Genomic DNA, 240,485 nt, shown 5'->3' on the forward strand with positions numbered 1-240,485 from the left:
ACTTTGCCTGCATTTTGTAAGTTAGCACATTTTCATTCGATTTAGCCAAAAAAAGTGCCGCTGTAATGCACTGTTTGCGCTAACTGGAGGTCACAGACAGAACATGAGGGTTTTAGTATTATGCAGTATATTTTAAGTGCGAGGCACACACCTCAACCGAGTATGAGGTCTCCAATGGAATTCGGTTTGCAGACATTGTAGCAAAACAGGTGGGCGTTCAGCAACAACCTGTGCTACAGACCCCTCGGATTGAATCGGGAGGGAAGAAGCTCCCTGTGTGTATTGATGTTCAGCAGCTGCAGGAAGCCCAAAATCTTGCCTCACAGCAAGACAAATGTGCGTGGAGAAAATCTGCATGTTACCAGAATACAGGCTATGGCGTCACCGAGACGGCCGAGAAGTGTGCCTGCATAGTTTATTTTTGCCCCTGGCTCACCTGGCACATGGCCAGGCTCACATGGGCAAAGGAGGGATGCAGCACGCCATCACTCAACAATGGTACGCCCCAGGAATAACAGTAACCATCGAGAAGGTAGGACGAAGTTGTTTAGTTTGCCAGCAAAACAATAGAGGAAAGTCGCCCGCTAGATTTGATCACCTGCCACAACCGGAAATGCCTTTTGAAAACCTGCAAATTGACTTTGTATCTATGCCTGACTGTGTGAGAGGGAGAGGGAGAGGGAGAGGGAGAGAAGTTTGTTTACAATTTTGCAAGGGCACTAGCAGCTACCAAGTTCTTACAGAGAGAGAAGGGAGGAGCTGCTTGATGGACAGTTGGTGGTCAACATACTCAACCAAAACGTTTCCATAAAGGGCTTCCAGACCGTTTGGGCCGACCGGAAGTGCACCGGAGAGCGGTAAGCTTAAAGGAGGGGGGCTTGCTGTGCTGGTTAATAACAGATGGTGCAATCCTCATCATATTACGATCAAGGAACGTGTTTGTAGCCCGGATATTGAACTTTTTGCTGTTGCACTGCGGCCATATTATTTGCCAAGGGAAATCTCACATGCAATTGTGGTTGTTGTGTACATCCCTCCCTCTGCTAACCCAACGTCGGCGTGTAACATCATTTATACCATTGGGCACAGGAGTACATTCAGCCAGAGACTCATTCCATCAGGATGCAGCACTGAGCAACATGGGAAGTCATTCCTGCCTGTGGCCATCAAACGTTGCAGCTCCTCTCACCCTGGGCCACTGAGCTGGTCCTGGACATATTTCTGTCTGAGGAAAGCGCCCTTTTATGTGTTAACAATTGGCTATTTGATTTAGCTTTTTAGTTGATGTTACCAGCCATCTCAGTGATCTAAATTTGAAACTCCAGGGCAAGAACAAATTGTTTCCTAGCTTAGTAAATGATATCAATGCATTCAAGATAAACTTAAAACTGTTCACTGTTCGGTAAGAAAATGAGGATTTGAGCTAGTTTCCGCACTTAAAAGAGCAGAGTGAATGTGCTGAAGATAATGGCGATTTTACAAAATATATTGAAAAAAATAAGTTTATTGCAAGTCATTTTCGTTATTTTGCTAAAGAAGACTGCATACTTGCATTTATAAACCTATTTTCACTTAGTGAACAAAAAATCATGAAGATGCCTAGTAACATACAAATGGAACTTATTTTCTTGAAAACAAATTCATTATTGAACATGAAATTTGATGAGCTTCCCTTAGTCCCAAATGCTTCTGACATGATTAATTTCAGGCGATCATTACCCTGTGAACATTTTCCAGAACAAAGTTTGCCCAGAGTTATATCTGCTGTTTCAGAATGATGTAGATGTGAACAAGCATTTTCAGCCATGAAATTGATTAAAAACAAAACGAGATTGCGATTGACTGATTCAAACTTGAAGAATTCTCTGCTGCTCTCAGTAACTAATTTAACTCCAAACATTAAAATCTTGGCAAAATCAAAACAAACTCAAAAATCTCATTAAGATAAGTAATGTTTATCTTGTCTTTATATTCAATCAATATGTCATATAAAAATGCTAAATATGTCTATATTAACATTTTTACAAGAATTGAATAGGGGTACAAGAGTTGTATGGCGCATCTGTACTCGTGTGGAAAAATTGATGCATCGAATGTAAACAGTTGGCCACCCCTGTTCTAGTCCTGTTATATTTAGTCCTACCATCTGATTAAAGACTCATGTAGAATCCAAAAGGGGTAACCATTCACAGTTCATCAAAAAAGAAATATTAGTATTTACAATAAGTTCTCTCAATGACAGATTTAACAATTAGTCATAGATCTGTAAAGCTCAGATTCAGCCACTCAGATTCTGGAGTACTTTCAATTAGCACCATTCTTCCTCTCAGTACTTACATGGGTTGTGTTACACACAAAGGGAAGGCTCTGGTTTTACAGCCGCTGTAGAAGACAAGACAGATTTTTGATTTTGTTCTGTACTCTCTTCTAAATACTGCCAAGAGAGCTAATGCACTGCATCAGAGAAATACTGCAACCAATAGGTTGTGGGCTGGACATCACCCCATATGATTGCTTGATGTGAACTAAGTTAAAACATCAAAAACATACAAATATGTAGCAAAGATTTCAAATAATACAAACATCATGCAATACTTAATTTTAAGTTAAATAATCAAAAGTATATAGCTTTACATGTTGCTGCCCTGAGGATACAACATCCAACCCCATCTACCCTCAGTTCTTCATGTAATTCACCAGAAATTTTTCAAAATATTTGTCATCCTTCAGCACCAAATGCATCTGTCTTAGCCCAAAACGGACTGTTTGTTCGTTTCCCTGGATGCTGTCTGACCTTCTGAGTTCTTCTAGCATTTTCTGTCAGTTGCTTTAGCTCTTAATCATAGTGCATGCATTCTATGTCTAGCAGGACACTAGCCTGGCTTATATTGGTATTATTATGAATGATGAGCACTGCTCCTAAAAGAGTCAAACTTGATTTCTGGCTGCAAACAAATGAAAATCTAGATTTCCCAAGTGAATTTTAGTAGTTTTAAGGCTTGAACATTACAGTTTTCGGAGATTTCAGGTTCGTGGTTTTTCCCCAGCCTTCCTCTTTGGGTTCATAACAGGAACCCCAACAATGTAACTATGCTGTTTTAGGTCAGGCCCAGGATTTCAAAAGAGTGAAGGATGCAAGGTGTTTCTTCTTATATATTTTCAGGAACCATGTCATTGTTACAGTAGCTGTCCACAATATCCACCAGATTCACTTCCTTTCCTTTCTTGAATATTGGATCAGGCCCAAATGCATGATTCCTTCACTGCCTCACCTCCAATCCTGGTTCCCTCTGCCTTTTACCTCTCCCCTCATGGTTCCCATGATCATCCTCCTTTCTTATCAGATTCCAGCACTGGTAGCCTTTGTGTTCCTACTTATCATTCTCCAGCAACTGTATCCACCTTCACTCTCCCCACCTCCCTCTTAGCTGTCTGCCTCCATCAATCATGTCTGTCCACTCCACCTTCCCCTTCCTCTAGCTGGCTCAATCTGCCTGTCATCTTGATTTTTTTTTTGTAATTTATTTTTTAATTAAATTCCATCATCAAACATTTCCATAAGATGTATTTCAGATACTGTACATATATATCATATAATCATATTTGTCACAAATCTCCACATAATATTTATCTGAGGTATACACTTATAAGAAAGGAGAGGAAAGAAAGAACAATCAAAAGATGAAAACTATGTACAGAGTAGGGAGTGATTTTTTTAACAACATATTCATTGACTTGTGAGAATAAAATCAGTCCTATGAGGTGTTATGTAGTTAAACCATATTTTTCAGTATGAATAAAATTGTTCCAAGTTATGATTAACAGATGCTGTTTCTTCTCCATTTTGTAAATTTCCATTGTAATTTCCATCCATACATTTAAAGTTGGGCTCTCCTGTGACAACCATTTCCTGGTAAGGGTCTTTTTACCAGCCACCAGCAGTACATTCATTAAATATTTATCTCTTTTCAACCATTCTTGAGGTATATACCCAAAGTATATGGTCTTACTCTCTAAGGGTATTTCACATTTAAAGACGTCTTGTAGGGCATTATGTATCCCAGTCCAATAGTCTTTGATAATGGGGCTTTCCCAGAAAATATGATAATAGTTTTCATTTTGATTTCCACAATTTCTCCAGCAAGCAGGGTGGTTACTACCATAATGGGATTTCTGAGAGGGTGTAATAAACTGCCTGTCACCTTTCAACTCCCTTCTCCCCAGTCAACCAATCACTTGCCGTTTTCTTACATTGGCATTTCCTCTCTCAGTCCTGATGGAGCGTTCAATAATAAATATCAACAATACAGTTCCCTCATCAGATGCTGCTCAACTGACTAGACTCATCCAGCAGTTTGTTTGTATTTTTTTGCCTCAGTCTTTATTCTTTTGAGTTCCATTTCCATCCTTTTGCAGTGCTTCTGAAGGACCAGTGTATGCAGCCAACACATTAGTTGTAAGATGATTAGCTGTACTGATCTAGAACATTTACAGGTCAGTATCAGAAGTGGATTGAACCTACCCACTGTTTGCTGAAATATTTTAAAAATCTCTCTTTAGACAATTTCTTTCAACTCTGGAACCTGTAATTTTACAAAACAGCTTCTTCTGTTCTGATACATAGTCTCTGTTGTAGTGTCATGAAGAGCCATAGAAAAGTACAGCACAGAAGCAGGCTCTTTGGCCCATCTATTCCATGCTAAACCATCTAAACTGCCTAATGCCATTGACCTGCACCAGGACAATAGCCTTTCATACCCCTCCCATCCATGTACCTATCCAAACTTCTCTTAAATGTTGAAATCAACCTCACATGCACCACTTGTACTAGCAACGTATTCCACACTCTGAGTGAAGAAGTTCCCCCAATAGTCCCCTTAAACTTTTCACCTTTCACTCCCAACCCATGACCTCTAGTTGTTGTTCTACTCAGCATCAGTAGAAAAAAAAGCCTGCTTGCATTTACCCTATCTATATGCCTCATAATTTAGTATACCTCAATCAAATCTCTCAATCTTCCATACCTGAAGAAATAAATCCTATCCTATTTAATCTTTCCATATAACTCAGGTCTTTCAGATCCAGCAATGTCCTTGTAAATTTTCTCTGTACTCATTTCAACCTTATTTACAACTTTTCTGTAGGTAAATAACCAAAACTGCACACAGTACCCCAAATTAGCCCTCAACAACTTCAACATATCATCTCATCAGCCGTACTCGGTACTTTGATTTATGAAAGCCGATGTGCCAAAAGCTTTCTTTACAGACCTAGTAACCTGTGATGCCACTTTTAATAAACTATAGACCTGTACAATGGCTTTCTTAGCTACCCCTCTCCTTTGATTTATACCCCTCCAATAGTTTAATCTTTTTCAACTTTACAAAAATAGGGAAAGATTTCTATGATATTTTCAACTTTTATCTTCTCTTTGTAGCCTGGTCTTTATTTTGGGGTCTGTATTAAGTGTTCAAAGTCAGAGCTATCTTTAACATTCAACAACACTGACATTTTTTGAATAAGCTGAACAATCAAGTTAAATACTGTTTTAGAGAGTTCTTCCAACAGAATCAACTACATAGCTGAGGATCTTGAGAAACAACCACTAGCCAAGCCGAGCAAGGACAGCAGATATTAGTATCACAAACATGAGAAAATCTGTAGATACTGGAAATTCAGAGCAATACACATTTCTCCTCTTCATTCGCAGTCCTGATGAAGAGTCTCAGCCTGAAACGTAGACTGTTTACATGCCCGAGTTCCTCCAGCATTTTCTGGGTGTTGCAGCAGATATTAGCACTGGGGTTTTTGTGACTGTTCTAAAAGTTTCACACCCACATCATGTATATCCACTTTTTAACTCAAGGCTTATTTAATCATCCTAAAAAGGTTCACTGCTTCCATTTACATAGTATTAGATAAACTCTCTGCAAATAATCAATAGATCCGACAGCACCTGTAGAGAAAGAAACAGAGTTAACCTTTCCATTTAATATCCCTTCATCAAAGCACACTAAGAATTCCACATCAGTTGATGTGGATAGGCTTTTTCCATTGAGAGTGGGGGAGATTCAAACAAGAGGACATGAGTTGGGAATTAAAGGGCAAAAGTTTAGGGGTAACATGAGGGGGAACTTCCTTACTCAGAGGGTGGTAGCTGTGTGGAACGAGCTTCCAGCAGAAGTGGTTGAGGCAGGTTCGATGTTGTCATTTAAAGTTCAATTGGATAGCTATATGGACAGGAAAGGAATGGAGGATTACGGGCTGAGTGCAGGTTGGTGGGACTGGGTAAGAGTAAGAGTTCGGCATGGACTAGAAGGGCCGAGATGGCCCGTTTCTGTGCTGTAATTGTTATATTGTTATATAGTTATGGTTATCATACACTTGTTATCTGGGTTTCTCCCAACATTCCAAAGCTTTCCTTGTCTGCTTGCCATGCATCAAAACACAAGGTTACTTTTCTTATCTCTAAGCTTTTCTGTTATCATTACATTCAGGATCAAAATCTGGTAAGTTTTCTTGCAGTTAGGACACTATGTGTGAACTATGGGGCCATAGGTAATAGTGACAGCAACAGCCAGCCAGACGAAAACATTAGGACTCAGGACGTTAGGATTCAAGCTTGATAGGGTTCAACCCCATCTCCAGCTTTGGAAGAGTTGCTGCTATCTGTTTTACTTCAATTATATTAAAAAGACCAACTGATGATCTATTATATCCCAAGTTGCCCTAGCTGCCCAAAACAAGAAGGGTAAAACCTTCAGTGCTGCATGGGTGTAATAGGTGGGTGTTCCCCAGGAGCTGACTTATGATCTGACTCCCAATTTACTAGTCTAATTGTACTTTTGTCTTCCATCTTACACCCCACCAATATTTAAATCCTTGGTTCATGTTGAGGAAATGCTTACAATTGACTTTAGTTTAAACTTAATGAAAACAGAACGATGGGCAGAATTGTTGTGTGTCCAGGTTGCATTTTTCAGGGATTGCTTGGTACCTAGTTTGTGCTGTGTTAACTAAGTGGTTATCTTTAACTTGAATCTCACTGGTATAGAATCAGCAGGGTACATTCTTACACAAGAGGAAGAAGGTAGTCTTGAGAGACTTATATATGCCTTCCCCTACAACTAATCCCCCCAATCTGCTCTTTATTGAACTACTTAGCACATCATTGTTACCATTATACTTGCATTAACTATTTTAACATATTCCTAGCTGATTGCTCTTATAACATTCATATCTTCGAAAACTCTGCTATCCTTGCCCTTACTCTTGTCTATCCCGCACTGCCACACTTGCCCATTGTAGAGCCATTCTCCTTTAAAATATTGTGGAATATTGGTAGCTCCAGTTGGCTATTTGGATGTTTGGTCAATTGCTGAGCTTGGCAAATTGTTTGCAAACGTTGTGGCTCCGATCGAGAAGCCATCATCAGTGTGCAGTTAAGGGTGTTGTCTCCTCAGAATGCCGCCTTATATATTCATCTGGGGCCCAAATGGATCTTGATTAGACGCCAGATCTGGTTGGCTGGTTCAAAACACAGTGAACGGTTTTGCAGCAGAAGATCCTGATTGGCTGGCTAGCTTCCAGGGAGGTCCGTTGGAAGTGTTTGCTTCACTGTCCAGATCCCCAGTTTACTGGCAATTCATTAATTGTTGATGTCGTTGTTTCTCTTTTCTCTGTAAGGGTTTATGTACTGGATCTATGCTGATGTCTTTGTTAAACCATAAAACATAGGAGCAGAATTAGGCTATTTGGCCCATAGAGCCGGCTCCACCATTCAATCATTGCTGACCCTTTCTTTTCTCCTCCTCAGTCCCACTCCCTGGTCTTCTCCCCATAACCTTTGATGCCGTGGCCAATCAAGAACCCATCAATTGCCACCTTAAATACACCCAAAAACCTGGCCTCTACAGCTGCCTGTAGTAACAAATTCACCACCCTGCAGCTAAAAAAAATTCTCCATATCTCTGTTTTAAATGGGCACCCCTTTATCCTGAGGCTGTGCCCTCTTGTCCTAGACTCCCCCACCATGGGAAACATTGTTTCCTCATCTACTTTGTCTAGGCCTTTCAACATGTGAAAAGTTTCAATGAGATCACCCCTCATCCTTCTAAATTCCAGCGAGTACAGGACCAGATCTATCAAATGTTCCTCATGTGATAACCCCTTCATTTCCGAAATCATCCTTGTGAACCTCCTCTGAATGTTCTCCAATGCCAGCACACTTTTTCTTCCAAAACTGTTCACAATAGTGAGGGTGAGGCCTCACCAGTGCCTTATATAGCCTAAGCATCAGATCCCTGCTCTTGTATTCTAGACCTCACGAAATGAATGCTAACATTGCATTTGCCTTCCTTCCTCACCACTGACTTAACCTGTAAGTTAATCTTTAGGGTGTTCTGCACAAGGACTCCAAAGTTCCTTTGCATTTCAGATTTTTAGATTTTCTCTGTACTTAGAAAATAGTCTGCACATTTACTTCTTCTATTAAAGTGCATAACCATGCATTTTCCAGCATTGTATTTTATTTGCCACTAGTCACTGGCACTCAACCAAAAAAGGATCCTTTTCTTCCCACTTGCTGCCTCTGGCCAATCAGACAATGCTCTAACCATACTAGCAACTTTCTTGTAATACCATGGGCTCTCAATTTGGTAAGCAGGTTTATGTGTGGCACTTTGTCAAAGGCCTTCTGAAAATCCAAATATACAACATCCACAGTATCCCCTTTATCCATCCTACTTGCAATCTCCTCAAAGAATTCCAACAGGTTTGTCAGGCAGGATTTTCCCTCAAGAAAATCATGCTGACTTTGTCCTATCTTGTGCTGTGTCACCACATACCCCATAACTTCATCTTGAGCAATTGACTCCAACATCTTCCCAGTCCCTGAGGTCATGTTAATGGTCTATAATTTCCTTTCTGTTGCCTCTCTCCTTTCTTAAAGAATGCAGCTGTTGATAAGATTCTTCTGTACAGAACCACGCTTCAAGAAATACTCGTTCTTGTCTTGTTCTTGCTTGAGTCAAGAGTCTGGCTTGGAATGGTATCCTTTTTCATTTTCATGAGATGATACTAGCTAGAGTGGGTCATGACTTCTGCTCACTAGCTGATGCTTTTGTATCCTTGTCAACAGTTTTCTTCCTGTTTAGCCAGCATAGTACTTGTTGGAGTCAATACACAACATTTTGTAGATAACATTTGTTCTGTTAGTCACATTTTGTTGCCTTTTGAGTGTTGATAGTTTCATCCTCAAAGCTGCAGTCGACAAAGACATTGACATAGATCCGGTATATGAACCCTTACGGAGAAATGAATTGCTAGTAATCTCGGTATCTAGACAGTGAAGCAAACACCTCTAATGGACCTCCCTTGAAGCTAACCAAGCAGAATCTTCTAAACTGTTCACAGGGTTGAACCAGCCAACCAGATCATGACGTCTAATCAATATCCATTCGGACCCCTGAGGAGTACATAAGCCGGCATTCTGAGAAGACAACAGCCTAAACTGTGCATTGATGCTGGCTTCTCGACTGGAGTCGAAACGTCTACAAACATCTTGTCAAGCTTAGCGATCAAACAATCTTCCAAACAGCCATTCTCATGTTTGATAATCAAATCCTCCAAATTCACTTCCTATTATACAGCACTACAACCTTCAGTTCTGTTCCTCCACTCCGAACTCCTGGTCATCTTTCAATAATAATACTATTAATATTCAAAATCTACATTGGCTATCAACTGCTTCTAAGTCTGGAATTCAGTTTTTACATTTCTGTTACTCTTCTCCATTTTTCAAAATGTCTATTAAAACCATCACTTTTATTCAATTTATGGTCATCTGTCCTTGCATCTCATAATGGGCTTTTGGTTAAAATTTAATTTGCTAACACACTTATGAAGGGCCTTGAGACATCTTTGTCCCAAATGGCCTGTATATGCCACTGATGTACTGTTGTTTGGGGAGCTATTTTAGAAGTTGGACTTGATCCTTGGAGGCAACAAGTGGAACAAAATCACATTTACCTCAAAATGTTAAATGAAACTTTTGTTCTATTCTTTTGCTTGTCTCTGAGTGAAATATCGTACATCTGACTTCCAAGCCCCGATCAGATCGTTCTGGAGCAAATTCTATGCTGGTTGTTGAAGAAAAAAGACCACTTGCAGTAATCTGAGGTTGACTATTATTCACAGGTCCTGTGAAGGGTTGTTCTCCTTTGAACCACTTCACTTCAATTTCCAGTGGTACATAATTGGTCAGTGAAACTGTGAAAGTAGCCATTTTGTTTTCCTCCAGATGTGTTGGGTTGCACTTGATTTCAGACACAGTGGGGAAATGTCCTTAAAGTGGAACACAACATGGAAATATAGTCAGTCCCATTGACTAGAGCTGATTGTTCAAATTCTGACAAATAAATTTTCCAAAGTTAAGATAAATATGTTGAATGTAGAAATTTCAAATACTAAAGCTTATACAGTAGACAAGACCGCTATAGATTAAAGCATCTGAGAAAATGATATATCACATATATCCAAGTAAACATTCAAAACGGCACCGTTTGTAGGCTAAATAAATGTCAGCAGGCCTACATAAATCCTTAATCAGGACGGAATATAGGAGTAGAAAGTGGAAACAACAAAATTTATTAGATAAAGATATTTTCTAGAGTTTAATAAAAAATTATACACTTTCAGGATGGGCAAATAAAAGCATGAATTACTGAGCAGTCGGAAAAGATGTTAACAGTTTACATGGGAAACTAGGCTGGTTGTGTTTCTGATGAATAGCCAATAACAAGTGTTAAGAAACATAACTTTTACAATGTAGTATTGAAATGCCTTGAGCAACTCTTATTAGTGATTCTAAATATCACATCTGGACCCTTGTTTCCAATGACATCATACATTTACTGAGAGGAGTAAAAGTGGGTAATTGAACAAACTCCAATCCTCAAATGGAATATTTGATCCTATTATACCCAGTAATCTCATAGATGAGGATCTATAAAAGGCAGCTAAGAGTTAACATATTGCTTTGGTTCTGGAGTGTGTATAAGCCAGGTTTGCCAAAATAGTACTCTTCCACCTCCAAGCCCATTAGTAAATCAGATAGGTTTAAAAATGGTCCCATAATTATTTTTTAAAAGTCCTAAAATTGCTAAGGTGTACTTTGTTCTCAAGGCTACAATAATGTCCCACCTAATTCATATGTTGGAAGGTTCAAAATTTGAAATGTTGAAAAATTAAGTGAAATATGACACTGATTCAGTCACATGCTCAGCTTTTAACATGGATGTAAAAGTGTACTTGGTTTATTGAGTTATCGAATAATCGGAGCAGCCACTTAGAATCACACAGCCACAGAACACTTCAGCATAGAACCAGGCCCTTTGGCTCATCTAGACCATGCTGATCCATTGATCTGCTTAGTCCCATCGACCTGCACCTGGACCATAACCCTCCATACCTCTCCCATCCAGATACCTATCCAAATTTCTCTTAAATGTTGAAATCGAACCCGCATCCACCACTTGTGCTGACAGCTCATTCCACATTCTCACCACCCTCTCAGTGAAGAAGTTTCCCCTTGTGTTCCCCTTAAAAATTTCACCTTTCACCCTTAGCCAATTACCACTAGTTCTAGTCTCACCTAACCTCACTGCAAAAAGCCTGCTTGTATTTGCACTATCAATACTACTCATAATTTTTGTACCTCTATCAAATCTCCCCTCAATTTTCTACATTCTAGGGAATAAAGTCTTAACCTATTTAACCTTCTCCTATAACTCAGGTCCTCAAGTGTTGGCAGTATCCTTGTAAATTTTCTTTGCACTCTTTCAACCTTATTGGGCAGGTGGCCAAGTGGTTAAGGAGTTCGTCTAGTTTTCTCAAGGTCGCTAGTTCGAGCCTCAGCTGTGGCGGTGCATTTGTGCCCTTGAGCAAGGCACTTAATCACACATTGCTCTAGTCTGTGTGAGCAGTGGCGCCCCGCATAGACTTCTAATCTGCACCTTGTAAGGCATGAAAATGCCCGATGCAGGCCTCTCATGGTCTGAGTCGATGTTCCCCCCAATCTTATTTACATCTTTCCTGTAGGTAGGTGACCAAAACTGCACACAATACTCCAAATTAGACCTCACACTGACATCTTATACAATTTCAACATAATATCCCAATTCCTATACTCAATACATTGATTAATGAAGGCCAATGCTCCAAAAGCTTTCTTTTAAGACTATCTAAATGTGATGCCATTTGCAGGAATTTATGGATCTGTATTCCCAGATTCCTCTGTTCTACTACACTCTTCAGTGTCCTACTGCTCTTCATGTAAGACCGGGTTGGTGTTCCCAAAGTGCAACACCTCACACTTGTCTACATTAAATTCCATTTGCCAGCTGGTCCAGATCCTGCTACATGCTTTGATAGTCTTCCTTGCTGTCCACTACACCCCCTAATCATGGTGTCATCAGCAAAGTGGCTGATCCAGTTTACTGCATTATTATACAGATCATTGATGTAGATGACAAACAACAATAGACCCAGCACTAATCCCTGTGGCACACTACTAGTCATAGGCTTCCAGTCAGAGAAGCAACCATTTACTACCTCATCATGAATGCCAAGTGTCTGAGGCTTCTTGACCAACCTCCCATGCAGCACTTCATCAAAAGCCTCACTAAAGTCCATGTGGGCAACGTCCACTGTCTTGCCTTAATCAACTTTACTGGCTTGTTCCTTGAAAAACTCTATAAGATTTGTTAGACAAGACCTACCATGCACAAAGCCATGTTAACTATCCCTAATCAATCCCTATCTATCCAAATACTTATATATCTGGACCTTTAGACCACCTCCCAATAACATTCCCACTACTGATTTTGTGGCGTATTCATAGAGCCTTTCGTAAACAATGGAACAACATTAGCTATCCTCCAATTCTCTGGAACCTCACCCATACCTAAGGATGTTTTAAATATCTCTCCTAGGGTCCCTACAATTTCTGCTCTAGCCTCCCACAGGGTCCAGGGAAATACCTTGTTAGGCCCTAGAGATTTATCCATCCTAACTCACCTCAAGATAGCAAACACGTCTTCCTCTGTAATCTGTATACGGTCCAAGACCTCACTGCTGCCTTGCTTCACATCCATAGACTATGCGTCCATCTTCCAGTTAAATACAAATGTAAAAAAATATCCATTCAAGATCTCCCCCATCTCTTTTGGTTTCACTTATAGATTACCACTTTCATCCTCCAGAGGAGCAATGTTGGTCCTTTGCTATCCTTTTGGTTTTAATATATCTGAGAAGACCTTAGGATTCTCCTTCACCTTGTCTGCTAGAGAAACCTCATGCCTTCTTTTAGCCCTCCTGATTTTCTTCTTAAGTGTTGTCTTGCATTTCTTCTACTCCTCAAGAACCTCATTTGTTCCTGCCTGTCTATAACATACCTGCTATGCTCTTCCATTTTTGTCTTAACTAGCACCTGATTATCTTTCGAAAACTTAAGGTTACTAAACCTGTTATCCTTGCCTTTTATTCTGACAGGAGCATACAAACTGTCCCAATTCACACTTGCCAGATCCTCTCTGATACCATCAGAATAGACCTTTCTCCAAATTAGAATCTCAACCTATGGACCAGATCTATCTTTTTGCATATTTACTTTGAAAGCAATGGCTTGTGGTCACTGGATGCAAAGTGTTCTCGTACACAAACTTCTGTCACCTGCCCTGTCTCATTCCCTAATAGCAAATCAAATATTGCGCACACACTCATTGGGACTTCTATGTACTAATTAAGGAAACTTTCCTGAACACATTTGACAAATTCTATCCCATCAAGCCTTTATGGAAGTCCCAGTCAATATGTGGAAGGTTAAAATCACCTATTACAACCTCATGTTTCCTGAAAGAGTCAGCAATCTCTCTACAAATTTGCTCTTCTTAAATCCTGTGGAGTGTTGGGTGGTCCATAATATAATCCCATTAATGTGCTCATGCCTTTCTTAGTCTTCTGTTCTATGCATAAAGCCTTAGTGACCAAGATCTCCTGTCTGACACTCCTCCCTCCTCTAATCCCTCCTGCTCTATCACATCTGAAACAACTTAACTCCAGAACATTGACCTGCCAGTCCTGCCCCTCCTGCAACAAAGTCTCACTAATAGCTACAATGTCATAATTCCATGTGCTGATCCATGCTCTAAATTCATCCGCTTTTCTACAATACTCCTTGCATTGAAATATACGCAGATCAGAACATTAGTGCAACCATGTTCAAACTACTGATTCCCAATTTTGTATGTAGGATTTGGAAACTGTTTATTTTAATGCTAGGAGCATTGTAAAAAAGGTGAATGAGCTTGGAGCATGGATTGATACCTGGAAGTATGATGTTGTAGTTATTAGTGAAACATGGCTGCAGGAGGGTGTGACTGGCAACTAAATATTCCTGGATTTCATTGCTTCAGGTGTGATAGAATCAGAGGGACGAGAGGGGGAGGTGTTGCATTGCTTGTCAGAGAGAATATTACAGCAGTGCTCTGGCAGGATAGATTAGAGGGCTTGTCTAGGGAGGCTATTTGGGTGGAATTGAGGAATGGGAAAGGTGTAGTAACACATAGGGGTGTATTATAGACCACCTAATGGGGAGTGAGAATTGGAGGAGCAAATTTGTAAGGAGATAGCAGATATCTGTAGTAAGCACAAGGGTGTCATTGTGGGAGATTTTAATTTTCCACACATAGACTGGGAGCCCATACTGTAAAAGGGCTGGATGGTTTGGAGTTTGGAGTCTGTTAGGGAATGAGATAGTTCAGGTTACGGAGGTCTGTGTTGGGGAGCACTTCGGGTCCAGTGATCACAATGCCATTAGTTTCAATATAATTATGGAGAAGGATAGGTCTGGACCCAGGGTTGAGATTTTTGATTGGAGAAAGGCTAACTTTAAGGAGATGTGAAAGGATTTAGAAGAATTAGATTGGGATAATTTGTTTTATGGGAAGGATGTAATAGAGAAATGGAGGTCATTTAGAGGTGAAATTTTGACAGTACAGAATCTTTATGTTCCTGTTAGGTTGGAAGGAAAGGTTAAAAGTTTGAGAGAGCCATGGTTTTCAAGGGATATTGGAAACTTGGTTCGGAAAAAGAGAGATATCTACAATAAATATAGGCAGCATGGAGTAAATGAGGTGCTCGAGGAATATAAAGAATGTAAAAAGTATCTTAAGAAAGAAATTCAAAAAGCTAAAAGAAGAGACAAGGTTGCTTTAGCAAGTAAGGTGAAAATAAATCCAAAAGATTTCTACAGTTATATTAATAGCAAAAGGATAGTGAGGGATAAAATTGGTCCCTTAGAGAATCAGAATGGACAGCTATGTGTGGAACCAAAAGAGATGGGGGAGATTTTGAACAATTTCTTTTCTTCGGTATTCACTAAGGAGAAGGATATTGAATTGTGTAAGGTAAAGGAAACAGGTAGGGATGTTTTGGAAACTATGATGATTAAAGAAGAGGAAGTATTGGCGCGTTTAAGGAATATAAAAGTTGTAAGTCTCCGGGTCCTGACAGGATATTCCCCAGGACCTTGAGGGAAGTTAGTGTCGAAATAGCAGGGGCTCTGACTGAAATATTTCAGATGTCATTAGAAACGGGAATGGTGCTGGAGGATTGGCGTATTGCTCATGTTGTTCCATTGTTTAAAAAGGGTTCAAAGAGTAAATCTAGCAATTATCCGCCTGTAAGTTTGACGACAGTGGTGGGTAAATTAATGGAAGGTATTCTTAGAGATGGTATATATAATTATCTGGATAGTCAGGGTCTGATTAGGAACAGTCAACATGAATTTGTGCGTGGAAGGTCATGTTTGACAAATTGAATTTTTTGAAGAGGTTACTAGGAAAGTTAACAAGGGTAACGCGGTGGATGTTGTCTATATGGACTTCAGTAAGGCCTTTGACAAGGTTCCACATGGAAGGTTAGTTAGGAAGATTCAAATGTTAGGTATTAATATTGAAGTAGTAAAATGGATTCAACATTGGCTGGATGGGAGAGGCCAGAGAGTAGTGGTAGATAACTGCTTGTCAGGTTGGAGGCCGATGACTGATGGGGTGGTAAATTGAATTAGTAAGAATGCAGATGATACCAAGATAGGTGGCATTGTGGATAATGAAGTAGGCTTTCAAAGCTTGCAGAGAAATTTAGGCCAGTTAGAATAGTGGGCTGAAAGATGGCAAATGGAGTTTAATACTGATGAGTGTGAGGTGCTACATTTTGGTAGGACTAATCAAAATGGGACATACATGGTAAATGATAGGGCATTGAAGAATGCTTTAGAACAGAGTGAGCTAGTAATAATGGTGCATAGTTCCCTGAAGATGGAATCTCATGTGGATAGGGTGGTGAAGAAAGCCTTTGGTATGTTGGCCTTTATAAATCAGAGCATTGAGTATAGGAGTTGGGATGTAATGTTAAAATTGTACAAGGCATTGGTAAGGCCAAATTTGGAGTACTGTCTATAGTTCTGGTCACCGAATTATAGAAAAGAAGTCAACAAAATAGAAAGAGTATAGAGAAGATTTACTATAATGTTACCTGGGTTTCAGCACCTAAATTACAGAGAAAGGTTGAACAAGTTGGGTCTTTATTCTTTGGAGCGTAGAAGGTTGAGGGGGTTAGATAGAGTTGACGTGGATAGGCTTTTTCCATTGAGAGTAGGGGAGATTCAAACAAGAGGACATGAGTTGAGAGGGGGCAAAAGTTTAGGGGTAACGTGAGGGGAAACTTCTTTACTCAGAGAGTGGTAGCTGTGTGGAACGATCTTCCAGTAGAAGTGGTAGAGGCAGGCTCGATATTGTCATTTAAGGTAAAATTGGAAAGGAATGGAGGGTTATGGGCTGAGTGCAGGTCGGTGGGACTATATGAGAGTAAGCTTTTGCCACAGACTAGAAGGGCCCAGATGGTCTGTTTCCATGCTGTAATTGTAATATGGTTAGATACGATTTACATTTTTCTCCATAACCACTCCACGAACTGTTCCGTGGCCCCCGCAACTCTAGTTTAAACCATGCCCCCCCCGTGCAACATTTGCAAATTTTCCCACTATTTTGGACACTCTCGGAGAACAAAACTCATCAAGAAAAGAGCCAGGAACTTCTTCCTTCATTCGGGGGCACTACGCCACTTATTTGGGGCAGGAGAATGTTGTCGAAGTTTCTAACTGGCGTCAAATGCATGCACTTGTGTGACCATTAGAAGTTACACTGTGCTTGGAGTGAGCTGTTTTTAAGGAGCATCAGTTGAATGTGCTTGTGTTTATAGAGCACTGATTTTTGTCACTGATCATTGGTGAGAAACAAGCAGTAAGACGATTCAGAACCGTTTTGCTTGCTGTGGTTTCAAGTATTCAGGCTTGGAGATACTAGGAACAGCCAGGAGTGAAAATGAAATGATTACACCACTTAACCAAGTTAAGAATGAAAAAGAGTTTGAAGGTATTGACAATCGTATAACGATAATGAAGATTTGGTGATTGCAGTCATCAATAGCATTGTATGAAGGCAGCCCATTGTCTGCACTGATTTTGTTCATTTATAATCAATCAAAAGAAGCAGCAATGTACACTGGATGAACTACTAGGAACTAATACAGTTTTATAGTACTGTAGTGGTATTGAAAGTGTTCTAATTTGTTTTGTATTTCATTTAAATACATAATTTGTTATTCAGTTAAATGGTAGTTTGTCTCTTACTATTTCCATGAAACTTAGGCTAATTGGGCAGCCACTTAACTGGACCAAATTGTACTGGTCTGATGTGTCCCAATTAACTGGACTCAATTGTACTTCAATTCAAAGCCCATCTTTTCTGCTATTAATACCTTTACTCAAGTAAAGGTTTATAAACTCACCTGGGCCCATGCTGGAAACAAGTATATGAAAACAAATTATGTTATTCAAAAACAATTAGCAGTTGGTTTTTTTACTCTGATAAATTCAGTTCTTGCTAACAAAATTAATAAACGTATAGGGTTTTGCACCAGTTTAACTTACCTGGAAGCGGTAAACGAAACTGCTTTTTAATACCATCAGATGAAAGTCCATTTTTCACCACAATGGCAAATTTCTTATTATAATGCAATGCTGTTGGTATAAACTCCAGACAGGAGGACAAATGATAAGATCCATCCTTTTCCATTACGGGGCTTGAATTTTTTACTCCTTTTAAGAAGGGTTCCTCATCCATTAGCCATTGGGTGGAAATTTCATTGTGAGAAAAACTGGTTACATTACATTTAAGAACAAGAGGCTGGCCATATAATGGATTTTCTGGCTCGAGAATGACATCAGAAAGCTTTGGAATTCCTATTTGAAGAAAAAGCAGACACTGTTTACTTACTGCTTTTGCTCTATATTATTTAAGCAACCCTGCCTTCTCCCATACAAATACTATTGTAATCAGATGAAATTTTATTGAAGAATAGAATTACCAGAATTCCAGGGAAGGAAAAACACTATTATATTCTGATTTAGGTACACTTTTGGGCTGTTAATCTGAAGTTCCCAAAAGAGCTGACTAAATTTAAAACTAATCAACTGACAATATATAAAAACACTTCAAAACAGCTTTTCTATGTGTTTCAGACTTACTAAATTGTACTTACTTAATTAGCTAGTAATCAAGAAACGGATCCCACTTACCAAAGAAATATTTGGAAAGCAAATAAAGATGCAAATGTTGGAATCTGAGAAAAGAATGGAACTGCAGGAAGAACTCAGTTGTCAAGCAGCATGTGCGGAAAGAGAAAATGGTTAACGCTGCAGCTGGACAACCCTTCATCAGAACGAAGAAGTAAACAAAGTTGACGTTAGTTTAAACAGCAGAGGAGATGAGGAAGGACAATGGGTGGAACAAACGGGGTGTAATGTTATTACTATTGAATGAATATTTGTGTAACACATTGCTAACATTTTGCAGTCTTGGTCCTGTTGATTCATCTGGCTTTCATGCTGAGCAGGCCAGAAAAGAAAATGAAAGAAAGGAAAGGAGTGGGTGAGAGGATGAAGCAGTATTGAAATTACAAATGGCAAGTCCAGATAAAAACAGAAAGAAAAAACAAGTTAACAAAAGTTGGTGGCCAGCCATTTCAATTCTACTTCCCATTCCCATACCTACATGTCAGACCATGGCCTCCTCTACTGCCAGAATGAGATCACACTCAGGCTGGAGGAGCAAAATCTTATATTCTGTCTGGGTAGCCTCCAACCTGATGGCATGAACATTGAGTTCTCTAACTTACGTTAATTGTCCCCCTTCACCATTCCCCAATCCCATTTCCCTCTTTCACCTCTTTACCTGTCCATCATCTCCCTCTGTGCTCCTCCCCTTTGCCTTTCTTCCATGGTCTTCCAGTATCTATCAGATTCCCCCTTCTCCAGCCTTTTATTTTTTTTTTATCAATCAACTTCCCAACTCTTTACCCCCCCTTCCCAGTTTCACCTATCACCTTGTACTTCTTCCTCTCCTCCCCTCCCCCCACCTTCTTGCTCTGACTTCTCATTTTTTTACCAGTTCTGATGTCCTGAAACATTGACTGCTTTCTCTTTTCCATAGATGCTGCCTGGCCTATTGGATGTGGAGGTATATTGGCCTTCTACATCTGGCCCTTTTATATTGTACATCCAATAGTCCAGCTGAGTTCCTCCACCATTTTGTGTGTGCTAACTAGAGTTGGACAATTCAATATTGAGATTCAACTTGGGTTAGATAGCTGAAACATCTAACGTATTGTCACATGACAAAATTCAGTTCACCTCATTGATGCATACTTATTTTTATCACTGTGTGATATTCTTTGTATAATATAAAAGGGCCAGACATTGCAGAGAAGTCTTCATACCCAGAATTATGGTTTGAACTTGTCCCACACATTTGTTTATTTTATCCAGATGTAGAAGGCCAATCTACCTCCACATCCAATAGTCCAGCAGCAACGGTAACTATACCAGGTCCCAAATCTAAAGTAACCCCAACCATCTATGACAGGCACAAATGGAGGCAGAATTTTTACAGGCAGTAAAAACATAAAATTTCTTAAACTTTTTAATGTTTCTAACACCCAGAGTTAATTTAAAAAATTTAATTATACAAGATCAAGAATATGAACATAAAACAGTTTAAAGCTTTAAATGGATAAAAATTAATAATAGTGTCAAGATGGTTGTTGTGATGCATCTAGTGTGGTAGTGTTTGTCACTCTTACTTTCAGCTTCCACCGCTGGCTCACAGTCTCGCGAAAAGGATACCCAAATGTGTAAATCTCTCCCTACCAGTACATGGCCTCTCCAACAGCAAGCCCCAAGCAGTGCCTCCTCATTGCAAACACATGGAAACTGAACTCCTTTTGGACTCGGGCTGAACTACAGATGATGGGGAGGAGGTCTGGTGTCTGCACACATAGCACGCAGACCCAGCAGCATATAGAAACGCCTTGGTGCTTGTGAACCAGATCCCCAGCTATAAGTAAATAGCCCCATTGCCTTGTGGGCAGCCTCAGGAGAGACAAAGGCCACGGGAGTAAACCCAGACAGCAAATCCGGAGTGGAGCCCTTAAGGTGGCTGGACAATATTGAACATTCATCCGGCAGCTCCTGCAGCCATACTTGTGCCAAATGTATTGTTTCATCGGCTTTCCTTTGGACTACACTGGTGAGGCCAAGAGAGGGATCTTGATGACTGGGCATCTCAGGATCTCCATTATCTTCTGTCCAGGCTTGTGATGATGGTCATCACTCTTTTCCTTCAAGACAGATGGATGCCAACCAATAACATAAAAAGAAAATAATTGATAGAAGTTCCTTGCCTGCTCTTTAACCCACTTTAAAAAGAATGTGATCTCAGATCCTGAAGCAGGTTGGATCTGACACAGGATTCAAGTGGCAATCCCCTATAATAATGCTAGCGAATCTGAAGCAGTGGCTTGAGTCTCTATTCAAACTCCATGGAGAGATCAGTGATGCAGCAAACTATTCCCCAAAATAGCACCAGGGAGCCCTAGCAACACTGAGTTCCACCACAGGAATCTAGCAATAAGGTGAAGCAATTTCCCAGGAAGATGCCAAGGAATCCATGTAACCTCTAAGTTACATCACTGGATTCCATTTGGAGTGCAGTTAAAGAACAAATCAAATCCCCAGAATAACTGCAGGGTATCATCCTGGGCCCTATTAGTAATTCTAAAGCGTCTGCAGCAGCTGGCTAAACTTGTGGTCTTCAAATCAGCCAGTGACTCTTCACCTTCCATTTTTACAATGTGCACTGAATGTTGTTATTTCCAAACAAAACAGCAAACAGTCAGCTGGATCAGGGCATCTCTCTTTTGTTTTTACTTAATTACAGAAATTTTTTAATAAATTCTAATTTCTAATAGTTTAAATGCAATTTCTTTCCCAAAATTTGACTGACAAGTAGAGAATTTTACCATAAAGTTTGTATATCATGATTTACTACATGTGTATTTGTAGTCTTTTAATAAAAACACACACATTTCAGTGTAACAATTTTGTACTATTAAATGTGTGAAATTTTGACATGTTGATAGCTATAGAAATATGTAGCTCTCTAAAACAGTATAAATGTAGAAATTAAGAATACATTGAATTCATACCTCCAAGATGCAATGTGTGAAAAATCCTCGTGGGTCTGTGAGAAGTTGGAAAATGAAGAGCCTCAACTTTGAAATCAATTTGACGATCTTCTACTGAAATTATGTATTTATATCGACTCTCTCTGTAGAAGAAGCCGGTATTTTTATCTATCTCTGGGGTGGTAGAAATTATTTCATTATCATCAATCTTCTTATCATTTTTGAACCACATAAACATGACATTCTCTGGAAAGAAGCCATAAGCAACACATAGGAATGTTGCTTCGTTTCCTGGCTCTGGGTATTGTGGTTCAACCGTCATGTTGTCCATTAATGGAGAAGATACTGTAAATATCAAAATAAATTGTTAAGTGAAGTGGTTTTACAACCTACTTAAATAACCCAAACAAAATTATACAAGAAAACAGTCACAATTATCTTGAATTTGAGCTACTAAGATTAGCATTTCAGCATGAAAAAGTATTGGACTTGCATTACTGAGAAACCTTTGGGCTGAGATGAGTCTGTAGCCAGACAAGAGATAGGGAACATGGCAGCTCCATCGCATCCATCAGAAGGTGCAGAATGCAGAATGACATCACATAGAGCCACTGCCCCTTCTCCCCAGCATGTCTCTTACTGGCCATAACATTCAGAATGCAACCTTAAGCCGCATAATTCAGTGCTAGACAATGATATAGCTGCTACACATTCCCTTGGTGTCTCTCTCCAGGTGGCTATGAGGCCATTTCAACTATTTTAATGCTGCTGCAAAAGTCTAGTTTCTCAAAGAGATTTCAAGCACAGCTGAAATTGGGTGTGTGAAGGGTGGGTGCAGGGGTTTTCTCTGTGTCCCCAACAGAATGGAGCTGCCAATAACACATCCATATACATTCCTATAATAACCCATTTTAACTATAATTATTCTACTCGTATTCTCATTCTTGAGAATGTATTGACTCATAAAGCAAGGTGGCAGTGTAGTTTCTCAGTCCACCTCAGTCCAAACTCTCTTCTCATACTTTGCCCTGATCAATGTCTCAATCACAAAGCCTCACATTTTTTCCTCTGATCTGTTTAAAAAAAACTCTTAATAACTTCTGACAATCTCCTTGTCCCTTTGTCTACCACTCCGTACACTTTCACTCTGCTTTACAGACTTGAATTTTCTCCCAGTGCTAAATATTTCCTTTCCCCACTTCCTCTTTTAATTAGAATAAACATATTTCATTTGTCAGTAGAGTGCTTGCTCACTCAATTTAAGTGTACCATGTCTCAACAGAACAATCTCAAAAGAATGCTAAATCCTATGAATCAAGGCCCTTGCTACCCATACAACTTAAATCATAGATTTAATATGTTATTTGCTTGTACCTGTATCAATTTGATCAAGGATAATATAGAGAACTCAGCTCAAGTATTTAATACCGATAGATATACATCTAAATCTAACTTCTTAAATTTTCTCAGCAGAACCACATTCTAAACATATTTCATGTTTGATAAAACCAACAAAGAAAACTGAGCATTCTTCCTCCAGTTTTGCCAGCAGTGAATCCAGAACTTAGAATGGATCGGTGCATCAATCTAATAGGTTACCCATTATACTAACAGTAATTAAATTAACAGTTAACTAATTTGTGTTCTACAAGGGTTAATGAAATTTTGCAAACTAAAGATTTTTAAAATTTGTATCAAACAAACCAATGTGCTTGTGAAGCAATAATATTTTACCACATTGCAGATTACCATTATTATGCACTATACCACTCTATGCAGGTAGTGGACATCATGTGACTTTCCATAATCACACAGAAAAAAAATTCACTCCTAAAACTATGCACCTTCAGACAGGGAAGTTATAAATAAAGCCAGCACAGAAGATTCAAGAAGCAAACAAGTCTTCACCCAACTCACATGGTCTTATTGAAACTGGATACAAATCAGAAAAAAAGTTGCATTTACGGTCAATCGACTTATAAGCCACCCCAACAAGCTGATAGATCCATAGAGTTAAAGATCAGCTGGATAAAAATGAGGGAGAAAAAAATGGAAGGATATACTATTTTAGATTTAGTGGTAGTGTGTCTGTGCGGATGCTCACATGGTATGTTACCAATGGCAAAGGGCCACTGGGGCTGATTGCCCCAATTCTACCATATAGAAGTTTTACTTTATTCTGTAATTGTGATTTTTTAAATTGGCGTGGCTTTAAAAGTTGAAGAGTTAAGTTCCTCGTATACCTTTTCCAACTTTGTCTCTATAGTAACATCTAATTATCGAACTTATTCTAGCCAACAACCGAGCAGCCTGCCCGGGATTGGATTTTGACCCTCAAAGATTGCATCCATATCCATATACCTTTCTGCTTTCTTCAAGAAAAAACTCACTGAGATATCTGACTAGATTTCAAGTTGTGAAAATAAAAACTTCGAGTGAAAAGATAATTTTCTGGTCCCATAACAAGTGGCCAATCTTAAACTGTCCAAAGTTAGCTTTTCCAGTTTGACCAGCCATGAAGCTGAAACTAGAATGTATATCAGAATGAACCTGATAGATTATCCATACCACCAACAATAATTTAACAAAAGCTCCTGCATGTATCCATTTATGTTCTCTAATGGCTATTGGAATATTGCAAAATAAAAAGTGTTAATAAATAAAACATTTACTCACTCAATTTAAACAATTTACAGCTAGTTTTCTTGGTGTCTGTCATACTTTCATGCTGGAATTCACACGTTAATAACTTTCCCAAATCTTCTCTTTCAGGAATAAATTTCAAATGACTTGTGCAGCTATAACGGCCATCTTTTCCCAAGATAGCTTCAGATTCAGCATTCATTTCCTCCAGTATATTATTATCCATTTTCCAGATAACTTTGATGTTTTTTGGGAAGAAGGAATATATTCGGCATGATGCATAACCAAATTCTTCTACAATTGGGACTTCAGGAACGATTTTTATATCACCACATTTTGGGATTGCTAAGCAGCAAAGAAAGGGAAAAATAAACCGTAAAAGATTGCGACAAACTACAGGTTTTGTTTAAGAACCAGCTTTAGATGGAATCATTAAAAAGAGGATACTGATATACAGTTTGATGGGGCTTTTGTAGCACATTCAATAGATCACTGAAGTATTATAGATAGCTGGAGAAATCTGAAGACTCAAGTCCAAACCCTTCATGATACTAGGGAAAATTAAACTCAGGTAATTAAATAAATCTATACTAACCATAAACAGTACAGAATAGGAACATGCCTTTCACTCCACAATCTTGTGCCAATCAAATTTCATAGTCAAATGCCTAACAAAACTAATCCATTCTAACATCATGCCAACCACTGAAGTTAGGCTTACTGGCCTATAATTTCACAGTTTTACCTCTCTCCTTTTTAAAATGTGGAGCGACATTTATGATTTTCCAGTGCTCCAGCACCACTCCAGAAGGGTCTTGCTATTAACAGTGCCCTGTCCCTTTGCATTTGAATTTTCAAATTGAAACACATCACATTTGGCCAAAGATAAACTCCATCTGCAACTGATCTATATCCCACTGCATCCTTTGCTAGTCAACTATTTTAACCAAAACACTGCCAATTTGCATATCATCTACAAACTTCCTAACCCATCCATCTACGATTTCAACCAGGTCATTTAGGTATTTGGCCAATAACAGAGGTCTCAGTATGGATCCACACGAATACCAGTCACAGACATTCAGCAAGAATAGGTCCTGTCTACCACTATCCTCTCTCTTCTAGGGGCACATAAATTCAGAATTCACCATGGATCCCACATATTTATATCTCTTCAATGAACCTCCTCCGAGGGACCTTATCAAATGTCTAAGTAAAATCCATGTAAACAACATCCACAGCTCTATCTTCATCATTTCCTCAAAAAGACTTAATCGAGCTAGTTAGACACAACTTGCACTGCACAAAGCTGTGCTGATTATCCCTCAATATGGTTTTCCAAATGCTCATAAATCCCATCCCTAAGAATCCTCATCAGCAAGTTCCCTATTAGTGATGTGAAATTCTCCTGTCTATTGTTAGCAGGATGATTCCCATTTCCTTTCTTAAATAATGGAACCACATTAGCTACTTGACAATTCTCTGGGACTTCACATGTGGCTAGAGAGGACATGGTCAAGATCCCAGCAATCTCATTGCTTGCCTTCCTTAATAATCTGAGGCATATCCCATCGGGACCTGGGGATTTATCCACCTTAATGTTCTTTGAGAGAACCAATAAACACTTGTTCTTTATCTCAACATGCCCTGGTAAATTAGCATGCTCCACACTGGTGTCCCTACCCTCCTTGTCCTAAAGCTTTGGTATTCCACCTGAACCTAAGATGAATACCTGGATCCATGGAAATAGACAAGCTTTCTTTCAGCCTTATATCATCCAATTCCTTGACTCAGCCCAATTTTGGCTTAAACTTTTACTGAGAGACAATAATTCTAGCCTCAACTACTGCAATGATTTGTGCCCTACCTCTGATTCCTGCATTCAGTAAATATTAGCTTATTTAAAACTATTTCCTGCACCTTAACTCTTGTTCCTTCACCAATAATAACTACTTTTCATTTCCAGACAGCAGTGTCATTGGCAGTCAGGACTTCAGCCACTTAACTTGTATATGTTATGGAACTTGCTTCAGAAGCTTCTGAGGCTCTGTGTCATCTTGGTGCCTTACAATTCACCATAAAACCTATCAGATCTTTAGCTTATTCTAGTTATGGAACAATTAAGAGCCTTTGGAAGCATTTCTCTGCAACTCACACATTCCAACAGTTCTGTTAATGTAACAACAAGGGTGGCAAATGACGAGAAGATCAGAAACACAGCAGAATAAAAGTGAAGATGAATTTTGCATTAAAACAGAGGGCACGCTAAAACATTGGTCAGAAATAATCAATAAATTAATAACTGATATAATTATTTCATATTTTAATTATTACCAAGTTAATACTTTATCCCCACACCTTCATCGAGATCTTAAAATATAGATTTATGTTTTTGTTAGCACAAATTAGAGGTCATTGCCTGTGACCTCTACCTTAATATCTTAAAAAAAATCATACCATAAGAACAATAAATTATTTGGCTGTAAAACAAGGAATTTGGTGTTAGTGCCTAAATTAATATGTTTAAACCTCTAGAAGTTCTTTCTGGGCTGATTCCAAGATAACCTAAATATCGTAGTTAAAACAATAGTAAAACATGATACGCAAATATGAACTAATACATTCTGACTGTACCTTTTACGCTTAGTGTAACACCCTTCTGTATTTCTGAACCTGTGGACAGATGTTCAGCTTCACAAATATACTCTGTATCATGGTCTTCCTGAATGGTTGGTATAAAAGCAAGAACACTTAAGATACTGTAAGTATGGTCTTCGTATGTCACCTCATGTAGGGTGTGGGAATATTTGGGAAGATTTGTTTCATTCCCAGCAAAAGTTTCTTGAACTCGTGGTACATATTTCACAATTTCTTTCAATTTGTCGTTCTGCTTCTGGTACCAAGTGATAGCCAGTGGTCTTGGTTTAAATCCATCAATTGGACAGGACAATGCAATCAATTCTTCATGAATGATGCAAGGAGGTACTAGAATGTCTGTCATCTTTGGTGCAACTTTTTTTATTGAGAAGGGAAAAAAAGGATAGAATATTTAATGTCGTCAGCACACAACATTGTCTTATTTTGCAAAAGATAAAATAGACTGAGAGGTTTATTTATTAATTAGATAAATAAACCTTCAGTTTTTTAAAATCTGTTGCAAACAGAGTATAAATAAAAATACAGCAATTTTAACAGAAGCTGCACCTTTCTGTTAAAATTTACTGCCAAGTACTTCAGGCTTATAAGATTTAACTACAAAAAAGACTGCAAATTTTAAAAAAGATATAGTAATACAAAAAAGTCAAAAGACAAAGAGAAAACATGAGTGAAGATCCAACAACTTCAAAAAATCTGTTACTCTAAGACACTGTATGTGGGGTGATTGATAAGTTTGTGGCCTAAGGTAGAAGGAGTCAATTTTAGAAAACATTGCACTTTTTCAACATAGTCCCCTCCTAAGGTAGAAGGAGATGAGTTATACAGCTCTCGTTACCTGCACATGCAGTTCACTCTCTGAGTGATTATGCAAAAAGTTTGGTTAATAACTCATCTCCTTCTACCTTAGGCCAGGAACTTATCAATCACCCCTGCTGTGGACACTTTCTGAAGGTCCAGGATCCATATGCTCCACGACCGCTGGACTAAGTGTATAAATGTAGGAGGGGGCTATGTTGAAAAATAAATGTGCTAGGTTTTCTAAAATTGATTCCTTCTACCTTAAGCCACGAACTTATCAATCACCCCTCGTACATGGCCATAAATATAGGGCTAAAAAGTTATTGTTAACTTACTTATACAAAACCTGTATTCAACATTATAGCTCTTTTACCATATCTCTTACAAACTTCTACTCTCCAGAGCCTACAATCAAATTGTCGTACACAACTGAAACTGCCGCTCTTAAAAAGGATTCATCCAACAAGTTAATCTAATACAAATGTGGTCTCACCAGAACTTAGTTGGGGATCAATCTGAGTACATGGCAGTTATCATCTTCTCCTACCTACTTGCAAACTAAAAGTGTGATACTATCCTGCACAAAAGGTCATGAGAAAGATAACATATGCAACAGTTTACAGACATAAAAAACATATTAGGTAATGTTGCTTTTTGGAATGAACTGGATAGTAGTTGAATTCAATGCTATTCTTACCTACAGTTTGCAATGCAATTTGAGTGTCTACAACGTGTTAGACTGATAGTTGCAAAGTACAGAAACTTAATTCCCTGTGCCTCTCTCTAATTCTCTCTTGCTGTTCTGGAGTATTTGCAAAATGCTGAATTTAAGTTGATGAGGATTTATTTAAAGTCAGTTCAGTCAGGAAACAATGCAACTGGAAATCTGTATCCTCCCTTTTATCAAGCTTTCCACAATCATTCTCATCAGTTCACTGAGAAAATCTAGCCCATAGAATTGTACTTGGCTTAGTTAAATATTTTGCAAAATAGAACTGAATTCAAATGACATCAAAAACAGAATATCAATGTGAGTATATCATCTCCACCATAATTGCTGAACTAGAAACAACTGAGCAACACTAGACCTTTGAATCTCTCACCCTTTTAAAAACTCTGCATTCCTATTTTTTCTACAATGGATGACTTCATATTTTTCTGTATTATATTCCATCTGCTATGTCCTTTCTCTTTCACTTAGCCTATGCTATATCTAGCAGAGGCCATTCTGTACCTTCCTAACAACTCACACTGCCACCTCCAGCTTTGTTTCAACAGCTAATTATGGATATATTGCACTGGGTCCCCTCATTCAAATCACTGATATAAATTAGAAATCAGACTTATTATCATTGATATAAGTCATTGCATTTGTTGCTTTGTAGCCGCAGTACTGTGCAGGCATAACAAATGTTGGTTGGCTGATCAAAGTAACAAGATGGTTCGTGGATCATTCAGAAATCTGAAGGCAGAGGGGGGAGAAAAAACTGATCCTAAACTGATCCTCTGAGATGTTGTTGAAACTGTTCACCCTTTCCAGCACTGAGACCACAGCGAGGATTGGTCCATGTTCTCCCGAAGACTACAATCAATTTGCTGGTCATGCTGATGTTGAATGCAAGGTTGTTGCTGCTTCACCACTCGACCAGTTGATCTATTTGCTCCTTTATGCTTCATGTCTATTCACATTTTTTGCAATATCTTCAGCTCAGACATTCCTTACAAGAATATTTAAGTAATTCTCCATGTATACAAGACTCTGACCCGTTGGACATTATTTTAAAATGAACCCTTTAGTGAAAGGTTTTATTCGAAAAATTTAAAATTTACTATTACAACAGGATAACTATCCTTTACTTAAGATTAAGCAAGATTGGGAAAGAGAGCTTAATATGATCTTGATAACAGAGGATTGGTTGCGAATTCTGAAGTTGGTCAACTCTTCTTCGATTTGTGCCAGTCATTCTCTAATTCAATTTAAAACTGTACATCGTTATTATTTGATAAAGAAGAGATTGTCTAAGATATTTCCTAATGTAAATAGTCAGTGTGATAGATGTAAAACTGAGATAGCAACATTGACACATATGTTTTGGTCGTGTTCTGTATTGAAACAGTTTTGGAAATCTTATTTTTTCTACAATTTCTAAAGCTTTAAAAATCAATTTACAACCTAATAAATTGACAGTTTTGTTTGGTATAATTCCTCAATATATTCATGGTATTTCTATATCAGACCAACACGTTTGTCACATTATTGGCTAGAAGGGCTATTTTATTAAAATGGAAAGATGCCTCTGCTCCCACTTTGATACAATGGTTCTCTCAGGTGACGTTATGTCTTAGTTTGGAAAAAATTAGAAGTCGAACTTTTGATCCTACATTTGACTTCGAGAAAAGGTGGGGGTCTTTTATCCGTTATTATCATTTGATTTGAGTTAATTAAGGTGGTCCTTTTCTGATGCTTGGATATATGGATTTGGTTGACGGAATGATGTCTTTTTTTATGGAAGCTTGTATGGCGTATAGCTCAAACAACAGGAATTCTGCAGATGCTGGAAATTCAAGCAACACACATCAAAGTTGCTGGTGAATGCAGCAGGCCAGGCAGCATCTCTAGGAAGAGGTGCAGTCGACGTTTCAGGCCGAGACCCTTCGTCAGGACAGGGTCTCAGCCTGAAACGTCGACTGCACCTCTTCCTAGAGATGCTGCCTGGCCTGCTGCGTTCACCAGCAACTTTTATGGCGTATAGCTCCCAGTTTGTGCTCCAAATGGTTTTCTTTCCCCCCTTTTTTTGTTATTAGGGTTTTTTTTTGTTTTAGTTAGTAGGGGTTCTTTTTTCTTTCTTTCCTTTTTCCAAAAAAAATAGCTTTAACATCTTGTTTTTTTTTATTATTATTGATATATTGTTCAGTCTTGTTGATAGTTTAACTCTTATTCTACATATGGATATGTTGTCTTGATTATTTTGATGTATTTTTCTTTGTTGTTGATTTTCAATAACAATTAATGAAAAAGATTTAAAAATGAAAATGAAAATGCTTTATGTCACCATCTGAGACTCTGCCCACGACAATGGTGTCAGCAGTGAATTATAGATTACACTTCAACTGTACCTAGCCAGGCTGTCATGAGTGCGGGGGGAGACGAGCAGTGGGCTAAGCACACACTCTTGGGGTACACCTGCGTAGATTGTCAGGAGGAGGAGATATTAAATTATAAACATCTGATGCCCCAGGATTGATCACTAGAACACTGCAATAGTCGGAACCTCCAAGCCCAAAAATGACCTGCACTCTTTTTCCCCCTCTCTATTACATAATTCACAATTCATAGATAAACATTGCTTCCAATCGTGTGTGCTGTAATTTTATGTAATAATTGCTCGTTTAGTACAGTACCTATAGAAAGCCTCTCAAAATCCAAGTATACCTGTCCTCCAAATCAGGTGACACTAGTCCTTGTTGGGATACCAGTCAGTGCATATTGTAATAAAATGGATGATAGAAAAGTGGAGGGCTATATATGAGGGAAGGCTTAGATTGATCTTAAGAGTAAGTTAAAACATTGTCACAACACATGATGGACTGAAGAGCCTGCCAAGTGCTGTTATGTTCTATGTAATAGCATTTCCTCCTTGCAGACAATCAACACAGGCATACCTCAACTATATGTGCTTAGCCTACCGCTCTAATCCATCTACACTTATGACTGTGACTAGGTACATCTCAAATGTTATCTCTAAATTTAGTATCACTGTTGAGGGCAGAAACTCAGATGTTGAAAAGGAAGTGTACATGAGTGAGATGGATTGGCTGGTTGAGTGCAGTCACAACAACAACTTTGCACAAAGCATCAGCAAGACGAAGGAACTGATTGTAGTCTTCAGGAAGGGGAAGTCGAGGGAACACGCACTGGTCCTCATTGAACAGTCACTGGTGGAAAGGGTGGGCAGCTTCATGGTCCTGGGTTTCAACAAGTCAGAGGGTCTATCTTGGGCCCAACACATTGTTATAATCATACAGAAGGAATATCAGTGACTCTTCTTCATTAGGAGTCTGAGAAGGTTCAGTATGCCACCAAAGACTTGCAAATTTCTACACATACTGTATAGAGCATTCTCACTGGTTGCATAACAACCTGACATGGAGCCTCCAATGCCTCCGAAAGAGATCCAGCCAGTTTCTTTGCGGGGATAACCCTCCTCATCGCTGAGGAAATCTTCAAAAGGAATAGTGCCTCAGAAAGGCAGCATCAATCATTAAGGACTCTCACCATCTGGGACATGACCTCTTCACATTACGATCATCCGGGATCAGGTAAAGGAGCCTGAAGACCCATGCTCCATGGTTTAGGAACAGCTTCTTTCTCTCTGCCATCAGATTTCTCAATAGAACACGAACTCATGAATACTACTTCCTTACTCGTCTTTCACTCCATTTGTTTATTTTGTAACTTGCAGTACTTTTTATTTCATGAATATGCCAGAGATAATAAGCCTGATTCTGAAATTAAACACTGGTAGTGCAGTGCTTACAAAGCAGTTAAGAATAAACAAGTGGATGGAGAAATTTGTAACTTCGTGTGTTCATTGTAATTTTCTAATCAGAATTATGTTTAATATCACTGGCATACTATGCATTGTGAAATTCAAAAGTAGTGCAAAAAAAGAGAGGACAAAGATACCGATCCAGTCATGATCATTTCATTTTTCGCCCTTCTGAAACCATTCTACAATGAAGTAATTTTACTAATGACAAATATTCAGTTATTTTCATTGCTTTCTTACTTACTTCCTTCAACTTTTAATGTGATGGTCTTAATAATAGGCTTTCTCAAATTGCTACTATGCAAAACTTGAAGTTTAAGAACAGCTTCATTATCTCTCTCAATTTCAGGGCAGAAGATAACTTCACACTTCAGACTGGAGGTACCATCACTGTTGTTTGTGACAGCTGACATCTCAAATGCAAAAGCTTCCACTGGACATTCATAATCTGAAATAAGTCTCTGCTGATCGATCTCCTCAGGTGCTTTCAAGTTCTCAGACGGAGAAGTCCACTGGTAAATGCTATGTTCTGTTCCGCCATTTATTTGTAGAAACCATTGAATAGAAATATTTGAAGGTTTATATCCAGATATCTGACAAGTCAGAACAGTTTCTTCCAAATGTACAATGCGTGGAGGCTGGCTGATATCAGAAACTTTAGGAGGTACTAGAAAAATATTTTAAAAAGTTATTCTTTTTTGCAAGGCAATTTTGTTACTTTAAAGCTATCAGAATAATTATACAGCTTCACCAAACATCTGCTCACATAAATATCACCAGACAATGCATAGTTTAACGCTGCACTAAATAAAAAAGTATGAAACAATTGAGTCTATCCCAATTATGGTGACCTCTAAGTTTAAAAACAATATAAATATTGACCCACAAGTAGATCAGAGACAAAGATGAAGCCAAAGCAGTGAGAAATGTCAGGACAGAAGAACTGGAAATGCAGAGGCTACTAATGCACAGTGAAAGATAACAAACCACAAGAGTCAAGAAAAGATAGACACAAACAAAAAAAATAATCGGGTCATGTGTGAGAAATATCAGTTGACAGAGAAATCAGGCTGATGCAAGCCAAGTCTTAAGGCACAAGCTTCTAAGAGGGGAGAGAGATAGCAAAATAGAGACAAATTTATTGCATGCAAACAGGCATGCTTTAGTGGATTGAGCACAAACAATATAGACAAACCTGTGAGATCAAAAGTTTGGAAGATATTTGTTAGAGTGAGTTTTTTTGGGTAGATAATTTGTTTACACTTAAATGACTTTGGCCACCAGACTTCTATTTGACAAAGTACTGTGGATTGAGTCCACAACAATGCGCTTCCTAAAAAGGTGTGAATACCAGATGCTTCTGGTGCCGTAGTTTGACCAGATGCTGTAGTTTCGAAGACAGTATTATCTATACTTTATAAATATTAATTGTCTTCTATGTTAGCACATAAAATGCCAAATAAATGTATTATGTTTTTAACTTGCATTCCTAAAGGCTGTGGAAACCAACCCAGACATGTTAGCGTCGGAAGGAAAGGATGAATTCAGAAGGTGTGATGTTTTGTATGTAGCCTCAAAAGGAAGCATTGTCTATGCATTACCTATAACTTTTTAGGTAGTGATTGCCTTTGCGTTTAGCATATAAATATCGAGCCCACATTGGGCTAGCAGCCCTTTCTACCGAAAGCGCCTCCGTCCGTATGATGCCTGCTGTACCTTGTTTTGTTGAATAAAGAAGCTGCTTTGTATCTACCAGTGGCTCTGTATCTCCAGTGATTTCATCCACACTACAACATCTGGTGTCAGGAGTAGGATGCTTCGTGATCCATCGTGTGGCCAGCATTCCTAGCAGTCTAAGTTGGTGAGTATTTTTCTAAAATAACACTCACATTTGGATCTGTTCAGTCGGTGGTGCACGGGTACACAAAGTATCACAAACGCGGAGAGCTGAACTGGTAGATGTAAACGTAGTGTGTGCGTGTGCATGTGTGTTTATTTAAGTGAGGAATCTTTGCATGTTAACTTGGTTAACTTGGTGAGACTTGGACCACCAGTTGCGAAAGGTGGTAACCAACAGTACAGTTCGAGACGCCAGAATAGGGAGGTGCATACTCGTTCGGGGAGCTGCATTTTAGTGTATGCGTTTGCAAGTGTGATGCAAAGGAATACAGCAGGCATCATGAGTTCCGGCACTCAAAAGTGGCAGATTGTGGAATACATACTCTGCGGTTTTATATTTTGCGTACTGTGGGAATTAGTGTGGGGATATCTCAGGAAGAGGTTTTACCCAGATAGATCTACCAGAATGGCACCTACTGAGATCAAGCAACGTCAGGTTGAGAACCCTGATGATTTGAGCCAGCCCTTGACCTTGATTATGACTATTCATAAGCCCTTCACCCCCGGGGAGAAACAGAGCATCTTGTCTGAGTTGCCCTCAGTTAAAGTCACCCATGGGAATTCAGAATTCTGGTGCAAGCTCGAGGAAATGGTTGAAATTCACCAGATGCACCCTAAAGATATACACGTGTTAGTGAAAGCGAAGTGCCCGAGGAATATGTGGGACAAGATGGCCCGGGGGGTGCAGGCTGGTACGTGGGCAACTACCAGGAGCGCCAGTAATGAAGAAAGATATCGCTCTTTTAACGGGGAAGTGAGGCAGTGGCTGGAGGGAGGCAAGAGTAGCTGGGGAACAATAATGGCAGTGATTCAAAAAGCTGACGAGACAGGTATGGGTTATGCAGAATGTAAATATCGAGCATATGAGGAGTATTCAGGGTTGGATAATCCAGGGAGGGACGACCCAGTCTTGCTAAAAATGCTGAAGGAAGGCCTGAGCTCAGCCCAACAGGAAGTTGTAGATTTAGGCATAACGGTGGGGCCCAACTACTCTGCGATAGTTTCGTGGGCCAGTGAGATAGACCAAAGAAAATGCAACAGAAATGATAAAGTGTGTATAGTGGATGCAGCTGCTGTGATGTCCCGGAGAGTTTGTTTTGCTTGCCGGCAGTATTCACTCAAGCATCATCATGTGAAAGCCATTTTCCTTTATAGGAATCCACTTTTCTTCACCACTTGACTAATCGGATCTCATCACACTTTCAACAAATTGCCATGTCCACATTTACAATGAGTACTATCTCTGTAACAAAGCCACTTGAAGAAATTTAGCAAACAGGTTCCCACAAATTACTCATAATTCATTCTGAAATATTTTTGCTTTCCAGAGCTAATATTTCTAAAAAAACTGAAATAAGGAATTTAACAAATAGTCTATTTAAAAATATTCATGAATGCTTTACATTAAAATTATTGGATATGATGCCTGATATACTTGCTCAGCCTCAGCTTGGAAATTATCCATTTTATCAAATCTAGGATTTCAATCTTGTGCAAAGCATTGTATTTCCCGGGGTGTATTGGTCACAGTCTGGCCTACCATGAGCTCTTTTTATTCTCTGTGTAACAGCACATTTCCACTTTTTGCAATCAAGGGATTAACTTTGTGCATTGATTTAGCTATCGGGCAGATCTGCTTTTTTTTCTCTGATCTGTGCAAGTGTGAAACTGTACAAATTAATCAAAATGCAGCAACTCCCATATGTCGTCAGCAGGTGGGGACACAATAATATGGATGCTTTATGTGCATTGCATCCCTAATGCAATAAAATGTTCCAATCGTCTTCACAGAAGCATTATTAAATAAAATGTGACACAGAGCCACATGGAGTAATTGAGGATAACCCTTAGAATGTGGCGACATAGGATTGGAAGGCGTAGAATCCTTGTGGGTAGAGGTAAGAAATTGCAAATGTAAAAACACCTTGACAGGAGTTAAATACAGACCTTCGAACAATAGCCAGGCTGGAGGCTACAAATTACCATGGAAGATAGAGTAGCAAACGCACGTCAAAAGGGCAATGTTACAATAGTCATGGGGGAGCTCAACATGAAGGTAGATTGGGGAAGTCAGGTTGGTGCTGGATCCCAGGAGAGATAACTTGGAGAATGCTGACAAGATGGCCTTTTAAAGCAGCTTTTGGTTGAGCTCACTAGGAAGACTGTTATTCTGGATTGGGTGTTGTATAATGAACCAGTTTTGATAATGGAGCTTCAACTAAAGGAACCCTAGGGAGGCAGTGATAATGTGATAGAATTCACCCTGCAATTTGAGAGAGAGAAGTTAAAGTCAGATGTATCAGTATTAAAGAGGAGTAGAAAGGAATTACAGAGTCATAAGTAAGAAACCAAAGTTGATTGGAAGGGGACAGTCACAGGGATGACTAGAGAGCAGCAATAGCTGGAGTTTCTGGGAGCAATCGGGAAGGTGCAGGAATAGATACATCCTAAAGATGTAGTATTCTAAAGGGAGGATAACATAAAGACAGCTGACAAGGGAGTCAAAGGCAACAAAAAAAAAGGGCATATAATAAAACAAAAATTAGTGGGAAGTTAGAGGATTGAGAAGCTTTTAAAAAACAACAGAAAGCACCAAAAAAGGCCATATGGAGCAAAAAGATGAAATATTAAGGTAAGCTATATCAAAGACAAAACCAAACATTTTTCAGATATATACAGAGTAAAAAAAGAGCTGAGAGTAGATATTGGACCACTGGAAAATGATGCTGGAGAGGTAGTAATGGGAGACAACCAAATGGTGGATGAACCAAATAAGTATTTTGCATCAGTCTTAATTGTGGAAGACACTAGACTATGCCAGAAATTTGAGATCATCAGGAGGCAGAAGCGAGTGCAGTTGCTATTACTAGGGAGAAGCTGCTTAAAAATCTGAAATGTCTGAAGGTGGTTCAGTCCCTTGCACCAGCTGCACTACACCCAAGAGTCCTGAAAGAGTAGCTTAAACGATTGTGGCATTAGTAACGATCTTTCAAGAAGCAATAGATTTTGGCATAGTTCCAGCGGACTGGAAAACCGCAAACGTCACTCCACTTTTGAAGAAGGGAGAGTGGCAGAAGAAAGGAAACTATAGGCCAGTGAGCCTGACCTCAGTATTTGGGAAGATGTTGGAGTTGATTGTTAAGGATGTAGTTTCAGGGTACCTTGAGACACATGATAAAATAGGTCAACGTTACCTTGTTTTCTTAAGGGAAAATCTTGCCTGACAAATCTGTAGGAATTCTTTGAGGAAATAAATAGGATAAACAAAGCAAGATCAGTGGATATTGTGTACTTGGGTTTTCTGAAGGCCTTTGACAAGGTGCCATACATGACCACTGCTTATCAAGATAAAAGCCCAAGGTATTAGAGGAAACACATGGTTAGAGCACTGGCTAATTGGGAGTTTTTTTTTTGATTGGCTGCTGGTGATTAGCAGTGTTCTGCAAGTGTTGGTGTTGTTACCGCTTCTTTTTATGCTGTACATTAACGATTGGAAGATGGAATTGATGCTTTGTGGCCAAGTTTGTGGATGATATGACAATAGGTGGAGGGACAGATAGTGATGAGGAAGCAGGGAGAATGCAGATGGACTTAGACAGATTGGAAGAATAGGCAAGAAAGTGGCAGATGGAATATAGTGTAGGGAGGTGTATGCTCATGCACTTTGGTAGAAGGAATAAAGGAGTAGACTATTTCCTAAACGGGGAGAAAATTCAAAAATCCAAGGTGAAAAGGGACTTGGGAGTCCCTGTGCAGGATTCCCTGAAGGTTAATTTGCAGTTTGAATTGGTGGTGAGGAAGGCAAATGCAATGTTAGCATTCATCTTGAGAGGACTAGAATATAAAGGCAAGGATGTAATGCTGATAATTAACATGGCACAGATGAGTCTCCACTTGAAGTATCATTTTAAGAAAGGATGTACTGACATTGGAGAGAGTTCAGAGGAGGTTCACAAGATTGATTCTGGGAATGACAGGCTTATCGTATGAAAGGTATAATTGAAATCCATTGAATACTGAAAGGCCTAGATAGAGTGGATGTGGAGAGCATGTTTCTTGTGGTGGGGGAGTCTAGGACCAGAAGACACAGCCTCAGATTAGAGGGATGTCTGTTTAGAACAGAGATGAGGAGGGATTTCTTTAACCAGAGTGGTAAATCTGTGGAATTCATTGCCACAGTTGCCTGTGGAGGCCAGGTTATTTGGTGTTTTCAGGTAGAGGCTGATAGTTTCCTGATTAGTCAAGGCATAAATGTTACGTGGAGAAGTCAGGACAATGGGGCTGAGAGGGAAATGGATCAGCCATGATAAAATATCAGAGCAAACTTGATGGGCCATAATTCTGCTCTTATGTTCTGTGGTTTTATGGATAGCGGCTAAATCTTGGGCAAATTCATGGCTCTTAAGAAGTATCATAGGGGGACTTCCGGTAGCGCTCATGGAGTGAAGTCGCGTTCTTGACTCACTCCATTACCTCTGAGTTTTTCTTCTTATGATCAGCTATATTTTAATTAACCATTAAGGCATCGACTTTTACAATACTTTAAAACAAATTGGGCTCTTCGATAATCGGATGTTTTTAAGGTCTGCTATGTCTAAGAATGGAAAAAACGGGAAGGACGGCAAACCTCCGGGTAGACCGAAAGGTACCGATTTTCCTCCGACTGAACCACCGGTGACTTTGAAAGCTATATCGGAGCTAATTCAAAGGGAAATTTCAACCTCTATTACGGAGCTGATTCGTGAGGAAATTTCAATTAGTTTCCAGAAAATTGCCGATTCAATCGAGAAGATACAAATATCTATTACGGAACATCAGTCGGCTATATCTGATCTTCAAAAATCCACGCAACAAAGTGAGCTCAAGATGGAGAAAATCGAAGAAACAATTAATGTAATGAAGAAGAAACTCGACTTTCTGACCTTTAAAAACTCTCATTTAGAATCCAGAATGCGACGGCAGAATCTTCGAATGATTGGGGTGCATGAAGCTGTTGAATCTGATAACCCTATGAAGTATTTTTGTCAACTTTTAAAAGATGCATTTCCTACTGTATTTCCTGACCAACCACCGTTATTGGATCGTGTTCACAGAGTTCCATCATACTTGCTTAGGTCAGATAAACCTCGACATGTCATTTTACGTTTTCATTACTTTCAAGACAAGGAGAAACTGTTTCGTTTCGTTCGATCTAAAGGTTACATTGATTTTCTGGATCTTAAGTTCCGATTCGTGGAGGATTTCAGTAAACCAATCCGGGATCAACGGGTTCGTTACAGATCTGTGATGTCGGAACTCTACAAGATGGATTTAAAACCAGCGCTGCTCTACCCTGCACGTCTAAGGATTCGTACGTCGGATGGAGCCCTCCGTTTTTTTGAATCTCCATCGGATGCCCAGAGTTATCTGGATCAATTTTCACCTTCGACATCTTAATCGTAATTTTTAACTATCTCCGTTGATCGGAGGTTGTGAATTTGTCAGTCTTAATTTTGTTTTTGTCCTATATGGGCAGAAAAGTTTATTTTTGATTATTTAATATGATTGCTAAACTTTCTTTTTTAACTGCGTCATTCCTTTCTTTTTCCCAGGGGATTCTGGGTGGTTATTCCCTCACCGTCATTTTACGTATTTCCTTTGTGGCCTTAAATTTTGTAGTTTTTTAAATCTACTTTGTTTTGTAGGTTTTCATAATTAGTTTATGTTAATAATCTCATTTTTTTTTGTTTTGTTTACTTATAGGGTTTGGGATTTGTTGCGGTTTTTTTTATATTTTCTGGCTTTTACTCTGTTATATTATGTGTTTGTTTTAATTGAGTTACCTTTTTTTATTCTCTTACTGTTTTATAATTAGCTGATCTTTTTTCATATTTACACTTTTTTTAGGGAGCGTATACCGGAAGTCATGGGGGTAGCTTTAGTGCTTGCTTCTTTCGGGCTGGTCTGCGTTAGATTTAGCCTTGGGGTCATGGGGTGGGGGGTGGTGGGAGGGGCTTCACGTTTTAGCTTCTTTCTTCTTGGGCTATGTACACTATTGAAGTATTGGTTGCGTTCTTCTTCCCGGTATCTCTTATTTGTTCTGTTCCCTTTCCAGGTTCGTGGGTCGAGCCTATCGTCAATCCTCCTTGATGCGGGTTGACTTTAGGGTTTATGGAGTCTATTATTAATTTTGTCTCCTGGAGTACTAATGGTCTCAATCATCCTATTAAAAGGAAAAAAGTTTTTAAAGTGTTCCGGAGACTTAAAGCATAAATTTTATTTTTACAAGAGACCCATGTGCGGAGGGGGGACAGACTACGTTTTTTTAAATTCTGGAAGGAACAACAGTTTCATTCGAACTCCAATGCTAAGATTCGAGCGTCTCTATTTTTATAGACTCCTCAGTTACTTTTATCCAACATGATATTATTTCTGATCCGAACGGTAGATCTCTATTGGTTAGTGGTCTACTATTTAATAAAAAGGTAGTTTTGGTTAATGTTTATGCTCCCAATATGGACTGTCCGGAATTTTATAAATTATTATTCAATCAGTTCCCGAATTTGAATGAGTTTTCATTGATCTGGGGCGGAGATCTTAATACCTGTTTATCTCCAGCTTTGGACCGTTCGGCTCCTCTACGGACCTTACCTAATAAATCTGCAACTTTGATTAATTCATTCCTCTCTGATTCTGGGTCGACGGACATTTGGCGTTTTTTGCATCCTCAGGAAAAAGATTTTTCTTTTTTTTCACATGTTCACCATTCCTATTCAAGAATTGATTATTTCTTTATTGATTCTCGTCTTATTTCTTCAGTGATTAAATGTGATTATGACTCTATAACCATTTCGGATCATGCTCCACTTAAGCTTTTTATTAAAATTCAGGCCAATACACAAAATAATAGACAATGGCGTTTTAATTCGCTGTTGCTTCAGGACTCGGACTTTGTTAACTTTATGAACTATACAAAGGATATTTCTGTGAACATTCTTTGGGATACTTTTAAAGCTTATATTCGTGGTCAGATTATCTCGTATTCTGCTGCTTTGAGGAAGAAGCTGAAGCAGGAGGAGTTGGCAATCGTGGACAAGGTTAAGAAAATTGATAAGAAATATGTTATAGCTCCTTCTGAGGAGTTATATAAACAAAGAACTGAACTTCAAATGGAACACAGTTTATTACTTTCGTCCTCGATTGTAAACCAATTAAAGAAAACAAGAAGTGAATTTTATGTACACAGTGACAAAATTGGCAAACTGTTGGCTAATCAACTGAAGTCTAATTATGCTAAATCTCAAATTAATCAGATTTATAACCAAAATGACCGACTGATACTTGATCATGTGGGGATTAATCAAACTTTCTGTGATTTTTATTCTTCCTTATATCAATCAGAGTCTCCTCGAGATTCTAAATATATGAATGATTTTTTTAGATAATCTAGACTTCCCTGAGATTTCACAGGATATGTCTTCTATGTTAGATACTCCCATTACCACGGATGAGATTAAGAATGTTATTTTCTCTATGAATTTGGGGAAAGCTCCTGGCCCTGATGGGTTTACCGTAGAATTTTATAAATGTTTCGCACCTTCATTAATCCCTTGGCTCTGTAGGGTTTTTGAGGCTTCATTAAAACTTGGTAAACTTCCTGAATCTTTCAATAGAGCGTCAATCTCTCTAATATTAAAGAAGGATAAAGATCCTGCTCAATGCGCATCTTATAGACCAATATCTTTATTAAATGTTGATTCTAAAGTTTTTTCTAAGTTATTAGCAAATAGATTAGAAAAAGTACTTCCTTTTATTATTTCGGAAGACCAAACGGGTTTTATTAAAGGTCGTTACTCTTTTTATAATATTCGCACACTGTTAAATATTGTTTATACCCCCTCACAAAATGTTCCTAAGTGTGTTATCTCTTTAGATGCTGAGAAAGCTTTTGATAGAGTAGAATGGCCTTACTTATTTAAGGTGCTTGAAATGTTTAATTTTAGCTCGAAATTTATATCCTGGATTAAATTGTTACATCATTCTCCTGTGGCCTCGGTCCATACTAACTCTCTAAGCTCACCTTTTTTCCCTCTTTTTCGAGGTACTCGACAAGGGTGTCCTCTTAGTCCTTTATTATTTGATATTGCATTAGAACCTCTTGCAATTGCCATTCGAGAATCTCCAAATATTACTGGGATAACTCGGGGCTTAAAGTCCCATAAAATATCACTCTATGCTGATGACTTACTTTTATATATTTCTAATCCCCAAAAATCCATCCCTGCTGTTTTAGAGTTATTAGCACAATTTGGTCTTTTTTCAGGTTATAAATTAAATCTTAGTAAGAGTGAACTTTTCCCGATTAATAAACAACTTCCCTTATATCATAACTTTCCATTTAAATTGATTAATAATTATTTTTCATATCTTGGGATTAAAATTACTTCTAAATACAAAGATTTATTTAAGATTAACTTTTTACCCTTAATTGACCATATTATTCAACTTTCATCTAAATGGTTTCCTTTATATTTAACTTTGATTGGTCGTATTAATGCAGTTAAGATGTTTTTTTTGCCAAAATTTTTATATATATTTCAGGCATTACCAATTTTTGTTCCAAAATCTTTTTTTGATAAAGTTGACTCCAAAATTTCTTCATTTATTTGGCAAAATAAAAACCCGAGACTGGGTAAAATAAATTTACAGAAAGCTAAGAGAGATGGAGGTTTAGCATTACCTAACTTTAGATTTTATTATTGGGCAATTAATATTCGACATATGAAATTTTGGTTACTTGACCAGGATATACTATCCATTCCTAAATGGGTAGCATTGGAATTACAATCTGTTCAGGGCTATACACTTGGCTCTATTTTAGGTTCCTCTCTTCCTTTTGATTTGAAATGCCTTAAACAGGTGTCTAACCCGATAGTTAAATATACCTTACTTATTTGGTTTCAATTCAGAAAATTTTTTGATCTTAACCAATTTGGGCTAGCGATTCCTATTTTAGGTAACATATTTTTTCCTCCCTCTTTTACGGATCGTGCTTTTCAAATTTGGAAGACTAAGGGTATTTCACGGTTTTTGTATTTTTAGATGGTTCCCTTATGTCTTTTGAACAATTATCTAATAAATATAATTTATCAAGAATACATTTTTTTTTAGATATCTACAAGTTAGAAATTTCCTAAGTACTATACTTTCTTCCTTTCCAATGTCTCCTCCTACATACATTTTAGATACTATAATTAACCTTAATCCATGTCAGAAAGGTGCATCGGCTATTATTTATAATATTATTATGAAACTTAGGAAAGCTCCATTTGATAAGATTAGGTCAGATTGGGAACAAGAATTGGGATCTATTATTTCCGTGGATGACTGGGGGCAGATTTTACAATTAGTCAATACTTCCTCTATCTGTGCTAAACATTCCCTAATTCAATTTAAAGTTGTCCATAGAGCACATATGTCCAAAGATAAATTAGCTCGCTTTTATTCTCATATTAATCCTTTTTGTGATAGATGTCCGGGGCAAATAGCTTCTTTAGCTCATATGTTTTGGTCTTGTCCTACTCTGGAAACTTTTTGGAGAGACATTTTTAATATTATCTCCAAGGTATTGAATATAGATATCTCTCCTCACCCGATTACTGCTATCTTTGGACTACCTAAAATTTCCAGTAATCTTTCTCCTTCAGCCCGTAGAATGATTGCATTTCTTACTTTAATGGCGAAAAGATGTATCTTACAACATTGAAAAGAGCTTAATGCTCCAACTACCTTTTTTTGGTTTTCTCAGATGATATTATGCTTGAATTTGGAGAAAATTAGAAGCAATCTTTATGACTCCTCATTTAAATTTGAACAGACCTGGAGATCTTTTATTCAATATTTTCATTTAATGTAATATATACCCTTCTTGTTTTTTTTTTACTGTTTTTAATGGAGGTCGGGATTGAGGATGTGATTTTAACTTTTTTAACTCTGTCTGGTTTCAAGTTAGCCCATTGCTTTGCTTTGCTTTTAGTTAGTTGCACGGTGGGTTTTTTTGGGGGGTTTTTTTTTCCTTTTCTCTATTGATATATATATAAAAATTAGTACACTATTATGTTACCTTGGTACGTTATGTTTAAATTACATTGTTTGTACCATTTTTTTGTATTAATATCTCCTGTAATTTTATTATATTCTAACAGTGTATTAGTGCCTATATGGCTTACCTTTTTGTATACTTATTCAATAAAAAGATTTACAAAGAAAGAAAGAAAGAAGTATCATAAAGAAGGAAGGCAAATACATTCAGAGAGCAAATTCCAGAACTGTGTAATCAACAGCCAATGGAGGTAACAAGCTTAAAAGTGACACATAAACCTAACTATACAGCATAAAACATAATAGATTTTAGTCAACCTTGTTTCTAAAAGGTAAAATAATGAAAACGGGCCAGGAATGTATCCTTTTTATTTCACATGTATTTGTTGTATAGACTTTGTAGCTTTAAATTGAAAAATTCCTAAGTAAACACAAAGTGGCTAATGCACAATACCAAATGTAGTGTTTCATAACATGGAGAAGTCTAAATTTTACTTTCTAGTAAAAATTATTTTCAGATCAAATTTAATTTAAACTTTAAGATTCTTAATCAAATATACCTATCTTATCAGGTTTCCATGCCTAAGTGCTGCAAATAGTGAAGGAGTAACTGGGGATGATTTACGAGGATTATTCCTGGAATGCAGGAGCTAACATATGAGGAGCGTTTGTCGGCTCTTCGACTGTATTCATCAGAGTGTAGAAGAATGAGAGGGGATCTCATAGAAACATTTCGAATGTTGAAAGGGTTGGACAGAGTAGATGTGGAAAGGCTGTTTCCCTTGGTGGGTGAGTCCAGGACAAGAGGCCACAGTCTTAGAATTACAGGGTACCCATTTAAAACAGATGAGGAGAAATTTTTTTTAGCCAGAGGGTCGTGGACTTATGGAATTTGTTGCCACATAAAGCTGTGGAGGCCCGATTATTGAAGGTGTTTTAGGAGGAGATTGATAGGTATCTAATTAGTCAGGGTAACAAGGGATATGGGGAAAAAGCAGAAAATTGCAACTAGTTGGAAGAATAGTTTAGCTCATGGTGGAGTGGCAGAGCAGACTCGATGGGCCGAATGGCCTACTTCCACTCCTTTGTCTTGTGATCTTGTGAACTGCAATGAGGCCTAGAAGGCGAATTGACGACTCATCACAAAGAAATATATTTTAAACAAATGCTTTCCCAGGGATCAGCTAAGAATTACCTGTTCAGTAAGATGCACTTAAGGCAATGTAGTGCATTCGAATAAATGTGTGAGACACAGAAAAGGAGTTAATTATTCATGTTTCTGATGTACTGAAGCATATCTTACCTTTTCTGAAATATCGCAGGTACATCACAAATCCAACGATCATGATCAGTGAACATATCAGTACACTAGCAAATACACTGCCAGCTATTATTCCCACTGGCACAACAACTTCTGGCTCTGTGAAAAAACAAGCTTTAATAATGAATATTTATATATTTTTAATTTATTCAAAAACAATGGTTAATCTTAAAGTTGGAAGATTATTTTGGGTTGGAGATTCTTCAGAATTGCGTTAACATTAATTTATCTTCCTTTGCCATTGATAATTTAAGCATTTCTTGACTTTACATAAGCTTTAGAATATTATATTTTTTTAAATCACACTACAAAATAACTTTCATAAATGCACAAAACTAGCAAAACCCATCTGGTTCATAAATTCTCTTCACAAGAAGAAATTACTTGGTCTGGCTTATATGAGCTTCCAAACCCTCCAAAGTGATTGACTCTTTTTATGTGCCCTCTAAACAAGTACCACAATATGAAAACATTGTAAGCATGAAACAAGTGGACCACCCAGCATCAATATAGGCATCAAAATCAGATGCAGCAAACTAGCTCCCATCTTGCCAACTTTGCAAAGTCCTCCACACAAAAATATGCTCAGTGGGAGATTTCTCTACAGACTAGCTAATAAACAGCCTTACATAATCATGTGCATGTAATTATACGATGCCTGATTATTTGACCACAATCCATTGGTACATCCTGTCCACTATCCTTTAAAGAATCCTTCAATATGAGTCTATTAATTAGCAATGTCTCACTACACAAGGCTAGAACCAAAACAACTAATATCCCAGTTAGTTCAAAAATGACTTGATTCAGACAGCTCTCTCAAATGCATTTGATGAATTTGGTCTGTAGCTACGTTTCAGCGTCATAGAAAAAGTACAGGACAGAAATAGGCCCTAATTCTCATCTCGTCCATGCTGGATCATTTAAGATGCCTACTCTCATTGACCTACACCAGGACCATAGCCCTCCATACCCGTACAATCCATGTAACTATCCAAACTTCTCTTAAACAGTGATATCAAGCTTGCATGCACTACTTGTGCATGGTGGCATTTCATTCCACACTGTCACGCCAAGTGAAGAAGTTTCCTCTCATGTTCCCCTTGAATTTTTCACCCTTAACCCTTGACCTCCCAGCCACCCAAATTTCATATCTTATGTTTGTCTGGTCTCTACTAAAAAAATAACATCCCCCAAAATTAGTACCTTACAAGTTTTTTTTGTTATAAGCTTCCAGTTTGAAGGTTTTTATTATTGTTTTGTGCTCCAAACATGTATACCAAAACAATGTCTTTCAATTTCTAGTTAAAACCTTGTGATTACAAAAGCTGCTAATGGAAGCATGAAACTGCATTTGTATGTTTTGTAAATATCCTTGGGATAAAGAAATGTGCCATGCTTATCTATTCATAATTCCAGATCTAGCAATCTGGTAGAATCTTAACTATCTTCTCAGTCCAGGGACAAATTGGGATGGGTAAAACTTGTCAACATTATCGTTAATGTCCACATCCCATGAACAAAGTAATAAAGTCTCATAACAACATGTTAGCCTTCACTTTATGCCTATATTTTCCATTACAAACTTAATGTGCACATAAAGTAAGCTCAACACTTACCTTTTACACTCAGAGTGGTTTCCAACTTTTCACCATTACGAAGTGATCTGTGTCTCACAAAGCATATGTAAACATTAGAATTATCTTGGAGCGATGGCCGTAACCTCATACGACTAGAAACACTGTAGGTTCCATCATTATTTTTAATTGGGGATCCTGTGCAGAAATGCTTCAAAATCTTTTCTTCTCCATCTTTAGATTTCTTTAACCAGCTCATCTCAATTGCCTTGGGATAAAAACTGGTACTGCTACAGCTTACTGATTTTTCAGTACCATTCTCAATTGTGATGGCAGTTGAAGATAATATCACATTTGGTTTGGCTGTAAAGATATAATATAGTCATAATTTAATATTAAATACCTTTTGCATCTATTGAATCAAACAATTACTGCACATGTTAAAATTTTCACAGTTGAAGATAGCTCTTCCTGATAATTAAAGTGTAAAGATGTAGGTTAATCACGTCTCTACTCCCAGAACACAAACTTGTGATTTTGCCATTCTGTAGTTTAATGCACAAAATACCAACCATGTAAATGGTAATATGAAGTTGAGCATGAATATTAAACATCATCTTATCACTGGGCTGGCTATCATCTTAAAGCTGAGTACACCTGAGACACTCTCCAGCACCAGATTTCAATATCTATTGACAGGTTTGTTCCTTCCACACTCATGAATAGAGGTATTCATATAATTATGATAGAGCAAGACAAAATTTATTTAATTTGCAGTAGAGAGAGCATTTTATATTTTAGGAAAGCATCTTGCAACAGCATTTCCAAAATCTCATTTTGGAGATAATCTGCAACTATATTAAGAAGTTTACAAGTAAAATAAATGGCAAAACACTGTTTGAAAATGTACCTTGTTGACAGAATTCTAACTTTCAGCACAAAAAAAAGTCAGAGGACATCACCTTGTGCAGATGCTCTGTACATCACTATATTATAGTATAAATTTCACCACCAGTGTTATTTATTAATAATGTTCCAAAATTGCAACTATGGCAACACATTGGTGTAACACTGCTGATTTAGTTGAAGGATTAGAAAGATTAGCTTTATTTGTCACTTGTACATACATTGAAACATAGAGTGAAATGCATCACTTGCATCAAATCAAATCAGCGAGGATTGTGCTGGGCAGCCTTCAAGCGTCGGCACATTTCTGTTGCCAACGTAGCTTATAACTCACTAATCCTAATCTTTGAAATGTGGGAGGAAACTAGGGGGAACATACAAACAGTGGTGGGATTGAACCCTGATCTTACAGCTGGCACACTGCAAAGTGTTGCTCTAACCGCTATGCCATCATGCCGTCCCAGCTATGTGACCATGCATAAAGCCCTCAAAACTTTAAAACTGACTGTTATTTTAAATTTATAGGGGTATCATTAAACTGCTTGCAACTACACGCATAAATATCAGTGAATACCTTCCTTGATCAAATATGCTGCCACAGTAATTCGACAGTTTGCATAAGGGGAAGAATTCATGCTTTATTATTTTTACCTGAAACAGTCATGGAAGATTTTCCTTCTCCATTCTCTGAGTTAATAGAAACAATGCAGGTGTAATCTCCTTCTTCATTAAATTGCACAAGTGGAAGAAAAAGAGAAGCAATTCCCTTCTTCAATTCGTTGTCAAATATTTCAGCTCCTTTTCTGTATGGCGTATGCTTGCCTCCAGTGAACTGATATACTTCTTGTCTGTCAGAAGAGTCAGGTTTTTGAAAGAACCACTGAACTGCAACGCTTCTAAGGTCAATTTCAGTGGCCTTGTAACCAAACACACGGCATTCAAGAAGAACATCTTTATTCACAGTGGCTTCCACAATTTTTGTATCCATAGACACTGTTAAGTCACCTTCTGCAATAATTAAGGTCAAAATTATCATTAGTAAGCCAATAATTTTCTAATTTATCTTCCAACTGCAGGGAAGTAATTTTAGATTGAGGCTGTTTTTGCCTATCAACATGAAGTTATGCTACATTTTTATTATGAAAGTGCTTAACAACTGACACACTTGACAATAGGCACTCTCATGGGATGACAGGAAATACAACTGGCCTCTACTACCGGCATCTACTGTTAACTAATTATGGTTTTAAAATCCTGAGGAATTTACTAGAACTTTATTTTAAACAATGCGTTCCTTCCAAAAAACTGAAGAACTATTCCCCCTCTCCTCTCCCTCGACCCTCCCCTCTTTCCTCCCCCTCCATCGGCCCTCCCCTCTCCTTTGACCCTCTCCCCTTCCATCCCCTCCCCTTCCCTCCCACACTCCCACCCCTTTCTCTCCCCCTCCTCCCTCCCCCCTCAAAAATCGACTTATAGATGTGTTTAAAAACGGAATTGATTGGTTACCCAGGGGTGTGCTATACTGAGATGTGACATGGGAGGTGAATATCAGCAGAAACAATGACAAAATACAAATGGATGAGATAAGTATCAAAGGATCATGGAATCAGAGATATAATACAGAAACGAGCCCTTACAGCCATCCCCATCTATGCCAACTATGATGCCCATACACATTAATTTTATTTGCCTGCATTAGTCATATGTCCTTCTATGCCTTTCCTATCCAAGAACCTGTGCAAACAACTTTTAAACACTGGAATTATCTCCACTATCTCCTCAGGCAGTCCATTTTAAATAAATACCAGTCTCCATGTGGAAAATCCTCTCTCAAATCTCCCCATCAACTTAAACTGACAGTACTTCTAGAGTCCCTGTGCCCTTTTCTACAAGGTCACCTCTTTTTCCTACATTCTAGTGAGAATAAACCAATTTCTTTTTACAGCCTACCATTCCATAGAACACCTGGTGAATTACTTCTGTACCTGCTCGATTGTTGCTCCATCCTTCCTGTGAAGTAACCAGAACTGTGTACAATACTCTACTCGAGTAAACTAGCCAATGCTTTGTACAACTGCAGTTTAATGTCCCAATTCTTATACTCAACATCTCAGCCTACAAAAGCAGGCGTACTAAATTCCTTTTTAACTTCACGTGTATTGCCACTTTCAGGGAGCTAATGGATTTACACATCAATGTTTCTCCAGCTATCAATATTCCTTAACTCCCTTTCATCTACTCTGTGTCCACACAGAAGTTGACCTCTTCAAGTGTATGATCCTCATGCTTGTCTGAATTGGAAGTCCATCTGTCACATTCCACCCAACCTTCCAGTTGATCCATATCCCACAATGCAAGATAATAAATCTGGTCTCAACAACAAGTCTAACTATACTATAGGGTCAGGCCAGCACTAGAAGAATGAGAACAAGGGACGAAGAAGAAAAAAATTATTTGGCCAGTTAATGTGCTGTTTAATACTATGTAACTTCAGGTGACTATTTGTATCAGCATGAGATCAAATCTTTGCATATATCCCATGTACAGTCGGCCCCTCCTTATCCGCGAGGGATTTGTTCTGAGACCCCTTGCGGATACCAAAAAACGCAGATGCTCGAGTCCCCTATTCAACCTGTCTAAATGCGGTGGACCTTAGAACCCAGTGGTACCCCGGACCTTATTGAGCCTGTCTAAATGCAGTGGACCTTAGGACCCAGTGGAACCCCAGACCTTATTTAACCTGTCTCAGAACAGTGGACATTAGGGCCCGGCGGCGGAGCTCTGAATCCACAGTGTTTCTGTTCACGAAAATAAGCACGATCACGATTGAAAATAAAGTGGAAATAATGAAGCGATCAGAAAGAGGTGAAACGCCATCGGTCATAGTAAAAGCGTTAGGCTACAATCGGTCAACGATTGGAACAATTTTAAAGGATAAAATGAGAAAGGCCCTGCCCAATTAAAGCTAAAATTATTACTAAGCAACATTGGGTTTTGGGGTTTGGGGTTTGGGGTTTTGGGTTTTTGATCCTCCACATCAACCCGGCAGGGATGGAGAGCACTCGGGAGCGGTCTGTCACTGGATCGAACTCAGGAATTTCCATTCCCGAGCCTGGCACTGAAACATACGTTTCTTAAGTGTTTTATATGCATAGAAAGGTAAAATATACACTATATACTAAGACAAACGTTTGACTAACTGACGCTAAATAATACCGGATGTACCTGTTCCAACTTACTTAGTAAGAGAACTTCCGTTTTTTTTCGATCCCGATCCACGATAACCTACTCACATCCTCCTGCATACTTTAAATCATCTCTAGATTACTTATAACACCTAATACAATGTAAATGCTATGTAAAATAGTTGTTATACTGCATTGTTTAGGGAATAATGACAAGAAAAAAAGTCTGTACATGTTCGAACAATAAGTGCTGGAAGAGCACTTCCAGGTTTTCTCGATTTGTGGTTGGTTGAATTCGTGCATGAGGAACTCGAGGATAAGGAGGACTGTACCTGATACAACACAATATTTCAAATTTATTTGGCTGAAATGTTAAACTACACTTCACTCATTGTTTCACTTTTGGGTAAACAAGTTTGCAGAACTGAATATGTCCATTTGTCAGCAATTTCACTTCACGGCCTCATATTGGCATCAGATTGAAGTGAACACATCAAATTTCACAAAAAAATGTCATATAATTTAATGCTTAGTGGTATAATATTTTACCTCACAAATTCAAATTTTCTCCTTTTTCCTAAATATTAGTTCTTACAGTTGTGTTGATTCAATAGCCAAGAAAAAAATCATCAATAGCACGATAGCAATTAAATTTTACAGCATTTTGGTTATGTAAGCTTGGACATGTAAAGTAGATTAGAGTCCACAATTGTTCTTCCAAATCTGAAACCTGCAATTGCTTTCAAACACTTTTCCTATTACTACATGGATATTTGTTTGTATCCATGTGATCCACAGAAACGACACGTTGACACAAAATCAAAGCTTCATAACAGAGACACGAGGAAATCTGCAGATGCTGGAATTTCAAGCAACACACATCAAAGTTGCTGGAGAACGCAGCAGGCCAGGCAGCACCTCTAGGAAGAGGTGCAGTCGACGTTTCAGGCCGAGACCCTTTGTCAGGACTAACTGAAGGAAGAGCTAGTAAGAGATTTGAAAGTGGGAGGGGGAGGGGGAGATCCAAAATGATAGGAGAAGACAGGAGGGGGAGGGATGGAGCCAAGAGCTGGACAGGTGATTGGCAAAAGGGATAGGAGAGGATCATGGGACAGGAGGTCCGGGGAGAGAGACAAGCGGGAGGGGAGAGCCTGGAGGATGGGCAAGGGGTATAGTGAGAGGGACAGAGGGAGAAAAAGGAGAGAGAGAAAAAGAATGTGTGTGTATATAAATAAATAAATAATGGATAGGATACGAGGGGGAGGTGGGGCATTAGTGGGAGTTTGAGAAGTCAATGTTCATGCCATCAGGTTGTAGGCTACCCAGACAGAATATAAGGTGTTGTTCCTCCAGCAGAGCACCAACATTTAATGTATAGCCTTGTGAATCAGCTTCAGGTACATCGACTTCAACACAGAAACATCTACCTCATAACAATTCCCCCAGCAACTCATTAATAGGTCCAACTCCAGCCATCACTCTCAACCTCACTCCACCACCCAAGATGCCAACTGCAACACCCCATAATCGTCCAAACATAGCTGTTCCAATGTATTCCCAATTATCTCGAGCCACTCTTGGAATCATAGAGCAAGGAAACAGGTTTTAGGTCCACTCAGACTGTGATTAACTATTCAGCACGCATTGACTCCAATCACATTTGAATCTCTCCACATTCACATCACCCCCACACCCCCCGCCCCAGATTCTGCAATTCACCTGCACACTAGGGGAAACTTATACTAGCCATTTAATCAATTTACCCATTGTTGGGATGTGGGAGAAAACCAGAGTACTCAGAGGAAATTCAGAATATGACAGGAGAATGTGCAAACTCCACAAAGATAGCACTGGGTATCAGGATTGAATCAGGTGTCTCTGAAGAGCATTCTATTGGCCATAACACTGGTGTCTATGTCCCCATGGCAATTTGAATCACCCTGAACTCCAAGTGCCTGAACCTTCTTGGCCAGCCTCCCATGCAGGAACTTGTCAAAGGTCTTGCAAAAGTCCATGCAGACAATGTTCACTCTTTTCCTTCATCCAGCGTTCCTGGTAATCTCCTCAGAAATCTTTTTAGGATTAGTTAAACATGGCTAACAATACACAAGATCATTTTGACTATCCCTAATCAGTTCCTTCTTGACCAGGGCCTCAATATCCCTCAAAAGGCAAGGTTTCTTAAATCTGTTAGCGATGCATTTTATTCTAACAGAAACATACAATCACTGTACTCTCACAATATTTATATATCCTGTCCTTTATAATACCTTCCAATAATTTACCCACTGCTACCCTCAGGCTCACTGGCCTATAATTTCCCAGCTTATTCTTATAGCCGTTCTTGGCAATGGTAAGCATTTAAGGAAAGCAAAGAAAGGAAACAAGGACATATTCCCACACATAATGGTTAGATATCACAAGAACAAAAGAGAATAGAAACAAGAGCAGGCCCTTCAATTTTACCCTGGCATTCAACATGCTCATAACTGTTCTATCTCACACCTAATTTCCTTTTAGGTGCCACTACCTCCGAGCCCTCAATCACATGTTCTTTCTAAAATGTTTCCATTTCCTCTTGAAACACCCCCAGTGACCTAGCTTCCACAACCCTCTCTTCCCCATCCATTGTCAAGTTCAAATTTATTGTCATTCAACCATGCATATGTATATCGCCAAATGACAGAACATTCCTCCAGACCAAGGTACACAACACAGTACATATAACACCAAGTAATATTACCACGAGTAAATTAACAATTAATAACGTGCATACCAATCAAAAATAACCTACTTTTTCTCTTTCCCAGTTGTGACAAATGATCTTTGACCCAAACATTAATGCTTCCTCTTTACGCAGCTATTGAGAATAATTTTACCATTTTCTCTTTTTATTCTATTACACCATAGATTCTTAAAAGGCTTGACTCATGCTTGCATGTAGTAAAAGACATGTTTGGCAATGCAGCCATACTCCTGAATACAAAACAGGTAGATCTGAGAAACTGCAGAGAGAGGGATACAGCGAGAAAAAGAGACTGCTAATATTTGGTATACATTCATTCAATGTTAAATAATAAAGCAGAAAAAAATGACATTGCCTTTGGGAGGTATAGTACCAATCACCCAAATGTTTTGCTTCCAGCTCACGTTACAGAAGTGATGGTTCTTCTAAACACTACAGGCCATTCCTGGGTAACAAACAAGTTCCACTTTTATGCACGTCCTTAAGTCGACTTTGTCCATAAATCAGAAAATACACAAAAATCACTTGATGTGCTTAATCATACATCCATAGCATCATAACGAATGGCATCAAAACCACATAAGAATGATAAGAAAGAATAATTATTAAAAGATGAGAGAGAAGAAACTAGTTTTGCCATCCATAGGAATATGTACTCAAATACATTAGACTTTTGAATTTAAAATTATGGAAGTCAATCACACGAGGGGGTGTTGTGGATAGTCTGGAGGATTGTCAGATGTTACAGCGGGACATTGATAGGATGCAGAGCTGGGCTAAGAAGTGACTTCAATCCAGATAAGTGTTAAGTGGTTCATTTTGGAAGGTCTAGTTTGAAGACAGAATATAATAGGGTGCATATCCATAAGACTCTCAAAGCTGCGGCACAGGTTGACAGTGTTGTAAAGAAGGTGTATGGTGAGTTGGCATTCGTCAACCATGGGATTGAGTTCGAGAGCCATGAGGTAATATTACAGATATACAAGAGCTTGGTCAGACCCCGCTTGTTCAGTTCTGCTCACCTCACTCAAGATGTGGATACTACAGAGAGAGTGCACAGGAAACTTACAAGGATGTTGCCTGGATCGGAGGGCGTACCTTATGGGAATAGGTTGAGTGTACTTGGCCTTTTCTCCTTGGAGCGACGGAGGATGAGAGGTGACCTGATAGAGGTGTACAAGACGATGAGAGGCATTGATCATGTAGATAGCCAGAGGCTTTTTCCCAGGGCTGAAATGGCTAACACGAGAGGCATAGTTTTAAGGTGCTTGGAAAAAAGTACCGAGGAGACGTCAGGGGTAAGTTTTTCACACAGAGAGTGATGGGTACATGGAATGCACTGCCAGTGGCAGTGGTAGAAGCGGATACAATAGGGTCTTTTAAGAGCATCTTAGGTACATCGAGCCTAGAAAATTGCAGGGCTATGCACTAGGGAAATTCTAGGCAGTATCTAGATTAGGTAACATGGTTGGCACAACATTGTGGGCCGAAGGGCCTGTAATGTGTGGTAAATTTCTATGTTCTATGTGGGTGCCTGTAAATTAGGCATTCATAACCTGGAAATGCCTGTGTATGTCTTTTGAGCCTGGCACATTCATTAATGTTACTTTTATGAAAGTTAAGAGGTTAAATTGTTTCAAGTTGGCCTGGGCTTGGATGATTGATGTGTTAGGCTTGGGCTTTGATGTTTGCTTAAAATAATTAAAAAGCATTCGATGAGATAGATAAATCAAGATTGAAAATAACTTTAAAATTAATGCCTGGCCATTCAGGTGATGTCAGAAAACACCACAGCACCTCACGTATAGTGAAGAATAGCCATCCACCAAAAAGGCATTGAAGTTGAATAGTAAAGAATATGTCAGAACTGCTACCAATAGTCCTTGGACCTCCAGAAAATAAATAAGTCTGGAAATGGAAAATATAGCAAATCTCAGTTAATAGTAACCAGAAACCCGTTGAAAGTCCTTTTTGATTCACTAAGGTCTTTCAGGGAAGGAAGTACACACAAATTTATTGTGTGTGTTTCACACAAGCATAGAGCAACTCAAATAAGGATCAATTTCACTGTGAAGAAATGACACAGTATCAGCGTTCCCTTGGTGTCACAAGCACGAAAAAATATCCAATCACAAACAAGCAAATATCTGCAGATGCTGAAAATCCAAGCAACACACACTAAATGCTGGAGGAACTCAGCTGGCCAGGCAGCATTTATGGAAAAGAGTAAACTGTCTACGTTTCAGACTGAGACCCCTCAGCAGGACTGCAGAAAAATAGGTGAGGGGTCAGAAGGTGAGGGGAGGGGTGAATAAAGAGCTGGGAAGTTGATTGCTGAAAGAGATACAGGGCTGGAGAAGGGGGAATCTAATAGGAGAGGACAGAAGGCTATGGAAGAAAGAAAAGGGAGAGAAGTACCAGAGGGAGGTGAAAGGCAGGCAAGGAATAAGGTGAGAGAGGGAAAAGGGGATAGGGAATGGTGAAGGTGGGGGGGGGGGAGGGCCATAACGGGATGTTCGAGAAATCAATGTTTATGCATTTAGACTGGAGGCTACCCAGATGGAATATAAGGTGTAACTACTCCAACCAGAGTTTGGCCTCATAGCGACTGTAGAGGAGACCAGAGATTGATGTTAGAATGGAAATGGAAAGTGGAATTAAAATGGGTGGCCACTGGGAGATCCCACTTTTCTGTTGGACAGAGCGTAGGTGCTCGGTGAAGCAGTCTCCCAATCTATATCGGGTCTTACTGACATAGAGGAGGCCACACCAGTAGCACCACACAGTAGATGACCCCAACAGACTCACAGGCGAAGCATCGCCTCATCTGGAACGACCTCTGGGGCCCTGAAGGGAGGAGGTGTAGGGGCAAGTATAGCACTTGTCCCTCCCCCAAGCTTCTAACTGACTCCTCATCTTTTTTTCCTCCAGTCCTGCTGGAAGTGTCTAGGCCCAAAACGTCAACTTGTACTCTTTTCCACAGCCTAGCCTGCTGAGTTCCTCCAGCATTTTGTGTGCTTTGCATGAAAAACATCCAGTCTTGTTGTTTCTTTTTAGTGTGGAGGAAAGGGACAAGAGAATATGAAATGACCTAAGGTATATGAAAAGCTCAAGTATCTATAGGCCATCCATAAGATATTAGATGCAGACAAGCCTTAGTTATCCATGTGAACTTTACAAGCGAGTAAATTTAAATCAGATGACACCATTGGAGCAACTCCTGAGACCTACACTGACCTTGTATTTCTCATGTCTTACTGATCTCCTGGAAAGGGGGTTAAATGTAAACAACGAAACCCAATTCGGTACCTGCCCCTAGTCAATGACCTCGGGAGCACCCAAAATCGGGAAGGGAAAACATATAGAAATGTTTCCATACACTTAAAAATATAGAAACCGATATGAGAATCTAACCTGTGACTTAGTGAGAGATTCGCTTTGCCCTAATCGTGCCTGTAAGTCCCGGAAGTCCATGCAGCAGCCTCGGCATAACCCTCAACCCCGAAGCCTGGATCACTGGATCAGAGCCCCCGTCCCTCGTTTTACCTGAAAGTCGGAGCAGAGCCAAGAGCGTGACCACCCGGGGTACGAGGCGCGGCGAAAGTTTCCCGGCGCAGGCCATGGCCTCTTAACTTTCCTGCATTTCTCCGTGTGAACGCCTATCGTGGGCACTTCCTTTCTTTCACTTTCGGGAGGGCGAGGCGAGGCGCTGCGCCTGAGCAGTACAGTATAGGTGAGGGTAGAACCTTGCGCCACCATTTTCATCGTCGGCGGGGCGAGAAAGCCGAGGCAACCCGGACATCGATGAGCTTTCATCCCACGGGTCCAGAACACTTAAAACTCAGGATGCCGTGGGACGCTGTCTGCATTACTGCACATACACTAATGACTGCGCAGCTTCAGAAGACCGACCAGGTCAGAAAGAGCAACAACTCCTGATCAGCGCCCTCCTCATTGGAACACAGTATCTCCCATCGCTGCTCCACTCTCATCCGCTCCCTTTCTGTTCCCATTCCCTCCCCTCAATTTCAACTCCCGCCTCCCCTCTACCTTATGATGTTTTTTAATAATATATTGATTTTTTTCAGCAAACCTAGCAAATCAATTGGTGACGTAAGAGGCTGAGACAGGAATTAAAAAATGGTAGATTTGTTTTTCTTGTCGTACGGGCTGAGGTACACTGAAAGCACTTGTCTTGCATACCGTCCATACAAATCAATTCATTACAACAGTGCAAGATGAAGCAAACCGGTGGAGGAGCTCTGCGTCTCACTTGGCATCTGTAAATGAAAGTAGACAGTCGGCGTTCCGGATCGAGACCTATCATCTGGACGGTCCACTTCCCTCAGCTGATGATGCCTGGTCTGCAGTATTCATCCAACTGGTTGTTTTTCGCTGCAGATACCAGTTTAAATTTGAAGGCTCTTGTGCCTTCATATTTAAACTGAGCCCTGGAACCAGGGCCTGGGGGATTTGAAGGGGTGCACAGCAAGCATCACCGGATGAGTCGGATACCTTATTATTTCCAAGTCGCTGAATAGCAGATTAATGTCGTTTTACTGTAGTGTGCTTATTGGAGCTGTAGGGTCCTGATAGATGTCATGCTGGAGTATTGGAATAAGTGGATAGTGGCAGTATTGGCGTAATTGATAAAACAACATGCAAGTCATTAAGTCAAGCCTCATCGGTGGGAAGAGAAACAGATTTATCATTCAGGTTGAAGGCCCTTCTTCAATGACCCCAGTTTTACACCATGGAAGACCTCACCCACTCTCTCTGCAGCTTACCAACCATCTTTCCTTCCTGTTTTCAATGAAAGATCAATATGAAGCATACTTTTGCTTCTCTTCCACAGATGTCACCTGACCTGTTGAGTATTTCCAGTGTTTTCTGTTTTTATATTAGTTTTCCATTGTCTGCAATTTGGCTTTAATTAAGATTTTCAGAGATTGTAACTATATTGGTTTTAATTTTCCCAAATTCCCTGGAATCAAGAAAAGTTCCACTGGGTTTGAGAAGCAAAAAAAATCCAACTCCTTATTTCCAAAAGGGAGAGAGATGCAAAGACATAAACTCTGGGCTAGCTCAACATCTGACACAGGGAAGTTACTAAACGGAGAAGCTATTATTAAAATGTTCTAGCACACCCTTAGATAGATGCAGCGATTTTAAGAAAAGTCAGCGTGTTTCTGTGAAGGGAAAATTATGTTCAACTAGTTCATTGATCTCTGGATAATGAGGAATTATTTATTTTTATTTCTCTAGAGATACAGTGGGGAACAGGCCTTTCTGGCCCACTGAGCTATGCTGACCAGCAATCCGCTGATTTAACCCCTCGCCTAATCACAGGACAATTTACAATGAACTATTAACCTACAACCTCTTTGGCTGTAGGAGGAAACTAGAACACCTAGAGGAAACCCATGTGCACTGGGGAAGAATATACAAACTTTCTTGCAGAGGACACCGGAATTGAACTCAGAACTCTGATGCCCCAATCTGTAATAGTGCCGCGCTAACTGGAATGCGATTTGATATAAAATATTGTACTTATACTTTCCAGGACACTTTTTAAGTGTTATTATTGAAAATAAAAGATAATGATGCATGTGGTTATATTGACTTGGATGGAAGATCGGCTCACTAACAGGAAATTGGGTAGACTACGTAATTAGGTTATTTTTCTATTTGGCAAGATACAGAGAGAGGAGTGTTACATGGATTTTTACTGAGGCCTCTGCTTTTCATATAACAGATGAAGGGACTAAAGGTGTAGTTGCTAAATTTGCTTTTGACACAATGAAAGGCACAAAAAAATTGTAAAGAAGTCAAAAAGAAGCTATAAATTGATGCAGATAGATTGTGGTAATTATTAATCTGGCAAATGGAGCATAAAGTTAAAATATTTAAATGTTAGTATGAAAAGAAGCATAATGAGAGATTGCAGAGCTGAGGGATAAATTACTGGATGTGCATGAATCCCAACCAGTTCATATCCAGTTGCAGGAAATTCTGGAAAGCTTACAGAATATTATTGCTTATTAATAGAGGAAATTGCATACCAAAGTAGGGAGGTTATGTTTTAGCTAGATGATGCTTTAGTCATCTGGAGTACTTGTACAGTACTGGTCTCATTAATTAAGGGAATATATTGATATATTGGAAGCAGTTCAGACAAAATTTACTGAACTGATACTGGAATAAGAAGGTTGAAGAAAGGTTAGACAGTCTGAGATAGTATCTGCTGACACTTACAAGGATGGGGGACTTGATTGAAAGAAAGAAAATCCTGAGGGTGATCATAGGATGAATAGAGGTTTCCTCATATGGAAGAATATAAACTATTATATAAATATAAACACAGTTAAAAATAAATGGATGGCTAAATAAAGCTTGTACATGGTGGAAATGCTGCTTTATTTTGCATCCCAGGGTGGGAATTCACCACTCCCTCAAAGTTCTTCGTGATAAATTCTACTCTATTGCTGCAAATTTTACAAAGTGAAATAATGGGGCCAACATTGTCTTTGACCTCCACCATCAAACATTAGACAATCTGTCAGTGTCTGTCTCCATTTATCATTAATCTGCCCCAGTCTTTCAATTCCACCACTGCTTCCCTCCCTTACCTGGCACTACCTACCTGTCATTTTACACCCCTCAGGTGCACCAATCACTTGGGAGTCCTTTCAGACCACTCCCCTCACCCTCTCCATGCTGAATGTTGGTGTAGGTTTTCCACCAGAAACGTAGATAATTTCCTTCCTTCCACCGATGCTGCCAAACATGCCAAATTCCTCCAGCAGACTGTATGTTGCTGCACATTCCAGCATCCGCAGTCTCTTGTTCTTCCAATCTGCCAGTGGGTGTTCACATTGTTTTTGCAATTTAAATGTTTCTTAAAAATATGACTCAAGTCTGGAATTAACAACAATGTTGTATTTTAAGTATAATTGATGTAAACTTGATTGGATCATTAACTTGTAAGGAAAATGCATGATCTGTTAAAAGAAAACATGAGCATAGTTTATTTTAATGATTACCAGATACTTGAAGGGAGCAATGCAAGAAAACCTTTCCCTCCTGCTTCCCATGCATTTGAGCCCCCAGTGAGTTGTAGCTAGAGCTGGTAGTACATCAACAATGATTTGCTACTTCAAGGGCCTTTTACCAGAGACTTGCATTCATGTCATACATTCAGCATACCTCCCAAAGTACTTAACAAAGAAATGTTGACACTGCTTCACATAAAGTAATATTACATCAAACAAACAAGATTTAGGAGGCTTGAAACAGGTTAGAGTGGTGGAGATGTTTAGGGAAAGAATTTCAGATCTCAAGCCTTACAACTCGGAGGCTCTGAGATCCACAGTTATGAAATGCTTTCTGAGGCCAGTAATGGCATGCAATGCATTAACTACAGCCTCCCAGATAAACTTGACCCACTTCAATTGACCTTACACTGCCAGAACCTATCTCTTTGGCCTTACATTCATCACTAGAGCATTTCAATGGTAAACACCTACTTTAGACTATTACTTATTGATTACAACTCTTTCTTCTGTACTATAAATCCAAACTCACTAATCTCCAAACTCCAAGATCTGAGACACAACACCTTCCTTTACAACTGAAGCCTCAACTTCCTGACCAACAGACCACAAGTAGTAAGGATAAGCAGCAACACCTCTGTCATGATCATCCTCAACACTCGCACACCACAGCCCCCTACTGTATCCCCTGTACACTCATGATGTGGCCAGCTTATGCTCTAACTCCATCTCCTCCATTTATATACAGGCCTTGAACAACAATCCAGTAGCATGCACCACGGTCCGTTTCCGATCAGAACATCACAAGGTGAAAACAGGCGTCAACCCGTGTGTGTTCAATGTTTACGATCTGTAGAGAGAGAAATAGAGTGATCTGATCCTCATGACGAGGACCACTTACCTGAGGACGATGCACCTGTTCAAGAATCTCCATCTGCTGCAACACTTCCAGGAACCTATATTAGATTGGGTTGTTTATCTGTCCCACCACAATGATATATACCATCGCCTAATAGCTTAGGGCAAGTGACTAAAGAGGCAGAATAATCCTTTCACTTTGCCAGAGCATTCAGGTAGTCTACCCCGACCTCCATTAGATTTAGTGTTTTTTTTAGTGAGTTCTAATGTTGAAAACATTTCAAAAAAATGAGACTGCTCTTAAAGGGGAATTGGTGAAAAAGGGAGAAATACAGAGAGAGAGAGAGAAATTGTTAAAAACAAAGCAAAAGATTGTCATAATGGCAGTTCTTTTGGATGTTCGTGTAAGGGGCATAAGTTACGTGCTATGGGTAAAATGAACTGAATCACTCAGTATCAGTGACTATAATTTCAATGCAGTTCTATAGGCAAAAAGTACATAGTTTTTCTCTTATTTTCAGGAAAGGGAGAGGTAGTGGTAGTTAATAGTATTATTCCTATACCATTTCCACATGGGAGGAGTTCACATACTGTACAAGCTTGGATAACAATAAAGTTCAGTTGAGTTTCCTACAGACTGACATCCCGGTGAGCTCTGCACTATCCCTCAGTAACAAACACAACAGGTCAGACAGCATCTGGAATTTAGTGAGCAGTTTTTTTCTTCTTCTTTATTAATCTTTTTATTGATTTGAAGAAAACATATACAGACAAGGGGAGGATTATCTCAAATATATATATCAACAACAATATAAACAAAAGATGAAATAGATACTATCATAATCATACGTAGTAATAAGCAAATATGCAATATATAATAAAAAATGACAACTGATTCTCCTCTTAGCAATTTCTAAAGAGAGGAAAAAAACTTGAAATTTAAAATGAGGGGGAAAAAACCCACTGCACTAAAAAAAAGGACTGGGCAGTCCATTTGGAGAATACAACCAAGAAAAAAGAAGACTTTCTGATCGACTCTAAAACTTTGAAAAAAAATAAAGTAATTGGAAGAGTAATAAATCAAATCAAATGAAAATATAAAAGTTCGCCATATTTGCTCAAATTTAACGGATGTATCAAATGTCCAACTTCTTATTTTCTCTAAACTTAAACAGGACATAATGGAGAAAAGCCAATAAAAGACAGTAGGTGGATTAGAATCCTTCCACTTCAATAAAATGGCTCTCCTGGCCAATAAAGTCGAAAAGGCTATCATACATTGAGTGTAAACAGGAATACTGTATTTCCTGCTTCCAATGGGATAGTCCCAAAAATTGCTGTAAGTAAATGAGGTTGTAAATCCAAATCAAAGAATTTTGATAGCATTTTAAAAACATCTCTCCAAGAGTTATCTAGCTTTATAGAAGACCAAGACATATGAGTTAAAGTGGCCACCTCAATATTACATCTGTCACAAATAGGATCAATATTGGAAAAAATACGTGCTAGTTTATCCTTTGACATATGAGTCCGATGCACTACCTTGAACTGTATCAAGGAATGATGGGCACAAATAGTTGAGTTACTAACAAATGAAAAACATTACTCCATTGATTATCTGAAAATGACTCTTGAAATTCTGATTCCCAAGCACGTTTAATTTTATCATTAGATATAATTTGTGACTTCAATAACTGTTTATAGATTATAGCTTTCAACCATTTTTGAAATGGTTTAAACTGAAAGAGAGCATCTGTCAAATTAGGTGGATAAACAGAAGGGTAATTTGGCAACAAACCATGTAAAAAATTCCTAATTTGTAAATATCTAAAAAAGTGTACATTGGATAAATCATATTTATCCACTAACTGAGAAAAAGACATTAAACAATCCCCTAAAAACAAATCTGAAGAAGTTATTATTCCCTTGGTTTTCCAAACTAAAAGGGCCTTATCCAAAATCGATGGTTTAAAAAAAATAATTAAGATGGATATTACTAGAAAGAATAAAATTATTTAACTCAAAAAATCTATGAAACTGAAACCAAATTCTTAATGTATGTTTAATAATGGGATTAAAATCTTGTCTACTAATCTTAGAAAACTAAAAGGGAAGAGGAGCTCCCAGTAAAGAAGCCAAAGAGAACCCCTTCACCGAGTTTTCCTCCAAATCCAACCGTGAAGGACATTCATGTATATCTGAGTAGTGAATCCGAAAAGTAATATATCAAATATTAATTGCCCAGTAATACATTCTAAAATTTGGCAAAGCCATACCACCATCCTTTTTAAATTTCTGCAATAAGGGTTTACTCAATCTAGGATTTTTATTGTTCCAAATGTAAGATAAGATTATAAAATCTATTCTGTCAAAGAACATTTTAGGAACAAAGGAACTGCCTGAAATATATATAAGAATTTCGGTAAAACTATCATTTTAATAGCATTAATTCGACCTATTAATGATACTGTCATAGGCGACCATTTAGAAAGCGTTTGTTTGGTGTATTCAATTAATGGAAAAAAATTATATTTATAGAGGTCCTTAAAATTTTTAGTAAATTTAATACCAAGATAGGTAAAGTAATTTTTAGCAATACTAAAAGGTACTTTATGATTTGGATCTGAGTAACTATTAATAGGAAATAACTCACTTTCATGTAAATTTAATTTATACCCAGAAAAACTACTGAATTCAGAAAATACAGGTAACATAGAAGGAATAAATTTCTTAGGATCTGAAATATAAACTAACAGGTCATCTGCACATAATGAAACCTTATGTATTTTGTCCCCTCTCTTAATACTCTGGACAGTATTAGAATCTCTAAGAGCAATAGCAAGGGGTTCTAAAGCCAAGTTAAATAATAAAGGGCAAAGAGGACATCCCTGCTGAGTACCCCTATATAATCTAAAATAGGGAGATTTTTGATTATTAGTTATAACCGCAGCCATAGGGGTATGATAGATCAATTTGATTCTGGAAATAAATCCTGGGCCAAGATTAAATCTTTCCAAAACCTCAAATGAGTAGGACCACTCCACCCTATCAAAGGCTTTCTCTGCATCAAGAGAAACAGCACATTCAGGTTCTTTAGATGGAGAAGAATGAATAATGTTTAATGATCTTTGAATGTTAAAATGTGAATACCTATTTTTAATAAATCCAGTTTGGTCATTGGAAATAACAGTAGGGAAAATACTCTCAAGTCTATTAGCCAAGATCTTCATCTTTTTTAGGAATTAAGGAGATTGAAGCCTCATAGGAAGTTTTCAGTAGAGTCCCAGAGGATATAGAAGCAGCTAAAATTTGACGTAAATGAGATGTCAGTGTATCGGTGAAAGTCATATAAAATTCCACTGTACATTCACCCGGTCCCGGAGCCTTAGCTGATTAAAGAGAGGATATAGTCCTTGCTATTTCCTCTTGTTTAATAGGTGCATCTAATGTATTCATATCTTGAATAGAAATTTTAGGTATATTCAATTTTTGCATTAATCTATTCATAAAAGTAATATTGTCTGAAAATTCTCATAAAGATTAGAGTAGAAATCCATAAATATCTTATTAATTTCATAAGGATCTACTGTTTCATTTCTATCGGGTCTTTGTATTTTAGGGATCTGTCTTCTAGCCATATTTGCTTTTAACTGACCAGCTAATAATTTGCCCGACTTGTCTCTATGTAAATAAAATTGGTGTTTGGATTTAAGAAGTTGGCTGTTCAATGGGATAAGTCGAAAGCAAATCATGCTGTGTTTGGAGTTCCACCCTTTCCTTAAAGTGATCTTCATTAGACATTACAGAATAAACCTTTTCTATTTCTTTAATCCTATTAGTAATCAGTAAAAGTTCTGCCTTAGTTTTTCTTCTTAAACCTACTGAGTATGAAATTATCTGTCCCCTAAGAAAAGCTTTCATCGAATCCTAAATAACCAATTTTGACATTCCCTCAGTTGTATTTAATTCAAAAAATAGGGAAATTTGCTCGTTAATAAAATTTACAAAGGTTGAATCTTACAACAATGAAACATTAAGTCTCCACTGAGGTACCTGAATATTATCAGAAAACTTCAAAGTTAGTTTCATTGATGCATAATCCAACAACCCAATCACATCATATGCACACTCAGCAACAGAGGGCACCAATCACGTGTCCAGCAAAATATAATCAATTCTTGAATGTTTGTGGTATACATGTGAAAAAAAGAAAAGTCTTTTTCTTTAGGATTTTTAAATTTCCAAATATTCACCAAACCGTATTCTAATAAAAAAGAATTAACAGAAGTCGCAGCTTTATTAGGAAGCGACGGATTGGTGGACGAAATGTCAATCAACAGATTGAGCCAACAGTTAAAGTCACCTCCCATAATCAACTTATATTCATTTAAATTCGGCAACAGAGGAAATAGCTTCTTAAAAAATTCAGGGCTATCTATATTAGGTGCATATACACACACCAAAGCCACCTTTTGACCACATAACAGACCAGTGACAATTAAATATCTTCCAATTAAATCAGAAACTGTATTAAAATGAAGAAAAGGGATTTTAGAATTAATAAAAATAGATACCCCTCTTATTTTATTTACTGAAAGGGAATGAAATAAGGCTCCCTTCCAAAATAAAAAAAAACGATTTTCATCCTGCCTGCGGACATGAGTCTCCTGCGCAAAAATAATATCCACATGAAGGGTTTTCAATTTCTTAAAAATCTTTCTGCGCTTAATAGGTTGGTTTATACCATTTAAATTCCAAGATATTATGTTAATTTTATTAAGATCCATAATAAAAATTTAACTTAAATATTTTATAAAGTAAACTAATGTGCAGGCATAAACTAAATCTGAAGAAAGGGCGAAGCCTGATTCAATCAGAAAGAAAAGCAAGATGATTGACAAAAAGAACCCCTCAGGAATGCCCAGACAAAAAAAACTAGTCTAATTTAACTAATCTAACTAATCACTTTCCTCTCCCGGAAACCAAGAAACCATCCAACAGGCGAACGGCATGCTATTCTAGTAATGTTTAACCCCTGTGAGCAGTTCTGTGCCCCTTATTTAAATGGCCCTGAAAGAAAAGATATATTTGCACTGGGGAGAGTCCGGAGGAGGTTCATGAGAATATCCTGGAAGTGAACGAAAGGATTAACGCATGTGGAGCATTTGTTGGCACTAGACCCATACTCACTGGTTTAAATGAATGAGGGGAGAATATTGAAAGTCCAAGATAGAGTGATGTGGATTGTATGTTTCATTAGAGTCATAGGACCCTACAGCATAGAAATTGACTAGATGGGCCAAAGGGTCTATGTCAAAACATTAATCTACCTAGTCCCATTGAACTGTCCCTGGACTATAGCCCTCCATACCCATCATCCATGTACCTGACCAAATTTCTTCTAGATATTGAAATCAAACCCACATCCACGACTTGTGCTGGCAGCTCATTCCACACTCCTACCACCCACTCTGTGAACAAGTTCCCCCTCATGTTCCCTTTAAACATTTAACCTTTCACACTTAACACATGACCTCTAGTTGTAGTCTCACCTGTCCTCAGTGGAAAGGGTATGCTTGCATTTATGTTATTTACACCTCTCATAATTTTATATACCTCTATCAAATCTCCCCTCAATCTTCTACGTTCTAGGGAGCAAAGTTCCATCCTATTCAATCTTTCTGTATAACTCAGGTCCTCTAGTCCTGGAACATCCTTGTAAATTTTCTCTAAACTCTTTCAATCTGACTTACATCTTTTCTGTAGGCAGGTAATTAATACCGTACAGAATACTCAAAATCTGGTGTCTGATACAATTTCAACATAACATCCCAACTTCTGTACTCAAATACATTGATCTATGAAGGTAAATTTGCCAAAAGCTTTCTTTATGACCCTATCTATTAAGGATCTGTATTCCCCAGATTCCTCAGTTCTACAATACTCCTCAGTGCCCTACTGCTGACTGTATAAAATGTACCCTGGCTACTCCTTCAAAAGTGATGTACCTGACACTGTAGATGTACTGTGGAGAGCATTCTGACAGGCTGCATCACTGTCTGGTATGGGGGCGGGCGCTACTGCACAGGACCGAAAGAAGCTGCAGAGGGTTGTAAATTTAGTCAGCTCCATCTTGGGTACTAGCCTACCAGGTACCCAGAACAGCGGTGTCTCAGAAAGGCAGCATCCATTATTAAGGACCTCCAGCACCCAGGGCATGCCCTTTTTCTCTCTGTTACCATCAGGTAGGAGGTACAGAAGCCTAAAGGCACACATTCAGTGATTCAGGATCAGCTTCTTCCCCTCTGCCATCCAATGCCTAAATGGACATTGAACCCTTGAATACTACCCCACTTTTTAAATATATATTATTTCTGTTTTTTGCATGATTTTTAATTGATTCAATATATGTATACTGTATTTTCCTTATTTTTTTCTTCTTCTATATTATATATTGCATTGAACTGCTGCTGATAAATTAACAAATTTCACAACACATGTTGGTGATAATAAACCTGATTCTGATCCTGATTCTTGTTTGCGTTTAATTCCCTCTGCCATTTTTCAACCACTTTTCCAACTGGGCCAAATCCTGCTGCAAAATTTGATAGTCTTCCTCACTTCCCCAATCTTGACGTCATCCACAAATTTGCTGATCTAGCTTACCATGTTATTATCCAGATCATTGATACAGCTGTCAAACGACAGGGGGACCAGCACCGATCTCTGCAACACACCACTAGTCACTGGCTTCCAGTCAAAGAGGCAACCATCTACTACAACCCTCTGGCTTCCCCCGTTAAGTTAATGTCTAATCTTATTTACTACCTTATCTTGAATGCCAAATGACTGAACCTTGTTGCCCAACCTCCCATTTGGGAACTTGTCAAAGGCCTTGCTGAAGTCCCTGTAGACAATATCCACTGACTTGCCTTCATCAACTTTCCTGGTAACTTCCTCGACAAATCTTATAATTGGTTAAGCACAACATACCACACACAAAGCCGTGTTGACTATCCCTAATCAGTCCCTGTCTATCCAAATATTTAGATATCCAGTCCCTATAAATAACTTTACCACTACTGATGTCAGGCACACTGGCCTATAATTTCCTGGGTTATACTTGGAGCCTGTCCTAACAATGCAACAGCATTAGCTTTTCGACAATCCTCCGCCACCCAACTCATGGTAAGATGATTTCAATATCTCCGTTAAGGCCCCTGCAGTTTCGGTGCTAGTCTCCCACAGGGTCCAAGGGAACACCTTGTCAGGTCTTGGGGATTTATCCAACCTAATTTGCCTTACAGGGTCCATGACCTAACTACCGCTTTTCTTCACCTCTACTGACTCTCTGTCCATCTTCCAAGAAAATACAGATACAATAAAACCCATTTAAGATCTACTCTCTCTCTTCCGGCTCCACACACAGATTACAACTCTGGTCGTCCAGAGGACCAGTTTTGTCCATTGCTATCCTTTTGCTCTTAACATCTGTAGAAGTTCTCAGGAATCTCCTTCTCTTTATTTGCTAGAGCAACCATGCCTTTTCATAGCCCTCTTGATTTCCTTCTTATGTGTTGTCTTGCATTTCTTGTACTCAATTACCTCATTTATTGTGACCTGCCTATACCTGCCATGCACCTCCTTTTTCTTAACCAGAACCTTAATATCTCTCAAAACAAGGTTCCCTAAATCTGATATCTATGCTTTTTATTCTGACAGGAGCATACAAACTCTATATTCTCAAAATTCACTTATGAAGGCCTCAAACTTATCAAGTACACCTTTGCCAGGAAACAACGTATCCCAATCCACACTTGTCAGATCCTTTCTGATACCATCAAGATCTTGAACCTCAACATGAGGACCAGATCAAACCTTTTCTATAATTACAACTTACTCTTTTCATGACAAATCTCCAACATCACAACTTTTAAACAAAGTAAATCTCATTCAATCACTTATCAAAGTATTTGCAAAAGTAATCAGTTCTTCCAGAAAATCAAAATCAGATCCTTTGAATGAAAAATAAACATATACATCCAACTGTTTTAAATACCCATACGTTTTGAAACATTTCATTCCTGTGCTGATTCTTCGATCTTGGTTGGTTTTCCATCTCGTTTCTTGGTTCGTTGGATGAAATAGTGGGTCATCCACAGAATGTCGATTCACAATACTTGCACTCAAAAAACCTGACCAAATCTCTTCATATGATTTAACAGACCCATTACTGTTTACACTGTGGATACTACTCTCTACCCATATCATCTCAATATAGTCGTAGCTTCAATAACTCTTTTATCGATATCATCTCTCCTCCATGGGTTTCACACTGATGATTGCCTATACGTAGGGTAGAGACACTAACTACTAATTCCACTTTTAACAGTTTTTATCTTTAGTTACTTTCTATAGTTTGCTGCATTTCTGTCACTTGTCCAAGCCTCGTTAGCAATGCCTAGTTCTCGCATAGCCCTTTCTTCAAGTTCTCTTTTTAAAAATTCGGTAATTCTCATCTTCATCCCTCCACAGTTTTCTGACATTACATCTTTGGGCTTAATTAACCTGAGTTACACTTCTGTTTCCTGCAGCAGCCTGTGATCTCTCTACTAATTTGCTCCTCTGAATCCCACAGACTGTTGGGTGGCCTACAATATAATCCCATTAACTTGGTCATATATTTCTTCTTCCTCAGGTCTACCCATAAGCCTTCACTAGAAAAGCTATCCAGCCTGTCCTGTATCCTGTACCCAGCAGTATTCTGGGTGACTGTGTCCAGAGTGAAGGATGCCATGAAGATGGGCACTTCCTGGATGCTAAACAGTAGGTACTGGAATTGCGGTGCCCATGGCTAATACCCCCCTAACCCCGCAGGATAGGATGGCTGCTGCTATCTGAGGTACATGGTACTGCACATACACCAATTCAATAGCCTGAATGAGCAGAAAGGTCCTGAATGATAATCCAGACATCCCATCTCTCCCGGAAGTTCCGGGAGTCTCCCGTATATTAATAGCAGCTCCCTGATGCCCGCAAATTATATACAATATCCCGGAAATGAGAGGGAGAGGGAGAGCGAGAGCGAGAGCAGGAGCAAGAACGAGCATGCTGATTGGTCTCTCTTTGTGCTAAGTAGGCCTATCAGTTTTCTCTGTGGGCAGGCTTTACTGTCGACCTCTGTCTCTCCATCAGTTCAGTTTCGTGTCCTGCACCGCCATGGCAAAGTGTTACAAAAAATGAAAATATAAAATGCACTTCACCTCAGACTACACTAAAGTGTACCCCTGCCTAATAGGGGTCAAAAATAATGACAGTGTTGCTCGCTGCACTGTTTCCAACAGTGACTTTTCTATTGCCCATGGTGGGTTAAATGACTGTAAAAGATATGTTGAGGTGAGTTTAACAGGTGCCATTCGTTTATTAGCATAGCTAACGTTATTTAAACTAGCTGGCTAGCTGCTGAGGAGCTACTCCATTGATGTCCTACGTGGTGAGGCCAAACTCCCTGTAGATGTGCTGAAAGTTGTAATAGAATTAAAAAATGACTCCATGATAATATATAAGTACATACTGTATTTTACTCTCACATTTTCTGCATATACCCAGTTTACAGATTACAGATTAGACAAAATCACTAAACAAAGTATTACATAAGACAGTATAATAAGGATACACCTTATGCTTTTATTTCTTTTAGGGACCACAACGTATTACAGAGAGTAATCGCAGGGAAGGCTGCTCAAGTATTTCACAGTTCTTTTCAGCAGAGCCACATCACAGTACAAGGAAAGTTTGCAAATGAAATAGAAAAGCTATTTGCATTAGCATTGAGATTGCCAACAAAATGCTCAACAAGGAATATATATATATGTGTGTGTGTGTGTGTGTGTGTGTGTGTGTGTGTGTGTATATATATATATATATAGATAGTTTCAGGGTGGGATGTCTGATAGTCTTTCCCCTGTATGGTACAACCAGGCTGTCCCGGGAAATGATATGCATGGCTTTTCTCATGGAGACATTACCAATGGGACAGCCTCAGCATTCAAACCTACAGAGGGTGCACTGAGCAAAGTGTCAGCTGAACTGATGCCTGTTCAGCTGGTGGCCTTGCAAAATCGGATGGCCTTGGACGACGTATTTGCAGTGATAGGTGACAGCTGGGCTGTGATTGGTCAGAAATGCTGCACCTACATCCCCAATGAGTCTGGGAACATTACTCACCTGGCTGATCGTATCCAGCAGTCAGTAAATAAGATCAGGAAAGTAGGGGTCCAGCTTCATAACTACTACTCCCCAGATGGTTTTTGGAGCACTGGGAGGCTGGTGGACTACTCTCACTGGGTAGTAACTGGTTGATTGTTAGTTTTGGGTATTATTGTTATGTTTTGTGTGTAGTATAGCGAGGCGCCCATGAGGGTTATACAAGCCTTTGGGCCGAGCATCAGTGTTGTGGCTTTCGATGGGTAGAATGTTGCAGTGTCTTACCTGCTTATTGAAAGCCGCAGGCCTGTGTGGCTCGCTGGCGTAGAATGGAAGGAGAAACTGAGTTAGTGTTTCAAGCTGATGACTCTCCATCAACACTATAAAATGTTAATGGTAATAAAAAAAATGCAGAGGATGGAAGAGTAAAGGAAACAAAATGGAGGTTCTATGACAGGGAGAAGGCCAGAAGAGATTGAGTGGTACAATTATTGGCAGATTAACTTGACAGACTGCAGTAGTTTTGAGATACGAGAAGAGCGAAGCTATGGTAAGAGATACGGGAGTGTTCCTCTGGGGCCAAGGTGCAAAACACAGTACCAACAGTCATACACAGCACTGGAGGCAGCACACTACCACCGGCTACAACAGGCAACAACACAGCATGAGGTTTAGTGTATGTTACAACTGAGGACACACAGCTCCCCATGTCTGTCCTACCAATAAAGCAGTGAATCAGACTTGTAGCATTACACGCTACCAATATCCACCAGCGGCTTGCGATTATAAGAAAAATGACTGAGACAATCACTGGCTGTTAGACTGCACACTGCCTTCATGCACTGACCCCAATGCCTCTCTATAACAGGCAGCAATATGATCACACCAAATCCAGCCCCTCTGCCAACATGCAACTTGCTGGTGGGGTAGACTTGCAGTGTCTGAAGTTCCTAGTGTCCAGCAGTGCCTTGCAATCATTAAAAAAAAAGTTAAAAAAAGGCCTTGTGGACCTGCTGCGTTCGAGTGCACTGCCATCTTACTGAAAACATGTCTTTATTACCTACTTATGAAATGACCTTGTAAACAGAATATGTTTGTCAAATTGGAGACAAATGCTAATATCAAACAATAATTCATTCACAAATGCTAGATGTAATTGTTAGGAGGCAGTCACATTCATATACACAAATTATAATTTCTAGAATTTGAATACATTTCATGAAAATATATTTTAAGAGACAATAAAAAATGACATACAATGTACATTCATGCTTTTATTGCCCCACCAGAAATTCATCCAAGATTTTCTCTTCCAATTCTCGTGGTGCAACCCTCATTTCCTATTCCCATATCTGAATCCAATTTTACTACCAGTTGTTAACCAGCACACAATTCTCAGTGAATGGTATATTTGATCCTTTTCTCACCGAAATTTCCAAGTACCAGATGGCCTACCAAATCCCACTACATCATATTTATCAGCAGTTTCCTTGATCTCTCTGTAAAAATGAGAGAACTTCAGGACTTGCATACAAGCACAGATTATTCAGCTATATTGGGGCCACAGCTTTAGTTGATATGATTCTAAGCTTCGGCTAACACATGAAAGTTTAGACATTTCACATACATACTTGTGTAACAAGGCTCAATAATTTTGCTGCCCAAACTGACATAACATATACATGTAAATCTTAAAAATTATATTAATATACAACATTTATCTATCATCTTCAAATGTGTTCACATGCAGATTGTCTAATATTTAATTACTAATGTCTAAAGTGCTTTAAAAAATGAAAACACCTCTCAGTAAACAGTACACATAATTCTTTGATGCAATCAAGCTTTCTGGTGTGACAATGCTGGATTGTAGAAATCCCCTTTCTGGTTTATAATAGAAAGTCAGAAAAGGGGTTCTGCATACAACAGGGATTGTTACATCCTTGGTACTAAATGGTCTGTGACTGCAATTCTAGTCCATTATACTGAATTCCAACGACCTTAACATTAGTTCTAAAATGTTAAAACCTTGTAATAATGAAGGGCTGGAGATGCAAGCAGGCCAGGCAGTGTCTATGGAAAAGAGTAAACAGTACATGTTTCTGGCTGAGACCTTTCATCAAGAGTGGGGGGAAAAAAGAGATCAGAGTAAAATGGCTGGGGGAGGGGAGGAAAAAGTACAAAGTGGTAGGTGATAGGTGAAACGGAGAGGGGGAGGGGTGAAGTAAAGAGCTGGGGAGTTGGTTGGTGAAAGAGATAAAGGGCTGGAGAAGGGGAAATCAGATATGAGAGAATAGAAGACCATAGAAGAAAGGGAAGGGGGAGGAGTACCAGAGGGTGGGGATGGGCAGGTAAGGGGGATAAGGTGAGAGAGGGAAACGGGATTGGGGAATTTCTAAAGGGGGAGGGAGGCAGGAAACAATGAAGGAGGGACAATTACTGTAAGCTTGTAAATCTTTTTTCGAGAATCCTCTTGCCCATGATATTCCTTTAAAACCTTCCAATCCAGGTACTCATCCAAACACTTAAATGTTTTTATTGTACAAGTATCAGACTGTCCCACAGGTCTCTTTGATACTCTTCCCCTCTCACCTTAAACCTGTGCTCTGTATGTTTTTGATTCCTGTGTGCATTGCCCCTTCATTCCTCTCAATAGATGCTGCCCAGCTTGCTGAAATCCTCTAGCATTTTGTTGTGTTTCTAGAAAATTTACAAAATTGATCAATGCATCTGATCCACCTGATTAGCTGGGGCAAAGGGAGGAGAGAGGCATTGTTCCGTAAATGCACTAATAGTAGTCACACTTTCGTGCAAATCGCATAAGAGTTCAACTTAACTGTAATAAATGATTCAATGGATTTGTCCAGCAGATCGACACAATTACATCATAGTGGCTTAATGTGTCAGATCAGACAACTCCTATTGTACACAAGCTCTTGGGACACATCTGCCATCCTCAATTAATTTCTCCTTACACCTACAACTAAATCACTGTCTGCCTCACAATTATGCAACTTTTGTGACTTAAATAAACAGTACGTTAACTAAACTGGATTAATTTACCAATCAGAATGGTGAATGGATACTGGATGGTAAACTGCAAAAGAACAATGAAGTTGACAGTAAATTATTTTATTCTCAGTTATAATTGAAGTGCAGTCTTCAATTAAAAAGGATTCCATGCTCACTCCTCCAGAAAATACTATATAAATTCAAATTAATATCAAGTCATACTGTTTCATATGTTCTTCCAAATTAAATTCAATTTGAACTTGGATGTGACATTTATCATTTGCTTTTGATGTATAAGTTAGCTCAGTGGTGAAACTGCTAGCATTTTGAAATAGCTTGTTTGTAACAAACTCCTTTTCACAAAAGGATAAGCATCTCTGTACCAGAAGATACGAGCCTCTTCGAGGGCACATCTTTTAACATCGCAAGAAAGAGTTACTGGTTGACCAATTTTAGGACTTTTTGTGGGGCACTTTATTTCTGAAACCTTCTCCCATACATCTGCTGAAAAAGAGAATTTACAATAAATAAATGTGAGAACCTTAAAGGCATTTCAAAAATAAAGACCTATGTGAGTCAATATATATCACTGCACTCCCAAAGGCCTTATCTTAATTCTTACAAATTTAAATGTTTACACTAAATCACCATTTGCCACCTGAACTACTGCAGTTGGGTGGATATGGAATATCATCCAGATGAAATATTTGCTGTCATGGCATAGAATCATGGAATCATACAGCAGAGGAACAGGGCTTTGTCTCAATTCATCAACACTGACCAAGATGCCGGAAGTTAGACACATCTGCCCACATTGAATGTATATCCCTGCAACACTATCTAAAAGCCGGACCACACCGCATCCAATTTCTCATCCAGGCAGTGTACGATGTGCTTCCAAGCCCATCAAACCTGCACACATGGGGCAAGGCAGAGTCATCTGCGTGCCCACTGTGCTCCAAGCGAGGAACCCTGGAGCACATCCTCAGCGGCTGTGCAAGGGCACTTGGTGACGGACGGTACAGGTGGAGGCATGATCAGGTCCTGAAGACCATCGCTGAAGCCGTCAGCGCAGGAGTTGAGTGGGCGAAGCGGTCCCGACCCTCCAAACAGACCATTGCCTTTGTCAGAGCTGGGGAGCAGCCAATACCTGCCAAAAGAACATCTGCAGGCATTCTGACCTCTGCAAGGGACTGGTAGCTGTTGGTGGACCTCGAAGGGCAGCTGAAGTTCCCCAACCATATCGCAGCCACCACCCTGTGACCAGACATTGTCCTAGGGTCTGAGTCGACTAAGCAAGTGGTGCTGCTGGAGCTGACAGTCCCATGGGAAGATAGCTTGGAAGAGGCCTTTGAAAGGAAGCTCTCCAAGTACACAGGACTGGTCAGCCACTGTCAGCAGGCTGGATGGAGAGCGAGGTGTCTCCCAGTGGAGGTTGGTTGTAGGGGATTCGTAGCCCATTCTTTAGTTACAGCCTTCGGCATTTTGGAAATCGAGGGAGAGAGAAAGAGGAGAGCCATCTGCAGTACCACCGATGCGGCAGAGAGGGCCTCAAAATGGCTGTGGCTCAAAAGGGGGGAGCCATGGAGTCATAAGTAGCTATCCATCTGGACACAAGCTGGGGTCTGATCAGCCCCAGCTGGGTCACCTGGAGGAGGTTGTGTGATGTTGAAAGACCCGAAACACCCAATGATTCCAGGATCATCACTGAAGATGTATCCAGAAGCATCAATAGATGTATGTACATAGCTATGTACCTGTTCAAATGTCTTTTAGATGTTATTATTTTATCTGCTCCAACACTTCCTCTGGCAGCTTATTTGATATACTATGTATCATTCTCTGCCTCAGGTCCCTTGAAAATGTTTCTCCTCTCACACTTAACTTATACTCTCTAATTTTCAATTCCCTTTGGTGGGAAAAAAGATTTGTGAATTCATCCTAACTATGCCCCATATGATATTAAACACCTCTAAGATCACCTCTGAGTCACTGATACTCCAACAATAAAGTGCTAGTCTGCTCACCCTCTCCCTATAACTCACCTCAATTCTCAACACAGTGGCTCACATGCCAGTTTACTCATCTTGCCTTGTCAGCATTTCATGATCTGAACCACACTCATTCCCTCCATCCCATTCACTAGAGAAGAGACATACAGCAATAAAGGAGTTTGGTTGTTAACGCAGATGTCATGAATATGTATCAGATGAAAGTGTGGGATGCATGCTTGGCAAGATTCTTTACAACAGAGTCAGTATTCATTGCCTTGTGGAAGAGAAGGGAAGAGATCTTGTTTTAAAATGGAGGCCTAAAGTGATTACAAGCATGTTCAGGTATGGAAGTTAGCATCAGAATCTACGATAAAAATCCAGTCTAAGTTAGAATATTTGAAAAGTTGACAACATGATGGAGCCTAAAGGGAAAAGTAGTTCGCCAGAAGGTGCTCAAGTGTCTGTTTGGAGATGACTACTTCATTGATATTTACATATATAATCAGGAGAAACAGCTGGTATACAAATGATGTGAGAAATTTAATTTCGTAAAACTTAATCAGATCTATGTTTGGCTGTTTCAGTGTATTCTTGTTATCATCTACAGAACAGAGGAAGTTTATTGGATATGGGCACCCAAGAAATGAGGCAGCAATCAGACAGGTCCATTGAAATGGACTGGCAGCTTGTAGACAACAGTTCAAATTCACCATTCCAAATACTAATGCTTGTCTCATGTGTAATAATCTAAAATTCTACTTTGCCCCAATAATGGATTTCAAGTAAATGAACACTTTACCTTCACTTGTTGCTTCATTGCTGTCATTTTCCTTGACAGCATTGTAAGGGAAAAATAGTAGTTTAATAAAATGCAACATTTGTCAAACCAAATTAGCCCTTAGAAATTTAAAACACTAATTATCTCATCTAACCAGATGTTAAATAACTGTAGCTAGCTATAATTACCTATCCACAGCGATAGGGAAAAAAAAACACACCAGTTCAGCCAATGTGAGACTTGATTCGGAGTAAATGGTAAAATTAATATTTTGTTAAGTTTAAAATAAATGATCATTGTATCTATAACATTATTGGAATGTGTCACATGAACACACTAGTATGGTGTGCTGCTCTCTGTTACAATTGATGGTGAGGTGGTTACTGGGGTGAGGGCCTACAAGCAGCTGAGGCCACACCTGGATGACAGACTTGAGTGGAGCACGAACACACAGGCTGTGTCCAAGAAGGGCCAGAGTCGGTTCTACTTCTTGAGGAGATTGAGGTCCTTTGGAGCGTACAGGTTTCTCCTTCACTTCTTCTACCAGTCTGTTGTCGCCAGTACGATCTTCTCTGTGGTGATGTGCTAGGACGATGTCATCAACACGGGCAATGCCAGTAGGCTCAATAAACTGTTTAGAAAGGCTAGCTCTTTCATAGGTGTCCAACTAAACACACTACAGGCTGTCAAAAAGGACACTACAGAAAAGCCTGGAAATTCTGGACAATGATTCTCACCCTCTGTATGCCACATTGGCTGAACAAAGGAGGACTTTGGGTAATAGACCAAGACAATAGACAATAGACGATAAGTGCAGGAGTAGGCCATTCGGCCCTTTGAGCCAGCACCGCCATTCACCGTGATCATGGCTGATCATCCACAATCAGTATCCAGTTCCTGCCTTATCCCCATAACCTTTGATTCCACTATCTTTAAGAGCTCTATCCATCTCTTTCTTGAAAGCATCCAGAGACTTGGCCTCCACAGCCTTCTGGGGCAGAGCATTCCATACATCCACCAAGACAACCATGCTGCTCCAAAGAACGTGATTATAAAGTCATTCTACCTTTGGCCATTAGGCTCTATAATGAGACAGACGACAGCCGGGTAAGTGATGAACCCCTCCTATTAGACTGTTTGAGGTAACTTTTTCCCTTCTAATATTTATATCTGTGCACTTTTAATGCTGCTCTGACACTGCAATTTCCTTTGGAATCAATAAAGTATCTATATCTATCTACTACAACAGGTTCTCCCTGGAAGGCGTAAATTGAATTCTTTCTTTTGAACTTTCTTTCTTTGTGAACCACCTCATATTTGATACAACTCCCATGGTCTGCTTTTGCTGGTGTAAACATTATGCTTGTAATTGATGAAATCAGACATTCTTCTGCAATCTCACGATGACCTGTTTTTGCGTCTTTCCATCGTTATACCACGTTACTTTGATTTTCGCAGGAACACAGCCATTCAAGATGCTAAATGTTGCAGGCGATTTAGCTTGAAGAGTTCTGGATCACTTTTAATATCAGATATCTCCTCTCAACTTAAACCAATGCTCCCTAGTTTTTCCATACCCTTTGATGGGAAAAAAGATTCATGCATTAGTCCTGACCTTGACCATATGATATTATACACCTCTAGGATCACCTCTCAGTCTCTGATACACCACAAATAAAATCCTAGCCTGCTCAGTCTCTCCTTATAACTCACCCCCTTGACTCCTAGCAACATTCTCAAAAATCTGCTTTGCACTCTTCCTGGCCAATGTTATATTTTCTATAAGAGAGTAAACAAAGCTGTGCACAATACTCCATGTGCAGCATTACCAACATTGTGTACAACTGTAATGCAATGCCCCAGCCCTCTACATTCAATGCTCTGATGAAAGGCCATCATGCCAAATACGCCTTCTTATTTACCTATCTACCTGTTATGTTCTCATAGAGACATTAAAAATATCACATCCACTCTAAACACACTCATCTGGACTATGCTTCTCCTTTCTAGCTATTCTCAACACAGTGGCTCACATGCCAGTTTACTCATCTTGCCTCGTCAGCATTTCATGATCTGAACCACACTCATTCCCTCCATCCCATTCATTAGAGAAGAGACGTACAGTGATAAGGGAGTTTATTTATCAATGCAGAAGTCACAAATACACATCAGATGGAAGTGTGGGATGCATGCTTGGCAAGATTCTTGACAACAGAGTCAGTACTTATTTCCTTGTGGAAGAGAAGGGAAGTGATCTTGTTTTAAATTTGGAGGCCTAAAGTGATTACAAGCATTTTCAGGTCGGGAAGTTGGCACCAGAATCTACCATAAAAATCCAGCCCACGTTAGACTATTTGAAGAGTGGACGACATGACAAAGCCACAAGGGAAAAGTAGCTCACCGTTAGGTGCTCAAGTGTTTGTTTGGAGATGACTACTTCACTGATATTTACTTATACGATCAGGAGAAACAGGAGGTATACAAATTACATGAGAAATTTAGTTTTGTAAAGATTAATCAGATTGTATTTGGCTCTTTCAGTATATTTTTGTCATCATCTAAAGAACAGTAGAAATTTACTGGATATGGACACCCAAGAAATGAAGGCAGCAGACTGACAGAGCATTGAAATGGACTGGCAGCTTGTATACAACAGCTTAAATTCACCATTCCAGATAGCAATGCACATCTCATGTACAATAATATAAGATTCTACTTTGACCCAATAATGTGTTTCAGGTAAACCATGTCCAGTTCAGGAACTTCCCAAAATGATTACTTTACCTTTATCTTTTGCTCTACTGCTGCCATTGGTATGTCGTGGGAGATGGAAGATCTCCGGCTATGTGCCCAGAAACCCGAGTGCTTTGGGCAGAGAGCTCGGAAAAAGTGACGCAATGGACTTTTAACATCATAAAATCAGAAAATTGTTTGTTATGTCTCCCCTCTCGCTGTGAAACAGGGACACCTCTTTTTTCCCTTATTTGGCAGAGAGAGAGAGAGAGAGAGAGAGAGAGCCTGTGGTATATTGAATTAACTGAACGAGTAGAACTTGGGGTACTGCAAGTCTGTATCTTTATCGATGCTTTGCTGCAAGCTTGAGTGTTCAGTGGAGGGGGCTGATGATTGTTTTACTGATGGAGGAGGCTTGTGCTTGAGAGTGGGGAGCTGGGGCGGCTTTGGGGTTCTAACATTTAACTGTCATTCATTCTTTGGGGCACTCCTGTTTTCCTGGATGGTTGAGGAAAAAAAAGAATTTCAGGATGTAGATTGTATACATTTCTCTGACATTAAACATACCTTTTGAAAAGGAGGAACTTCTGGAACCTTCCGTACGGGCAGAGTCAGAGTCTGTAGGTTAAAAAAATGTAGTTTAAGAAAAGCTGACATTAGTCAAATCAAATTAGCTCTTGAAATTTAAAACATTGATCATTTCACCTAACCAGATGTTAAACTGTAACCACCTAGAATTATCTAACCACAGCATTAGGAAAAAAACACACAGTTTCAGTCAATGTGAGGTTTGATATGAAGTAAATGGTTAAATTAAGATCTTGTTAAGTTTAAAATAAATGATCATTGCATCCATAACAACTTTATTGAAATGTGTCACATGAACACATATGGCTGTGCTGAGGACCTACAAGTACCTGGGGGTGCACCTGGATAACAGACTTGAGTGGAGCACCAACACAGAGGCTGTGTTCAAGAAGGGCCAGGGTCCCCTCTACCTCATGAGAAGACTAAGCTCCTTTGGAACATGCAGGCCTCCTTTTCTCCTGTTCTAACAGTCTGCTGTCGCCATACAATCTTCTATGTGGTAGTGTGCTGGGGCAATGGCATCAACATAGGTGATGCCATCAGGCTCAATGAACTGTTCAGAAAGGCTGGCTCTGTCATAGGAGTCTAACTGGACACACGGGAGGCTGTGGTAGAACAATGGACACTATGAAAAATCATGGCAATTCTGGACAATGATTCTCGCCCTCTATATGGCACCTTGGCTGAACAGAGGAGAATTTTTAGTAATAGACTAAGACAACTGTTCTGTTACAAGAGTGCTATATAAATTCATTCTACCTTCGGCCATTAGGATCAATAATGAGTCAGCCAGCGGCGGGTAGGTAATGACCCCCTCCTGTTAGACTGTTTGAGGTAACTTATTTTTTATTTTTTCTATTTCCATTCTAATATTTCTATCTCTGCACTTTTAATGCTACTCTGACACTGTAAATTCCTTTGGGATCAATTAAGTATCTATATCTATCTACTACAAGATCTCCCTTGAAGGTGTAATTTGAATTATTTCTTTTGAACTTTCTTTCTTTCTATGTGAAACATCTCACATTTGATACAACACCCATGATCTTTTTTTGCTGGAGTAAACTTTATGCTTGTAATTGATAAATTCAGACCATCTTCTGCAATCCCAGGATGACATGTTTTTGCACCTTTCCATCTTTACATCATGTTACTTAGATTTTTGCAGGAAAATAGCCCTTCATGGAGATGCTAAATGTTGCAGACTTTTTACCTTGAACTAGTTCGGGATCATTTTTAATATCAGATATCTCCTCTCAACTTAATCCTATGCTCTCTTGTTTTCAATTCCCTTTCAAGGGAAAATGATTTGTGCACTCACAATGGAGGTCTAAAGCAATTACAGCCATGTTCAGGCATGGAAGATGGCACCAGAATCTACCATGAAAATCTAGCCTAGGTTAGAATATTTGAAGAGTGGACCACTGACAGAGCCGAAGGGAAAAGCACATGATCCTTCGACAAATGCTCATATTTCATCGTAAGGTGCCAAAGAGTCTGGAAATGAGTATCCCACTGATTTTTACTCATCTGATCAGGAGAAATAAGAGGTATACAAATGACAGAAAGAGTTCACTTTTGCAAAGCTTAATCCGATCTGTATTTGGTTCTTTGAGTGTACTTTTATTATCCAAAGAAATGTGGAAATTTATTCAATTTGGACACCCAGGAAATGAAGGTGGCAGACTGACAGAGAATTGAAATTAGCTGGCGTCTTGTAGGTAACAGCTCAAATTCACCATTCCAAATACTAATGATTGTCTCATGTGTAATAATGTAAAATTCTACATTGACCTAATGATGGACTTCAAGTAAAACATGTCCAGTTCAGGAACTTCAAAATTGAACACTTTACCTTTCTTTTTTTCTTTACTGCTGCCATCTTTCTTAGAGGTATGGTCTGTAGGTAAAAAAGAAAGTAGTTTAAGAAAACCTCAGTTTCGTCAAATCAAATTGGCTCTTGTAAATTTCAAACATTAATTATTTCATCCAACCATATGTTAAACAACTCCAACCACTTAGAATTATTTATTCATGGCATAGGAAAAAAACGCTCCGTTTCAGGCAATATGAGGTTTAATATGAAGTAATTAGTTAAATTAATATTCTGTTAAGTTTAAAATAAATGATCATGTCATCTAAATCAACTTTATTGAAATGTGCCTCATGAACAGACTGGTGCTCTGCATTGCTCCCTGTTACAATTGATGATGAGGACCTACAAGTACCTGGCGGTGCACCTGGATAACAGACTTGAGTGGAGTGCCAACACAGCGGCTGTGTCCTGGAAGGGCCAGAGTCACCTCTACCTCTTGAGAAGACTAAGGCCCTTTGGAATATGCTGGCATCTCTTTCACCTATTCTAACAGTCTAATGTCACCAGTACAACCTTCCATGCAGTGGTGTGCTGGGACAATGGCATCAACACGGATGATGCCAACAGGCTCAATCAACAATAAAATTTAACATTGAATATCTCCTCTCAATGATTCCTAGTTTTTCCATTCCCTTGTTGGGAAAAAGATTCATACATTCATCCTGACTATGCCCCATATGATATTATACACCTCTTGGATCACCTCTCAGTTTCCAATACACCACAAATGAAGTCCTAACCTGCTCAGCCTCTCCCTATAACTCACCCCCTTGAGTCCTGGCAACATTCTCATGAATCTGCTTTGCAATCTTTCCAGCCAATGTTATATTTTCTATAAGAGAGTAAATAAAGCTGTGCACAATACTCCATGTGCAGCATTACCAACATCTTGTACAAGTGTAATGCAATGCCCTAGCCCTCTACATTCAATGCTCTAATGAAGGGTACCATGCCAAATATGCCTTCTTATTCACATATCAACCTGATATGTTCTCATAGAGACATTAAAAATATCACATCCATTCTAACACACTCATCTGGACTATGCTTCTCCTTTCTAGCTATTCTCAACACAGTGGCTCACATGCCAGTTTACTCATCTTGACTTGTCAGCATTTCATGATCTGAACCACACTCATTCCCTCCATCCCATTCATTAGAGAAGAGCGATACAGTGATAAGGGAGTTTATTTATCAATGCAGAAGTCACAAATACACATCAGATGAAAGCGTAGGATGCATGCTCGGCAAGATTCTTGACAACAGAGTCAGTACGTATTTCCTTGTGGAAGAGAAAGGAAGTGACCTTGTTTTAAATTGGAGGCCTAAAGTGATTACAAGCATTTTCACGTCGGGAAGTTGGCACCAGAATCTATCATAAAAATCCAGCCCACGTTAGACTATTTGAAGAGTGGGCGACATGACAAAGCCACAAGGGAAAAGCAGCTCACTGATAGGTGCTCAAGTGTTTGTTTGGAGATGACAACTTCATTGATATTTACTTAGGCGATCAGGAGAAACAGGAGGTATACAAATGACATGAAAAATTTAATTTTGTAAAGATTAATCAGATTGTATTTGGCTCTTTCAGTGTATTCTTGTCATCATCTAAAGATCAGTGGAAATTTACTGGATATGGACACCCAACAAATGAAGGCAGCAGACTGACAAGAGCTTTGAAATGGACTGGCAGCTTGTATACAACAGCTTAAATTCACCATTTCAAATACCAATGCACTTCTCATGTGCAATAATATAAGATTCTACTTTGACCCAATAATGTGTTTCAGGTAAACCATGTCCAGTTCAGGAACTTCCCAAAATGATTACTCTACCTTCATCTTTTGCTCTACTGCTGCCATTGGTGTGTCGTGGGAGATGGAAGATCTCTGGCTATGTGCCCAGAGACCCGAGCTCTTTGGGCAGAGAGCTCGGAAAAAGTGACGCAGTGGACTTTTAACATCATAAAATCAGAAAATTGTTTGTTATGTCTCCCCTCTCGCTGTGAAACAGGGACACCTCTTTTTTTCCCTTATTTGGCAGAGAGAGAGAGAGAGAGAGAGCCTGTGGTATATCGAATTAACTGAACGAGTAGAACTTGGGGTACTGCAAGTCTGTATCTTTATCAATACTTTGCTGCAAGCTTGAGTGTTCAGTGGAGGGGGCTGATGATTTTTTTGCTGATGGAGGAGGCTTGTGCTTGAGAGTGGGGAGCTGGGGCGGCTTTGGGGTTCTAACATTTAACTGTCATTCATTCTTTGGGGCACTCCTGTTTTCCTGGATGGTTGAGGAAAAAAAAGAATTTCAGGATGTAGATTGTATACATTTCTCTGACATTAAACGTACCTTTTGAAAAGGAGGAACTTCTGGAACCTTCCGTACGGGCAGAGTCAGAGTCTGTAGGTTAAAAAAATGTAGTTTAAGAAAAGCTGACATTAGTCAAATCAAATTAGCTCTTGAAATTTAAAACGTTGATCATTTCACCTAACCAGATGTTAAACTGTAACCACCTAGAATTATCTATCCACAGCATTAGGAAAAAAACACACAGTTTCAGTCAATGTGAGGTTTGATATGAAGTAAATGGTTAAATTAAGATCTTGTTAAGTTTAAAATAAATGATCATTGCATCCATAACAACTTTATTGAAATGTGTCACATGAACACATGTGGCTGTGCTGAGGACCTACAAGTACCTGGGGGTGCACCTGGATAACAGACTTGAGTGGAGCACCAACACAGAGGCTGTGTTCAAGAAGGGCCAGGGTCCCCTCTACCTCATGAGAAGACTAAGCTCCTTTGGAACATGCAGGCCTCCTTTTCTCCTGTTCTAACAGTCTGCTGTCGCCATACAATCTTCTATGTGGTGGTGTGCTGGGGCAATGGCATCAACATAGGTGATGCCATCAGGCTCAATGAACTGTTCAGAAAGGCTGGCTCTGTCATAGGAGTCTAACTGGACACACGGGAGGCTGTGGTAGAACAATGGACACTATGAAAAATCATGGCAATTCTGGACAATGATTCTCGCCCTCTATATGGCACCTTGGCTGAACGGAGGAGAATTTTTAGTAATAGACTAAGACAACTGTTCTGTTACAAGAGTGCTATATAAATTCATTCTACCTTCGGCCATTAGGATCAATAATGAGTCAGCCAGCGGCGGGTAGGTAATGACCCCCTCCTGTTAGACTGTTTGAGGTAACTTATTTTTTATTTTTTCTATTTCCATTCTAATATTTCTATCTCTGCACTTTTAATGCTACTCTGACACTGTAAATTCCTTTGGGATCAATTAAGTATCTATATCTATCTACTACAAGATCTCCCTTGAAGGTGTAATTTGAATTATTTCTTTTGAACTTTCTTTCTTTTTACGTGAAACACCTCACATTTGACACAACTGCTATGATTTTTTGCTGGAGTAAACTTTATGCTTGTAATTGATAAATTCAGACCATCTTCTGCAATCTCAGGATGACCTGTTTTTGCACCTTTCCATCTTTATATCATGTTACTTTGATTTTCGCAGGAAAATGGCCCTTCATGGAGATGCTAAATTTTGCAGGCTTTTTACCTTGAACTGGTTCGGGATCACTTTTAATATCAGATATCTCCTCTCAACTTAAACCTATGCTCTCTTGTTTTCCATTCCCTTTCAAGGGAAAATGATTTGTGCACTCACAAAGGAGGCCTAAAGCAAATACAAGCATATTCAGGCATGGAAGATGGCACCAGAATCTACCATGAAAATCTAGCCTAGGTTAGAATATTTGAAGAGTGGACCACTGACAGAGCCGAAGGGAAAAGCACATGATCCTTCTACAAATGCTCATATTTCACCATAAGGTGCCAAAGAGTCTGGAAATGAGTATCCCACTGATCTTTACTCATTTTTACTCATTTACAAATGACAGAAAATGTTCACTTTGCAAAGCTTAATCCGATCTGTATTTGGTTTTTTGAGTGTACTTTTATCATCCAAAGAAATGTGGAAATTTATTTGATTTGGGCACCCAGGAAATGAAAGTGGCAGACTGACAGAGAATTGAAATGGGCTGGCGGCTTGTAGACAACAGCTCAAATTCACCATTCCAAATACTAATGATTGTCTCATGTGTAATAATGTAAAATTCTACATTGACCTAATGATGGACTTCAAGTAAAACATATCCAGTTCAGGAACTTCCCACAATGAACACTTTACCTTCCTCTTTTTCTTTACTGCTGCCATCTTTCTTAGAGGTATGGTCTGTAGGTAAAAAAGAAAGTGGTTTAAGAAAACCTCATATTCGTCAAATCAAATTGGCTCTTGTAAATTTCAAACATTAATTATATCATCCAACCATATGTTAAACAACTCCAACCACTTAGAATTATTTATTCATGGCATAGTGTAAAGAACTGTGTTGTAATTTATTGGATATGGGCACCCAAGGAATGAAGGCTGCAGACTGACAGAGCGTTGAAATGGAATGGCAGCTTGTATACAACAGCTCAAATTCACTATTCCAAATACTAATGCTTGTCTCATCTGCAATATAAAATTCTACTTTGACCCAATAATGGATTTCAAGTAAAACATGTCCAGTACCATAATTACTTATTTGCATGCTAACTGGCCCCAACATTTTACACAATACTTTCAACTCTTTATGATATTTAAACTCCTCCTGTCAAAGTATTGTTCCAATCATTTCACCAACTGTGCCAGTTAAAAATTACACATTTCACACTGAAGATTTGTCATCAAGTTTGATCACACAGCTGCTAAACATCAGCGATACCCCCTCCCACACTCACGCTCCCCCACCCCTCCATTAAACTGCTGTTCTGCAGCAGAAAGCATCAGCTGAGAGAAATCCTTTCCACAATGATTGGAAGATTTTCTCAGTGACATCGGGTGTATTGGTGCTTCACTGCTTTGTTATTAACTATACATTCCAGCAAAGAACCCTCTAATAATCATTTGCCACTAGCACACAAAGGAATTTTAACTGCGCACAAATTATTGTCACCCTCTACCTAAGTTGGTAAGTTAAGTATATTTTACCATCGTACATAATCACATTCCCTTTTCTGGTTTCTGACTCAATGATGTGTATTATTTTATTTCTTTTAAACAATAAATAACAAAGAAGACTTGGTAGCTTATTATCCTTAGAATAGCTTCAGGTTTACTTCCACTTAAAAATTCAGTGCTGTTGTCACTGGACAACAAAATTGCAGTGCAAAATTTTTGCACACAATGGTCATTACAAATTAGAGGGAACATTGTGCTCTAGTCCTTTTATTTCTGAAAATCTGTGACATTACCAGCCTCTGTTACTCCCCAGCAATGGGCTACACCCAAGCCCTGCACTATTGCACTGGTTAGTTACCTTGTTGATCCAGCACTTTCCAGTGCCAGCCATCAGAGGCACAGTCTGCACACTGTCTCCATAGCTTCCTCTGCACCCGATCCGTTCACTGAGGCGATCACAGTGCTATTCTCACTGAGATGACAGTTCTAGGCACTCACTATATGAAACTGTGGCCAAGATGCTATGCTCTGTGGGATAGCAGCAAATGATATACTGCTGGTCTTATCAGAATACAGAGTGTCAATCTCATTGAAACGTACAAAACTCTTATCTGTTTGGACAGGGATTAATGTGCAGTTGATGTTTCAACTGACTGATATACTGAGAACAAGGTATCAGTGCCTTAGCAGTTTGGATGTGAGAAAAAAAATTCATCATTCAGAGCTGTAAGGAAACTATGAAGCCATCTTCAAAGCAGAAATTTAAAGATATTGGAAAATAAAGTCTGTGGGGCCAGTACAGGGATATAATACTGCAATAAAAAAAGCAAAGCCTGGCATGATCTTATTGATTAGAAAAGCAGCCATGAGAAGCCAAATGGCTTAGCCTACTTCTTATGGTACAATGTGATTGCAGACTTGGTTAGAATGGGTATTCACCTCTTAATTGCAGAAAGTAACTGGATGTGACAGACTTGCTTGAAGTTTCAGAATGAAGGATTTGCATTTTGAACTCTTTCCCATGATCACGAGCAGTTGGGTTAAATGTCCAATGGGATGATCGTGAGTACAAACCACTGGAATCCTTTGTACTTTCTTCAGTGACTATTCCTGCTTGTGATGCATCTTCAATTTTACTATCATCTTTGAACCAGAATATCTGATTTCCTTCTGGATAAAATCCATAAGCCGTGCAGGAAAGTTTTAAAGGCTTTCCTATTTCAGGGCAAGGTGGATCTGCCTTAATTTCTGAGATCTTTGGCAATGAAACTAGATATAAAAAAGGAAGAAAAATACTTTAAACCAAATATGCAACTTAAAGAACATTACAATTTAAACCAAAACTGACAAGCATTTCTTAGTAAGTAGATAAAGACTGAAAACTATTAAAAGCAATGAAAAAAACTATTGTCATGTCTTTCCTGATTTGGATTATTATTTTATTTCTAATTACTGGATCTCACTGCTTTCTTGTGGGTTCTCAGCTGTTGTTGATTGCTCATTAGTCTCTTGTTAAGCAATTAGCTTTCATCATCAGGACAGTCATTTTACATTGTTTATATATTTCATTTGGTAGTTAGAAGCACTGGTTATTTGAATCTGTCTTTTGTTAGAATGCTAACATTTTAATTAAAAAATAGAATTATTCAGGAGAGTTCTTTAAACTATCCTTTATCCTTTAATTGTGTGAAATACTGTCAAACATCCTTGATAAATATAATCATAAGGTGGCTAGTTTTGTTCAAATAGTTTTAGTTTTTACAATCAATAGCAATTTAAAGTTTCACACTTTTTCCTCTTAACTATATCTATGTATTAACTTTTATTTCTTTACCTACAAATCAATGAATTCACCCATTTTAATTTACTTTCATTTTCTAAGGAATTCTCTGTTCAATCAAATCCACCATGTTCACCTTCCTTTGCAGTAATACAATTAGCCTGTAGGATTTGTGAAACTTAGCTTGCTGTTTTAGTAAATGGATGCCAAAAAATTACAAGGTATGTCCTAGTACCAACAGTTATCATTAGACGTCCATCCTTTATGAATTTATGACTTATTACCTCACCCAATTACTGCTATCTTTGGATTACCAATGATAGATTCAAGTTATTTAACCTCTTCAGTATGTAGGATGATTGCATTTCTTACTCTAATGGCTAGAAGATCTATTTTGCTGTATTGGAAAGAGATTAACCCTCCTACTGTATTCCACTGGTTTTCACAAGCTATGGTGTGTTTGAATTTGGAAAAAATTAGAAGTGCAGTTTATGACCCCTGCAATAAATTTGAAAAAACTTGGAGGCCGTTTATTCAGCATTTTCATTTGATGTAAGTTGACCATTTCCAAACTTGTTTTATCTCTCTGTACTGCTGGTTGAGAGGTGCGGAGTTGTCGACACTAAGGTTTTCTTCTTTCCCATTTTTAAGTTGTTAGTACTGCCTAAGTCTTTAGTTTAGTTGACTAATTCTGTTTAGTTTTTTTTGGGATAGGGTTTTTATTTAGTTTTTTTTCTTTTTCATGTTTTTTTCCCAGTTTTTTTTTTGCTTTGTATTATTCATTCCTATTCTACACGATTGGGAGTTTTGTCAATTTACATTATATGGTCTTACAATTATTTATTTTAACTGTAACAATGTATCTCCTACTATTTGTATTATTGCTATGTTATGTTTTCATTCTATGAAATTAATAAAAAGATTGAAAAAGAATTTCAAATTGATTGTAGAAAAAACAAGTTCAGAAACAAAAAAGTAATCTTCTTCTAAAAACGTGTTACTTACTCACTTCACCAGCTACACCAGCTACTCTATTGGCTTTGATAAGATCTCATATGCTACTTGGCATGTGTATTTTGTTGCAGTGTCAGCGCTGGTAAGAACAATCTGCAATTTAGCTGTGAAATGATAGAGTTCATCCTGTCCAATCACTGCATCATTAACTTCAGAATTTTGTTGAATTTCTGAGCCATCTTTGAGCCATTTAACCGTGATATCTCTGGGGTAAAATGCACTTATTTGACAGCTTAAATTCATGGGCACTTCTGCAATTAGTTTTGCTGCTTCACACTTTATAGTGCCCAGTTCTGGAGGAGCCGGAAAAGAAAACAAGGTTTGAAACATGAGCAGATTTTCAAAAGTTGGGGACTAGATATTGCACCTTCCATAAGTAATTACTTATAGCTTTGAAAACTTTGGAAAAAGACAAAAAATATAATTACTTAATTTATTAATTTCAGTACAATCCGACCCTATTGATTTAGCTTGTTATATTCTTAAATTATCTCAAATTTTTTCCCTTGTGACATTATTACTACCTTGTAACAGTAAGAGAAATATGGCATCAAGACAATGCATTCATTAGAGGAGCCTCCAAATGAAATAAGCAATCTGGATCCTTTCTCGTTGGAAGGCTTAGATAATAGTATACCTGTAATTCTTAGGGTTATTTCTTTCTCTTGCTTGTCGTTAGTGGAGTGGTGCAGTATGCTACATAAGCACTGCGAGTTCTGGTCTTGCTGCATACTTGGCACAATAACTAATACACTAGCAATGCTGTAAGTTTTGTCTTCATGCTCCATTTCACTGATGTGATGCTTTGCATTCAAGTTCATTCTGTTGTCATCGTGTACGATTGTCGTGGTGTCCAGCTGCATATTCCATGTGTGGCACTAACAACATCTTGTATGACTGTAATGCAATGCCCCTTCCTCTTACATCCAATGCCCTGCTGAAGGCCAGCATGCCAAATATGTCTTCTTATTCACCTATCCACCCGTCATGTCATGTTCTCAAAGTGACATTAAAAATATCATATCCACTCATTTGGACTAACCTTCTCCTTTCTAGGTATTCTCAATACAGAGGACCACAGGCCAGTTTACCTGTCTTGCCATGTCAGCATTTCAGTATCTGAACCACACTCATTCCCTACCTCCCATTCACTACAGCTGAAACATACAGTGATAAAGGAGTTTGTTTGTTAATGCAGAAGTCACACATGTTTGAAAGACAAATGTGTGGCCAACATGCTGGGAAAGATTCTTGACACCAGAGTCAGGATTCATCACTTCATGGAAGAAAAGGAAAGTGATTTTGTTTTAAAATTGATTCCTGAAGGGTATACATGCATGTTCAGCCATGGAAGCTGGTACCAGAATCATCCATGGAAATCCAGTCCATCTTAGAATACTTGAAGAGTGGGCCACTGACTGAGCAGAAAGGAAAAGCACATGTTCCTTCTACAACTACTCAACGTTCGCCATAACCTGCCAACGTATCTGGAAATGAGCATCTATTTGACCTGTATTCATCTGATCGGGAGGCATACAAATAACAGAAAAAAATTAATTTTGTAAAGCTTAATCAGATCTGTATTTTGCTCTTTGCGTGTATTTTGTCATCATGTAAAGAACTGCATTGAAATTTATTGGATATGGGCACCCACCGAATGAAGGCAGCAGACTGAAAGAGCGTTGAAATGGACTGGCAGCTTGTATACAACAGCTCAAATTCACTGTTCCAAATACTAATGCTTGTCTCATCTGCAATATAAAATTCTACTTTGACCCAATAATGGATTTCAAATAAAACATGTCCAGTACCATAATTACTTATTTGCATGCTAACTGGCCCCAACATTTTACACAATACTTACAACTCTTTATGATATTTAAACTCCTCCTGTAAAAGTATTGTTCCAATCATTTCACCAACTGTGCCAGTTAAAAATTACACATTTCACACCGAGGATTTGTCATCAAATCTGATCACACAGCTGCTAAACATCAGCGATACCCCCTCCCACACCCATCCTTCCCCACCCCGTTAAACTGCTGTTCTGAAGCAGAAAGCATCAGCTGTGAGAAATCCTTTTCACAATGATTGGAAGATTTTCTCAGTGACATCGGGCGTATTGATGCTTCACTGCTTTGTGATTAACCATATATTCCAGCAAAGAACCCTCTAATAATCATTTGCTACTAGCGCACAAAGGAATTTTAATTGCGCAGAAATTATTTTCACACTCTACCTCGTTGGTAAGTTAAGTATATTTCACCATCGTACATAATCACATTCCCTTTTCTGGTTTCTGACTCACTGATGTGTATTATTTTATTTCTTTTAAACAATAAATAACAAACAAGACTTGGCAGCTTACTATCCTTTGAATAGCTTCAGGTTTACTTCCACTTAAAAATTCCTTGCTGATGTCACTGGGCAAAAAAATTGCACCGCGCAAGATTTTTCAACAGAATAGCCATTACAAATTAGAAGGAACATTGTGTTCTAGTCCTTTTATTTCTGAAAATCTGTAACATTACCAGCCTCTGTTACTCCCCAGCAATGGGCTACACCCAAGCCCTGCACCATTGCACTGGTTAGTTACCTTACTTGATCCAACACTTTCCAGTGCCAGCCATCAGAGGCACAGTCTGCACACTGTCTCCATGGCTTCCTCTGCACCCGATCTGTGCACTGAGGCGATCACAGTGCTATCCTCACTGAGATGCCAGTTCTAGGTACTCACTATATGTAACTGTGGCCAAGATGCTATGCTCTGTGGGATAGCAGCAAATGATGTACTGGTGGTCTTATCAGAATACAGAGTGTCAATCTCACTGAAATGTACAAAACCCTTATATGTCTGGACAGGGATTAATGTGTAGTTGATGTTTCAATTGGCTGATATACCGAGAACAAGGTATCAGTGTCTTAACAGTTTGGATATGAGAAAAAAAATCATCATTCAGAGCTGTGAGGAAACTATGAAGCCACCTTCAAGGCAGAATTTGAAAGCTATTGGAAAATAAAGTCTGTGGGGCCAGTACAGGGATATAACTCTACAATAAAAAAAACAAAGCCTGGCATGATCTTATTGATTAGAAAAGCAGCCATGAGAAGCCAAATGGCTTAGCCTGCTTCTTATGGTACAATGTGATTGCAGACTTGGTTAGAATGGTATTCACCTCTTAATTGCAGACAGTAACTGGATGTGACAGGCTTGGTTGAAGTTTCAGAATGAAGGAATTGCATCTTGAACTCTTTCCCATGATCACGAACAGTTGGTTTAAATGTCCAATGGGCTGATCGTGAGTAAAAACCACTGGAATCCACTGTACTTTCTTCAGTGACTATTCCTGCTTGTGAGGCATCTTGAATTTTATTATTATCTTTGAACCAGAATATATGATTTCCTTCTGGAAAAAATCCATAAGCCGTGCAGGAAAGTGTTACAGGCTTTCCTATTTCAGGGCAAGGTGGATCCGCCTTAATTTCTGAGATCTTTGGCAATGAAACTACACATAAAAAAGGAAGAAAAATAGGTTAAACCAAATATGCAACTTAAAGAACATTACAAATTAAACCAAAACTGACACGCATTTCTAAGTCAGTAGTTAAAGTCTGAACCAGACTCCTTCCCTACCTCCCATTCACTAGAGTTGAAACATACAGTGATAAAGGAGTTTGTTTGTTAATGCAGAAGTCACATATGTTTGAAAGACAAACGTTTGGTAAGCATGCTGGGAATGATTCTTGACACCAGAGTCAGAATTCATTACTTCATGGAAGAAAAGGAAAGTGATTTTGTTTTAAAATTGATTCCAGAAGGGTATACATGCATGTTCAGCCATGGAAGCTGGTACCAGAATCATCCATGGAAATCCAGTCCATCTTAGAATACTTGAAGAGTGGGCCACTGACTGAGCAGAAAGGAAAAGCACATGTTCCTTCTACAACTACTCAACGTTCGCCATAACCTGCCAACGTATCTGGAAATGAGCATCTATTTGACCTGTATTCATCTGATCGGGAGGCATACAAATAACAGAAAAAAATTAATTTTGTAAAGCTTAATCAGATCTGTATTTTGCTCTTTGCGTGTATTTTGTCATCATGTAAAGAACTGCATTGAAATTTATTGGATATGGGCACCCACCGAATGAAGGCAGCAGACTGAAAGAGCGTTGAAATGGACTGGCAGCTTGTATACAACAGCTCAAATTCACTGTTCCAAATACTAATGCTTGTCTCATCTGCAATATAAAATTCTACTTTGACCCAATAATGGATTTCAAATAAAACATGTCCAGTACCATAATTACTTATTTGCATGCTAACTGGCCCCAACATTTTACACAATACTTACAACTCTTTATGATATTTAAACTCCTCCTGTAAAAGTATTGTTCCAATCATTTCACCAACTGTGCCAGTTAAAAATTACACATTTCACACCGAGGATTTGTCATCAAATCTGATCACACAGCTGCTAAACATCAGCGATACCCCCTCCCACACCCATCCTTCCCCACCCCGTTAAACTGCTGTTCTGAAGCAGAAAGCATCAGCTGTGAGAAATCCTTTTCACAATGATTGGAAGATTTTCTCAGTGACATCGGGCGTATTGATGCTTCACTGCTTTGTGATTAACCATATATTCCAGCAAAGAACCCTCTAATAATCATTTGCTACTAGCGCACAAAGGAATTTTAATTGCGCAGAAATTATTTTCACACTCTACCTCGTTGGTAAGTTAAGTATATTTCACCATCGTACATAATCACATTCCCTTTTCTGGTTTCTGACTCACTGATGTGTATTATTTTATTTCTTTTAAACAATAAATAACAAACAAGACTTGGCAGCTTACTATCCTTTGAATAGCTTCAGGTTTACTTCCACTTAAAAATTCCTTGCTGATGTCACTGGGCAAAAAAATTGCACCGCGCAAGATTTTTCAACAGAATAGCCATTACAAATTAGAAGGAACATTGTGTTCTAGTCCTTTTATTTCTGAAAATCTGTAACATTACCAGCCTCTGTTACTCCCCAGCAATGGGCTACACCCAAGCCCTGCACCATTGCACTGGTTAGTTACCTTACTTGATCCAACACTTTCCAGTGCCAGCCATCAGAGGCACAGTCTGCACACTGTCTCCATGGCTTCCTCTGCACCCGATCTGTGCACTGAGGCGATCACAGTGCTATCCTCACTGAGATGCCAGTTCTAGGTACTCACTATATGTAACTGTGGCCAAGATGCTATGCTCTGTGGGATAGCAGCAAATGATGTACTGGTGGTCTTATCAGAATACAGAGTGTCAATCTCATTGAAATGTACAAAACCCTTATATGTCTGGACAGGGATTAATGTGTAGTTGATGTTTCAATTGGCTGATATACCGAGAACAAGGTATCAGTGTCTTAACAGTTTGGATATGAGAAAAAAAATCATCATTCAGAGCTGTGAGGAAACTATGAAGCCACCTTCAAGGCAGAATTTGAAAGCTATTGGAAAATAAAGTCTGTGGGGCCAGTACAGGGATATAACTCTACAATAAAAAAAACAAAGCCTGGCATGATCTTATTGATTAGAAAAGCAGCCATGAGAAGCCAAATGGCTTAGCCTGCTTCTTATGGTACAATGTGATTGCAGACTTGGTTAGAATGGTATTCACCTCTTAATTGCAGACAGTAACTGGATGTGACAGGCTTGGTTGAAGTTTCAGAATGAAGGAATTGCATCTTGAACTCTTTCCCATGATCACGAACAGTTGGTTTAAATGTCCAATGGGCTGATCGTGAGTAAAAACCACTGGAATCCACTGTACTTTCTTCAGTGACTATTCCTGCTTGTGAGGCATCTTGAATTTTATTATTATCTTTGAACCAGAATATATGATTTCCTTCTGGAAAAAATCCATAAGCCGTGCAGGAAAGTGTTACAGGCTTTCCTATTTCAGGGCAAGGTGGATCCGCCTTAATTTCTGAGATCTTTGGCAATGAAACTACACATAAAAAAGGAAGAAAAATAGGTTAAACCAAATATGCAACTTAAAGAACATTACAAATTAAACCAAAACTGACACGCATTTCTAAGTCAGTAGTTAAAGTCTGATCCAGACTCCTTCCCTACCTCCCATTCACTAGAGCTGAAACATACAGTGATAAAGGAGTTTGTTTGTTAATGCAGAAGTCACATATGTTTGAAAGACAAACGTTTGGTAAGCATGCTGGGAATGATTCTTGACACCAGAGTCAGAATTCATTACTTCATGGAAGAAAAGGAAAGTGATTTTGTTTTAAAATTGATTCCAGAAGGGTATACATGCATGTTCAGCCATGGAAGCTGGTACCAGAATCATCCATGGAAATCCAGTCCATCTTAGAATACTTGAAGAGTGGGCCACTGACTGAGCAGAAAGGAAAAGCACATGACCCTTCTACAACTACTTATCGTTCGCCATAACCTGCCGACCTATCTGGAAATGAGCATCTCATTGACCTTTATTCATATGATCAGGAGGCATACAAATAACAGAAAAAATTCAATTTTGTAAAGCTTAATCAGATCTGTATTTTGCTCTTTGTGTGTATTTTGTCATCATGTAAAGAACTGCGTTGAAATTTATTGGATATGGGCACCCAAGGAATGAAGGCAGCAGACTGACAGAGCGTTGAAATGGAATGGCAGCTTGTATACAACAGCTCAAGTTCACTATTCCAAATACTAATGCTTGTCTCATCTGCAATATAAAATTCTACTTTGACCCAATAACGGATTTCAAGTAAAACATGTCCAGTACCATAATTACTTATTTGCATGCTAACTGGCCCCAACATTTTACACAATACTTACAACTCTTTATGATATTTAAACTCCTCCTGTAAAAGTATTGTTCCAATCATTTCACCAACTGTGCCAGTTAAAAATTACACATTTCACACCGAGGATTTGTCATCAAATCTGATCACACAGCTGTTAAACATCAGCGATACCCCCTCCCACACCCATCCTTCCCCACCCCGTTAAACTGCTGTTCTGCAGCAGAAAGCATCAGCTGAGAGAAAGCCTTTCCACAATGATTGAGAAATTTTCTCAGTGACATCGGGCGTATTAGAGCTTCACTGCTTTGTTATTAATCATAAATTCCAGCAATAATCTTTTGCTACAAATGCAAAAAGGAATTTTAACTGTGCACAAATTATTGTCACCCTCTACCTCGTTGGTAAGTTAAGTATATTTCACAATCGTACATAATCACATTCCCTTTTCTGGTTTCTGACTCACTGATGTGTATTATTTTATTTCTTTTAAACAATAAATAACAAACAAGACTTGGCAGCTTACTATCCTTTGAATAGCTTCAGGTTTACTTCCACTTAAAAATTCCTTGCTGATGTCACTGGGCAAAAAAATTGCACCGCGCAAGATTTTTCAACAGAATAGCCATTACAAATTAGAAGGAACATTGTGTTCTAGTCCTTTTCTTTCTGAAAATCTGTAACATTACCAGCCTCTGTTACTCCCCAGCAATGGGCTACACCCAAGCCCTGCACCATTGCACTGGTTAGTTACCTTACTTGATCCAACACTTTCCAGTGCCAGCCATCAGAGGCACAGTCTGCACACTGTCTCCATGGCTTCCTCTGCACCCGATCTGTGCACTGAGGCGATCACAGTGCTATCCTCACTGAGATGCCAGTTCTAGGTACTCACTATATGTAACTGTGGCCAAGATGCTATACTCTGTGGGATAGCAGCAAATGATGTACTGGTGGTCTTATCAGAATACAGAGTGTCAATCTCATTGAAATGTACAAAACCCTTATATGTCTGGACAGGGATTAATGTGTAGTTGATGTTTCAATTGGCTGATATACCGAGAACAAGGTATCAGTGTCTTAACAGTTTGGATATGAGAAAAAAAATCATCATTCAGAGCTGTGAGGAAACTATGAAGCCACCTTCAAGGCAGAATTTGAAAGCTATTGGAAAATAAAGTCTGTGGGGCCAGTACAGGGATATAACTCTACAATAAAAAAAACAAAGCCTGGCATGATCTTATTGATTAGAAAAGCAGCCATGAGAAGCCAAATGGCTTAGCCTGCTTCTTATGGTACAATGTGATTGCAGACTTGGTTAGAATGGTATTCACCTCTTAATTGCAGACAGTAACTGGATGTGACAGGCTTGGTTGAAGTTTCAGAATGAAGGAATTGCATCTTGAACTCTTTCCCATGATCACGAACAGTTGGTTTAAATGTCCAATGGGCTGATCGTGAGTAAAAACCACTGGAATCCACTGTACTTTCTTCAGTGACTATTCCTGCTTGTGAGGCATCTTGAATTTTATTATTATCTTTGAACCAGAATATATGATTTCCTTCTGGAAAAAATCCATAAGCCGTGCAGGAAAGTGTTACAGGCTTTCCTATTTCAGGGCAAGGTGGATCCGCCTTAATTTCTGAGATCTTTGGCAATGAAACTACACATAAAAAAGGAAGAAAAATAGGTTAAACCAAATATGCAACTTAAAGAACATTACAATTTAAACCAAAACTGACACGCATTTCTAAGTCAGTAGTTAAAGTCTGAACCAGACTCCTTCCCTACCTCCCATTCACTAGAGCTGAAACATACAGTGATAAAGGAGTTTGTTTGTTAATGCAGAAGTCACATATGTTTGAAAGACAAACGTTTGGTAAGCATGCTGGGAATGATTCTTGACACCAGAGTCAGAATTCATTACTTCATGGAAGAAAAGGAAAGTGATTTTGTTTTAAAATTGATTCCAGAAGGGTATACATGCATGTTCAGCCATGGAAGCTGGTACCAGAATCGTCCATGGAAATCCAGTCCATCTTAGAATACTTGAAGAGTGGGCCACTGACTGAGCAGAAAGGATAAGCACATGACCCTTCTACAACTACTTATCGTTCGCCATAACCTGCCGACCTATCTGGAAATGAGCATCTCATTGACCTTTATTCATATGATCAGGAGGCATACAAATAACAGAAAAAATTCAATTTTGTAAAGCTTAATCAGATCTGTATTTTGCTCTTTGTGTGTATTTTGTCATCATGTAAAGAACTGCGTTGAAATTTATTGGATATGGGCACCCAAGGAATGAAGGCAGCAGACTGACAGAGCGTTGAAATGGAATGGCAGCTTGTATACAACAGCTCAAGTTCACTATTCCAAATACTAATGCTTGTCTCATCTGCAATATAAAATTCTACTTTGACCCAATAACGGATTTCAAGTAAAACATGTCCAGTACCATAATTACTTATTTGCATGCTAACTGGCCCCAACATTTTACACAATACTTACAACTCTTTATGATATTTAAACTCCTCCTGTAAAAGTATTGTTCCAATCATTTCACCAACTGTGCCAGTTAAAAATTACACATTTCACACCGAGGATTTGTCATCAAATCTGATCACACAGCTGTTAAGCATCAGCGATACCCCCTCCCACACCCATCCTTCCCCACCCCGTTAAACTGCTGTTCTGCAGCAGAAAGCATCAGCTGAGAGAAAGCCTTTCCACAATGATTGAGAAATTTTCTCAGTGACATCGGGCGTATTAGAGCTTCACTGCTTTGTTATTAATCATACATTCCAGCAATAATCATTTGCTACAAATGCAAAAAGGAATTTTAACTGTGCACAAATTATTGTCACCCTCTACCTCGTTGGTAAGTTAAGTATATTTCACAATCGTACATAATCACATTCCCTTTTCTGGTTTCTGACTCACTGATGTGTATTATTTTATTTCTTTTAAACAATAAATAACAAACAAGACTTGGCAGCTTACTATCCTTTGAATAGCTTCAGGTTTACTTCCACTTAAAAATTCCTTGCTGATGTCACTGGGCAAAAAAATTGCACCGCGCAAGATTTTTCAACAGAATAGCCATTACAAATTAGAGGGAACATTGTGTTCTAGTCCTTTTATTTCTGAAAATCTGTAACATTACCAGCCTCTGTTACTCCCCAGCAATGGGCTACACCCAAGCCCTGCACCATTGCACTGGTTAGTTACCTTACTTGATCCAACACTTTCCAGTGCCAGCCATCAGAGGCACAGTCTGCACACTGTCTCCATGGCTTCCTCTGCACCCGATCTGTGCACTGAGGCGATCACAGTGCTATCCTCACTGAGATGCCAGTTCTAGGTACTCACTATATGTAACTGTGGCCAAGATGCTATGCTCTGTGGGATAGCAGCAAATGATGTACTGGTGGTCTTATCAGAATACAGAGTGTCAATCTCATTGAAATGTACAAAACCCTTATATGTCTGGACAGGGATTAATGTGTAGTTGATGTTTCAATTGGCTGATATACCGAGAACAAGGTATCAGTGTCTTAACAGTTTGGATATGAGAAAAAAAATCATCATTCAGAGCTGTGAGGAAACTATGAAGCCACCTTCAAGGCAGAATTTGAAAGCTATTGGAAAATAAAGTCTGTGGGGCCAGTACAGCGATATAACTCTGCAATAAAAAAAACAAAGCCTGGCATGATCTTATTGATTAGAAAAGCAGCCATGAGAAGCCAAATGGCTTAGCCTGCTTCTTATGGTACAATGTGATTGCAGACTTGGTTAGAATGGTATTCACCTCTTAATTGCAGACAGTAACTGGATGTGACAGGCTTGGTTGAAGTTTCAGAATGAAGGAATTGCATCTTGAACTCTTTCCCATGATCACGAACAGTTGGTTTAAATGTCCAATGGGCTGATCGTGAGTAAAAACCACTGGAATCCACTGTACTTTCTTCAGTGACTATTCCTGCTTGTGAGGCATCTTGAATTTTATTATTATCTTTGAACCAGAATATATGATTTCCTTCTGGAAAAAATCCATAAGCCGTGCAGGAAAGTGTTACAGGCTTTCCTATTTCAGGGCAAGGTGGATCCGCCTTAATTTCTGAGATCTTTGGCAATGAAACTACACATAAAAAAGGAAGAAAAATAGGTTAAACCAAATATGCAACTTAAAGAACATTACAATTTAAACCAAAACTGACACGCATTTCTAAGTCAGTAGTTAAAGTCTGAACCAGACTCCTTCCCTACCTCCCATTCACTAGAGCTGAAACATACAGTGATAAAGGAGTTTGTTTGTTAATGCAGAAGTCACATATGTTTGAAAGACAAACGTTTGGTAAGCATGCTGGGAATGATTCTTGACACCAGAGTCAGAATTCATTACTTCATGGAAGAAAAGGAAAGTGATTTTGTTTTAAAATTGATTCCAGAAGGGTATACATGCATGTTCAGCCATGGAAGCTGGTACCAGAATCGTCCATGGAAATCCAGTCCATCTTAGAATACTTGAAGAGTGGGCCACTGACTGAGCAGAAAGGATAAGCACATGACCCTTCTACAACTACTTATCGTTCGCCATAACCTGCCGACCTATCTGGAAATGAGCATCTCATTGACCTTTATTCATATGATCAGGAGGCATACAAGTAACAGAAAAAATTCAATTTTGTAAAGCTTAATCAGATCTGTATTTTGCTCTTTGTGTGTATTTTGTCATCATGTAAAGAACTGCGTTGAAATTTATTGGATATGGGCACCCACCGAATGAAGGCAGCAGACTGACAGAGCGTTGAAATGGAATGGCAGCTTGTATACAACAGCTCAAGTTCACTATTCCAAATACTAATGCTTGTCTCATCTGCAATATAAAATTCTACTTTGACCCAATAACGGATTTCAAGTAAAACATGTCCAGTACCATAATTACTTATTTGCATGCTAACTGGCCCCAACATTTTACACAATACTTACAACTCTTTATGATATTTAAACTCCTCCTGTAAAAGTATTGTTCCAATCATTTCACCAACTGTGCCAGTTAAAAATTACACATTTCACACCGAGGATTTTTCATCAAATCTGATCACACAGCTGTTAAACATCAGCGATACCCCCTCCCACACCCATCCTTCCCCACCCCGTTAAACTGCTGTTCTGCAGCAGAAAGCATCAGCTGAGAGAAAGCCTTTCCACAATGATTGAGAAATTTTCTCAGTGACATCGGGCGTATTAGAGCTTCACTGCTTTGTTATTAATCATACATTCCAGCAATAATCATTTGCTACAAATGCAAAAAGGAATTTTAACTGTGCACAAATTATTGTCACCCTCTACCTCGTTGGTAAGTTAAGTATATTTCACCATCGTACATAATCACATTCCCTTTTCTGGTTTCTGACTCACTGATGTGTATTATTTTATTTCTTTTAAACAATAAATAACAAACAAGACTTGGCAGCTTACTATCCTTTGAATAGCTTCAGGTTTACTTCCACTTAAAAATTCCTTGCTGATGTCACTGGGCAAAAAAATTGCAGCGCGCAAGATTTTTCAACAGAATAGCCATTACAAATTAGAGGGAACATTGTGTTCTAGTCCTTTTATTTCTGAAAATCTGTAACATTACCAGCCTCTGTTACTCCCCAGCAATGGGCTACACCCAAGCCCTGCACCATTGCACTGGTTAGTTACCTTACTTGATCCAACACTTTCCGGTGCCAGCCATCAGAGGCACAGTCTGCACACTGTCTCCATGGCTTCCTCTGCACCCGATCTGTGCACTGAGGCGATCACAGTGCTATTCTCACTGAGATGCCAGTTCTAGGCACTCACTATATGTAACTGTGGCCAAGATGCTATGCTCTGTGGGATAGCAGCAAATGATGTACTGGTGGTCTTATCAGAATACAGAGTGTCAATCTCATTGAAATGTACAAACCTCTTATCTGTTTGGACAAGGATTAATGTGCAGTTGATGTTTCAACTGACTGATATACCGAGAACAAGGTATCAGTGTCTTAAGCCTCCTTTCCACTTGCTTTACTCTCAGAGCCGTCCTCCCACACTCAGCGCCTGCACCGCAGGCAGAGTAGTTGCCGGCCGTCGGAGGCCTCTGTGGTGTGGGCAGAGCGCCGGTTCGCTGCCTGGTGACGATGTCAGCCCTGCTCTGTGCTGATGCCCTGCTTCCAGGAAGACCACTGTGGGCCCAGCGCCGACCCCTGGGTAACCGCACCTGATTTTCGTTCCAGTCTCGCAGACCCGGGCTCCAGCCTTCACGGCCTCTGCCGCTCGCTTTTTGACCAACGCGCCTCTCCCCCGTCTCATTCCTTCGGCTTGCCAATTTCTCGGACCGTGACTGGGTAACGGGACGCCTCTGGGGTGGGGGGGGGGGTGGTGGGAGAGAAAGTGGACCATGGGAAAACACCGTCCGCCCATGGCTTTCATAATGAAAAAGAAGAAATTCAAGTTCCAGACGAGCTTCAACCTGGAGGAGTTGGCCGCCGTTCCCTTCGTCAACGGTGTGCTTTTCTGTAAGATCCGCCTTCTGGATGGAGGCGATTTCACCCAACTTTCATCCAGACAGGAAGTTCAGGAGAATTGTGTTCGTTGGAAGAAAAAATTTTCTTTCATCTGCAAGATGACTGCAAATCCTGCAACTGGTGTACTAGATCCTTGCACTTGCAGAGTATCTGTACATAAGGTGACCATCCCAACGGCGGAGCAGGCGGAAGAGGAGACATCTCCCAACGGCTGCAAAGGCGGATGAGGATGCCCAACAATGGGTAGGGAGGCTTGCGAGCATGCCGCAAGAACCGCCGTAGACCCACAACACTCAGGGCTTGTCTACCTAGTGTGTGAAGCCTGGATTCGGCGGACTGCGCGGAAGAAACCATCACTGGTTCAACGGGCATAAAGGCGATTTTCAGCAATGCGTCGTGCAGCGCTAAGAGGGCACAGTGAGACACACAGAACACTGCTGGCCATCCATTGCATCCTGACCTATCTCCAGCCGTCTCGACTATGTCTTGCCGCTGGGTCCAGATGGGCCGGGACGAGAGAGTGAGGCTGACGACCTGCGCAACTCTCCCTCACTTTAATCGAAGTCAAGCGCAAGTCATGACTTCAAACCCAACGCACAACCTAAAGTCCTGTGGCGATGGGGGAGTGGCGAAGCAGCAGGTACGGATACACTGGAAGCTGTAGTCACAAACCTGCACACAGGCGGCCCAGGGCATATGGTCGCTCTCTACTGGACCGAAGCAGCAGTTGAGTTCGGCAGCCCCCTGGGTGTCTGAGCAGCCCTCTTTAGGATCGCTCTGCTCACCTCCATGGAGGAAGGGGCTAGAAAGGGTGCCTCAAACATAGTCTGCTTCACTTCACCCTGGCCAGCTTACCGCGGCTGGTGGGGATCCCTCATAGCGGTCGACCTACAACAGTGAAGAAGAAAGTGATGGTGCTCAACCTTGGCACATGAAACGTGAGAACTCTGCGAGATAACATCAAGGCAGACAGACCAGAGAGAAGAACTGCACTGGTTGCAAAAGAGCTAGCTCACTACAACGTGGACATAGCAGCTCTCAGTGAAACGCACCTAGCAGACAAGGGCCAGCTGACAGAACGTAGTGGTGGATACACGTTCTTCTGGAGCGGTCGCAGCAGCGCTGAACGACGAGAAGCAGGCGTGGGATTTGTCATCAATTCTAACCTCGCCCGTAAACTCACCAAGCACCCAGAGAGCATCAACGACCGCCTTATGACACTTCAGCTCCCACTTGCAAACAAGAAGAGTGCTTCGCTGATTAGTGCCTAAGCTCCCACCATAACCAACCCAGATGACATTAAAGACAAGTTCTATGAAGGACCTGACGCCCTCATCTCAGCAATCCCACAGTCAGAGAAGCTCATCCTTCTCGGGGACTTCAATGCCAGAGTAGAGACAGACTACCAAACCTGGGAAGGGATCGTTGGAAGACACGGCACTGGCAAGTGTAATAACAACGACCTTCTGCTCCTCAAGACGTGTGCCACACATGACCTTGTCATCACCAACACCCTGTTCCGCTTACCCACCCATAAGAAGACGTCATGGATGCACCCACGCTCGAAGCACTGGCATCTGATTGACTACATCATCACCAGGAAGAGGGACAGGATGGATGTCAGAGTGATGAGAGCCATGTGTGGTGCCGACTGCTGGACCGACCACCGCCTCATTGTGTCCAAGTTCAGGCTTCGCATTCTGCCCATGAGAAGACCCCAAGGGCATAAGACTGCAAAGAGGCTGAATGTCTCCAAGCTGAAAAGCACCAGGGTTGCAGAAGAATTCGTCGATGACCTTGAAGGCAGACTGCCAGACACACCACAGGATGATGGGACCAGCGTTGAGGAACAGTGGACGACCTTCAGAGATGCTGTCTACACTACCGCCCTCGAACATCTCGGACCAGCAACCCGAAGAAACCAAGACTGGTTCGATGAGAATGATGAAGAAATACGGGCACTACTAATGGAGAAACATCAACATTACAGAGCGCATCAGAACGACCCCACATTGCTAGCCAAGAAAGGTGCCTTTACCAATGCATGAAGAAAGGTGCAGAAAAAACTTAGCGAGATGCAGGACAGCTGGTTCAGCAAGAAGGCCGATGAAATCCAGGGCTACGCAGACAGCCACGACATAAAGCGCTTCTACGATGCGCTTAAGGCTGTATACGGACCCCAGTCCTCCGGCTCCTCACCCCTCCTCAACGCAGATGAGACGCAGCTGCTGACAGAGAAGAAGCAGATTCTGGATCGATGGGCTGAGCACTTTAACAACGTCCTTAATCGCCCTGCCGACATCAACGACGAGACCATTGCCCGCCTGCCCCAGGTAGAGATTGACAAGAGTCTTGACACCCTTCCCACAGTAGGTGAAGTCAGGAAGGCAGTGAAGCAACTCTCCTGTGGCAAAACGCCAGGACCCGATGCAATCCCTGCTGAGGTATACAAAGCAGGAGGCCCTGTCATGATGCAAAAGCTGACTGTACTCTTCCTGTCCACGTGGAAAAAGGGACAGGTCCCGCAACAGCTGAAAGATGCCAGCATAGTCCACATCTACAAGAGGAAAGGCAACCGCCAGTCTTGCGACAACCACCGAGGCATCTCCCTCTTGTCCACTGCAGGGAAGATTCTGGCCTGCGTCCTGCTCAACCGCCTTCTTCAACATCTTGAGCAAGGTCTGCTCCCAGAAAGCCAGTGCGGCTTCCGTGCAGAACGTGGGACTGCGGACATGATCTTTGCTGCGCGCCAACTCCAGGAAAAATGCCAGGAGCAACACAGCGACCTCTTCGTGACCTTTGTCGATCTAACCAAGGCTTTTGATACGGTCAGCAGAGAAGGATTGTGGAAGATCATGGAGAAGTTTGGCTGCCCCAGCAAGTTCATCCAATCGTCCGGCAGTTCCACGACGGTATGATGGTGAAAGTTCTGGATGACGGCGATGAGTCGGAGGCCTTCCCAGTGACAAATGGCGTCAAACAAGGCTGCGTTCTTGCCCCGACTCTGTTCAGTATGGTATTCTCTGCCATGCTGACCGATGCCTTCCGTAACTACGAAGAAGGAATCCACATCAGGTACAGGACTGATGGCAGGTTGTTCAACCTTAGGCGCCTGCAGGCAGTTACAAAGGTGCAAGAGACTGTCATCAGAGACTTCTTGTTTGCTGATGACTGCACACTCAACGCCAGCACAGAGCAGGAGATGCAGCGTGAAATGGACTGCTTCTCACAAGCCTGCGACAACTTCGGTCTCACTATCAGCACCAAAAAGACCGAAGTTATGTACCAGACTGCCCCAGGAAAGCCATACCAGGAGCCGCGCATCACAGTGAAGGGCCAGAACCTCCAGGCAGCGACAACTTCACCTACCTGGGCAGCATACTCTCTCGCGCAGTGAACATAGACGCTGAGGTCAACAACAGGATTGCCAAAGCCAGCACCGCCTTTGGGAGACTCCATGAGAATGTCTGGGAGCGGAGAGGACTCAGCCTTACCACCAAGCTGAAGGTCTACTGTGCAGTGGTCCTTACCACCCTCCTTTACGTCAGCGGGACCTGGACTGTCTACATCAGACACGCCAAACAGCTCAACCACTTTCACCTGAGCTGTCTCCGCAGACTCCTCCACATCAGGTGGCAGGACAAAGTCCCCAACACGGAAATCCTGATACGAGCTGGGCTCTGCAGCGTCTACACCCTCCTGCTGAAAGTCCAAGCCAGGTGGGCTGGACATGCGGTCAGAATGCCAGACAGCCGATTCCTAAGCAGCTGCTGTACGGAGAACTGTGTCAGGGCAAGCGCTCAGTCAGGGGGCAGAAGAAACGTTACAAAGACTGCCTCAAAGCGTCCCTCAAAGGCCTGGGTGTCAACATCAACACGTGGGAGACGCTTGCCCTCGACCGTCCAGCTTGGCGCAGCAAGATCACCACAGGAGCCCGTGCAGCTGAAGTCAGGCGCATCATCGAGGCGCAACGACAGCGCGCTGTGCGCAAGGCCCGAGCAGCATCCACTGCCACGACAGCACCCACCCACTTGTGTCCCACATGTGGGCGAGCCTTCAGGGCCCGGATTGGCCTCATCAGTCTCCTCCGGATCCACAGTACCAATCTCCCATTTCACTTTGAAGCCATGGTGATCTTCGACTACGAAGGGCGAACAACAACAACATCAGTGTCTTAACAGTTTGGATAGGAGAAAAAAATTCATCATTCAGAGCTGTGAGGAAACTATGAAGCCATCTTCAAGGCAGAAATTGAAAGATATTGGAAAATAAAGTCTGTGGGGCCAGTACAGAGATATAACTCTGCAATAAAAAAAACAAAGCCTGGCATGATCTTATTGAATAGAAAAGCAGCCATGAGAAGCCAAATGGCTTAGCCTGCTTCTTATGGTACAATGTGACTGCAGACTTGGTTAGAATGGGTATTTACCTCTTAATTGCAGAGAGTAACTGGATGTGACAGGCTTGCTTGAAGTTTCAGAATGAAGGATTTGCATCTTGAACTCTTTCCCATGATCACGAGCAGTTGGGTTAAATGTCCAATGGGATGATCGTGAATACAAACCACTGGAATCCTTTGTACTTTCTTCAGTGACTATTCCTGCTTGTGATGCATCTTCAATTTTACTATCATCTTTGAACCAGAATATCTGATTTCCTTCTGGATAAAATCCATAAGCCGTGCAGGAAAGTTTTAAAGGCTTTCCTATTTCAGGGCAAGATGGATCTGCCTTAATTTCTGAGATCTTTGGCAATGAAACTAGACATAAAAAAGGAAGAAAAATACTTTAAACCAAATATGCAACTTAAAGAACATTACAATTTAAACCAAAACTGACAAGCATTTCTTAGTAAGTAGTTAAAGACTGAAAACTATTAAAAGCAATGAAAAAAAAAGCTATTGTCATGTCTTTCCTGATTTGGATTATTATTTTATTTCTAATTACTGGATCTCACTGCTTTCTTGTGGGTTCTCAGCTGTTGTTGATTGCTCATTATTCTCTTGTTAAGGAATTAGCTTTCATCATCAGGACAGTCATTTTACATTGTTTATATATTTCATTTAGTAGTTAGAAGCACTGGTTATTTGAATCTGTCTTTTGTTAGAATGCTAACATTTTAATTAAAAAAAAGAATCATTCAGGAGAGTTCTTTAAACTATCCTTTATCCTTTAATTGCGTGAAATACTGTCAAACATCCTTGAAAAGTATAGTCATAAGGCGGCTAGTTTTGTTCAAATAGTTTTAGTTTTTACAATCAATAGCAATTTAAAGTTTTATACTTTTTCCTCTTAACTATATCTATGTATTAACTTTTATTTCTTTACCTACAAATCAATGAATTCACCCATTTTAATTTACTTTCATTTTCTAAGGAATTCTCTGTTCAATCAAATCCACCATGTTCACCTTCCTTTGCAGTAATACAATTAGCCTGTAGGATTTGTGACACTTAGCTTGCTGTCTTAGTAAATGGATGCCAAAAAATTACAAGGTATGTCCTAGTACCAACAGTTATCATTAGGCATCCATCCTTTATGAATTTCAAATTGATTGTAGAAAAAACAAGTTCAGAAACAAAAGAAGTGTTACTTACTCACTTCACCAGCTACCCAGTGAGTCTCTGTTGGCCTTGATAAGCTCTCATGTGCTATTTGGCATGTGTATTTTGTCTCAGTGTCAGCGCTGCTAAGAACAATCTGCAATTTAGCTGTGAAATGATAGAGTTCATCCTGTCCAATCACTGCATCATTAACTTCAGAATTTTGTTGAATTTCTGAGCCATCTTTGAGCCATTTAACTGTGATATCTCTGGGGTAAAATGCACTTATTTGACAGCTTAAATTCACAGGCACTTCTGCAATTAGTTTTTCTGCTTCACACTTTATAGTGCCTAGTTCTGGAGGAGCTGGAAAAGAAAACAAGGTTTTAAACATGAGCAGATTTTCAAAAGTGGGGGACTAGATATTGCGCTTTCCATACGTAATTACTTATAGCTTTGTAAACTTTGGAAAAAGACATAAAATATAATTACTTAATTTATTAATTTCAGTACAATCCTACCCTATTGACTTAGCTTGCTATATTCTTAAATTACATCAATTATTTTCCCTTGTAACATTATTACTACCTTGTAACAGTAAGAGAAATATGGCATCAAGACAATGCATTCATCAGAGGAGCCTCCAAATGAAATAAGCAATCTGGATCCTTTCTTGTTGCAAGGCTTGGATAATAGTATACCTGTAATTCTTAGGGCTATTTCTTTCTCTTGCTTGTCGTTAGTGGAGTGGTGCAGTATGCTACATAAGCACTGCGAGTTCTGGTCTTGCTGTATATTTGGCACAATAACTAATACACTAGCAATGCTGTAAGTTTTGTCTTCATGCCCCACTTCACTGATGTAATGCTTTGCCTTCAAATTCATCCTGTTGTCATCGTGTTTGTTTGTCGTATTGTCCAGCTGCAACCGGACAAGTTCTTCCAAATCTTTATTCTTTCTCTTTTGTTGCCATATAATACTTAATGGTCTTGGTTTAAATCCACTGACTGAACAAGACAAAGCCACAGGTTCCTTGTCTTTGATGAGAGGTGGCATCAAAATATTTAAAACCTTAGGTGGCACTTAAAAAAGAGAAAATGAAAAATTAATCTCACAAACTGAAATGCAAAGAAAGAAAAAAATACTGAATTGTTTTAAATGCTTAATGACTGTGTCCACCTGATGAAGAACTGTATTCAACATAACTATCCACATCATTGACATAAGAGATTCTACTGGTGCTGGAAATCTTGAGCAAAACATGCAAAACGCTGGAGAAGCTCAGCAGGTCAGGCAATATCTACGGAAGGCAAAACAGCTGACGTTTTGGGCCATGACCCGTCAGTACTCTTCACCATAGTTGCTGCCTGACCTGCTGAGTTCCTCCAGAATTTTGTGTATCCACGTCAATGTCAAATACCATATATGTTAATGAAAGACATTCAAAATGGAACCACAAAAGACAGCAATTAATAATTAAAGAAAATGTTTGCAATTTACCTCCTTTAACATCTAGTGTCAGTGTCTTAGTTATAGGCTCTTTAAGTGCTTGATGTTGAACTTCGATACTTAACTCAGCCCCATCATCCTGAGAAATATCTGGATATATTCCGACACTGACTTCTACACTACAAATCTTTCGTGTGTTAATTTTGAATTCAGAAATCTGTGGTTTAAAGGATGCATCTTTGTCATCTGACTGAATGAGGATTTTTGTTTCATTACAATCCGGTCCATTTGTTGATACATACTGACAGCAGTTTTTTTTCCCATCTTTGTTGCTCCAATTCAGAAGCTGACATTTATCGTTCTGCTTCCTCTTTGCGTAAATCATGATTGTAATCTCATAAGGTCGAAATGAGCTAACCATCCAAGTGACTACGCTTTCTTCAAGATGTTTCAAAACTTGATATTCACTGCATCCAGTAATTTTTGGAGGAACTAGTCAAAACAAAATAAGTAATTAACACTTAACAATGTAAATGTACTTTCTTGCATCCTCAGTTTTTATTGCCTTTCTGGAATTACAGAAATAAGACACAACTAGTGTAAACAGACAAGGTCAGAATTTCCATTAGTTTGTACCATTATTATTCAGCATATTACGGCTTAAAATAGGGAAACGAACAAAAATTGATTCCAGTGGAATTAAGAGTATTTTAAAAAATTAAACAATTTGCTTATTCCAAAACACTGGAGGGCTATTTATTTATTTATTTATTTAATTTCTTACGTCCAAGGGAGTAAAAATCTTTATGTTGTATCTCCATCACAATGTACAAGCAATGAAGAGGGACAATGTGGGAGGATATTGCCCTAACATTAAAATTGTATACCTGATTGTTTTGTATACATGCACAGTCAGATAGACAATCAGATCAATGTACAGTCAGATATGCAATCAGATCAATGTGTATTGATAAATCTAATTACTGATTTCAGATTTCTGTTAATTGCTTCCGTTGGTGAATTTTAAAGCAGGTTCTTCAAAAAATCTAGGTAGGAAAAACCTAGAAAATTTATCACTTAGCACAGTTTATTTCTTAAACATGTGAACATATTTTTTTCTCTACCCCCCAAATTCCTCTGCAGATAAAGCATTTCACAAACAAGAGAAAATCTGCAGATGCTGATAATCCAAGCAACACACACAAAATCGTGGAAAACTCAGCAGGCCAAGCAGCATCCATGGAAAAAGGTAAACAAGCAATGTTGTGGGCTGAGACCCTTCATCAATCCTGAAGAAGGGTTTCGGGCTGAGACTTTGTCTATTTACTCTTTTCTATAGATGCTGCCTAGCCTGCTGAATTCCTCCAGCGTTTTCTGTGTGTTCCTTCATGCTCACTTCATGTCAAGAGCAAATTCAGCAAATGAATTGACAAAAAAAAAAGGATAAGAACCCATGAAATGGGCCACATTTAGCGGTGCTCCACATTGTGCTATTAAAACAGTGCCCGATGACAGGTGAACCTGGAGGAAATTCAACTAGTTTCCTAGGGTAGAAGCTTATTGGGGAAATCAATCTACATTATCCAAAAGGAATTTTTGAAAATTGAATGATGTAATTTATTGCATCATAAAAATTAACTGTGCATCAATTCCTAATTCAAATGTGTTTGAAGGGAAATATAATTATTAAAAAAAATTCAAAATTAAATGGAGATTGCGTCTAGAGTATCAAATTCCATTCAATGGAGAAACACCAAGCAAGACTTTCTGTTGAACACCAATGGAGGAGTACAATTACTGCAGATTAGCTGTAATCAAAGCAAAAAGATCATCACTTCCCAATTTGGGGAAGAGATACAAGAAGCAGTCAAAGAATCAGAACAGCCATGCAAATTCACAGCCAGCAACCCAGGTTCAATGCTAACCTCTGGCACTGCCTGTGTGGAGTTTCCACACTGGCCATTATGCAGGAATTTTCTCCAGGTGCTTTGGTTTCCTTCCGCATCACCAAAAAAATATGCAGGCCAATAGGTGAATGAAATCTGTGAATTTCTCCAAGTGTAGGTGAATGGTAGAACTTGGGGGGAGCTAGTGAGAAATTGGGGAAAATAAAATGGGATTTTGTAAACGAGTGTTTGATAGCTGGCATGGACACAGTGAGCCAACTGGCCAGTTTCTTAGCTGCATCTTCTATGACTCAATGCACAAACTGCAACACACCAAAATGATTTCACTGTCTTCATATTACCTGCTCGAAATCTCCACCAATAAGCAAGTAGTCCTGCAGCAAACAGGAAACATAACACAAATCCTCCTACAAATGCAGCTCCCACTGCTGCTGTTGAAGCTGATTCAGGCTCTGAAACTTAGAAAACCAAACCAAAAATATGAGCATTTAGACACACTAATAAACTCATCATCTTGAGACACTTACGAGTTTTTGCAAATTATAAATCACCATTCATAAACCCTGTAAAGATTTTCAAGAAATTGAAACCATAATTGTGCAACTTATTTTCACTTTAAGTCATGTTCTGGGAATTCCATTCTGTAGTTTTGTTATTTTTCATATAATCTGGAATAAGTGGTGGGCTCAGAGTTACCAGCATCCCAACTTTTGACTAAACTTATTTGCAAATGACATCAGTTGCAAGTTGTGCTGTCGAATATTAAAATAGAAAGATTAAAAACTAGCCCTGGGTAAGGGTGGGGACAGAAGGCTAAAACGATGCCTGCAAACCTGCCTCAATTATTTTTGGGACATATTGAAAGAATATCTAACCCACTGGTGAAGACAGAGGCAGAAGGGCAGGGCCCTTCTTACTCAACCAAATCAAGTACAGGAAAGATAGACAGTGGTGTGCAGAAAATGAAATTATACGATAAAGGTCAAAACTAATTACTCAAGGCATGGAAAGAATCAGCAGTTGCAATGGCACAAACAGTTAAATGAGTTAATGAGTAAGTAACTAACAGCCAGTCGCCAGGAGTCTCTACAAATCCAAAATGTGCTAGCCTACTGTTTATTTGCAGGCAAGACTCAACTTCTCAGCCAATATCTTTATGTGGTGAAATAACAAACAATGAACCTTTGATTTAAATCAGTGGAACATTTTTAAAAAACATTGTTACAAATATTGCTACATAGTATCCCCAACTTATTCAAATAATGGAACATACCTTCAACTGTGAGTTTCACCTCTTGTGAAGGTTCGTCTGGAAGGGACTGATGTCTCACTGTACACTTGTATACATTACCATCATCATTCGGAGTTGGTTCAATTCTAATATTACTGGAAACATTAAACGTTCCATCATTGTTAGAAACTGCAGCTCCAGTGCAGACATGTCTTTCCAATCTCTCAGTTTTCCCTCTGGATATCTTTTCCCAGAAGATTTCATGCTTCTGAGGATAAAATTCCGTAGCGTCACACCGGACAGATTTCTCTGTACCATTCAGAATGGTAATGTGTTGTGTGGATAGAAGCACCTTTGGCTTAGCTGTATTAAAAGGCAAATCCAACCTTGTCAGATAGGATGGAGTGTATTATCATAAATATCTAAAGCCAAGTCTAAGATATTGCTATGTTTACATAAACAAAATGTACCACTTTCCTTCCTTCAATTATTGCTCCAAAACACAGGATTTCCCTTTACTATTACTCCTGAAAGATAATTCACTTGTTCAACATTCAATGCAGTTCCATGCGAGAGTTTTAAGATTATTTATTCCTTCTGATCCAGAGTCTCCAAATAATAAATTAACAGACAGTGGAGAGGTACATCGGTAATTCTGCAGAGACTATACGCATTATGGATAGTGTAGACAATTGCCAAAGGATATGGCAGGACATAGATCAGTTATAGATATGGGCAGAGAAAAGCTTTTACCTGGCCTAATCCACTTAGACCAGACTGGATTTATTCAACAAAGACAAACACAGGACAACATAAGGAGAACTCTGCACATATTAGAACAGGTTAATAAGAACGAGACAGAGACAATGGTAGTAGGATTGGACGCTGAGAAAGCTTTTGATTCGGTTAGTTGGGCATTCCTATACAGAGTGTTAGGAAGATTCGGCTTTCAAGAAAAGTTTATTAAAGTAATTCAGACTCTATATGACAGCCCTACAGCCCGAATTAAGATAAATGGGGACCTCTCTGACTCCTTCATCTTAGAGAGAGGCACTAGACAGGGATGTCCAATTTCTCCTCTCCTTTTTCCGCTATATATTGAACCGCTTGCCCAACTAATAAGACAGAGCGAAATCGTAAAAGGTATCAAGGTGGCAGGAATTGAACAGAAAGTGGCGTTATTCGCAGATGATGTTTTGGTCTATCTGAGTGAACCAGAAAAATCATTTATAGGTTTGTTTACGCTGTTGGATGACTTTGGGAAAATATCAGGTTATAAAATAAATGTAAAGAAAATGCAGGTTATGTCCCTAAATTATACACCATCCAAAAAATTGCAGGATACATACGATCTTAAGTGGGAAGCTAAATCATTAAAATATTTAGGAATAACCCTGCCGAAGGATCTTTCAACACTGTCACAGGTAAATTATGGGCCATTAATCTCAGAGATAAAAGCAAATATGCATAGATGGAATCTTATCCCCTTTTTAAGTTTAAATTCAAGGATAAATACTATAAAAATGAATATTCTTCCTCGGTTATTGTATCTTTTCCGTACTTTACCGGTGGAGGTGGATGATAATCAATTCAGGGAATGGGACGAATGGATTTCCCGCTTCATTTGGCAAGGAAAGAAACCTAGAATTCGATATAACACCTTACAGTTAGGGAAGGAAGGAGGAGGTATGGTTCTTCCTTGCCTGAGAAATTATTTTTATGCCTCACAGATAACCCCTCTGTTATATTGGTGTAATAGGGAATATAAGGCTAGATGGAAGGAAATAGAATTTGGATTAGTTGACAGTTTTCCTCTTCAGGCCTCAATAGCTGACAAAGGATTGATGGCCCAGTTGGAAAAATTTAAAAACGCTTGGATAAATCTTACATTAAAAGTATGGCAGAAGGTGGTTAATTCATGTGGAATTAATAACATGTTAAAACTCTTTAGATGGTGTGCATATGATACCAAATTCCTTCCCAACAGAGGAGATAAAAGATTTGAGCTATGGATAAAGAAAGGTCTTACAACCTACCTCTCATTTATAGATAAAAGAGTATTACAAAGTTTCCAAATCCTGCAGGACAAACATGGCCTAGAACATAATGACTTTTTTAGGTACCTTCAAGTACGAAACTATGTTAACCAGAGTTGTAGATATGCAGACCTATCAACAGTAGAATTAGAATTTTTCAAGATTCTGAATTCGGCTTGCAGTTCAATACCTAGTAAATCAGTTTCTCGATTATATAATGCACTCTCCCATGCTAAAAATGTAAATACACTGTATATTAAAGAGAAGTGGGAGAAAGAAGCGGGGTTGGTACTTTCAGAGGAGGCTTGGGAGAAAATCTGCAGCTTTCAATGGTCCTCGACTAATTCTTTGACTTGGAGAGAACATTGTTGGAAAAACATTATAAGATACTTCAAGACCCCATATCAGGAAAAATATAAAGATACAAATGTGATGTGTTGGTGAAGGTGCGGCTCCAAGGAGGCAAATCATTTTCATATTTTTTGGGATTTCCCTAAATTAAGTCTATTTTGGGAAGGTATTCATAGAACACTAGTTAAGGTACTTAGGTCCCAGATACCTCTGAACTTTGAGACGCTCTATTTGGGGCATGTATTGTTTCTTGAACAGAAGGAAGATATAAAGTTGCTGCAGGCCCTCTTAGCGGCAAGTAAGAAATCAATCACTAGAAAATGGCTAAATCCAATACCACCTACATTAGAAGATTGGTGCGAAATTATCTTGGAAATATTTAAAATGGAAAAGTTGACTTACTCCCTGAGAACTCAAAAAGAAAAATTTTATCAAATCTGGAATAAATGGATTGAATATATAACCCCAATGCGAGCAGACTTTAGATGACTCTCCTAATGATTTATATTGCTCTTCTCATCAACACAGTAATATTGCTAACGTAAGCACCCCTAGTCTAAATGTTTGTTTTTTTTGTTTTCTTTTGGAAAATAGAGAATTAACACAAGTAAAGGGAAAGATTTGGGAAAGGGATAAAAAATGAAAAAATTAAGTAAGTAAGTACATAGGGATTGGATAATTATGTCTGCGGGCAGGAGCAAGCATGAACAAATTAGGATATAAACACCTACAACGGTTGATACATAGGCTTATATACAACATTTTGGACCAGTGGAAATGGTCCAGAAGGGTTATATGGAAACTATTATTACCATTTTTCTTAACAACTAATTCCATTACTTAGCCTAATAGGTTAGATTTACCACAGTACATAATTATTTATTTAAATGTTTATTTTCCTTTTATATCATCTCAATGTGTACTTAAGAATGTATAAATAATTGTAGTTTTATACATATAAAAAAATGGAAAAGGTTATATGTGTGAAAAAAGTACATGATATTTGTGAATTCCTTATCCAAATAAAAATAAAATTTAAAAAAAAAAGATATGGGCAGAGAAATGGCAGATAGAGTTTAATACAGCTAAGTAATAAGTTTCACAATTTGGGAACTCAAATATGAAGGGATAGTACATTCTTAATGGCAGAATCTTTAACAACATTGATCTACAGAGGGATTTTGTGACCCAAGGCCACAGTCTCTTAAAACGGCACAGGTTGATAGGGTGGTAAGGAAGTACATGGCACACTTGTCTTTATTAGTTGAGGCATTGAGGTCAAGAGTTGATAAATTACTTTTGCAGCTTTATGAAACTCTGCTTATGCCACATCTAGAGCACTGCTTCCAGTTCTGGTTGTCCCCATAATAGGAATAGAGTGGAGGGTTTGAAGAGGGTACAGAAGTGGGATGTTGCCTCAGCAAAAGAGCATGTGCTACAAGGAGAGAATGGACAAACTTGGAGCAACACACAACGTGCTTGGTCAGGCAGCATCTATGAAGGGAAATGGACAGTCGGTGTTTCAGATTAAAACCATTCAAATGAACTAGGGTTGCTTTCCCTGGGGTTTCAAGGTGAGGGGAAACCTGATGGAAATTTATAAGATTATGAGAGGCAAAGATAGAATAGACAGCTAGTATCTTTATCCCAGGGTCAAAGTGCCTAAAGCTGACAGGAGGCAAGTTTAAAGATGACGTGAGCAGCAGGTTTCCTTTCTTTTAATAAAAAGACATAGAGCAGTGGGTGCCTGCAATGCACTGCCAGAGGGGGTAGCAGAGGCAGATGTGATAGATGCATTTAAAAAACTCTGAGATAGACACATGAATGTGCAGAGAGTTGAGGGGTAAGGACATTGTGCAGACAGAAGGGATTACTTAACTTACTAACTAATTACTAGTTTAATTAGGTTGGCACAACATCATGGGCCAAATGGCTTGTTCCTATGCTGTGCTGTTCTCTGTTCACAACAGGTAATGTTTTAGAAGTCTCTTACCCAAGACCACAATTTGTGAACTCTTTTCCGCTCTGTCAGGAGTGACAAGTACAACACAAATGTATTCTCCTGCTTCATTTAATTGGATATTTGGAAGATAAAGTGAAGCATCTCCTTTCTGTAATTCCGTTTCAAATATTTTGGCTCCATGTCGTCTAGCCACAGCTTGTCCTGCATTAAAGGTGTAGATTTCTTTCCTTTGGGATCCATACAACCACAGAACACCTACATTTGATAAGTCAAGAAGTGGCGTTCCAAAATCAGTCACTTTACATTCCAAGGTAACGTCCGTATTCAATAATACATCCTTTGGACTTCTAAAAATGGTTATATCCAACGTTTCTAAATGCAAACAGAAAAATGAGGTAAGTTTATCTGCAATCACATATTGCAAATAGAAATTAAACAGATCCAAGTTATAGTGCAAGTTATGGCATTTTTTCTAGCAAACTCACAAGTCAGTAAGTTGTTCAACTCCAGGATCGCAGATTGATTTGTGGACTGAAGTGGATGCTGTATTGTTTGAAATCACAGATTTCAGATGAGTCACTAAACCTTCAGCAACGTAATATGAAGATACAAAATTCCTCATCAATATTAAATAAGTCCCTCAGCACTACCTTGAACATAAACTTTAGTCAACATTACTAACATCTCAGGTAGTAAAGGTTAAATAATGGGTTGACCTAAAGTCTGGTTTGTGTGAATGCTGGGTCTCAGGTGTTAGTAACAGTGTATACTCTTTAAAAGGTACTTCCTTAATTGTAAAGTGCTCTGGGACATCCTAAAAGCTACTCTTTCATAAAAATCTTTTATTTAAATGGACTGGACCTGTATTATTTCCAATACTTGGTTCCAAAGTATTGTCACAGAATGGCTAAATGCAAAATACATCCCTAACTCACTGATGTGCCACACTGTAAATGAGTCATCATTTGGGAAGGGTTGAGGTGCTTACTCACAGGAAGTTAGGGGGCAATTACCTTAAAAAGGATTGCATAGTGCTGTAATTTCACCACAGGACTGTATTTTGATTTGATGCAAAGAATAAATTGTACCTTTTAATCAATTTAGGATAAAAATGCATTAGCGGCTGCAGATGGATGCTTTGATCTCAATGCACAACACCAAGTGCAATGACTTCCCCAACAACAAATGCACAACACTAACTTAGCTGGATTAACAACAAACGGAGCACTAAGATCTGCACTGAGCACTGCTGAACAATTTTGGCCCGAGACAGAGACCAGTGTACTGGTTTTGTGTTTCCTAGCTACTTAAATGTACATTCTGTTGGTCAAGGAAGAAGTAACTCAACATTTTCAGAAATGACTGCATGTTACAGTAGCACAGAAGTCTAAATTACTGGATGAGTAATTAAGAGGTCTGAACTAATAATTCAGAGACCAAGTTCAAATCTGAACAGCAACTGTGGAACAGAAATGCAGTAAATAATCTGGAAGCTAGAAAAAACAAGGCTTAGTATTTCTAACACTAGGCTGTATTCTCTAATGCACTTTTTGGGAGAAAACTGACATCTTTACCTGGGCTGGTCTATGTGTGATTCCAAAGCCACCCCACGCAGTTGACTTTTTGCAGTCCACCACAGTATCAAACAAGTTACTTTATACCAGAATTAGGTTTAATACCACTGATACTGTATGTGTCACAAATTCTTGTTTTGCAGCAGCCGTACAGTGCAGTAAGTACTATAAATTACAGTAAGAAATATCGATTAAAAATGGCTGCAGCTCTGTGTCCAGAGTCAGGGGGAGAGATGTTTCTTGAAGCAAAGTGCACAGCAGTCCCTGAAACCTCTCTAATGCTGCAATCTTGCTCAAGGTCTTGAATTTTATTTTCCAGAGACTGTACATTAGCCAGCGGGATGGTAGGGAGTAGGGGCCTCAGGGCCCCGTGTTTCAATTTTACAGGCAGCTTAACCTGCTTTCCAAATTTCCTTTCTCTGAAAGGGAAACTGCACTTGTGACCCCACTCTGCAGTCTGGAGTCTGCTGCTTTGACTATCGACAGCTTTTTAAAACATGTCAAGGCAATATTGCTTATTGAAGTACTCATGGGATTGACTGGATTTCAACTGTAGTAGCCCGAAACAGGGATATTTGATCATTCGCTTCAGAGCCACACCCAAAGCCACTTTCTGATGCTGTCTTTTTGATTACCATTACCATAAAGTCCGATCAGGTTGGTAAATTTGTTTATTATTGTCACATATATCAAGGTATAGTGGAAAACCCGTCTTACATACCATTTATGCAGATCAATTCATTACAGCAGTGCCTTGAGGTAAATAACAAAATGCAGAATAAAGATTACATTTACTGAGAAAGTGTCGTGCAGGCAGAGAATAAGGAGCCAGGCCATGACAAGGGAAGTTGTGAGTCTGAGAGTCAATCTTACTGTGCTAGGAAACCCGTCTTATAACAGCAAGATAGAACATGTCACTTTCAGAGTGAACAGGAAGTCAGAGCAGGGCAGGGCATTCACAGTGAATGCTAGGAACCTAAAAGTACATAGTTCCCTGAAAGTGGCAAGATGGAAAACCAGGGTGCCAAAGGCAGCATTCTGAGCACTGCCCTCAGCAGTCAGCACATTGAATACAAGTGTTGGAACCTTGTACTGTGTTTGGACAAGATGATGAAGATACACTTGGAATATTGTGTACAAATTTGGGTACATTGTTATAGGAATGACACCATTAATCTGGGAAGAACGCAGAAAAAATGTATAAGTATGTTGCTAGAGAAACCTCTTTTTACTGGGAGTCTCTGTAAATGCAGCTTGATAGCCCTTCACTAACAGCCACTGGACTCCACAGCAAAGAAACCACCTTTCTCATGCTCCGTATGTATAGGGTGTATACGACTTTGGTCCCGCCAAACCCATGAGGTTGGGATGACTTGCCCACCTAAACTCTGGTTTGTGTGAATGCTGTGTGATTTACTGACACCACATCGCCCCCCCGCCATCCCCCAGGCAATCGCTGTTGGCAAGAAATAACAGACCGTACACTGCATACAATTACAATGAAGTATAATCAACAATGTTAACTTAACCTAACAGTTATTAAAGTAAGCGAAACAAAAAATGGTCCATCATAACTAAACAGTCAATTGTGCACAGAAGTTGGAGCTCATCTTGAGTTGTCTACTTCAAGCACTGGACCCTCGGCTGAGTGAAAACACACACCGCCTTCCAAATGTCGCTCGAAATTCATCTCGAACAAACGGGATCTCCCACAGAAGTATTGGTCCTTCCTCCTGGAACCCATTCATCTGCACAAAGCACCTTGTGCAACAGGGACAGCATCCTCAGCCATCTTCCTTCATGTCTTCTCTCAGTTATTGCCAAAAAGACCTCAACCAACACCATTGCCCTTCAAAAAAAACCTCTCCACACATCGTTCTCTAGAATCTCCCAATTCCACCATCCTGATTGGCTGACACCACATTGCTAAGGTCAACAACAAAGTCCCTTATCTCAGCTCAAACCCAAATAGGCTGAAAGCAGAACAGACTGCTCTACAGAACTGCTGAAATGGAATATCTACAGCATAGCTGGTCGCACAGTGACATCAGCGCCGGACTCCGGAGCGAAGGTTCCCCAGTTCGAATCCAGTCGGGCATGCTTTCCATCCGTGCTGGGTTGAGTGTCGAGCTTGCAACTCGGCCTCGTTAAAGAAAACTGTGCTGTGAGAGGACGTGGGGGACCACTCACAGAATCTTTCCTCCAAAACAATCACTTGGAAAAAAAAGTGGTCGCCGAGGCTCTGGCAGAGTATGGCACACACAAAAGAAAACAGCATAGTAGTAAAAATAGTCATGTCCTCATGACTTTGAAACTTATCAACCCGTCATTAACAACACAGTTTTCAAAGGAATTTCGTGGTGTCAGGACCTCCAATCCATTTGTGAATGGTAGTGATATATCTCACTGGGGGAAGGATGCAACACTCTGTTTCCCCAGTGCATCATAAGCCAGCCTATCTAAGGGTGTCTGAACTCTGAGACCTCCGTATCCCATCTTCAGCTCCTCCAGCTTCAACCACTTCTTGTGACCCTTCCTGTCTACTACAGGATGCCTCCCCATTTGTCCTCATGTCTTTCAGCGGCTCAGATCCCCCTGCTCCATGACCAATTTAACTTCCGTCAGTTTAGGCTGGTGAAGCTGAACATCCCTCCACTGGTGCTAACCGGCGAGACCTCTCGGAAAGGGGTGTCCTCAGTTGCTCCAATAGTGTGGCAAGCATTCCTGGTGTAACCAATATCAGACTCATCTGTAGAAAATGCATCTTGGCATCCCAACATCTTCACAGTTAATTTTCTTTTCCATTCCTTGGCCGCACCAGCAAATTTGGGGGATCCTGTCACTCTAGCTCCTCCTCCAGGACATAGCATGAGAGATTTAAACTAGATGCAACACACAGTTCCTTGTTTCTGTCCATCATCCTGCTTAGGAGAAACTTTCAGCCTCTCAAAAGCAGCTCTGAGCACAGGGTGAATGGACAAGGTTTTCAATAAGTTCTCTCCAGTTCTCTCCTAGCATGCTCCCAGGAGCCTTCTCACAACGGTAGCATTTGTTCCCACTAGGATGGAAGCTCCAGCCCTTTCAACTGGATCCGGGCAGACCAACGCTGGTGTGTCAATAGTCTTAGTTACTCCAACATCTGCTTCCGAAAACTCCAGCTTCAACAAGGAGTGACCATCGTATGGGTACTCATCAACACAAACTCCCGAATGTCAAGGGCACTGAGTGGTGTCAAAGGTAAATGTGTCAAATACTGCTTGTAAAAGGATTTATAAAGCAAAGTAACTTGAGAACCTGTGTCAAGTATGGCTCCAGCATAAATACCTTCAATCCGTTACGGATACAGCAGAGCTTGATACCACTGAACCTTCAGGAATAGTGTTTGATACTTTAGCATTTCTCTTAATACACTGACAGGAATGTTTCATGTAAATGTCAGCCCATTCCTTTACTGGGTCCCTCCATTTTAAATTTTTTTCTTCTCTGTTTGCTTAACCGCTGATTTACTTTCCTAAGATTTTCTTGTCCTTCACACTCCCTCTTGAACTGTCCATCTTCTCCACAGTTGTAACAGAAAACAGCGGTCACTTCCCTGGTCACAGGACACCGCTCAGCAGCAGCCTTTACCTTGGTACGTCCCACCAGTGGGTCTGACTTCTTATCGGCCTAGTCAGGCTCGGTGGCAGCACCAACTGATATCATCCGAAATACCTTGGCCCTCAGATCTTTCCCGACATCCTACAAGATTCTGTTTGTGTGGTATCAGGGGTCACTTTAGCGCCAGAGGCTACTACCAAAGACTGTGCCCCACTGACGGAGGCCTCCCACTCCTCCACTGCATTTTCCTCCTCTCTTCTATGAGTAATTCAGTAAAAGATGGAGAATGCCACATCTTGTGGGTCATTTGAATATGTAGAGCAATTAAATCATGTGACAATGTGCCCTTCACAACTTGCTCCAGCAATCAATTTCTCTCAGACAGGTGAATGCCCCCTTTGTGGCACAAACAGTGCAGCAGCTTCCCCAACCTGAAAATGTAGGCAGACAACTTGTCTCCTTCCTCCTGGAGCGTGTCTTTAGACGTCTTCCTAAGATCGGCTGCACTTCCAGCAGTGCCAAAAGCATCTTTCAGAGCTTGCAGATAATTAGCTGATGTGGCCAATGGATTTTCTGCCTTGAGGAACCTCACCATATCAGCTGCCGGCCCCTTTGAACTCTCTACCAGTCTCTATTCATCTGGGCTGCGGGTGTCCACCCCGCTCAGAACAGAAGCATCAGATACGGGCAATATCTCTGAATTGCACCAGCGCTTAATCCCTGCGCTGTCCACAATCATGTATCTTAATCACTTTCCCGGACAGTAGTTAAAGACAGGCTTAAACACAAACCCACTTAATCAATTCTCAGGGCAATCACACTACGTTCAATGAAATCAATCTAAGATGATAGCCCCGGCAATGAAACCCCTTTTTGCTGGGCTCCTCTGGAAACTCAGCTTCTTGACCCCTTGCTAACAGCCACTGGACTCCACGGCAAGGAAACCATCTTTCTCAGGCTCCGTACGTCTAGGGTGTATGCAACTTTGGTCCTGCTAAACCCATGAGATTGGGATATCTCACTCACCCAAACCCCTGTTTGTGTGAATACTGTGTGATTTACCGCCCCCCACCCCATCGTCGTTGCCAAGAAATAACAGACTGTACACTGCATACAATTACAAAGAATACATAATTAAGAATGTTAACTTAAGCTAACCATTATTAAAGAAAAAAAAGCAAAAGGGCCCATCATAACTAAACAGTCAAACGCGCGCATAAGTAGAAGGTCATCTTGCAGTTGCCTAACTCACGTGCTGGACCCTTAGTCTGCGTGAAAGTACACACCACCTTCCAAATGTCGCTCGAAATCCATCTCAAACAAATGGGTTCTCCCACGGGAGTATTGGTCCTTCCTCTTTGAAACCATTGATCTGCACAAAGCACCTTGTGCAACAGGGACGGCATCCTCAGCCATCTTCCCTTCTGTCTGCTCCCAGCTCCCACCAAAAAGAGGTCGACCCACACCTGTATCCCTCAAAAAAAATCCTCTCTGCCCAGCGTTCTCTAGAACCTTTTCCCAATTCCACCATCCTGATTGGCTGACACCACATTCCTAAGTTGAAGAGCAAAGCCCCTTATTTCAGCCCATACCCAAAAAAGGCTGACAGCAGAACAGACTGCTTATAGAACTGCTAAGATGAAATATCAACAGCACAGCAATTAAACACTTAACAGGGTGTTACACCAGTAAATGTGGGTCTGAGGCTATAGGGGAAGGTTGACCAAGTTAAGACTTTATTTCTTGGAACCAAAGAGACTGAGAGGAGCCTTATGGAGGTGGACAAAATCATGAGGGCTATGGATATGGTGAATGCCATACCTTGGTCTTGGTCTTTCTCCCAAGGAAAGGGACTCAGAGAGGAAGACATCGGTTTAAGATGGGAAGGGAGAGATTTAAAAGGGACCCGAGGGGCAACTTCTTCACAGAGTCAGATGTATATGGAACAAGCTGACAGAAGTTGTCGAGGCAGGTACAATAACAATTTAAACACAATTTGAACAGGTTCATGGATAGAAAATGTATAAGGGATACAGATCAAACACAGGCAAATGGGATGAGCTATGATGGGCATCTTGGCACAAGATGGACTGAAGGACATGTTTCTGTACTGTATGGCTGCCGTGTAGCAACGTGCCAGAAGCCACACTGGTTTCCCCTGCCATCGGAACGTAGATCATTCCAATGAAACGGTTCGTAAGCTGAAATGTCGTAAAGTGAAGAAGCAAGTACCATTTATTAATATGGGAAATATTTTTGAGCGTTTCCAGACCCAAAAAATAACCTACCAAATCATGCCAAATAACACATAAAACCTAAAATAACAGTAACATATAGTAAAAGCAGGAATGATATGATAAATACACAGCCTATATAAAATAGAAATACTTTTTGCAATAATTTAAGTACTGTCTAGCGCAGCAAAAATCACACGCATGCGCTCTCGGCGGAAGCACCTTTAAGCTATGAGGCTGCCAAATCGCACCAAATAACAAATCATACTAAATGACACAAAAATACACAGCCCATATAAAGTAGAAATACTTTTTGCAATAACTGAAGCACAGTCTAGCGCAGTGAAAATCTCACGCATGCGCTCTCGGTGGAAGCACTCCAGTAACCTTTAAGCTATGAGGCTGCCAAATCATACCAAATAACAAATCATACTAAATGACACAAAATACACAACCTATATAAAGTAGAAATAATGTATGTACAGTGTAGTTTCACTTACAGGAATCGGGATGGTATTTTAGGCTGAGTCGTCGGAAGTTGGGGTGGTGGGAGGTAGAGGAATCTGGGGTGTCATCTCATCGTAGTCTATTTCCAATAGGGCAGCCAGGTCATCTTCTATCTCTGCCCGCCTCGATGTCGAAGGTCGAGGTTCGTCGTCTGCTGTGGCTGATGTGCAAGGCTTGAAAAACGACAGTGTACTTGACTGCTGAGCCTCGCGCATTTTTAGATCATACAGTTCTTTGTAAGCACTCAAAACATCCTGCAAACCTGCCCTAAACCTATGTGCCCTTTCAAAATTAAAGTCAGACTTTTCTGCAATCATTGCAGCGCTGTCAATCGCAGCGAAAATCTCACGCAACTGCTTCACGTTCAGTCCTTGGACGACTTCATTTTCGCTACTGCGTTCCGTTTCGATTGTTATCCTTTCCTCTTGCAATTGCATCCGCTCTTCATCTGTCAATTCTTGGTCATGGGATACCAAAACCTGTTCAACATCATCTTCGTCAACTTCCACAAACCCAGCCTCCTTAGCCAAGCTCACTATTGTCGTATTTATTGTTGATGGTTCGAAGCCTTTAAAATCGTTCACTGCTTCGGGACTGCTACGTACCCCGTAACTGGTTTGCCAAACCAGCAGAAATGGACCACTTAGTCGGAGTCTGGATTACCGGAACTAAGAAAGTTTTATTAAAGAGATAAGTAACACAGGTACTCTAATCCTAAGGATATAAATGCAACAGGTTAGCAATGATAAAACACACATGTACACAGAACTAGGAAAATAGGAATCAATCAAGCTCTATCGCAGTCTAGGGGTAAAATGATCAGTCTCAAGTGACGCAGAGTTCAGTTCAGCTTAGTACAGTTCGCAGTAATCGCTGTTGTGCTGTTGGAGAGAGAGAGAGAGAATATGCAAATTCTGATTCAAACAGACCTTTGCTCTTCGCAGTTAGCTTTCGGGCGAACCCTTTTACTGTCTTCTGTGGTCACCGACTGTGACCCCTCCGTTCCAGATACGACCGTTCTTCCGTGGTGAACCCGGCACCCAGGCAAGGGCAGACACACACACCAGGTTCCCGCCGATCGTACCTTTTCACCCTGTGCGTCTATGGTGGGTCCCGCGACCAGAACTCCAAACTCCCACCAATTTATGGGGGCACACCTCTTTTCCAGGGTCTCGTTATCTCGTGATCTCGTGGTGTCTGTCTTGCCTTAGCGAACCTGTTCTTTTTATCCCCCTGCTGGGGTATCGCCTGTCCATCAAACTTCAAACAGTTCAGGTTCAAAGCAACCGGTCTGTCAATACTCGGAACTGTGTCTCTTTTCGTTAATCTCTCTCCTCTCTCATTAACATTTTGAACGCTTCTCCATTTGTCTCTCTTATTTCTCTCATCAGCATCAATCTTCTGATAACATGGTTTTTCGTCACACCCCTACCCTTCAAAGGATTTTTACCGGGGTAAAAATTATAGGCATGAAAACATTATTAGATACACACTAATATACAGGGTCATCAGTTATTCAGCTAATACAGAGAACTTTAAGTTGTCAACACCTTGACAGACAGTCAGCCATCACCTTTCCATTCCTTTTATATGTGTTATTTTAATAATCCTCTAAGACCAGGCTCCATAGTGGCCAAAAACACTAATGGGTTGTGATCAGTGTAAATTCTCAATGGTTTCCGTCGCGGACAAAGATAACAAAGGTCGTCCCACACAAACTTAGCATTCTTTGGCAAGAGCTTAGTAAGAGGGAGGGTAATATCCGCAAAGTTTTTGCAAAACTTCCGATAGTACTCCACCATCCCCAAGAACCATCTCAGGGCTCTCTTGTCTGTCAGGGTGGGGACTTCAAAGATAGCCCGAACCTTAGCCTGCATCAGCGCCAGCTGCCCCTGTCTTACCACAAATCCCAGATAAGTGATCTTTCTGTGGCCGAATTCAATATTTGCGAGGTTCACTGTCGAGTTGGCTTCAAACAGGTTTTTAAACAGCTCCTCCCATGTGTCACTCCAGACCACTAAATCGCCAATATACGCTTCTGCGTTCTTTAGCCCTTTTGTCACTGAATTAATCATCCTACAAGGGTGTTGCTCACTAGGCTGACCTGATGTGACAACAACACCATGTCCTGGCTCTTTGCATCGCCTTGGGACATCCGGACATACATGTGCGTGCCGGTTAATTAGCTTTACCAATGGCTCGCTCTGCTCGGGGGTTAAGAGAGAGAACTCATCAGCAAAGTTGGCCAAAACAATAGACTTCTCCCATCTGGTCGGCACCATACTTATCTTTTCAAAATGGGTTTTCCCCTTATCAGGTGGCACCCTAGCCTCATTAATTTTCATGATGACACCAACAACTAGATCTGTTTTCTGATTGTGGTAAGCTTGTAACATGTTAAAAGCCTGTAACTGTGTTAGCTCACGTCTACAATAGTCAATAGCATCCTTCCTCCTGTGTGGCCAGTAAGACTCTTTCACGATTTTATCGACTGTCTTCCTCACACCAAAATATCCACCGAGGGATATCTTGTGGGCCAGGTTAAAAATCTCATCCCCATAAATTTTCGGCACCACCCCGCATTCCTCATCTGTGGGCACGGTACTTGGTCTCCATTTCCTCCTTAGTACTCCCTCCTTCACATAACAGCCCACTGGCTCCCTTTTTAATTCTGCTTTGGAGACAGCTGTCTCCGTCAAAACGATCAGTTCCTCGTCTCGCTCCTGTGCCTGTATAAATTCCTTCCTTGCTAACGATAAGTCTACCTTAACTTCCGTTTCATTACGCTGCTTCTCACTTTCTAACCCCTCCTGGCACAAGGCTGGTAAAAACGTCTCAGCTAAATCTATATTCACTTCAGCAGCCTTTCTGGACATGCGCCAAGTCACTGCGCAAACGGGATAAGCCTGTGAGTCCGTGGGCGGGGCCTCAATGCTGGCAGGCTGGCTTGTCAAGCTTACTGCTGGGTACACCTCTCTGCCGGCGAGGTCGTTACCAAGTAAGACCTCCACGTCTTCCATCGGTAGTTCGGGCTTCACCCTGATCGTGACCGGTCTGGACACCAAGTCGCTTTTTAGGTGTATCTGGTGCAAAGGTACTGCTTCAGTCCCTTTCCCAATGCCTTTTTTCACCCTGACCTCCCCAGTCTGGGTCTCTGAACTAAAGTCTAACACACTCTTTAAGATCAATGACTGACAAGCTCCAGAGTCTCTCCAGATCCGTACTGGAACTGGGTTTAACCCCTCCTTCACCGACACCAATCCGGCCGAGATAAACCCCTCGCACCCTTCCTGAACTTTATCAGACCTCTTCTCCCCTAGTGGTTTGTTTACCAGCTCAATACAGCCAGTCGGAACCATCGTTTTTCCTTTCCCCATCTCCTTCTTTGGGGCAAAGCACCTGGATGCAAAGTGTCCGGCTTTCCCACAATTATAGCATACGACCCCAGGAAACTTCCTACCAAACTGCTCCCGGTCTACCTTATCCCTCTCACTAGTCCCCGGCTTACTTTCTGACTTTTCTGGCTGACTCTCCCCACCCTCTTGACTACCCTTCTGGTAGCCTTTACTCGGGGTAAACTTCGCTTTGTGCGTTTACACGTATTCATCCGCTAACTTAGCAGTTGCGACTAAGGTGTCTGCCTCTTTCTCATCTAGGTAGGGTCTCATACCTTCAGGGACACAACCTTTAAACTGCTCAATCAGTATTAGCTGTAGCAGTCTGTCATAATCCCCATTGACCCTTTTCAAGGCGCACTAACGCTCACAATACATCTGCATCTCACAGGCAAACTCTAAATACATGCATCCCCATTGCTTCCTCGCATTCCGGAACCTCTGCCGGTATGCCTCCGGGACCAACTCATAAATCCTGAGTATCGTCTCTTTCACCACATCATACCTCTGGGTATCTTCTGCAGACAAGGCCGAATAAGCTTGTTGAGTCTTCCCTTTAAGTACGCTCTGAAGCAAAACAGCCCACTTATCCCTCGGCCAGCCCTGGCTTGCAGCAACTTTTTCAAAATGGAGGAAGTACCGATCAACATCGGCCTCCTCAAATGGGGGAGCCAGCCTAACCTCCTGGGTCGCCCTGAACCCTCCACATTGGTTCGGCATGGGCCCCTGCGCTAGCGTCATCCTTAACTTCTCCAGCTCAAATTCCCTTTCCCTCTGTTTCTCCCTCTCTTCTCGCTCTAACTGCCTGTCCCTCTCTTCTCGCTCCAACTGCTTGTCCCTCTCCTCTCGCTCCAGCTGTTTTATTCTCTCTTCGCGTTCTAACTGCCTGTCCCTCTCTTCTTGCTCCAGCTGTTTTACCCGGAATTCGTGCTCGTCTTAATTTTCCCATTTGCAGCTGTACTGCTTCTCCACCACGATTGCCCATAGATACCACCTCCAGCTCCCCTTGGGGAAACACACCTTTAGATACATAGTGCTCTATGATAGCTCTGTGTATCTCCTCTCCCCTCATTGTCGGCTTCCCCTTAAAAAGATTCAACCGTTTGGCCACAGTTGCCAATTCTGCTTTCCTGGCATCCTCTAATGCCTCCAAGGTTGGCGCCTTTAGAAATTCCTCAATCTCCATTTCTGCTGTTTGCCCTTTCTTTCTTTCAGGAATTTTAACCCAATCAATTTACCCAGTCCCAAATTTGGCGTTCAAAATCGCGGACGAGATCCCCACTTATGTTACGTACCCTGTAACTGGGTTGCCAAACCAGCAGAAATGGACCACTTAGTTGGAGTCTGAATTACTGGAACTAAGAAAGTTTTATTAAAGAAATAAGTAACACAGTACTCTAATCCTAAGGATATAAGTGCAACAGGTTAGCAATGATAAAACACACATGTACACAGAACTAGGACAATAGGAATCAATCAAGCTCTATCGCTGTCTAGGGGTAAAATGATCAGTCTCAAGTGACGCAGAGTTCAGTTCAGCTTAGTACAGTTTGCAGTAATCGCTGTTGTGCTGTTGGAGACAGAGAGAGAGAATATGCAAATTCTGATTCAAACAGACCTTTGCTCTTCACAGTTAGCTTTCGGGCGAACCCTTTTACTGTCTTCTGTGGTCACCGACTGTGACCCCTCCGTTCCGGATACGACCGTTCTTCCGCGGTGAACCCGGCACCCAGGCAAGGGTGGACACACACACCAGGTTCCCGCCAATCATACCTTTTCACCCTGTGCGTCTATGGTGGGTCCCGCGACCAGACCTCCAAACTCCCACCAACTTGTGGGGGCACACCTCTTTTCTAGGGTCTCGTTATCTCATGATCTCGTGGTGTCTGTCTTGCCTTAGCGAACCTGTTCCTTTTATCCCCCTGCTGGGGTATCGCCTGTCCAGCAAACTTCAAACAGTTCAGGTTCAAAGCAACCGGTCTGTCAAAACTCGGAACTGTGTCCCTTTTCGTTAATCTCTCTCCTGATCAATCTTCTGATAACTTGGTTTTTCATCACAGGACATAGTTTCCTCCAAACACCATTTCTCATCGAGACTGTTAGCCTATCAAGAGCATCTCCAATGTTGGCAATTGCCAGTTTTATATTGTAGTCTTTCCAGATCTCTCGCAAAGATGCTTCGGAGTTGTCCTCTCTGTCAATAGCACTTACTTAAGTGTAACACCCTTACGAGCTCTTTTAGGCTTTTCCGATACCTTCGAACTCATCTTGCTAATGGATGCACAAAATAAATCGAGATACAGCATGTGTTTAAGCAATGGCAGATAGAATGCAGTTCCGGGGGAGGAGCTTGGCTGCTCGGGGCGCGCGCTGCTTTTTTTCTCGCATGCTGCAATTTTTCACGCGCTGCTTTTTTCGTAACAGCGAAAAAACCTTCTGTTAGTGAAAACAGGGTACTAATGTAGGTCTTTCGTAACAGTGAGGTTTCGTAAAGTGAATGTTCGAAAAGCCGGGGACACCTATATTCAAATCAGCCTTGGGCTACAGCACAGGTCCCATCTTTGCTTTATTTGATAGTCATCTTACTGAACTACACCCCTGCAATACAGGAGGGATGCATTCCTAGAGAGCTATTCAAAATGCTATTTTCCATAATGTCTGGGAAGTTTTTACTCTCTGCCCCGCTGGTTGCCCGATCTGTAGACAAGAGAATGTAGATTGTATTGTAGACAGAAGTGAAGGTTGCTGTTGTAATTATTTCTGTTACCCAAACTGTATAATATGGGAGCTTTGCTAAGCCAGAGTCAATTTAACAGTTGTTCACCTCAGTGCTGTACTGTGGATAAGATTTTCTATTTGAAACAAAAAGGTATTTTTAATGCCAATCCAAAAGAAAACGTCATTTTTGTTAATATATAAATCTCAGATAACCTGGCATCCTCGGGACTTTGGTGGTGCAAGCCTCACCGATGTTCTAAATTATTGGATGCCAGTCTATTAACATGAAAGCAATTTAATTTCTTTGTTTCACATGTTACACAGTATTAAAATATTTTTCCAAAGAAAGAGTACGGGGAATAGAACCCAAGCAATTTCAGATTGACGATGGGTATCCCAACACTTTCTCACATTGGATCCCCAGCTTTGGCCACATAACACAAACTAACTCACACTCTTTAGAGTGTAGATGGTGCACAAGCATTAGGATTTCTGAACAACTGCGTGCAGGCTTTTCAATTCTAAATGTATTAGTAATTGGTAATCCTTGCATTTATACAGTGAAATGAAGGAAAGAACCTCCCAAGGTATTCTGAAAGAGTGATTTTGTTCCAAATTCAATACAATAAATCACAGAAATCACACAAATGACTTAGAATCTTAAAATAAGTCATTAGCTACTTTCTCAAATCATCCAAAAGAACCCAACCTTGACGTGGTTTGGAGGCTCATGTGCCTTAATGACCTGGAGAACTACAGCGGCTGAAGTCAGGCCTTTTAGCATTGGCTATTTGTTGGATCAGCCATGTTATACAGGTCAAAGGGTAGAAGCCAGACTAAGAGTGGTCCACTGATCCTCCAGGTTCAGGGGTTCAGCTCAGGGCTAACAACCTTGACTGATCAAACAAAACTGTTTGAAACAGCAATGAAGAATCCTTCTACATCTGAGTGCGACAGTATTCCTGAGACTCCAGCTGGGATTTGCGTGACTGACAGTAAACAGAGATGAAGCTACTGACACGATGAAGGAAGCCCTGAACACTACCAGAGATGGAGGACTTTCATTGCTGCCCAAAACGCCAGTGGTGTGACATGCAAAAGAAGATCTTCTTTTACTCAAATAAAGTAAAACCTCCCAAACAAAATTTTAAGCACTACTGTATTTTTAGATTATTTTCTGATTTTCAGATTTGCCATGGTCTCAGTCCACCCCTTATGTACTTTTCTATAAACCCACCAACCCTCTGAAATATTAACACTTAAACACTTCCCATGTCTCCCTAATTTTTTGAGATAATTCTAAACTGAGAACTTAGCAGCTGAAAATGCAACCACTACCCATGCAGTGAGTAAACTCTCAAACAATTTAGAGCCAAAATTGAAGAGCTGGAGATATTTCAAAGGGTATGGGGTTGGGAAAGAGTAGAATAAGGGACAGAGCATTTTGAGAAAAAGAAAATGGTACAGAATTAAAGTTCTGCTTAACACTGCAATTGACTGTCTCCACACTACCAAGAAGGATACCAAAAGAATTTTCTTTGATTATAACTTACCCAGAGACAATTTGTTTCAATGAGCAGAGGGTTGAAGGGTGCAAGTTTTAATGAGAATTCCTCACCCTTTACCAGTTAAAACAGGGAAATCAGTTAGAGTCCAGTGACTTTGGGAGTAGGCTAAAGCCAGGGTCAAATCTGGAAGGAGTATAATACCTCCAGTCCAACTAACCAAGTTGTCAAAGCAAGCACCTCCTACTCCACCTGGGTAGAGTTTGCAGGTACCACATTGGCCTCAACAATACCTCAGAAATACAGGGGTTGCAAGTTAGCTTTTACCCTGAGGAATTGCTAAAGAAGGGGTAAAAACGGGCAGAGAGCGGAGAGGAATTCATCAAGACAAGTTACAGCAAACAAAAACCACTTCACAATCCAATCTGGAATTATGACAAATTTTGACCGGTGTCAACCAAATCCGTAAGTGGCCCAATTATATAAATTTAACAAACATAAATGAAATAATAACCTGAACATCCTATTTTAGAGGCGTTTTTATGGGTGGGGCACTCTAGTTAGAGCGTAGTTTAAAATGTATAATCATACCACAAAAGAAATATCACAAACAAGAGAAAATCTGCAGATGCTGGAAATCCAAGTAACACACTAATTGCTGGAGGTACTCAGTAGGCCAGGCAGCAACCATGCAAATGAATACAGTCAACGCTCTTGCTGAATGGTCTCGGCCCAAAACATCGACTGCACTTTAATCCCTAACCGGTTTGGCCTGCTGAGCTCCTCCAGCATTTTGTGTGTATTGCCACAAAATAAATAACCCATCTGCATTTTACTTGAAAGAATTGACAATAAACACACTCATAGGCGGCCTTAGCTACGTTTCACCCGTTTCAACTGAAATGGTCCCCGTGCTCCCAGGGGCCTCCGACTGACATGCAAAAATTTAATGCACAGTTCCCAGACGCCACAATATTCTCCTGCTATTGCCAGCCGAACCACCAGTGGGCGCCCGCTGACTGACATCTGAGGAAGGGGAAGGAACGTCGACTGAGACCATGAGAGGCCTGCGCCGGGCATCTTCATGCCCTAAAAGGCGCAAGTTGGAAGTCTGTGTGGGCGCCACTCCTCACACAGGGCAATGTGTGGCTTGCTCAAGAGCCTTGCTCAAGGACACAAACACGCTGCCACAGCTGAGGCTCGAACTAGCAACCTTCAGATCAGTAGACGAACACCTTAACCACTTGGCCACGTGCCCAACACATCTGACATCTGAGAAAACACATTAAAATATTTACTTCACTTGTAAACATTGCTCCTAGCAAAGAAGGCTACTTTTCAATGAGAGGAAAATGAAACGCTCCTATCCTAGTGGTGATAAAAATGGAAAAAATTAGACAAAACAAAACGTCTAAATAGTCTCTCAAAACTTACATCTTTCTTTGGTCCAGCATCTGTGAAAGGCCCGCCAACTGCAGTTGCTGCTGCACCATCGCCACAGCATGGGGCTGCAGTGCCAAGTGACAGTGTAAGCGGTACAGGAGATGTTGATAATCAGAGCAATGAAAATGAGAAGAACAATTCTACTCAAACAGATGGTGATAATGACGACCAAACTTTGTTTGATGAACAAGCACCACAGCATGATGACAGTCCTACAACTGAGACAGGTGAGGGAGATGCCGTCACCAGCACACCAGACAGAGAGAAAGCCCCACTGACATTCACAGAGACCGATCCGGCACGTTGGCCAACGCATATTACCAGTGACCAACGGATCGACATTGTTAGCAGAGGTCCCGTTCAGTTGGAGGACATTGATTATCCACAGAGCCAATCACGCTGTCATTTTACCAAGGACAGATATTTTATGAAGATGAAAAATGGAGAAACCATTAGTAGGTCATGGTTAGTGTACTCAGAATCATCTGATTCAATCTTCTGTTTCTGTTGTACCCTATTTGACAAGCGAAATCACAGTCTCACTTGTGGAGGTTTCAGAGTGTGGGAGCGACTCACTCTCACACTCCAGGATCATGAGAAGTCAAATGCGCACCGTGCCAACATGGATAGCTGGCGTGAGCTGGAAACGCACTTAAGAACGCACAGTGCCATTGACAGCACGTATCAAGAAATGCAAATGCTGGAAAAAAAACAGTGGAATGATGTAATGAAGAGGTTCATTGCCATAGTCTGTCACCTTGCAGAACGAAACCTTGCTTTCCGTGGCCACAATTCCACCCTACATGAACCAAATAATGGGAACTTTCTAGGTCTGGTGGAGCTGCTTGCTGAGTTCAACCCCGTGATGAGCGAACATGTCAGATGAGCAGAGAAAAAAGAGATTGCTGACCACTACATGGGGAAGACCATACAAAATGAGTTAATCACACTTACTGGAGACAAGACACTGGAAGCGATAACAGAGAGAGTAAAACAATCACGTTACTACTCGGTGATAATGGACTGCACCAGCGACGCTGCACACATAGAGCAGCTCTCTGTTACGCTGCTCATTGTCACATGCCATGTAAACGTCCGAGCTGCTGTTAGTGAGCATTTTGTCGGTTTCCTACCAGTGCTTGACATAACAGGTGCAGGCCGAACGAACATTTTCTTAACGCATATGGAGAAGTTAGGATTAGATATCTCAAAATGCAGGGGGCATGCATATGATAACGGGATCAATATGTGGAAGAAAATAGCGGGGTGCAGAAGAGGGTGCTAGATATTGACAAAAAGCACTGTTCATGCTATGCGCCAGCCATAGCCTAAAACTAGTCATTGTCGATGCTGCAAAATCAACAGTGGAGCCTGTGAGCTTCTTGGGGGTGCTGCAACATCTATACACACAGAAGGGAGGAGAAGATAGTGGCGCGACGCAGCGCATGCGGCTGCTCCGAATTGATATCGTATTTCTTAAATAGGGGCTGCGCACAATCCTGATTTGATGGAGACGGACGTGAGAAGCACAGAGGAACACCTGGAGAAACTTCTGAAATACCTGCTTCACTGCTGCTGCTACTGTGCGATCGAGAATCCCGGAGGGGAAGGCCCCACATCCTCGGCTTTGCTTATTGCCTGTTGCCAGGGTCAAAGAGCTCGGCAGAGATGGTGCTCCGTGCTCGGTGTCGGAGTGCTGGTCGGAGGCTCGAAATCTTCGGAGGGACTCAGAGTCAGACTGTGGTCAGGTGCTTCCAGGATGCTGCATCGGCAAGCTTGTGGTGCTGGAAGCTCATGGCAGGGAGAGTTTCTCCCTTCAACTGTCTGCGTGAGATGATGTGACTTTCGAGAGACTTTGAGACTTTTTTTTTTTACCGTGCCCATGATCTGTTCTTCATCAAATTACGGTATTGCTTTGCACTGTTGTAACTATATGTTATAATTATGTGGTTTTTGTCAGTTTTTTTTTAGTCTTGATTTGTCTTGTGTTTCTGTGGTATCACTCTGGAGGAACAAATTGTATCATTTCTTAATGCATGTATTACTAAATGACAATAAAAGATGGCTGCGGGAGGACGTCACGTGATGACGTGGGATTGAGATGTACGAATCCAGCTCTCCTGTAAAAAATCAGCAAAGTACCATTTAAACAAAGAGAAGTTAATAAATACTTTCCGAAAACTACTTATAAACTTCTCAAGACTATTTTACGATATTCCTCGTAAATTGCAACAGAACAAGTCTCCTGTTGTGAAGTCGCCATGAGACGGGAAGGAAAAAAGGCCTACTGCAGCGATGGAACCTCGGACTCGGGTTGGATCTCCTTTCGAGGAGACACATTTTATCTCTGGCGTAGAAGAACAGGGAGCAATGGCGGCCCCTGGGAAGAAGATGCCGGACTTGCGCATGCACAGACAAGTAGGCATGCGCAAATTGATACAACTCAAACTACAAGATCTGACGTCCACTGCAAGCGAAAGTGACTCAGAGTCAGAATTGGATTCCGCAGAGAACACAGATGAAGAAGAGGAGGAAGAACTGGAAGAGACTAAAGTAAAGGATATGATGGAGACATAAAAGAGGCTTTATTGCAAGTAATGATTGAATTAAAAGGATTAAAAATAGAGATTAGAAACGTGAAGCTGAGTTATGATAAAGCTATGAAAAGACAGGAGAAAATGGATAAGAAACTTCAAAAGTTGGAAAGAACAATGGAGCATATTAACGACAGAGTGGAAAAAACAGAAAATGATACGCTTGTCTGGAAAACGGAAAGAAATCGACTGTTGGAAAAAGTGGACGTGCTGGAAAATTTTAGTAGACGAAATAATATTAAGATTGTTGATCTTAAAGAAGGTATAGAGGGAGACAATCCAATAGAATTTTTTCAAAGATGGATCCCGGAAACTTTGCAAATGAAAGAGGGAGACCGATCAATTGAAATTGAATGGGCACATAGAGCTCTAAGACCAAAACCAGAAGATGACCAATATCCACGATCAATTTTAATAAAATGTTTAAGATTTCAAGACAAAGAAAGGATTCTACAGGCGGCTGCTCAAGCTGCCAAGAACAGAAAAGGGCCATTGATAATAGAAGGGAACAAAATTTTTTTCTACCCTGACATAAGTTATGAACTTTCAAAGAGAAGAAAGAAATTTAATCCAGTGAAAAAAGTCCTATGGGATCATGGTTATCAATTTATACTGCGTTATCCTGCAACCTTGAAGATTTTTTGGCTGGCGGAGAAAAAAGATTTTTCGACGATTACCAGAAAGCGGAGGAGTTTGTGTGAGGTTCTTCGAAGATACAAGAACAAACCCAAGGGAGTGAGATGGATTAAAGATGAAGATTTGGTCAAGGAATAGACTTGGTGGATTCTTAAAGGCGAAAGAATATATAAGTATATTATTAATTATATGATAGAGGGGAAGAAAGGTTAAAGTTTGAAGAATATTAGTTGGGAATAGTGACATTAATTTTTCTATATATATACAATTTTTTTGTTACGGGGGAGCTGGAAGAAATACCAACCGCTACGGAATTCATGTGTGCAAGCGTGGCTATAGCCATGACCTGCAAAATGGAGGGGGGTAGTGTTGTGCTTTTTTTTCATTCACAACATTAGTACGGGGGTATTTTGTTATTTTTCTTTTTGTGTTATATCTATCTTTTATTTCTTTCTTTTTGCCTGGATGATTGGGAGGGAAACACATAGCAACATGGTGAAGTTTAGAGAGATTCCCCAAGGAACTATGAGAGTTAAGATGTTAAGTAATGCTTTAGATTGGAGTAACTTTGTTAAGAATAATGACTAATTTATTGAATTTTTTGAGTTTTAATGTTAATAGGCTTAATGGACCGGTGAAAAGAAAAGAATCTTAACACATATTTAAGAAAATGAAGGAAGATTTAGCCTTCTTGCAGGAAACACATCTAACAGAAGCAGACCATCAGAAATTAAAGAGAGATTGGGAGGGTAGTGTTGCAGTTTCATTTAATTCAAAAGCAAGGGGAGTAGCAATTAGAATACAGTTACCAATTAGAATACAAAATGTAATAATCGATTCTGCGAGGAGATATGTGATTATACACTGTCAACTTTTTTCCGAATTATAGACTGTCATGAATATTTATGCACCAAATGAAAATGATACAAAATTTATACAAGAACCTTTTTTGAAGTTGGCTGATGCACATGAAAAAATATTAATAGGAGGAGATTTTAATTTTTGCCTAGACCCAGTCTTAGGTAGATCAACTAAGGCTGTTACAAAATCAAAGGTAGTAAAACTAACTTTATCATTGATGAAAGATTTAAATTTGATTGATAAATGGAGAAGCATCAATCCCAAAGAAAGAGACTATTCGTTCTATTCTAATAGACACAAAACTTACTCAAGTATAGATTTTTTCCTATTATCAATCAATATTCAACACAGAGTGAAAAATATGGAATATAAAGCAAGAATATTGTCAGATCACTCTCCTTTATTAATGACAATAATAATGACTGATAAGGAAAAAGTGACTTATAGATGGAGATTTAATTGAACATTATTAAAACGTCAACATTGTTGTGATTTTATGAAAAAACAGATCCAATTTTTTTTGGATACAAACTCTCATTCAGTGGATGATAAATTTATACTATGGGATGTGATGAAAGCATACTTGAGGGGTCAGATAATAAGTCATACGGCTAAAATTAAGAAAGAATATATGGCAGAACTAGATCAATTGGAAAAAGAGATTACTCTCACAGTGGCGGGGCATTGGAAGCAAGGGTGGACCCAAATGCAAGACACTTCTTGTGAGGTTACTTGGGTTTAGTTTATTGTACGATACCAGGAGGGCAAGACAGAAGCAGGAATAGCGAACAGGATAAGGACTGAGGACTACGACTAGGCTGAGACCAAGGGTCTGGGCTTGGACTCGGAAACGGCTCCCAGAAGTAGAGGAGACATGAAGAGGTTAGGGTATGGACTCCGAGCCCGAGACTGGGCAAGGACCCAGTACCTGGGTCTTGCCTCGGGCTCGGACCCAAGAACCAGGAATGGGTACGACTTGGGCTAGGGAGAGGAGGAACATGGAAAACAGAGCCTCGGTCACGGGAGAGCCGGTACATGGAACCATGGATCCATACACAGAACAGAGAGCCGGGACCCCTCCTTGAGTACAGGACAAAGGGCTGGGACTCGCACACAGAACAGAGAGCCGGGACCCCTCCTTGGGTACAGGACATAGGGCTGGGACTCGCACACAGAACAGAGAGCCGGGACCCCTCCTTGGGTACAGGACATGGGGCCAGGACTTGCACACAGAACAGAGAGCCGGGACTCCTCCTTGGGTACAGGACATAGGGCCGGGACTCATGACCCTCAGTGGGGCAACGGCAAGACAGCCTGACTTACCCCACGGAGGCGAGGACAAGACACAAGACATGATCCCCCACGGGGCAACGGCAAGACAGCCTGACTTACCCCAGGGAACAAGGACAAGACAAGACACGACTCCCCGTGGGGCAATGGCAAGACGGCCTGACTTACCCCATGGAGGCGAGGACAGGACAGGAGAAGACATGACTCCCCGCGGGGCAACAGCAAGACAGCCTGAGTTACCCCACGGAGGCGAGGACAGGACAAGACAAGATATGACTCCCCGCGGGGCAACAGAAAGACGGCCAGACTTACCCCGTGGAGGTGAGGACAAGACAAAACAAGACCTACACGAATGAACACCAGACAGTACCTATCTAGCTCCAGTGATGGAACTAGACCGAAGTGCAGGCGGGGGCTGCAGACGAGGGCTAGAGGCCAGAGGGGCAGAGAAGAGATTCAGACAAGGGGGTAGGACAGGAATCACAGACCACCAGGGCCAGGACTAGACTCAGAACTGGGAAGCCGCCAGGGCCAGGACTTGACATGGTACTTGAACGCCGCTAGGGCCAGGACTTGACGTGGTACTTGAATGCCGCCAGGGCCAGGACTTGACGTGGTACTTGAACACCGCCAGGGCCAGGACTTGGACGTGGTACTTGAACGCCGCCAGGGCCAGGACGTGGACGTGGTACTTGGACGCCGCCAGGGCCAGGACGTGGACGTGGTACTTGGACGCCGCCAGGGCCAGGACGTGGAACTTGGACGCCGCCAAAGCCAGGACATGGCGTGGTACTTGGATGCCGCCCAGAGCCAGGACGTGGTGCTTGGAACCTCCGGGTAGCGCCGAGCTCTTGACCCGGCCCGGGAACAGTAGACAGCGGTTCTTGATTCTCTCTGGCGGGTTAACTGACGGACCCACCTTGATGAGGAAACTTTGCAGGCTTGCTTTGGCGAGGTAACTGGACAGGGTTGCTCCAGTGAGGAAAGGTGGATTACCGACACTCGCTGCGGGCGGAGACAAGGCTTGCTCCGGCCAGATGACATTGGCACGCCGTGACTTTGCAAACTTTGATGATGCTCCCACACCGAACGGCTGAAAGCCGGAGACTATAAACTACCGGTTCAGCCGAGGGTTAATTCCTTCTAATCACCAAAGTCGAGGGCACGGGAAAACAAGGAATCAACAGTCCAGATCGTAACGTAAACAAGGTAAATTTAAAGGGACCCCGATCCGGACCATGACAATTGCAAAATTAGAAAAAGAATCTCAAAGACATACGACAGAAGAAAAACGAAGGCAACTTGTCAATAAGAAGTTACAATATAATACGCTTCAGACATATAGAATGGAAAAAGCAATCATGAGAACTAAGCAAAGGTATTATGAGTTAGGTGAGAGAGCACACAAAATTCTTGCTTGGCAGTTGAAAACAGAACAGGCTTCCAGAACGATAAAATGCAATTAGAACAGGTGCAAATAAAATTACTTATAAACCTTTAGAAATTAATGAAACCTTCAAAAGTTTCTATTCTGAATTATATGAATCGGAATCACAAAATGATGTTAATGAGATAGAAAGGTTTTTATCACAAGTAACTCTTCCAAAATTGAATTCGGAAGAACAGAAGGGATTAGATATGCCTTTTACATTAAAGGAGGTTGAAGAAGTGTTAGGATCACTTCAAAGTAATAAATCTCCAGGAGAGGATGGTTTTCCACCTGAATTTTATGGAGTTAATACGTCAAGCGGAAAAAATACATAAACTCCCAGAATCTTTCTCAGCAGTGATTGTAATAGTATTGCCAAAAAAAAGATAGAGATCCTTTAAAACCAGCATCATATAGGCCTATTTCTTTATTGAACACGGATTATAAAATAATAGCAAAAATTTTATTGAATAGATTATCTAAATATTTACCAAAATTAATATATATGGACTAAACAGGATTTATCAAAAATAGACAACTGGCAGATAATGTAACTCGACTACTCAGTATAATCCATTTGGCACAAAAAAGGGAGGAGATGAGTATAGTAGTAGCCTTGGATGCAGAAAAAGCATTTGATAGATTGGAATGGGATATTTTATTTAAAGTATTAGAAAAATATGGGTTAGAAACACCTTTTATAAACTGGATTAAAACTTTAAATACTAACCCTAATGCTAAAGTAGTAACAAATAGTCAAATTTCAACACCATTCCCGTTAAAAAGGTCAACCAGACAAGGTTGTCCATTATCACCTGCTTTATTTGTATTGGCAATAGAACCATTAGCAGAACTAATTAGAATTGATTCAGATATTGAGGGTTTTAGAGTTAATCAGGAGGAATATAAAATTAATCTATTTGCTGATGATGCTTTGATTTACTTAACAAACCCACAGCATTCGTTATGTAAGTTATCTTCCAGATTGGATGAATATGGGAAACTATCAGAGTATAAAATAAATTGGGATAAAAGTGAAATTTTACCTCTTACTAAAGGAGACTATAGCCAATGTCGATTAGTAACCCAATTTAGGTGGCCGGTAAATGGTATAAAGTATTCAGGTATAAGACTTGATAATGATGTAAAGAATTTATATAAATTTAATTATTTACCACTATTGAAAAAATTTCAAGATCTTGACAAATGGATGATACTACCAATAACATTAGTGGGTAGAGTCAACGTTGTAAAAATGAATATATTTCCTAGATTACAGTATTTGTTTCAAACATTACTAATACAATTGCCACAGAAATTTTTTCAAGAGTTAAATAAATGTGTGAGAAAATTTCTTTGGAAAGGTAAGATGTCAAGAATATCATTGGAAAAATTGATATGGAAATTTGAGTTAGGAGGGTTACAACTTCCAAACTTTAAGAATTATTATAAAGCAAATCAACTTAGACTTATTGCATCTTTCTTTGACGAACATAAACCGGCATGGATTAGAATAGAACTAGATAAGATAGGAGAAAATACACCTGAAGATTTTATATATAAATGGGAATCTAAATGGATACGGGAAAAGAAAGAATCTCCTATATTAAAAGATTTGATTGATCTATGGAATAAGATAAACATTGATAATAAAATAAAGAAATCTTTATTAGCAAGGAGGCCTTTGATTCAAAACAGACTTATTCCTTTTACAATGGATAATCAACTTTTATATAGTTGGTACCAAAAAGGGATTAGACCTATAGGAGACTGTTATGAATGAGGTATATTGATGTTATTTGAACAATTAATGAATAAATATAAAATATCAAATAACACTTTCTTTTGTTACCTTCAATTAAGGGCTTATTTAAAAGACAAACTGGGTCAAACAATGTTTTTGCCAAAACCCAATGAAATTGAAATTTTAATTCAAAAAGGAAAAATTTTAAAAATTATTTCTTTTATGTATAATTTGATTCAAAAACAGACAATTAAACAAGGAATCCACAAGTCAAAACAAAAATGGGAAACAGATCTGAATATTAATATCGATGAAACAAATGGTCAAGACTGTGTCTTGACAGTATGACAAATACAATAAACGTTCGACTTAGATTAGTACAATATAATTTTTTACACCAATTATATATTACACCGCAAAAAATAAATAGATTAAATTCAAACTTATCTGATCAATGCTTTCGGTGTAATCAAGAAATTGGTACTTTCTTACATTCTATTTGGTCTTGTTCCAAAATTCAACCTTTTTGGATAAATTTAAGAGTTTTATTGGAACAAATTACTGGAACTCAACTTCCACATAACCCTATATTATTTCTATTAGGTGATATTGAAGGGATAAAACCAAAACTTAAACTGAATAAATATCAGACAGAATTTATAAAAATTGCATTGGCAGTAGTCAAGGAGGCTATAGCAGTTACTTGGAAATCAGATTTGTATTTAGGTATGGATCGTTGGAATAATGAAATTTCTAGTTGTATTCCACTCAAAAAAATTACTTATAATTTAAGAGATAAATATGATACATTTTTGAATATTTGGCGCCCATATTTACAAAAGATAGGATGGCATATTTAGTTGCTCCGATGATAAAGATGTTGGTCCCTTGGGGAAAGTAATAAATAAATATACTAAATTTATTTTGAATCCCATGGAGCATGTGGAAACTTTCCAATATCTAGGCAGGTCTTCTTTCTTTTTCCTTTTTTTCAGGTAGGGATATATATCGGGGGTAGGGTTAAGGGGAGGGAGGAGGGTAGATATTATCATTCTATGTAATCATTTCGAAAATTAAAAGATGACTGCGTGTCCTCATAACCTAATCTAATCTATTCAGCTCATCGACACAGAGATGGGAGCTTTTCAAGAACGTGCCACAGATGACAATCAAGGCCATATCCAACACACGATGGGAGTGCCGCGTGGAAAGTGTGAAAGTCCTGCGCGACCAGCTTCCCGATGTTGGCAATGTGCTCCTGTCACTGATTGAACATGCTACACAGAAAGGTGACAGTGAAACCACATCTGCAGTCGGAGGCCTAGAACAGGAGATCATGTCATGGAAATTCATGCTGACTGTTATCATCTGGTACAATGTTTTACATGAGGTGAGTCATGTCAGCAAGCTGCTCCAGAGCCCACAAGTGGGAATCGATGTGCTACAGCACGAGGTGGAATATGTTCTGAAATTTCTAAAGGAATACAGAGAGAACGGCCTTTCATCCACCCAAACAGATGCCAGAGACATAGCTGAAGAGGTAGGGATGCCAATGGTCTTTCCAATTGCACGAATCAGAAAACCAGAATGCCAGTTCCAGTACGAGCCCCCAAAGTGCAGATCTTTCCCTGACAGTGGCACCCGAGGAACGGTACCAGAGAGAACTTTTCCTTCCACTGGTGGACTCTGCCATCACAGGCATTAGTGAGCACTTCAAGCTGATGGAGTCATTTTACAGTCTGTTTGGCTTCATTTATGGAAGAGAGGAAATTAAAAAAGCCATCCAAAGTCGCACACTGAAAGACAGCTGCGTAAACATGGAGAGAGGACACTTGGTGATGTGGATGCTGAGGACCTTTTGCGCGAGGTGTCGGCTGCTGTCAGTGCCGTGCCTGCAAAAGAAACCACTGGCCTGCAGATTCTGAGCTACATTTACAGCAACAACCTGGTTGAAATGTATCCTAATCTCACCATTGCTCTAAGACTCATGCTGACAGAGCCTGTGACTGCAGCGAGTGGAGAGAGAAGATTTTCGAGGTAAAGCTCATCAAAACGCATCTGAGGACAACTATGCTCCAGGAGCGTCTGTCAGCTCTTGCTCAGATATCAACTGAGCATGAAATAACAAGAACGCTGGACAAGGATGAGCTCATTCTCAGCACTCAAGCACAGGAGGGTGGTGAAGTTCTAGTGGTAAGTCTTTTAACACATTTTTAGCAGAAATAAAGTTTATAATTAAAGTAATAAAATAAACCATGAATTTCACTCAAAATCTGTATAGGCGATTAGGCGGTGTTTCCACAAATCGTAGTGTGTCTGTCTGTCTGTCTGTCTGTCTGTCTGTCTCTCTCTCTCTCTCTCTCTCTCTCTCTCTCTCTCTCTCTCTCTCTCACACACACACACACACACACACACCCCCTCCTGTTCGCGCTCCAGGCCTTACGGAGCTGTCCGTGGTGCTGAAAGAGCGCGAGACGCAGTTTTGTTATAAACATCCAGTAGTTAACTTTCAGACAATGTTCATTGAATAAATAAAGTGTGAATTTTCATTAAATCTGACATTGCTTTTCTTATTAATTTAATTTGAGGGAAATTGTTTAAGCTGTTCTTATGTCAGCTGATACCTAACACATAGTTGCTGAAAAGGGCGAGGCTTCTCCAAAGCAAAAAATGTCATTGTTTCAGTTTTTAATTGTTTGGATTATGTTGAGCTGTGTGCCCATTATGCTGAAAGTGCATATAATGCATCAACGTTTAAGTCCGAAATTATACCATTATTGATGCAAACCAACTTGAATATTCGTTTTTTTCTTTCTTTTTTTTTTGAGAAGCGGGGGTAGGGCCCCACATTAACTCTTGAAACGGGCCCGCAGATGCTTAAGGCCGCCTATGAACAGACTACAAAAGTTTTAAGCTTTCTTGTACGATTCTCGAGAATGTTCTTTTAAAGGAAACCTTAGCCAGACTCCATTTTATGCCCCGCCGTTTAAACCTGCTTTACCCAGAGGAGAGGAGTAACCGCACGCTGACACCTTACCTGCCGCAGGGGTGAGCCACACAACAATCAGAAACAACACCAGGGGTCCCGAAGCCCCTGACCACCGGTATCGCCGCGACCTCTCCCGAGCGCGGCTGGAAGAAAAACCCAGCTCCGCCGCCATTTCAGATGGAAAAACAACTGTTTTCACTTTCGTATTCTTCACGTGGTTTGTTCGGGTAAATACCCATCATCATAGAATATGTTTTAATTTAACCATACTGTCTTGTCAAGTACCGTCTCCGCAAGACTGGCCGTATACATTGCATTGCCCTTAATGTTGTAAGGACGTATCGAAAACTGAGGCTGCAGTCTTACAGAGGTGGGCGGAAAGCGGTGTCTGGGAAACGAGGCTGCGAGCTGACGGTGATCCCGCTCGTCCTCGGAGAGAGAGAATCATTCAGCGCTTCGGGAGGCGGCGTTAGCTGCCGGTCCAGCGCCTCTCATGCTCGACCCTTTACCAAAATAAAACCTGTGACCAAAGGGACCCCTGCGTTCCGTGATGGGAATTTTTAACATTAGCTGGCGCTGAGACTTTTCCACTGGCAATCCGTAACCAATCTACCCAGTCTGGCTCTTGTTCTTCATTTGTTTGCCTGCACTTGACCTATCTAAATACATGACTATAAAATGCATTCTGTTATTTTTGCAACCTGAATATACTTATTTATGGAATGATATGTCTGGATGGCTTCCAAACAAAAGCTTTTCACTAAGGCTTGGTATTGGTATTATTGTCACATACCAATACCAGTGGTAGCAATCACGGCGTTGATAAAACGCAAGGGTCTCTGATGTTCAGCAACATTGTAGCCCTGGTGGTACCATATTCTGGCTCTCTGGTCAAGTCTTGGGAGCTCCCAAGTGCAGGCATGAAATACATAAAGGAAATCAAGTGGTGAAACCTTTCATATTTCATGTGTCTGTCAGATGACAAGCAAATCTGTCTTCCTATGGGTTTTTGTTTTGTTTTGAGAGAAAACAAATAAAAGTGGAGATACTGGAACACAAAACAAACAACATCTGCAGAAAGAGAAATCACTTAATATTTTGGGTCAGGAATGAGATTCCTTGCCAAAGTTGAAGGATGAGGGATGTATTATCATCATCTGGTATTGATGTAGTTTTGCAGAACAACCTTGCTCTCAATATCAATAAGACCAAGGAATTGACTGTGGACCTCAGGAAGGGGAAGGATGAAGAACACACTCCAGTCCTCGTTGAGGGGTCAGCAGTGGAAATGGTAAGTGGTTTCAAGTTTCTAAATGTCAACAACTCTGAAGATCTATCTTTGGCCCAACATATTGATGTAAATAAGAAGAAAGCATGCCAGCGGCTATATTTCATTAGGAGTTTAAGGAAAATTTTTAATGTCACAAAGACTTGAGAAAATGTCTACTGATATGTGCTGGAGAGCATTCTGACTGGTTACTTCACAGTCTGGTATGGAGGTGCCAAAACACAGGATCAGGAAAAACTGCAGAGGGTTGTAAACTCAGTCCGCTCCATCATGGGCACTAGCCTCCTCACCATCGACGACATAAGACCATAAGATGTAGCAGCATGATTAGGCCATTTGGCCCATGAAGTCTGCTCTGCCATTTTATCATGGCTGATCCATTTCCCTCTCAGCCCCAAACTATAAGACCCTAGGACATCTTCAAAAGGTGATGCCTCAAAGAGGTGACCTCCATCGTTAAGGACTTCCACCACCCAGGACAGGCCCTCTTATCATTACTACCACCAGGGGGCAGGTGGAGAAGCCTGAAGCCACACACTCAGTTTTAGGAACAGCTTCTTCCACTCAGCCATCTGAATTCTAGGTTGTGTGTAGGAAGTAGAATATGTGCAGGAGCAGCCTGTGCCCCAAACATCTCCATGCAGCACAGAATGGCACGGAGAGCATATGTGAGAAATGGCTCATATTGTATGGGATTAACTCCCAAGAAGGGTTTCAGTGCCGGTGTGTAATAACAATTCCATCTGAATGAGGTTCAGCCTAATCAGGCCTGACCAATTATGAACACCCTGAACACCTAGTATTGTCATCCCATGTCAATATCATTTGTACACTCTCGTATTGATACACAACATGAGAGAATAGAAGTAACAATAGTTTATTTTACTTTGAGCAAGAATATTGGGAAATCATGAATACAAGAGATTCTGCAGATACTGGTAATCTTAAGCAACACACACAAAATGCTGGAGGACCTCAGCAAGTCAGACAGCATCTATAGAAGGCAATAAGCATTAAATGTTTTGGCTTTGAATGAAGGGTCTCATCATAAAACATCGATTGTACATTATATTCTCCTCTACAGATGCTGCCTGACTTGCTGAGTTCTTACCACAAATTGAGAAATTGCATTTTTATAGTAATAAACGGAAGAGATTCTGCAGATGCTGGAAATCCAGAGCAACACACAAAATGCTGGAGGAACTTAGCACTTTCACAGTACCTTTTCTGATCATACAAAACAGTATCGCAGCTAATACAATACTTGAGATCTTTAGTCACTACAATGTTATGGAAGGAAATAGTTGATTTTTTTCACTCTGTGCTTTACCGTTCAGATCATGAATTTAATTATTGGACAAGCTTAATTAGTGAAGAACAACATTATGCTCTGAATCTTGGCTAAATTTGTTTCAGGATTAATTGTAAAATATGTTTGAATAAATGTAGAATTTCAGCCTTAACCTCTCAGAAGGAAAATAATCTGAATGAGAACGAAATGATTAATACTACACTGGCATACTGAGTGCATCAATAGCCTTGTTTTTTTAAAAAATTATAGTACTGAAATGAAATAGCAATTGTTAGATTGTTTGAAAATGTTCTGAGGAAAGGATATTATTTTGGAGTCATCTGACTTGCACATTTTGGCTTTTATGTCTCTTATGGCCAGAAGGACGCTCTTGCTCAAATGGAAAGATGCGGCCCCTCCTATTCACGCCCAATGGCTTATATTTGCTTATATTTTTATATAATTAGCTATATAATGAAATTTTTCAATGAATTTTCCAACAATTACAGTACAGTTGGCTCTGAATTTTTCTAGAAACTTTTGAGGTTCATTCGGAAATGTCATACAACTTGAATCTGGATATTTTATTAGTTAACTGTTATCAGCACAATTTCTGTTACCTTGTCTGGTATAAGAAGACCATTATTACTTTTTAGTCTAGTCTTTTCTTTGAGTTCTCAACGCTTCTCCTTGTTCTTCTTTGCTATTATAACATTTAATAAAACAATAGTAAGCATCAAGTTCTATGCTTCATTCTTGTTTTCCAAAGAACCTTTAAATTGCTTAAACATCCGGATCCAACAGCTTGGTGGAGTCAGCAGGATGTTTTCGGAAATTTAAGGGGTAGAATAATCCCAGATGAAGGGAAATATTTTGCTCCACACATGCAATCTTCCTCCTTACTTTCCTAAGCATCAGAGAAATCTCATTCTTGCTTCAATACAGCATCTAAACAAAGCAAATTTAGGATAAAGTTAAACATGTACAAAATTAAATTTGGTTGCAAATCTACTGATTAAAAAATGGAAGTAACACTTAGTGTTCTGCATAACAAAAATTGTTACAAGCGGGAAGATATCAATAAAATTAAAATTGTTACAAGCTTGTTGATTGCTAATAAAATTATCATCAGATCATTAAGTTGACAAATTAAGCGTTATGTGCAGCAAAGTAATGTCCAAAGTAGTGCAACCCACTACAGAAAAAGGAACTGATCCCCCAGTCGTTAGGTGTGAACAGATGACTGAGAGTTAGGGTTCTTACCTGTACAAAATATTTCAATTTGACAAGATTAATGAAGAAATCAGAGTGAAATATGCTGTCAGTGTTGAGTCTCATGAAATTTGGCTGCTAGTAAATATTTTAAAAATCATGAGTAAAACCTTGGGAATGCTTGAGGGAAAGAAAAAAAAACTGCATGGGTGTTATCACAGTTAAAAGAGAAATGAACATGCTGAGTTGGAAGATCAAATATGTGGTTTTAAAAGTGAACACGTTGAGTCAGAAGACTGAACATGTAAGTTAACGGAATAAGTGGAAAAGGAAAACTGATGAACTACAGAAACTGCATGACAGAGACAGTAAAAATTCTAAGGAGCAAATCTTAGAATTAACTGAATGAGTGAAAGAACTATGGACTAAGTGTAATTGCATGAAATTGCATTGCATGGAGCTTCAATATAAAATGAAACAGTGTCAGAAAATCCAGCAGGGACCTCAAGTGGAGTGATGCTCCTCCTTGGAAAACACTCCCGATATTGGACAGTCTTACCAGGCAATGCCACATGCCCAACTTAGAGGAATTAGGAGATGGAAATTGCATGGATTCTACAGAGACCTAAGGTGACACAGGTGAAGATGGCAATAATGGAACAATAGGTTAGCCAACCATATAATGACCTGCCCCAATAAAGACCAAGGAAGTGATAACACCCCAAACTGAGGATGGGAATTATGAAAAGAGGCAGATTTATCATCAACCAGCTGAATCGGAAAAGATTGATAGATGGTCCAAAGAGTTTTCACATCCTAAAAAAGGAGGTTTAAAGTCTTGGGCTGAATTTCAATGTATTAAGAACCTATACAACACCCATATGATTGGAGAAAGGTGGTTGAGTGCAAGCAGAAGACTTTTGAAAGCATTTCTGAATATGAGTAACACTACAGAACAGTGTGGTTGAGTTACTCAGGAGTTAATAAGAAGTTAACCATCCCCTAATGGACGATCCACTAACAATTTTCAATGCCTTCAAGCCATCGTGCAAGTGATTTACAATTATCAATGTGGCCAGTGGATTCTGGTTTCTACCACTGGCACAGGAATGTCAGCCATAGTTGGCTTTTACACTTAATGGACAACACTATCCCACTGACTACCACATGGCTCGGAGACAACATCTTAGGGACTTACCAGCCATAAATTTGACTATCATACAGTATGTAGATGACGAACTAATTGCATTTGACAATGCAGACCAAGATGAACGTGAAGTGTTTTATTTGCTTGATTTATCCTCCAAAGGTTCACAAAGCAAATTTGGACAAGGCACAATTGCAACGATATGAAGCAATTTATTTGGGACAGAAAATTTCAAAAGTTCAAAGTAAAATTTATTATCAGAGTACAGACATTTCACCATGTACTACCCTGAGATTCTTTTTTTTGTGGGCATACTCAGAAAATCTATGGAACAGTAACTGTAAACAGGATGAATGAAAAACAAACAGTGCAAATGCAAATATAAATAAATAGCAATAAGTAACAAGAGCATGAAATAACAAGATAAAGAGTCTTTAAAGTGAGAGCATTGGTTGTGGGAACACCAGATGTAGAATGAGTGTAGTTACCCTCTTTCGTCAAGAGCCTGAAGCTTGAGGGGTAGTAACTGTTCTTGAACCCAGGAGTGTGAGTCCTGAGGGACTGATGGCAGCAGCTGGAAAAGTACGTGGCCTGGGGTGGTGAGGATCTTTGATGATGGATGCTGCTTTTCTTACAATGTTACATGTAGATGTGCTCCATGGTTGGGAGGGTTTTACCCATGATGCTCTGGGCTGAATTCATGACTTTTGGTAGATTTCCCGCTCAGAAACATTGGTGTTCCTCTACCAGGTCATAACGCAGCCAGTCAGTACATCACACCACACATCTATTGTCAAGGTTTTTGAGCACATGTCAAAACCCCGCAGACTCTGAAGGAAGTAGAGGCACTGTCATGCTTTCCTTGTAATTACAATTATATGACGGCTCCAGGACTGGTCCTCTGAGATAGTGACAGCCATGAATTTAATGTTTCTGACACTCTCCACCTCTGCTCCTCCAATGAATTCTGGCTCATGGAACCTCTGGTTTCCTTCTCCTGAAGTCTACTATCAGTTCTTCAGTTTTGCTGACATTGAGTAAGAGGTTGTTGTTATGACACCACACCGCCAAATTTTCAATCTCCCTCCTGTAAAGGCTGGCAAATCTGCAACCGCCTACAACAATCCAGCAACTGTGATAATTTCTGGGTTTGTGTAACTACAGCAGAGCGTGGGTTGATTCATCTCCTGAAATTGGACTACCTCTCAATATCTGTTGAAGGGGAGAAACTGCTTAGATGATCGTGTGACTCTGAATGAAGAACAACTGGAAGCTTTTCAAACTTTAATAGTGACATGATGTACAGGTCCTGCATTAGGAATCCCTGATATGTGTAAACTGTTTACCCTGTACGTCAAGGGGAAACATGGCTGCATGATGGCAGTCATAGCTCAAGAACATGGAGACCTGCAGCATCATTCTGGTTATTACTCTGCCAAATTGGATAATATAGTATTAGGATGGAGTTCAGGTTTATGAGTAGCGTAAGCAAACTATCTGGAAGTCATGGCTGTTTCTCGCTTTGTGCTCAATCAACATTTACATGTGCAATGTCTTCACTTAGTACATACATTACTGACAATGAGTCAGGCCTTTCAAGTAACAGCTGCTCAGTGGTCTAAATGATCAACTGCTCTTGACTCACCTAATATCATCATCAAGTGAGAAAGTCCAGTGGATCCAGCTACACTGTTACATTGGATAAAGAGGGCTATAATGTCTATGACTGTGCAAGCATAATAATAGTAGTATTAGTATAGTATAGTACAGCACAGTACAGGCCCTTCGGCCCACAATGTTGTGCCTCAAGCACTGCCTCCCATACAACCCTCCACCTTAAATTCCTCCATATACCTGTCTAGTAGTCTCTTAAATTTCACTAGTATATCTGCCTCCACCACTGACTTAGGCAGTGCATTCCATGCACCAACCACTCTCTGAGTGAAAAAACGTTCCTCTAATACCCCCCTTCAACTTCCCACCCCTAACCTTAAAGCCATATCCTCTTGTATTGAGCAGTGGTGCCCTGGGGAAGAGGCGCTGGCTATCCACTCTATCTATTCCTCTTAATATCTTGTATACCTCTATCATGTCTTCTCTCATCCTCCTTCTCTTGAAAGAGTAAAGCCCTAGCTCCCTTAATCTCTGATCATAGTCCATACTCTCTAAAGCAGGCAGCATCCTGGTAAATCTCCTCTGTACCCTCTACAATGCTTCCACATCCTTCCTATAGTGAGGCGACCAGAACTGGACACAGTGCTCCAAGTGTGGCCTAACCAGAGTTTTATAGAGCTGCATCATTACCTCACGAATCTTCAACAATGCTCTACACTATCTACACCACCACCAACATTTGTGTCGTCTGCAAACTTGCCAACCCACCCTTCTACCCCCTCATCCAGGTCGTTAATAAAAATCATGAAAAGTAGAGGTCCCAGAACAGATCCTTGTGGGACGCCACTAGTCACAATCCTCCAATCTGAATGTACTCCCTTCACTACGACCTTCTGCCTTCTGCAGGCAAGTCAATTCCGAACCCACCTGGCCAAACATCCCTGGATCCCATGCCTTCTGACTTTCTGAATAAGCCTACCATGTGGAACCTTGTCAAATGCCTTACTAAAATCGATATAGATCACATCCACTGCACTACCCTCATCTATATGCCTGGTCACCTCCTCAAAGAACTCTATCAGGCTTGTTAGACACAATCTGCCCTTCACAAAGCCATGCTGACTATCCCTGATCAGGCTATGATTCTCTAAATGCCCATAGATCCTATCTCTAAGAATCTTTTCCAACAGCTTTCCCACCACAGACGTAAGGCTCACTGGTCTATAATTACCCGGACTATCCCTACTACCTTTTTCGAACAAAGGGACAACATTCGCCTCCCTCCAATTCCCCAGTACCATTCCCTTGGACAACGAGGACATAAAGTTCCTAGCCAGAGGCTCAGCAATCTCTTCTCTCGCCTCGTGGAGCAGCCTGGGGAATATTCCGTCAGGCCCTGGGGACTTATCCGTCCTAATGTATTTTAACATCTCCAACATCTCCTCTCCCTTAATATCAACATGCTCCAGAACATCAACGTCACTCATATTGTCCTCACCATCATCAAGTTCACTCTCATTGGTGAATACCAAAGAGAAGTATTCATTGAGGACCTTGCTCACTTCCACTGCCTCCAGGCACATCTTCCCACCTTTATCTCTAATTGGTCCTACCTTCACTCCTGTCATTCTTTTCTTCTTAACATAATTGAAGAACGCCTTGGGTTTTCCTTTACCCTACTCGCCAAGGCCTTCTCATCCCCCTTCTTGCTCTTCTCAGCCCCTTCTTCAGCTCCTTTCTTGCTACCCTATATTTCTCAATAGACCCATCTGATCCTTGCTTCCTAATCCTCATGTATGCTGCATTCTTCCACCTGACTAGATTTTCCATCTCACTTGTCACCCATGGTTCCTTCACCCTACCATTCTTTATCTTCCTCACCGGGACAAATTTATCCCTAACATCCTGCAAGAGATCTCTAAACATCGACCACATGTCCATAGTACATTTCCCTGCAAAAGCATCATCCCAATTCACACCCGCAAATTCTAGCCTTATAGCCTCATAATTTCCCCTTCCCCAATTAAAAATTTTCCTGTCCACTCTGACTCCGTCCTTTTCCATGATAATGCTGAAGGGAGTGGAGGTCACTGTCTCGCAGATGCTCACCCATTGAGAGATCTGTGACCTGACCTGGTTCGTTACCTAATACTCGATCTAGTATGGCATTCCCCCTAGTCGGCCTGTCAACGTACTGTGACAGGAATCTGTCCTGGACACACTTAACAAACTCTGCCCCATCCAAACTCTTGGAACTAATCGGGTGCTAATCAATATCAGAGAAGTTAAAGTCACCCATGATAACAACCCGGTTATGTTTGCACCTTTCCAAAGTCTGCCTCCCAATCTGCTCCTTGGTATCTCTGCTGCTACCAAGGGGCCTATAGTATTCTCCCAATAGCATAACTGCTCTCTTCCTGTTCCTGACTTCCACCCATACTAACTCAAAAGAGAATCCTGCTACATTACCCACCCTTTCTGTAGTTGTAATAGTATCCCTAACCAGTAATGCCACCCCTCCTCCCCTTTTCCCCCCTCGCTATCCCTTTTAAAGCACTGAAATCCAGGAATATTGAGAATCCATTCCTGCCCTGGTGCCACCCAAGTCCCTGTAATGCCCACTACATCATAATTCCATGTATGTATCCAAGCTCTCAGTTCATCACCTTTGTTCCTGATGCTTCTTGCTTTGAAGTACACACACTTTAGCCCATCTACCTTCTTACCTTTACACCCTTTATTCTGCTTCTCTTTCCTCAAAGCCTCTCTATATGTTAGATCTGGCTTTACTACATGCACTTCTTTCACTGCTCTATCGCTCTGGATCCCATCCCCCTCGCAAATTAGTTTAGACCCTCCTGAACCATGCTAGCAAACCTACCTGCAAGGATATTGCTCCCCCTTGAGTTCAGGTGCAACCCATCCAATCTGTACAGGTCCTACCTTCCCCAGAATAGATCCTAATGATCCAAAAATCTAAAACCCTGCTCCCTGCACCAACTCCTGAGCTACGTATTCAACTGCCATCTACTCCAATTCTTACCATCACTATCACATAGCACTGGCAGCAATACTGAGAATGCCACCCTTGAGGTAGTGTTCTTCAGCCTTCTGCCGAGTTCCCAAAACTCACACTTCAGGACCTCATCCCTCTTCCTGCCTATGTCATTGGTGTCAATGTGTATCATGACTTCTGGTTGCTTTCCCTCTCTTACCAGGATGTCGTGCACCCCGTCAGAGACATCCCAGACCCTGGCACCCAAGAGGCCCTGCCACCGTGGCTCACACCTGGTTGGTCGTCCCCGCCAACAGTATCCAGGACGGTAAGCTTATGGCTACAGGGGTGCTCTGCACTACCTGCCTACTCACCTTCGCTTCCCCCCCTCTGACTGTCACCCAATGACCTGCTTCCGACAGCCTAGGTGTGACTACCTCCCTGTAGCTCTCATCTATGACTGCCTCATTCTCCTTTATGAGTCGAAGGTCATCCAGCTGCTGCTTCAGATTCCTTACACGGTCTTCCAGACCGTCCAGCCGCATGCACTTCTGGCAGATGTGACTGCGGGAAAGGGGTGCTCCCCCAAGACTGCCACATCTCACATGAGAGGTACTGTAATGCAGCATTTGCGCTAAATGGAGGTCACAAGCAGACAGACAGAGCATGAGAGTTTTAGTAGTATATAGATAGATAAATAAAGTGCGAGGCACACACCTCAGCCAAGAATGAGGTCTCCAACGGAAATTGGTTTGTAGACATGGTAGCAAAACAGGTGGGCCTTCAGCGACAACCTGTGCTACAGACCCCTCGGATTGAATCAGGAGGGAAGGAGCTCCCTGTGTGTATTGATGTTCAGCAGCTGCAGGAAGCCCAAAATCTTGCCTCACAGCAAGAGAAATGTGCGTGGAGCAAATCTGCATGTTACCAGAATACCGGGCTATGGCATCACCCAGACGGCCCAGAAGTGTGCCCGCATAGTTTATTTTTGCCCCTGGCTCGCCTGGCACATGGTCAGGTTCACATGGGCAAAGGAGACATGTAGCACATCATCACTCAACAATGGTACGCCCCAGGAATAACAGTAACTATCGAGAAGGTAACACGAACTTGTTTAGTTTGCCAGCAAAACAATAGAGGAAAGACGCCTGCTAGATTTGATCACCTGCCACAACCGGAAATCCCTTTTGAAAACCTGCAAATTGACATTGTACATAAAGAGGGTTTAAGTATTGTGACGGGGTCCTGAATTACCCCTATGAACTGTGCTTTTTAAAGAGAGAGAGAGATTTGTAGAACACAGACACATTGTTTAAAAGAGAGAGAAAGAAAGAGAGAGAGAGGCAAAGACTGCTCACAGTTTGCTTACACTTTTGCAAGGACACTAGCTGCATCCAAGTTCTTACAGAGAGAGAGAAAGGAGGAGCTGCTTGATGGACAGTTGGTGTTCAAAATGGAGAGATAAATAGAAGGTCGGCTGTAAAACCTACGGACACATGGTTTTGGACACTGAATGCGCTTTGTTGTGCCCACAGAAAAGATAGGTTTTGGAGGACCGATCAGGTGGATTGATCAGTGGCTCTTGCAGTGTGAAAGGGGTGTGACTGGTGGGGAGTTATTCGTGTGTCCAATCTTCACCTGGGTTGACAATTTTACCACAGAAGAAAGGTTCCCTCTGTTGTGGTCACAGTCAGTGACTTCTAGAGGATTTCAGAGGACAATGGAAAGATCGACGGAGTCAGCTCATCTGAAAACTCAAACCTCTCCCACTCTCTCTCTCTCCATCACTACATAACACAATACCACGAACTGAACTGAACTTTACTCATCATCGTAAGACTATCTATTTACCCTAGACTTGAAGAAGTTTAGCTTTCATATATTTCCACACTTACTTATTTATAATCATTGCTAACCTGTTTGATTTATCTGCATTTATATTACTGTATTGCATAGTTACTAATAAATACCATTAGATAATAGCAATACTGGACTTCAAAGTGTTTTCCATTTCTGCTGGTTCTTTAACCCGTCACGGGGTACGTGATAGTATATATTAGTAAAAGTAGACATGTTTTCCAGATGGGCGGAGTCCTATCCAACTAGGAGAGATGATGCAAGAACTGTGGTGAAGATATTGATGAAAGAAATTATACCTAGGTTTGGAATTCCACTAGGGATAAATATCGACAGGGGAACCCATTTTACAAATAAATTAGTACAGGGACTGAAAGAAGCCTTGGGGTTCCATATGAAATTGTGTATCCGTTACCAGCCTCAGTCCTCGGGTATGGTGGAAAGAGCAAATGGGGGAATAAAAGCAAATTTGACAAAAGTTTGTCAGCAAAATGGTCTCGGATGTCCAGAGCCACTGCCCTTAGTAATGTAGACTCTGCAAAATCAGAAGAATAGAAATACAGGACTTAACCCTCATGAAATTTTGATGGGGCGGCCAGTGACAACAGGAACTAAGCCTCCTATGACCCCAGAAAAGGTAGCGCTAATATGGAATGATGAGAAGACACTGAAATACGCACAAGCATTGTGTCAGGAGACGGGGAAATTGTATGAGAGGGTGCAGCAAGTCCAGGCACCTTTAACTGAAGGTAACGTGCATCCGTTTAAGCTGGGAGATAAAATATATGTGAGATCAATGAATAAAGATTCTTTCTCTCCCAGGCCCCTACCTAGTGCTCCTGACGACCCGTACAGCTGTTAAGGTGAAGGGGAAACCTGACTGAATATGTGCCAGCAGGTGCAAGTTGCACCACAACGAGGACGAAATAAACGCTGAACAAGTGACATCGTCCCTGAGAGAAAGGAACAGCGCTGAGAACTAAGAACCAAGTGTTATTGAGAGACTGGAAAAGAAATCTATTCTAACCTATAGCTCATGTTATATACATAATGACTGATTATTAACAAAATATATACACAATAGAGGACTAACAAGAAGGGAATAGTGGTAATAATCATACTGGGGGTAGGATTGATTAAGTGCCTAACAGTGCCTGAGGGCAAATACAAAAAAATTAGGGAAGTGGAGAAGTTGTTTTGAGCATGTGAAGGAAGGACAGGGTCACCCACACTTCTTGAGTCTTGAGTCGTTTCATGGAAAAACAAAAGAATCAGACATTTTTGATAAAGTAAAATCATGCTTAGAAAATCTAGAACTAGATTCTAGTAAACTCATCGGTGTTTGTTCTGACTGAGTGCCGTCAATGATAGGTAAAGCCTCTGGGACAACTTTGCTTGAAAACTTTTTAGGGACAACTTTGCTTGAAAACTTTTTAGGTCATCCCCTACTAAAATATCACTGCATTACACACCAAGAGTCACTGTGCGGAAAACTTTAAACTTGCAGCATGTTATGTTACTGGTTGTGAAATGCATGAATAAGATTAGAGCAAAAGGATTAAACAGACGAGAATTCAGAGAATATTGTAAAATGTTAGATTTGGAATATGACGATCTTGTCCTTTGTTGTGAGGTGCTCTGGCTTTCTAGAGGACAGGTTCTGAGTAGATTTTGGAAACTGAAAAATACTGTTCATAATTTTCTAGAAAAGAAAAATGAGCTGCCTGAGGAAAGAGCCCTCTTAAATGATAATAATTGGCTATTTGATTTAGCATTTTTAGTTGATATTGCCAGCCATCTCAGTGATCTAAATTTGAAACTCCAGGGCAAGAACAAATTGTTTCCTAGCTTAGTAAATGATATCAATGCATTCAAGATGAAGTTAAAACTGTTCACCTCTCAGTTAGAAAATGAGGATTAGAGCCAGTTTCCGCAAAAGAGCAGAGCAAATGTGCTGACGATAATAGCAATTTTACAAAATATATTGAAAAAATCAGTTTATTGCAAGTCATTTCCATGATTTTGCTAAAGAAGAAGACAGCATACTTGCATTTATAAACCCATTTTCACTCAGTGAATAAAAAATCATGAAGATGCCTAGTAACATACAAATGAAACTTATTTTCTTGAGAACAAATTCATTATTGAACATGAAATTTAATGAGCTTCCCTCAGTCCCAAATGCTTCTGACATGATTAATTTCTGGTGATCATTACCCTGTGAACATTTTCCAGAACTAAGAAAATTTGCCCAGAGTTATATCTGTTGTTTCAGAACAATGTACAGATGTGAACAAGCATTTTCAGCCATGAAATTGATTAAAAACAAAACGAGGTTGCGACTGACTGATTGAAACTTAAAGAATTCTCCGCTGCTCTCAGTAACTAATTTAACTCCAAACATTAAAATCTTGGCAAAATCAAAACAGACTCAAAAGTCTCATTAAGGTATGTAATGTTTATCTTGTCTTTACAATAAATCAATATATCATGTAAAAATGCTAAATATGTCTATATTAACATTTTTACAAGCATTGAATGGGGGTACAAGAGTTGTATGGTGCATCTGTACTCGTGTGTGAAAAACTTGATGCATGGAATGTAAACAGTTGGCCACCCCTGTTTTAGTCCTATTATATTTAGTATTTGATTACCATCTGAATAAAGACTGATGCAGTCACTCATGTAGAATCCAAAAGGGGTAACCATTCACAGTTCATTCAAAAAAGAAATATTAGTATTTCCCAATAAGTTCTCTCAATGACAGATTTAACAATTAGTCATAGATCTGAAAGCTCAGATTCAGCCACTCAGATTCTGGAGTACTTTCAATTTGCACCATTCTTCCTCTCAGTACTTACATGGGTTGTGTTGCACACAAAGGGAAGGCTCTGGTTTTACAAACAGTGTAGAAGACAAGACAGATTTTTGATTTTGTTCTGTACTCTCTTCTAAATACTGCCGAGAGCTAATGCACGGCATCAGAGAAATATTGCAACCAATAGGTTGTGGGCTGGACATCGCCCTATATGATTGCTTGATGTGAACTAAGTTAAAACATCAAAAACATACAAATATGTAGCAAAGATTTCAAATAATACAAACATCATGCAATACTTAATTTTAAGTTAAATAATCAAAAGTATATAGCTTTACATGTTGCTGTCCTGAGGATACAACATCCAACCCCATCCATCCTCAGTTCTTCATGTAATTCACCAAACAGAAATCTTTTTCAAAATATTCTTCATCCTTCAGCACCTAATGCATCAGTGCTGAAGAAGGGTCTTGGCCCAAAGCTTTGACTGTTTGTTCATTTCCATGGACACTATCCGACCTTCTGAGTCCTTCCAGCATTTTCTGTCAATTGCTTTAGCTCTTAATCATAGTGCATGCATTCTTGTGTCTGGCAGGACACTAGCCTGGCTTATATTGGTATTATTATGAATAATGAGCACTGCTCCTAAAAGAGTCAAACTTGATTTCTGGCTGCAAACAAGTGAAAATCTAGATTTCCCAAGTGAATTTTAGTAGTTGTTTTAAGTCTTTGAACACTACAGTTTTCAGAGATTTCAGGTTCGTGTTTTTTCCCCAGCCTTCTCCTTTGGGTTCGTATCAGGAACCCTAACAATGTAACTATGCTGTTTTTGGTCAGGCCCAGGATTTCAAAAGAGTGAAGGATGCAAGGTCTTTCCTCTTATATCTTCTCAGGAACTATGTCATTATTATAGTAGCTGTCCACAATATCCACCAGATTCACTTCCTTTCCTTTCTTGAATATTCGATTAGGCCCAAATGCATGATTCCTTCACTCCCCCACATCCAATCCTGGTTCCCTCTGCCTTTCACCTCTCCCCTCATGGTTCCCATGATCATCCTCCTTCCTTATCAGATTCCAGCACTGGTAGCCTTTGTGTTCCTACTTATCGTTCTCCAGCAACTGTATCCACCTTCACTCTCTCCACCTTCACTCTCCCCACCTCCCTCTTAGCTGTCTGCCTCCATCAATCATGTCTGTCCACTCCACCTTCCCCTTCCTCTACCTGGCTCAATCTGCCTATCATCTTTCTTTTTTTTGTAATTTATTTTTTCATTAAATTTCATCATCAAACATTTCCATAAGATGTATTTCAGATACTGTACATATATATTATATAATCATATTTGTCACAAATCTCCACATAATATTTATCTGAGGTATACACTTATAAGAAAGGAGAGGAAAGAAAGAACAATCAAAAGATGAAAACTATGTACAGAGTAGGGAGTAATCTTTTTTTTTACAACGTATTCATTGACTTGTGAGAATAAAATCAGGCCTATGAGGTGTTATGTAGTTAAACCATATTTTCCAGTATGAATAAAATTGTTCCAACTTATGATTAACAGATGCTGTTATCTTCTCCATTTTGTAAATTTCCACTAATTTCCATCCATACATTTAAAGTTGGACACTGCTGTGATAACCTTTTCCTGGTAAGGGTCTTTTTACCAGCCACCAGCAGTACATTCATTAAATATTTATCTCTTTTGAACCATTCTTGAGGTATATACCCTAAGTATATGGTCTTACTCTCTAAGGGTATTTCACATTTAAAGACGTCTTGTAGGGCATTATGTATCCCAGTCCAATAGTCTTTGATAACGGGGCATTCCCAGAAAACATGATAATGGTTTGCATTTTGATTTCCACAATTTATTTCTCCAGCAAGCAGGGTGGTTACTATCATAGTGGGATTTCTGAGAGGGTGTAATAAACTGCCTGTCATCTTTCAACTCCCTTCTCCCCAGTCAACCAATCACTTGCCCTCTTCTATTTTTTACACTGGCTATTTCCTCTCTCAGTCCTGATGGAGTGTTCAATAATAAATCAACAATACCTTTCCCTCATCAGATGCTGCTCAACTGACTAGACTCATCCAGCAGTTTGTTTTTTTTTTTTTTTGCCTCAGTCTTTATTCTTTTGAGTGCCACTTCCATCCTTTTGCAGTGCTTCTGAAGGACCAGTGTATGCAGCCAACGCATTAGTTGTAAGACATGATTAGCTGTACTGATCTAGAACATTTACAGGTCATTATCGGAAGTTGCTTGAACCTACCCACTGTCTGCTGAATATTTTTTAAATCTCTCTGTAGACAATTTCTTTCAACTTTGGAACCTGTAATTTTACAAAACAGCTTCTTCTGTTCTGATGCATTGTCTCTGTTGTAGTGTCATGGACAGCCATAGAAAAGTACAGCACAGAAGCAGGCCCCTTGGCCCATCTATTTCATGCTGAAACATCTAAATTGCCTACTGCCTCAGAATGCCGCCTTATATACTCATCTGGGGCCCAAATGGATCTTGATTAGACACCATGATCTGGTTGGCTGGTTCAAAACACAGTGAACGGTTTTGCAGCGGAAGATCCTGATTGGCTGGCTAGCTTCAAGGGAGGTTCGTTGGAAGTGTTTGCTTCACTGTCCAGATCCCCAGTTTACTGGCAATTCATTAATTGTTGCTTCTTTTTTCTCCGTAAGGGTTTATGTACTGGATCTGTACTGCACTGTGTGTAGTTTTGGTCTCCAAATTTGAGGAAGGATATTCTTGCTATTGAGAGAGTGCAGGGTAGGTTCACAAGGTTAATTCCTGGGATGGTGGGACTATCATATGTTGAAAGATTGGAGCGACTAGGCTTGTATAATCTGGAGTTTATAAGGCTGAGAGAGGATCTTATTGAAACATATAAGATTATTAAGGGATTGGACATGCTGGAGGCAGGAAGCATGTTCCCGCTGATGGGCGAGTCCAGAACCAGAGGCCACAGCTTACGAATAAGGGGTAGCCCATTTAGAATGGAGTTGAGGAAAAAACTTTTTCACCCAGAGAGTGGTGGATATATGGAATGCTCTGCCCCAGAAGGCTGTAGAGGCCAAGTCTCTGGATGCTTTCAAGAAAGAGATGGATAGAGCTCTTAAAGATAGCAGAATCAAGGGTTATGGGGATAAGGCAGGAACTGGATACTGATTGTGGATGATCAGCCATGATCACAGTGAATGGCGGTGCTGGCTCGAAGAGCCGAATGGCCTACTCCTGCACCTATTGTCTATTGTCTATTATCTATGCTGATGTGTTTGTTAAACCATAAAACGTAGGAGCAGAATTAGGCCATTTGGCCCATTGAGCCTGCTCCACCATTCAATCATTGCTGATCCTTTTTTTTCTCCTCCTCAGCCCCACTCCCTGGCCTTCCTTTGATACTGTGGCCAATCAAGAACCCATCAATCACCACCTTAAATACACCCAAAAACCTGGCCTCCACAGCTGCCTGTAGTAACAAATTCCACAAATTCACCACCCTGTAGCTAAAAAAAAATTCTCCATATCTCTGTTTTAAATGGGCACCCCTTTATCCTGAGGCTGTGCCCTCTTGTCCTAGACTCCCTCACCATGGGAAACATTGTTTCCTCATCTACTCTGTTTAGGCCTTTCAACATGTGAAAAGTTTCAATGAGATCACCCCTCATCCTTCTAAATTCCAGCAAGTGCAGGACCAGATCCATCAAATGCTCCTCATATGATAACCCTTTCATTTCTCAAATCATCCTTGTGAGCCTCCTCTGAACCTTCTCCAATGGCAGCACATTTCTTCTTCGATGAGGAGCCCAAAACTGTTCACAATACTGAAGGTGAAGCCTCACCAGTGCCTTATACAGCCTAAGCATCAGATCCCTGCTCTTGTATTCCAGACCTCATGAAATGAATGCGAACATTGCATTTGCCTTCCTCACCACTGACTTAACTTGTAAGTTAACCTTTACAGTGTTCTGCACAAGGACTCCTAAGTCTCCTTGCATCTCAGATTTTTAGATTTTCTCTGTACTTAGAAAATAGTCTGCACATTTATTTCTTCTATTAAAGTGCATAACCATGCATTTTCCAGCATTGTATTTTATTTGCCACTTTCTTGCCCATTCCCCTAATCTGTCTATGTCCTTCTGCAGCCTTCCTGTTTCTTCAAACCCCTCCACCAATCTTAGTATCATCTGTAAACATGGCAACAAAGCCATCTATTCCATCATCTGAACCATTGATTACAACATAAAAAGAAATGGTCCCAACACCGACCCCTGCAGAACACCACTAGTCACTGGCACTCAACCAAAAAAGGATCCTTTTCTTCCCACTTGCTGCCTCCGGCCAATCAGACAATGCTCTAACCATAGTAGCAACTTTCTTGTAACACCATGGGCTCTTAGTTTGGTAAGCAGCTTTATGTGTGGCACTTTGTCAAAGGCCTTCTGAAAATCCAAATATACAACATCCACAGCATCCTCTTTATCCATCCTACTTGTAATTTCCTTAAAGCAGGTTTGTCAGGCAGGATTTTCCCTCAAGAAAACCATGCTGACTTTGTCCTATCTTGTCCTGTGTCACCAAGTACCCCATAACCTCATCTTGAGCAATTGACTCCAACATCTTCCCAGCCACTGTCAGGCTAATAGTCTATAATTTCCTTTCTGTTGCCTCTCTCCTTTCTTAAAGAGTGGAGTTGTTGACAGATGCTTCTGTAGAGAACCATGCTTCAAGAAATTCTCGTTCTTGTCTTGTTCTTGCTTGAGTCAAGACTCTGGCTTGAAATGGTATCCTTTTTCATTTTCATGAGATGATACTAGCTGGAGTGGGTCATGACTTCTGCTCGCTAGCTGCTGCTTGTGTATCCTTGTCAACAGTTTTCTTCCTGGTTAGCCAGCATAGTACTTGTTGGAGTCACTACACTACATTTTGTAGATAACATTTGTTCTGTTCGTCACATTTTGTTGCTCTTTGAGTGTTGATAGTTTCATCCTCAAAGCTGCAGTCGACAAAGACATTGACATAGATCCGGTATATGAACCCTTACGGAGAAATGAACTGCTAGTAATCTCGGTATCTGGACAGCGAAGCAAACACTTCTGATGGACCTCCCTTGAAACTAACCAAGCAGAATCTTCTAAACTGTTCACAGGGTTGAACCAGCCAACCAGATCATGACGTCTAATCAATATCCATTCGGACCCCTGAGGAGTACATAAGCCGGCATTCTGAGAAGACAACACCCTAAACTGCGCATTGATGCTGGCTTCTCGACTGGAGTCGAAACGTCTACAAACATCTTGTCAAGCTTAGCGATCAAACAATCTTCCAAACAGCCATTCTCATGTTTAATAATCAAATCCTCCAAATTCACTTCCTATTATACAGCACTACAACCTTCAGTTCTCTTCCTCCACTCTGAACTCCTGGTCATCTTTCAATAATAATACTATTAATATTCAAAATCTACATTGGCTATCAACTGCTTCTAAGTCTGGAATTCAGTTTTTACATTTCTGTTACTCTTCTCCATTTTTCAAAATGTCTATTAAAACCTATAACTTTAATTCAATTTATGGTCATCTGTCCTTGATCCATAATGGGCTTTAGTTAAAATTTAATTTGATAACACACTTATAAAGGGCCTTGAGACATCTTTGTCCCAAATAGCCTGCATATGCAACTGATGTGCTGTTGTTTGGGGAGCTATTTCAGAAGTTGGACTTGATACTCAGAGGCAACAAGTGGAACAAAATCGCATTTACCTCAAAATGTTAAATGAAACTTTTGTTCTATTCTTTTGCTTGTCTCTGAGTGAGATATTGCACATCTGACTTCCAAGTCCCGATCAGATCGTTCTGAAGTAAATTCTATGCTGGTTGTTGAAGAAAACAGACCACTTGCAGTAATCTGAGGTTGACTATTAGTCACAGGTCCTGTGAAGGGTTGTTCTCCTTTGAACCACTTCACTTCAATTTCCAGTGGTACATGATTGGTCAGTGAAACTGTGAAAGTAGCCATTTTGTTTTCCTCCAGATGTGTTGGGTTGCACTTGATTTCAGACACAGTGGGGAAATGTCCTTAAAGTGGAACACAACATGGAAATATAGTCAGTCCCATTGACTAGAGCTGATTGTTCATCTCAAAATTCTGACAAATAAATTTTCCCAAGTTAAGATAAATATAAGTTTAATGTAGAAATTTCAAATACTAAAGCTGATACAGTAGACAAGACTACTATAGATTAAAGCATCTGAAAAAATGACGTATCACGTATATTCAAGTAAATGTTCAAAACGGCACCATTTAAAGGCTAAATAAATGTCAGCAGGCCTACATAAATCCTTAATCAGGAAGGAATATAGGAGTAGAAAGTGGAAACAACAAGATTTATTAGGTAAAGATATTTTCTAGAGTTTAATAAAAATTATACACTTTCAGGATGGGCAAATAAAGGCATGAATTAGTGAGCAGTTGGAAAAGATGTTAACAGTTCACATGGGAAACTAGGTTGGTTGTGTTTCTGATGAATAGCCAATAACAAGTGTTAAGAAACATAACTTTTACAATGTAGTATTGAGATGCCTTGAGCAACTCTTATTAGTGATTCTAAATATCACATCTGGACCCTTGTTTCCAATGACATCATACATTTACTGAGAGGAGTAAAAGTGGGTAATTGAACAAACTCCAATCCTCAAACGGAATATTTGATCCTATTATACCCAGTAATCTCATAGGTGAGGATTTATAAAAGGCAGCTAAGAGTTAACATATTGCTTTGGTTCTGGAGTATGTATAAGCCAGGTTTGCCAAAATAGCACTCTTCCACCTCAAAGTCCATTAGTAAATCAAATAGGTTTAAAAATGGTTCTATAAATTTTTTTAAAAATCCTAAAATTGCTAAAAATGTACTTTGCGCTCAAGGCTACAATAATGTCCCATCTAATTCATATGTTGGAAGGTTCAAAATTTGAAATGTTGAAAAATTAAGTGAAATATGACACTGATTCAGTCACATGCTCAGCTTTTAACATGGATGTAAAGTGTACTTGGTTTATTGAGTTATCGGATAATCGGAGCAGCCACTTAAGAGTCACAGAGTTATAGAACCCTACAGCATAGAACCAGGCCCTTCGGCTCATCTAGACCATGCTGATCCATTGATCTGCTTAGTCCCATTGACCTTCACCTGGACCATAACCCTACATACCTCTCCCATCCACATACCTATCCAAATTTCTCTCAAATGTTGAAATCGAACCTGCATCCACCACTTGTGCTGACAGCTCATTCCACATTCTCACCACCCTCTCAGTGAAGAAGTTTCCCCTTGTGTACCCCTTAACAATTTCACTTTTCACCCTTAACCAATTACCACTAGTTCTAGTCTCACCTAACCTCACTGGAAAAAGCCCGCTTGTATTTACACTATCAATACTACTCATAATTTTTCTGTATCTCTATCAAATCTCCCCTAAATTTTCTACGTTCTAGGGAATAAAGTCTTAACCTATTTAAACTTCTCCTATAACTCAGGTCAAGTGCAGGCAGCATGCTTGTAAATTTTCTTTGCACTCTTTCAATCGTATTTACATCTTTCCTGTAGGTAGGTGACCAAAACTGCACACAATACTCCAAATTAGACCTCACCAACATCTTATACAATTTCAACATAATATCCCAATTCCTATACTCAATACATTGATTAATGAAGGCCAATGTTCCAAAAGCTTTCTTTACGACTCTATCTAAATGTGATGCCATTTGCAGGGATTTATGGATCTGTATTCCCAGATTCCTCTGTTCTACTACACTCTTTAGTGCCCTACCGCTCATCAGGTAAGACTTACCCAGGTTGGTGCTCCCAAAGTGCAACACTTCACACTTGTCTGCATTAAATTCCGTTTGCCTGCTGGTTCAGATCCTGCTACATGCTTTGATAGTCTTCCTTGCTGTCCACTACACCACCTAACCGTAGTGTCATCGGCAAAATGGCTGATCCGGTTTACTACATTATTATACAGATCATTGATGTAGATGACAAACAACAATAGACCCAGCACTAATCCCTGTGGTACACTACTAGTCATAGGCTTCCAGTCAGAGAAGCAACCATTTACGACCTCATCATGAATGCCAAGTGACTGAGCCTTCTTGACCGACCTCCCATGCAGCAATTCATCAAAGGCCTCACTAAAGTCCATGTGGACAATCTCCACTACCTTGCCTTAATCAACATTACTGGCTTGTTCCTCAAAAAACTCTATAGAATTGGTTAGACATGCACAAAGCCATGTTGACTATCACTAATCAATCCCTACCTATCCAAATACTTATATATCTGGACCTTTAAACCACCCTCCAATAACATTCCCACTACTGATTTTGTGGTGTATTCATAGAGCCTTTCGTAAACAATGGAACAACATTAGCTATCCTCCAATTCTCTGGAACCTCACCAGTAACTAAGGATGTTTTAAATATCTTTCCTAGGGTCCCTACAATTTCTGCTCTAGCCTCCCACAGGGTCCAGGGAAATACCTTGTTAGGCCCTGGGGATTTATCCATCCTAACTTGCATCAAGATAGCAAATATGTCTTCCTCTGTAATCTGTATAGGGTCCAAGACCTCGCTGCTGCTTAGCCTCACATCTATAGACTATGTGTCCATCTTCCAATTAAATACAAATGTAAAAAAATCCATTCAAGATCTCCCCCATCTCTTTTGGTTTCACTTATAGATTACCACTTTCATCTTCCAGGGGACCAATGTTGGTCCTTTGCTATCCTTTTGGTTTTAATATATCTGAGAAGACCTTGGGATTCTCCTTCACCTTGTCTGCTAGAGAAACCTCATGCCTTCTTTTAGTCCTCCTGATTTTCTTCTCAAGTGTTGTCTTGCATTTCTTCTACTCAAGAACCTCATTTGTTCCTGCCTGTCTATAACATACCTGCTATGCTCTTCCATTTTTGTCTTAATCAGCACCTCAATATCTTTCGAAAACTTAAGGTTACTAAACCTGTTATCCTTGCCTTTTATTCTGACAGGAGCATACAAACTCAGTACTTCCAAAGTTTCACTTTTGAAAGCCTCCTGATTACCAAGTACACCGCAGTCAGAAAACAGTCTGTCCCAATTCACACTTGCCAGATCCTCTCTGATACCATCAGAATAGACCTTTCTCCAATTTAGAATCTCAACCTATGGACCAGATCTATCTTTTTGCATATTTACTTTGAAAGCAATGGCATTGTGGTCACTGGATGTAAAGTGTTCTCATAAACAAACTTCTGTCACCTGCCCTGTTTCATTCCCTAATAGCAAATCAAATATTGCACACACTCTCATTGGGACTTCTATGTACTAATTAAGGAAACTTTCCTGAACACATTTGACAAATTCTATCCCATCAAGCCCTTATGGGAGTACCAGTCAATATGTGGAAGTTTAAAATCACCTATTACAACCTCATGTTTCCTGTAAAAGTCAGCAATCTCTCTACACATTTGCTCCTCTTAAATCCTGTGGAGTGTTGGGTGGTCCATAATATAATCCCATTAATGTGCTCATGCGTTTCTTAACCTTCGGTTCTACTCATAAAGCCTCACTGAACAAGATCTCCTGTCTGAGCACTACCACGACACCCCTCCCTCCTCTAATCCCTCCTGCTCTATCACATTTGAAACAATTTAACTCCAGAACATTGACCTGCCAGTCCTGCCCCTCCTGCAACAAAGTCTAATAGCTACAATGTGCTGATCCATGCCCTAAATTCATCCGCTTTTCTACAATACTCCTTGCATTGAAATATACGCAGATCATAACATTAGTCCCACCATGTTCAAACTACTGATTCCCAATTTTGTATGTAGGATTTGGAAACTGTTTATTTTAATGCTAGGAGCATCATAAGAAAGGTGAATGAGCTCAGAGCATGGATTGATACCTGGAAGTATGATGTTGTAGCTATTAGTGAAACATGGTTTCAGGAGGGGTGTGATTGGCAACTAAATATTCCTGGATTTCATTGCTTCAGGTGTGATAGAATCGGAGGGACAAGAGGGGGAGGTGTTGCATTGCTTGTCAGAAAGAATATTACAGTTGTGCTCTGGCAGGATAGATTAGAGGGCTTGTCTAGGGAGGCTACTTGGGTGGAATTGAGGAATATGAAAGGTGTAGTAACACTTATAAGGGTGTATTATAGACCACTTATTGGGGAGCGAGAATTGGAGGAGCAAATTTGTAAGGAGATAGCAGATATCTGTAGTAAGCACAAGGTTGTCATTGTGGGAAATTTTAATTTTCCACACATAGACTGGGAAGCCCATACTGTAAAAGTGCTGGATGGTTTGGAGTTTGTAAAATGTGTGCAGGATAGTTTTTGGCAGCAATACATAGGGGTACCAACTAAAGAAGGGGCAGTGTTCGATCTCCTATTAGGGAATGAAGTAGGTCAGGTGACAGAGGTATGTGTTGGGGAGCACTTCGGGTCCAGTGATCACAATGCCATTAGTTTCAATATAATTATGGAGAAGGATAGGTCTGGACCCAGGGTTGAGATTTTTGATTGGAGAAAGGCTAACTTTAAGGAGATGCGAAAAGATTTAGAAGGAGTGGATTTGGTTTATGGGAAGAATGTAATTGAGAAATGGAGGTCATTTAAAGGTGAAAGTTTGAGGGTTCAGAATCTTTAGGTTCCTGTTAGGTGGAAAGGAAAGGTTAAAAGTTTGAGAGAGCCAAGGTTTTCATGGGATATTGGAAACTTGGTTCGGAATGTGACGAAAGACCAAGTTATCAGAAGATTGATGCTAATGAGAGAGATAAGTGAGACAATGGGGCAGAATTCAGAAATGTTAATGAGAGACGAGAGAGATTAATGAAAAGAGATACAGTTCCGAGTAATGTCAGACCGGTTCCTTTGAACCTGAACTGTTTGAAGTTTGATGGACAGGCGATACCTCAGCAGGGGGATGAAAGGAACAGGTTCGCTAAGGCAACAGACACCACGAGATCACGAGATAACGAGACCCTGGAAGTGCAGTGTGCCCCCACAAGTTGGTGGGAGTTTTGGAGGTCTGGTTGCGGGACCGACCATAGATGCACAGGGTGAAAAGGTACGATCAGCGGGAACCTGGTGTGTGTGTCCGCCCTTGCCTGGGTGCCGGGTTCACCGCGGAAGGACGATCGTATCCGGAACGGATGGGTCACAGTCGGTGACCTCAGAAGACAGTAAAAGGTCTCGCCCGAAAGCTAACTGCGAGGAACATCAAAGGTCTGTTTTGAATCAGGAAATTTGCATATTTGCTCTCTCTCTCTCCAACGGCACAACAACGATTACTGCGAACTGTACTAAGCTGAACTGAACTCTGCGTCACTTGAGACAGATCATTTTACCCCTAGACTGCGATAGGGCTTGGTTGATTCCTATTATCCTAGTTCTGTGTACATGTGTGTTTTACCATTGCTAACCTGTTGCATTTATATCCTTACTATTAGAGTACTGTGTTACTTATTTCTTTAATAAAACTTTCTTAGCTCCAGTAATCCAGACTCCAACTAAGTGGTCCATTTCTGCTGGTTTGGCAACCCAGTTACGGGGAACGTAACAGGAAAAAGAGAGATATCTACAATAAATATAGGCAGCATGGAGTAAATTAGGTGCTCGAGGAATATAAAGAATGTAAAAAGAATCTTAAAAAAGAAATTAGAAAAGCTAAAAGAAAATATGAGGTTGCTTTGGCAAGTAAGGTGAAAATCAATCCAAAGGGTTTCTACAGTTATATTAATAGCAAAAGGATAGTGAGGGATAAAATTGGTCCCTTAGAGAATCAGAGTGGACGGCTATGTGTGGAACCAAAAGGGATGGGGGAAGATTTTAAACAATTTCTTTTCTTTGGTATTCTCTAAGGAGAAGGATATTGAATTGTGTAAGGTAACAGAAACAGGTAGGGAAGTTATGGAAATTATGATGATTAAAGCAGAGGAAGTATTGGTGCTTTTAAGGAATATAAAAGTGGATAAGTCTCCAGGTCCTGAAAGGATATTCCCTAGGACCCTGAGGGAAGTTAGTGTAGAAATAGCAGGGGCTCTGACAGAAATATTTCAAATGTCATTAGAAACGGGAATGATGCCGGAGGATTGGTGTATTGCTCATGTTGTTCCATTGATTAAAAAGGGTTCTAAGAGTAAACCTAGCAATTATCCGCCTGTAAGTTTGATGTCAGTGGTGGGTAAATAAATGGAAAGCATTCTTAGGGATGGTATATATAATTATCTGGATAGTCAGGGTCTGATTAGGAACAGTCAACATGGATTTGTGCGTGGAAGGTCATGTTTGACAAATCTTATTGAACTTTTTTGAAGAGGTTACTAGGAAAGTTGACGAGGGTAAAGCGGTGGATGTTGTCTATATGGACTTCAGTAAGGCCTTTGACAAGGTTCCACATGGAAGGTTAGTTAGGGAGGTTCAATTGTTAGGTATTAATATTGGAGTTGTAAAATGGATTCAACAGTGGTTGGATGGGAGACACCAGATAGTAGTAGTGGATAACTGTTTATCAGGTTGGAGGCCGGTGACTGATGCAGTGGTAAATTGGATTAGTAAGTATGCAGATGATACTAAGGTAGGTAGCATTGTGGATAACGAAGTAGGCTTTCATAGCTTGCAGGGAGATTTAGGCCAGTTAGAAGAGTGGACTGAAAGATGGCAAATAGAGTTTAATCCTGATAAGTGTGAGGTGCTACATTTTGGTAGGACAAATCAAAATAGGACATACATGGTAAATGGTAGGACACTGAAGAATGCAGTAGAACAGAGGGATCTAGGAATAATGGTGCATAGTTCCCTGAAGGTGGAATCTCATGTGGATAGGGTGGTGAAGAAAGCTTTTGGTATGCTGGCCTTTATAAATCAGAGCATTGAGTATAGGAGTTGGGATGTAATGTTAAAACTGTACAAGGCATTGATAAGGCCAAATTTGGAGTATTGAGTACAATTCTGGTCACCGAATTATAGGAAAGATGTCAATAAAACTAGAGAGAGTATCGAGAAGATTTACCAGAATGTTACCTGGGTTTCAGCACCTGAATTACAGAGAGAGGTTGAACAAGTTGGGTCTTTATTCTTTGGAGCGTAGAAGATAGAGGAGGGATATGATAGAGGTATTTAAAAATATTAGGGGGATAGATGGAGTTGACATGGATAGGCTTTTTCCATTGAGAGTAGGGGAGATTCAAACAAGAGGACATGGGTTGAGAGTTAAAGGGCAAAAGTTTAGGGGTAATATGAGGGGGAACTTCTCTACTCAGAGAGTGGTAGCCGTGTGGAACGAACTTCCAGTAGAAATGGTAGAGGCAAGCTTGATATTGTCATTTAAAGTAAAATTGGAATGGAATAGAGGGTTATGGGCTGAGTGCAGGTCAGTGGGACTAGTTGAGAGTAAGCTTTTGGCACGGGCGGGAAGGGCTGAGATGGCCTATTTCCATGCTGTATGGGGATGGGGAGGAGGTCTGGTCCCTGCACACATAGCACGGAGGCCCAGCAGCACGTAGACATGCCTTGGTGCTCGTGAACCAGATCCCCAGCTATAGGTAAATAGCCCCAATGCCTTGTGAGCAGCCTCAGGAGAGACAAAGGCCACGGGAGTAAACCCAGACAGCAAATCCGGAGTGGAGCCCTTAAGGTGGCTGGACAATATTGAACATTCATCCGGCAGCTCCTGCAGCCATACTTGTGCCAAATGTATTGTTTCATCAGCTTTCCTTTGGACTACACTGGTGAGGCCAAGAGAGGGATCTTGATGACTGGGCATCTCAGGATCTCCATATCTTCTGACAGGCTTGTGATGATGGTCATCATCACTCCTTGTCCTTCAAGACAGATAGATGCCAACCAATAACATAAAAACAAAATAATTGAAAGAAGTTCCTTGCCTACTCTTTAACCCACATTAAAAAGAATGTGATCTCAGATCCTGAAGCAGGTTGGATCTGACACATTCAGAACATAAAAACACACACATTTCAGTGTAACAATTTTGTGGTATTAAATGTGTGAAATTTTGACATGTTGATAGCTATAGAAATATGTAGCTCTCTAAAACAGTATAAATGCAGAAATTAAGAATACATTGAATTCATACCTCCAAGGTGCAATGTGTGAAAAATCCTTGTAGGTCTGTGAGAATTTGGAAAATGAAGAGCCTCAACTTTGAAATCAATTTGACGATCTTCTACTGAAATTATGTATTTATATCGACTGTCACTGTAGAAGAAGCCAGTATTTTTATCTATCTCTGGGGTGGTAGAAATTATTTCATTATCATCAATCCTCTTATCATTTTTGAACCACATAAACATGACATTCTCTGGAAAGAAGCCATAAGCAACGCATAGGAATGTTGCTTTGTTTCCTGGCTCTGGGTATTGTGGTTCAACCGTCATGTTGTCCATTAATGGAGAAGATACTGTAAATATCAAAATAAATTGTTAAGTGAAGTGGTTTTACAACCTACTTAAATAACCCAAACAAAATTATACAAGAAAACAGTCACAATTATCTTGAATTTGAGCTACCAAGATTAGCATTTCAGCATGGAAAAGTATTGGACTTGCATTACTGAGAAACCTTTGGGCTGAGATGAGTCTGTAGCCAGACAAGAGATAGGGAACATGGCAGCTCCATCGCATCCATCAGAAGGTGCAGAATGCAGAATGACATCACATAGAGCCGCTGCCCCTTCTCCCCAGCATGTCTCTTACTGGCCATAACATTCAGAATGCAACCTTAAGCCACATAATTCAGTGCTAGACAATGATATAGCTGCTGCACATTCCCTAGGTGTCTCTCTCCAGGTGGCTATGAGACCATTTCAACTATTTTAATGCTGCTGCAAAAGTCTAGTTTCTCAAAGAGATTTCAAGCACAGCAGAAACTGGGTGTGTGAAGGGTGGGTGCAGGGGTTTTCTCTGTGACTCACAGAATGGAGCTGCCAATAACACATCCATATACATTTCTATAATAACCCATTTTAACTATAATTATTCTACTCGTATTCTCATTCTTGAGAATGTATTGACTCATAAAGCAAGGTGGCAGTGTAGTTTCTCAGTCCACCTCAATCCTAACTCTCTTCTCATATTTTGCCCTGATCAATGTCTCAATCACAAAGCTTAGCTTTTTTTTCTCTGATCTGTTTAAAAAACTCTAATAACTTCTGACAATCTCCTTGTCCCTTTGTCTACCACTCCATACACTTTCACTCTGCTCTACAGACTTGAATTTTCTCCCGGTGCTAAATATTTCCTTTCCCTACTTCCTCTTTTAATTAGAATAAATATATTCCATTTGTCAGTAGAGTGCTTGCTCACTCAATTTAAGTGTACCATGTCTCAACAGAACAATCTCAAAAGAATGCTAAATCCTATGAATCAAGGCCCTTGCTGCCCATACAACTTAAATCATAGATTTAATATGCTACTTGCTTGTACCTGTATCAATTTGATCAAGGATAATATAGAGAACTCAGCTCAAGTATTTAATACTGATAGATTTACATCTAAATCTAACTTCTGAAACTCTCTCAGCAGAACCACATTCCAAACATATTTCATAATTGATAAAAACCAACAAAGAAAACTGAGCATTCTTCCTCCAGTTTTGCCAGCAGTGAATCCCGAACCTGGTATGCATCTGCGCATCAATCTAATAGGTTACCCATTCCACTAACAGTACAGGTTTCCCCTGCTATCCGAAGGTAGGGCGTTCCTATAAAATGGTTTATAAGCTGGAATGTCGTAAAGCCAGGAAGCAATTAATATTTATTTATTTGGGGAAAATTTGTGAGCATTCGCAGACCCAAAAATAACCTACCAAATCCTGCAAAAGAACACATAAAACCTAAAATAACAGTAACATATAGTAAAAGCAGGAATGATAAATACACAGCCTATATAAAGTAAAAATACTTCCCTACAATCATTGCCTGCACTGTCCTCTGTAGCGAAAATCTCATGCAAGCGCTCTCAGCAGAAGCACTCTCTCCAGTAACCCTTAAGCTATGAAGCTGCCGAATCATACCAAATAACATAAAAATACACAGCCAATATAAAGTAGAAATAATGTATGTACAGTGTAGTATCACTTACCGGAATTGGGAAGACAGCGCCGAGCACACTGGTGATGGTGTGTTAGGCTGAATTGTCAGAGGTTGGGGTGGTGCAGTGGCCCCCACCCTCCAGGCCGCCAACCGATACAGATCCGCGAAGAATTCAGGAGTACAGCAGTAGCCGGAATGCACCCAGCACATATTTAAAAGCCGAAATAAACAAGCTAATTAATTAGGTGCCACCCGGCTCGTAAATGTCGGGCCAGATCAGAGGCGACGCAATCAGCAATCGCCTCTGATCTGGGCCAACATTTATGTGCCAGGCGGCACCTAATTAATTAGCTTGTTTATTTCAGTTTTTTTTCTTAAAGATGTGCTGGGTGCGTCCCGGCTACCGCTGCATTCTTTGCGGATCGGTATCTGTACGCAGCCCGGGGGTTGGGATGGTGGGTCACTGGGGTGTCACCTCATCGTCGTCTGTTTCCACGAGCGCAGGCAGGTCATCTTCTTCTATGTCTCCCTGCATCGATGTCGAAGGTCAAGGTTCATCGTCTACTGTGGCTGATGTGGAAGGCTTGTTTGACTGCTTAGCCTCGTGCATTTTTCTATCATACAGTTCTTTGTAAGGACTCAAACCATCTTGCAAATATGCCCGAAACCAACGAACTCTTTCAGAATTAAAGTCGTACTTTATCATTGCAGCCAAAATCACACACAGTTTCTTCACGTTCAGTTCCTGGACAACTTCACTTTCTGTCCATTCGCTACTGCATTCGGTTTCCATTGTTATCCTTTCCTCTTCCAATTGCATCAGCTCTTCATCTATCAGTTTTTGGTCATGGGATGCCAAGATCTCTTCAACATCATCTTTGTCAACTTCCACAAGCCAAACTCACTTTGTCCTCACTTAGTTCACCACAATCGAAACGCTTAATTATGTCTAGTTTTACGCTAAGTGTAACACCCTTACGAGCTCATTTAGGCTTTTCCGATACCTTAGAAATCATCTTACAACTGGATGCTCACAGGCACGTGTTTAAGCAATGCCGGCTAGAATGCATTTCCAAATCCAGGGAGGAGCAGCTGCTCCTCCCGTGCACTGCTTTTTTTCACGCGCTGCCTTTTATTGCGCACTGCTTTTTTCATAACAGTGAAAGCACCTTCTGTTAGCAAAAACAGGTAACTAATGTAGGTCTTTCGTTACAGTGAGGTTTCGTAAAGCGAACGTTCGAAAAGTGGGGGACACCTATAATTAAATTAACAAACTTAACTAATTTGTGTTCTACAAAGGTTACTGAAATTTTGCAAACTAAAGATTTTTAAAATTTGTATCAAACAAACCAATGTGTTTGTGAAGCAATAAAATTTTACCACATTGCAGATTACCATTATTATGCACTATACCACTCTATACAGTTAGTGGACCAACTGTTCATCATATGACTTTCCCTAATCGCACAGAAAGGAAATTCACTCCTAAAACTATGCACCTTCAGACAGGGAAGATATAAATAAAGCCAGCAGGGAAGATTCAAGAAGCAAACGAGTTTTCACCCAACTCACATGGTCTTATTGAAACTGGATACAAATCAGAACAAAAGTTACATTTACGGTCAATCGACTTATGAACCACCCTAATAAGCTGATAGATCCATAGGGTTAAAGATCAGCTAGATAAAAATGAGGGAGAAAAAAATGGAGGGATATAGTATTTTAGATTTAGTGGTAATGTGTGTGTGGATGCTCACATGGTATGTTACCAATGGCAAAGGGCCACTGGGCTGATTGCCCCAATTCTACCATGTAGAAGTTTTACTTTATTCTGTAATTGTGATTTTTAAAATTTGTATGGCTTTAAAAGTTGAAGAGTTAAATTCCTCGTATACCTTTTCCAACTTTGTCTCTATAGTAACATCAAATTATCAAACTTATTCTAGCCAACAACTGAGCAGCCTGCCCGGGATTGGATTTTGACCCTCAAAGATTGCATCCATATCCATATACATTTCTGCTTTCTTCAAAATAAAACTCGCTGAGATACCTGACTAGATTTCAAGTTGTGAAAATAAAAACTGCGAGTGAAAAGATAATTTTCTGATCCCGTAACAAGTGGCCAATCTTAAACTGTCCAAAGTTAGCTTTTCCAGTTTGGCCAGCCATGAAGCTGAAACTAGAACGTATATCGGAATGAACCTGATAGATTATCCATACCACCAACAATAATTTAACAAAAACTCCTGCATGTATCCATTTATGTTCTCTAATGGCTATTGGAATCTTCCTTTCTTTTTCAATCTTTTTATTAATTTCACAGAAATAAACATAACATGGTAGTAGTACAAAGTTATTGGGAATACATTGTTATAATTAAAATTAACATAAGTGATTATAAAGCCAGATAATACAAATGATAAAACTCACAATCATATAGGATACGGAAGAATAATATAAAAGAAAGAAAAATATCTAAAAAAAAATCATGAAGAAGGAAAAAAAATACCCCCCCAAAAAAAAACTATTCTAAGCAGAACTAATCAACTAAACTAAAAAAAAGACATGGGCTGTTTTGTAACATTGTAAACAAAGAGAAAAAAGAAAACCTTAGTGTCGACGACTCCATTCCTCTGAACCAACATTACAAAGAAGTAAAATAAGTTTGGAAATGGTCAAATTACATCATATGAAAATTTTGAATAAATGGCCTCCAAGTCTTTTCGATTTTGATAGAGGGGTCAAAAATAACACTTACAAAACAACAAAACTTACAACACATATAAAAACAAAAAAATAAAGCATAAAGATTTACTTAAAGCTGATTTTTTACCCTTAATTGACCAGATTAAACGTTTGTTTACTAAATGGTCACCAATGTCTTTGTCAATGATTGGTCGGATCAATGCTATCAAGATGATTATTTTGCCTGAATTTTTATATGTATTTCAATCGGTACAAATTTTTATTCCAAAATCTTTTTTTGATAATGTTGATTCAAAAATTTCCTCATACTTATAGCAGAATAAAAACCTTTGGTTAGGTAAGAGACATTTACAGAAATCTAAAAAAGGTGGGGGGGTGTTAGCACTCCCAAATTTTAGATTTTACTATTGGGCAATTAACATTCGATACTTAAAATTTTGGTTACGGGACTTGGATGTAATTTCAAGCCCACATTGGGTAAATCTTGAATGTAATTCTTTACAAGGGTTTTCAGTGGGTTCTGTTTTAGGGACTTTGCTTCCTTTTATTCCTTTTAAATTGTATAAACAAATGAATAACCCAATAGTTAAATATACTCTACTTAAATGGTTTCAATTTCATAAATTTTTTTGGGTTGAACCAATTTATTTTAGCAAGTCCTATTATATCTAATTCCTTTTTTCAACCCTCCGCTATGGATCAAGCCTATTTAGACTGGAAAATCAAAGGTATAGTAGGATTTCGTGATTTATTTTTGGATAATTGTTTTATGTCCTTTGAACAGTTATCTAATAAATATAATTTACCTAGATCTCACTTTTTTAGATATTTACAGGTTAGAAACTTTTTAATTACTGTTTCTCCTAATTTTCCACATTTATATTCAATGGATATTTTGGAAAAAAAATTTTAGATTTAAATCTTCTTCAAAAAAGTGTTGTAGCAATTATTTATAATATAATTATGAATTTATGTCCTGATGTAAAATTAAAACTGATTGGGAAAGAGAACTCAAGATTACTGAACAGATTGAAAAATGGGAAAAAATTCTTCAATTAGTTAATTCATCCTCTATGATGTGCTAAACATGCGTTGATACAGTTTAAAGTAGTGCACAGGGCTCATATGTGCAAAGATAAATTATCTCGTTGTTATTCTTATATAAATCCTATATGTGATAGATGTCAATCCAAGATAGCTTCTTTAACTCACATGTTTTGGTCTTGTCCTTTGCTGAAAAAATATTGGAAAGATATTTTTGATATTATTTCAACGGTTTTGAATATAGACCTATAACCTCACCTAATTACTGCTATTTTTGGGTTACCAATGATAGAATCAAATCATTTAACCTCTTCAGCTCGTCGGATGATTGCATTTCCTACTTTAATGGCTAGAAGATCCATTTTGCTGAATTGGAAAGAGATTAATCCTCCCACCACATTTCATTGGTTTTCTCAAACTATGCTGTGTTTAAATTTGGCTATTGGAATCTTGCAAAATAAGAAGTGTTAACAAATAAAACATTTACTCACTCAATTTAACCAATTTACAGCTAGTTTTCTTGGTGTCTGTCATACTTTCATGCTGGAATTCACACGTTAATAACTTTCCCAAATCTTCTCTTTCAGGAATAAATTTCAAATGACTTGTCCAGCCATACTGTAAAGTCATAGTCATACTTTATTGATCCCAGGGGAAATTGGTTTTCGTTACAGTTGCACCATAAATAATTAAATAGTAATATGTAAATTATGCCAGGAAATATGTCCAGGACCAGCCTATTGGCTCAGGGTGTCTGACCCTCCAAGGGAGGAGTTGTAAAGTTTGATGGCCACAGGCAGGAATGACTTCCTATGATGCTCTGTGTTGCATCTCGGTGGAATGAGTCTCTGGCTGAATGTACTCATGTGCCCAACCAGTACATTATGTAGTGGATGGGAGACATTGTCCAAGATGGCATGCAACTTGGCCAGCATCCTCTTTTCAGACACCACTGTCAGAGAGTCCAGTTTCATACCCACAACATCACTGGCCTTACGAATGAGTTTGTTGATTCTGTTGGTGTCTGCTACCCTCAGCCTGCTGCCCCAGCACACAACAGCAAACATGATGGCACTAGCCACCACAGACTCGCAGAACATCCTCAGCATCGTCCGACAGATGTTAAAGGACCTCAATCTCCTCAGGAAATAGAGACAGTGCTGACCCTTCTTGTAGACAGCCTCAGTGTTCTTTGTCCAGTCCAGTTTATTGTCAATTCGTATCCCCAGGTATTTGTAATCCTCCACCATGTCCACCCTGACCCCCTGGATGAAAACAGGGGTCACCGGTGCCTTAGCTCTCCTCAGGTCTACCACCAGCTCCTTAGTCTTTTTCACATTAAACTGCAGATAATTCTGCTCACACCATGTGACAAAGTTTCCTACCGTAGCCCTGTACTCAGCCTCATCTCCCTTGCTGATGCATTCAACTATGGCAGAGTCATCAGAAAACTTCCGAAGATGACAAGACTCTGTGCAGTGTTTGAAGTCCGAGGCGTAAATGGTCATCCATATACATATAGCGGCCATCCTTTCCCAAGATAGCTTCAGGTTCAGCATTCATTTCTTCCAGTATATTATTATCCATATTCCAGATAACTTTGATATTTTTTTGGGAAGAAGGAATATATTCAGCATGATGCAAAACCAAATTCTTCTACAATTGGGACTTCAGGAACAATTTTTATATCATCACATTTTGGGATTGCTGAGCAGCAAAGAAAGGGAAAAATAAACTGTAAAAGATTGAGACAAACTACACGTTTTGTTTAAGAACCAGCTTTAGATGGAATCATTAAAAAGAGGATACTGATATTCAGTTTGATGGGGCTTTTGTAGAACATTCAATAGATCACTGAAGTATTATAGATTGCTAGAGAAATCTGCAGACTCAAGTCCAAACCCTCCATGATACTAGGGGAAATTAAACTCAGGTAATTAAATAAATCTATACTAACCAGAAACAGTACAGAATGGGAACATGCCTTTCACTCCACAATCTTGTACCAATCAAATTACATCATCAAATGCCCAACAAAACTAATCCATTCTAACATCACGCCAACCACTGAAGTCAGACTTACTGGCCTACAATTTCACAGTTTTATCTCTCTCCTTTTTAAAGTATGGAGTGACATTTATGATTTTCCAGTCCTCCAGCACCACTCCAGAAGGGTCTTGCTACTAACAGTGCCCTGTTCCTTTGCATGTGAATTTTCAAATTGAAACACTTCACATTTGGCCGAAGATAATAAGCTCCATCTGCAACTGATCTATATCCCACTGCATCCTTTGCTAGTCATCTATTTTAACCAAAACACTGCCAATCTGCATATCATCTACAAACTTCCTAACACACCCATCTACATTTTCATCCAGGTCATTAAGGTATTTGGCCAATAACAGAGGTCTCAGTATGGATCCACATGAATACCAGTCACAGACATTCAGCAAGAATAGGTCCTGTCTACCACTACTCTCTCTCTTCTAGGTGCACATAAATTCAGAATCCAAATGACCAATTCACCATGGATCCCATGTATTTATATCTCTTCAATGAACCTCCTCCGAGGGACCTTATCAAATGTCTAAGTAAAATCCATGTAAACAACATCCACAGCTCTATCTTCATCATTTCCTCAAAAAGACTTAATCAAGTTAGTTAGACACAACTTGCACTGCACAAAGCTGTGCTGATTATCCCTCAATATGGTTTTCCAAATGCTCATAAATCCCATCCCTAAGAATCCTCATCAGCAAGTTCCCTATCAGTGATGTGAAATTCGCCTGTCTATTGTTAGCAGGATGATCCCTATTTCCTTTCTTAAATAATGGAACCACATTAGCTACTTGACAATTCTCTGGGACTTCACATGTGGCTAGAGAGGACATGGTCAAGATCCCAGCAATCTCATTGCTTGCCTTCCTTAATAATCTGAGGCATATCCCATCGGGACCTGGGGATTTATCCACCTTAATGTCCTTTGAGAGAACCAATAAACACTCGTTCTTTATCTCAACATGCCCTGGTAAATTAGCATGCTCCACACTGGTGTCCCTACCCTCCTTGTCCTAAAGCTTTGGTATTCCACCTGAACCTAAGATGAATACCTGGATCCATGGAAAAAGACAAGCTTTCTTTCAGCCTTATATCATCCAATTCCTTGACTCATCCCAATTTTGGCCTAAACTTTCACTGAGAGATAATAATTCTAGCCTCAACTACTGCAAAGATTTGTGACATACCTCTGGTTCCTGCATTCAATAAATATTAGCTTATTTAAACTATTTCCTGCACCTTAACTCTTGTTCCTTCACCAATAATAATTACTTTTCATTTCCAGACAGCAGTGTCATTGGCATTCAGGACTTCAGCCACTTAACTTGTATACGTTATGGAACTTGCTTCAGAAGCTTCTGAGGCTTTGTAATATCTTGGTGCCTTACAATTCACCTCAAAACCTATCAGATTCTTTAGCTTATTCTAGTTATGGAACAAATAAGAGCCTTTGAAAGCATTTCTCTGCAACTCACACATCCCAACAGTTCTGTTAATGTAACAACAAAGGAGGCAAATGACGAGAAAATCAGAAACACAGCAGAATAAAAGTGAAGATGAATTTTACATTAAAACAGAGGGCATGCTAAGACATTGGTCAGAAATAATCAATAAATTAATAACTGATATATTTTATATTTTAATTATTACCAAGTCAATACTTTATCCCCATACCTTCACCGAGATCTTAAAATATAGTTTTATGTTTTTGTTAGCACAAATTAGAGGTCATTGCATGTGACCTCTACCTTAATATCTTTTAGAAAAATGATACCACAAGAGCAATAAATTATTTGACTGCAAAACAAGGAATTTGCCATTAGTGCTCAAATTAATATGTTTAAACCTGTAGAAGTTCTTTCTGGGCTGATTCCAAGATAACCTAAATATCGTAGTTAAAACAATAGTAAAACATGATACGCAAATATGAACTAATACATTCCGACTGTACCTTTTATGCTTAGTGTAACACCCTTCAGTATTTTTGAACCTGTGGACAGATGTTCAGCTTCACAAATATACTCTTCCTGAATGGTTGGTATAAAAGCAAGAACACTTAAGATACTGTAAGTATGGTCTTCGTATTTCACCTCATGTAGGGTGTGGGAATATTTGGGAAGATTTCTTTCATTCCCAGCAAAAAATTTCTTGAACTCGTGGCACATATTTCACAATTTCTTATAATTTGTCATTCTGCTTCTAGTACCAAGTGATAAGCAGTGGTCTTGGTTTAAATCCAGGACAATGCAATCAAATCTTCATGAATGATGCAAGGACGTACTAGAATGTCTGTCATCTTCGGTGCAACTGTTTTTTTATTGAGAAAAAAAAGGATAGAATACTTAATGTTGTCAGCACACGACATTGTCTTATTTTGCAAAAGATAAAATAAACTGAGGGATTTATTTATTATTTAACAGAAGCTGCACCTTTCTGTTTCCCAGCGCAGGCCATGGCCTCTTTAAGTTTTTTCATTTCTCTGTGTGAACGCCCATCGTGGGCACTCCTCGTTTCTTTCACTTTCGGGAGGGAGAGGCGCGCCTAAGCACTATGGCATAGCTGAGACCCGCCCCCCGAGTCGCATTGCACCATCATTTTCATCGTCGGCGGGGCGAGAAAGCCGAGGCAACCTGGACATCAATGAGCTTTCATCCCACGGGTCCAGAACACTTAAAACTCTGGATGCCGTGGGACGCTGTCTGCATTACTGCACATACACTAATGACTGCGCAGCTTCAGAAGACCGACCAGGTCAGAAAGAGCAACAGCTCCTGATCAGTGCCCTCCTCATTGAAACACAGTATCTCCCATCGCTGCTCCACTCTCATCCGCTCCCTTTCTGTTCCCATTCCCTCCCCTCAGTTCAACTCCCGCCTCCTCTCTGCCTTATGATGTTATTTAGTAATATATTGATTTTTTTCAGCAAACCTAGCAAATCAATTGGTGACGTAAGAGGCTGAGGCAGGAATTTAAAAATGGTAGATTTGTTTTTCTTGGTCGTACGGGCTGAGGTACACTGAAAGCACTTGTCTTGCATACCGTCCATACAAATCAATTCATTACAACAGTGCAAGATGAAGCAAACCGGTGGAGGAGCTCTGCGTCTCACTTGGCATTTGTAAATGAAAATAGACAGTCGGCGTTCCGGATCGAGACCTATCATCTGGACGGTCCATTTCCCTCAGCTGATGATGCCTGGTCTGCAGTATTCATCCAACTGGTTGTTTTTCACTGCAGATACCAGTTTAAATATGAAGGCTCTTGTGCCTTCATATTTAAACTGAGCCCTGGAACCAGGGCCTGGGGGATTTGAAGGGGTGCACAGCAAAGCATCACCGGATGAGTCAGATACCTTATTATTTCCAAGTCGCTGAATAACAGATTAATGTTGTTTTACTGTAGTGAGCTTACTGGAGCTGTAGGTTGACACGTTCCTAAGGTCCTGATAGATGTCATGCTAGAGTATTGGAATAAGTGGATAGTGGCAGTATTGGTGTAATTAATAAAACAACATGCTAGAAATAGTAATTAAGTCAAGCCTCATCGGTGGGAAGAGAAACAGATTTATCATTTAGGTTGAAGGCCCTTCTTCAATGACCCCAGTTTTACACTATGGATGACCTCACCCACTCTCTCTGCAGCTTACCAACCATCTTTCCTTCCTGTTTCCAATGAAAGATCAATATGAAGCTTACTTTTGTTTCTCTTCCACAGATGTCACCTGACCTGTTGAGTATTTCCAGTGTTTTCTGTTTTTATTTTAGTTTTCCATTGTCTGCAATTTGGCTTTAATTAAGATTTTCAGAGATTGTAACTATATTGGTTTTAATTTTCCCAAATTCCCTGGAATCAAGAAAAGTTCCATTGGTTTGAGAAGCAAAAAAAATCCAACTCCTTATTTCCAAAAGGGAGAGAAATGCAAAGACAGAAACTCTGGGCTAGCTTAACATCTGACACAGGGAAGTTATTAAATGGAGAAGCTATTATTAAAATGTTCTAGCACACCCTTAGATAAATGCAGCAATTTTAAGAAAAGTCAGTGTGTTTCTCTGAAGGGAAAATTAGGTTCAACTGGTTCATTGGAATCCTTTGATCTCTGGCTAATGAGGAATTATTTATTTTTATTTCTCTAGCGATACAGTGGGGAATAGGCCCTTCTGGCCCAATGAGCTATGCTGACCAGCAATCCGCTGATTTAACCCCTCACCTAATCACAGGACAATTTACAATGAACTATTAATCTACAACCTCTTTGGCCCATCTAGTCAGTTTCTATGCTGTAGTGTCCTGTGACTCAAATGAAACATACAATCCACATCACTCTATCTGGGACTTTCAGTATTCTCCCCTCATTCATTTAAACCAGTGCGTATGGGTCTAGTGCCAACAAATGCTCCACATGAGTTAATCCTTTCGATCACTCCCAAGATATTCTCATGAACCTCCTCTGGACTCTCCCCAGTGCAAACATATGTTACATATGTATAAACACCGTTAAAAATAAATGGATGGCTGAACAGAGCTTGTACATGCTGGAAATGCTGCTTTATTTGGCATCCCAGGCTGGGAATTCACCAATCCCTCAAATTTGCCAGCCTCTGGTTCTTCGTGATTAATTCTACTCTATTGCTGCAAATTTTACAAAATGAAATAATGGGGCCAACATTGTCTTTGACCTCCACCATCACACATTAGACAATCTGTCAGTGCCTGTCTCCATTTATCATTCATCTGCGCCAGTCTTTCAATTCCACCACTGCTTCCCTCCCTTACCTGGCACTACCTGCCTGTCATTTTACACCCCTCAGGTGCACTGATCACTTGGGAGTCCTTTCAGGCCATTCCCCTTACTCTCTCCATGCTGAATGTTGGTGTAGGTTTTTGACCAGAAACACAGATAATTTCCTTCCTTCCACCGATGCTGCCAAACATGCCGAATTCCTCCAGCAGACCGTATGTTGCTGCACATTCCAGCATCCGCAGTCTCTTGTTCTTCCAATCTGCCAGTGGGTGTTCACATTGTTTTTGCAATTTAAATGTTTCTTAAAAATATGGCTTCGGTCTGGAATTAACAACAATGTTGTATTTTAAGTATAATTGATGTAAACATGATTGTATCATTAACTTGTAAGGAAAACACATGATCTATTAAAAGAAAACATGAGCATAGTTTATTTTAACAATTACCAGATACTTAAAAGGAGCAATGCAAGAAAACCTTTCCCTCCTGCTTCCCATGCATTTGAGCCCCCAGTGAGTTGTAGCTAGAGCTGGTAGTACATCAACAATGATTTGCTACTTCAAGGGCCTTTTACCAGAGACTTGCATTCATGTCATACATTCAGCATACCTCCCAAAGTACTTAACAAAGAAACGTTGACTCTGCTTCACATAAAGTAATATTACATCAAACAAACAAGATTTAGGAAGCTTAAAACAGGTTGGAGTGGTGGAGATGTTTAGGAAAAGAATTTCAGATCTCAAGCCTTACAACTCAGAGGCTCTGAGATCCACAGTTATGAAATGCTTTCTGAGGCCAGTAATGGCATGCAATGCATTAACTACAGCCTCCCAGATACATCTGATCCACTGCAATTGGCCTTGCACTGCCAGATGCCATCTCTTTGGCCCTACATTCATCACTAGAGCATTTCAATGGTAAACACCTCTTTAGACTATTACTTACAGATTACAACTCTTTCTTCTGTACTATAATTCCAAACTCACTAATCTCCAAACTCCAAGATCTGAGACACAACACCTTCCTTTACAACTGAAGCCTCAACTTCCTGACCAACAGGCCACAAGTAGTAAAGATGGGCAGCAACACCTCTGTCACGATCATCCTCAACACTCGCACACCACAGCCCCCTACTGTATTCCCTGTACACTCATGATTATGTGGCCAGCTTATGCTCTAACTCCATCTCCTCCATTTATATACAGGCCTTGAACAACAATCCAGTAGCATGCACCACGGTCCGTTTGCGATCAGAACATCACAAGGTGAAAACAGGCGTGAACTCGTGTGCCTTCAGTGTTTACGATCTGTAGAGAGAGAAATAGAGTGACCTGATCTGCATGATGAGGACACTTACCTGAGGCGGACGCACCTGTTCAAGAATCTCCATCTGCTGCAACACTTCCAGGAACCTATATTAGATTGGGTTGTTTATCTGTCCCACCACAATGATACATACCATCGCCTAATAGCTTAGGGCAAGTGACTAAAGAGGCAGAATAATCCTTTCACTTTGCCAGAGCATTCAGGTAGTCTACCCCAATCTCCATTAGATTTAGTGGGTTTTTTTTGGTGAGTTCTAATGTTGAAAACATTTCAAAAACATGAGACTGCTCTTAAAAGGGAATTAGTGAAAAAGGGAGGAATACAGAGAGAGAGAGAGAAATTGTTAAAAAACAAAGCAAAAAATTGTCATAACGTTGGCAGTTCTTTTCGATGTTTATGTAAGGAGCATAAGTTACGTGCTATGGGTAAAATGAACTGAATCACTCAGTATCGGTGACTATAATTTCAATGCAGTTCTATAGGCAAAAAGTACATAGTTTTTCTCTTTTTTTCAAGAAGGGGGGATGTAGTGGTAGTTAATAGTATTATTCCTATACCACTTCCACATGGGAGGAGTTCACATACTGTACAAGTTCCAATAACAATAAACTTCGGTTGAGTATCCTTCAGACAGCATCCTGGTGAGCTCTGCACTATCCCTCAATAACAAACACAACAGGTCAGACAGCATCTGGAGTTTTGTGAGCAGTTTCTTGCCCCTTATTTAAATGGACCTGAAAGAAGTTTGCACTAGGGAGAGCCCAGAGGATGTTCATGAGAATATCCTGGAAGTGAACGAAAGGATTAACGCCTGTGGAGTATTTGTTGGCACTAGACCAATACTCACTGGTTTAAATAAATGAGGGGAGAATATTGAAAGTCCCAGATAGAGTGATGTGGATTGTATGTTTCATTAGAGTCATAGGACCCTACAGCATAGAAACTGACTTGATGGGCCACAGGGTCTATGTCAAAATATTAATCTACCTAGTCCCATTGAAGGGTCCCTGGACCATAGCCCTCCATACCCATCATCCATGTACCTGTCCAAATTTCTTTTAGATGTTGAAATCAAACCCACATCCATGACTTGTGCTGGCAGCTCATTCCACACTCCTACCACCCTCTCTGTGAACAAGTTCCCCCTCATGTTCCCCTTAACATTTAACCTTTCACACTTAACACATGACCTCTAGTTGTAGTCTCACCTGACCTCAGTGGAAAAGGTATGCTTGCATTTACCTTATTTACACCTCTCATAATTTTCTGTACCTCTATAAAATCTCCCCTCAATCTTCTACGTTCTAGGGAACAAAGTTCCAGCCTATTCAATCTTTCTGTATAACTCAGGTCCTCAAATCCTGGAACATCCTTGTAAATTTTCTCTACACTCTTTCAATCTTACTTACATCCTTTCTGTAGGCAGGTAATTAATACTGCACAGAATACTTCAAATCTGGTGTCTTAAACAATTTCAACATAACATCCCAACTCCTGTACTCAAATACATTGATCTACGAAGGCAAATGTGCCAAAAGCTTTCTTTATGACCCTATCTATTAAGGATCTGTATTCCCCAGATTCCTCAGTTCTACAATACTCCTCAGTTCCCTACTGCTGACCGTGTAAAATCTACCCTGGCTAATCCTTCAAAAGTGATGTACCTCACACTATAGATGTACTGTGGAGAGCATTCTGACAGGCTGCATCACTGTCTGGTATGGGGGCGGGGGCTACTGCACAGCACCGAAAGAAGCTGCAGAAGGTTGTAAATTTAGTCGGCTCCATCTTGGGTACTAGCCTACCAGGTACCCAGGAAAGCGGTGTCTCAGAAAGGCAGCATCCATTATTAAGGACCTCCAGCACCCAGGGCATGCCCTTTTTCTCTCTGTTACCATCAGGTAGAAGGTACAGAAGCCTAAAGGCACACATTCAGTGATTCAGGATCAGCTTCTTCACCTCTGCCACCCAATGCCTAAATAGACATTGAACCCTTGAATACTACCTCACTTTTTAAATATATATTATTTCTGGGTTTTTTGCATGATTTTTAATTGATTAAATATATGTATACTGTATTTTATTCATTTTTTTTCTTCTTCGATATTATGTATTCCATTGAACTGCTGCTGCTAAATTAACAAATTTCACAACACATGCTGGTGATAATAAACCTGATTCTGATCCTGACGAAGGGTCCTGGCCTGAAATGTCGACTGTACCTCTTCCTAGAGATGCTGCCTGGCCTGCTGCGTTCACCAGAAACTTTGATGTGTGTTGCTTGAATTTCTAGCATCTGCAGAATTCCTGTTGTTTCTGATCCTGATTCTTATTTGCGTTTAATTCCCTCTGCCATTTTTCATCCACTTCTCCAACTGGGCCAAATCCTGCTGCAAACTTTGATAGTCTTCCTCACTTCCCCAATCTTGATGTCATCCACAAATTTGCTGATCTGGTTTACCATGTTATTATCCAGATCATTGATATAGATGTCAAACGACAGGGGGACCAGCACCGATCTCTGCAACACACCACTAGTCACTGGCTTCCAGTCAAAGAGACAACCGTCTACTACCACCCTCTGGCTTCCCCCATGAAGTTAATGTCTAATCCAATTTAGTACCTCATCTTGAATGCCAAATGACTGAACCTTGTTGCCCAGCCTCCCATTTGGGAACTTGTCAAAGGCCTTGCTAAATTCCATGTAGACAATATCCACTGACTTGACTTCATCAACTTTCCTGGTAACTTCCTCGACAAACCTTATAATTGCTGAAGCACAACATACCACACACAAAGCCATGTTGACTATCCCTAATCAGTCCCTGTCTATCCAAATACTTACATATCTAGTCCCTTCAAATAACTTTACCACTACTGATGTCAGGCACACTGGCCTATAATTTCCTGGCTTATACTTAGAGCCTGTCCTAACAATGGAACAGCATTAGCTTTTCGACAATCCTCCGCCAGCCAACTCATGGTAAGATGATTTCAATATCTCTGTTAAGGCCCCTGCAGTTTCGATGCTAGTCTCCCACAGGGTCGGAGGGAACACCTTGTCAGGCCTTGGGGATTTATGCACCCTAATTTGCCTTACAGGGTCCATGACCTCGCTACTGCTTTTCTTCACTTCTGTTGACTCTCTGTCCATCTTCCAAGTAAATACAGATACAATAAAACCCATTTAAGATCTACTCTATCTCTTTCAACTCCACACATAGATTACAACTCCGGTCGTCCAGAGAACCAGTTTTGCCCATTGCTATCCTTTTGCTTTTAATATCTGTAGAAGGTCTCAGGAATCTCCTTCCCTTTATTTGCTAGAGGAACCATGCCTTTTCATAGCCTTCTTGATTCCCTTCTTATGTGTTGTCTTGCATTTCTTGTACTCAATTACCTCATTTATTGTGACCTGCCTATACCTGCTAGGCACCTCCTTTTTCTTAACCAGAACCCTAACATCTCTCAAAACAAGGTTCCCTAAATCTGTTACCCATGCTTTTTATTCTGACAGGAGCGTACAAACTCTATATTCTCAAAATTCACTTATGAAGGCTTTCCACTTATCAAGTACACCTTTGCCAGGAAACAACGTATCCCAATCCACACTTGTCAGATCCTTTCTGATACCATCAAAATCTTGAACCTCAACCTGAGGACCAGATCAAACCTTTTCTATAATTACAACTTAACTCTTTTCATAACAAATCTCCAACATCACAATTTTAAACAAAGTAAATCTCATTGAATCACTTATCAAAGTATTTGCAAAATTATCCAGAAAATCAACTTCAAGTCATTAGAATGAAAACCAAACATATACATCCAACCGTTTTAAATACCCTACATTTTGAAACATTTTATTCCTGTGCTGATTCTTTGATCTTGGATGGTTTGCCATCTTATTTCTTGGTTCGTTGGATGAAATAGTGGGTCATCCACAGAATGTTGGTTCACAATACTTGCACTTGAAAAACCTGACCAAATCTCTTCGTATGATTTAACAGAACTAATTCCTGTTTACACTGCACGGATTGTGGTCGCTGCACTCTACTGATATCATCTTGCTATAGTCATAGCTTCAATAAGTCTTTTATCGATATCATCTCTCCTCCATGGGTATCACACTGATGATTTCCCATACATAGGGTAGAGACACTAACTACTAATTCCACTTTTAACAGTTTTTATCTTTAGTTACTTTCTATAGTTTGCTGCATTTCTGTCAGTTGTCCAAGCCTCGTTAGCAATGCCTAGTTCTCGCATAGCCCTTTTTTCAAGTTCCCTTTATAAAAATTCGGTAAATTTCATCTTCATCCCTCCACAGTTTTCTGACATTACATCTTTGGGGTTAATTAACCTGAGTTACACTTATGTTTCCTGCAGCAGCCTGTGATGTCTCTACTAATTTGCTCCTCTGAATCCCACAGACTGTTGGGTGGTCTACAATATAATCCCATTAACTTGGTCATACATTTCTTCTTCCTCAGGTCTACCCATAAGCCTTCACTAGAAAAGCTATCCAGCCTGTCCTGTATCCTGTACCCAGCAGTATTCTGGGTGACTGTGTCCAGAGTGAAGGATGCCATGAAGATGGGCACTTCCTGGATGCTAAACAGTAGGTACTGGAATTGTGGTGCCCATGGCTGATACCCCCCAACCCCGCAGGATAGGATGGCTCCTGCTATCTGGGGTACACATACACCACCTCAACAGCATCAATGAGCAGAAAGGTCTTGGATGATAGTCTTTCCCCTGTATGGTACAACCAGGCTGTCACGGCTGGCTTCTCTCATGGAGACACTACCAATGGGACAGCCTCAGCATTCAAACCTACAGAGGGTGCACTGAGCAAAGTGTCAGCTTAATTGATGGCTGTTCAGATGGTGGCCTTGCAAAATCGGATGGCCTTGAACTACCTATTTGCAGTGATATGTGACAGCTGTGCTGTGATTGGTCAGAAATGCTGCACCTACATCCCCAATGAGTCTGGGAACATTACTCACCTGGCTGATCATATACAGCAGTCAGTTAATAAGATCAGGAAAGTAGGGGTCCAGATTCATAACTACTGCTCCCCAGTTGCAAGTTGGTGGTTTTTGGAGCACTGGGAGGTTGGTGGACTATGTCACTGGGTAGTAACTGGTTGATTGTTAGTTTTGGGTATTATTGTTATGTTTTGTGTGTAGAATAGTGAGGCGCCCATGAAAGTTATACAAGCCTTTGGGCCAAGCATCAGTGTTGTGGCTTTCGATGGGTAGAATGTTGCAGTGTCTTACCTGTTTATTGAAAGCCGCTGGCCTGTGTGGCTTGCTGGCGTAGAATGGAAGGAGAAACTGAGTTAGTGTTTCAAGCTGATGACTCTCCATCAACACTATAAAATGTTAATGGTAATAAAAAAAATGCAGAGGATGGAAGAGTAAAGGAAACAAAATGTTGGTTCTATGACAGGGAGAAGGCCAGAAGAGATTGAATGGTACAATTATTGGCTGATTAACTTGACAGACTGCAGTAGTTTTGAGATACGAGAAGAGTGAAGCTATGGTAAGAGATATGGGAGTGTTCCTCTGGGGCCAAGCTGCAAAACACAGTACCAACAGTCATACACAGCACTGGAGGCAGCACACTACCACTGGCTGCAACGGGCAACACCACAGCATGAGGTCTAGTGCATGTTACAACTGAGGACGCACAGCTCCCCATGTCTGTCCTGCCAATAAAGCAGTGAATCAGACTTGTAGCATTACACGCTACCAATATCCACCAGCGGCTTGCGATTATAAGAAAAATGACTGAGACAATCACTGGCTGTTAGACTGCACACTGCCTTCATGCACTGACCCCAATGCCTCTCTATAGCATGCAGCAATATGATCACACCAAATCCAGCCCCTCTGCCAACATGCAACTTGCTGATGGGGTAGACTTGCAGTGCCTGAAGTTCCTAGTGTCCAGCAGTGCCTTGCAATCATTAAAAAAAAGTTAGAGAAAGGCCTTGTGGATCTGCTGCCTTCGAGTGCACTGCCATCTTACTGAAAACATGTCTTTATCACCTACTTATGAAATGACCTTGTAAACAGAATATGTTTGTCAAATTGGATACAAATGCTAATATCAAACAATAATTCATTTACAAATGCTAGATGTAATTGTTAGGAGGCAGTCACATTCATATACACAAATTAAAATTTCTAGAATTCGAATACATTTAATGAAAATATATTTTAAGGGACAATAAAAAATGAAATACAATGTACATTCATGCTGTTGCTGCCCCACCAGAAATTCATCCAAGATTTTCTCTTCCAGTTCTCCTGGTGCAGCCCTCATTTCCTATCCCCATATCTGAATCCAATTTTATAACCAGCTGTTAACTAGCATGAAATTTTCAGTGAATGGTGTATTTGTTCCTTTTCTCACTGAAATTTCCCAGTACCAGATGGCCTACCAAACCCCACAACATCATATTTCTCAGCAGTTTCCTTGATCTCTCTGTAAAAATGAGAGAACTTCAGGACTTGCATACAAGGATAGATTATTCAGTTATATTGGGGCCACAGCTTTAGTTGATATGATTCTAAGCTTAGGCTAACACATGAAAGTTTAGACATTTCACATACATACTTGTATAACAAGGCTCAATAATTTTGCTGCCCAAACTGACATAACATATACATGTAAATCTTAAAAATTATGTTAATGTACAAAATTTATATATCATCTTCAAATGTGTTCACATGCAGAGAGTCCAATATTTAATTACTGATGTCTAAAGCGCTTTAAAAAATGAAAACACCTTTCAGTAAACGGTACACATAATTCTTAGATGCAATCAAGCTTTCTGGTGTCAAATGCTGGATTGCAGAAATCCCCTTTCTGGGTTATAATAGAAAGTCAGAAAAGGGGTTCTGCATACAACAGGGATTGTTACATCCTTGGTACTAAATGGTCTGTGGCTGCAATTCTAGTCCATTATACTGAATTCCAACGACCTTAACATTAGTTCTAAAATGTTAAAACCTTGTAATAATGAAGGGCTGGAGATGTAAGCAGGCCAGGCAGTGTCTATGGAAAAGAGTAAACAGTCGATGTTTCTGGCTGAGACCTTTCATCAAGAGTGGGAAAAAAAAGAGACCAGAGTAAGACGGCTGGGGGAGGGGAGGAAAAAGTACAAAGTGGTAGGTGATGGGTGAAATGGAGAGGGGGAGGGGGAGGGGTGAAGTGAAGAGTAAGATGGCTGGGGGAGGGGAGGAAAAAGTACAAAGTGGTAGGTGATAGGTAAAACGGAGACAGCGAGGGGTGAAGTAAAGTGTAAGACGGCTGGGGGAGGGGAGGAAAAAGTACAAAGTGGTAGGTGATAGGTGAAACAGAGTGGGGGAGGGGTGAAGTAAAGAGCTGGGGAGTTGGTTGGTGAAAGAGATAAAGGGCTGGGGAAGGGGAAATCAGATATGAGAGAATAGAAGACCACAGAAGAAAGGGAAGGGGGAGGACTACCAGAGGATGGGGATGGGCAGGTAAGGGGGATAAGGTAAGAGAGGGAAATAGCAATGGGGAATTTCTAAAGGGGGAGGGAGGCAGGAAACAATGAAGGGGGGGCAATTACCAGAAGCTTGAAAATCTTTTTTCGAGAATCCACTTGCCCATGATATTCCTTTAAAACCCTCCAATCCAGGTACTCATCCAAACACTTAAATGTTTTTATTGTACAAGTATCAGACTGTCCCACAGGTCTCTTTGATACTCTTCCCCTCTCACGTTAAACCTGTGATCTGTATGTTTTTGATTCCTGTGTGCATTGCCCCTTCATTCCTCTCAATAGATGCTGCCCAGCTTGCTGAAATCCTCTAGCATTTTGTTGTGTTTCTAGAAAATTTACAAAATTGATCAATGCATCTGATCCACCTGATTAGCTGGGGCAAAGGGAGGAGAGAGGCATTGTTCCGTAAATGCACTAATAGTAGTCACACTTTCGTGCAAATAGCATAAGAGTTCAACTTAACTGTAATAAATGATTCAATGGATTTGTCCAGCAGATCGACACAATTACATCATAGTGGCTTAATGTGTCAGATCAGACAACTCCTATTGTACACGAGCTCTTGGGACACATCTGCCATCCTCAATTAATTTCTCCTTACACCTATAACTAAATCACTGTCTGCCTCACAATTATGCAACTTTTGTGACTTAAATAAACAGTATGTTAACTAAAGTGGATTAATTTACCAATCAGAATGGTGAATGGATACTGGATGGTAAACTGCAAAAGAACAATGAAGTTGACAGTAAATTATTTTATTCTCAGTTATAAGTGAAGTGCTGTCTCCTATTAAAAAAGATTCCATGCTCACTCTTCCAGAAAATACTACATAAATTCAAATTAATATCAAGTCATACTGTTTCATATGTTCTTCCAAATTAAATTCAATTTGAACTTGGATGTGTTGTTTATCATTTGGTTTTGGTGTATAAGTTAGTTCAGTGGTGAAACCGCTAGCATTTTGAAATGGCTTGTTTGTAACAAACTCCTTTTCATCAAAAGGATAAGCATCTCTGTACCAGATGATATGAGCCTCCTTGAGGGCACATCCTTTAACATCACAAGAAAGAGTTACTGGTTGACCAATTTTAGGACTTTTTGAGAGGCACTTTATTTCTGAAACCTTCTCCCATACATCTGCTGAAAAAGAGAATTTACAATAAATGTGAGAAGCTTAAAGGCATTTCAAAAATAAAGAACTATGTAAGTCAATATATATCACTGCATTCGCAAAGTCCTTATTTTAATTCTTACAAATTTAAATGTTTACACTAAATCACCATTTGCCACCTGAACTACTGCAGTTGGGTGGATATGGAATATCATCCAGATGAAATATTTGCTGTCATGGCATAGAATCATGGAATCATACAGCAGAGGAACAGGGCTTTGTCTCAATTCATCAACACTGACCAAGATGCCGGAAGTTAGACACATCTGCCCACATGGAATGTATATCCCTGCAACACTATCCATGTACCTGTTCAAATGTCTTTTAGATGTTATTATTTTACCTGCTCCAACACTTCCTCTGGCAGCTTATTTGATATACTATGTATCATTCTCTGCCTCAGGTCCCTTCAAAATGTTTCTCCTCTCACACTTAACTTATACTCCCTAATTTTCAATTCCCTTTGGTGGGAAAAAGATTTGTGCATTCATCTTAACTATGCCTGATATGATATTATACACCTCTAAGATCACCTCTCAGTCACTGATACTCCAACAATAAAGTGCCAGCCTGCTCACCCTCTCCCTATAACTGACCTTATATTTGATACAACTTCCATGATCTGTTTTTGCTGGTGTAAACTTTATGCTTGTAATTGTAATCTTCTGCAATCTCACGATGACCTGTTTATCCATCATTCCACTTTTATACCATGTTACTTTGATTTTCGCAGGAACATAGCTCTTCAATTAGATGCTAAATATGTTGTATGCTATTTCGCTTGAAGTAGTTCTGGGTCACTTTTAATATCAGATTTCTCATCTCAACTTAAACCAATGGTCTCTAGTTTTTCCATTCCCTTTGATGGGAAAAAAGATACATGCATTCATCCTGACTGTGCCCCATATGATATTATACACCTCTAGGATCACCTCTCAGCCTCCGATACTCCAACAAATAAAGTCCTAGCCTGCTCAGCCTCTCCCTATAACTCACCCCCTTGAGTCCTGGCAACATTCTCATAAATCTGCTTTGCGCTCTTTCCAGGCAATGATATCTTTATACGAAAAATATCACATCCACTCTAAACACACTCATCTGGGCTATGCTTCTCCTTTCTAGCTATTCTCAACACAGTGGCTCACATGCTAGTTTACTCGTCTTGACTTGTCAGCATTTCAGGATCTGAACCACACTCATTCCCTCCATCCCATTCACTAGAGAAGAGACGTACAGCAATAAAGGAGTTTAGTTGTTAATGCAGATGTCATGAATACATATCAGATGAAAGTGTGGGATGCATTCTTGGCAAGATTCTTTACAACAGAGTCAGTATTCATTGCCTTGTGGAAGAGAAGGGAAGTGATCTTGTTTTAAAATGAAGGCCTGAAGTGATTACAAGCATGTTCAGGTATGGAAGTTGGCACCAGAATCTACCACAAAAAACTTATTCTAGCCATCATCTGAGCAGCCTGCCTGGGATTGGATTTTGACCCTCAAAGATTGCGTCCATATCCATATACATTTCTGCTTTCTTCAAGCAAAAAACTCACTGAGATGTCTGACAAGATTTCAAGTTGTGAAAATAAAAACTTCGAGTGAAAAGACAATTTTCTGATCCCGTAACAAGTGGCCAATCTTAAATTGTTTGTCCAAAGTTAGTTTTTCCAGTTTGGCCAGCCATGGAGCTAGAACTGGAATGTATATCTGAATGAACCTGATAGATTATCCATACCACTAACAATAATTTAACAAAAGCTCTTGCATGTATCCATTTATGTTCTCTAATGGCTATTGGAATATTGCAAAATAAAAAGTGTTAACAACTAAAACATTTACTCACCCAATTTAACCAATTTACAGCTAGTTTTCTTGGTGTCTGTCATGCTGGAATTCACACGTTAATAATGTGACGATATCCTGAGTTATTCATTACGGACTGTGCTTTTAAAAAGAGAGAGAAAGTGTGCAGCTATCCAGCACAAACAACCTGTTCCTGAGAGAGAGAGGGGCGAAGACTGCTCACAGTTTGTTTGGGATTTCTACAAGGACACTGCCAGCTTTGGAGTTCTTACAGAGAGAAGGGAGGAGCTACTTGATGGACTGCTGGTGTTCAGCACAACAGCATTTAATCTAGCGTAATTGCCAGTTTCACAGGACACACAAACGCAATAAGGTGTGGTGAAGTTACTACTATCCTGTTCAGGTGCCCACAAGTGTGGGACTGAGGATCGATCGTGAGGGACCGATCTGTGATTATTAGTGCGTGAAAGAGCGACCCTGTGGAGTCTACCCGTGTTTCTAACCTTTGCCTGGGTTGGGAGACTATCACTTGAAGACAGGGTTCTTAAGCTGGTCAATTCTGTCTAACTTGGAAGTTTCGGAGGACAACGGGAAGAATCGACGGCATCACTCGGTCAATCTCAACACCTCCCTCTCTCCAACGCTACTCAACTCAATACCACAAACTGAACTGATTTCATTTACCCATCACCATAAGACTGTATCCATTTACCTCCTAAGCTTGAAGAAGCTTGGCTTTTATATATTTCCACACACACACACACATATATATATATATATATATATATATATATATATATATATATATATATATATATATATATATATATATATATAATAAATGAGCATTAGTTAACAGCAATACCAGACTCCAAGGTGTTTTCCATTTCTGCTGGTTCTTTAACCCATCACGGGGTACGTAACAAATTTGGGGCCTGCATCCGGGATTTGAACAAATTGTTTGGGGGCTTATTTGAATTGATTGGGGAAAATCCCTTTTGATTTGATTGTGTGGAAAAACAGCAGAAATGGAGGCTAGTATTGATAAGTTTCTAAGGGAACCAGCCCCTGAAGCGTTGGATGATGCTACGAGGGATATGCTGTTGGGAATCGCTCACAAGTTCAGGCTTAAGGTGAATACTAGAATGTGAAAGACTCAGATGCAGACGGTAATAGCGGAGTATTTTATAACCTAGGGAAAGCTTAATGAGGATGTGTTGGAAATGTTTGCTGAAGGTAAATTTGCTGAGGCGGAGATTCAGCTTCAGTTGGAAAAATTAAAGATGGGCGTGAATTACAATTAAAATGACTCGAGAGAGAGGAGGCAGACAAACAGAGAGAGGAGGCAGAACGACAGAGGGTGTTTGAGAGGGAGATATTGCAGCAAGGAGGTCAAGTGTCACGCCGAGGTAATGAACAGGCGGCACCGTTTAATGTTTGCCAAGAAATTAAGTTGGTACCTCCATTTGAGGAAACAGAAGTCGATACATTTTGAAAAAGTTTCCATAAATCTGAAGTGACCAAGAGATCAGTGGGCTGTCCTGTTACAAAGTGTGCTTAAGGGGAAGGCTCAATGAGTGTATTCGGCGTTGTCTGTTGTAGATGCAAATGATTATGATACAGTGAAAGGTGCTGTACTTATGAGTTGTTTCTGGAGACGTACAGGCAAAGGTTCCAAAATTTGAGGAAGCCTTGGGACCGCATGTCCTTAGAGTTTGCCCACGAGATGCAGGTGTACTTTGATCGTTGGTGTACCTCGAAAGGGGCAAGTGAGAATATTGACAACATGGAAGAGTTGATATTGATTGAACAGTTTAAAGGTTGTGTCCCTGATGGTATAAGGACATATTTAGATGAGAAAGCGGCAGCGACACTGTCAGAGTCTGCTCGGTTAGCAGACGAGTATGCCTTAACTCATAAGGTTAAGTTTTTTCCAAATAGGACTTACCAAAAGGGTAACAGAGATAACCCACTGGCTAAACCAGAAAGTAAGCTGGGGATTAGTGACAAAAGTAAGGAGGAAGGAAAGCAGTTGAGGGGAAAATTTCCCAGTTTAACGTATTACTATTGTAAGAAGCCCGGTTATGTGGCAGCTATTTGTTTTGCCTCAAAAAAGGGATAAGGAAAAAGAAAAGGCGACAACCCCAAATGCTTGTGTTCAGCCGGTTAAGGCACTGCTGAGGAAGAAGGGGTCTGACACCGTTCAAGAGGGACTTGAGCAGTTTATTTCAAATGGATGTGTGTCTGTGAAGGAGGGGTCAACCCCGGTTCCAGTGAGAATCTGGCGAGATACTGGGGCTTTTCAGTCACTGATATTAAAGAATGTTTTGGAATTCGGTGCTGAGACAGAGACTGGTGAAGTGAATATTATCAAAGGTATTGGAAAGGGGACTGGGACTGAGACTGTACCTTTGCATAACATAGTTTTGAAATGTGACTTGGTACCAAGGCCAGTCATGATAGGGGTATGATCTGAATTACCGATAGATAATGTTGATGTATTACTCGGCAATGACCTTGCAGGTGGGGATGTTTATCCAGCAGTTCAGCTAATGAGCAAGCCTGCTGCTGCTGAAGACTCACCCATGGATACTGATGTTTACCCCACATGGGCAGTAACTTAAAGCATGTCTAAAATGTCTGCTGATGCCCATTATGATTTATCAGAGACTTTTCTACCTTCCCTATTCCAATAGGACTTAGAAGGTAGTAAGGCTCATGAGAAATGCTTGTCCTTATCTAGAAAGGAATTTATAAAGGAACAGAATCGAGATCCTGAAATTCTGGCTTTAAAGGAGACAGCCCTCTCTGATGATGAAATTCAGAAAGAGTCAGTGGGATACCACCTTAAAGATGGGGTGTTAATGAGGAAGTGGAGACCAAACACTGTGCCCGCAAGTGAGGATTGGGCTATTGTGCACCAGGTAGTGGTTCCAAAAGTTTACAAAGCTGAAATTTTAAACCTGGCCCATAATATCCCTTTAGGTGGACCTTTTGGGATAAAGAAGACAGTTCACAGGATTATGAGGGAATTTTATTGGCCCAACGTGAGGAAAGATACTGTGAATTATTGCAAAATTTGCCATACATGCCAGGTGGTGGCAAAACCTAACCAGGCCATCCCAAAAGCTCCACTTCAGCCAATACCTGCTTTTAAACAATAGACAATAGACAATAGGTGCAGGAGTAGGCCATTCGGCCCTTCGAGCCAGCACTGCCATTCACTGTGATCATGGCTGATCATCCACTGTCAGTATCCAGTACCTGCCTTATCCCCATAACCTATGATTCTGCAATCTTTAAGAGCTCTATCCATCTCTTTCTTGAAAGCATCCAGAGACTTGGCCTCCACAGCCTTCTGGGGCAGAGCATTCCATACATCCACCACTCTCTGGGTGAAAAAGTTTTTCCTCAACTCTGTTCTAAATGGCCTACCCTTAATTCTTAAACTGTGGCCTCTGGTTCTGGACTCACCCATCAGCGGGAACATGCTTCTTGCCTCCAGCATGTCCAATCCCTTAATAATCTTATATATTTCAATAAGATCCCCTCTCAGCCTTCTAAATTCCAGAGTATACAAGCCCAGTCGCTCCAATCTTTCAACATATGACAGTCCTGCCATCCCGGGAATTAACCTTGTGAACCTACACTGCACTCCCTCAATAGCAAGAATGTCCTTCCTCAAATCTGGAGACCAAAACTGCACACAGTACTCCAGGTGTGGTCTCACCAGGGCCCTGTACAGCTGCAGAAGGACCTCTTTGCTCTTATACTCAATTCTCCTTGTTATGAAGGCCAGCGTGCCATTAGCTTTTTTCACTGCCTGCTGTACTTGCATGCTTGTTTTCAGTGACTGATGTACAAGAACACCTAGATCTCGTTGTGTTTCCCCTTTTCCTAACTTGACTCCATTTAGATAATAATCTGCCTTCCCGTTCTTACCACCAAAGTGGATAACTTCACATTTATCCACATTAAACTGCATCTGCCATGCATCTGCCCACCCACCCAGCCTGTCCAAGTCACCCTGCATTCTCATAACATCCTCCTCACATTTCACACTGCCTCCCAGCTTTGTGTCATCGGCAAATTTGCTAATGTTACTTTTAATTCCCTCATCTAAATCATTAATATATATTGTAAACAGCTGTGGTCCCAGCACTGAACCCTGCGGTACCCCACTGGTCACCGCCTGCCATTCCGAAAGGGACCCATTAATCGCTACTCTTTGTTTCCTGTCAGCCAGCCAATTTTCAATCCACGTCAGTACTCTGCCCCCAATACCATGTGCCCTAATTTTGCCCACTAATCTCCTATGTGGGACTTTATCGAAGGCTTTCTGAAAGTCCAGGTACACTACATCCACTGGCTCTCCCTTGTCCATTTTCATAGTTACATCCTCAAAAAATTCCAGAAGATTAATCAAGCATGATTTTTCCTTCGTAAATCCATGCTGACTTGAACCAATCCTGTTACTACTATCCAGATGTGTTGTAATTTCATCTTTTATAATTGACTCCAGCATCTTTCCCACCACTGACGGCAGGCTAACTGGTCTATAATTCCCTGTTATCTCTCTTCCTTCCTTCTTGAAGAGAGGGACAACATTAGCCACCCTCCAATCCACAGGAACTGATCCTGAATCTATAGAACATTGGAAAATGATTACCAATGCATCCATGATTTCTGAAGCCACCTCCTTAAGTACCCTGGGATGCAGATCATCAGGTCCCGGGGACTTATCAGCCTTCAGACCCAACAGCCTATCCAACACCAATTCCTGCCTAATATAGATTTCCTTCAATTCATCCATTACCCTAGGTCTTTTGGCCATTATTACATCTGGGAGATTGTTAGTGAAGACAGATCCAAAGTACCTGTTCAACTCGTCTGCCATTTCCTTGTTCCCCATAATAAGTTCACCCGCTTCTGTCTTCAAGGGCCCAATTTTGGTCTTAATTATTTTTTTCCTTTTCACATACCTAAAGAAGCTTTTACTCTCCTCCTTTATATTCTTGGCTAGTTTACCTTTGTACCTCATTTTTTCTCCGCGTATTGCCTTTTTAGTTACCTTCTGTTGCTCTTTAAAAGTTTCCCAATCCTCCGGCTTCCCACTCGTCTTTGCTATGTTATACTTCTCTTTTATTTTTATGCTGTCCATTACTTCCCTTGTCAGCCATGGCCTCCCCTTACTCCCCTTAGGATCTTTCTTCCTCTTTGGAACAAACTGATCCTGCACCTTCTGCATTATTCCCAGAAACACTTGCCATTGCTGGTCCACTGTCATCCCTGCTAGGGTATTGTTCCATTGAACTTTGGCCAACTCCTCCCTCATAGCACCATAGGTTCCTCTGTTCGACTGTAATACTGATACTTCCGAGTTTCCCTTCTCCCTCTCAAATTGTAGATTAAAACTTATCATATTATGGTCACTACCTCCTAATGACCCCTTTACCTCGAGGTCCCTGATCAAATCCGGTTCATTGCACAACACTAAATCTAGAATTGTGTTCTCTCTGGTAGGCTCCAGTACAAGCTGTTCTAAAAATCCATCTCGGAGGGACTCCACAAACTCCCTTTCTTTGGGTCCAGCACCAACCTGATTCCTCCAGTCTACCTGCATGTTGAAGTCCCCCATAACAACTGTAGCATTACCTTTGCGACATGTCAATTTTAACTCTTGATTCAGCTTACACCCTATATCCAGACTACTGTTTGGGGGCCTGTAGATAACTCCCATTAGGGTCTTTCTACTCTTAGAATTTCTCAGTTCTATCCATACTGACTCTACGTCTCCTGATTCTATGTCCCCCCCCTCGCAAGGGACTGAATATCATTTCTCACCACAGAGCCACCCCACCCCCTCTGCCCATCAGTCTGTCCTTTCGATAGGATGTATACACTTGAATATTCATTTCCCAGGCCCTGTCCACTTGAAGCCATGTCTCTGTTATTCCCACAACATCATACTTACCAATTTCCAACTGTGCCTCAAGCTCATCCACTTTATTTCTTATACTCCGTGCACTCATATACAATACTTTTAATTCATTACCCCCCTGACCTCCCATATCAATTCCTATATCACTTGGCCATACTGTACGATCCCTTCTTGAGCTTTCTGCTCTGTTGATTCTTGGTACTTTTGGTGAATCATTTTCCCGAGTCATAGTGGATTGTGTTGGCCCACTGCCAAAACTTGCAGCTGGCCATCAGTATGTGTTAACTATAATGTGTGCCGTTTCTAGGTTCCCCGAGGCAGTTCCTCTTCGAAATATTAGGGCTAAAATGGTGGTGAAGGCTCTCATCAAGTTTTTGACTACGGTTGGTTTGCCCAGAGAAATTCAGTCCAACCAGGGAAGTAACTTTACATTGGGAGTATTCCAGCAAATAGTTTCTGAACTGGGGGCTAAACAAATTGTGTCATCTGCATACCACCCGGTGTCCCAAGGAGCCTTAGAACGGTTCTATTCCACTCTAAAGACAATGATTAAAACCTACTGTTATGAGAATAACAGGGACTGGGATGAAGGTATATGCTTACTTCTCTTTGCTGTTTGAGACTCAATTCAAGAATCATTGGGATTTAGTGTGATTGAGCTTGTTTTTGGTCACAGGCCCAGAGGACCTTTGCTTGCTCAGAGAACAGTGGTCTGATCCGAAGGTATGTGTCAGTGTGCTGGATTATGTTTTGGAGTTTTGAGATAGGCTTAACAAGGCTTGCGACCCTTGCAAAGCAGAATTTGCAGAACTCTCAAATTAAAATGAAATACTGGTATGATAGGAAAGTGAGGGAACAGGTGTTTTATGTTGGAGATAAAGTCTTGGTCTTGTTCCTCTTTTTGACCAACCCCCTCCAAGCGCAGTTTCATGGACCATACCAGATAATTAAGAAAATTGACTCTTTGAATTATGTTGTTGAGACTCCTGACCAAAGGAAGGCTACTCAAGTGGTACACGTAAACATAATAAAGCCTTATTAATGACCCAAAGAGAGCACCTGTGGGTACTGTTATGAAAATAAGTGGAGTTGTAGGCCTGTAACAAGGTACAAGATAATTTTAACAAGCTAAGTATAGTCTAACCAGAAACAGTACAGAATGGGAATATGCCTTCCACTCCACAATCTTGTGCCAATCAAATTTCATCGTCAAATGCCCAACAAAACTAATCCATTGTAACATCATGCCAACCCCTGAAGTCAAGCTTACTGGCCTATAATTTCACAGTTTTACCTCCCTTCTTTTTAAAGTGTGGAGTGATATTTATGATTTTCCAGCCCTCCAGCACCACTCCAGAAGGGTCTTGCTACAGTGCCCTCCTCCTTTGCATTTGAATTTTCAAATTGAAACACTTCACATTTGGCCGAAGATAAACTCCATTTGCAACTGATCTATATTCCACTGAATCCTTTGCTAGTCTTCTATTTTAACCAAAACACTGCCAATCTGCATATCATCTACAAACTTCCTTACCCACCAATCTACATTTTCATCCAGGTCATTTTTGTATTTGGCAAATAACAGAGGTCTCTAGTATGGATCCATACGAATACTAGTCACAGACATCCAGCAAGAATAGGTCCTGTCTACTGCTACCCTCTCTCTTCTAGGGGCAAATAAATTCAGAATCCAAATGACCAATTCACCATGGATCCCATGTATTTATATCTCTTCAATGAACTTCCTCTGAGGGACCTTATCAAATGTCTAAGTAAAATCCATGTAAACAACATCCAAAGCTCTATCTTCATCTTTCACTGAGAGACAATAATTCTAGCCTCAACTACCGCAATGATTTGTGGCCTACCTCTGATTCCTGCATTTAGTAAAAATTAGCTTATTTAAAACTATTACCTGCACCTTAACTTTTGTTCCTTCACCAATAATAATTACTTTTCATTTCCAGACAGCAGTGTCATTGGCAGTCAGGACTTCAGCCACTTAACTTGTATACGTTATGGAACTTGCTTCAGAAGCTTCTAAGGCTCTGTAATACCTTGGTCCCCTACCATTCACCTCAAAACCTATCAGATTCTTTAGCATATTCTAGTTATGGAACAATTAAGAGCCTTTGGAAGCATTTCTCTGCAACTCACACATTCCAACAGTTCTGTTAATGTAATAACAAGGGTGGCAAATGATAAGAAAATCAGAAACACAGCAGAATAAAAGTGAAGTTGAATTTTACATTAAAACAGAGGGCACGCTAAAACATTTGTCAGAAATAATCAATAAATGAATAACTGATATAATGATTTCATATTTTAATTATTACCAAGTCAATACTTTATCCCTATACCTTCACCGAGATCTTAAGATATAGCTTTATGTTTTTGTCAGCACAAACTAGAGGTCATTGCATGTGATTTCTTCCTTAATATCTTAAAACCAATCATACCACAAGAACAATAAATTATTTGACTGTAAAACAAAGAATTTGGCATTAGTGCTCAAATTAATATGTTTAAACCTGTAGAAGTTCTTTCTGGGCTGATTCCAAGATAACCTAAATATCGTAGTTAAAACAATAGTAAAACATGATACGCAAATATGAACTAATACATTCCGACTGTACCTTTTATGCTTAGTGTAACACCCTTCAGTATTTTTGAACCTGTGGACAGATGTTCAGCTTCACAAGTATACTCTGTGTCATGGTCTTACTGAATGGTTGGTATAAAAGCAAGAACACTTAAGATACTGTAAGTATGGTCTTCATATTTCACTTCATTTAGGGTGTGGGAATATTTGGGAAGGTTTGTTTCGTTCCCAGCAAAAATCCTTGAACTCATGGCACATATTTCACAATTTCTTTCAATTTGTCATTCTGCTTCTGGTACCAAGTGATAAGCAGTGGTCTTGGTTTAAATCCAGGACAATGCAATCAAATCTTCATGAATGATGCAAGGACGTACTAGAATGTCTGTCATCTTCGGTGCAACTTTTTTTTATTGAGAAAAAAAAAGGATAGAATACTTAATGTCGTCAGCACACAACATTGTCTTATTTTGCAAAAGATAAAATAAACTGAGAGGTTTATTTATTAATTAGATAAATAAACCTTCAGTTTTTTAAAATCTGTTGCAAATAGAGTATAAATAAAAATGCAGCAATTTTAACAGAAGCTGCACCTTTCTGTTAAAATTTACTGCCGAGTACTTCAGGCTTATAAGATTTAACTACAAAAAAGACTGCAAATTTTAAAAAAGGATATAGTAATACAAAAAAGTCAAAAGACAAAGAGAAAACATGAGTGAAGATCCAACAACTTCAAAAAATCTGTTACTCTAACATATTGTACATGGCCCTAAATATAGGGCTAAAAAGTTACTGCTAACTTACATATACAAAACCTTTATTCAATACTATAGCTCTTTTACTATATCCCTTACAAACTTCTGTTCTCCAGAGCCTAGAATCAAATTGTAGTACACAAATGAAACTGCCGCTCTTAAAAAGGATTCATCCAACAAATTAATTGGGGATTAATCTGAGTACATGGCAGTTATCATCATCTCCCTCCTACTTGCAAATGAGGAGTATGATACTATCCTGCACAAAAGGACATAAGAAAGATAACATATGCAACAGTTTACAGACATAAAAAATATACAGGTATCCCCTGCTTTTCAAAAGTTTGCTTTATGCCACTTCGCTTTTACGAAAGACCTATATTAGCACCTGTTTTCACTAACCGAAAGAACCATAGAACCATAGAAACTACAGCACAGAAACAGGCCTTTTGGCCCTTCTTGGCTGTGCCGAACCATTTTCTGCCTAGTCCCACTGGCCTGCACCCGGACCATATATAGAACCATAGAAACTATAGAAATCTGAAGAGGATTTTCACTTTTACGAAAAAAGGCAAAAAGTGAAAATAGCGTTCAGCGTTTGTTTTGCAGCAAGCTGTTTTAGAGGCAGCGCGCACTCCAAGCAGCGAGAGTGGAATTGCCAAGCTCCTTCCCTGGGAACTACACTCAGCATCTCAGCATCAAGCCGCCATAGTTTTGAACTGTGTCTGTGAGCATCTGTGCTTTATCTCTATTGATTTTGTGCATCTGTTAGCAAGATGTGTCCTAATGTATCAGAAAAGCCTAAGAGAGCTCGTAAGGGTGTTATGCTTAGCATAAAACTGGATGCAATTCAGCGTTTCGATCATGGTGAACGAAAGAAAGACATTGTGCGTGCGTTGAAATCAGTCAGTCTTTTTAATACACTGAAACAGAAAGCACTGTACGATGGTGATGAAAGTATTGCAAAAGTGGAATTTAAAGGTAGTCATGGGTGGTTTGATCAGTTTTTGAGGTGAGGGCAGCTTCATAGCTGAAAGGTTACTGGAGAGAGCTGAAGTTGCCGAAAAGTTCCCAGAAGAACTGAAGAAAATAATTACAGAAGGTGGTTATTCGTATAAGCAAGTGTTTAACTGTGACGAAACTGCAATATATTGAAAAAACTACTGTATGTTAGTGTTATTTTAGGTTTTGTGTGTTATTTGGTATGATTTGCTAGGTTACTTTTTGGTCTAAGAACACTCAAAAAATTTTTCCCAGATAAATTAATGGCAATTGCTTCTTCACTTTACACCATTTCAGCTTACGAAAAGTTTCATAGGAGTGCTCTACTTTTGGATAGCGGGGGAAACCTGTATTAGGTAATGTTGCTTTTTGGAATGAACTGAATAGACAGTAGTTGAATTCAATGCTATTCTTACCTACAGTTTGCAATGCAATTTGAGTGTCTACAACATGTTAGACTGATAGTTGCAAAGTACAGAAATTTAATTCCCTTTGCCTCTCTCTAATTCTCTCTTGCTGTTCTGAGTATTTGCAAAATGCTGAGTTTATGTTGTTGAGGATTTATTTAAAGTCAGCTCAGTCAGGAAACAATGCAACTGGATATCTGTATCCTCCCTTTTATCAAGCTTTCCACAATCATTCTCATCAGTTCACTGAGAAAATCTGGCCCATAGAATTGTACTTGGCTTAGTTACATATTTTGCAAAATAGAACTGAATTCAAATGACATCAAAAACAGAATATCAATGTGAGTATATCATCTCCACCATAATTGCTGAACTAGAAACTGAGCAACACTAGACCTTTGAATCTCTCATCTTTTAAAAACTCTGCATTCCTATTTTTTCTAAAATGGATGACTTCATATTTTTCTGTATTATATTCCATCTGTTATGTCCTTTCTCTTTCACTTAGCCTATGCTATATCTAGCAGAGGCCATTCTGTACCTTCCTAACAACTCACACTGCCACCTCCAGCTTTGTTTCAACAGCTAATTATGGATATATTGCACTGGGCCCCCTCATTCTGATATAAATTAGAATCAGACTTATTATCATTGATACAAGTCAAGACATTTGTTGCTTTGTAGCCGCAGTACTGTGCAGGCATAACAAATGTTGGATGGCTGCCCACAACAATAGTGTCAGCAGTGAATTATAGATTACACTTCAACTGTACCTAGCCAGGCTGTCATGAGTGTGGGGGGAGACGAGCAGTGGGCTAAGCACACACTCTTGAGGTGCACCTGTGTAGACTGTCAGGAGGAGGAGATATTAAATTATAAACATCTGATGCCCCAGGATTGATCACTAGAACACTGCAATAGTCGGAGCCTCCAAGCCCAAAAGTGACCTGCACTCTTTTTCCCCCTCTCTATTACATAATTCACAATTCATAGATAAACATTGCTTCCAATCCTGTGTGCTGTAATTTTATGTAATAATTGCTTGTTTAGTACAGTACCTACAGAAAGCCTCTCAAAATCCAAGTATACCTGTCCACCAAATCGGGTGACACTAGTCCTTGTTGGGATACCAGTCAGTGCATATTGTAATAAAATGGATGACAGAAAAATGGAGGGCTATATATGAGGGAAGGCTTAGATTGATCTTAAGAGTAATTTAAAACATTGTCACAACACATGATGGACTGAAGAGCCTGCCAAGTGCTGTAATGTTCTATGTAATAGCATTTCCTTCTTGCAGACAATCAACACAGGCATACCTCAACTATATGTGCTTAGCCCACCGCTCTAATCCATCTACACTTATGACTGTGACTAGGTACAGCTCAAATGTTATCTCTAAATTTAGTATCACTGTTGAGGGCAGAAACTCAGATGTTGAAAAGGAAGTGTACATGAGTGAGATGGATTGGTTGGTTGAGTGCAGTCACAACAACAACTTTGCACAAAACATCAGCAAGACGAAGGAACTGATTGTAGCCTTCAGGAAGGGGAAGTCGAGGGAACACGCACTGGTCCTCATTGAACAGTCACTGGTGGAAAGGGTGGGCAGCTTCATGGTCCTGGGTTTCAACAAGTCAGAGGGTCTATCTTGGGCCCAACACATTGTTGTAATCATAAAGAAGGAATATCAGTGACTCTTCTTCATTAGGAGTCTGAGAAGGTTCAGTATGCCACCAAAGACTTGCAAATTTCTACACATACTGTATAGAGCATTCTCACTGGTTGCATAACAACCTGACATGGAGCCTCCAATGCCTCCGAAAGAGATCCAGCCAGTTTCTTTGCGGGGATAACCCTCCTCATCGCTGAGGAAATCTTCAAAAGGAATAGTGCCTCAGAAAGGCAGCATCAATCATTAAGGACTCTCACCATCTGGGACATGACCTCTTCACATTACGATCATCGGGGATCAGGTAAAGGAGCCTGAAGACCCATGCTCCATGGTTTAGGAACAGCTTCTTTCTCTCTGCCATCAGATTTCTCAATAGAACACAAACTCATGAATACTACTTCCTCACTCGTCTTTTGCTCCATTTGTTTATTTTGTAACTTGCAGTACTTTTTATTTCATGAATATGCCGGAGATAATAAGCCTGATTCTGAAATTAAACACTGGTAGTGCAGTGCTGACAAAGCGGTTAAGAATAAACAAGTGGATGGAGAAATTTGTAACTTTATGTGTTCATTGTAATTTTCTAATCAGAATTATGTTTAATATCACTGGCATACTATGCATTGTGAAATTCAAAAGTAGTGCAAAAAAGAGAGGACAAAGATACCGATCCAGTCATGATCATTCAATTTTTCGCTCTTCTGAAACCATTCTATAATGAAGTAATTTAACTAATGATAAATATTCAGTTATTTTCATTGTTTTCTTACTTACTTCCTTCAACTTTCAATGTGATTGTCTTAATAATAGGCTTTCTAAAATTGCTACTATGCAAAACTTGAAGTTTAAGGACAGCTTCATTATCTCTCTCAGTATCAGGGCAGAAGATAACTTCACACTTCAGACTGGAGGTACCATCACCTGTTGTTTGTGACAGCTGACATCTCAAATGCAAAAGCTTCCACTGGACATTCATAATCTTAAGTAAGTCTCTGCTGATCGATCTCCTCAGGTGCTTTCAAGTTCTCAGACGGAGAAGTCCACTGGTAAATGCTATGTTCTGTTCCGCCATTTATTTGTAGAAACCATTGAATAGAAATATTTGAAGATTTATATCCAGATATCTGACAAGTCAGAACAGTTTCTTCCAAATGTACAATGCGTGAAGGCTGGCTGATATCAGAAACTGTAGGAGGTACTAGAAAAATATTTTTAAAAGTTATTCTTTTTTGCAAGGCAATTTTGTTACTTTAAAGCTATCAGAATATTCATATAACTACACCAAACATCTGCTCACATAAGTATCACCAGACAATGCATAGTTTAACATTGCACTAAATAAAAAAGTATGAAACAATTGAGTCTATCCCAATTATGGTGACCTCCAAGTTTAAAAACAATATAAAAATTGACCCACAAGTAGATCAGAGACAAAGATGAAGCCAAAGCAGTGAGAAATGCCAGGATAGAAGGACAGGAGAACTGGAAATGCAGAGGCTATTAATGCACAAGATAACACACCACAAGAGTCAAGAAAAGATAGACACAAACAAAAAAATAAAATCGGGCGGTGTGTGAGAAATATCAGTTGACAGAGAGATCAGGCTCATGCAAGCCAAGTCTTAAGGAACAAGCTTCCAAAAGGGGAGAGAGAGATAGCAAAATAGAGACAAATTTATTGCAGGTAAACAGGCATGCTTTAGTGGATTGAGCCCAAACAATATAGACAAACCAGTGAGATCAAAAGTTTGGAAGGTATTCACTCAAGTATCATCAAGTGAAAGCCACCTTCCTTTATAGGAATCCACTTTTCTTCACCATTTGACTAATCAGATCTCATCACACTTTCAACAAATTGCCATGTCCACACCCACATTTACAATGAGTACTATCTCTGTAACAAAGCCACTTGAAGAAATTTAGCAAACAGGTTCCCACAAATTACTCATAATTCATTCTGAAATATTTTTGCTTTCCAGACCTAATATTTCTAAAAACTGAAATAAGGAATTTAACAGATAGTCTATTTAAAAATATTCATGAATGCTTTACATTAAAATTATTGAATATGATGCCTTGATATACTTGCTCAGCCTCAGCTTGGAAATTATCCATTTTATCAAATCTAGGATTTTAACTTAAATTTCAATCTTGTGCAAAGCTTAAACTAAAGGAACCCTAGGGAGGCAGTGATAATGTGATTGAATTCACCCTGCAATTTGAGAGGGAGAAGTTAAAGTCAGACGTATCAGTATTAAAGAGGAGTAAAAAGGAATTACAGCGACATAAGCAAGGAGCCAAAGTTGATTGGAAGCGGACAGTCACAGGGATGACTACAGAGCAGCAATAGCTGGAGTTTCTGGGAGCAATTGGGAAGGTGCAGGAATAGATACATGCTAACGATGTAGTATTCTAAAGGGAGGATAACTTAAAGACGGCTGACAAGGGAGTCAAAGGCAACAAAAAAAAAAGCAAAATAGGACATATAATAAAACAAAAATTAGTGGGAAGTTAGAGGATTGGGAAGCTTTTAAAAAGCAACAGAAAGCAATGAAAAGGGACATATGGAGCAAAAGGATGAAATATTAAGGTAAGCTACATCAAAGACAAAACCAAAGATTTTTCAGATATTGGATGGCATCTGTTAGTCTCGCGAGATCATGGATCTGTGTCCGGAAAGTCTTGCTTCAGTCTCTCCAGGGTGCAGGCTTGGGCAAGTTTGTATGAAAGACCAGCAGTTGCCCAAGCAACAAGTCCCCCTCTCCACACCACCAAGGTTGTCCAAGGGAAGGGCAAGGGCCGATACAACTTGGCACCAGTGACGTCGCAGGAATTGCCAGAGCGAGGTTGAAAGCAACGTCGGACTGCCTGTGAGAGTCCAGCTCTGGATTTGTCCTCAGGGTTTACTCCCAAAGCCTTTCCCATAAGTGGGTATGGCCGCAAAGGCAGTGGCGGTTTGAAATCAGAGCTTTCCCTCTCTTTTTTCAGATATGTACAGAGTAAAAAAGAGCTGAGAGTAGATATTGGACCACTGGATAATGATGCTGGAGAGGTAGTAATGAGGGACAAGCAAATAGTGGATGAACCAAATAAGTATTTTGTATCAGTCTTAACTGTGGAAGACACTAGGCTACGCCAGAAATTTGAGATCATCAGGAGGCAGAAGCGAGTGCAGTTGCTATTACTAGGGAGAAGCTGCTTAAAAATCTGAAATGTCTGAAGGTGGTTCAGACCCTTGCACCAGCTGCACTACACCCAAAGAGTCCTGAAAGAGTAGCTTAAACGATTGTGGCATTAGTAACGATCTTTCAAGAAGCAATAGATTTTGGCATAGTTCCAGCGGACTGGAAAATCGCAAACGTCACTCCACTCTTGAAGAAGGGAGAGTGGCAGAAGAAAGGAAACTATAGGCCAGTGAGCCTGACCTCGGTATTTGGGAAGATGTTGGAGTTGATTGTTAAGGATGTAGTTTCGGGGTACCTTGAGACACATGATAAAATAGGCCAACGTCAGCTTGTTTTCTTTAAGGGAAAATCTTGCCTGACAAATCTGTAGGAATTCTTTGAGAAAATAACAAATAGGATAAACAAAGCAGAATCAGTGGATCTTGTGTACTTGGGTTTTCTGAAGGCCTTTGACAAGGTGCCACACATGACATTGCTTATCAAGATAAAAGCCCAAAGTATTACAGGAAAGACATGGTTAGAGCACTGGCTAATTGGGAGTTTTTTTTTTGATTGGCTGCTGGTGATTAGCAGTGTTCTGCAAGTGTTGGTGTTGTTACCGCTTCTTTTTATGCTGTACATTAACGATTGGAAGATGGAATTGATGCTTTGTGGCCATGGTTGTGGATGATATGAAGATAGGTGGAGGGACAGATAGTGATGAGGAAGCAGGGAGAATGCAGATGGACTGCAGATTGGAAGAATAGGCAAGAAAGTGGCAGATGGAATATAGTGTAGGGAGGTGTATGCTCATGCACTTTGGTAGAAGGAATAAAGGAGTAGACAATTTTCTAAACGAGGAGAAAATTCAAAATTCCAAGGTGAAAAGGGACTTGGGAGTCCTTGTGCAGGATTCCCTGAAGGTTAATTTGCAGTTTGAATTGGTGGTGAGGAAGGCAAATGCAATGTTAGCATTCATCTTGAGAGGACTAGAATATAAAGGCAAGGATGTAATGCTGATGATTGACACGGCACAGATGAGTCTCCACTTGAAGTATCGTTTTAAGAAAGGATGTACTGACATTGCAGAGATTTCAGAGGAGGTTCACAAGATTGATTCTGGGAATGACAGGCTTATTGTATGAAAGGTATAATTGAAATCCATTGAATGTTGAAAGGCCTAGATAGAGTGGATGTGGAGAGGATGTTTCTTGTGCTGAGGGAGTCTAGGACCAGAAGGCACAGCCTCAGATCAGAGGGACGTCTGTTTAGAACAGAGATGAAGAATATCTTTAGCCAGGGAGTGGTAAATCTGTGGAATTCCTTGCCACAGATGCCTGTGGAGGCCAGGTCATTTGGTGTTTTCAGGTAGAGGCTGATAGTTTCTTGATTAGTCAAGGCATAAATGTTACGTGGAGAAGTCAGGACAATGGGGCTGAGAGGGAAATGGATCAGCCATGATAAGATAGCGGAGCAAACCTGATGGGCCATAATTCTGCTCTTATGTTCTGTGGTTTTACGGATAGTGGCTAAATCTTGGGCAAATTCATGGCTCTTAAGAAGTATCATAAAGAAGGAAGGCAAATACATTCAGAGAGCAAATTCCAGAACTGTGTAAACAACAGCCAATGGAGGTAACAAGCTTAAAAGTGACACATAAACCTAACTATACAGCATAAAACATAATAGATTTTAATCAACCTTGTTTCTAAAAGGTAAAATAATGAAAACGGGCCAGGAATGTATCCTTTTTATTTCACATGTATTTGTTGTATAGACTTTGTAGCTTTAAATTGAAATATTCCTAAGTAAACACAAAGTGGCTAATGCACAATACCAAATGTAGTGTTTCATGACATGAAGAAGTCTGAATTTTACTTTCTAGTAAAAATTATTTTCAGATCAAATTTAATTTAAACTTTAAGATTCTTAATCAAATATACCTATCTTAATAGGTTTCCATGCCTAAATACTGCAAGTAGTGAAGGAGTAACTGCAATGCCTAGAAGGTGAATTAACGACTCATCACAAAGAAATACATTTTAAACAAATGCTTTCCCAGGGATCAGCTAAGAATTACCTGTTCAGTAAGATGCACTTAAGGCAATGTAGTGCATTCGAATAAATGTGTGAGACACAGAAAAGGAGTTAAATATTCATGTTTCTGATGTACTGAAGCATATCTTACCTTTTCTGAAATATCGCAGATACATCACAAATCCAATGATCATGATCAGTGAACATATCAGTACACTAGCAAATACACTGCTAGCTATTATTCCCCCTGGCACAACAACTTCTGGCTCTGTAAAAAAAAGCTTTAATAATGAATATTTATATATTTTTAATTTATTCAAAAACAATGGTTAATCTTAGGGTTGGAGATTCTTCAGAATTGCGTTAACATTAATTTATCTTCCTTTGCCATTGATAATTTAAGCATTTCTTGACTTTACATAAGCTTTAGAATATTATATTTTTTAAAATCACAGTACAAAATAACTTTCATAAATGTACAAAATGAGCAAAACCCATTATTCCCTTCACAAGAAGAAATTACCTGGTCTGGCTTATATGAGCTTCCAAACCCTGCAAACTCTTTTTATGTGCCCTCTAAACAAGTCCACTATCCTTTAAAGAATCCTTCAATATGAGTCTGTTAATTAGCAATGTCTCACTACACAAGACTAGAACCAAAACAACTAATATCCCAGTTAGTTCAAAAATGACTTGATTCCGACAACTCTCTCAAATGCATTTGATGAATTTTGTCTGTAGCTACATTTTACAGGGTCATAGAAAAAGTACAGCACAGAAATAGGACATAATTCTCATCTCGTCCATGCTGAATCATTTAAACTGCCTACTCACATTGACCAAGACCAGGACCATAGCCCTCCATATCCGTACAATCCATGTAACTATCCAAACTTCTCTTAAACACTGAAATCAAGCTTGCATGCACTACTTGTGCATGGTGGCATTTCATTCCACACTGTCACGCTGAGTGAAGAAGTTTCCTCTCATGTTCCCCTTGAACTTTTCACCCTTCACTCCTGACCTCCCAGCCACCCAAATTTCATATCTTAATTTTTTCTGGCCTCTACTAAAAAAAAAACATCCCCACAATTAGTACCTTACAAGTTTTTTTGTTATAAACTTCCAGTTCGAAGGTTTTTATTATTGTTTTGTTCTCCAAACATGTATACTAAAACAATATCTTTCAATTTCTAGTTAAAACCTTGTGATTACAAAAGCTGCTAATGGAAGCATGAAACTGCATTTGTATGTTTTGTAAATATCCTTGGGATAAAGAAATGTGCCATGCTTATCTATTCATAATTCCAGATCTAGCAATCTGGTAGAATCTTAACTATCCTCTCAGTCCAGGGACAAATTGGGATGGGCAAAACTTGTCAACATTATCGTTAATGTCCACATCCCATGAACAAAGTAATAAAGTCTCATAACAGCATGTTAGCCTTCACCTTATGCCTATATTTTCCTTTACAAACTTAATGTGCACATAAAGTAAGCTCAACACTTACCTTTTACACTCAGAGTGGTTTCCAACTTTTCACCATTACGAAGTGATCTGTGTCTCACAAAGCATATGTAAACATTAGAATTATCTTGGAGCGATGGCCGTAACCTCATACGACTAGAAACACTGTAGGTTCCATCATTATTTTTAATTGGGGATCCTTTTCTTCTCCATCTCTAGATTTCTTTAACTAGCTCATCTCAATTGCCTTGGGATAAAAACCGGTACTGTCACAGTTTGCTGATTTTTCAGTACCGTTCTCAATTGTGATGGCAGTTGAAGATAATGTCACAATTGGTTTGGCTGTAAAAATATAATAGATAGTCACAATTTAATATTACATACATTTTGCATCTATTGAGTCAAACAATTACTGCACACGTTAAAATGTTCACAGTTGAAGATAGCTTTTCCTGATCATTAAAGTGAAAAGATGTGGGTTAATCACGTCTCTACTCTCAGAACACAAACTTGTGATTTTGCCATTCCATAGTTTAATGCACAAAATACCAAACAAGTAAATGGTAATATGAAGTTGAGCATGAATATTAAACATCATCTTATCACTGGGCTGGCCATCATCTTAAAGCTGAGTACACCTGAGACACGCTCGAGCACCAGATTTCAATATCTATTGACAGGTTTGTTCCTTCCACACTCATGAATAGAGGTATTCATATAATTATGATAGAGCAAGACACGATTTATTTTATTTGCAGTAGAGAAAGAATTTTATGTTTTAGAAGCCATCTTGCAACAGCATTTCCAAAATCTCATTTTGGAGATAATCTGCAACTATATTAAGAAGTTTATAAGTAAAATAAATGGCAAAATACTGTTTGAAAATGTACCTTGTTGACAGAATTCTAATTGACAGCATATAAAAATCAGAGGACATCACCTTGTCCAGATGCTCTGTACATCACTATATTATATTATAAATTTCACCACCAGTGTTATTTATTAATAACGTTCCAAAATTGCAACTATGGCAACACATTGGTTTAACACTGCTGATTTAGTTGAAGGATTATAAAGATTAGCTTTATTTGTCACTTGTACATACATTGAAACATAGAGTGAAATGCATCACTCGCATCAAATCAAATCAGCGAGGATTGTGCTGGGCAGCCTGCAAGTGTCGGCACATTTCTGTTGCCAATGTGGCATGTTTATAACTCGCTAATCCTAATCCTAGTCTTTGAAATGTGGGAGGAAACTAGAGAGAACATACAAATTCATTACAACACCTACGCTCTGTCCGCCAGAGAAAGCAGTATCTCCCAGTGGCCACACATTTTAATTCCACATCCCATTCCCATTCTGATATGTCTATCCATGGCCTCCTCTACTGTCAAGATGAAGCCACACTCAGGTTGGATGAACAACACGTTATAGTCCATCAGGGTAGCCTCCAACCTGATGGCATGAACACTGACTTCCCTAGCTTCCATTAATGCCCCACCTCTCCTTCGTACCCGATCCCTTATTTATTTCCCCCTTTTTTCTCTTTTTTTTTCTCCCTCTGTCCCTCTCACTATAACTCCTTGCCCATCCTCTGGTGCTCCCCTCCCCCTTTCTTTCTCCCTAGGCCTCCCGTCCCATGATCCTCTCCTTCCCCCAGCCTGGTATCCCTTTTGCCAATCAACTTTCCAGCTCTCAGCTCCATCCCTCCTCCTCCTGTCTTCTCCTATCATTTTGGATCTCCCCCTCCCCCCCACTTTCAAATCTCTTATTAACTCTTCTTTCAGTTAGTCCTGATGAAGGGTCTCAGCCCGAAATGTCGACTGTACCTCTTCCTATAGATGCTGCCTGGCCTGCTGCGTTCAACAGCATTTTTTGTGTTTGTTGCTTGAATTTCCAGCGTCTGCAGATTTCCTCGTCTTTGCGTCATTACAAACAGTGGTGGGATTTGAACCCTGATCTTACAGCTGGCACACTACAAAGTGTTGCTCTAACCGCTATGCCATCATGTCGCTCCAGCTATGTGACCATGCATAAAGCCCTCAAAACTTTAAAACTGACTGTTATTTCAAATTTATAGTGGTACCATTAAACTGCTTGCAACTACACGCATAAATATCGGTGAATACCTTCCTTGATCAAATATGCTGCAGCAGTAATTCGACAGTTTGCATAAAAAGGGGCAGAATTCATGCTTTATTATTCTTACCTGTAACAGTCATGGAAGATTTTCCTTCTCCATTCTCTGAGTTAATAGAAACAGTGCAGGTATAATCTCCTTCTTCATTAATTTGCACAAGTGGAAGAAAAAGAGAAGCAATTTCCTTCTTCAATTCGTTGCCAAATATTTCAGCTCCTTTTCTGTATGGCGAATGCTTGCCTCCATTGAACTGTTATACTACTTGTCTGTCAGAAGAGCCAAATTTTTGAAAGAACCACTGAACTCCAACCCTTCTAAGGTTAATTTCACTGGCCTTGTAACCAGACACACGGCATTTAAGAAAAACATCAATATTCACAAAGGCTTCCACAGTTCTTGAATTCATAGACACTATTAGGACACCTTCTGCAATAATTAAGGTCAAAATTATCATTAGCAAGACAATAATTTTCTAATTTATCTTTTAACTGCAGGAAAATAATTTTAGATTGAGACTGTTTTGCTTATCAACATGAATTTATGCTCCATTTTTATTATGAAAGTGCTTAACAACTGACACACTTTACAATAGGCACTCTCACAGGATGACAGGAAATGGAACTGGCCTCTACTACTGGCATCTACAGTTAACTAATTATGGTTTTAAAATCCTGTAGAATTAACTACAATTTTATTTTAAACAATGCATTCCTTCCTATAAACTGCAGAACTATTCCCCTTCTCCTCTCCCTCGACCCTCCCCTCTTTCCTCCCCCTCCATCGGCCCTCTCCTCTTCCCTCCCCCTCCTCCTTCCCTCTCCCTTGACCCTCTCCCCTTCCATCCCCTCCCCTCCCCTACTCCCACCCCTTTCTCTCCCCCCCCTTCACTCCTCAAAAATCGACTTATAGATGTTTTTAAAAACAGAATTGATTGGTTACCCAGGGGTGTGCTATACTGAGATGTGACATGGGATGTGAATATCAGCAGAAACAATGACAAAATACAAACGGATATGATAAATATCAAAGGGTCATGGAATCAGAGATATAATGCAGAAACCAGCCCTTACAGCCATCCCCATCTATGCCAACTATGATGCCCATACACATTAATTTTATTTACCTGCATTAGCCATATGTCCCTCTATGCCTTTCCTACCCAAGAACCTGTGCAAACAACTTTTAAACACTGGAATTGTCTCCACTATCTCCTCAGGCAGTCCATTTTAAATAAATACCAGTCTCCATGTGGAAAATCCTCTCTCAAATCTCCCCCTCAACTTAAACTGACAGTACTTCTAGAGTCCCTGTGCCCTTTTCTACAAGGTCACCTCTTTTTCCTACATTCTAGTGAGAAAAAGCCAATTCCTTTTTACAGCCTACCATTCCATAGAACACCTGGTGAATCACTTCTGTACCTGCTCGATTGTTGCTCCATCCTTCCTGTAATGAAGTAACCAGAACTGTGTACAATACTGTACTCGAAGTGCAAACTAGCTAATGCTTTGAACAACTGCAGTTTAATGTCCCAATTCTTATACTCAACATCTCAGCCTACAAAAGCAGGCGTACTAAATTCCCTTTTTTAATTTCACGTGTATTGTCACTTTCAGGGAGCTAATGGACTTGCACATCAATGTTTCTCCGGCTATCAATGTTCTTTAACTCCCTTTCATTTACTCTGTGTCCACACAGAAGTTGACCTCTTCAAATGTATGATCCTCATGCTTGTCTGAATTGAAGTCCATCTGTCACATTCCACCCACCTTGCCAGTTGATCCATGTCTCACAACGCAAGATAATAAATCTGGTTTCAACAGCAAGTCTAACTATACTATAGGGTCAGACAAGCACTAGAAGAATGGGAACAAAGGATGAAGAGGAAAAAAATAATTTAGCCAGTTAGTGTGCTGCTATGTAACTTCAGATGACTATTTCTATCAACATGAGATCAAATCTTTGTATATATCCCAGGTACCTGATACAACACAATATTTCAAATTTATTTGGCCGAAATGTTAAACTGCATTTCACTCATTGTTTCACTTTTGGGTAAACAAGTTTGTAGAGCTGAATATGCCCATTTGTCAGCAATTTCACTTCACTGCCTCACATTGGCATCAGATTGCAGTGAACACATCAAATTTCACAAAAAAATTGTCCACAATTGTTCTTCCAAATCTGAAACCTGCAATTGCTTTCAAACACTTTTCCTATTACTACATGGATATTTGTTTGTATCCATGTGATCCACAGAAACGACACGTTGACATAAAATCAAAGCTTCATAACAGAGCATCAACATTTAGCGTGTGGCCTTGTGAATCAGCTTCAGGTACATCGACTTCAACACAGAAACATCTACCTCATAACAATTCCCCAACAACTCATTAATAAGACCAACTCCAGCCATCACTCTCAACCTCACTCCACCACCCAAGATGCCAACTGCAACACCCCATAATCATCCAAACATAGCTGTTCCAATGTATTCCCAATTATCTTGAGCCACTCTTGGAATCATAGAGCAAGGAAACAGGTTTTAGGACCACTGAGTCTGTGATTAACCATTAAGCACACATTGACTCCAATCACATTTGAATCTCTCCACATTCACATTAACACCCCCTCCCCCCAGATTCTGCAATTCACCTGCACACTAGGGGAAACTTATACTAGCCATTTAACCTATCAATTTACCCATTGTTGGGATGTGGGAGAAAACCAGAGTATTCAGGGGAAATTCAGAATATGACGGGAGAATGTGCAAACTCCACAAAGGTAGCACTGGGTATCAGGATTGAATCAGGTGTCTCTGAAGAGCATTCTATTGGCCATACCACTGGTGTCCATGTCCCTGTGGCAATTTGAATCACCCTGAACTCCAAGTGCCTGAACCTTCTTGGCCAGCCTCCCATGCAGGAACTTGTCAAAGGTCTTGCAAAAGTCCATGCAGACAATATCCACTCTTTTCCTTCATCCAACGTTCCTGGTAACCTCCTCAGAAATCTTTTTAGGATTAGTTAAACATGGCTAACAATACACAAGATCATTTTGACTATCCCTAATCAGTTCCTTCTTGACCAGGGCCTCAATATCCCTCAAAAGGCAAGGTTTCCTAAATCTGTTAGTGATGCATTTTATTCTAACAGAAACATACAATCACTGTACTCTCACAATATTTATATATCCTGCCCTTTATAATACCTTCCAATAATTTACCCACTGCTACCCTCAGGCTCACTGGCCTATAATTTCCCAGCTTATTCTTATAGCTGTTCTCGGCAATGGTAAGCACTTAAGGAAAGCAAAGAAAGGAAACAAGGACATGTTCCCACACATAATGGTTAGATATCACAAGAACAAAAGAGTATAGAAACAAGAGCAGGCCACTCAGCCCTTCAATTTTACCCTGGCATTCAACATGCTCATAACTGTTGTATCTCACGCCTAATTTCCTTTTAGGTGCCACTACCCCATAGCCCTCAATCACATGTTCTTTCTAAAATGTTTCCATTTCCTCTTGAAACACCCCCAGTGACCTAGCTTCCACAACCCCCTCCTCCCCATCCATTGTCAAATTCAAATTTATTGTCATTCAACCATGCACATGTATATCGCCAAATGACAGAACATTCCTCCAGACCAAGGTACACAACACAGTACATACTTTATTGTCGCCAAACAACTGATACTAGAACGTACAATTATCACAGCAATATTTGATTCTGCGCTTCCCACTCCCTGGATTACAAATCGATAGTAAATATTAAAAATTTAAATTATAAATCATAAATAGAAAATAGAAAAATGGAAAGTAAGGTAGTGCAAAAAAACCAAGAGGCAGGTCTGGATATTTGGAGGGTACGGCCCAGATCTGGGTCAGGATCTGTTCAGCAGTCTTATGACAGTTGGAAAGAAGCTGTTCCCAAATCTGGCTGTACGAGTCTTCAAGCTCCTGAGCCTTCTCCTGGAGGGAAGGGGGATGAAAAGTGTGTTGGCTGGGTGGGTCGTGTCCTTGATTATCCTGGCAGCACTGCTCCGACAGCGTGCGGTGTAAAGTGAGTCTAAGGATGGAAGATTGGTTTGTGTGATGTGCTGCGCCATGTTCACGATCTTCTGCAGCTTCTTTCGGTCTTGGACAGGACAATTTCCATACCAGCTTGTGATGCACCCTAGAAGAATGCTTTCTATGGTGCATCTATAAAAATTAGTGAGGGTTTTAGGGGACAGGCCAAATTTCTTTAGTTTTCTCAGGAAGTAAAGGCGCTGGTGGGCCTTCATGGCAGTGAACTCTGCTTGGTTAGACCAAGTCAGGTCATTTGTGATATTGACCCCGAGGAACTTAAAGCTTTTGACCTGTTCCACTTACGCACCACTAATGTAAATTGGGTCGTGTGGTCCGCTACTCCTTCTGAAGTCAACAACCAATTCCTTCTTGCTGATGTTGAGGGATAGGTTATTATCTTCGCACCATGCTATCAGGTTCTTAATTTCCTCTCTGTACTCAAACTCATCATTACCCGAGATATGGCCTACAATTGTTGTGTCATCAGCAAACTTATATATTGAGTTTGATGGAAACTTGGCTACGTAATCATGGGTGTACAGTGTGTACAGTAGGGGGCTGAGTACACAGCCTTGTGTGGGGCACCAGTGCTCAGAGTGATTGTAGAGGAGAACTTGTCCCCTATTTTAGTCATAGTCATAGACATACTTTATTGATCTCCGGGGAAATTGGTTTTACAGCCTGGGTCCTATCTGTGAGGAAGTTGAAGATCCAGCTGCAGATCTGAGTGCTAAGGCCCAGGTTCTAGAGTTTAGGAATCAGTTTATTTGGTATGATGGTATTAAAGGCAGAGCTGTAGTCAATGAAAAGGAGCCTTACGTATGCGTCTTTATTCTCCAGGTGTTCTAAGGAGGAATGTAGGGCCAGAGAGATGGTATCTGCCATTGACCTATTGCTCTGGTAGGCGAATTGCAAAGCGTCGAGGTTGACCGGTAGGCTGTGGTTGATGTGTGCCATAACCAATCTTTCGAAGCACTTCATAGCAATTGACGTCAGAGCCACAGGTCGATAGTCATTCAGGCATGCCATCTTGCTCTTCTTCGGCACTGGGATTATCGTTGCCTTCTTAAAACATGAGGGGATCTTAGACTGAAGCGAGGAGCAGTTGAAGATGTCAGCAAACACTCCAGCTAGCTCGCTTGCACAGGCCCAGAGAACCTATCCTGGGACACCATCTGGGCCCGTCGCCTTCCTTGGATTTATCTTCAGGAAGGCCCTTCGAACGTCCTCCTCGGTGACGATGAATCTCGATACTACCAGGTCCGGTTCATCCGGAGGGAGCGGGACGCTCCTCTTCTGTTCGAATCTTGCGTAGAATATGTTCAGTTCGTCAGGAAGAGAAGCACCACAGTTATTAATATTCCCAGCCTTTTCTTTGTGCCCAGTGATCTCATTTAGACCCTGCCATAGTCTACTGGCATCCCTCTGGTTAGCCTGGGCTTCCAACTTGGCTCGATATTGCCTCTTGGTGCCCTTAATGGCTTTCCGGAGTTCACGCCTGGATTCCGTGTAACGACTGGTATCCCCGGACCTAAAAGCCGCTGCTCTAGCCTTTAAAAGGGACTTGACCTCATAATTCATCCAAGGTTTCTGGTTAGGGAATACCCGGATCGTCTTGCGAGACACACAGTCCTCCGTGCGTTTCCAAATAAAGTCTGTGACAGCTGAGGCATCCTCATCGAGGTTAGCTGCCGAGTCCTTAAATACTAACCGATTCAAAGCAGTCACAAAGGACCTCACCTGTTTCCTCCGTCCAATTCGACACTACTTTTGACACTGTGACCTCCCGCTTCAGTTTCTGTTTGTAAGCCGGGAGGCGGAGTACGGCCTGATGGTCCGATTTTCTGAAGTGAGGTCGTGGGACGGAACGGTAGGCATCCTTGACTGCTGTGTAGCAGTGGTCAAGTATATCTGGGCCTTTAGTGCGGCAGGAGACATGTTGGTATAACTTTGGCAGCGCCTTTCTGAGGTTGGCCTGGTTAAAGTCCCCGGCTGTAATGAGCAAAGCCTCCGGATACCTGGTCTCAAGTTCACTGATGTTGGCATACAGTATGTTCAGAGCACACTCCACATCCACCTGGGGGGGAATGTAAACCGCTGTCAGTATGACCGAGGTGAATTCCCGTGGCAGATAGTAGGGACGACACTTCACCGACAGGTGTTCCAGGTCCGGGCTGCAGGAGCTTGTCAGTGCCACTGTTTCCAAGCACCACGCAGTGTTGATCAGTGGGCAGACACCACCTCCCCTCGTCTTGCCCAAAGACTCCGTGCGGTCCATCCGATGGATCAAAAATCCCTCTGGTTGGATGGCACAGTCGGCAGTGGCGGGGCAGAGCCAGGTCTTGGTAAAACAGAATTCACAGCAGTTCTGCATCTCCCTGCAGTAGGTGAGTCTCCCTTTAAGATCATCCACCTTGTTCTCTATGGCTTGCACATTAGCTAGTAGGATGGTGGGCATAGGGACCCTGAAGCCCCTCAGTTTCAATCTGCCCAGCAGCCCAGCTCTTTTCCCACGCTTCCTCGGTAAATAGTGCATCTTTCCAGGTTTCCATCGATGCAGTGTGTTGTTGTCAGCTCTTTGAGGTTGGTGGATGCATCCCGTGGGGATTGATCGGCGGGTCGCTTCGTCAGGCCCTCCGGGTCGGGCCAAGTGACGGGGGAGGCTCCGCTGCCACTTCCAGCTGCCGGGGGCCCCGGCTGTCGATTGGGTCAGGCCCCGAAGCCGACACTTAATCCCAGAGGGCCGTGCTCCTGGCTGAAACAAGTCCGTAAACCAAGTCACGGTTGCGGAGGCCTCTGCTCCAGCCAAGCCTCGGGCTCGATTTCCGAGGTCGGTGGCGGAGGCCTCATTTCCGGCAGCTGTGAATGTCCACCAACGGGGCTTTATGGTGGTCACTCCAGGGAAGCATCTGGGGCACCTTTAGGTCTCCGCCGTCACTTCTGTGTAGTCGTCTGCTCCAGAGAGGTGCTGGTTGGAATGGGCCGTGTCTCCAAGCGCTCCGGCATGGTAACAGACTGCGGGTCTCCGGGAACGTGGTGGGCCTCACAGGTCGGGTCCAGGTGCGGTCCGGAGTTTAAGAAGCAATTCTGGCGCAGTGGTCTCCAGCTGGGTCAGTAGCTTCGCCAGGGTATTGCTGATCTTGCTAGATGTAGCAGATTGGAGGTTTAGAAGGGTTTCTCGGGTATAGGATAGTGGAGAAGGCGGTTTGCTCGGGAGAGCACGTGCAGAGTCGCCAGTTACCAGCGCCATCTTGATCACTCATTTTATATATGTATGTGTGTATATAAAACACAAAGTAATATTACCACAAGTAAATTAACAAATAATAAGATGCATACCACTTTAAACTAGCCTACTTTTTCTCTTTCCCAGTTGTGACAAATGACCTTTGACCTAAACATTAATGCTTCCTCTTTACGCAGCTATTGAGAATAATTTTACTATTTTCTGTTTTTATTCTATTACACCATACATTCTTAAAAGGCTTGTCTCATGCTTGCATGTAGTAAGAGACATGTTTGGCAATGCAGCCAGACTCCTGAACACAAACACAAAATAATCTGCAGATGCTGGGATCAAAGCAACACTCACAACACGCTGGAGGAACTCAGCAGGTCAGGCAGCATCAGTGGAAACGATGAGTTGACGTTTCGGGCCGGAACCCCTCATCAGGACTGAAGAGGGAAGGGGCAGAGGCCCTATAAAGAAGGTGAGGGGAGGGTGGAAAGGAGAAGGCTGGTAGATTCCAGGTGAAAAACCAGTAAGGGGAAAGATAAAGGGATGGGGGAGGGGAAGCAAGGAGGTGATAGGCAGGAAAGTTGAAGAAGGAATAGGGGAAAACACAATGGGCAGTAGAAGGAGGCGGAACCATGAGGGAGGTGATGGGCAGCTGGGGAGGGGGCAGAGTGAAGTAGGGATAGGGGAAGGGAGAGGGGAGGGAATTACTGGAAGTTGGAGAATTCTATGTTCATACCAAGGGGCTGGAGATGACCTAGATGGTATATGAGGTGTTGCTCCTCCAACCTGAGTTTAGCCTCATCATGGCAGTAGAGGAGGCCATGTATGGACATATCTGAATGGGAATGGGAAGCAGAGTTGAAGTGGGTGGCTACCGGGAGATCTTGTCTGTTGCGGCGGACAGAGCGGAGGTGCTCTACGAAACGGTCTCCCAATCTGTGTCGGGTTTCACCGATGTAGAGGAGGCCGCACCAGGAGCACCGAATGCAATAGATGACCCCAACAGACTCACAAGTGCGGTGTTGCCTCACCTGGAAGGACTGTTTGGGGCCCTGAATGGTGGCAAGAGAGGGGGTGTAGGGCCAGGTGTAGCACTTACACTTCTGAACACAAAACAGATAGATTTGAGGAACTCCAAAGAGAGGGATAGAGGGAGAGAAAGAGACTAATATTTGGTATCGCTATATTGTTCCAAGTCTCCAGCACAAATCTCATCTGATATACTCATTCAATTTCTAACAATAAACTAGAAAAAAAATGACATTGCCTTGGGAGGTATAGTACCAATAACCCAAATATTTTGCTTCTAGCTCACGTTACAGAAGTGATGCAGTACAGGTTCTTCTAAACACTACAGGCCATTCCTGGGTAACAAAACAAGTTCCATTTTTATGCATGTCCTTAAGTCGACTTTGTCCATAAATCAGAAAATACACAAAAGTCACTTGATGTGCTAATCATACATCCACAGTATCATAATGAATGGCATCAAAACCACATAAGAATGATAAGAAGGAATAATTATTAAAAGATGAGAGCGAAGAAACTAGTTTTGCCATCCATAGGAATATGTATTCAGATATGTTAGGAGACTTTTGGATTTAAAATTATGGAAGTCAATCATACAAGGGGGTGTTGTGGATAGTCTGGAGGATTGTCAGATGTTACAGCGTGACATTGATAGGATGCAGAGCTGGGCTAAGAAGTGACTTCAATCCAGAGAAGTGTGAAGTGGTTCATTTTGGAAGGCTTCATGGTCAAGGTAGTCTTTATCGGGGTAATCCAAGTGCCCCAATTTGACTGCTACTTTTGTCCCTTATTTGGGAGTGAGAAAGTTGGCAACGAATGAGCAAATAATTTGTGATTTAGTGGGAGATTCACTTTGCCCTAATCGTGCCTGTAAGTCCCAGAAGTCCATGCAGCAGCCTCGGCATAACCCTCAACCCCGAAGCCTGAATCACTGGATCAGAGCCCCCGTCCCTCGTTTTACCTGAAAGTCGGAGCAGAGCCAAGAGCGTGACCACCCGGGGTACGAGGCGCGGCGAAAGTTCCCCGGCGCAGGCCATGGCCTCTTTACTTTTTTCATTTCTCTGTGTGAACGCCTATCGTGGGCACTTCCTTTCTTTTTCTCAAACAACAGGAATTCTGCAGATGCTGGAAATTCAAGCAACACACATCAAAGTTGCTGGTGAACGCAGCAGGCCAGGCAGCATCTGTAGGAAGAGGTGCAGTCGACGTTTCAGGCCGAGACCCTTCGTCAGGACTAACTGAAGGAAGAGTGAGTAAGGGATTTGAAAGTTGGAGGGGGAGGGGGAGATCCAAAATGATAGGAGAAGACAGGAGGGGGAGGGATGGAGCCAAGAGCTGGACAGGTGATTGGCAAAGGGGGATACGAGAGGATCATGGGACAGGAGGTCCGGGAAGAAAGACAAGGGGGGTGGGGAACCCAGAGGATGGGCAAGAGGTATATTCAGAGGGACAGAGGGAGAAAAAGGAGAGTGAGAGAAAGAATGTGTGCATAAATATGAGTAACAGATGGGATACGAGGGGGAGGTGGGGCTTTAGCGGAAGTTAGAGAAGTCGATGTTCATGCCATCAGGTTGGAGGCTACCCAGACGGAATATAAGGTGTTGTTCCTCCAACCTGAGTGTGGCTTCATTTTTACAGTAGAGGAGGCCGTGGATGGACATGTCAGAATGGGAATGGGATGTGGAATTAAAATGTGTGGCCACTGGGAGATCCTGCTTTCTCTGGCGGACAGAGCGTAGATCCTTTCTTTCTCCTTCGGGAGGGCGAGGCGCTGCGCCTGAGCAGTACAGTATAGCTGAGGGTAGAGCTGAGGTATAGCTCGCGTTGTGCCACCATTTTCATCGCCGGCGGGACATCGATGAGCTTTCATTCCACGGGTCCAGAACACTTAAAACTCAGGATGCCGTGGGACGCTGTCTGCATTACTGCACATACACTAATGACTGCGCAGCTTCAGAAGACCGACCAGGTCAGAAAGAGCAACAACTCCTGATCAGCGCCCTCCTCATTGGAACACAGTATCTCCCATCGCTGCTCCACTCCCATCCGCTCCCTTTCTGTTCCCATTCCCTCCCCTCAGTTTCAACTCCGGCTTCCCCTCTACCTTATGATGTTATTTAATAATATATTGATTTTTTTCAGCAAACCTAGCAAATCAATTGGTGACGTAAGAGGCTGAGACAGGAATTAAAAAATGGTAGATTTGTTTTTCTTGTCGTACGGGCTGAGGTACACTGAAAGCACTTGTCTTGCATACCGTCCATACGAATCAATTCATTACAACAGTGCAAGATGAAGCAAACCGGTGGAGGAGCTCTGCGTCTCACTTGGCATCTGTAAATGAAAGTAGACAGTCGGCGTTCCAGATCGAGACCTATCATCTGGACTGTCCATTTCCCTCAGCTGATGATGCCTGGTCTGCAGTATTCATCCAACTGGTTGTTTTTCACTGCAGATACCAGTTTAAATTTGAAGGCTCTTGTGCCTTCATATTTAAACTGAGCCCTGGAACCAGGGCCTGGGGGATTTGAAGGGGTGCACAGCAAGCATCACCGGATGAGTCGGATACCTTATTATTTCCAAGTCGCTGAATAGCAGATTAATGTCGTTTTACCGTAGTGTGCTTATTGGAGCTGTAGGTTGACACGTTCCTAGGGTCCTGATAGATGTCATGCTGGAGTATTGGAATAAGTGGATAGTGGCAGTATTGGCGTAATTAATAAAACAACATGCTAGAAATAGTCATTAAGTCAAGCCTCATCGGTGGGAAGAGAAACAGATTTATCATTTAGGTTGAAGGCCCTTCTTCAATGACCCTAGTTTTACACTATGGAAGACCTCACCCACTCTCTCTGCAGCTTACCAACCATCTTTCCTTCCTGTTTCCAATGAAAGATCAATATGAAGCATACTTTTGCTTCTCTTCCACAGATGTCACTTGACCTGTTGAGTATTTCCAGTGTTTTTTGTTTTTATTTTAGTTTTCCATTGTCTGCAATTTGGCTTTAATTAAGATTTTCAGAGATTGTAACTACATTGATTTTAATTTTCCCAAATTCCCTGGAATCAAGAAAAGTTCCATTGGGTTTGAGAAGCAAAAAAAAAATTCAACTCCTTATTTCCAAAAGGGAGAGAGATGCAAAGTCACAAACTCTGGGCTAGCTTAACATCTGACACAGGGAAGTTATTAAATGGAGAAGCTATTATTAAAATGTTCTAGCACATCCTTAGATAAATGCAGCAATTTTAAGAAAAATCAGCGTGTTTCTCTGAAGGGAAAATTATGTTCAACTAGTTCATTGATCTCTGGATAATGAGGAATTAGTTATTTTTATTTCTCTAGAGATACAGTGGGGAACAGGCCCTTCTGGCCCACTGAGCTATGCTGACCAGCAATCCGCTGATTTAACCCCTCGCCTAATCACAGGACAATTTACAATGAACTATTAATCTACAACCTCTTTGGCTGTAGGAGGAAACTAGAACACCTAGAGGAAACCCATGTGCACTGGGGAAAAATATACAAACTTTCTTGCAGAGGACACCGGAATTGAACTCAGAACTCTGATGCCCCAATCTGTAATAGTGCCGCGCTAACTGGAATGCGACTTGATATAAAATATTGTGCTTATACTTTCCAGGACACTTTTTAAGTGTTACTATTGAAAATAAAAGATAATGATGCATGTGGTTATATTGACTTGGATGGAAGATCGGCTCACTAACAGGAAATTGGGTAGACTACGTAATTAGGTTATTTTTCTATTTGGCAAGATACAGAGAGAGGAGTGTTACATGGATTTTTACTGAGGCCTCTGCTTTTCATATAACAGATGAAGGGACTAAAGGTGTAGTTGCTAAATTTGCTTTTGACACAATGAAGGGCACAAAAAAAATTGTAAAGAAATCAAAAAGAGGCTATAAATTGATGCAGATAGATTGTGGTAATTATTAATCTGGCAAATGGAGCACAATGTTAAAATATTTAAATGTTAGTATGAAAAGAAGCTGTAGTGTTCTCGTGCAGTGTGTTGAAACTCTGACTAAACACCAAGTTAAACCGGAGCCGATGAAGACAGAGTCGAAGTAAGGTTAACCATTTACTGTTCACTCTTCCACATTAACATCGTATAGTGAAAACTGTTGATAAAAAAAGTACAAACATATACAGCACCTGTTTCATTCTGGAGACCGCGCTCTCCTCTTTTAGCGAGTGTCTCCAGCTGCCCCGAGTACCGAGTGAGAGGGTCGTGTCAAACTGCCGCCGGGCCCGAGCCCACCCCACATTTGAAATTGAAAAGCCGGCACGCGTGCCGCCCCAACCACCACTTCCTTAACAGAAACTGCATTAATATTTTTTACTTCAAATACATTCTTATGAACTTACGGCGTTGCTTTTATAATGTTTCTTTGTGGGTAGAAACGGAGCTCTTCACGATTATGCCGCACGCATGGCACCCACCTTCACACCTTCTCTAAACCGGAAGTTACACATAAGATGCGGCGAAACCGGAGGGGACATCATCACATGCCGCGATATACCATAGACAATGAATTTACCTTTGTAAAACTGTAACTTAATTATCAACCTTTAACTTTAACTAGAAAATAGTCACAAACAAATCATTTAAAACATAGACCCAACAAAGTCAAATAAATGCCTTAAGGGCTACACAGAAGCATAATGAGAAATTGCAGAGCTGAGGGATAAATTACGAGATGTGCATGAATCCCAACCAGTTCGTATCCAGTTGCAGCAAATTCTGGAAAGCTTACAGAATATTATTGGTTATTAATAGAGGAAATTGCATACCAAAGTAGGGAGGTTATGTTTTAGCTAGATGATGCTTTAGTCATCTGGAGTACTTGTACAGTACTGGTCTCCTTAGTTAAGGGAATATATTGATATATTGGGAGCAGTTCAAACAAAATTTACTAAACCGATACTGAAATAAGAGGGTTGAAGAAAGGTTAGGTAGCCTGACATAGTATCTGCTGACACTGACAAGAATGGGGGACTTGATTGAAAGAAAGAAAATCATGAGGGTAGTCATAGGATGAATAGAGATTTCCACATATGGAAGAATATAAACTATTATATAAATATAAACACAGTTAAAAATAAATGGATGGCTAAGCAGAGCTTGTAGATGCTGGAAATGCCGCATTATTTTGCATCCCAGGCTGGGAATTCACTACTCCCTCAAAGTTGCCAGCCTCCGGTGCCTCGTGATAAATTCTACTCTATTGCTGCAAATTTTACAAAATGAAATAATGGGGCCAACATTGTCTTTGACCTCCACCATCAAACATTAGACAATGTCAGTGCTTGTCTCCATTTATCATTCATCTGCCCCAGTCTTTCAATTCCACCACTGCTTCCCTCCCTTACCTGGCACTACCTGCTTGTCATTTTACACCCCTCAGGTGCACCGATCACTTGGGAGTCCTTTCAGGCCACTCCCCTCACCCTCTCCATGCTGAATGTTGGTGTAGGTTTTCCACCAGAAACATAGATAATTTCCTTCCTTCCACTGATGCTGCCAAACATGCCGAATTCCTCCAGCAGACCGTATGTTGCTGCACATTCCAGCATCCGCAGTCTCTTGTTCTTCCAATCTGCCAGTGGGTGTTCACATTGTTTTTGCAATTTAAATGTTTCTTAAAAATATGGCTTAAGTCTGGAATTAACAACAATGTTGTATTTTAAGTATAACTGATGTAAACATGATTGGATCATTAACTTGTAAGGAAAATGCATGATCTATTAAAAGAAAACATGAGCATAGTTTATTTTAACAATTACCAGATACTTAAAAGGAGCAATGCAAGAAAACCTTTCCCTCCTGCTTCCCATGCATTTGAGCCCCCAGTGAGTTGTAGCTAGAGCTGGTAGTACATCAACAATGATTTGCTACTTCAAGGGCCTTTTACCAGAGACTTGCATTCATGTCATACATTCAGCATACCTCCCAAAGTACTTAACAAAGAAACGTTGACACTGCTTCACATAAAGTAATATTACATCAAACAAACAAGATTTAGGAGGCTTGAAACAGGTTAGAGTGGTGGAGATGTTTAGGGAAAGAATTTCAGATCTCAAGCCTTACAACTCGGAGGCTCTGAGATCCACAGTTATGAAGTGCTTACTGAGGCCAGTAATGGCATGCAATGCATTAACTACAGCCTCCCAGATAAACTTGACCCACTTCAATTGACCTTACACTGCCAGAACCCATCTCTTTGGCCTTACATTCATCACTAGAGCATTTCAATGGTAAACACCTACTTTAGACTATTACTTATTGATTACAACTCTTTCTTCTGTACTATAAATCCAAACTCACTAATCTCCAAACTCCAAGATCTGAGACACAACACCTTCCTTTACAACTGAAGCCTCAACTTCCTGACCAACAGACCACAAGTAGTAAGGATAAGCAGCAACACCTCTGTCATGATCATCCTCAACACTCGCACACCACAGCCCCCTACTGTATCCCCTGTACACTCATGATGTATTAACTCATGATGTATTAACTCATGATGTATTAACTACAGCATTAACTACAGCCTCCCAACTACAGCATTAACTACAGCCTCCCAGATACATCTGATCCACTGCAATCGGCCTTACACTGCCAGAACCCATCTCTTTGGCCCTACATTCATCACTAGAGCATTTCAACGGTAAACACCTACTTTAGACTATTACTTACTGATTACAACTCTTTCTTCTATACTGTAATTCCAAACTCACTAATATCAAAATTCCAGCATCTGAGACAAAACACCTTCCTTTACAACTGAAGCCTCAACTTCCTGACCAACAGGCCACAAGTAGTAAAGATGGGCAGCAACACCTCTGTCACGATCATCCTCAACACTCGCACACCACAGCCCCCTACTGTATTCCCTGTACACTCATGATTATGTGGCCAGCTTATGCTCTAACTCCATCTCCTCCATTTATATACAGGCCTTGAACAACAATCCAGTAGCATGCACCACGGTCCGTTTGCGATCAGAACATCACAAGGTGAAAACAGGTGTGAACTCGTGTGCCTTCAGTGTTTACGATCTGTAGAGAGAGAAATAGAATGATCTGATCCGCATGACAAGGACACTTACCTGAGGCAGACGCACCTGTTCAAGAATCTCCATCTGCTGCAAAACTTCCAGGAACCTATATTAGATTGGGTTGTTTATCTGTCCCACCACAATGATATATGCCATCGCCTAATAGCTTCGGGCAAGTGACTAAAGAGGCAGAATAATCCTTTCACTTTGCCAGAGCATTCAGGTAGTCTACTCCAATCTCCATTAGATTTAGTCTTTTTTTTTTGGTGAGTTCTAATGTTGAAAACATTTCAAAAAAATGAGACTGCTCTTAAAGGGGAATTGGTGAAAAAGGGAGGAATACAGAGAGAGAGAGAGAGAGATAAATTGTTAAAAACAAAGCAAAAGATTGTCATAACGTTGGCAGTTCTTTTGGATGTTTATGTAAGGAGCATAAGTTACGCGCTATGGGTAAAATGAACTGAATCACAGTATCGGTGACTATAATTTCAATGCAGTTCTATAGGCAAAAAGTACATAGTTTTTCTCTTTTTTTCAAGAAGGGGGGATGTAGTGGTAGTTAATAGTATTATTCCTATACCACTTCCACATGGGAGGAGTTCACATACTGTACAAGTTCCAATAACAATAAACTTCGGTTGAGTATCCTACAGACAGCATCCTGGTGAGCTCTGCACTATCCCTCAATAACAAACACAACAGGTCAGACAGCATCTGGAGTTTTGTGAGCAGTTTCTTGCCCCTTATTTAAATGGCCCTGAAAGAAGTTTGCACTGGGGAGAGTCCAAAGAATGCTCATGAGAATATCCTGGAAGTGAACGAAAGGATTAACGCCTGTGGAGCATTTGTTGACACTAGACCCATACTCATTGGTTTAAATGAATGAGGGGAGAATATTGAAAGTCCCAGATAGAGTGATGTGGATTGTATGTTTCATTAGAGTCATAGGACACTACAGCATAGAAACTGACTTGATGGGCCATAGGGTCTATGTCAAAATATTAATCTACCTAGTCCCATTGAAGGGTCCCTGGACCATAGCCCTCCATACCCATCATCCATGTACCTGTCCAAATTTCTTTTAGATGTTGAAATCAAACCCACATCCATGACTTGTGCTGGCAGCTCATTCCACACTCCTACCACCCTCTCTGTGAACAAGTTCCCCCTCATGTTCCCCTTAACATTTAACCTTTCACACTTAACACATGACCTCTAGTTGTAGTCTCACCTGACCTCAGTGGAAAAGGTATGCTTGCATTTACCTTATTTACACCTCTCATAATTTTCTGTACCTCTATAAAATCTCCCCTCAATCTTCTACGTTCTAGGGAACAAAGTTCCAGCCTATTCAATCTTTCTGTATAACTCAGGTCCTCAAATCCTGGAACATCCTTGTAAATTTTCTCTACACTCTTTCAATCTTACTTACATCTTTTCTGTAGGCAGGTAATTAATACTGCACAGAATACTCCAAATCTGGTGTTTTAAACAATTTCAGAATAATATCCCAACTCCTGTACTCAAATACATTGATCTATGAAGGTAAATTTGCCAAAAGCTTTCTATATGACCCTATCTATTAAGGATCTGTATTCCCCAGATTCCTCAGTTCTACAATACTCCTCAGTGCCCTACTGCTGACCGTGTAAAATCTACCCTGGCTAATCCTTCAAAAGTGATGTACCTCACACTATAGATGTACTGTGGAGAGCATTCTGACAGGCTGCATCACTGTCTGGTATGGGGGCGGGGTCTACTGCACAGGACCGAAAGAAGCTGCAGAGGGTTGTAAATTTAGTTGGCTCCATCTTGGGTACTAGCCTACCAGGTACCCAGGACAGCAGTGTCTCAGAAAGGCAGCATCCATTATTAAGGACCTCCAGCACCCAGGGCATGCCCTTTTTCTCTCTGTTACCATCAGGTAGGAGGTACAGAAGCCTAAAGGCACACATTCAATGATTCAGGATCATCTTCTTCCCCTCTGCCATCCAATGCCTAAATGGACATTGAACTCTTGAATGCTACCTCACTTTTCAAATCTATATTATTTCCGTTTTTTTGCATGATTTTTAATTGATTCAATATATGTATACTGTATTTTATTTATTATTCTTTTCTTCTTCGATATTATGTATTGCATTGAACTGCTACTACTAAATTAACAAATTTCACAACACATGCTGGTGATAATAAACCTGATTCCGATCCTGATTCTTGTTTGCGTTTAATTCCCTCTGCCACTTTTCAACCACCTTTCCAACTGGGCCAAACCCTGCTGCAAACTTTGATTGTTTTCCTCACTTCCCCAGTTTTGATGTCATCCACAAATTTGCTGATCTAGCTTACCATGTTATTATCCAGATCATTGATATAGATGTCAAACGACAGGGGGAGCAGCACCGATCTCTGCAACACACCACTAGTCACGGGCTTCCAGTCAAAGAGGCAACCATCTACTACCACCCTCTGACTTCCCCCATGAAGTTAATGTCTAATCTAATTTACTACCTTATCTTGAATGCCAAATGACTGAACCTTGTTGCCCAATCTCCCATTTGGGAACTTGTCAAAGGCCCTGCTAAAGTCCATGTAGACAATATAAACTGACTTGATTTCATCAACTTTCCTGGTAACTTTCTCGACAACCTTATAATTGGTTAAGCACAACATACCATACACAAAGTCATGTTGACTGTCCCAAATCAGTCCCTGTCTATCCAAATACTTATATATCCAGTCCCTTCAAATAACTTTACCACTACTGATGTCAGGCACACTGGCTTATAATTTCCTGGCTTATACTTAGAGCCTGTCCTAACAATGGAAAAGCATTAGCTTTTCAACAGTCCTCCGCCACCCAACTCATGGTAAGATGATTTCAATATCTCCGTTAAGGCCACTGTAGTTTCGGTGCTAGTCTCCCACAGGGTCGGAGGGAACACCTTGTCAGGCCTTGGGATTTATCCACCCAAATTTGCCTTACAGGGTCCATGACCTCACTATTGCTTTTCTTCACCTCTATTGACTCTCAGTCCATCTTCCAAGTAAATACAGATACAATAAAACCCATTTAAGATCTACTCTCTCTCTTTCAGCTCCACACATAGATTACAACTCTGGTCATCCAGAGAACCAGTTTTGTCCATTGCTATCCTTTTGCTCTTAACATCTGTCCAAGTTCTCAGGAATCTCCTTCCCTTTATTTGCTAGAGCAACCATGCCTTTTCAGAGCCCTCTTGATTTCCTTCTTATGTATTGTCTTGCATTTCTTGTACTCAATTACCTCATTTGTTGTGGCCGTTCCTAACCTGCTATACACCTCCTTTTTCTTAACCAGAACCTTAATATCTCTCAAAACAAGGTTCCCTAAATCTGTTATCCATGCTTTTTATTCTGAGAGGAGCATACAAACTATATATTTTCAAAATTCACTTTTGAAAGCCTCCCACTTATCAAGTACACCTTTGCCAGGAAACTTATCCCAATCCACACTTGCAGATCCTTTCTGATACCATCGAAATTGGCCTTTAGATGATACCATCAAAATTTTGAACCTCAACCTGAGGACCAGATCAATCCTTTTCTATAATTACAACTTAACTCCTTTCATGACAAACCTCCAACATCACAACTTTTAAACAAAGTAAATCTCATTCAATTACTTATCAAAGTATTTGCAAAAATTATCAGTTCTTCCAGAAAATCAACTTCAGATCCTTTGAATGAAAAATAAACATATACATTCAACCATTTTAAACACCCACATGTTTTGAAATATTTCATTCCTGTGCTGATTCTTCGATCTTGGGTGGTTTGCCATCTCGTTTCCTGGTTCGTTGGATGAAAT

General features: G+C 40.3%; 3 protein-coding genes across 4 annotated transcripts; all 3 read right to left on the bottom strand.

Moving 5' to 3' along the window:
- Nucleotides 1-1,486: 1,486 nt before the first annotated feature.
- Nucleotides 1,487-57,857, bottom strand: LOC140205170 (uncharacterized). 2 transcript variants are annotated; one of them, XM_072272464.1, is made up of 11 exons: nt 57,555-57,857; nt 48,729-49,085; nt 47,214-47,534; nt 45,577-45,693; nt 32,539-32,961; nt 26,923-27,300; nt 24,322-24,633; nt 21,667-21,990; nt 18,053-18,364; nt 10,030-10,344; nt 1,487-5,956 (listed from the first exon to the last, which is right to left on the bottom strand). In XM_072272464.1, the coding sequence occupies exons 1-10, from the start codon at nt 57,628-57,630 to the stop codon at nt 10,031-10,033; spliced, it is 2,934 nt and encodes a 977-aa protein (XP_072128565.1). In that variant the 5' UTR covers nt 57,631-57,857; the 3' UTR covers nt 1,487-5,956; nt 10,030. The 2 variants fall into 2 exon arrangements, with proteins under 2 accessions (XP_072128565.1, XP_072128566.1); XM_072272465.1 differs by having other exon boundaries at nt 57,423-57,672.
- A 17,464-nt stretch (nt 57,858-75,321) lies between these two features.
- LOC140204681 (vascular cell adhesion protein 1-like) lies at nt 75,322-110,689 on the bottom strand. The gene is made up of 14 exons (XM_072271372.1): nt 110,672-110,689; nt 110,546-110,633; nt 109,899-110,210; nt 108,732-109,061; nt 101,554-101,883; nt 99,073-99,402; nt 96,592-96,921; nt 94,099-94,428; nt 89,068-89,397; nt 87,313-87,357; nt 85,452-85,502; nt 83,085-83,129; nt 81,209-81,259; nt 75,322-75,640 (listed from the first exon to the last, which is right to left on the bottom strand). Exons 1-14 carry the CDS (start codon nt 110,687-110,689, stop codon nt 75,435-75,437), a joined length of 2,796 nt encoding a protein of 931 aa, XP_072127473.1. The 3' UTR covers nt 75,322-75,434.
- A 1,162-nt stretch (nt 110,690-111,851) lies between these two features.
- LOC140204682 (natural cytotoxicity triggering receptor 3 ligand 1-like) lies at nt 111,852-122,045 on the bottom strand. The gene is made up of 5 exons (XM_072271373.1): nt 122,018-122,045; nt 118,812-119,153; nt 114,474-114,794; nt 113,542-113,658; nt 111,852-111,862 (listed from the first exon to the last, which is right to left on the bottom strand). The coding sequence occupies exons 1-5, from the start codon at nt 122,043-122,045 to the stop codon at nt 111,852-111,854; spliced, it is 819 nt and encodes a 272-aa protein (XP_072127474.1).
- Between the last annotated feature and the right edge of the window lie 118,440 nt (nt 122,046-240,485).

The sequence above is a fragment of the Mobula birostris genome, chromosome 11 (genome assembly GCF_030028105.1).
Source record: "Mobula birostris isolate sMobBir1 chromosome 11, sMobBir1.hap1, whole genome shotgun sequence".
Lineage (NCBI taxonomy): Eukaryota > Metazoa > Chordata > Chondrichthyes > Myliobatiformes > Myliobatidae > Mobula > Mobula birostris.

What these genes read in the sequence shown, in the direction of transcription:
- LOC140205170 (XM_072272464.1), bottom strand. Translation starts at nt 57,630, where the DNA reads ATGGCCTGCGCCGGGAAACTTTCGCCGCGCCTCGTACCCCGGGTGGTC. An exon ending in GGCTCTGCTCCGACTTTCAG is followed by an intron (nt 49,086 to 57,554) that starts GTAAAACGAGGG and finishes TAATTATTGCAG; the next exon opens with AAGGTGACTTAACAGTGTCT. An exon ending in TGTTACACTAAGCGTAAAAG is followed by an intron (nt 24,634 to 26,922) that starts GTACAGTCAGAA and finishes TTTGCTGCTTAG; the next exon opens with CAATCCCAAAATGTGGTGAT.
- LOC140204681 (XM_072271372.1), bottom strand. An exon ending in AATAGCCCTAAGAATTACAG is followed by an intron (nt 110,211 to 110,545) that starts GTATACTATTAT and finishes TTTCTTTTCCAG; the next exon opens with CTCCTCCAGAACTAGGCACT. An exon ending in TTACTGTCTGCAATTAAGAG is followed by an intron (nt 99,403 to 101,553) that starts GTGAATACCATT and finishes TTTTATGTGTAG; the next exon opens with TTTCATTGCCAAAGATCTCA.
- LOC140204682 (XM_072271373.1), bottom strand. Translation starts at nt 122,045, where the DNA reads ATGAATTTCGAGCGACATTTGGAAGGCG. An exon ending in TTCACAAATTGTGGTCTTGG is followed by an intron (nt 114,795 to 118,811) that starts GTAAGAGACTTC and finishes CTTTTAATACAG; the next exon opens with CTAAGCCAAAGGTGCTTCTA. An exon ending in GGTGAAACTCACAGTTGAAG is followed by an intron (nt 113,659 to 114,473) that starts GTATGTTCCATT and finishes TGGTTTTCTAAG; the next exon opens with TTTCAGAGCCTGAATCAGCT.